The sequence below is a fragment of the Odontesthes bonariensis genome, chromosome 22, assembly GCF_027942865.1.
Source record: "Odontesthes bonariensis isolate fOdoBon6 chromosome 22, fOdoBon6.hap1, whole genome shotgun sequence".
NCBI classification, from domain to species: Eukaryota; Metazoa; Chordata; class Actinopteri; order Atheriniformes; family Atherinopsidae; genus Odontesthes; species Odontesthes bonariensis.
The window spans coordinates 14,817,336-15,061,128 of NC_134527.1; the positions used below are offsets into that span (position 1 = coordinate 14,817,336).

General features: G+C 40.3%; 5 protein-coding genes across 10 annotated transcripts; 2 read left to right on the forward strand and 3 right to left on the reverse strand.

Moving 5' to 3' along the window:
* Positions 1 to 110,693: 110,693 nt before the first annotated feature.
* LOC142372383 (mediator of RNA polymerase II transcription subunit 13-like) lies at positions 110,694 to 195,578 on the reverse strand. 5 transcript variants are annotated; one of them, XM_075455264.1, is made up of 31 exons: positions 194,157 to 195,578; positions 178,049 to 178,286; positions 143,447 to 143,531; positions 137,736 to 137,819; positions 127,573 to 127,718; positions 126,289 to 126,495; positions 125,263 to 125,427; positions 124,420 to 124,576; positions 124,199 to 124,303; positions 123,216 to 123,872; positions 122,700 to 122,907; positions 121,796 to 121,874; positions 121,549 to 121,670; positions 121,273 to 121,366; positions 120,867 to 121,084; positions 120,502 to 120,680; positions 119,317 to 120,239; positions 118,878 to 119,057; positions 118,538 to 118,767; positions 118,209 to 118,407; positions 117,799 to 118,087; positions 117,437 to 117,689; positions 117,156 to 117,344; positions 116,810 to 117,033; positions 116,359 to 116,501; positions 115,607 to 115,765; positions 114,998 to 115,156; positions 114,505 to 114,668; positions 112,871 to 113,035; positions 112,543 to 112,652; positions 110,694 to 112,400 (listed from the first exon to the last, which is right to left on the reverse strand). In XM_075455264.1, exons 1-31 carry the CDS (start codon positions 194,226 to 194,228, stop codon positions 112,268 to 112,270), a joined length of 6,336 nt encoding a protein of 2,111 aa, XP_075311379.1. In that variant the 5' UTR covers positions 194,229 to 195,578; the 3' UTR covers positions 110,694 to 112,267. The 5 variants fall into 5 exon arrangements, with proteins under 5 accessions (XP_075311379.1, XP_075311381.1, XP_075311380.1 ...); XM_075455266.1 differs by having other exon boundaries at positions 114,998 to 115,162; positions 120,867 to 121,081; positions 121,273 to 121,348; positions 194,157 to 195,577; XM_075455265.1 differs by having other exon boundaries at positions 114,998 to 115,162; positions 121,273 to 121,348; positions 194,157 to 195,577.
* Positions 195,579 to 211,333: 15,755 nt separating this feature from the next.
* Positions 211,334 to 218,096, reverse strand: mtfp1 (mitochondrial fission process 1). The gene is made up of 4 exons (XM_075456064.1): positions 217,952 to 218,096; positions 214,370 to 214,497; positions 213,806 to 214,038; positions 211,334 to 213,381 (listed from the first exon to the last, which is right to left on the reverse strand). The coding sequence occupies exons 1-4, from the start codon at positions 218,019 to 218,021 to the stop codon at positions 213,312 to 213,314; spliced, it is 501 nt and encodes a 166-aa protein (XP_075312179.1). The 5' UTR covers positions 218,022 to 218,096; the 3' UTR covers positions 211,334 to 213,311.
* Positions 218,097 to 220,701: 2,605 nt separating this feature from the next.
* On the forward strand, positions 220,702 to 229,387 carry lman2la (lectin, mannose-binding 2-like a). Of its 2 annotated transcripts, XM_075456373.1 has the most exons (9): positions 220,702 to 220,956; positions 221,350 to 221,468; positions 223,424 to 223,541; positions 223,645 to 223,727; positions 223,877 to 223,909; positions 225,132 to 225,293; positions 225,402 to 225,516; positions 227,531 to 227,656; positions 227,802 to 229,387. In XM_075456373.1, the coding sequence occupies exons 1-9, from the start codon at positions 220,752 to 220,754 to the stop codon at positions 227,942 to 227,944; spliced, it is 1,104 nt and encodes a 367-aa protein (XP_075312488.1). In that variant the 5' UTR covers positions 220,702 to 220,751; the 3' UTR covers positions 227,945 to 229,387. The 2 variants fall into 2 exon arrangements, with proteins under 2 accessions (XP_075312488.1, XP_075312489.1); XM_075456374.1 differs by lacking the exon at positions 223,877 to 223,909.
* Positions 229,388 to 232,057: 2,670 nt separating this feature from the next.
* Positions 232,058 to 239,336, reverse strand: wbp1 (WW domain binding protein 1). Its single transcript, XM_075456375.1, has 4 exons — positions 239,086 to 239,336; positions 237,982 to 238,084; positions 236,726 to 236,893; positions 232,058 to 235,164 (listed from the first exon to the last, which is right to left on the reverse strand). The coding sequence occupies exons 1-4, from the start codon at positions 239,146 to 239,148 to the stop codon at positions 234,641 to 234,643; spliced, it is 858 nt and encodes a 285-aa protein (XP_075312490.1). The 5' UTR covers positions 239,149 to 239,336; the 3' UTR covers positions 232,058 to 234,640.
* A 782-nt stretch (positions 239,337 to 240,118) lies between these two features.
* LOC142372524 (ADP-ribosylation factor-like protein 3) lies at positions 240,119 to 243,431 on the forward strand. The gene is made up of 6 exons (XM_075455457.1): positions 240,119 to 240,256; positions 241,038 to 241,181; positions 241,335 to 241,451; positions 241,542 to 241,592; positions 241,996 to 242,181; positions 243,112 to 243,431. Exons 1-6 carry the CDS (start codon positions 240,254 to 240,256, stop codon positions 243,157 to 243,159), a joined length of 549 nt encoding a protein of 182 aa, XP_075311572.1. The 5' UTR covers positions 240,119 to 240,253; the 3' UTR covers positions 243,160 to 243,431.
* The last annotated feature ends 362 nt before the right edge of the window (positions 243,432 to 243,793 follow it).

The following is a 243,793-nucleotide window of genomic DNA, read 5'->3' on the forward strand; positions in this document are numbered from 1 at the left end:
CCTGTCGTGGCGGCAATCCCCGAACCCGCTGGTGGACCCCAGTGGTGAGGGAGGCCGTCAAGCTGAAGAAAGAGTCCTATCGGGCCTTTTTGGCCAGTGGGACTCTGGAAGCAGCTGATGGGTACAGACAGGCCAAGCGGAACGCAGCCTCGGCGGTTGCTGAGGCAAAAACTCGGGCTTGGGAGGAGTTCGGGGAGGCCATGGAGAACGACTTCCGGACGGCCTCGAGGAGATTCTGGTCCACCATCCGGCAGCTCAGAGGAGGGAAGCGATGCACCGTCAACACCGTGTATGGTGAGGGCGGGGCTCTGCTGACTTCAACTAGGGACGTCGTGAGTCGGTGGGGGGAATACTTCGAGGGCCTCCTCAATCCTACCGACACGCCTTCCGATGAGGAAGCAGAGTTGGGGAGCTCGGACGTGGGGCCTCCCATTTCTGGGGCTGAGGTTGCCGAGGTGGTCAAAAAACTCCTCGGTGGCAAGGCCCCGGGGGTGGATGAGGTCCGTCCTGAGTTCCTCAAGGCTCTGGATGTTGTAGGGCTGTCTTGGTTGACACGCCTCTGCAGCATCGCGTGGACATCGGGGGCAGTGCCTCTGGACTGGCAGATCGGGGTGGTGGTCCCCCTCTTTAAAAAGGGGGACCGGAGGGTGTATTCCAACTATAGGGGGATCACACTTCTCAGCCTCCCTGGTAAGGTCTTTTCGGGGGTACTGGAGAGGAGGATCCGACGGATAGTCGAATCTCGGATTCAGGAGGTGCAGTGTGGTTTTCGTCCTGGCCGTGGAACAGTGGGTCAGCTCTATACCCTCCGCAGGATCCTGGAGGGAGCATGGGAGTTCGCCCAACCGGTCTACATGTGTTTTGTGGACTTGGAGAAGGCGTTCCACCGTGTCCCTCGGGTACTCTTGTGGGGGGTGCTCCGGGAGTATGGAGTGCCGGACTCCTTGATATGGGCTGTCCGGTCTCTGTATGACCGGTGTCAGAGTTTGGTCCGCATTGCCGGCAGTAAGTCGGACATGTTTCCTGTGAGGGTTGGACTCCGTCAGGGCTGCCCTTTGTCACCAATTCTGTTCATAATTTTTATGGACAGAATTTCTAGGCGCAGCCAGGGCGTTGAGGGGGTCCGGTTTGGCGACCTCAGAATCGGGTCTCTGCTTTTTGCGGACGATTTGGTTCTGTTGGCGTCGTCAGGCCGTGACCTCCAGCTCTCACTGGAGCGGTTTGCAGCCGAGTGTGAAGCGGCTGGGATGACCATCAGCACCTCCAAGTCTGAGACCATGGTCTTCGGCCGGAAAAGGGTGGAATGCTCTCTCCGGGTCGGGAATGAGATCCTTCCCCAAGTGGAGGAGTTCAAGTATCTCGGGGTCTTGTTCACGAGTGAGGGACGAATGGAGCAGGAGATTGACAGACGGATCGGTGCGGCGTCTGCAGTGATGCGGGCTCTGCACCGGCCCGTCGTGGTGAAGAAGGAGCTGAGCCAGAAGGCGAAGCTCTCGATTTACCGGTCAATCTATGTTCCTACCCTCACCTATGGTCACGAGCTGTGGCTAGTAACCGAAAGAACGAGATCGCGAATACAAGCGGCCGAAATGAGTTTCCTCCGCAGGGTGTCTGGGCTCTCCCTTAGAAATAAGGTGAGAAGCTCGGTCATCCGGGAGGGGCTCGGAGTAGAACCGCTGCTCCTCCGCATCGAGAGGAGTCAGATGAGGTGGCTCGGGCATCTGGTGAGAATGCCTCCTGGACGCCTCCCCGGTGAGGTGTTCCGGGCCCGTCCCACTGGGAGGAGGCCCCGGGGAAGACCCAGGACACGTTGGAGAGACTATGTTTCTCGGCTGGCCTGGGAACGCCTCGGGGTCCCCCAAGAAGAGCTGGAGGAAGTGGCCGGGGACAGGGACGTCTGGGTCTCTTTGCTTAAGCTGCTGCCCCCGCGACCCGATCCCCGGACCAGCGGAAGATAATGGATGGATGGATGGAACTTAATAGATGCAAAAAGCTGAGAAAATTTAACAGATAAAAAAATAGGACAGTCTGGGGCTATCATGCTAAACTAATCATGAACACAGATTGCATAAGCTTTACTTTGTGCCAGTGTTCTGCCATTGAGAGCAGTTAAGGTAATGACTTATGATGAGTTGTGTGATATAAAAACTGAGCAACCCTGTAGAGGGCTTGATCTAAAAAGATGGTGTAAAATCATAACGCCAGCAGCTCCTTGTCTGGTCCTGACATTCCATGTCAGTTTGAACATTTAACATGTTAACATTAAATAAGTCCTTCTTTTCAACTGTTTATAATTTGGTCAGAATCCAGCTTTAAATCAAAAACCATTTCCATTCCCCATGTAAGTTTCTCTATTTGCACACGAAGAAATGTGTAACTTGCTGAATTAAAATGGATTGGCCAGCTCACATTTTGAAACTGCTGTCACAAGCATACACACAAAAACAACACACTCACACTTTGAATCAATTCCTGTCTCCGCTATCAATCCATATCCCGATCATTGGACCTCCTGATGTGAATAAACTGGCCTTACAGCAACCCAATACTTTATATATTTTACTGATGTCATACTGATGTCAAAGTGTCAGAATGAAGTGCTGCCTGCTGGCACTTGGCAAATCACCCCCCCCCCCCCTCCTTTCTGGCCTACTGTAGCTCAAGTTTCATTTGCCTGTCATTGTACAAATGTGTGAGGATGAAAAGTTTAGCGACCTGTCACACAAGGCTATTTTCAGCAGTTCGGTGATCATGCATTTTCCTCAGTACATCGCATCGATTCCCAAGAAGGACAACTGAAACTATTTTTTCCCTTCAAATTGCATATTGGATGACTTTATGTTAAGTCTTTTTTAATGACATCCTTGCAGTAAGGCAGTCAGTCTATGGGAAAAGGAGCAGTGTCTCTTGCTCAACATGCAACAGTAAAAAGGTAAGATTCAGGTAACCAGCAAGTGTAATTACGAGTACGCTTGATCCCTGTGAAAGCTCTTCCTGGCCACTTTCTCTTCTGTACTCGAGACTTTGGCACGAGTGTTGGAGAGGGTCACTGTTTAATAATGAACAGGTCGAGCCAGCTGTAACGGATACGTGCACCTGCTTTATACATCAGTCAATTACCTAATTAGAACTCTCCCCCAGGGGAAAGCCAATACCTCATCCTGGAGCAGAAGGACAACCCCTTCCATGTGAACAGAGGCACTCGCAAGTCAAATGGATACCTGTACGTGTGTGTGTGTGTGTGTATGTGCGCGCATTTGTATGTGTGAGTAACAATAGGAAGGGGGGTCCAATATTTCTTTGCACAGATCAGGTACCCAAGGACTCACATGGGAAATTGAAGTCAATGCAGTTGTGATCCTATAACCATCCTTCCTCTGCTGATCTCCTTGCACACGCAGCCCTCAGCCTCTTGCCATTCATCCCTCCCTCAGAAAATGATATGATAGGTTTTTCCTCCTCCCACTCAGAGGGCACAGATTAAATGGTGGTTAAACGGTCAACAGTTCTCATATGGTCCATTTCTTTTGTTAATATATAGTAGTTTAGGTAAAAACTTTCATCAACACTCACCACAGTGTCTGTGCATTATCTTGAGTGACTTGTTTATAGGACAATCTGTTGCTGATGAATTTTCAAATTTAATTGCTAATTGTGAATGTCTCAAAACAGGAGCAATGCACTATGTACATGGTTACGTACTGTATGTGCCTTTTAACAGTCCTATTGGGTCATTTGACTACACATACACAAATGGCATAATGCATGTGGATACACAAAAACCATCTACATGCCTTTTCCTGCAGAAAAGAAGAAGAATTTGCAGTGAACAGGGTTCCTGGTACAAATCTTTTGCCTTTCTTTTTGGAGTTTGCATGTTTTCCTCGTGTATGCATGGTTTCTCTCTGGGTACTCAGACTTCGTCATGGACTGACGGACCCTTCCAGGGTATACCCTGCCCCTCGCCCGATGGCAGCTGGGATAGGCTCAAGCCCCCATCGTGACCCCGAATTAAATAAGTGGGTATAGAAAATGGATGGATGGATGGAATTGTGAGAATTGTGAGAAGGTGTGCAGTCCACGCATTCTTCAAACCATACGAACTCGTGTTTTTGCAGCAATGTAATGCTGTTTTGATGTGGAAACAGAAAAAGAGGCAGATTAATTTACCATAAAACAAAATGGACAAATTCTTTAGATTGCACAGTATAACAGATTTTTTTCTCTGATTTTATTTCTTATCTTCAATTTTCACAACCAACTTTATATGGTAATTGTGAGTGATAAAGATAATTGCTGGCATGAACCATATGTAATGGCTGTGAGAGACCTTTTGTTAAATGAGATCTATCAGGGAGAATCATAAACCGCTTTCTAAATCTGATGGAAAAAAGCACATATGAATGTGTCTGTTTTGTTGTGCACACACAGGTTTTGTCATGTAACCACACACAGTTTAATGGATTTTAACCCAAGGGGTTCCATCCTCATCCAGATGCTATTGTTTGCACACACCCTTCAAAGCAGAGCTACCAGTGACCAGAAAATGCATACAAAACTGTAATCACCATGGACCTGTAGTTAGAGTCTCCACTTGCCTGTTCCAGTGCATTGGCATCCACAGAAAGAGCTACACTGCAATTGTGCACTAAGAAGTGAGTCAGCAGACAAGTCCAGGCAGTAATAACTAATTCCCACGTACACAGTTGTCCGCAGAAAGCCTGGTGCACACCCTTTGATGATGAAATACATAACACACAGACGCTACCAGACTGTTGCAGAGGTGTGGGGTTATGTCCTTGTAAGGAGACGGACGCTGGACTGAGACAGCATTGGGTGATTTTGGATTTTTCAGCTCCTACTTCTCAATAAGATTGGGTTACCATTACCAAGTGTCTAAAAGACAGCTGACTCAATGATCATAGACTGTCAGAATGAAATACAAAAAAAAAAGTCTGCTATACTATTGACCATACTAATGAAGTCAGCAAGAAGATGGTATTATCATTCTACAGACTTCTAAAAAGTAGAATAAAATGGAATTTATTTGCCATTTGCCTGTGCAAGGTCCTGGAATCAAGGCTCGGAAACATGATTTTACATTGAACACTTTGCAACTGGTATGTTAAATCTTAAGTAAAAAATATCAATATTATTATTGCACAATATCTCACAATATTTCCCACCCATAGTCGGTGTAATCGCAATGTATTTGCCAGCATCTGATGGAAAAAAATGTGTAAGAACGCTCCGTTTTGGACTGCATTATAGATGAGGGTTAAACGTTAGCTAGTCATGACCACCTTTAAGTGGCATAGATAAGCACATTATTCAAATTAAATGTGTGCAGAAAGTGACATTTAAAGACTTTATAAATGCTGTTGTAACAAGTGCTGGTACCAATCTGCTCGTGTACAACTGGAAGGCTGATTGGGTTCTTGGTCACCTTGATGTGACTGACAAATCCTACTTTGAAGTGTACTGAGGCAGCCAGACTTTTCTTCAGCATGCCTTCAGGCTTTGTTTCATGAATTTTCCTGACGTATGAATGAGGTACATCTAATATCAGATGGCCAGATCTTATGGCCCTGTCACACTGTTGCGTATGAGAGAAGCGTATGAGTTGCGTATGAAAATTAATAATATAATTTTCATACGCACGAAAAGTCCTTGAAAATAAAAAATGACTAGCGTATGAGTAGCATATGAACTGCGCATGCCCAGCGTACGTTTCAACGCGCCTATATCAGCAGCCTTTCAACATTGCTCCATTATTGCAGTAGACGACGCGCTATCAACATCTCTCGAGACATTCATCTCGATCATGCCTCCCAAGAAGCAATCGTCGTTTGCCCGGGCCCTGGGCCGAGGAAAAGGCAAAAAAACACAAGAATCGTTCTCACCCAAACCTGCTGATGCACCTGCGGCTGATGAGTTACATGCTTCTGAGCGATCAAGATCCCCAACTCCTCCTCCTGACCGCTCCCGTGAATCGTCGGCTGCCTGCCGCCTCCATCTCCGCCCGTCTGGCGGAGATGGAGGCGGCAGACGGGCGGAGGCTGTAAATACGCTAGCTGTACGGTACACCTTCATGCCAACATATGGCAATTTATGTCCAGCGTTCTCGACCTATCAGTAACGTACCTATATCGTACCTCTAGCGTATTCAGCGTATGCCTAGCGTATGCTTAGCGTATTAACCATACGCACAAAAGTTTTGAGCATGTTCAAAAATTTATTTCTGCCTCAGCGTATGCCAACGTATGCCAACGTATGCCAACGTATGCCAGCGTGCTTGAAACGTATACAACCTATGCCTAACGTTCCCCTGGCGTATGTCAGCGTATACCAGCGTATGAGTGATAATTTTCATACGCAACTCATATGCTTCTCTCATACGCAACAGTGTGACAGGGCCTTTAATGTCTGTGGTCAAGTCCTTCAGTTAATTGAAAAAATCCCAGTCGATACCAACAGTGTTCAATTTAGATGATATTCACTTGTTGTACTTTGAATCCCATGACTGGTGGCGGCAGCCATGCTGAATGATTTGAAACTCAGGATGAGTGACTAGATAGAACATTGATTTAGCTGTATACCCTATATACGAAGAAGGAATTACATTTTCACTCTTATTGGTGGCTGCACCACTTCAGCATTCTTATCTGCAGTGCGAATGCGACCAAAGAATTAGCCTTTGAATGTTTTCAGTCTTTTGGGTAGCTCTTGTCTCCTGATGACCGTCAGAGAGTTATTCGAGCTGGTTTAAATTTTCATTTTATAGTTATGAGCCACCACAAGCTAACATGTACTTGTACGCTCCAACGAATAAGTCGAGATTTTTTATCCATGAAATTCTTCAGCTAACAAGCAAACCCTGATGTATTAAGGTAGAATTTCATTGTGAAAATTGGCCCTAATCAAAAGTTCCTCTAGTTTTGCCACTCAGCAGCTATCTTGGATATACCTCCAAGAAGTTATATGGGTTGTAGTCTAGACCCCTGTCTGGAAAAAAATTAGAGAGAACAAGAGCTGCATTAAATTATAAAATCCTAAATAGAAAAAGTTTCAGACAAATAAAAAAAAATTTCACCAACGTTTCTATGCACGTTCACAAGTTTGGAGCAGCAACCTAGTTTAAGGCTCCATTCAAAGTGCCATTTATTTGTACTGATCTGTTAAACTGAATGGTTTCAGGAACGTAGGTGTCAAAGTGTAATAACATGATCAGACAGTCTGCTTGCATGGTCGGGGTGGGTTTTGCTGAGGCCACCAGTAGCTCCGAGGCAATCAGGGACACTTCATGTATGATTAAGTCATACTTCAGCCTCTGGAGGATGATGGGGGGGGGGGCTCCTTGTGGTGGTTGGGTGGAGCTGAGTGATGAAGCTCTCACTTCAAAAAGAGGGAGTGGACAAGGCCAGGACGTTCAGGATCACTAACGTTAGTCTATACATCCTCATCTATGTTTCCATCATGACCTCTGCCCCACCCATTCCTCTCCATCAGGCAAAAGCAAAAACTGCACCCGTCACTCCATTCAATAACCAGCAAGGCTCAGTCACCTATACCCCTGACTGCTCATGTTATGTTTTTACTACACTGAAAAATCAATTTCTGCTTATTAATAACAGCTACAGTGTAAATATATGTACTGCAAGGGAGATGGATGGAATTGGAAGAGGAAAAAGTGGATTGAGATTGTGTTGGTGGTAGCAGGGGCTTGGGTCATGCAGTAGACTCCTAAGAATCAATTTTCACACAGGAGGACTATTAACTTATTGAGAAGTGCTATGACTGATTGGAGACTTGAGTGGGTAGCTGTATGCATGTGTGTCTGTGCACTTACTGTAAATTACCTGGAAACTTTCAATGGAAACTTTACACTCTTGACTTCTGAAGTTCCTCATACCAAGGCATGACAAATGTTTACTACAACCAGTTCATATTGAATATACTGCTCAAGATCAAACAAGGGTTGTAAACATAAGAGACATTTTAAATAAATGAATTAGACTCCCCTTTTGCCATCTCTCTTTAGGAAAAAGTGAGAGATCATGGCCATTTCAGCCTAGTAACCAGAGAGGAAAGCGAGGCATGTGGCCTGCCTCAGCGAGAAATCCCAAAGTGCTTGCCGACTCCTAGCTGCTAATACAACTAATGCAGTAATGTAAGGGCCAAGGCGATTAATGAGAGCGCTCTGCCCCTGACATCTCAGACACCCTAATGTTGCTGCAGCGTCTCCCTAGCCGTGCTTTAATCCATCACTGGTCCCTGTAACCCAATTATGGCCTGACGCTTTACTTTTAGCTCCTCTGCTGGGTCCTTCACACACATCTATAAAAGGACAAACAGGCACCCACTCACACACGCACGCACGCACACACACACCCGCCCATACTCACGCACACACCCCGACCAGCGTGTTTGGACACCAAGCACATTTCAAAAAAAGACATTTGTACAAACAGACACACACACACATACACACAGAGAGTCATGTATGCACACTCATAAGGATATCCCACACTGATGCAGTCTGGTGCTCACAAGAGTCTCTGAGGGAGAGCTGAAGACTCTCAACTCCAATCAAACTATTTAAAACGACTATTGTGGATTGTCGTTTGAAACAGCTTAATCATGTGAAAATATCCGTATTAACAAGCCATACATCTGAAATTACTACAATTATAACAAAAATAGTATCAACAATATTTTAACAAGACCCCTTCAAATGTTAAGATCCATAATGTTTTTTTTCCTTATCAAGCATTCCATCCTTTAGCTTGTTTTTATGAGGCCGATTATGTTAGGTTGCCTGACTTCCTGCATTTCCGAAAAGCCCCCTTCTTATGGCTGTAACTTAGCATGATGCTACACAAACATACTTCATTCCCAAAGGTCCATCAGTACTCTATTTTAGCTAAAGGGGTGTATGTGCTGCATTTTTCATAAGGTCCCTCCTGCAACATTTATGATTCACCCTAAAGGCCTTAAAACAATACTTGACTGCTTCTCCCACCAGAATAACCACAACATCTGGAACATACTGTACATGAGGGTGTCCTGACATGCAGAAACTGGACCTCCTCAAACTGCTTCCTCCCTGTCTGTCAGTTGTGTGACACACAGAGTAACAGCTCTGTCAATCAAAAGATCTATGTACTTGCTTCCTCTAAATCAGGTGGATTGACTCCTTAAGAGTTACTGGAGCAGCCTACTTCCATTAGCCACTCCCAACGGCAAATTAACTTAAATGTACCCGCTCAATAAAGTTCAAGACAATCATTTGCATGTCAATGTCCTTCTTCTCTCAAGGCCTTCCTAAACATAAAGCTGACTCATGCAAATCTTGAGATTGCTTAGATTCCTTTGCACTAATACCAATTAGCCAAAGAGCTAATTGCAAGAGAAATTGCTTGAGGTTTCCTGGGAGAGAACTGTTGCACTCTTGTGTTAAAACACTGGAAATCCACTCAACGAGAAGTTAACTTTAAAACAGACAAATTCCAGCTGTGTTGGAAGATGCCGTCGCTTCTTGCTTTCTCAAATATCCATCACTGACTGACAAATGAATACATAAAACTCAACGTGAACTGTAGAAATATTATGCATTGGTCACATTACAATAAATAACTGTACTTTCCCAGTGCAATAACAGATACTATAAGTCAGATTTGTGTGTTTTTTTTTTACGTGAATTGAATAAGTCTCACTCATTTTGAGTAGCATCAGAGCCCTCCAGTTCTTCATCTCTGATTTGCCTCAAAGCTGTTGTACTTATCATATCCTACCATCCATTTGTAATCCTTATCATGAAGTGTCCTTTTTTGGCCTTTGGAACTAGAGTCATATTACTGCTGAGCGATCTTCTGTCATAGTTATCATGTCCATACAAATTGCTAAAAGACAGGCAGCTGTAAGGTGAATGTCTGTTGTTGCAAATCACCAAGAGGTGGAGATCAGTGTGGTTTATAAGGATACCAAAGGTCAGAGTAAGCTGGTGTTTTGAGAATTGAAAACCTATCCTGTCTAGATGAACAATGAAAAGACTAGGAATTATATCTATCTCTATCCATTCATATGATGGTATTGAACAATGGGATTAACGCTGTTCCTCCTCAGTGCTAGAAATCTGATTATGAAGGATTTGGAAGATCTTTGTGACTCAGTATTACTTACATGTATTCAGCGGTAGGTATCAATAACGATCCATGTGAATTTCTAATCATGATGAATTGCAACTTCTTTAAAAAATAATTTCATCTTGTTTTCTAAATAAATTCAAATATAATCAGTATATTCAGACAGAGGAGGTTAAGCTACTCATTATCAGCCACAAACAGTCTAGCCCAGATTTCAGATTAACTGTTACCTAAATGTCTGTGGAAGTGGAAATAAGGGCCTGGTTGATGCAAGGTTATGAAGTTTCGTCACTGTCCCCTTTGTCACTGCATAGTTGATTACAAGTAAGACACAGGAAGCTAAGAAGACACAGCACATACCATAAGGACACAATGGTTGAGCAAGCTCAAGATTTACTGATGAGAGAGCACTCTTATGCTGGCGAGAGTAAATCTCAGCAATAAAATGTAAACCTGTCATTGTTTTACAGCAGTTATCTTCTAATGCATACAAAATTAAGAAATAAAAACACCCAGACAGACCAGACAGAATCAGTCTTTACTAAAAGGAACGGGAGAATTTACCAAAAAGCCAAAAACCATGAAAACTTTTAGAAAAAATTGTGTTTCAATCAAGCAGAGATTGAATTATTTGACCATTACTAACACTGTGTGTGCAGGATGCCAGATTCTGAGCATCACCTCATCAAAACTGTCCCCTGGATCTGAAACTACCAGTTTTATTTTATGATACTTTAAAAAGAAATTGAGAAAATGACTGTTGCAAAGAGGATTTTTTTTTTTTAAACCAAATTAGTCTTGATGAGAAAGAGGTAAACCAAAAGGAAGGAATCTCAGTGCCCAAACCCACATGTATTTTACAAGACATATAAAACAAAAAAAACTAAATATCTGCAATTAAATAGAAATCAAAGTAAATGTAAGAATCACTGTGTTTTTGTTTTTTTCCCCATACCATCCCAACTTTTTCTTATTTAGGGTTGAGGTTTACAAGAACGTGACTCCTGCCACTATCTGTGTTGCTCTTAGCAGTTGCAGTCTACTGGACTACGGCAGGTGTTGTCATCAAACAGTCTATGGATATATATCAGACACGATGCTGTTGCCAAGTCAATCACACGACTGTCACACAATGTGCAAATGCTTGCAGTGAACTTCTAAGATGGCTAAAATCACACACTGTGACGCTGCCTTGAGAAAGCCGAGCACGTTGCGACATTACACAAAGCTCTTTTGAGACTGTCAGATTATGCTCGGAGAAAATGGGTTATCAGGTTTTGTACAAATGTGCAGAAATCTATGCTGTCGTAGTGCTACTTTCATTTAATCAAGAATCCGAACACATTCTGGAATTTTTCATCTTGCAGCAACTTTTCACTGAAACTACTAATCAGATTTTAATAAGAAATTTTGGATTTAAACGAAACACAACTGTTAAGTAAGGGTATATTTAGTGGTCTCAGACCGCAGTGTTTATATTGTACACTTGTACACGTACATATTCTCTGTATCTACAGCATCAGATAACATCCTGCCACGGATAAAGTAAGTCAGACAAACATGCAGCCTAGACCTCTGAGGAGAACCTTGCCGCATACTCAAGTACTATAAGTGCCTGGGAGTCGTCTTACAAGAAACACTTATTGCATTTTGTATTGAGCATGATGTTATGAAAAATTAATACTGCGATGGTGTGCCTTCCTCTCCTCAGCCTTTCTGTGTGAGAGTCTCTGTGTCCATTTATATGTACGTAATTGCACATGCACCGTCTCACTCTCTGTATTTATGTTTTGGCACACATATGCTAGGGTGAAAGAATGTGTGCTTGCATACATATGTGATTCTGGCAGTGGATACAAGAAGGAATTATATAGTTGTATGCAAATCCCCTTGTTTCCCACCTCCAAATAGTGTTTTGGTGTAGAGATGCAGGGAATCCATGTCTGATTCCCAGCTGTATTCCAGTTACTGCATTTAGCTTTGCTTTATTGCCCAGTTGAAAGTGTTGACTCCAATATTGACAGAACAATAGAAAAGAGTACCATCTTCAGGGAAATTGATATGTACACACAACAAAAAAAAGTTTGAAATAACATACTCTACAATAATAAACAAAGCGTTTAAACAGCCAGATTCTTTTTCGAATCTCACTCTCGTTCAGCCCCGTTCCCCAACCCTTCTTTATTTAATTTTGAATATTAATGTAGCCAACCTGTACTCTTTAAATTTTTCAAGGATTATTTTGAGTAGATCAAAGAAATCTTCTGAAAACGGATTGCACATGAAAACAATGTTCTATGCGGTCCTCCTTAATATACATTTCTCTAAATCTGTGCGGGATTAGTGCCTTTTAAAATCCTGTTTTCCCCATTTGATTGTTGGAGAAAATTTGTTGCTTAAATACACATTATTAAATCTCTTAAAATAGTGTTTTAATTTACTCATGCGGAGCAGCATCTCTTCCGGATTTGTGTGGCATTCAGGTCAAAGGTGAAGTGCTGTAATACATTTATTATGAAAACTCGTACTGGAATCAAAAGTTTCATAAAATGATCATTTTGACCTATTATGACACACTTCACTTGTTAGGACTTTTAGATGTGCCCTAAGCCTCTCGGGACCATGATGAATACACTAAAAACTCCTGACCCACTAAAATATAACAAGACAGACTATTGCAGCACAAGGATGTCAAAAGTCACAGTGTTAACAGTCCGTGTTGGTACTGTAAAACTGCATGTACCATTGTACCGTAGGTCCTAAGCATACAGTATCAGGGATCTACAAATCTCTGAACAATGCTGTATGCTGTTGCCACCATACATGAGACCAAAAATCATTATAGTTGCAAAATCAAAACTAACGTTGGATTTTGTAGCTATAATGTTTTTTGTTGTTCCCCAGAAGAGGAAGTACACTGTCCCCAAAATTCTGGGATCTTAGTTTGGCTCAGTAGGATTTTCTAATCACTCTACCCTGAAGGTAAGTGTAGTGTAAATATTATATGTTAAACATGGTTATAAACTCATTTAAGTCATTGTCTGTCTATTGTTGTGTGTTTCTCTACTTTAATTTTGGATCCGCGTTAAGAAAATGACCTAAAGCTTGAGGCACAGGCAGTATCCCAGCCCCTGCCTTTAACAATAATCTTAATGACCCTCTCCTCAATTCTTCTTTCTCATCCATTTCTTCGTCCACCCCTGACCCCTCCTCTCTTTTATGTCCACTTGTACAGTCTCGTTTCCCATGTTACTTCCACCATGGTGGAGACAGCTAAACACACCCTCTCAAACAACACACACTCACATAGCCTATACCCTGAGGGTGACCACAATAGGTCCACTATGTGTGATTCGTAGCATCTCCCCTCTTGAGTCCCCACCTCAGCGTGTTTCTCCATCCTGCCTCTGGGGCTTGAAGACGGACACCGCTCTCTGTCTCTTCTTTATCCGGTCCAGATAACCCTTATGTGTCAGAAAAGGCAATGGAAGCCTCACATAATAATCATGCACAGTTTCACTGGGCTCATGAACTGCTCAGAGTTTTGCTCTGAACCAATGTGATGATGAGGTGTTAGGGCAGTTTTTTGGGTTAGCATCAAGGTAGACCACGCGAGAGAGCTGAATGCATCACATCTTTGAGGGCTACATTTAAGATCATTTGAAAAATGCTGCCAGGCAAAAGAAAAAAGAAAAGGCCAGCCCAGGAAGAAAATGCAGGACAGTGAAAGATCATTTGTACTTGTCTTCCTTTCCATTTCGCTGTGACATGGAAAAAGTGAAGAGTTATTTCCATATTTCTATAATTTAGAGGCCTTATTGTATTTTCAGTGTATTTTGCCCTTCAAGTCAAACACACAAAGGGAAAATATATTATGTTTTCTTACACTATTGATTCCACGTCTCTACTCACTCAAGGCTCTCAAGGCCGACATTAAAATGTTTCGCTTCCGATCTTCATCTTTATTTGATGGTGGTTATTGCTCTCATCTACGCACACTCAATTCTCTGCTCTTCACTCCTTGATATTAAGTGTGTGTGAATGTGTATGGACTTTAAAGGCTGCTTCAGTGCCCTTTACTGGTTTCATTTTTGGCCTGACATGAATGAGGCAGTTATGGATGCCTTAAGAGCTTATGGATTAAAAGGAAGATGTGTGCTGCGAGTGCAAGACGAGGCATTAGGAGCTCTTTATTAGCTAATCATACAGACAATGGGCTTAAAGCACTTTGATAAAACAATATCACGACTAAGGCAAAGGGTTATCTGCGAGACTCAGTGCTTGCTTGGTCCATTACCATTAATTAAGAGGGTGGTGGTCTGTATTGAAGCAATCAGGCAAATATTGGTGACAAATTGTAGGGCATCGGCTGATGCCCCCATTCACTCCCGTTATATGGATATACGTGGAGATCTTTAAGGGATGATAGAATAGCACAGTGAGGAAAACTGCATCAAAATCTAGAACCCGGACGCTACTTTTATATCATGCAAGGAAAGACATCAACTGGAATGAAAAAAAAAGGTTATCAGTATTTAAAACCTATGTACTTCAATGTTATTGGTTGAAGTGTGCATTTAAAATGTGACGTTTCTCTGTCACCTCCCAGTGTCTGAAAATATTGTGGATGGGTGAAGACGAGAGACAACCAGACAGATCTGTGGCTAGTAAAATTGCTCGGGTTTTTATCATCTTTCATCCCCCCTCCCCAGCAATGATTAGAGAGCTCGAAGGAAGTTTAGCAACTGTTTGTGATGTGGGAAAGCCTGAAAGGGACTGCCTGTCCATGAATCCCCGGACATTTTGATACATTTATAGAATGCAGTAAATTTCCATAGTTGGTATGTTACCAGACAATTCCACAAATTTGGACCAGCTTTACTTTCAAGGGAGAGAGGATTATATTGAAAATGTTTCCCTTGATTTAAACTCAAACTTTTGGTTACATAAAGGTTTTGACAATCACATGTATGAAATGACAGGCTCCAGGGGCTTTAACCACACACCTCCTGATGTCATAATTTTGGCAACAAAATGAAATCAGGTCAACCTAACTTGTTAATAAATAGTTATCCTTAAGATTGTATGTGTGTTTGTGTCCACACATTATGTGTGTGTGTGTGTGCGTGGGTGTGTGTGAATGTTCCTTGAGGGCACGACTGCAGTAATGATTTACTAAATGTCAAATGAACAGTAGTGGGGAGAAAACACCATGCAGGCGTGTTGGCTGGGAGCTCTTTAGCATTTCACGCCCTGATTGTGAGATGGTTTCTCTGGTCAGCACACAGCACTAAAATTGCAGCATGTTCTGAGAATTAGTGCACATGGATTACATGCACACACTCTTGTTCACTTTAAGCACAAACTCTGCTGTTACAAACAACCAAACAGGTAAATAGTCAGTTATATGACATGATATGTTTGAGATTGAATATTTTCCGCCTCATTCTTTAACTTCTGAGGTACTCCCTTCTTTTTTCTGTAGTTACCACCAATTCTGAGCTCTGACAGCTTTTGAGTTGAAAAGAGCACAAACCATCTGTGCAATAATAGCTTTTATGAGATTGTTCCCTCTTGTAGAGAGCATACTGTGGTCTCTTGGGTGGGCATTGCAGTCGGCGACAGCCTGATGCGGCTTGAGAGGCTGCCATGTCGGCTGCTTACCTCCTCTCAGGCTCATCTCAAGGGTCCACAGAGACTGTGACGCGAGGCCTATCACCAGTGCTCCTGTTGCCTAATCACGGTCTTTCTCTCCTCTCTCTTTCCCGTTAGCATCTTCTGCCTCCATTCGCATTCGCACTCTGTCCCCACACCATCATTTATTTATTTATCCCTTATCTTTTTCCAGCGTTGCTTTTCTGTCAGCACTGTGATTTTTTTTCCGATTTGTAAGGAAAAGGACCAAGATTCAACTGTAGGTGAGGTTTGAGACGAAGAAACAAGAAAACACAAATACAGAAATACAGAAATACACTCAGACATTCTAATCAAGAGCAAATGGTGACATGTAATCACACCACATCATTGGCTGTAACTGTTTCTCTTATAATTACCTCTTCTGACAGGTGGACTCGTTGACCACCAGGCAGTGATTAGTGGATGGATTTGTAGGCCAATATAATCTGCCAACAGAGACTTCATGCAAATATAGGTCATCATAGTTGGCACCTGCAATTGGTGCAAAGTAGCATCCAGGGGGTGGCAGGAGAGGGATCTTATGGAGGCAGAGAAAATAGAAGATGGAGTGGTGGCTTCACATCGGTAATTGGTATCCACAACATTGATTTGACAGAGTTGATAACGGAAGGGACTTCCTACCTTTACATTAGTATTCCTGGTTGCTGCAGAGACATCCATGTTTGACCACGATACAGAATAAATAAAATCAAAATGTTTCAAACATCATTACATTTCATTCTGAGAATAATAGTTAAAGAGCCCGTATTATGCTCATTTTTAAGTGTCTAGTTTTAGGGTTGACTAAAATTTGTTTACATCCTTTAACCTTCAAATTTTTTTTAAAAACATACTGAATTTGGCAGCAGAAGGTCTTGTAACCTTTTATCTTTAGTCCCTCTGATTGATCAAAATGGTGGGGTTCCAGACAGCTGCTTAGTCTTTGAACCCCTAGGCAGGCAAATGTGTTACAGGTGATTAGACACATAACTGTAGCAGCAAACAGGAATTAGATGTGTTTTTCACTTCAAACTTAACAACAAAGATATACTAAAGTAAGAAAGAGAGATCTCATCACAGCTGGGCTTTTAACATGCATGTGGCGACGCATTTAAATGCCAGGGGTGAACGAATGGCTTCTGACTTGTCTGCTTGTAAACTAAAGGTGTATGTCAGGGCTAGGTCTGAAATGGCCAAAGTTCGCCTGCTATCAATTTACAAAGTGTTGAAAGGACAAAATTTGTCATCTAATTTTGGATTTTCATTTGTGAATGTCTTTGGGGAAATATGGCTCAACCCAATTTCCAATCTGTGTATAAGTCTCTGACACATTTGTTCATTTCGCCTCTTTTGTCACCTCTTGCTTATCTTGATTTTTGAGCACAGAAGCAGACAGGTGTTCCAGCACTGAGAGTGGTAAGACAACACCTTCAACCCAACTTTCATCCATTTACCCTAAACAACTGGGGTATAGTAACATAACCACTGTCCAATATGTGTGTGTGTCAGTCTGTCTGTGTAAGTGTGTTTTGCTATTGCGTTTTGGGAGGCTGGGGGTTAGATTTCATCCTGATAGCAGGGGCAGCCGTGGAGGAGGGCCAAACATATGTTCCGAGGCCCAGGAACAAAAGCACTGACACGTTAGCCTTTTCACGGAGATGACCTTTCCGCTGCTCCGTATCCCAGCCTCTCTGCCTGCCGTTGTCCTTTTGTCTGCCAGCCTGCCTCAGGCCCAGCTCAAGCCAAGCGCTAGAATTTCTCCTCATCTCCCCAAATCTCCCTTGACTAAATGTCAGGATTACATATTTCTTTGCTCACACCAAAGGCTTTAATTAGCACTACTGCATGCACACATCTGTGACTTAGGTTGTGTGCATGAGCGGGTGAGCAAACATTTGTAAGTCTGTGACAGTTTAAGTACAGAGGTGTGTGTCACATACAATTTTGCAACCATAAGCACTTGTGCACTTGCCAGCATTAACCTGTGTACCTAGCAGATTCTCCATTCAGTGCCCTGTAACCTCTTTGACTCAAGGCCAGAGCAGGCTGAAAAGATGGGAGAGAAAATGAGGGAGGTGGGAAGGGTGAGAAAAAGATGGAGAATCACACTTAACAGTGGGAGCAGCTCTGCTAATGTGCAAAAATACTAATATGCGCGCACACACACACACACACACAAATGTGAACTCCAGAGACACAGCGTCACATAGTAACCTGAGGTAAGCAGAGGGACCCTCACATGTATGTCACAGTAAAATCTATTTAGCCTGGTCTTTTGAGGAGTCAATTCAGGCATGATGACTAATAGTTAGAATGTTAGCTGAGAGAAGCAATCTACAAGGATAGGAAGGATAAATAATTTAAGAGCTAATATCATCCTTGGAACTCTGGCAGCTGGAAGATAACATCCATCCCTCCCGGTCATGCTGATGCTGAATACAATGTTTTTCCAAGACAGATTTACCTCTCAATGACTATTACATGTTGTTGCTATGCTTCACCATGTACATACAAATACAACCAACACAGAGCGCTATTGTAGTACCCAGTGTGTTGCTCTTCTATGAAAAAAAGTTCAATTGTTCTCAGCTTAAGAGGCTTTTTTGTGTCAAGGGCCTGATGTTAATTGGGAAACAATGATTTAATAATTCATGCTCTTCTACCCTGCCCACTGACACCATTCTCAGCAGCCCCACCTCTTGATCTCTGCTTCATGGGACCATAGCAAACCGACAGCAACAAAAAAAGTCACACAACACAGGCCATGCATAACACCACTGATAAACAGATTTCCATTGTTTCAGGGCTCCTATAAATATCTAGCAGCCATGCTATTAGATATGGGACATCGCAGTATGATTAATGTGTGTTGTGTGAGGAAGAGAAATTGCGTGAAGGCACGTCACATCACACTGTCAGGCTCTTCCTTTACCCCCTTGTACTTGAAGAGGCTGGCAGTTACCCAGTCCTCCATGAGCACACGCCGTGGACTGGTTCTGAACTGGTTCCCTTACTTGGGGCTAGCCTGGGACCAAACCCTACGTCATCTCTAATTAGGGGAGGCACCCAGGAACAGGCATAATGAGCTGATGAATAATTAGAATTGGAGGAAATTGTGCAGCCAGGGTGGCAAATCTGGAAGGACAAGTGCTGAAAACAAGGCAAGCAGCATTAAGTCCACAGTCAGTCAAATCTGTGAACTTGGCCAGCGGCGTTAACACTAGGCCTGTGTGAAGAGGAATAAAGCTCCAGCACTGGTGGGCAGCCAAGGCCATGGTCAGCCCCCCAGGGTTGATTAAAAGAAACAAATAAGATGTGGGTGATAAATTAATCCATAAACTGCCAGCCATGAATATTAATTCCTTAGTGCTCTAACATGGTGAGAATGCTAAACCATGTGCAAAAAGATGCAGAGGGTTGATACTGTGATACTATGTCATCATATTTGAAGCAGCAAATCAGAATCGCAATAAATGATTGACAGTCATGTTAAGCTGTAAGTACTGTTCTCACTTCCAGCCACCATGCTGAGGCAAAAAAAGCCTAGCTGCTGTTTCTTTGTAAGGGAAGTGTAAATGCAAAATGTTTCCCACTCCAAAGAGAAGGCATATTGTAGCTATAGATTCACAGCATGACTTTTCAAGCTGTAAATTTGCAAAAGTAGAACTCTGAATCATTGATGGAGTGGTGGTAAAGTGAGGTGACAGTAATGATGATGGGGTGTTAGCAGGCTAACATTTAACTGACACAGTTTGGGTCAGTCTTCTCCTCCCACAAACGTCTCCCTAATTATCATGCATGGGGTCAAGGCTGGCGTGAGAGGGGGTGAACAGTCCTCCCGAGGGTCTTGATTGGGGTAGTAGCGGGGTAGTGACGAGGACACCCATAGGGGAGAGTCGAAGGATTGTGCCCCTGCGACAATCCCTGACAGCTAACATTGCTGCCCAGCGTTAATTAGTGATGGCCTTCCCCAGTCACCAAGGTTGTTCACATCCCAGGGTCATTTAACACGCTGCCTGCTTTCTGCTTGCTCTTTTCTCTGCCAGCTGTGCCACTTTGTCTGGCAGAGTTGTATTACGCCCGGTGATGCAGGGCATTAGACGTGTGACTTTCAAATTTTCACCTAACGTTTGGTGGCCTGGTTGTTTTGTCATGAAGGGGGCGATATGGGAGTGGGTGACAAGCAGGCGTTCATCAAAGAACCATAACTTTTATTCCATGGCTTAAAATGACTTCAGACTTCATTTGTTGTCATAATAATGACCAAGGTTTTCTTTCACTAGGGTTTTGCCCTTGACAACACCTCTTTCATATGGGCTGTATAAGGGTTATAAAGCTGGTCGCAAGGCACTCTCTTATAATAAAAATATACCATGAGCAATACACTGCACAATACTAAAGCAGTGAACCTATGTCCATGAAAAAAGGAGAAAAACAGCATTACAAAAACAAAAGGCTAAGCCTCTTGTCCTATTGTTGCTTTTTGAGGATATGTTCCAAATACTTTTAATCTTAAGTGGAAACACAGGTGATGAGGCATGTACCAGGGAAAAAAGGGGCAATGTTCAGGAAATAGGATGTGCTGATGTACTGATGTGAAAGTCTTTTGCAGAAAAATGTGATTCCCCTCTGTGAAGACAGCATCTTCATTTTTTCAAGCTAATCAACATAGTTCCCCTGTTGTCTGTTTATCTTTCGTTTACTAACTGAAGTTTTTTCCTCAATTTCCCCAAGTATCCACATAAGGCTTGGATGTTTTTTTGTATATTATAGTCTTATTATACAATTGGTGATATCTGAAAATGTGCAGCTAAAATAACAAGCAGTCTTTGTTCATGTGAAGCAGAAAACGGGACCAAATCATGCAATGATAAACAAGACTTTTCCCCCTTTCCCAATCTTCCAACTCATTTGAACTTAATGCTGCATTCATCATTTTGATAAGCATCAGCATGCAGCCAATATGGTAGTTTAGGAAGGCAGATAGAAGAGCGAGCCCAAAGCTCGTTAGGGCCACCTATTATAACATTTAGGAGTGTTCTTAATAGAAACATGCCTCAGAGCTGATGGCTTTTAAAAGGAGAGGAGTTTTTGGCTTCCGTGCAGCACGTCATATCATTAACCACGAATGGAGGAGTGCAGAGTGTCTCACATCCCTGCTTTCCGTCCCTTTTCCACATACATTAGTGTCCTCATGTCACATTTCATGTGTAGCGGAAGGGAAAACGCGTTGTTTCTCCAGCTGAATGTGGGCTAAGGGGAAAAAAGCTAAGCCTTGGGCAACCAAAGCAGGAGAGAGTTGTGGCATTAATGGTGATGAGTAGTGATCACAGACTCTGGTCATTACACTAATAAGACTGTATTTAAATTAGCCAGGGATGTTTTTCCTTTCTCCCCCCCCTCCTCCAACCCTTCCTGTTATTTTCGTGGTCATGCATTGGAAAACACATATTTCAACCAGACTTCCTGTCTCTTCTTTACCGCAACAAAATAACTAATTAAACAAGGCCAACCTTTTTAATTAATAATTATTTCCCCCCTTTGAAGCGGAATAATTTGTTTTCGTTTTTTTTATCTAACATCTTACTTTTTTTCTGCACATATGGTCATTTCTGTATTTCATTGATTATGACCTATTTTTTTTTTTTTCTTGTTGAAATTGGACCTAAAATATCTGATGGTAAAAACCATAGGGATTTTTTTTGTACCAAATGGAACAAAATAGAAATTGGAATGAAAAAATATCCTTATCCGATAAAATAAAATGACCTTCCAAACTCATCTATTCTTTATACTCAATGATGTTTTGATGTAAGAGCAATGCACCTTAAGTGCTTCCTGTACTCTCAATCGGTGTGCTTTGCTAAAATAAGATCATGGACGCGTGTGAAACTTTTTTCTTTTTTAATTCTCTAGCTTTTTATATTTGAACATCTTTGGATTTAAAGTGAGTGAAGCCTCGTGAATTTGAACCCTCATGTATTACACAGTTGGACACAATTTACTCTTCCACTTTGCCATATTAACTGCAATGATCAAATATAAATACCTAAACAACAAATACACAGAAAGTTAAAAAACAATCTTTTATAAACAAGATTTTAGAAATTAATTTTATCTTCTCTGTAAGCCCTTCAGTTTATATTATGGCTAAAAATGCCACACATGAGTCGTGTTACTGCAGGTAAAGACCACATAAAGGTCTCTCTGGTCTGTCCGTGTTTAAGCCATGCTTGGCCTGTGTGTACAGTGATGATGGCCGACATAACCATTGACTACACTGTGATAACTGTGGTGCCTCCAGTAATAGTGTTCTCTGTAAATGGCATCTTTTTGCTCAATTTCAGCTCAAAACTCTTTTAGCTTTCAACCTGCCTTACAGATACATTGCCACAGAGGCAAAGGTACAGCCTGTACCCTAAGCTTGTATGTTCTACTCCCTCTGGCCTGATACTTCTGGGACTGGTGTGATTTTGCAAGCTGACAGTGACCCTGGCAGGGATGGGGTAGGACCTCTCGGGTTTTCTCCTCTCCAGAAATGTCCAGGGGGTGTGTATGAATATGTGTGTTGTGGGGGTTGTTTAGGGGAAGGTGCTTGCTAGGAGTCAGTTTATATTGTGCCTTCCTCTGCCCCATGCAGCTCTGTAGTGACCTTGCAGGGCAGCTTTGCCCACTGGGGAGAACAAGGGAAAGGGAAGTAGAGGGTCACGATCCCTGCGGTGCACGTGTTGTACACAGATGCTAACACAGCCTGACGAGAGTCTATTGGAAACATATTCTTTGGGCCCTCGCCACTTTAGCCTGCACTCTCCCTCTCTTTTTGTGTTTCTCTCTGACCTGATGGAGCTCAACAGCAATGGCTGACCTTTTTCTTGACACTGAATTGTTCCACCCAGCACCATAGGATCACTGTTTACGCACCCCTAGCTCAGCCCTTAGGGAACAAAGAGTGCTGGCTACACCACATAAGCCCACAAAGACACACACACACACACACATCTCAATACAAGCCTTTTCTTCCTCTCTGTAAGCTCATTGTTTCTGTAAAGTGTTATTATGCAAGTTCACCCAGGAGACAATTTTGGAGAAATGTCTGAATGCATAATCAACAATGTTTTATTGTGCTAAACCAGTGGGGAATCTTCATATATTCAGAATCTTACATATGCTCCAGCTTTCATGAGCTGGAATTGATTCTAGCAAGCTCATGAAATATAGTCTCCAGCCCCCAAAATACAGATGTTTCATTGTCAGTTCTGTACTACCCCAAGATCTTATGTTTAAATTTCTTTTGTACTTTTGTTTGTTTGTTAGGAAGATCATAATGTTCACCACCAAAGCATGAGGGCTCTCCAAGGGGAAGCAAGGCAGTAGATGGAGTAGGGTGTGTGTGATGCTCCAGTGTGTTGCCGCAGTCCAATCTCCCATCTGGAATGTGTAAATCACGACTCTGTATATGCTCAACTCTGTAGCCCTGACAGATTTATACAGCACAAGCTTGTGTTTCTAAGGCTCCAGAGGCAAAGAAAATGTAAACTTTTTAAAACAGTTTGTCATATGCACCAGCGTTGTTTCAAAGGCTGAACATCATAACTGCTTTGGGTGAGAAATTGGTTGTTTTCACAGTTTCCGGTTCATCTTTATGAGTCAGTGTAATTTTGGCAAGGACTAGCAGAAGGGTTTCTAATGAACAAAGTGAACATGCGGCTCATTGTTCAACATCATAAGCAAGGTTGCTTAACATGCAGCTGCTTTTTATTTAATATATTTTTGCCCTTCATACATTAACTTAAACAAGTTTATCAGTTTGAACAAGTGAGGCGATTCTCACAAATAATTTAGACCTCCACTGATTTCATGGAAATATTGAAATGCTTTTTTGGCCACTCCATGACTGTTTCTCTTTAAGTCCTCAAGTTCGAGGTCACAACTTTAAACGGTGCACGCATTGAGTTTGGCGTCAGGTTTGTGGCGATTGAATGGCAGTGGCAGGGGAACTGACATCTAACATGAAGGTTAAGTGACAGGTGGGGCACAATAAGGTCAGCATCGGCGTGTCACCCTTCCAGACCTCTTAGAAACAGTGCGGCAGGAAAAGGCCCCCGTCAACTGCTTGCAGATGTGTCTGGACGCATGTTTCACCGCCAAACACGTGGCAGGCGCCGCGCTCTTATGGTACCACTGGTCACTTCTAATCTGCATCTTGCTGGCAGAAAGAGTTGCAACACTCCAGTCAGAACTAGTATGTTTAATCTCAGACACCTATCTCAAGTGTCTCTGGCTCTTGACAGAATATTTTGACCAATCTCCTGATGGCTCTCATATTTACTTTATCTTCAGCACTTTGACAGTGATAGTACATGTTGTTTCTGTTGTTACTGATTAAATGCATATAATTTTCTAATCTATCTTCTGATTGATAAAGTACAAGGGGTACATGCATATTTTGAATCCAATATAAAATGGGTAACTGCAAATCCATATATATATCTATATGTATTCACATATAGATATGTATATGCGTATGTACATGTATATATATATATATATATATGCATATACATACACATATGTATATGCATATGTATGTGTATATATATATATATGTATTCAAAACGTAGAGACACATTAGAGGGTTGACAACATTACTATAATCACAGATGACAATATGATTGAAGGTGGACACCAAACTGCTCATGGGGGATCTGGTGGACAGGTAGGACATTGCCATGATCAAAAGGAGGGAACAGACGTGACGGACAACAGAGGGAGATGCAGCGGCAGGTAAGGCAACCTTCAGCCAACATACAAGAGGGTATTAGATTGTTTGCTTGGGTTATTACTGTCTTCACACACACCACCCACCACCCCCCACCCCCACCCCCGTCCAGACGTATGCTAGGTGACAGAGGAGAGCAGAGAAAGGGAAATGGGACCTTTCCTTCCAGACAAAATGATGCAAGTGATAAACCTACTGGACATGCATTCGCAAACACATATAGGCCCTTCTACATAACCCCTCTTGTGGTGTTTCAGATAATGACAACTGGTCTGTTAGTAGAAACCTTGGCCTTAAAAAGAGAAGCAGTGTATGTGTGTGTGTGGTTCTGTAGTGTGTGTGAGAAGAACCAAAGGTGAATTTTAAGATTGCCTCACTGAAAGGAAAGAAAAAAATATTTTTGTCAATAGTTTCGGTCCTCTGTGATCATCTCAATTTTTTTCCCCAATCCAAGTAGTGTCTTTGCCTGATTGTGTGTGCCTATTGATTGACAACTGGCTCCAGAGCCACTCAGGCCTCTTAAAATACCAGGCCGAGGCTTCAGGTTTCAGGCCCCGGCCTCAGGCCCCGCTATTGTCTGTGTCTGGAAGGCTGGCTCCATTAGAGCCCAGCCCAGTTAGTCCCATTCAGGATGGCTGCTTTGTGTACCTCCACTTCAGCTGCCTGCCTGCTACCCACAGGGCCTTGGCTAGGTAGGGCTGACAGGGTGTCAACACTGACAAGAACATGGCAGCTGGGAAAAGAGACAGGTAGACACCGCACAGGGCCAGGCGCCTATCGTGGCAGGAGCTCTCAAGAGTCTTCCCTTTCTTATGCTTCTCACTCATCCTTTGTCCCCCATGGTGTTGGCATTCTGTTAGAATTTCACAAGTTCCCTAGCTGAGCTGTTTGCGATAGCTATCATGTTGAGTATTTGAATGGCAAGAGCTCATATTACATATATTTTCTACAAGATGAATGGGTATTTTGCATCAGCTGATTATTTATTAGATCCACGTTTTATTGTATTGAAATCAAGATATGCAAGATATTCAAGTTTTGACAAAGTTCTATTATGTTAAGCACAATAAAGTGAAGAATTTGCCTGTCACACATCAACAAGGTAGCAACAATTGTAACATCACACGCATGCTTTTCTTTCATATGAGGTGAACATGTCATCTCAACCGTCTGCCTTACCTGACATTTTAATCAGGCTGAGTTGTTGTAGTGCCACATCCTCTTAGCCAACAGTCTCATCCGGAGAATGCATGTAATGAAATTTGCTCTAAATCATGGACATCAGGCCGGAGGTCCAAAAGGTTAAGAGGAGCACAGGGTCAGGTCCCATATAACGCTCCATGGACAGAATTAAAAGGGAAAGGCTTCCTTTGTCCACGCCATCTCACAGGTCAAGAAGGTCAGGAGGCCAGTGTTAGGGGGAAGGCTTGGCTCCTCCATGCTCAAATGCAACAGCAGTACACCACTACCCCCCTCAAAGCAAAAAAAAAAATCGAACTGGCCTCCAAAATTACTGTTGTTTTTATTGTCAGGGTTCAGCTGGGGGCACACTGACAAGATTCGTTGTGCTTTAATCGGGAGAAGAGGAAGTCTACGTCCGCAAATACACACACTTTTGAGGTCAGAGGAGAGCACAGGCACCTGTGACATTATTGTCAGTGACTGGATGTGTTTGCATCTGAATCAGATGACACAGGGTTTTGAGGAGCAAATTGGATTCACGTCAGACCTTCTGCTTATTGATAAAGATGACAGATGCTCGCATCGGCATGGCGAACCAGATTCAGACGTTAACGCAGTTAACTGCTGTTTGCTCACAGTGCTATTATTCCAAATGGCATTATGGTGTGATGTGTGGCTGTAAGACATGCTGATGTGCTGGTGGGGTATGTTTGCATGTGTGCACAAGTCTTAATGTCTGAACTAGAAGCTGCTGGTTTCCATATTGAATGGGTGTACAGGCCAAATGGAAGCAGTGGCAGTTGATTGAGACAAATGGTGTTGAAGCCTGACATCTCAACTGGGCGAGACAGAGTGCAAAAGATGGGCACACTCTGTGTAATGATATCATGCTGGATAAATGCCACATTAGTGCATTTGTTCCCTGCAAAAACATACTGGAATATACTTTAAATAGATAGCTAATACAGCATCATAGTAAAAAAAAACAAATAAAATTAAATTCATCTAAGAGGTTAAATGTTAACTTGGATGTTCACTATATCAAATCAGGACAAACAAAAGCATCATCAGATAAAATAGTTTGCGTCTGGCCTTGTATCTTCAGGGCAGATCAAGAGATGTCTGTCATGTTTACGTGGAGCTACCCTCATTCTTCTTGTCCATCCCAAGGGCTCTCTGTCTCTGTCTCTGTGTCTGCCTCTCTCTTATCTGACTGTCTAAGCTCGTTGACCCTACCTGAGTTGGTTAGTCATCCTTCCCAGGCGTCACTAAGGCAATTTCAGGGATGACCATAAATCAACTGGCAGGCTCTTGCTATCTGCGAGTGGCACATTCAACATCTAAGCAAAGTTTAATGGTGAGCTATAAACATTTATGAGTATAGCTTTTGTGTGCAACTTTCAGCTCAAGTATCTCTCTGGACCTCTATCAGTGTTTCCTTATCATGCAATATGGTGTCACAGATACAGTTGAATAGAGACAAAATAGGCCGTAGAACTGAATGCTTGGACCCACATAACCTGTTGGTTTAGACCAGAGTCTCTCCAGTAAGTATTGATTTAGTCTACCAAGGTGATCCAATTGTTTTTGGTTGAAGTCATTGATAAGAGCGCAGAAAGGTGTGAAAAAACTGCTTTGAAGAACATGAGACATTTGTCCTGAGAAGGTGGAAAATAAAATGGAGATCTGTTCCAAGAGATCTGTTTTTACAGCACTCCCACTTTGTAAACACTTTAATCAGATAAGGCTTAAGAAAAAATGTTGAGTGGTATGGAGTCCCCTGCCAATATGGCTGTACCTGAACTGTCAGAGGTGCTTCTTACATTCATAGGTTTCTTGATCAGCAATGTTTAGAAAAGGTAAACATGCAACTGGTGAAAGCAAAACAAATATTTGTTTGCAGTGTTAAAGAGTGATGTAACTGAGTCTTAGAACTTGATGTAACTTTGTTTCTAGTGTTTTCTGATGCTAATTTTGAAAGTTTCATTGGAAAGGGTCAGCTGTTCCTGGCTAAAAACAAAGGTTGAAATAGTGAGGCTGTGAGGAAGACAGAATGACACCGCTGTCTATGATAGGCCTATGGTAAGGGTAGGCTCGCGGGTTGGGTTGTAAGAGTTGGGATAGGCAGGGTGGCAGGCCCAACCCTTCCTAACACTGAAGACCTACCAGACCTAACCCTGATAAATAATTACAGCATGTCCAATTGAAAAGTGAAAGATGAAGCCCAGATGAAGATTACACAGAAAAAAACATTCAATTTCAACAGAGATGGAGATAACTCTCCATCTCTGTTGAAATTGAATGTTTTTTTCTGTGTAATCTTCATCTGGGCTTTGTTTTGGGTTAGGGGTCAGCACCTCCTCAACTTATTTAATTAGAGCTACATGTAGCATTACTTATGTTACATACTTATGTAACATACTTGTACCAACACTCACTATTAATACTAGGCAGACCCGATTTTTAACTCCAAACTAAATAACAGAAATTAGCGTTTGAGCCTTTATTTGGTCTTTTTTTTTTTTTTTGACATTTTCAAAGAGAGAAATGTTGACTGCTACTGACTCCCAGAACAATAGATGTTTGCTTGCATACATGATCAAAAGCAAATGTGAGATCATATAAAACTGCATGAAAATCTGCCTCTTGCCGTGATGGCTCTGGTGGAGCGATGACCAAGACATGACTTTCATCTGAGAGACGTGGATTCCATTGTTTATTGTGTTCTATACGTTTTGCTTTGTCCGTGTAATGTTATTGAACTGAGTTTAGTCTCATTTTCATTTTTCATCATTGTTATTTGTTTAGGTTTAGGCATCAAACTAGGTTTAGGAAAACATCATAGTTTGGGTTAGAATTTTAAGATTTACAAGCAATGAGGTATGTCCCAGTTGCCTCCATTCTGTTTTCTTGGTTACCAGGGTGTTGAGTCTTGTTGCTTGCTGACTGTGACCACACTGCTGTCTGGTGTTTTCTGACAAAAATAAAAAAATTAAAAAAAATAACTACATAGTTTTTTTTATTAGGTCAGGTCAGTTTGTACATTAAGAAGCAAGCGGTGCATAATGCGGCATATTTGCGATAAGTTAAGCAATAAAATTGCTAGTTTTTGCTAAATTGCTACGTTTTTAAAGACTTTGAAATAAAGATACACAAGAAACAATCAAAGACACCGTGAGCACGAGAATTTATGTCAAATTTATACAAATCATTATATTGACACTTTGCTCCTCAAAACACGAGCCTTTTGGCATTCGTAATGCAGGCAGATAGACAATAATTACGTTAGAAGAAAAAATGACACCTAGTGGTCATTTGAAAAACTGCATGTTAAGGATAAAATGGCATCCATAGTGGTGGTTAAATGGTGATTGTAAAAGGAGGGGATATTTTATCCATAATCATGATTGCTTTCTAGCCCTTTTAAGTAAACTTCCAGGTTTCCTCAAGTGCAAAACAAAATAATCCAGGACTGTACTGTGCAGCAGAAAGAGCATCTTTCGCTGCAATAGATCTAAAGTAGTGGTGTGTTGGGGGGCAGGTGAGACAGCATGGGTTTAATTAGAGCGTCAACACCACCATGCCGCACAGTCCAGCTGATAAGGAGAGTAGACAGATGACAGGAGGTGCGCGAGGCTGGTTGGAGTCAGGCTTATCTAAGGACGGAGAGAGACTGCAGCCGCCCTGGCTTCCTCACGCAAGGAGGGAGGGGTAGAGGCGGAAGATGTGGGAGATGTGGGAGAAGTTGCGATAGGCCATTTACCTGTTAGTCATCAGTCTCTTCTTCCCATTCTTTTCTGAGAGTCAGCGCAATCTTGTCCATGTCACATTGATGTCAAAGGTTTACTCAGTTACCAACAAGATTTCAGTGCCACCTGGTGTTGCAGAATGTTTATTCTTCTTTATTTGGTGACTGTGGATCGGCATTAACGCAATGAAGTATGAAATAACCTTGAATTTTTGGTGAAGCTCAGCATGCACGCCATTGCGGATGACCTCTGCTTTACAAGGTTATCTACAGAATTAGAGCTGAATCAATGAGCCGGCTGCACCCTTAACAAAAAACATATTGAATTTAGGATGTATTTACACTACTTTTTCTATTCAGGTAATATCGTCATAATTACCGGTTTTCAGCTGAATTTCAGAGGGGTGAAAGGGTTAAGATGGGAGTATTCAGTACTGAGTGAATAGAAAAAGGTAAGACAGATGTTCAGTCTGTTTTTTATCTGTTGTGGAAGAAAAGAATCAGATGAAGTGTGAGTAAATTGATGACCATCTCTTTCTGTTTGTGTATGCTAACGTTTATGAGGATATTTAGTCTGTGAGTGAGACACCCATAAAAAAGAGAAAAAAATCCATATAACACACTGTATGGTGTGTGTGTGTGTGGGTGTGAGCGGCTGTGTGTGTGCATGTGTGACGCTCTGGCTCCTTGCTGTCTGCGCCTTGCTCCCCGCCGCTCATTGCACACCACATTATTTTTAACCCACTGCCTCCGAGAGGAAGCAGGAGACGCTTGGGCCTCTGAAGTCCAGCACAATGAGGAGTAAGCTCACACACATGCACACAGTCACCGAGTCACACACGTGCGCCAAAAACACTCACACAGGCACACCGGCTTTTGTCACCTGCAGACAGATACTGCAAGACACACACACACACTCTTCAGCAGCAGACATCCATCCTCCACTCCTTGCTGACACGCACGACAATACACTCTCACACGGACAGCCTGCCGAACCTTGAGCCCCACCCGTCTCCTCTGTGGCGCTAGTTGTCCCTGTTGACCCAGATCCAACAGGTCACCCTGGGTCAGCGGGCTGTAAATGAACTGATACTAATTACAGTAAACAGCACCACGTAAGGGAATGTGTGTTTGCATGCGTGTATGCAAGTGGTGAAACTGGACAGGCTTAATTCACGGAAAAGGGAGGTCCTGCACGTCAGCCCCAAGCAGCAATCACGAGTGTTTAATTGTTCATGTTGATCGTCTTGGGTGGATGGGTGTTGTTAAGGTTTTCAGCTGCACTTTGTCATCTTTTCTCTCACTTCCCCTTTGGAACATTACTGTAAATCATAAGTGAGGTGACCTCTATTTGTTTTTTTGGCATTGCAGGTTCAGGTACCAGTAACTTGAACACATATAAGAGATACCGGACGGTTTCTTTGCCTTCCGTTTATTGTTTGTGGAAGATGTCACCTAAAAAAACTGTAATGAAAGCAGGGAGCTACCTGTTGATATGGACTGTGGCTGCAAAATTCTTTGACTTTTTTTAAATGACTCCACACTGTCTAATTGACTCCACTCTCTGCAACCTGCCCAATCAAATGCTCCCATGATGTTTTACCAGGAAAGAGACCGACTGACTCGGTGATGCCTTGTAAGTATTTAACCTCCTGCGACAGAAAAGACACACACACATATGCACACACACGCATCAACCCAGTCACTCAGTCAAGACAGAATATCCGATTGACTCAACCTCTAAAGGCAGTGCCATTGAAATCAGATTACAGATGAGGGAGCCCACAGTTTCCAGAGCACTGCATCCACCACAAATGCTTCAGCCTTGAAAACATACACCTCTTCCTCTCTGTTTCTTTCCTCACTGACAGACACACATTAAGCCAAGTACACACACACACATGCACATTTACTTGAAGGGAAAAGTGATCAACAGGGAAAGTGATGGCTGGGGGAAAATTGAAGGTAATTAAGTCCAACCTTCCTTGTCTGAATCGATGAGATGAGGGGTCGCAGGCCCTTCTCACATTGCACTTTCCTGTTATACCCCTTCTCAGCTCTCCTATCTATTTCTCCAGCTTTTTATTTTCCAATAAACCCACACATACTTTCAGTATATTTGTTCATATGACTCTCTCAATTGCTCTCCGAGGTTTAAGTTGTCATAATCTTAATAAGAATGACTATTTGCTCACTCTTGCCTCATGTGCTTTTCTTGTGACAGCCTTCAGTTCTCTCCATGAGGGCTGATGTCGACATCCTGCTTCACAGCCTGCCCAGCCGCCACAGTGTGTAGCCAAACGCCCTGAAAGTGTCTGCCACATTGTTCTCCCACTTGAAAGTCAGCAAAGCTTTGTCAGCGTCCTCTCCTGTAGTCCTTTATCGTATTCACACGCTGTGCTGTATTTTTAGCCCATCCAAGTTCGCTCCCTTTGTTCCGGCAATTCTTGAACAATCTTTCAGACCTCCCCACCTCCTCCATTGTATTTTTAGACAAAGGTGAAAAATGGCAGACCTGACAGGGAATAATGAAGAACCTTCCCCTGGATGAGGGTTGGGTCTATTTGGGGGATGGAGCGGGGCCTTGACACAAGATTTGTCAGTGAGCGGTGAACTTGGCCTTACTCTGCAGACTGGATATGACAGTCCAAATATTTAAATAATCTAATTTAAAACCACATTAACAAAATAAACAGCATATTCAGAAACTATCGAGAACTTCTATTCTTTCACATTCGACTGAGGGAGCTGTGAGAAAAAAAAAAACTGTTGAAATTATCCTTTGTCTGTGTGAAACAAATTTAGATTTAAAAAAAATGTTTTTTATTTTTTCATTGAGACAGATGAGAATATGAATAGCTTTTTTATGCAAAAGTGTAAAACAAATTTTGTGTGCATTTGCCATAAAATTGCGGTATGTCCACCCTACCAAGTTGTGATGGTGGTATGGCCATCGTTCCAAAGTATAACTGTTGAGAGAAAACAGTAAAGAACAGTGCTGAGCATAATCTCTTGATAGAGGTCTGAGAGCAAACTGAAAAGTGTCGTCTCTGTGTGTGTTTTCTTCATAAGTTCTCTACTGAACTGATTGGTATTAAAGAAGTATTTACAGATATTTATTGAGCAATGTCAGTCAGTAACTTAGATGCAGTCACGTGATAAAGAAATTCTTCTTTAATTTGTAAGGTTTTATGTATCAGAGCGTAACACTTATGTAATTCACAGAAACAAAGCCGAAATGCAGAGGCAGTTTCTGGAAAAACTAAGTACACCCCATAATTCAGTGGCTTGTAGAACCACCTTTAGCAGCAACCACTTGAAATGGTTGTTTTCTATTTGATGTCATCAGGCTCTTTCATTGTTGTGGAGGAACTTTGGCCCACTCTTCTTTACAGCATTGCTTTGGTTTGTAGGCAATTGTTTATAGCCACATCTCTTAAGGTTCTATCATACTATCTCAATCAGGTTAAGGTCTCGACTTTGACTGGACCATTGCAATACCTTAATTTTCTTCTTTTTCAGCCATTTTGTTGTAGATTTGTTGGTGTGCTTGGAATCATTGTCACATAGCATGAGGGTATGAGATTCAATTCAATTCAATTAATTTTTATTTATATAGCGCCAAATACAACAAATGTCATCTCAAGGCACTTAGATAATAAAGTCCAATTCAAGCCAATTGGAATTCAATTCATTGTAATCATAATTATTCATAAAATAATCCAATTCGTTCATATAGAGCCAATTCAAAAACAATTTCCTAGCTAAGGAAACCAACAGATTGCACTGAAAACTTTTCTTTTTCGGTCCAATCTCCCGTCCTGAGCGTGCCTGAGGCGACTGTGGAGAGAAACGACTCCCTTTTAACAGGAAGAAACCTCTGGCAGAACCAGACTCAGGAAGGGTGGCCATCCGCCTTGACCAGCTGGGGTTTGAGAAGACAGAAAGGGGGGGGAGGGGGGAGGGGGGAGGGGGGGCGGCGGCACTGTAACACCATTCAAAGGATATCTGTGGAACAGGGAAACACGAGTTAATGACCACAATAATGTCACATATACATAAAGAGAGTAAAGTGAGGAAAGGTGTGACAGATGAGGCCCCCCAGCAGTCTAGGCCTATAGCAGCTTAACTATGGGATGTTTCAGGATCACCTGAGCCATCCCTAACTATAAGCTTTATAAAAAAGGAAAGTTTTAAGCCTGGTCTTAAAAGTGGAAAGGGTGTCTGCTTCCCGGACATTTACTGGCAGCTTATTCCACAAGAGAGGGGCCTGATAACTGAAGGCTCTGCCTCCCATTCTACTTTTAGAAACTCTGGGAACCTCAAGTAAACCTGCAGTTTAGGAACGAAGTGCTCTGTTAGGAAAATATCTTATAATGAGATCTTTAAGATATGATGGAGCTCGGTCATTAAGAGCTTTATATGTAAGGAGAAGAATCTTAAATTCTATTCTGAATTTAACAGGGAGCCAATGAAGAGAAGCTAAAACTGGAGAAATATGATCTCTGCTGTTAGTTCTCATCAGAACTCTAGCTGCAGCATTTTGGATCAGCTGGAGGCTTTTCAGAGAATATGTGGGACAGCCCAATAATAAAGAATTACAGTAGTCCAATCTTGAAGTAACAAATGCATGGACTAGTTTTTCTGTATCACTCTGAGACAAGATGTTCCTGATTTTAACAATATTACGAAGATGATTGTGCAGACGCTGTGTATGGTTTAATCGGTAAAAATGGGCTGTCTATTATGTCAAAACACGTCCACTTTTGTCATATCTGTTGAAATTATGTTGTTCCAAGAGTCTTGTGGGTTTTTTTTTTAAAACATAGTCCATGCTGCCAGAAAGAGGGGAGGCTCTCTGCTTTTACCTTCTAAAAAAGCTTCATCTTTTTCTAATTGATCAGTAATCAGCTTTGGCTGAACACGATAATTGAGGCCTTCAGAGTCTGAGATGTCCGAGATATTTTTGCAGTTTCTCTGAGTAGGCAAGGCAAGGCAATTTTATTTATAGAGCACAATTCATACACAGGGCAATTCAAAGTGCTTCACAGCTACATAAAATCACAAGAAGGCAATAAAATCATTAAAAAGAAATAAAAAATAAAATAAAGAAATTAAAAACCCATTAAAATAATCATTAATTAATTAAAAAGCAAAGAGTGCAGATAAAATACTTTCAGGTGTCATATGCACAGCTAAATAGAACTGTTTTCAGCCTGGATTTAAACATTGTCAGAGTTGAGGCCTGGTCTCAACTCAATTGCATGGTCTGACCTTGGGGTAAAGTTGGTAGGATGTCCACTCCTGGGGAGATTGGCGACTGTGTTAAATGTTTTTCACCGGTGAATAATGTAGAGTATAGAATGATAAACTACAAATGATTTGGAAATGGGCCCTTGCCAGATTCATGGGCAGCAACAATTGCTTTTCGGTCGATGATGTGTTTCCTTCTTGGCATTGTGTAAACACACACCTGAATAGCCAGACCAGCAAACTACCAAAACTTTGGCTTTTATGAAAGTGCTCAGACTTGCTAATAATCTTTCAATCAAGTGCATTTGTTTAGCAGCACCTGGCTGTCATTTACATGTTTAATTCCTATGGGAACAGTACATATGTATACTTAAAATTTTAAATCAGTAATAATGACACAGTGTAATATTTTTTGTGTTGGTATTCATCTGAGGTTTTATTTACCTAATTATTTTAGACTTGTTAAGGATCAGTCTCATGTGCTAATAGAAAAAAACTTAAAAAGCAAAGAGGGTGTACTTTATTTTTCGCACGATTGTAAACTTAGGTCATGCAACTTGCAACTTTTGATTTTTGGGTAACCATTAGTTTCCACCAAACCTACAAAGCCAATCCTAAAAGTGGTTCAAACGTGGAACGTAAACTTGAATTTGCTATGACTTTGACAGCATGGTTGTGGGTGGGGGGCAATATAGTATGAGAAAAAAAGTGCAGTAGGAATATCATACAAAAACCATGTAAATATATACTTTGATACTTACTAAAGATCTAGCCTTTAAGCTTGCTTAACCAATGTGTGTAACACTGGCTACCTTCACAAAGGAGAGTTATATGATGGTGTAGTTTGTTCCAAAATAAGGGAAAGATGAGAGCTGATAAGGTAGTATGTGAAAATTGCCACTTTTTTTGTTTGTTTGAAGAAACCATACACATTTCATGAAAATTGGGGGAAAGTATAGCATGAGCAAATAGAGAGAAAATGACATTTTGCGTTGGATATGCAGTGTAGAAATACAGCACTGGCCTTAGCGAAGGATGAGCTCTTGTTGACAAGATTACTTCCAAACGTTATGTGCAGATTTGCATGAAAATGCTGCCAAGTAGGTAGTGTGGCCTCTCTTAGAAGTAATCAAATTTGATGCTGATCCTGATCTGAATGAGGATTATTTTTTTTTACCCATCTATTTTTTCATTCTATCTTGATGGATATATACACTACTGGACTGCTCTGTTGTGAGAGTACATCACTAAGTTATGGGCCAATGTTTATTCCTGAAATTAGTGAGACACGGTCACTTAAGAGAAACCCAAGAAACATCAAATGAATAATTAAGAGAAAGGATTTAATTGACACTCAGCCTGTCATGGACTGTCATGGACTGTCATACTGCGTTAGTACGTTGATGCCTTTAACAAGACACATGTATAGCTCACTGAAACCTATGTTTACTTGTGCTTTTCCTGTGTTTAGATCATGTAAGACCACACGTACACACACTCACACAGCTTCTCCATCATGGATCAGGTTGTGGAGATATTACTAGAGATCATGATCACAACAGAATCCATTTTCTAAATGATTGTGGCCAAGGCACAAAAGTTTGGACTATTCAAAGTCGTACAATGGGAGCCCTGGGCGGGTCTTGCTGCAGATCTGATGACAATCAAGGATGATGGCTCCATTTCCCATGCCGGTTTATCTGATTAATCGCTCATAACTTTGACAAACACGTGCTTCATCAAATATCCTGCTTATTTTTACAGAAAACTTCCAACATGGTTTTGTGAAAAAGGTATCTAGTACATCAGGTTAGTAGAAATACTGCTCACTACATATGTACAAACCACAGATGCAGCAAAGTTTTCTAAAAATGTTTTTAAAAAAGGAAAAAAAATTAAATCTGTTATACATAATTAATTTGAACCTTTGTTTAGCAGAGACAAGTACAAGGAAAAAAAAATTTCACATCAAATTCAACATGTGTTTATGTTTTCCAAATTCCATGGAAGATGATAAGTCTTCCATGGAAGAAAGCTTTTTGCATATCTGTGTCTGTTAGGTTTGTAAACGCACAATGTCAGGTGTGAGAGTGGGAAATGGTGAAGATGCATAAATCATTAAATTTGCAGACGGATGCAAACTTTTTTTCATGACAGGGAGCACACAAGTTATGTCCCTTGTATCAAGTGTGAGGATTCTTTAGTGTCTACAACACATTCAGTGTCTCTTGCAGAGGGGGCAGGACTCATCGCCTGTTAGACCAGAGGTCTAGTCTAGTTTTCACACTTTCCCCTCCGATGACCAACAACGGAAGAGATGGATCGTCAACATTGGAAGAGTGAACCTAATAATCTCCCACCATACGCGTGTATGTAGTCGACACTTTGTGTCAGAAGAAGTCACCGAGCCGGCTGAAGTGGGAGGTAGGCGGAGACTGAATGCTGGTGCCGTGCCGGTGTTGTTCCCTGGGAACAATTTCTCTCTTGGAACGAGAAGGCTTGGGGTTTGGGAATGGAGAGAGAGACCAGAGAGTGTGGAGACTGGCGAAGATGTTGGCGCTACATGCAACCACGACTACTGCGCATCTCCGGACCCCCCGTTTGTTGACTTGGCTCTCAGCAAAAACGAAAGCTAACCCTAACCCAAAATGTCAATGCCAAAAATTGTTATCTAAAAGAGAGTAGTGGGAGACATATCTATACATTTCAATGCTACCAACTTAGCATAACGGTAGTTATATTCTGTTTACTGATGTTACGCTATCGCTAATGTTAGCGTAGTGCTAGCTAATTAGCTGTCTAGTAGCAGAAAGACAGAATTATACTTTTGTCAACTTTCGTAGTCATAGATATAGCTGGATATGTGAAGCTTAAATCCCTTTTCACGTTTACTTGATGAAGCCTTTGATGTTGCCTGAATTAGGCGGTGTACATCATTGATGTTGACCTGAGGTGAATCCTGCAAGCAGCGAGTATAGAACGACATCTTGATAGTTGACCGGAAATTCCCGTGCTGGCTTATGTCAAACCAGGAAGTAGCCATGCATATAGCGAATTCGAGGTTGGTGAAAAACGTAGCCCCTCCTCTTCCCCGTTGCCATGGTGACTCGTCGAATCGGGGCTCCATTGATGCTGGCTTTTTAAAGTTGTGGCGCACACGCAAAACTCAAGGTGAACCTACTCAGAGTTGATTAAACTCACTCAAATCAGCGTTTCTGGAACCGAAAACTATCTCAGAGTAGATCAACTCAGAGGTCAGGAATAGACTAGGGGTATTTTGAACCTGCTTTGTGAAACGGACCCCAGAACAGGGAGGTTTGTAAGTAAACATTGTAAGTTGGTGTTGTTAAAAGATAAGCCATGATGTTTTCCTAAACCTAACCAAGTAATTGTGATGCCAAAACAATTAGAAAACTTTGTTGGAACTTTTTTAGGGTGACTGTGTTGGAATGGGCAGCCCTGGTCACATCAGAATGTGTGTTTCGTTTTACATGAAAAACTATAGTTTTGTGAATTAAGGGCATCTTCTTGGTGCCAAAACCTTAAAAAACCGTTAGTAAAAAAAAGAAGGTGGAAAAACAGTAAAAAGTAAGAAAGTTCAAAGATAAGATATTTCTTAAAAAACACATACCTGACAAGTCCCAATCCCCAGTTGCCTGATTGAAAGTCCTGAATGAATTCATGCTGCCAGCACTGCAGATTTTTTTCTTCCAAGAGAATACTGCTTGTTTGTCGTGTTACACTGACACACAACAGTAGGATAGAACAAGGAAAAAGGTGGATATCTCACAATTTCATAGCCTTTTCTGTGCTTTGAAAGTTACATCTTAGAGTAACAAATACAGATACAGTTAATGGAGGATTATGCTATAGGTCTCTTTTTTCCTTTATCCATGCTGTTCTTCAGTCTAACTAGGACTGAAGAAGGAGAAGGGGTGTGGGTTAGGTGGGGGGGTAGAGTCAAGTCACCACTTAAACAATCCATGTTAAGGCAACCGTGTTTCATTTCCTGGTGCCTGCCTTAGTTTCCCTCAAATGGCATTACCTATTGAAGCCAGTTAAATCACCGACAGCATGATTAGAAGGCCACTGAGGACCCAGTGTCTGGGCAACAAAGCACGGACTAGACTTTAATTCAATTTATCAACATAAACATACACATCTGCCTCTGATTTACCACAAATTTTCAAGATGTCTTTTACTGCTTTGACAGAAAAGTTTGGGCTCAATTTACTTTCTAACTAAAAAACACTCTCTTCCTCTTGAACCGCATATATGGGGATATTGATCATTTTGCTTATAATCAGGTCTAAGGTAGTGAGTGCAGCATAAAACAGTACATAAAATGTAGTCCTAATGGTGCATTAAGGATCAAAGGACAACTATATTAAACGGGATGGTATAAATTTCTTCGGTCAGTTTGCGGTTAGTGAGGATATGTGTTCTGCATCAGTGCAGATATGGTAAAATATCAGTTTGATGAATGAGTGCATTTGTGCTCTTTGCTAATTCAGGATATTTTGCCGAAAATAAAATGAGCAATAGACTTTTATGTCACTGCAGATGAATGTTGTTGTATGCCCGACTTCATTTCACAGACTTTAACACAACATAACAACTATTTGCACAATGTCTATATAAAAGTGACGCTTACCTCTTAGATTAGCGTTAAAGGCATTATCCAGATGCTTTTTTGTTTTCTTTTTTTAATATTACTTAAATTAAAAGATATTAACAGGTCAAACAAAATAATGTAAAACTTTACCTTGTTACAGATTTATAGCTGAGACAATATACAAAATAATAAACTAAATGGAGCCTAATATGTGCAACCTGGTATTGGTGCTCCATCTAAGCATCATCACATCATAAGAGTCATGGAGGTGAAATGAACAGATGGTTGCTGGGGGCCATTAGCTGTTGTTCGTTAGCTAGGTCATCACGCTAGCCATTGTTACAAGCCTCATGTCTACATCCACAGGTCATGTTCTGGAAGTGTAGGGTCATGCCCCTTCACCTTCACCCCTCTTCCATGAATTAGGAGACAAACATGATGTAATTTCACCCATTTGGCTTGGGACTAACTGTAGAGCTGGCAAATCGTCTTATGTGCCTGCCTCAACAGACAAGGCTACTTAAATGAGGACCATGATCTATTTCAATTATAGACCTACAGTATGTCACAGCTGGGTGATCAGCAGACACTTGCAGAAAACAGTGGAAAGAGCGGCTCGTGTTTTGTTTTTCAAATTTGATTTGATTTATTGTCTTGCACTTTGACACGCTCAAACCAAAAGTGTATTTTGTCAGTGTTAAAAGAGGCAAACAATTTCCTCATTTGACATCTTGTTATAACATGCATGGTAAGCCACTGCGATACCACACAGCCGTGCCACAGATCATTAGACTGTTATCTGTGGCTAAATCAGCGGATGGGCAGCGGGAAAAGTGTAACAAATCCTTCGTGCTTTGAGTATGATAAGCATCATTTATCAATGAGAGTGCTGCTGGCCCATTAACAACCACGGCTCCATTAGCACTATCTGCAAGGCTTTTATAATGCCTTGTCTGCCCACATCTGTATGTTTGGAAGAGGAAATCATTAAACGTTGTTTGTGTCAGACACATACAGCATTTGAAGCTATCTAACAGGATGTGTCCCTCTGGGGTCCCTCTGGTGAGGATATGGAGAGTGTTTTGATATCTATTCAGAAAAAAAAATTGTAACTGTTCTTACTTCCTTTTTCACGTGTTTCTGTGGTTTTGCTCTTTATGCTCGCTTCCAAACTAAATGAGTTCACACAGTCCATAGATCAATAAGAATGTCTGTGTTAACTTTACTCTGGATTGGTGGCAATTCTGAGAGTGAATACAAGCTAAATTCTTGATATTTGCTAAAAAATCAAAAAGCATTAACGTTTACCTATAACAGACACAACTAGAAATGCACTCAGAGAGTGCAGACCTCCGCCAATGAAGCTTTGTTTTATAAGCGCATTTTTTTTATCCACCCATATATTGTAGTGAATGGTCTGAAACGATTAACGTCGTAATCCAACACGTCCGAGAGAAAGCGATGCGTCTGCTTAAACTTGTGCATAGATTCAGCTGGCTCGTGTTCCGATTTAAAAGGTTTACAAAGTTAAGATGCTATCTTTCAGATGCGACTTCTCAGAAACGGCAAAAGCCTGGTTTATAGTCGGTAATGCAAGACGCAAGAAGAAAGCCCTTGCGCGGTTGCAAGCCCCCCCTTGCGTGCTTGCATGTGTCACCTCAATTTTCTAAACTTCACGCAAGAGACGCAAGCCTACTACTTGAAAACGGCATACTCATCGATCAGACAGTATGCAGAACGTTTAGCCTACACACAGTGCACTTCACTCCTGTCCGAGCCGAAATCAGCCAGCCTGAAAAGCTGATTTCCCTTAAGCTATAAACTCTGTAAATATATAACTTTAGCAACATTTGAAACATTTTCAGGCGAGAAAGTAGTTTAGACCCCCAAAGTGTTGAAAATCTGACAAAATACCGGCTATTTACAAGAAGTAGAAATATGAATCCACTCGAAGAGGTCCTGGCGGTGAATTTCCTTTCATCATAGTAGGGTTGTCATTGAAAAAAGCCGCTACTCCACCTACTGTCCTGGCGGTGAATCGCCACGCAGCACACGCAAGCGCCGGCAAAGCTAAATGAAGCATAAACGTCTCGAGCCATTAACACAAGCGCAAGACCCAAGCGTAAGGGCAGTTAAAAGAAGTATAACTAAAGATGCCTAAAGACGGCTTCCCGTTGTGTTTACCTTCACCCCTGCGCAGTTAGTGTAAGCTTTCCACCTGCGCACCCCCTCCTACCCCTCCCTCAACAACAACGAAACAACCAAGCCAAGCCACCTTGTGGCAGGTCGCAAGATTGCAGCGAACAGACGAACATCCAGACCAACAGACAAACTCGGGCGATCACATAACCTCCTTGGCGGAGGTAAATATGTAAGCACTTTCTTCTGTACTTAGTTGAAGCAAACTGACAGCCTTAAAGGGGAAGTTCGTTTTTTTTTTTTTTAAACCTGGACCTTATTTCTGGCATAAAATACGTTCATCTACTCACCGATAACAGTTTGGTGAAAGTCGGCGTCCTTCGGAAGATATTTAGATTACTCAAGATCCGCGGATATCCATATAATAGGAGAGAACAGGGCAGAGACAATAGAGCCTCTAAATCAGGCATTATCTATCTTTATTTCACCAATACTTTAAGACGGATGAATGAATGAACACGTACTATTGCACTGTTAGTTCACAGCTGCCCGTGTTGTTGTTATTGGGGGCTATTGGGGGGCTTATAGATGGCTTTCTACACACGTGTCTAGTGGGATGACGTTATCGCCACGCGCCGCTGCAGCAGTTTTTTTTTTGTTGTACAAAACCAGTAGTAGCAAACATTCGTGTGAAGATAGCCGACTGTCACAGAACACGGAGTAAATAAGGTGGGTTGTTTTTATTATTATTATTTTATTCTAGCTATAATGTATTGAAGTTCCAGTTTATAGATTCATATAGACTTCAAGTGGAGACACTTAGCAACAGGTCAGTAACAGGATTGGCCTAAAAAGAACAAGTTAGGGTAGACAGAAGTTAAGATGGGCAAGCTGCAAAAAAAATTATTTGAAAGCTATTTCAGAATAATGTTTCCTATGAAAGACAAAGAAACTATATTGAATACTGTGGCCCTTGGGTAGCATTGCAATAAAAAAAAGGAATGATTTTCACTACAATGGCTCAGGGAAACACTTCCCCTGGCTCAGGCAGGTTTACTTACACACATTTTTTTTGTCATCAAACAGTACAGTCCTGAAATATGTGCTCTACCAAATGACAGAGGAGGACATTATAGGGTTAAAAGAAGAAGGGATGAAACATAGAGGCAAACATGAACCCATCCCAACTTTTTTGGGACATGTTGCTGCCATGAAATTCAAGATAAGCAAATATTTTCCATGAAATATAAAAAATATCTTAATTCAAATGTTTTTTTTAATGTTTTTTTTGTTATGTATTATTGCTTTATGCTTTATGTAAATTACTGCAATCTGTTTGTATCTGCATTTTACACTTTTTTTTAAAACTGGGGCTGTAGAAACCACAACCGGTTAGAAACTGTTTGTTTGGACTGTTTGTTTGAACTGCTTCTTTGTACATTATTGAGTTAAGCTATGTTTTTCCTTATGTAGATAAGGATCCAAACGCATTGTACAACTAATTCATGCAAAAAAACAGAGCAAACTCAAGAATTTCACGTACTTTTTCTTTCCCTAATAAGCCATGGGTAACAGTTAGAGGTGCAGGGGGTGAGGTGGTGTCTCACTCAGAAAAAATATGAGGACACATGGTTATAGGAAGAGACACTGGAGTTCATTGTCCGCTACATTTCCTGCCGCACTCCCCACTCCCCTGCCAGCATGAAATGGTCCCCTAGGCAATCTGATGAGGTATTTTCACCCATGAATATATGCTGAGGCGCACACACAGCCCACATTCTGAACACACAAATACACATCCCCACACACATCTTCTCCTCCTGATCAGATGACATCATTAACAATCATTACTGGGACACCAGGAAGTGCAGAGATCTCCGGCTCAGAGTCTGGCTGCATGGGATCAGGTTAGCCAGCTTGAGATGAAAGATTTGAAAAGGAAAGCACCCACCAAAGCTATTTTACCTCTGGATTTCATCAATAGTTCCCTGCAAACAGAAGGTGCAATGTGATGGTAAAAGTCAAGAGAAAAACCAAGCTGTCCTCATTGCTTATGTAGTTTAATATACATGGATCTCTATAGTATATTTATAAATATTCTTCCTGAAAGCAGTAAATCAATTTCCCCTTGTTTTTTGAGTGAAAATCAAAAACATGTTTCAAGCAATTTTTTTCTCATGTTCTTTAAAAAAACATCAAAAAAGGATGACCATATGGTGGCTTGGTCACATATCACATCATAATTACAGTACTACATAAGCATATAGTTTATATATATTCATATTTAGGACTGTCCTGGTGTTGAATATTTCATTGGAGTTGGCTGATGAATGTTTTCTTGTCCTGCCAATTTGAAATAGATACAAGACGTTGTGGTCTCTGTGGTGAGGATAGGTATTTGAGTTTGGGCTGGTGTGGGGTGTATTCTGGAGCCATGGCTTCTCAGAATAATATCTCTCCCTTTCAGGCCCAGAAAAAGCTGAAACACCACCCCTGGGTTAGTCAGAGACAGGCCCCTGGCAAAAAGCTTCACAGAGTCCATAGGCATCTCAGTAGCTGTTCTTGTATGACACTAACCACAACTACCACAAGACAAGAAGAACTGCTCTTGCTTTTTGTATGCTGTAAAACTGTGATACACATAGGCACATAGACCTTTCTTTGGGTAGACAATGTAGTGCGTTTGAATTTGTTTGATGTTTGTGGCTGTGTACATGAATTCATGCAATGCTACCGACAAAAGTACATTCATGTGTCTATGATTGATTCTTCCTTTACAGGTTTATGTGTGTTTGTGTGAGAGGCCTCTGATCTAAAAGCATCATGAGGGAGCAGGGAAGAGTGACCCCTACTGTTAAAGAAGTTCCACACCAGCTTTGTATGGTTAAGGTAAACAATGCCACGATAGGGAGACAAACTCTAGAAATAAGCACTTGAAGTGGATTACCATGACTGCACATTATCACCCAATACAGCTAAAGCATAAATGTAACCGGACAAGTTAAATCATCGTCCAGTATTTAAGAAAGAACACTGTACTTTACCCATGGGCTGTCTTCCATGAAGCTTCCAGCACAAACAATGATCAACAGTAAACATCACAGCCAGAAAAGTATATTTGCATGTTCCATCATCATCCACTTGAACTTTCTGCTTTTTTTATGAACATGCGGCTGTGATTGGAGCAGGGAGTGCTGGAAATCCTTTGAAAAGGGAAAACAAAAGGTCTCCTCTATTGTGATGAAGCATACATCTCCAGAGACCGGGCCTGGGCCTGACTCAACCTTTCACACAATCGACGGCCAACAATACAACAAACCCTGCCCTTACAGACCTACTATTGTACTGGAGCACGCCACAGCTGCGGAGAATCACATTTAGGTGTCAGAGGCAACAAATGTTTCTTTAATTGGAATAGTGGTATTAGCTCATGTTTCCTCCTTGTGCTTTATGAATCCCCTGTGCCTATTGTTTGGAAGTTCGCGTTGACGTCGCTTTGGCGGCCCGAGCTAATTGAGAGAGTGTGTCTTTGGACCAAGTTCAAGAGGATCTGGCGTGTCTTGTTTTTGTGTGTGTGTGTGTGTTCGTGAGTAAGTCTACGTGCAGAATTCTGTAGTGTGACTCTATGTCTCATTTACAGTAAATCTTTCGCATCATAGCCTATTTATTCCTGATCAATGTGAACATACTGAGATTAGGTGACCACTGTAACCTAATCTGTTTTAGAGGCAGATTAAATCTCCACTAAAAGTGGGGACTATATTTGCCAACATTTTCATAGATGCTGCCATTAATATTAAACAGATTACCAGTTTCATATGCCTAATATCCAATATTCATCTTATTTTTTCAAAAAAACAAACACATGATGCGAAACATGTTGTTTTTTTTAGCTGAGTTTTGTGATGTTTAATCATCTTTTTATTTACCGCACAGGGATAAAAAAAAAGAATGAAACAAGACAGGAAATTAAATATTAAAGTTACTAAATCCAGGATGTGATTTTATTATTTTACTTAAGCTGAATGCCAAGAGTGAATTCCTATTGCCCGATAAGTACCAGATTTTTTTGCACACCCTTTATCTTTCCTAATCTGAAGAGATAAGATTACTGGTAATCTAGGGCATCAAAGACACACCAATCCCTTTCCTAATCTGGGATCTTAACACTGGATCAAGACAACTTGCCAAAATCCAGGTCACCAGCGAGGACATGACAGATTAGTAGAAAGAAGAATTCTCTCGTTTCTAACTTTCCCTTATTCCTTGAACTCAAATTGACTGCATGTACAAAGTGCTTTTCAAGTCCTTTTTTTGATCACTCAAAGCAATTTTTACACTCACACAAACTCATGCAGCACTTCTGAGCAGGTTTTTGGCCTATGCAGTGATTTATCGTCATCAAACACACCAATGACTGCATCGGAAGCATTGTGGAGTACAGTGTCTTGCCAAAAAACATTTTGACTTTTGGAATGAGGAAGAAAGGAACCCACCTACCAATTTTCCACTCAGCAGATGACTGCTCTACCTCCTTAACCACAGTTGTACTTCCCCTATGGAGGAGAAATGTGTTACTCAGGCATATGTAAACATTATAGTTGGTTGAGTGACGTAAGAAAAGCAGCCACACAAGTAACAAACTTTTGTTTGCAGGTTATTTCTTGTTTGAATTAACGATAAAGGACATTCTACATACTTTTATTACATTCAGAAACTATATAGTTTTGTAGTGAGATGCTTTTGATTTAATATATTAAAATGTAGATCATGATACATCATAAATTAAAGGTTCGCCCAATATCTATCACAACTACATAGGTAGCACAAATTGATCTTATGTCAATGCTATAGAATACCGTGGTGTGTAAGTAGCTGATAACTATGTGCTCGTATTTTCATATATTTAGAAGCTACATATTATACAATATAACACAAAACAAGAATACTACAAAATCACTCCATTTATATATTTATTAGGTTATTCACTTAAGGACATTGAACAGTTAATAAATTCCATAAGCAAAATATTTTTGTCTATGTGATTTAATAAATTTACAGAATTAATCTGTTATCCGAATGGATAGAAAAAAAGGATCAAAACTGGACAAAAGAAAGTGCAGTGTGTTTTCCTACATCTTGAGATGGAACAGGTGCTGCTGGTCCCTGAGATCAGTGTCAACTGGGGATTATTGCATGTGTTGCTGGGGGATTGTGAATGCAACTCAAGAATTACTGTCATAGTAACTAAGATTACAAATATGGATTAGGAACATAAGACGCAGATAGTGCTAAATTCAAAAGATAATCTGTCAGTATGCCCTGAAAATGTTTTCCTTATGTGAAAACAGTATTAACATAGTGTATGTGTGTGTCTGTGTGTGCGTGCGTGTGTGCGCATGTTGACTTGCAGGATGCACTTGTCAGTACTTGAAGCGAATGTATACTATTAAATTACAATCTTTCTAAACAATATGCAAATTCATCTTGAAATACATGTAGTCATTTGGAATATCTTATCTTCAATAGTAGAAAATTAGCTTTTGATGTAGACTCAAGTTTTTCATCTATGAAAAATGAATGGTTGCTCTTAAATGGATACATGTCAGTTCTTATACATGCTCTGCAGCCCTATTAGTTTCGAAAAATTACCCATCAGCCCGGTCACCAAAACATATCATACTTCTGTCGACCACAAATACAAGTGATATGATTGTTTCTTAGCTGAAAGATCTATATATCTCTCCCAGCTTGTCACATGATGGTTTCCGATGTGCAGTTTTGATATATGATAGCTATGATATACTGTATTCCAAACCCTAACCAACTAAGGTTGGTGCCTAAACCTAAACAGAGTGAGTGAAAACAAAAACAAAATTAAAGCAATGGTCATATCTGACACTGTGAAAGGAAAAACAAAGGGAATAAAAATGTATTGTCTAGAACTAAAATTGGAACTGAAGTGAAACAACTTAGAAAGGTTTGCAACTGCTGTCACAGTGTGGTGTCTTATGAGATGACAACGCCATACTGTGTGTCTGCACATCAAAACAAAGCCATGGAACGTGGCTCCTGTTCATACTGTACATACGTCTCACACAATGTGACATTACACTACATTTTAGTTGGAAAAAGGAGTTGCTGTACAAAGATTGGGCACAAAGTAGTGTTACATTTTAAATAATCAACACAATTAGAAGCATGGATCCATATGAAATACCAGACGCATTACTCCCACTTACTTTTTTTTAAGATATTTTAACCAATCTTGTGTGCGGTGCAAGTACCTATATCTCTACAGCTATGTAACAAACCATACTTTTTTTTTGTTTATTTGAAAGCTAACATAGTTCTAAAATAATACACACTTAATCCATTCTCCAGGCAGAGGAAACACAAAGCTCTAGTGCTCAGAGACTCCAAACCTCCGCCAAGTCTAAATAAGCAATTTCTGGTTAAAAACACTTGATCAAGATGGTTTTCGATGGAAAATCAATTCCAAATTTGGGCATTCCCTACCTCTTCTAAAATAATGTGTGCAAATCCATCCATAACTATTCAAGTACAACTGCTAAAAGAAAAAGCCAGACCAACCACATATCATCCATGCCAGGGGTGTAGACAATGCTCTTATTTATCTATACATTTATCTTTTTTTACCATGACTGTCAAATCATTACACACCCAATCATCAATGATACAAAAGAAGTGTTTAAAATGTACAGTAGATGTAGATTGACAACAACAACCAAAAGCTGGTGGGCCGACTTAAGAAAATAATCAGTAGCCTACAGAACACTGCAGTTTGTGCGGCATGATATATGTTTAGCCTATCTTGTGCTGTACACCATTTCTAGTCGTGAGAGGGTGTCTCCTGTTGTCTTGTACACGTGTGAAAGGGCATCTCTGGACACTGTCGGGAACCTGATTCTGGAGGTATTGTCCAAAGTTCATGTGTGTGCGCTTATGTGTTTCACACCCTTCTTTTGGCTGTGGCTTTAAGGCTGAGATTTGCTTTCCAAAATCAATGTGTTCAGAGCAAAGAGAGTGGTTTGGTTTGAGTATGTGTGCATGCAACAGTAGGTGTGGAAGTGAGTGGTTGGAGGAGAATTCATTAGTGAGTAGACAGGTGGCTAGTGTTACACTCCACTAGTGAAAGTCAGCAGCCCAAGCTGTCCTGTACTCCCCTCTCTCTGTTTCTCATTCCCACTCTTTGCAAGCAGTAAAGCTACACCAGCCTGGATGACATTTCCAAAGAGAGTAAGCCACTGATTAGAAAATGGTCTGCTCTGAAACAACAGCCTCCGATCTTTATCTAAGTTTAACCATCCCACCCCCTTTGTTTCTCTCTCTCTCTTTCTCTGCAACCTTGCTATCTATCCGTCTCAAAGGCCTGTCTCTCCTGGGAGCCAACTATAAGTACTCCATCAGGCAAACCGCATTAGTGTAATTTCGTCCCAGGAAATTAGCAGAGCAGAGCGGCGCCAATTAGAAGTCAATAGCTGGCTTTATTAATCGAGCTAGCCATCGCACTTGATTAGATTAAGCTGAGCCTGAGCTCTGCTTGTGTGTGTGTGTGTACGTGCGCATGCTTGTGTGTGCAACTGTCTGTCCGTTTATTTATCTGTGTTTGTGTGTCAGTGTATTGCTTGTGAATACTTAGCTGTGTGCGTGGCCTTGTGCAGAGAGGGGCAGGTGCTGCTGACTTGCTGATCCTGTCTCATTGTGACTGTCTGCGGCTCTGTTAGAGCCCAGTGATATGTTGATATTGACCCTCTTCGACTGCAGGCTCTTATAAGACACACTGCAGAGGGGTGTGGAACGACTAGCAACAGTTTAGACTGAGACAAGCCAGCCAATTGGATAGATTAAACTGACATTATTACATTAACTATTGTAATAATATGGCTGTAGTTGCGGGCCACATAAGGAGCATCATTCTGTCATAATGTGAATAATAATAAACGGAGGATATTGTCATGTGAAATTGTCCTTTCTGTCATCTATACCTGTGTCCTTAGTATTTATGAGTCTATTTATGAGATTTATTCTAAAGCTTTTATTCAGCCGGATGCATCAACGTAGGTAACTGGATTTGCAAACCATGAATTCCATTATACCACTCTATTGTTTGTGTTTACACAAGAATAATGGACCAAAAGCTCATTTGCTCTAACTGTTAACACAGATTTCACATATGGGCCTTGATAGTCTGCATTATTAAGCCACTGTTTCTCTAGTATTTAATTAAAAAAAAAAACAGGATACTTGACTTTTTAGTCATAACACACCACTTTTCACATTTCATATATTATATCAATGCATTTTAGACTGTTTGTGAGACATTTCACACCATTTTACCCCCACAGTGACAATTTAATCTTAAACCTGCAGAGGGGAACTTTGACATATGAATGAATCCTCTCAGTGCCAGATGAAACTCTCTGTATTTCCCAGAAATCTTGAGTTTTAGAGGCTATTCCTTTACTGTTGTTATAGTGATAATGTTGAAAGAGACATTGTTCCAAATTAACTAAGCTACAGCAACTAGTGGAGAGGAAGAACCCTCATGGTCCAGATAAGATTGAAACTCTTAGGAAAGATTACAGGCAAAAAAAACAAAACAGAAAGCAACCAACAGTGAGGGTAAATCTACAATAACACTGAAAAAGGAGGGAGACTGAAGGCAGCTCGGCAGTTTATTTCTCTTGGACACGTTTGAATTTGTGAACTATTTGTAGTAGAAGTTGAATGCAACAGGTTTAAATTACCAACACTTAAAAGATTATCATCTGGGCAACTGTGGCTCAGGCAGTAGAGCCCTTGTGCCTGTTTTTACAGGCTTGGTGTTTTGATTTCAGGCTACTGTTTCTGTAGCTGGTGTTGAGGCCCGAGAAAGTAGTGGAAACTTCTAAGTTTATGGTCCTTGTGGAATAATGCAATACAGCATAAATATTTCTCACATTAAGCTATCAAAATAGTCAAGGATTATTACCAGGTCATTGTAAGGGTTAATAAAAACCCAAGTTTTCTCTTAATAAAAGCACTTGGTTTAGTATTTCTTGCTATTTTTCAGAAAAAAATCTTACTTTTCACCTCACCACACTTATAACACAATGTGTTTGAGGAAAACTGGGTTTTCAGGTGATTACAAGTAATAGATTTGATCTTATGTAACTGTTTTACGAACTGCAGTGACTGGGTTTGGATTTGACAGCTTAGGTGGCATTATCCATGGATACTCTGGCATAAATGGAAAATCTTGAAAATATGCATTTATCCCTCCGTTATATCCTCTTGCTAGATCTTCTACATGCGGATTAAAGTGTGAATTTCCTGTGTTATTTCTGCCACTGCCCACATGTGTAATCTCAAAATCTAAGCCTTCAATCTTTCACAAACTTGTCTTAATCCACGTGGTATATCTGTTGGCTAACACCTGTTCCTGAGAGAGTGCAGGACAGAGAGACTGAAGAGAGAAAGAGAACTTAGGGAACAGCTCACACTGATTACTTTCAATAAAATAATTGCTATATGTCACATGTCTGTGAATCTGTGCATAGAAAGAGTTGTATTAGTGTGTTTTCTAAGTTTATCTTTACAGTTACAAATGTTATCTGTCGGTTTGCCAATGTCCCCCCCCCCCCCACACACACACACTAAAAATAACTAAGCATTGACCAAATACTGTTTAAACACCTGTAATGTATGTTAGTAGCTTTTATAAAAGTTTATCACTTAAAACGGATTGGAAATATTCTGAAACAACTTTCTCTTTACAGAGGTAAAAGATCTAATCACAGTTCACTGCTGCCACTGAATAGAGGGTTTCAAGTGTTAAATTTCCAGCTGAAAACACTAGGAAATCCAAGGCCCCTGGGTGTCTTTGAAACATGGAGTTAGAGAACCACAAAATGATCAACACCACCAAACCACAGAAACCCCACTCTTTCCACTCATACATATACAAACCCACCAGCACTGGCTCCCATCTCACCAACAGTGGCTACCCTTAAGCCAATCTGCAGATCTAGGCGCCATCGAATTTCAAACACAGCTGGCACTCTTGGGCTAGAATTTTTTTTGAGCCGTGTTGAAAGGAGACAAATTAGTCTTTTTACACCAATACGACCTATCATTCCATCCAGCTATAGACATGCTTGCGTGGCTGAGACGCCCCCCCAAAAAAATCTGGCTTCATTGGCCCAGAAAGGACAGCTCCCCCCGGGCCTTGTCAGAGAGGCTGGTGGCTAAGTTGCTCTGACAGCTACACGGTTTAACAGATACAGCTCTCATCCACTGAAGCAGTCTCTTTGTGGGCAGATAAGCTAAAGACAGTGGGTATGGCTACATTTACTAGAGTTAGAGGGTAGCAAAAGGTGACTGTGTGTAGCTTGTTGCTAACTGCAGCTCCTGGATAGAGCTTGTCAACTGTGACTTAGCTCATTAAAACTATGATGAAAATGGCTGATGCTGCTCGAAGGATAAAAATGTTCAGTGATTTCTGACATTTAGAAGTTCTAAATACCTGCCTACTAAAATGGCTCAATCAGTGTAAGCAATAAATGAGTTTGTGGGCAATACATGTCAGACTCTATGAACTCTGCGGCAACAACAATCAATTGTGTATCATGACAGATACTTACTACATGGTGGCAGTCTTACACCCTACCTACAGATTGGCTTACCAGGCACTTCAGTATAAAATCTAATCATAGATGCAACAATAGCTTTCGAGTGCAACAAAGCATTTCATATTCATCTCCCTTGTGTCGGGTGGACTAAGTGCCAACTGGACTCAAAGGGCTGGCGAGGAGGCAGGTAATGTTGCTGACTGCAACACAGTCTTGGGTTACAAAGTAAAACTGAAAACATTGATCAGTGCTGTCGCAGGGGAATTGTAACTGGGCCGACTGAAGACATAGAATTTAAATGCATCTGAGAGGGAGGAGTGAGAGAAAGTGAAAGGGTTTTCATAAAGCAGTTAAAAAAAAGTAAAATACTGTAATAATAAAACAGTTACATTTGGTAACTGTAAGCGCTTTGCCTGGCAATGTAAAGTCACATTTCACATGAAAGACATTTTATTTTTCAGTGCTAATACAGTAATGTTCAGTGATACAGTAGGAATCCTTATCTGCAAGCCTTAAATAGAGGCAATTATGGTGTAAAGAGCCTAATAACCACCAATTAAATCTCTGTTTTTGTTCAGTGTATCATCAAAGTAATGTTTTTTTGTTATTTTATAAAATGATCACCACCAATCATTACCACAAATCTGCCTCTCAAAAATGTGGTGGAATGGTGGAAAATTTAAGTTTGTGCCCTCTTCTCAAAAATCCCCCAAATCTGACAAAGAGTCCATTCCTTGCCCATCCGCAACAAACAGGGCTATTCACACCAGCTACATCATGTGAAGCATTGCAGAGACATGACCAGTTGCTAACCTCATCACTCCAGAGTCAAATGTGCCTCAGGAGAAACAATATGAATGAATAAAACCCAGCATGTATAAACAAAATCATAATCCACAGCTTTTTTTTGCACAGTACACACAGAGTTGTTGATATTCCTAATTCCCTTCTTTCCTTCATGAGACTGAGTGAGGACATGCAAACATAACATTTTAAACATAAAATCAAAGAGCGGAATTAGACAAAATTAAATTTGTCTGTCAGTGCTGCTGACTGTTTAAAAGATTGTGCAAACAAAGTGAGAAACTGTTTCCACACCATTCAAAACACTGCAATATAGAGGCTTGAGGGATCAGAACTTTCTAAGGTACTTTCACAAACTCCTTCTTCACTATTATTTTCCATATCATGCTGCCAAATCTCTTCTTAGTCTGATAACCTTCAGCCTCCACTCTCATGAATGTGTCCGTATGCGTGTTTTTAGCAGTAAAAAACAGCACTTAATAGGTGTCCCACCATGACGTGTCAGGGCTCGTCTTGCTACTGATCTGTCACCACAACCCTGCTCAGTGTTTGCAGGTAGCTTGCAAAGATGCACCTCAGTACACATATTTGCTGTTCAAGCATGGCCTGCACAACAGAGAGGTCAGCAATCAAGATGACCCTGACTGTCAAACACAACAAAATACACAGATGTTTGAGAAACTTTCTTACCCTGGGACTCAATGGTCAGACATCCATTCTCAACAATTATCATGCAGCTGAGGAGAAAGAGAGAGTTTTTGCAGCAATTTTCAAAACAACCCCATAAGTTTGACAAATTTTGGAAGGCCAATTATTCTTCAGTGCATTAGTGTTTCTAAGAAATTATTGCAAAAAAGTCAAGCCAAAGTTCTGAAGCACATTTTCCAAGCTATAAATCATGCTTGGGATGGGGCTTTAAGAAGCTGGAATGTGAAAGTATGACAGTGATGGAGGTGAACTGCCAGACAGGGCGTCAGGTAGCTGCCACACAAGGTTGATCAACCCTGTGTCACGCCAAGAGGCCCAGCCTGTGACATGCCGTGTGGTCCAACAAGTTATGAAAGCAGGCAAGATAGCGTTGGGGTGACAAGAACCAGGGGCTGTCAAAAGGAAAACGTGAAGACGAGATGCCATGTTTGCCATGTCGACAGGGCGCCACCATCTTTGATTTTACGCAACGGAGGCAGCTGTAAATCGGGGTCTTTTATGGATGTGTGTGTATATTGCATCTCAAGGATGAGGAGTTTCTCTGTGTATATGTACATCTCTTGTATGATTTGTGTCCTTTAGGAGGAAGCAGCTGGTCTGAAAGTTTCTCAGATATATTGCAAACACAAATTTTCTGAACTTTGAGTTATGAAACTTTTCAACGAGACAGTAGCTTTGTTGTTCTATCCAGAAAGGGAGTAAATCCTTGGGTAATAACACATCACATTGCTGGCCATCGGTTCATTCATGGGATTAGCAAAGTGACTTTATAAGCTTAATATGAGTTTATCAGAGTTCAGTTTGTTCTCTGTTCCTGCAAAGCCTAAGTTACCAACTCTGCAGATCTGGCAGTAAACTCTTCCTGAAGGCCTTGAACAAGCTGTTTTGCCAAGTTGTTGTCGATGAAAACAAAAATAATCTCATAGCCGAAGATTAACAAGTTGCTCAACATGTTTCTTGTAAAATATTCTCTTTATGTTGATGATCTAAAAAAGATAGATTTTTTAAGACTTGTGCTTCAAAGATAGAATTCAGACAGTTTGTTTTTAACTTGCCTGGCGGCTTAAAAGAGCAGGAATGGCAGGAGAAAAAATTATTTATATCACTCTCAGTCTACAGGGGTGTGGATTTCTGACCAGGCTAGAGCAATGAACCAAGTAATGAAATTGAGCTACAGTGTTTAAAAAGCAATCTATAATCTTAAATATGAATGTCAAGATATAACAAGTTACTTCGTCATACCAACAAGTTTGTTTTCTGTAGATGACAAACTGGTCATTTTTATACTGTGTGCTGAGTGATTCTTAATAATGAACCAAAGTAATTATGTTAAAGCAAATTTAGAGAAGTCTGCAAACCTTAACTATTTGCTTCTGACTTGTTTTGAAGAACATCAACCTTTGTCAGGCACATTCCCAAGCCTGAAACTGCCCTGGAGCGCCCAGTGACTGAGATACCGCACTTCAGAACTTTGGTTTCCTGTCGGGCACAACACCGCATGCTTTATGGCACCACATCACAAGCCAAAAACTAGATTCATCACATATATCATTGTATATATATTTTTTTTCAGTCTTATCCTTGTTAGGTTCTGTAACATCACATTAATAACTGTGAATGTGTGGGGCTCAGATGGATGGAATTCTTTTCTTAACTACAGTGGCGTTACATCCCAAAACTGTAGAAGGAGCCACAGAGCGAAGAACCTTTATTTTAGCAACAGGTCACAACTTTGTGCAATGAGGGAATTGTCAAGTCTACAAGTCAAGTTTTCCACTGTTGTTTCAATAGATTTTGTGACCTTGCAGTCCAGATATCAGGAAATATATTATTTTATAAAAGTGCTTACAATTTACTGCATAGCAAAAGTGGACAGCGTACAATTCTTTTCAGTGTGAAAGAAACATTGAATAAGTCAAACCGTTTCATTTCTCAAAAGCTGTATTATTATTGTGTATCATTTATCTTTCATGATGCAGGACAGATGGGAAACAGTATTTTATTTTATTTTTCTAATATTCAGAATCTTTATTTTTTATGACAGATTTGATCCTCTTTGACATGGATGGTGCCATTCTGGCACAAATTCTGGGGATATTTTCATATTTCTCATATTCTTCATAGACTGTTTTCACCTGTTCTTTGCTGGACGGGTTTTGGAGTGGCGAGCATACCTCAGTGGACAGAGCCGTTTGCCCCGTAACTGAAAGGTTGGTACTTCAATTCCTGGCCCCTGCACAGGTTTTGGCAACTCCAAGTTTATCTCAAATACTTATGTGTGTGTAAATAGTTTAATATGGAACAAGCTGTAAAATGTTTTTTGTTACCAAACCATAACTAAAAGGTGCCATTTAGGTTTAGATAACTTATTTAGCCTTTTAAAATGCTAACATCGTTTGCTTTTATGTCATCCTGAAAATTCTTCTTTTGACATGGATCTTGAGACTATGTGTTACATTTGGGTAAACAAATTTGAAAAAATACATCAATCGTTAAAGCCTAAATAAGTGTGATAGTTTCCACCCTGTTTCTGTCATGGTTGTGCTGTGTCATGTGATTTATGGGTCCATGCATCCATTTTCTATACCCACTGAATCCAATTCAGAGTCTCATTGGGACTGGAGCCTATCCAAGCTGACTTTGGGTGAACACACAGCCGTGCACACTCACTCCCAGGGTCAATTTAGAATCACCAATTAACCTAACATGCATATTTTTGGATGAAGGGAGGAACCCATGTATGCACAGGGAGAACGTGCAAACTCCAACCAGGAACTCTTTTGCTGTGAGGCAGCAGTGCTAACCACCACATCGCCAAGAGGCCATTTATAGGTTCAGTGAATATGAATTTATACATCTACAGTGTCAAGTAATCTTGTTAAGTGTGATATCTAACCCCAGGCGTCCAACCAGACAACCCAATGCAAGTTGTGTTATCAGGACCATCTGTCGGATGTACTTTAGACACAGAAGAAGTAAAGTCATCAAGGCCCCCAACTGATCACAGCATCTTGGGGCCATGTTTGAGGCACCATGTGAACTTTTTGATGAGGGTATCCTCTTCATAGCATGCTCTTGTGATGCTTGTCAGCACATAGACCTTACACAATTTATCTCAAACGGATAATTGCTTTACAAGGAAACCATGCACAACCAGACAAAACATGCAGAGATTTGGGGACAAACACAGCCAGTGTTCACACACAGACACTCCCCACCCTTTTCCAGCCCTTTCATGCTTTGCATTAGTGTTTACCTAAAACCCATCCCTTTTTAAATCACAGCCTGCTGCTAACTGAAAAGTTTAATGATAGCTGCAGGGTCTTATGAATTAGTATCTGCTATTGGCGGTCATACATCTCTCTCTTCTGAGTCTTTCCCCATCCTGCCTCTGAAGGATAAGGGTTGAAGTCACGGTCAGGACCCCTAAATGGGGCTGTCGTTTCTGTCTTTACTGCAATCACAAGACCTGCTTTTGAGAAGTGTTGGTGCAAAGTCAGATGACGTACAGCAGAAGCATGACACTGCTCAGTGCCAACAGTAGAGCACATACACACAAACACTGCTCCACATATTTTCTAATATTTAAGTGCTACAGCATTCAGTCATGTGCACATCCATATCAAATTTCACACTAATCCATTCACTATTCAAACCAGTTAAGCAAATTAATCTATAAAACTACCTAAATTATCTTATTGATTAGTGAAGTGTTTATGCCAGCTGAAAGTCTTTTCTGGAAAAGTTTACGCAGAGTGGTGGACTTTTTTTTAAGCATTTAAATAAATAAGAATTTGCTAAAATCGTTCTTCGCTGTTGCTAAAACTGCCCTCAGAGTTTAGATTGGCGCCACATACTGTATGTCTCATCATGTCATATTTGCACTGTTGTCTCCTTGTCAAAGAACCAGAAGAATAGAATGGGAGATGAACAGAGGAAAGCCAGAAGAGTGAATTAGTCTTTCTCAAACTGCGTCATGCAGTAACAGACAGGAGATCAATATTTACAGACACTCCCCAGCTTTAGATGGCATTCATGTCAGAACGAACAAACAGTCCTCCCTGAAAAGTTCATGTCCAGCCCACACACTGCACTCCACACAGACAAAGGCATATACTCTTTCTCTCTTCTTCTCAAACCGTATAGACACACTACGCCCTGAGACAAAAGCACAGGTAGAGTTTGACAAAAAGTGTCTATGGATCTTTTGAGTCACTCACTCACACACACACACACACGCACACACACTAACTGCTGTCTACGTTCACCCTGCAATTATCTCCTCACAGACCTAATTCTGGCAGTTAAGTGGCTGGCTAAAAGCATGTGTACACAAACAGTGCCCGACAGAAAGGTTGTGCACACCGTTTATCTGTCAGCTCTGTCACACACCTGATAGATAGCCATCAACAAACATAAAAGGGAGCGACTCGCTCTGACCTTACAGGTGAGTTGAGCTACAAATATATTGCATGCTTGCATACACACATACTTACAGACATGCATGCAAAAGCAAACAGGCTGGATACATGTTAAACTGGCAATTATAGAGCTGATAGCTGAAGGCAAACTTGCCATTAAAATCTGGACAGTGCCAAATGGCCAAATTTGTTGATTTGCTGGAACAAAGAACTCATACAAATATGAGTTCAGAGGACTTCCACTCTGTAAATAATCAGAGCTGTAAATTCAAATTTATATTGGCTGCACCCTATGAAAAAGTTTGCAGTGAAGCTAGTGCTGGCTACAGTAATGTGCACAAGTCTTGAGTCACTCAATTCATAATGCGTTGCCAGGGAAAATATGATTCTTTGCAAAATTGTCAGTTATGTGTAGACAAAACATCGGTTTATCCCTCAGATTAGTTGCCTTTTTATGCTGAAATGGTTCATATGTCAATGTTAGTTGGCTTAACAAACCAAAATCATACAATCATTTTAAAAGATTACAAGAAAGTCTGACTGCAAAATATAAAGGTGACTTTTGCACAGTACTGTCCCTTCAGGTAAAAGGAAGATATGACTGAATCTTGTCTTGTACATTATAAGTTGTTGAGAGTTTTTGACCTCACAAAAAATAACATATTCGAAAGAGAAAGCACGAACATAAAAAACATCAAAAGTAATATTAAGTCTTTTGTTTCAGTGATAACATAACAACAAGCTGTCAAAATGGCTAAACAACATACGATCTCCAATCTGTGTATAAACCAGCAGCAAGTCATGTCACTCTGGCTAAAATGAGCAAAACCAGCTCTAACGGGATGAGTGAGAGCAGAAACTTGAGCCAGTGTGAAAGGACTCATTGTTGCTTGGGGTTAATTAGGCGTGACAAGCGAGGCGTGAACAGATTCCCATCATTAGGGCCCCTAAAAAGCCCATTAGAATCAATGGTCCACGCTCCGGTCAGACATTCTGTCTACCAGCCAGCCAGCCTCCTGCCCCTTTAGCAGGACACTGGATATAGTTACAGCCATCCAACCACGGCAAACTCAAACAAGGCAACTCTATAGATGTGGCCTTAACACCCTTAGTAATGCAATTGACGCCATGTTCAAGAGAAAAGGCGAGGATGATGAGAGAGGTAGGGACGTGTGAGTGGTTGGTTTGAATGAAGTGTGCAGGAAAATGTCTGTGAAAGAGTGTCTGTCTAAAAACATAAGCCTGTCTGCTCGACAGAGAACTATAGTAGACAACAGCCAGTCAGTGTGGCTGATAAACTGCAGGGATTAGCAAGCACTTCTGGAGCCCAAGTGGTCCTATCAATATAGGACCGGGCCCATTGATCTGTTGTCTGGCTGGGTGCTGGGGCTAATTCCTGGACCTTGGCTCTGAGTGCTCCTCACCAGGGAGGTGGGAGGAAGGCTGAGGTGGGGGAGAGACTGGCTGGCTACTGATGGCGCCATCCACAGACCCTACTGGATTTTTGGGCGCAGTGTTTACTGTATACCAACTCAACAGCCCCATTACCACAGCATGGCATGATAAAGCTCTCATCAGTCCCAGTGCAACACATTTATTTAGATTTTAAAAATGCTTGGTCATTAAAGAAAAAATATAATCGGACAAATAGTACAGCCAAAGCTTCCTTTGGTTGGTCAACGGAAGTTGAGGCACAGTGCAGTTGGACGCTTTGGATTTTAAGCTGACCAAAGAAATTCTGGTTATTATTTGTCAAGTTTTGAGGCTTGAAAAGCTGCTGTAATGGAATGATAGATCAGAAAAGGAAAACATTATTTTAGAAGTAGTTAAAGAAATTCTTTAGCGAAAATCAATGGATCCAAAGATTATAGCGTGTCTATGAAAAACTGACATAGCAGCAAATCGGAAAAATTAAGGCATTGTGAAGTCACTACTAAGAGCTGGTCCTAAAAATAACTTCTCCAAATTACTCAGATATTAAAAGATTCAATATCTCTCATCAAAACGATGTAAATAAGTCTTATTTTTCCAGAAGTTAGTAGCAAATTTCACTTGCAGTCTGTGGGCTGGTGTGCTGGTGGTCCTTTTGAAAAAAATAATCTATAATTAAGTTGCTATTAACTGTTAAGTTGATTGACATGTTTGGGAGTCTATTGTAATTGACAAACTGCTCAGAAGATACAGACCATGACAATTTTCTACAGTGCAGCTGTGTGTTAGCTTGCTTTTGTTTTCAGTTCATCGTGATTATGGCTTATGAGTCAATTAATTGGGCAGACCCTTAAAGGATTCATTATTTTGAGTAAGTACATCATAAAGGAGTATGAGCTTACTGCACCCATAACGTTGCTGCATTTTTTAACCTCAGAGGGGCACACCAGTACCCTAGTTAATATCACAGTTAGCATGACTTACAGAATTACAATGAAAACCTGGCAACCTAACTTATGCCCATTTTGCACCAGGGGCTGGTGGTGGAATGGGGTTAAAGCTAGTTCATGGCTGATTGAACTTTTTTTTTATTATTATTTTTGGGGGGGTTTTATGCCTTCATTAGATTGGACAGTGTAGAGAGACAGGAAGCAGGGGGCAGAGAGAGGGGGAACAACATGCAGCAAAGGGCTGTCCGATGCGGGACTCGAACCGGGGCCAGCTGGCAGCGAGGACTATAGCCTCTTATACATGGGGCGCCTGCTCAACCCACTACGCCACAGACCGCCTCAGGGCTGATTGAACTTTAAAACCATCTAAGAACCTGTTGACTTTCCACAGCCAGAGACACTGATCTTTACACCACTTTAAATGTTTAAATGTCTTACTAGTCTGCTCTTACATTCTGCAGAGGACCACGGGGCATTTTCCCGTTAAAGTGATATCTTAATATCAACAGTTTAGTTAATAACCGTGTTGGTAGCCTAAGTTCTTTGCAACACCAATCAGCAGTTTATCCCCTGCTGCCCTGCATCAATCAAGTGTGAATGAATGAATGAATAAGATAAGGTAAGATAAAACCTTTACTAGCCCTACAGTGGGGAAATTCACATTGTTGCAGCATCAGATACATGGGCAAATGGGAATAAATGCTTTTATTTCTAACATGCTATGACAAAATAAAACAAAAACTAAGACAAACAAATAATTTTTTGAATAACTTCACATGCTCAGAAAGGTGTAGGAAGAAGCACAAGCTTATGTAACTCTACCCCTTCCCTGCTAATAATATACAATCTTCACTCCTACTTCTTGTTTAAATTTGTCGCATATCCAAAATACAATTAACAGCATATTCCTATTCACATGAACCCAGTAACCCACCAAAATATATACATTTTTACAAATATGTATGCCGATATATGCATGCACACATCATATACACATTATCATATACACATACATATACACACACATATATAAACAATAATAAGTGCAAATATTTAGTACTAACACCACTCAATCAAAGCCCCTCCTCTTCCCTGTGTCTTGCAAAAAACATCTTCTTGTACCACTTTTTAAATAGGATCATGCTTGGACATTTCTTTAGCTCCTCACTACGCCTGTTTCACAGTTTCACGCCACAAACTGGCGCAAAAACTTTTCAAAGTTGTGCGAACACGTTGTGTTTTAAGTATTTGCATGTTTGTATGTATGCACGTTTTAAGTCCCCTGCAAATTCTACCCTCCATCTCTTTTGAGAAGCAGTTTTAAGATATTTTCAGGTAGGGAATTTTTTGTTGCTTTAAAGATAATTAGTGCAGCGGGAAATTAAACCAGATCCATGATAAAGATAATGATGATGATGATCAACATTTGTATGTTTTGCCCCAGACTTCTGCACAGTAATTTCAATAAGGATAAACCAGTTAACACTAGAGAATGTGAAGCAAATTGTAATAGTAATAAAATGGATGGATGGATGAAGCCCTATTTATAAAGAGCGGGATAACAAATGGCATTTATACACATCGTTTGAAACATACACTGACCAGCAGGAAAATGTCTTTTTTTTTCCTATTCTTCCCTCTAATTAAGCCGACTAAATGCTACTACACTAGCTCAGGATTTTTAACAAGGAGGTCACATTTTAGTTGATCGTTTTCACCCTGCCTCCAGCTCTTGATGTAAGCAGCTTTGTGCTTTGTAGCCTACAAGCAAATAGTTAGTGCTACTTTAGCATCATTTTCCCCCTTGTTTATCCTCTTCGTCCAAAGTGGCATAATAGTAAAGTTAAAACTTCGCTTGGCTTATTACAACCATTTGGAGCTCTTGTTCTGGGTGCTGACAAATGAATAATTATCTAAAGGAGTTATCACTGTGTTGCATTCGCACCTCCATTTAATCTCTGCTCATCCATGTTCATCTGAACATGACCAGTGCGAATTGTGTCGAAATCAGTTTTAATAAAAGGGTGTGATTGTGAAGAGTGTTAGAATGGGTGAGGTACCTGCTGAAGACACTGGCAATGAAAATGACTGGCAATTGAAGTGAAAGATGGATGATAGAGAAAGCTGAATGGTTCTTTATTGAACCAGTTTTTGTTTTCAGCCGACCTGAGGCTGTTGTTTTAGCCACATCAACACAACAGTCTTCCGCTACTGATATTACCAAACACAAGTAACCACACATAAATCTGCTTGGCCATGCCCTGCAGCAGTAAAATGTGGCGGGAATTTTTAGAGGTAGACAACGGGAAAACAAAACAGTAAAGCAGCGTTGCCAATAGCCTTATCATTTGTGGGAAAGGGGGAAGGTTGAGGAATGCATAACAGACTCAGTTTATGCTGCCTCGTGTGGTAATGTTGAAGCCATGAGAATAAGCACCTACTTCTTAATATTTCATGGTTTAAGCTAAATGACTGCCTGCTTGTCTTGATTGAAAGTTTCATGCTGAGGTAAATGGCTGTACAGCTACCTGATATAATAGAGCTTATATACTGCATAACATAAAGGAAAATGATAACCTAAAGAACATGCCAATGCTCAGAGAAAAGGAGAGATTTTATTACACTGATGTTACATTTTCAGTTTACCAAACAGCTATGCTAACAGCTCGACGAGGCTTTACTCAAGCACAGTTCTGCTATGGTACTATTGTCAAAATCATAATACTAACCTGCTACTTAAACAAACAAAAAAAACAAAGACCATACTCAATCCTTCTTTTTTGGGTCTCTGCTAGAATAAGTTTAGAATTTTTTCAAATCTTTATTTTCTAACTGTGCATTTGCTTCAAACACTAAACTTTAAATCTGTTCAGTTTAGTTATTTAGTGATTGAGACATTTCGCTCATTTAACGAAACCCATGGGATCGGTTAAGACCACGAGTGTCTAAATACTTCAGTTTGCAACAATAATGTCCAAGTTGACTTATCTTAACACTTGTCCTGGCTTACTTGGTGATGTTCGGTCCAGCTTTTCTGACCAGCTGATTGGAGGACACAGGGTGCGGAGATGGTCGGATGGTCTCTTGATCCAATCCTTGTGCTACCTGTTTTCAGTACTGATGAACAAAAATATGTAACACAGGCTTCAGTAAAAATAAGAGATGAAAACAGTAAAACTTCAAATAAAAAGCTCACTCATGGAAAAACATGAAATAGTCACGTAGTTTTAATCTATTGATCCATGTACACATAGATAAATAACTGAAAAAGTTATGGTGGCAAATTGTCTGCGGCGTCACATTTCACAGAGGGTCAAAAGTTTGACCCAGAGATTAAAGGAAGTTGGAGATGGCACACACCCACCTCATAAGTGGAAGAGTAGAAACTGAGCCCCATCTTGACCACTGTTCCCTTTTAATCTTACGTTGAGATGTTGTATTTCTTTTTAGTCGCTGTTGTTTTTAGTTATGCAAAGTCGTTTTTGCATTTAGTAGGCCTTTCCTTTTGCTTACAGTTGCTGTTTCATTCTTAGTTTGCAAATTACTTGGTTAAGGTTGGATATTAACAACTAGATGTCAAGATTAAGTATTCAAAATGAGGTGGTAGAGTTTTGGAATGCATGAAAACTGACAGTTCAATAACGTTTCGCATCAGAATATCCTTTTCTTAGATTGATGAGTGATGAGTCCTCCCCAGGCTGCGAAACACGCAAAACTGGCTGTAGACAATATCCAGACATTGAAATTTACTTTGAAAGTGCCGCTGCATGGCACGAAAAAGAAAAAGCTAGTTTGGTCTGGTTCTATGGTCTATGGTCTATGGTTCTAATTTACCTTTACAGAACAGCAAAACATAAAATCAGGTTACATTTATGGCAATTTTCAGAGAAAGTTATTTCAAACACCCGTTCAAGTAATTCACATAAAACATGTTCTCAAGTTACTTGTACTCAGTTGATCTAACTGATATTTTAGGATTCAGATTAAACAAGCAAATCTATCGTAAATTAATTGGTGACGTATGACAACAGGTGGGGCAGCGATACTTTAATGTTTCTATATCAATAGTGTAGAGTCAGAAGTAAAGTATGTGTTCTCTCATTTCAACCCCCATTCTTCCTTGTCACCACTTTCCCTCATTGCCCCCCTCTCTGCCCTCACAGGGTCATCTCCATCTCTCCATCGACTCTCATCTTTCAGTGGAACCATCTCCCTAAATCAACTCAAAAGAACTTTTCACCTCCAAATTCCTTCCAGAGACATCTGCAACCTCTCGACGCGATTTACAGAGAAAACCCAATCATATTTGATTTCTGTATTGAGCAGAAATGGCAGTAATGTCTCCTGTAATCGCGACAAGTGTAATCAAGTGAGCGTTTGATGGGCTAACAGTTAGAAGCATGCTTCACTAGTTTGTCAAGAACAATATTATAGCTGGCAGCTGCATCAACTTTTTCTGAAAGGCTTTTCTTTGATTTCCACACAAAAAGCTAAAGAAAATTGGCGGGCATTTTCATCAATTTTCTTGTATTTTCCAACTTTTCTGTCACAGAAAAGAAATGTTCGTTCACTAAGAAAGGGGATAATCCAGTATTCGTAGAGATAGCCTGAAAGACCCCACAAAGCTGGATTCATTGATATATTCACATGAATGTTTACACTTAGAATTCTTGTATAATTCTTGTTTATATGTCAAGCATATAAACAAATACATCAAATATTGTAAACACCCTGTTTGAGGACTGAAGTAAGGTATTTACTTCCAAACTGTCTAAATGATTAAGTCTCATTCAGCTCAGTAATATTATATCAGCCTGTACATATATTTACCTTTACTTGAAAAAGATGAAAACACTTATACTTGCCTTTAATGGCAACATACACAGCACTAACAAATTCATCAAATTATGATGAATAATGAATTACTCAATGCAGTAGTTTTGTAAAAACATATTAGAGGCTGTGGTGGGTTGAGCTGTAAGATGGCGAAATATAAAAACGTTCAAACTTTCACCATAAGGCCACAAGGCAACTTCTTTGTTGACTCCGTTTTTGTGCTAGTTTTTGCAGTAAGTTTTTCTTCTTAACTAACGTTTCGCTGAGCTGTACTGGACGGAGCCTTGTTTTGGTGCACATTCTTAAAATAGAGACATTATTACAGGAGAAAATGTCAAAGCCAAAATGTCTGTAATGTGTCATGTGAGCACTACAACTGTGAGACCAAGCAAGTATTGATGGGCCTCTAACATGTCGGGAGGGATATTAGATTTGGCTGCCATGTCACGTTTCTGGAAAAGCTTTACTCTGATGTGCTGTCAAAAAAAAAAAGGCTGCTTCTGGTTCTCTGAAAACATTTCTACCTTTTCCCTCTCTATCTAGATTTTGTGTGGACTCCTCACTTTGGCAGATTTTTAAGACACAACTTTAATTCATCTGAAATGAGGATTTTGGGTGAGTCAATAGGAATTAATTCAATGGATTTCCTGGGGCAATTGTAGGATCAAACCTTTAGGGGTGCTTAGCCCCTAATGAGAATGGGACTTGCACACAGTACCCTGCTAAAGCGTTCAGTTTCCCTCATAAATTACACCTTTCACCGGATAACAATAAACCATTTTCTCAAATTTGGTCATTAAATTCATAACCCTAATAATATTTAATGAATTACTAATAATTATTATTATTTTCAGAACTAAAAAAAATCTGCAAAGCCACTCAGCCCTATATATGTTTGTAAACTTTTATTTAAAATAACTACACTGTTAACTTCAAAGGGAACACAATGAATCTGTCTTTTTGTGGAAAGAATCATCAATATATTCAAATACAATAGACATGTTATAAGACCATCAATTAATGAATGGAACATCAGTAAATCAAAAAGATCAAAATGCATGAAGAAAACATAGTTTCCTCTCTGATCTGCATAAGGACGACCCAACACACGATCAAGCAATGAAAAAGTCCTGATATAAAACAGATATTGTCAAATCAACCCATTACCTTGATCTGTGCACCTCAGCAAGAAACATGCCAGATTACACACTGAGACCAAAAACAAACTTTTAAAATGAACTCTGAACTCTCTCCTTTAGATCAATGTCAGACCTAAGGCTAAGAACTCACTGTTAACTGTCAGTAATCCCTGATCTAGCTTGGTAGCTCACTAATTAGCAAATTAAGTCAGCAAATATTTTTTCATCCTGCTGAAAAATAAGCAATCCTGAGATAATCAAGCACTTTCAGTCTTAATAATAGCATACTGTCCGACTCTCTGTCAGAACATTGTGTCTTCTTTTTTTTTTTGGTTAAGTTTCAACTTACTTCTGTTCTTTAACTTGCTCACACTCCTGTGCTGTATGTAGAAGGATCAGGATGTTACAATAATTATCACTAGACTCATTAGCATATTGATACAGAAGATATTACCAAAGCTATTTCCCCCTCTGGCATTGTATTGAAGTAGTGTTTGCTAACGTTGATGATATTCACATGGTACATATTTTTCTGACAAAAAAAAAAGAACAAAAACATCTCAATTCACCAATACAACGGAAACAGATGTGTTGAATCACAGCTTGTGTTTGGGAATTGCCCTTGTCCAGTGGCCTTCTGCACAGTTCCAAGTGTAGTTACATAACTAAAGGGTGTTCAGTGTCATTTCGGAACAATTAGTACAAGGTGTTTTTGTTCTTGCAGTTTCCTTTCCAATCACTTGCAGCCAGTGGATGCCAAAAACTACATTAGAGTGTAAAGAATTATTTTGAGAAACATTAATAATAATAGTAATAATGATAATATACCTAGTTCTTATTTCTTTGGGATGAATATGAAATTTATTGGGATTGAACACCTCTATAGAGTCTACAATTGCCACTGTCTCTTCACTCCAGAAAACTAATAGACAATCCTCTTAAGTCTGAGATGAGTTTATTTTCTAAGGATAATTCCCCATGCATATGTGGGCATATCCTGTGTTTGTACAGCAAATGTATGCACATATATTTTCACAAACTGTGCATGTCAGCCTTTGGTTTCATGCTGTTTGCAAAGCCCAATATCCCCTTAATCAGATTTGACATCCGACCAGAGGCCCCTTGTGCCCCTCACTAATTTCAACTTTAAAAGCAACCTCTCTCCACCTTCCTTCCACCGGGCTGACAGGGACCAGCTCGAAGCCCCAATCATTTAGTTCTGACAGTAAATGGCTTCCAGAGCTGTGCCAAGCTTCTTATTTCCCAACCAAAACCCATGCAGACTCAGGTGATATTGGTCAAGTTGAAAAAGCAGAAAAGGGGTCATCCCACTCTCTCACAAACAGGCACATAAGAGCAATAACCCAAAAATATCCACTGAAATTCTGACAACAAAAGCACAGTCATACACCTTGATGCTATTTAAAATATATACATTTACAGATACACCAGCAGGAGGTGAGGGTTTTGCCAGAGATAATATGGGATGTTGCAGAATGTGGGTCTTAAAAGTCATTTCCACAAGAGTTCAGATTACCTCCAATGAGCCCTGGTTAAGTCCCCCATAATCAGGTGTATCCACATTGCCTTGATAATTAAGGGAAGTCAAACTAGACTCACAGAATTTCTAAGACTTCCAAAAAAGATTCCTTTTTTTTTTCCACCAATGTATGATGAATGTAATATTGCCGTGATGATGCAAAAAAAATGATAGCTACTGAACCTGTGAGGACTTAGAAATACAACAGTAGAGCCGCTATTGTAAAGGTGTTATATCTGTCATTTTACTGGCACCAACTCTAAAGTGTTTTACTTAAATTAGCTTCTTTTTTTTTTGATAAAGCAAAGCTAATGAAGCAAATACAAATAGTGTATGAATTTACAATTTTTGCTTGTTATGTTGCTTGCAGCTGGTTATAGTTGTACTCCAAACAACAGTCACGGTTTTCTGTATGCTTTTTTACTTAGCTTCTTGAAAGAGAAACTTAATTCTTGCCCAAGCTGAAAGGGAAAACTATTGATTGCCAACAAATGACTCTCCTTGTCACTTTCATCTGTAGCAGAAATGGCAAAGATTGCCGTTTCAAGTTTTATAATGTGAAACTGGGCTGACTGAGGTTATAAAAAGTGTAGAAGCAGAACTTGAACCATAAAATAATCCACAAATCACATGGACTGGCAAAATGTGTAAGTATTACAGATTGTACAAAAAGCTGAATGTGGTTACCATGATTGCATTCACTAGTTTAAAGACTAACCATTTTTTTAAGAACAAAGATGACATGTTTGATGTGAATCAGACTAAAGACGTGCACATCCATTTGGGAGCAACCCCAGATCCATTAACCCATCACTCAATTGGCTCCCTTTATTCTACATGTGTTTGATCCCTGATAAAAAGATTTTCAAGGTTGGGAAGATGAGTATTTTGGAATTTATAAAATTTCTGTTCATTTCTAATTTCATGCCAGCAACATGTTTCAGAAAAGTTGCGACAGGGACGTGTTTACAATTATATTGTATCAACCTTGCTGAAACAAATCTCTGCTGTATTTTGTGTGTCATAATGCACCTAATGTTTTCAATGTGTGTGACAGGTATGTCTTTGTCCCTAAATCATGAGCCAGGTCTGCTGCTTTGTCACTAAAGAATGGCATGTTTACAGAAAGCGTGACCCAAATTGTTCTTAACCTGCATGTGAAGCTGTAAATTATTATCCTTTGCTGACACTGAGCTAACACCTGCAACGATTCTTCCAAATGGAGCTGTGATTGCGAACTTGAGTAGTTCACCCCGCGAACATTTTTTCCTGTCTTTCCCCCACTTTTTGCCTGCTTACTGGAGAAGATGTTGATGAAGAATTATGTTTTGTTTGTTTTAGTTGGAGGTGAGAACATATTTCATGGTGTTGAAGGGCACAAGGCAAGTCAAATTCTGTGTGATGAGGAGAGGAGATGTGAGCCTTTAAAGCTCTTTAAGCGATTACCTCGCTGTCTTGGCCTTGAGGCAAAACTAGACTTGTTTCAACACACCTAAATTCACCAAGGCCAAAAGCTATGGGGAAGTGATTTATGAGTGGTTGTTGAGGGCAACATATGGTCACAAACTGAAGGGGAGCAAGAAATTATCTAAGGTTTTTTTTATTACATCTAATAGTGTAACAAGAGGTTAGATGATTCACACACCTTTCTTTCACCTGCTCCAGCCTGATAATGTTTGATAATGAGCCCTACACTTAACCTGAAGGTCATAGCTGCAGATCGCACACACAGGATGCTCTTTACCCGTTAAAATTTGCTTCTGAACAGCTCTTGTTCTTTTTCAGCTAATACAAAGTTCATTTTGCGGACATGACCTTCTGAGTGATAAACCACCTCCGTCACCATACTAAGAAAAAAGGAGAAACATGTCTGGGAAAGCACAGTGAGCCGGGGTTTTCCTGCTGCAGGAGTCAAAGTAACTCAAAAAAGCATCCAGGGACATGATAAAAAGTGAATAAATGACTGTAGTGTTGTGACTATATTGTGTGTATGCGTGCAGTATCCCTTGTGCCCATCTTGGCTCTCCTCCAGTTCAACTCAGCTGAGCTCTCAAACTAGAAGGAGATAATTGCTCCAGTGATCACTGTATGAGAGAGATTTAGTGTTACTAAGAACAAACAAAAGTCAAAACAGCCCTGACCCTTACAACTCACCAGTTGTTCCTCTTATGCCCTCAACTGACAGCCGTGTGGTTGGCTCATTAAGGGATTTCACACATGTGATTTTATTGTATATGTATGAGAGTTTCAGAGGGCGGGCAAGGGAATATTTTGAGTATGAGTGCTCTCTTTCTCTGTCTCATTTTTCCGTCTTGTCCCTGCTATCTGTCTCCTTCACCTCATCATCTCTGGTGTCTCACCACCGTGAGGGAAGAAAGCCACGGAGAGCATCACAGCCTGATCTATTGAACGGGTTTGTGTATGAGGTGTGTGTTTATGTGCGTAGGTGCGCATGAGATGAGACCAGATATATTTAATGGCATGGTATATTTGACATAAGCCTCGGTTGAAGAGGCAGGCTGGATGAGACCCATATTCTGCAGATACACACACCAAAACACGTATGCACACACTTATCCTTAGAGTGTGCCCTTCCTTGTCGGCCAAGTGGTGCTGCGCTTTGATCTTCACACCGTGGGTCAACTCAAGCCTCCATCTCTCTCATCTCTTTTTTTTTCTCTCTGTCTCTCGTACACTTTCTCTGTCTCCCTCCCTCCAGCCGTCTGGATGTCTGCGGCCCGACAGCCTTGGGGTGTTTAGGTTCTGGAGGGATCCCAATTTCCTCTTCTAATCATGACATCATCCTGCCTGAATAGGTTAAAGATGTGGCCAGGACATTCTCTGCTTCCTGGTTCTGCAGTCTCCCATCAAATTACATACATTAGATGTTTCCAGCCACACTAACAGACTCTATTCATTTATTGAAAAACAACAGGAGCTACAACAAACCTGGAAAGAATGCATGTAAAAATTGTTTGGTTGAGAGTTAAGAGCATGTGTAACTGGCTTCAGTGTATTGGGGCAGATGAATCTGAATTTGTTCGTGTTGCAGAAGACACAGGTTTCATTGCAGGCTGTATCCAGGTCATGAGGTAATCCAATAGTCCATCCATTCATCAGTAGTTTTGAGATTGAGTCCCAGCCTCGGACTTGATTAAAGGCTAAGGCTGATTAGAGGTGAAGAGTAGCCAAGGCAGGCCTGGTCTGTCAATAGTTGTTAACCTCATCTCACCAGTTTGACTAATCACACCAAGAGGGTTTCATCTGGTCTGCTCTGTGCTGAAGTGTGGTGGTCCTTCTCTTCTCTTCTCTTCTCTTCTCTTCTCTTCTCTTCTCTTCTCTTCTCTTCTCTTCTCTTCCAGCCCAGTCACGCGACTTAAGCCTTGCCATTTGACATTTCTGGAGACCTATATCTATAATCTCAACCTATCCAGTATATTATGATCTTCTTATAACTCTACCACCACCATGTTGCGTAAACCTGAATAACAGATGCAGAGTTGGAACTGAAATGAAAAAAAAAGCAAACTCACAAAAAATTGTGTGAGAGTCAATCTGGGGTGTCCTGAAAAGAGATCCACTAACTGAATCCACCTTTACCTCTCCAATCCTTAAATTTAGTAGCTTACACCTAAGGAGATTAAAGCAAGCAGTTCAAGAAATGGAAGAATAACATTTCAAATGATGAGATGAAAGTTTGTGAGTTTCTCTTCTCTTCTTTTCTCTTCTTTTCTCTTCACTTCTCTTCTCTGCTGAAACACTTTACTACATTAAGTGAGTAGACAGATTACAATCAAGTTTTTCTTTTTCCGCCTGGCTAACATCTGTGCTAAGTCATCAAGCCCATAATGAAATAATGCTACCAGGACAAATCAGGCCAATGTGAGCATTACCAACAGTTCTAGACATAGTAAATGTTCGGTCACTATAAAAAACTTTTTTCACACATATGTGTCTGTGTGTGAGACACTTTTGTATTTCATAACATTATAAAGAGGATAACACAGCATACAATGTGGTACTATGACAGTGCTAGTTGGTGGGTTTCATAAGTTACTGAACAACTGGAATGTTTTGTGAATGTGTTTTGGACCTTTACCCATTCAGACTCCATATGTCCAGCATAACTTTTTTCATATATGTTGTCTGTTTGAAATTACTTACAAATGTGCATGTTTATAAAATCTTTAATTTCCTAAACCTTCAATGCTATTTTAGCACATCAATATGCTGGTATATGCACATATCTGTTTATATTAGGGAGGCCGCAATGGTAAACAGACTTTTGTTCCGAGGTTCAGTGGCATAAATACTTTTATTACTGCACAGGAAATGCTGCTGGGGAAAGTGGACTGAATGGTATTCTTTATCTAAATATATTCCACTACGCCTCTAGGGTAGCTATGAATTTTGCTAGTGAATATAAAACTGCTGCTGCACTCATCTGTTAGTTTTCCAGCTTATATCCGTGTTGCGCTGTCAGCCATGCATCAGCAATTGATGTCACAGTAGGTGTTTGGCTTTGGACAGCTGCTGGGGCCTGCTCCAAAACCAGATCAACAGCAGTTTGCTGTACATGGGTGTGGTTCAGACACACAAGACAGCACTCATGCTAGCCTGAATTGTCAATTCAGTGCAGCAATTGGACAAAATACCGCACTTACCAAAGATTTTCTCACATGGCTCATCGTGGGTGAATTCAATTAGAAAAGATTTTGTCAGGTTTGTTACAGCATTGCGTCCACCTGCTGCTGTCATACAATCAGCTCATGAAGATTCATGGACATACTTAATACCATTTAGCTTCAAAAGCCAGACACAGCGCAACCAAAAGCTCTATAAAAATATCTTAATGAATTTTAGTATACCATAACTATTCATTGATGACACTTTGACTGTGGCTCTGAGCTAACAAAAAAATAAAGACAACAACTAATCAGAAAAAAAAAACATTTCAGGAAAAAAGGACACTCAAAACAGAAAAGGGTCAAATATTTCAACGCATCAACAGAACAGAAAACAAACCAGACAGAAATGTCTTCTCTGTTTTCTTGTTTTATTGAATGTTATATTCTTTTTCTTTTTATAGTGTGATCTAAAATGTGTCTTCTGTCACGGGGTTGTGTTTTTTTCTGTAATGTTTTAATCTATTAGGATATTTAGCTGCTTTCCAAAATGTATTTTCTGTTGTTTTTTTTTCTGTGAAACGTTGTGTTTTCTGCACTTTTGGCATGTTTCTGGAATGTTATCAATTCGTTTTGAACCTCGGCTCCACTGCACATTTACCTTGAAAAGCAGCTGGATTCTCATGAGACTTGCAAGATCACAATCTTGAGAGCATCCATCTTGCCAGGCTCCAGGCTACCTGCTTGTGGCTGCTACAGAATGGTTTGGGCCAAACAGCAGTGTTGTGCATAAAAAACATTTAATGCTGCACGTTTGTGAGTCATATTTTCGGTGAATTTTGAACTGAGCAAGGTCGTTTTCAACTTTCAATTTGAATTTTTAAAAAAACGGGTGTGATGCAGAGAGAATAAACACTCACTGCAGCTACAACCATTCAGGCTTCATAGCAGTTGGGTATCCTCTGACAAACCATTCAATGAAATGGCTTCATCACTGTGAGTGGTTAACATTCCCATCCACCTGTTTTTGCATTAGCTAATGACAGGGTCTCCTGGGGTCAGATTAGGGAAAGGTTCATTCCACACCTCTTGCTCAGAAACTTGAGCCCTGAATTTTAAGTCCACAGAGGGAGGCTTTCAACTCAAAAGCAGGTCAAAAAGGATCTGCAGCTCTTAAATACATTTCAAGCTCTGAGTTGAGCCTCAGTATCTTCACCAATCATTTACACTTCTGCTTCTCTCTCGGATCCAACAAAGCAGACTGTTCAAAATCAGCTACAGATCATTGAAAAAGCTTCAACACATGCTGAACAGTAATGGGAGAGGTGTATGTATCACACATTTACTTACAACTGGAAGTCATTTGCAGAAAACCTGAGGACTTCACAGAGTTGCAGTCCTTATTTGAGTCTAATGACAATAAATGTTTTTTAAATTACCGCCTCATTTAGGTGCTAAGGTATCCATTGATTCTACGTATTATTTTATCTCTTGCACACTCTGCTGTACTTTTTAACATCAGCTCTGCTTTATGTGGTTTTTGAGATTTTTTTGGGGGGGCTCAAAATATTTAAGTGACACATCCTTGTTACTGCAATGCAGCAATAATATTTTAGTGCCCTTCACTGCTGGTAGGTTGAAAATGACCCTGGATTTAATTTTCCTTTGATTTAAATCTCGACAGTTTTCATTCACTGCTAACTGCTGACGTGATTTGATCATTTATTTTGTCATCAATGATACCATTTTTATCTAATATTTCCAACGTTCAAACAGAAAATATATGGAGAAAACTGAATCTCCCTACATTTTTGAAGATACCCTGAGAGAATGTCAGCAGAGTAACATTTAGTAGACCAGCAAAGCACGCAGCACACCGAGTGTGTTTTACATTAGGGAATAAGAGAGTGACACTGTGCTTGAACCTGGCATGTAGTAACCTTTATGGTGGTGTGAGAGGCGTTTAAAGTCAAACTCACACAGCCGTTTTTCATTCCTTTAACTATTCCTCTTTCAGTCAAGCTTCGTCCGTGGAGATCATGCTTTTCTCACGACTGTGATGAGGAAAACTGCTCCTCGATGCATCCATTACACCTTTGGAATCTTCTGGAAAAAATGCAAACCTTGGGGAAAAAATAGCTTATCAACGAAGGAGCTGGTATTTATGCCGTCAGTTTTCCAATTGTGTTTCACCAGGACAAACAACATACTTTAAGTTTGATGACCAGTCTGGATGTGTATTCATGAACTTACGAGCATATCTCCTCTTTTATTAGCAAAATGAGAAAGGTGGGGAATTGGATTCCTCCAAGCCTGCTGTTCCCAGTCTGTGGAGCAGTAGACAGCTGGGCGCCCACTACAGTTAAGATCAGAGGCCTTGATAACCTGGGCCCTGATTTATGGAGAGCAAGCGGCCTCTGCAATCACCTAATGAGGTAGAGAACGTAGAGTGTTTACATGTTTATTACATAGCCAAAACCAGCTGGGGACATTATTTTCCACCACCCCTTTATTCGTCCCTCTTCTCTGTCTTAACATCAATTGTCAGAAAAAGGATGATACAACAAATCTATCCATCCATCTGCCATCTACTGCTTAAAGAATGTCTTAATAAGCAGACTGTTCTGGGAGAACATTGATGCATTTTAATGAATAACACAGGCCTAAACAATGACAAAGTCAGGTAATGCCAAAATTAATGGAAACCAAACACTACTTTTTACATTGTTGCTGTAAATAGTAATCCTTTGATGGATAATAAACCTTTGAGTGAATATTTGCCTTCTTTCTCGTCAGTCTGCCACAGGTTTTTTATGATCCCCAGCAGAACCTATTGTGGGCTTCCACAACCAAATTGCATCACATACTTTGCTGCTCTGTTACAGGGGGTCGTGGAGAGGATCCTCAGTAGGGACTTTTGCACCTCGGGGCTCTTTCCTCAGCTGGGGGGAAACTGGAACGCACATGAAACTGTAGTTTCTCAGCTTCGTGTGCAACAACATTTAACAGATGGACATCAACTACTATCAACGCAGACTGTGTAGCCTAATCATTCAGTTAGTGAATGTGTGTATCTGTGCATATTTGCTCGCCTTAATACAAAGAAATGGAAGGTGGAAAAAGTGGTGGTAAAGATAGGTGTGGGTGTTCAGGGAAACTTGTACATATGTGTTTCACGTGTTATCACAAAGATGACCTTTCTGTTAAGAACATCCTCTAGGTTATGGTAATAAGTCATTAAACAATACATATGTGTCCACACATTAGCAAACAAACACACTTTCCCATGAGCCTCTCTGGAATCCCTCAACACCTGGGAAAAGCTCACTGCTATCCAAAAAAAAAGTTAATGCAAAACAGATCACTCCCTTTCTTTACTCCCACCCTCTTTTTCTCCATTCAGTCTTGTAAAACTTTCGTAAATCAGATCCGTTTTCCATCACGGCTTTGTAATTGTTGTTTTTGTTGGAGGAACATGGCTCTTGGGGCTTTCATAGCTTGTCTTTCAGCTAGATATAATCTCTGCTGCTGCTTGATTATTGTAAGCTGCTGTGTTACCAGTGGTGAACACCTTTTGTCAGAATTTTCACTGGATATAAAGGACTCTTTGAACTATTCTTTGAAAATGGTTGACCTGTAAGATTATGGTTTTAAGTTCCTCTGAGACTTTACCAATTATGAATTTTGTCCTAAGAAATTAAGTTAAACATGTCATAAGATCATTGCCATAATTCATCCAATATCATTCTAAGGAGAGGAGCATAATCAAATATACAGTGGCTTATAAATGACCCCTGCTCAAGTGATCATGATCAAATGTTTTCACAATGCACGTAAAATGATACACAAGGCCTGTGCCCCGGCATTTGACGAAACCCAATTTTAAACGCACCTATTAATTCAGGGGTTTTTCATGTTATTTCTTTTCTTTTTTTTAGAACAATACTGAATACACTATCCTATATGTGTGAAACTTTATAGTTAAGGTCCTGTATTTAATTCATTCTGTTAAACATTTATAGGTCATCATAATGCATTTCTAAAGCTTTAAAAACTCCTAATGAATTTTTACAGTATTTTGCAATATACCAGTGTTAATGGTCATTGTAATATCATCAATACCAGATTGATGATATACATGTTATTATATCTGGATTTTACCTCAACTCAAAAAATCAAAAACATATCATAATACATCCTATTTTGAACGCAGTTTCAATTTGTCTAATAGCAATACGTTTTTTATATTATAATGATTATATTGTTATTGTGAAAGCTATTGACCATGATAATTATTGTAGTGAAAATTAGATATCCTGGCAGCCCTGGTTTACAATCATGCATAATATCTAATAACAAGTAGAAGACATCATGTTTAATATGTTCAGTATATAATGCTTTTAAACCCAACACCAAAGTGACAACAGGGATTCATGCCTGTTAATCGTTCTAAAGGCTGTCATCCATGGTTATATTATGAATCATCATGAATACCTCACAATAACTTAGAAATATGTTTCTAATAGATTATTGACATAAAACACTTGTCACCTTTGTGTTGTGGTGTCGGGAATGATAAATACAAAAAAATAAAATATACATCAACATAGCACGAACATAGAAATTATACTACATTATTGGTATGACCTGCATAGACAGCGTTATCAGGCTACGAACATACAGAATTATTTAGTACACAAATAAGTGATAACAAAGCAACCTATGTTTGTAATTTACATTTATAAGAAGGGTGATTGAACGACTATATTGTGGTACTTTTCATCATGTGTAAATGCAACTTGCTTTATCTTGGAAAACAGCACAACAGGCAAATTGGTATGATCATAAGAAAATGGGTAATACAGTCCTCACAGTTAACATAAGCAGAAGTAAAAATGTAGACTCACTCAATACAGCATACACCTTATGTATATATAAAAAAAACAATATAAAACAATGTTAAAAAAAAGTGCATAATTGATTATAAAATCCTGCTCAACCACAAAGCCACACATATGATAAACTGTTCTCGTTGCAAGTATAAAGTTGGTGCTGCTTGTCTTGATAACAGTTACCCTATTAGCAACATCCTAACCCGCCTCATGAGGTAGCTTGCAGTTAACAGGTTTACTTATCATCATTATCTTACTTACCATAAATTAATTTATTGAATGTCAAGGTTAGGTGTTTTTAATGAGCTTGAAGTAATATATTGAAAGTAGATACTGTTGGTAAGAAGTGCAGAGTACTGTTTAACTTCTGCAGTAATGCATATTATGGCAAGAACCTTTCAACCAATCAAAGAGAATAGACCATCATTACCATGTGGAATAAAGTCAGTAGTCTGAAAAACATGAGGTGCTTTTACAATGTTTTGAGGGGTTAAAAAGTTACCTCTGTAAATGAGAAGTTAATTCACCTCATAAATGATCAGTGAGTCACACTACAGATCTGACACCACATCATTTCTTTGCAGAGTTCAACATGGAGCCGTATTTCAACAGTTGTTCAGAGGAAAATGTGTGAATCGGCTCTTTGTGTTAAGAGTGCTGCACAATTGGGTTGACCCAATAGTCAGGTGGTTAGAGCACATAATACATTAAGTCAAAAGCTCTCAGAAAGAGTAGGGGGGTATCCAGGACACTGATAGTTTTGGTTCCCATAGCTGGATTTATGAGGGATGCAATGACTCTGAACAGGTATTCCCACACTTGGTTCGGGGCATTAAGCCAGTGGGAGCTGTGATAGTTTCTCTGGAAATCAAGCCAATGTTAATTAGTTTGGCCACCACAATTTTATGGAGTGACACCCATTCTATTGGGTTTCTCTTACTGAGATGCACAGTGATCTCAGTGTATACCAAAACACACCTCTAGGTTGCAACATGTAAAGGCTATTTGTCCCAGTGATGGAGTGATGTGTCGGATGACCTGACCTGCCTTCCACAATTATCTGGCAAACCTAGTCTAGACAGTTTGGGAAAAGTTGGAGCACAGAAAAAGTAGCAAAACAGTGCTCAGTATATGTTGCACTTCTTTCGAGAGAGTTGTTAAAGCGTTGACTGAGGCATGGAGCTACACTCCTACCGGTCTATTGTAACATATGGACAAACCTGGAGGAGCTTGATCATCCAACTCTCTTGTCTGTTCTTCTATTTATCCTTTCCTCCTTTCCCCTTAGTTACCAACCGTCCGGTGCTTCAGACCAACAGCGACCCCAACAAATCACTCATTTTTATACAATTACCTCTCGCTCCCTTCCTGCGCATGGCTGGGTGCAAGTGTCGCCCGTCTGCCTGCCATTGTGTGCTAAATTTAGGACCATTATTTGTTGTAACAAATGTGCAATGGGCAGAGTCACTTTCACATTAATAGTTTGCACCCAGAAGGGAAGTCTTCTCCCTCATCATGGATCAAAGGTCTTTTCTATTGTATCTAAGTTCCTGTTTCCCATTTTAACCACTGTGTGTTGTTTTTTCTCACTCTCTCAGCCTGGACCAAAAGACTCAAAACCCAGTTCAGGGCGTCAAGTTGGACACTACTGTATGTGCCAGGATTTTTTTATTTTTTTTTTATAAAAGCATGACAGGATGCTCCTTAGTGGTCACAGGAAAGCTGACAGATGGTTTGTGGAACAAGATACAGCTGAGAGGCGAGCATGAAGTCAAAATTTATATTACAAGTGTCAACAAAAAGTAGGGGAAATCTGGATTCAATTGTTGTTGTGTCAGGAGAGGTGTCTGAAAATGATAAAAAAAAATGTCACAAAGCTAAACAAATCTCATCTGTGCTCCGCTTACCCAACACATGACTCCTATGAATCATCATGGACACATTTGTTGGGAAGATAAAAGAGCAATAAATAATGAAAAAGTCACAATCAGTTTTACGTAAAAGATTATCCTATAGCGTATGAAATCTTTGTGGATATTTGTGTACTTTTAGCAATGATTAATTCTATTAGTAATAATAACAGGACACGACATGTAACTCAGTCAGATGATGGAACAAATCTAACAAACTCTAGCCAAAAAATTCAGTTATCAAGTCATGAGTCATTTGCTTCAATGTTGTTACATCCATCTGCACAAAACAAGGCTTACAGTGTATACTGTCTCAAACCTGAACCCTCATGGCAGAAATGAATTAATTTGTCTTAATGAGCAAAGATTTCTCGTGATCTGTTTACAGCATGCCTCTCTTGTCCCTCTCTCTTTTTTCTTTGGTCCATCAGTGAAAATAATCAGATACTGAAAGCTTTCCTAATGGATTACATCAAGAGAACCCCCCTCTTCTCATGACTCATCAATATGGTTCAGAGTTTATCCTTAAACAGACAACGTGGAAAACGTGGATGCACACACATAAAACTCCAAGAATCTGCATTTAAGTTTCACGCACAACATACATACAACACACAAGCAACACAGTCATGCCTTTGAATTTCTTGGCCAGTAGATTTCAGAATGTGATATTCCTCACATGTTGGGCACTTTCAACAAGTAAGGAAGCATTACTCCAAACCCAGATAGATAAATAAATCTGCAATAAGGGCCACACAGAGGGTAGAAGTGATTACTGATTGCAAAGTGGGTGATATCTCGTGTGATGGGAGATGGATAGATGTGCTGGCTCCTGCCTTTATAACGTCTAAGGGAGTTTGTCATCATCCGTCATGCAACACATACATGCAAATTCAAAATTTCCCCGAAAGAAGGGACTGGGACATTGAAAATTCCGAATTATGCTGTTTGCTCATCATACTGTATGAAAAAAAATTCTTCTCCCAGCCGATGAGGCTTATGATTTCACAGCATCTGTGCAAAGGGCCACAGGTACGTCACCTAATTAAAATTTCGAAGTACAGTGGATTTACTCTATATCACAACCTACTGAAAACTACATATTCATATTGATAGTGTTGTGCAAATACCATGAGTAACCTGCAAAGAGTTTGCTGCCTATTATTTGATGTCCCTATTACCAATCTATCTTTTTCAAGATAGGCATATTGATTTTGATTGAAGACAAAAAAGACAATAAATGGAATTGAATAAAATTGGTAAAAAAAAAAAAAGAGAGAAAATTCAGGATCAATTTGATTACGGCCTGCCACTTGTGCTCCATTTTATCCTCTGAAATGAGTTCCCAAAGCCACTCTGAATCACAGTCTAAGGCCAAAATATAGTGGAGCTACACTGTCAAAAAGCCTTTTAAGCCATAGTGGATATAAAATCCCTTTTCATTTGAATCTTTTTTAGTTTCCTGGTTTAGTGAAGACGGCGTACTTTTGTGAATTCAATAAACTTGAAAATAACACTTCGTCCTTTTGGATAAACCTAATTTATTTTCTTGTTACCAAATTAGGCAATTATTTTAAGCTGTTTCCCTTTTCACTGTTCAACAGGGTAAACCATGGCTAATGCTAGGACGGATATGTCCCTTTGATAATTACATCTGATGCAATTATTCTCTCCATTTCCACTACATAATCTAAAAGACTTATCTCCTAATAAAAATGACACCGTAAATTGTAAGTGGCACCTGTTATTACGACCTGCAAGTAATTTTCAGTAATAAATTACCCCTACCAGCAGTGCAAATTCTTTTTTAAAACAAGGCGATCTAGAAAAAAGCTTCAACATGCAGCACACGTTGTCAGCAGGAAGTCTACCTCTAACCGTGATCTTTTCTTAACGGAATCATTTTTGCTGTTCAAAACAAACTGAGTATTTTTTTGTGCCAGACCTAACCAAACAAAATGCTTTGTGGTACATAGTCCAACAATGTAACAGAAAAAAAGTGACCAAAATAATTTCCCGCAGCGTACTTGAACTCAGGTCTCTTGTTTATTTGTCCCAAGATTGGATCTTACTTCATCCACTCCTCCTACCTCCTTATGTTGACTTTTTGGCTGTTTTTGTAATGAGAAACAAACAGAAATCTCATTACACAAATGCTCATTTTGACTGGCAGATAATACGGGCAAGTGACCAACGTAGTCCTTCAGGTTAAATGACTTGTTGTGATCCAGTGTCAGTCTGCTGTTCTGCAGTCCTGTGTGAACTTCTTTCAATGCCTGCATGGATTATCTCCAGCTTCCTCTCACACTTCCAAGATGTGCGTTTGCATATTTGGGAATTCTAAAATGACTACGAATGTGAGTGTCCAGAGTTGTCTGTTTCTGTTAATCCCAGTGATGGGCCTCTCCAAGGGTTTTCTCACTTAACACCCATCATCACCTGGGTTAAGCTCCAGTCCCTTGTGGCCCTCTCTCGCAAATGAGGTATAGGTAATGAATGGATGCATGTTCTTTGCTTCTGCCAAATAAAGGAACCAGCAGAAAAAATAAAAGTCAAAGAACAAAAAACAAATCCTGACGCTCGAGAACGTAGTGTGAGCAGGCACCTTTAACAGCCAGTTAACTGAACCTTAGCCTGTCCTGTGAGTCAGGGGTCTCTGCATAGACATGGTTGGATGCAAACATTTTGGAACGCCCACTGCTGGTTTTCAGTCAACCATCTGTTGAAAAATCTAATTTTCATTGAAGCCATGTGTGTTCAACGGAGACGCATACTTTTTGCCTGTAGCTCCCTCAGTCTTTATGAAGATGAGCAAAGTACTGACTGACTGATTGGTTGATTGAGTTTGTCTGCAGATCTTAGGGGAAAAAAAGGCACAAACAATGCAAAAAAAAAGACTATAATACAAATATATACACACCAATACTTTCAAGGTCAAGGTCATTTATTTATAGAGCACCTTATAACAACCTTGGTTGACCAAAGTGCTTTACATTAATAAATAACAATAAAATCCAACAGATAAATTTAACAAAGAATTTCAGCAAAAGATAAAAACAATCAACAACTGTTGTTTATCTGCTAACATAGTAGTGCTTACAGATTTAGCACATATAATTCAGCAAAGAGAAAAGCATAAAAGAAAACGTCTAAAAGATGAAGGCTACAGCTGAAGCTTATAACACTTACCACTATCAGATATGGCATTTTAGCCTATATGAACCCTTAACAGCAAAGTGTATTAAATATGAGTAACTGCAAAGTCGAGACAATAACCAAGCAAACAATTATTCAAATAGCTGATGTAAAAAGTCTCTTTTTAATTACCTTACTTTTAATTAATCTTTTGAATCTCTAAATAGTGTAGCATATTTTTAAATAAATTCCTGAATTAAACAAAATAAATAAATCCAACGATTTTAATCAAAGGCAGCCGTGTCAGTTATTATGACTGTATGTTAGAATTTGATTTGATTATAAATAATAGTTATAATATAAACAAAGCTGTTTAATGGTGGCATGATATATTTCTTGACATAAGATTACCTGGTTGTTCATGTTGTCATGATTTTCATATTTACCTGAACTGTTAAACTCTTGCGTTTAGCAGTTTCTGACAGTTTTTCTCTTTCCTTTTCATTTTTATTCTTTTTTTTTTTATTTTGTATATTTGTGCTTGTGCACTGCAGCTACTGGTTACTGTGCCTAACGCTGCCTATTTCTTGAGCCTCAGTTTTGGAGCCAGCTTGTCTTTCACTGTTACCCCTCAGATGATTAGTTGTTATTACAGCCACACTGAGCTCCGCCTGGAACAAGCACAGACAAATTGACTTTATCCTTTCTGTAAAGTTCAGGGGTCTGACAAACAGACAAACGCAGATGGGGAAGAATATCTCTGAGCATCTGTATGTCACAGAGTCATGGGGCATCTTGACAGTATAGAGTATAGAGCAGGGTTGAGATGAGAGGGGGTTAGTGCTGTGTGGAACAGAGCACACTGAAGGGGGGCAGGTCACTGTGCCTACGGGCAGGTGGGGCTGGGCGCTGTAGTTAATTGGTAGTTTGGGGTTTGATGATAAATAGGGGTGACAAGTCTGTGTGGCCAGACCCAGTGAGCTCTTGCCGCATACTCACTGTGTCGCAGAACATCGCGGCAACTGTCACAGCTTACCATGCTGGAGAGATAAGGGAAGTCAAAGGAACAGTAAGGAGAGGAAAGAGGAGCACTGGAATTAAGACTAACTGCCCCCTCTTTATTCTTAATGTAGCTTTTTTGGTTAAAAGCTATGTGCTGCCATCTAGTTTTTTCTATGTATGAAGTGTTCCCTTGCCTAAGGAGAAGAGAGACATGTGACACTTTCACGGGCTAAAATGAGCCTCCATATAGCATGACGCTGGGGTGACTCACCAAAGCCCTGGACCTAATTGTGGCCCAGGGAGAATATTGTAGCCGAGGTGCGGGTCACCCCAGGCCCCAGAAAGGTTACACTGGCCCTCTTAAACCTGTTGTTGCCTGGCGCTCACATAAAAATTACACCTCGTAAATATGGTCAGCCAGGGAGTGTGTGAGGCAGCACAGGGTCCGTTACGTTCCTGAACCCTGCCCTTTAAACTTGCAGTCACCTTGGTCCTGGTGCTGACTGCTTGTTTGCTTGTTCACTCACAGCCTGCGTGGCGGTACAGAAGAAAAGCAGCTGCATGTTCAAGTAGTTTTTTTGGCTTTCCGAGCTGTCTTTTTTTTTAGCTGAACAGCGCTGCATTTGAACTTAATTTGGTACTCAATTAAGAGGCAAAAATCATTCTTTAAAACCTCAACTTGTTTGGATTTATATTTAAATCATCTTCATAATTCTTTTTATTGAGACAATAACAACAAGGCGACACCGTAGCCTTCTAACCTCTAACACAAAAGTTACTTTAAACCTAAACATGTCTTTTCCCTTTTTTTCGTTTTTGTTTCCCTTATTTCTAGTTCTCCTTGTTTAATGTATGTGCCTAAATCTAAAATATTCCTAACATTATCAGTTCATGATTTAATTTGATCCTTCTTTATAGCCATGTGCTCCCACCGCAGGAACTTCCAAACTAGGAAGCTTCTGAGAGACTGGTTGTGTTCCAGTTGCAGGAGAGTCTTAATATAATGATCTATCTCTCACAAAAAAAGTTCCTACTCAGGGGTTAGTTGTAGCAATTCTGAATATTTCTTATTGGTTAAATACTTCAGTCATTCTATGCTTAATCTCTTCATGAGGATGCAAAATGTTACTTTAAAGGGATATGCCACCCCCAGGCCAAATTAAGTGTATCCACGCATTCCCGAGACATAAATAAGTGTGTGGGAGCGTTTTCCTGGCGACCCAGGCATTGTCCGAATCTCACAGCACTGACCACTGCTTGGTTGCGCGTAATACATACATGCTAGATTTACACAGTCATTTGCACTCGATGTGAAAGTACACCACTCACACAGTAATTAGAAGGTAAATCAAGTAAATTAATTCACATTGGGCGAAATATTTTTAGTGGCGACGCTGGCGACGCTAGCATGTATGTATTACGCACAACCAAGCAGTGGTCAGTGCTGTGAGATTCGGACAATGCCTGGGTCGCCAAGAAAACGCTCCCACACACTTATTTATGTATCGGGAATGCGGGGATACACTTAATTTGGCCTGGGGGTAGCATATCCTTTAAGGCTAGCCTTTTGAGCATTATGATGCCTCTTTGCCACATCTGCTCATCCCTTTTCTAGCGAATTGAATTTAATTTAACTTACCTGAATTGCGCATTTGAAATCTCCAGAGATCAAGTATATGTTGGGGTGTTGTGTTTGTAAACTGGCAACAACCAAGTCATACACCACTTCTAGTATGAAACATATGAACTCTCTTGGTAATGGGGATGGAAAGTCATAGCGAACAGTTCAGTGTCCTGGGTACAGATCCTTTGATTAACAGGAAAAAAAGATATAGAACCACTGATGTGAGGTAGTGCATCAGATGTTACCATCTCCCTATATACCAAGAAAGTTTCTATCTTTGCTGTTTTTATTGGTTATGTAAAGCACTTTGTGCTACATATTTTGCATGAAAAGTGCTTTTCAAATAAAGATTGATTGAAGTTGCATAAAATAGCAAAACATATTGAAGAAATTTCTTACTCATTAAGGTTTGGGCTACTTTGGGTGGAAATGTGGCTCATAAAGAGAAAATATTTCTCATGATTTCCATCCATCCATCCATTTTCCATACCCGCTTAATCCGTCGGTCGGGTCGCGGGGGTCTGGAGCCTATCGCAGTGGTCATCGGGCGAGAGGCGGGATTTCTCATGATTTACAACAATCAATTTCATTGATTATTGTATAGCATTTTGTTTGTTTTCTACATATATTATAGAACAAATATGTTGTGATGCGTGAGTGATGGTGTTGTAGGCTATAGTTGGCTCAGAGGCACTTTTGTAGGTGTGATTGATTTAGAACATGTTCATTTAGCTTCATCACTAGCCCCTCTCTTTTTGCCCAGTATCTCCTTCTTTGCTTTCCCAGGAACCTTTGTAGGAACAATAGGTGTGCAATTAACCTGAACCAGCACAGCGGAGCAAGCGTTTGATGTCGCTGTTGAGTGGCCTCCTTGCTGAGTGTAGGAAAGCAATGTTTGTCTATTGTACTTAGGCTTCCCTGTGTATTTCCTTCTTTCTGAAGCATATTAGCTTTCACATTATTAAAATTCAGGGCAAAAATAATAGCTCATTGCAGCTGCAATATGCCAGAAATAATGTTTACAAAGCCAAGGCCCTCATTATCTCCCCAAGGCCTAAAGTAGGGAGACAAGTAGTGGAAGAGAAAAAAGGAAAATGCTTTTAGCCTCCTGTATGCCCACATTTACTCTGCTCTTCCTCACTCTCATTTCCTCATGTGCCACCCCCTCTTGAACTTAGAGGGAGGAGAGAGGCGCAGCAAGTTAGAATCATGCTAATACCTGACTGATGGTTGCAGTAGTAATGGAGATTCACCCTACTTGTTACCCTCAAAGTGCCCGGAAAAAAATAAAAAAGAAGAATTTAGACGGTTCTTTTATCTTCAGAAACCCTTATTTATTATTCTTTTTTTTCAGTAGAGCAGGGCTAGTGCTGCATTTTAGGAAACAGCACTCCCCTCACATAAATTATTCTTCTCATAATAATATCGGTTGTGACAAAATTAATATTACTCTCCCTCCCCTATATCAACAGAGAAAATAGCTATCACAAGTAAAGCTTTCTTTGTTTGATGTTGCCCCATAGAGTTCAGTGTGTAACTGGGGGTAAGTGCTGTTTGGTCATACTGACTCCATCCATCCATTGTTTTTCTGCCACTTATCCAGGACCAGGTCGCTGTCTAAGCAGGCATCCTCAGACCTCCCTCTCCCCAGCCACCACAACTAGCTCTTCCGAGGGACACCAAATAATTTCCAAGCTGGCCGAGATATAGTGTCTATACTGTGGGTCCTGGGTCTCCCCTCTATTCTTTATTCACTTCTGCACACCCCATTAAAACTATACAGAGCTGTACCCCAGCATTCCCTAAGGGGAAAAAAGCTTGAGAGCATACATGGCAGGTTGAACTTACCTGAACTGAATGTCCATGTTGGCAGATTTGGCACCTCACAATTTCCTTCCCACGCCAAAAATAAGATGCCATTCAGTCACGAGAACCATTACCTTTTTCTATCCCTCGCTGTCACTAGCCACATATACACTATAAGAGCAAGAGCCTGGACAGCTCCAGGGTGTGCTTGTGGCCTGGGGCTTGAAGCTCCAAGCCAAAAACCTCTTTGTTTTCAAATGTTGGCCAGCTGGCCCTGGTGCACCACCCTAAAACCCACACACGTATTGCATTGTTGTGAATGTCATCCCACCTGCTTTGAAAGTGGGAAAACATGCGTGGCTGAAAAAAAATACAATGCAGATATCATAGCCGACATGTCAGAATCCTTTGAGTCCTATGATGTAAAAGAGACATACACGAAGCTGTACAGTTAACACGCAGAGTTATCCATTTAGGATATCCTACTATAAAGCTTTGGTTCAAATAAACAAGATACGTTTAATTAGATATATTTCAGACACAAACCAAACAAATTCATTTCTGGCAAAAGGATAACTGTAAGTGAATCTGGATCCAGTCCCAGGTGGTGTCTCTGTTGAATGCAGCAACATACTGTCATTCTATTTTTGTACATTATTCTCATACAACCTGTGTATATTATAGTGCATTTAACCAAATAAATCGTGAATTGATGAGGTGCTGAACTTCCTGGTTCTTAAGCACCCTATCTGCCCTTTTTAATCCACAGATAAACCCTGCCTTTCACCCCATACCACAGTAACCCTGTCAGGACCGAGAGTATTTACCAGACCAAAAGCCCTGGCTCCTAGCCCTGGGGGAGTGTTGATCAAGCCCTCTTTAACCCCTGAAAGTGATTGTGTACCCCATTTTGACCAAAGTGGTTATAGTGCTGCTTTAGGGGTGGTTCAGGGCTGGTGCTAAAGCCAGTTTTAACTTAGTCCTCCTGTTTAAGAACTGGTTTGGTTTTCCACAGCAAGAGAGTCACCACAGAACCATGTCATTGCTTCACTTCAAACATCTCTTCTAACAGAGTTTGTCCTCACTATAGTGTATACTGAATATCTGTGGAGGTCCCCAGAGCAGGGAATGAGATTATTTTCACTAAATAATAATAGACAACTTTGTTTGTCCCGAATTCCCCACTAACTGATTTCTATCAGCGCTGTTTTAAACAACAATTGGTGTGAACTCCAAACACTTACTGGTATTTGTGATCAGTGCTTTAAAATGGGATTCATACACATCGTCTCGAGTTGGATCTGTACATTCCAGCTGCCTTTATTAAAACACACATTTAACGCAATGTTAAAAACAGAGCTGCAAACAATGTTTAAAAATGTAGGTGCAAACGGCGATTGTAAATGCCATTCTATGCAACTGGTCAGTATTCATGGATGTAACTGGCTATATCACAACATAAAACCCTTGGACAGTAAGTGGAACACTGAGCTCATAAGCCAGGTGTAGCTCAGGGATGTGAGTGTCCAGCAGTGAGTGTGTGCGATCGAGAGTAAGCGCTGTAAACCTGTAATATTGGATAAATTAAGAAGTACTGTATAAGTGTGTGAATGGTAGAATGTGACTTCCAGTGTAAAAGCCCTTTGAGCTGTCAACTAGGCTAGAAAGGCACAATATGTTGTGTTTTGGTGCGATATAGATAAACTGAATTAAATTAACTTATAAATGCAGTCAAAATTCAGTTTTTTGTTCTTTTCTCTTGTGTTAAGCAGACTAAATGTTGCACTGGCTCCAGATTTTTAAACACGGCAGTCATTATATCTTAGTTGGTCTCGTTGGTTCCCACTGCCCCACTCCCAGGCAGCCCCTGACCTAAGTGGTTCTTTGCTATAGCCCAGCAAAGATTTAATGCTAGCTTAGCACTGGTTTTTCAGTGCTTGAGTCAGACATTTGGTGTAGTTAAAAAAAAAAAAAGAAAGCAGCCGAATAGCCTTGTTAATGCCAGATTGCTTAACATGTTCAGTGTGACAGGATTCATATTCATTGTCAATTCTGTGTAAATATAGTGAAAGCATTTAAAATCAGAGATAAGATTTAAACCCAAGTTGTCTTCAGTATCGATCCATCCATCAATTTCCAAAGCTGGAACTCGTTGACAACAGCATCATCTCTAATTCAATTTATATTGAATTAAAGAATGTTTTTAGATAACTAAGACACACTACCTGCCCACTATGTGTCCTCAGTCTTTGTTGTTTTGCTGGCCTCAGTTGGTTGAAGATTCTCCAGACATCTCCACTAGAGAACAACTCAGTAAAATAGCAAAAGCAGACCTCTATCCATTCACATGGGTCTGCCAAATAAACCCATGGACATGAGAACTACAACCAATTCATCTTAAAATGTGGTCATGATGAGAAAGGACATTCAATTTCATGCACGCTTTGTGTTTGCACAATAGCCATTCCAAGAAAAGAAATATAAGGGAGCCAATGAATTGGTTTCAGTTGGCTGCCCTGGCAACCCAAAAAAATAGAGTGGTAGCCCTTATGGCATTGGAAGTTCAAGTTCATAGGACCTTTGAGCATAAAAAGTGTCACACATTAAATTAATACATTTAACATGCACATATTTTGGGGGTTCATCTAAACAGAATAATACGAGGAATGAGCGAAGGTCTGAAATCTAGCAACAACCTTAAAAGCTTCAGCTGCTGCAGCAATAACTAGTTACTACTTGGGACGCACAGATAACACAATCCTTTGGTGCATGTGTGTTTATGTTTGTGTGTATGAATAAGCACAAATAAAAAGGTAATCCATTCCCATGTTATAAGACAAACCATTGGCAAACACACCTGCACACACGTGTACATACACAAACAGACCAACAAAAATGAAGTGCACACTGAATAGCTGTGTGAAGCATGCAGTTTCAGCACAGTGGGGGCAGGTGCTTGTTCTAAATTTAGTTGTAATGTTGGTGTCTTTGATCAGAGGAGCTGCTGATGGAGAATGGTGAGGGCCAGAGTGTGTTTTCATAAGAGACGAGGGAGGAAAACAGTACGTCAAAGAAAAGCTCGTTGCTTTGTTTGAAAATCAGATTGGAGGATGTGTATATTCAAGTGTGAAGTAATGAAGCGGGCATCAAATTTTCTCAGTGAAAAGATGAACACTTATGAATCCCACTCACAATATAACATATTCTACAATGATACACAGTTTGGGTGCAATCATAATGATTGGGCTGACAATTCTTCTTGGGAATGACAATGTTTTATTTTTTGCTACTTTATATAGTTTGGCTGGAAAATAAATCATTGTAGAAATCTTTCAGTGTTTCGTAATGATGGCCCTGTATTAACTTAGAAAGTACATTTCAGGAAAAATAAGACACCGAACAATGACCAATCACTTATTGTTTAATAATGAAACTGTGTTTAAACACATATTTAATTTTAGTTCATATAGAAGGAAATTATGGTGGCAGCATGAAAATTGTGATTTTTTTCTTTTTTTTCTTTTCATCAGTTCATGTACAGTACCTTGAGAATATCTTGACTACAAATGACAATGTCTTTACAGAGACTACAAATCTCTACTTGTGTCTCTAATGTTGGAAAACATTTGATTTAACTTTGCTACAGTTTAACTCTGGCTTGCTTTATTCCACAATATTTTTTCCATTGACGATTGGTTACTGTGTTCAGAGAAAATTAATCAAATTGCATCTGGATTTGAAGTAATTCCAACCTTAAGTCCTCAGGTACCTGAGGTTTGTTTTTAAGGCTCAAGCCAGGTACATTCTAGCTTACTGTACTGGTTGCTTCAACTGATCTTTTACTGTACTCAGAGCAACCACTGACATTAACGTTTGTAGTCAGCCCTAACTTTTAATTCGAAAGTTGGTTAGCAAATGCTAGCTGAATTGGACTTAGTTTTAGCCTGGTGGCCAGCGTCTAATCTCATTCACTTTGGCCTACTGTATCTTGTCTTTCACTGATCTATTACTGAGCTCTTAACAAACAAATCAGCGTGCATAAGGACAGTGACTACCACTTTCAGTCTGGCAGCAAGCAGATAATGCAGTACATAATGTGCCTGGAAGAATTTTTAAACATTTGAATTTCCCCGTTGCCAAATATCTCAATTTGGCAATTGTTTTAACCACTGTTTTTTCTTTTACTTTCACCGAATGCCTCAATATGGGACCATCCATCCATCCATTTTCTATACCCACTGAATCCGTCGGTCGGGTCGTGGGGGGGCTGGAGCCTATCCCAGCGGTCAATGGGCGAGAGGCGGGGTACACCCTGGACAGCCCGCCATTCCATCACAGGGCCACAGAGAGACAAACGAGACAAACAACCACACACACGCTCACACTCACTCCTAAGGACTCAATATGGGACCAATTTCGACAATTGGATTTTTCACTGTCATGTCAAAGGTTCTCCCCTCTCAAGCCGATGATCTACTCACAGAAGCAAACGAAAAAATTGTTGACCTAAAGAAGGGTATCAAACAGCTTTCTGACGAACTCAAGAAGAAGATTCTATCCTAAGCAGTTTCATGGATGTGGCTACTGGACACTTAAAACAGATTGCCTCTTCTAATGGAGCACTCCAAGATAGAGTTTTGTGGGACACATCCATCTTTCCACTGCTTTTCTCCTGCTCCACACCCCTCTACAAGTCTTCTTGGGCTGAAGTAGTTTTTCAAAGACACAAACAATACTCTGGCGGGACTGCCACACCCCCTTGCATTAACCTCTTCAACCGCTACACAGTCCTGTCAAATAAAACTCCGGTCCCCCCCCCCCACTTCCCTACTACTGCCCTGGTAGTGGACTGTCTCACCGCTAAACATGAACAAAGAAATACTTCTCATTCAACAATCTTCCCTCGTCCTCCTGATTTAACATATTTTCATTTGCCCAGGCCTTCTGGAAGAGGGATTGGTCTAGCTGTCTTCCATAAACTTGGTCTTAAGTGCCATTCTATTACTTTTGGTGATTTGATTTCCTTGAGGCTCTAAGTTTCTTAATCGCAGACCTGTTCTTATCCATCTTAGTCTCTCGGCTACTTTTATTACTGAATTTTCAGACTTTTTATCCATTGTCTTATCTAAATATGATAGGGTGTTTATTTCCAGTTACTTTGGTACTATGTAAGTTTTTCTTCTCATTCCCCAACCTCTCATTTCTAAAATCTTATTGACTATTTGAATCTCACTCTATTGTGAAAGAGACTACACACTCTAAAGATTATATATTAGACGTAGGGCCCTCATCTGGTTTCTTTGGCTGTTGGATATACCTGTTAATGAGCATAAAGCTGTCATCTTCAAAGTGCCTCTTTATCAGTTTGTCTCTATTGCGTGCACTTCTAGAGATCCACTAATATTCTCAGTGATGATTCAGCAGTTAGATTTTTTTTAGTATTCTAAATATTGTTTCCACATTGAATAAATATTCCCCTCAGCCAACCCTATTATCTTAGAAAAAAAGATTTTCATCAACTGCTTAAGAAACCTACATTGAACCCCTTATTTCTATGTTACCACAGACTATTCTCTCATCAAAGGTTTTGGAGAAATTCATCTCTGCACACTTAATATCATTTATGAATTATAACAGTGTTAAAAAAACTCAACTTAAATTTATTCATCTTATCGTCTCATCTTGGTAGTCTATAGAATAATATACAGTTTATCAATAGTTTTGATATTCAGGTCAGACATGTTGTTCAGTCAAGTTTTTTCTAAATTAATGGCACCTTTCTAAATAAACTTTTGGTGGGACAGAGAGCGGGAGCCGCTAGCAGCTAACAGCTAACAGCAATAGCAGAGAAAGAGCAGTCACTTCAACCTTCTTTTTTAAAGGGGAAGTTCGTTTTTTTTAACCTGGACCTTATTTCTGGTTGTACTATTGCACTGTTAGCTCATAGCTGCCGTGTTGTTGTCCCACTAGACGCTTGTGTAGAAAGCTCCCATAAGCCCCCCGATAGCCCTGGATAACAACAACACGGCAGCTATGAGCTAACAGTTCAGTACACGTTCATTCTTTCATTGGTCTTAAAGTACTGGTGAAATAAAGACAGATAATGCCTTATTTAGAGGCCGTATTGTCTATGCCCTGTTCACTCCCGTTATATGGATATACGCAGATCTCGAGTGATCTATATCTTCTGAAGGACGCCGACTTTCACCAAAATGTTATCGGTGAGTAGATGAACGTATTTTATGCCAGAAATAAGGCTCCTTTAAGCACCGTTACTTAAGGCAAGAAAAAGAAGACTGTATTTGAAAAGGGCAACAACAAAAAATGCATAAACAAAGAGGTCAAACCAGAGTCAACAGAGGGATAGCTAGGCTAACTTGCTGCACTTCCGGCTGACAGGGGTGATGCATGTGCACATATTGTAGATGTTAGGCTTTGGAGGGAGGTGGTCATTTTCAGCTGTGATGTTTCAACATTTAGCTTTCTCTTGCTTTGGGAATACATCACCCACTACAGCCTTCTGACAGTCTCAAAAATGAAGTATTTTCTGTCAAGTTATGCACACTTTAGTCTAGTCTCACCTTAACTATTTGAGTTGCTATACTCAGGTATCAGTCAAGGCTTCCCCTGTCATCACTTGTTGATTCAGAATATTGCAGCTTTGTATGAAATTGAAAAGTGAGGTCAGAAGACTGACAAATCAAGGGAATAAACCTCACTTCTGACTTCATTTATAGCCTCAGAAAACATTTTCTTGATATGAGTTTTTTAATAACAAGTCTAAAAACTTATTTAATAGCGAATTTTCTTTGGATTATGGTCCAATTAAGAGTGTAATAGATGACAAAGCAGTATATACATTAGGGTGTTACCCTATTGAGTGAATTCTTTTTATGGTTCTCAGTCAGTTCCAACCCTTACTCATAATTTCAGGTTTTAAAAGGCCAAAGATGGCAGCAGCCAAAATGATGAACTCCAAACTTCAAAACGTCCACAAACCCTGCCCAGTCTCACCCCAGAAGTGGTTACAGCTGTGTTCATCCACAGCTCAAAAACATTGCCATTGTGAGATGGCGTTGTTTTAGTTGTTGTATTGTTATTCAGCAGCATTCACATGATGTGATGGCGAACTTCAACTGTGTGTTTTAATTTCTGACCCTGCATTTTTCATATCTAAACCAGACCAATATCATATGACAGTAAAGTTTACAAGTGAAAGAACTTCAGAAAATATCACTGACAAATACTCTATTCTGCAAGAAGTGTATGAATTCCTGGAACACGTTCATCATCTTCATAGGTTCAGGCTGGTTCAGACTGCATCATTGGCCCTAGCTAGTTGCAGACACTTCTCTGTTTGAGAGAAAGGTCAAGAAAAAAAAAGTAACGAAAATAGGATCCTCATTCACAACGCTGAGTGTCCTTAAGTGATTCAAAAACCACAGGACTGCAACTCTAACACAAGCTGCAAGAGCTACACTGACCCTCTGCACCTCTTTTGCCACTTTTCAGTCTTTATTGCTGTCGAACAACAGGATGTGAAAGATGTGAATGGATTTCAATGAAAATGGCAAAAATAAATAAATTACTTAATAAATTGCTTTTTTTATATTTTAGATATTTGCATGTGGACTACTTTCTCAACCAGACACAGCAGACAGTACTGTCAGAAACTTCAGATTTGCTGTGTGAGTATTCTGTTATTTATTTATGCAACATGTAATGTAAATAAATAGATATTTATAATAGATATAGGTGCCACACAGGAGAGGTATAACAAGTAGACTGACGCTGTTGGTTGGCTGGACTTATGAGTGTTTTTTTCCAAGATCTGACACCCTGCAGGGCACTATCATCATCATAGTCGGTGTCATGTAAAACCACTTCAAATTCCCCTTTAGAACACAAGAAGTGTTGTATGTATGGGAAAGATGGGTTATGTTTAGAAATCAAATCAAATTGGCCATGAATAAAGTTTTTCAGCTACTTGGATAATCATAGGAAACAACAGGGGTTTGTGTTAAGAGAAGAGGGAACTTTGTCATCATGGTTACAGTAATAAGCACTTGGTTAAGTCAGCTGAAACCAATGTTTACTGTTTGTAGGTATTCTGAAGCCAACAGAATTCTCGTTGTATTTCTTCCTTTTCTTTCCTGGGGTCCATCTCTTTGTGTGTATCAAAGGTTTTCCATTTGGCCGTCGCTTGAGATCTACTATAAGCTCATCTATTCCTTTTGAAAGATAGAATACATGACATGGAACTCAGGTAACATATAGGTTGGGGTAGCTGTGGTGCCAAAAGCGAGAAATAACTTTAATGGTGGCTTTGAGGCAAAGGAGGAAACATTCTACTGGTGAAAGAGTAAAACAATATTTCAAGCTATATAGGTCACACTGTAGCAAAGCTTCTGAACTCACTGAGTCCAGGCAGCTATGCGATTGTTCTATAACAAGCTTTTCATTTGTAAATGTTGCAGAAAAGCAGCAGGATTAGCAATAGTTTGCTCATGAAACTAAAAGAAAGCATTTCTTGAGGGACAGCAATTTCTTCTTGGAGCCTAATCAAGGTGACAAAATGGGAAACGTTCACCAGCATTATGAAACAGATGCTACTCATGCAATTGCTGCCAGCTGCAGCACTCCATTTGCAGGTGAGAGTCAAGAGAGATAGAATGAGAAAGCAAATGCCAAAGCGCCATCAGCCAAATCTCTCAGCCCATGTGAAACATAAGAGTAATCAGATTTGGAGACGCAAAAGCTCTGGGAGTAAGGGAGAGCGCCTGGTGATGACATGAGCCGAACAGACGGGACAAGGAACACTTTTCCGGGACTGACAGACGGTTACAAACAAGGCTGCTCTCTCTGAGGGGCGGGTTGGGGTCTCATCCCGAGACGCAATACTCCAGCAGAAAACACTGTGAAGGAAATATAAAGTTCTTTGTGGATGACCTGAGGATGCCCTGTGTGATTAGTGGGTCTAATAAGGGGAGAAAAACTGAGAGGCTGACAGAAGAATCAGTCTTTGTAGTTTTTGTTGTGTCACAATCTAACACATTGCTGTTTCTTTTTGTGTGCAAGGTCAGCTGAACGTATGTTTGCTCTCATACAAATCAGTCCTCTGCTTAGAGATTTGTAAGATATTTCATCCCACACGGGCAGAGGAGCTCGGAAATAACAGAAACACGATTTCTGCTCCGTCAGGCCGAACATTAGACGCCTACGCTGCGGTTACATTTTCACACAGCTCGGCCCTTCTTATCAAACTCTCGCCATCACTTGGTCTGCCAGTGACTGTTTGCATACATTTTGCAAAGACACACATTTTATCTGTGAAGACTTAATGAAATGTGAGATCCCTCCTGAATGGGGTATGAAAGAGTCAACGATGTGATTCATCCATCAAAGACAGAGCATGTTTAGACAGGAGAGTTTGCTACACCAGTTATGATACTGTTATGCAAGGCATTTGAGTTAAAAACAAGCTCACACAAAAACCTTTGATCTATATATCACAGCATGCTATTTGGTTTTACCTCAAAGGCTCCATAAATTTTAGCAGACTTGTTAGTATTTGCTGAGTAAAACTGGATTTTTTTTTCAGTCTGACCTATTGTTTATAGCCAGTTATTTGCTTATTAAATAAAGCAGAGAAAACATTTTTTTGTCTCAATGACACATTTAACACTTAATCATCAGGGGACACTGCAGGTATTAAAGCAAATATCTTTGCTTTATTTGTTCACAGTGCTTTAACAAGATAACCTTTCCTGCTTTTGTTTTTTTCCATTTTCTGTCTGCTGTTGAAGGGGAAACTGCTACATCTTCTAATCTTTTTCTGCTATCACAATTTCGTGGTGGGCGCTTGAAACGAGAGCCTGCCATCTAAAACTGTGATAATGCAAACACGCAGTCCACACAGTGACAATGTCAAACAAACCGCAGGGAGGCTTTCAGATGATGTCAACGGGACAGCTGTTTGTGCGACTTTTACTGTGATGCATAGTGTTCAGCGAATGGTGAATGAGAGCAGCAGCAGTATTAAGAGTTGGGGGGGGGGGGGGGGGTGCAAAAGGCTTCCGTAATGTGGAAAATACCGGTGCGTTTGCAACAAGAGACTTCTGTTTGCTGGGATAACTGTCCAGTCTTCCAGCCTCAAGTTGCAGTATAGACTTTGATTTTGTTTATTTTGTTGAGGTTCTTGGAGTTGTAAAGTGTAGCGTGACCGTGTGTGTGTGTGTGTGTGTGCGTGCGCGCGTGTGTAAGTTTTCAGAGCCGTGCTGCGTGAGAGCCACAGCAGCGCCAGGTAGGCAGCGAGCACACCGCGCGCTGTTCCGCGGAGCGGAGACAGAGACAGAGACAGGGGACCTGAGTCCGATAGATAAGCTCATGAGCTGATCCGAGACAAGACAGCAGGCCAGTATCTTTTCTTACTTCATGTCTAGCTTTGAAAGACGGACCGAAAAATAAGTAGATGTTTAGAAAAAAAAAACCAGTAATAATAATTGAAAAATTGTTTATTCGAGATTCCAGTGCTGATCAAGCAGGCCCAGATTGCCCTGCCATTCATTCACTAACACCGGAGCTTTGAAGACATTGTTTGATGCTGTGCAGATGTGCATATATGGAGCCTAAATTGTACGTGCACAGGTATATGCAGTGAAAATGTTTTGGTTTTTCTAATACGCAAATTATCATCGCAACTTTTAATGTAGACTCACAAGACAGGGTCCGTGTTTACCAGATATGCGTGTACTTATTTAATTGGCAAACATATTTATGTATTTATATATTTACATAAATATCCTGTATAATTAATTAAACTGACTATACGAGGACGAAAAAAACACAATTTCTTACTTCTAATGTGTTGGCATTTATTATTTAAAAACTGTTCTGTAACAGTTTTTCTGAAAATATTAGTATTATTATTTATATTATTATTATTATAATAATAATAATTATTATTATTATCAGTTTTACTCAGGATCTTTTCAAAATGGGACTGAAAGCGCTGTGTGTCCTGCAGTTCCTGAGCGCCATGCAGTGGCAGCAGAACATTCAGTCCGCTCTAAACATGTTTACCCTGTGTTTACTTTGTGAGTTTATGACATGTTTATGATTGTGTTTTACCCACTAAAAGTCTTTTCTCTCTCTCTCTGTCCGTGTCTCTTTTTTTTTAAAGATAACTAAACAGTTTCTGAAATAAGAGAGTGTCCTCTAACTTTAAAAGTCTGGATCTATTTTGTCCAAAGCCAAAATAAACTTTTGATTGACTCGACTTTGATGTAAAAAAAAAAAAAAAAAAAAATCAAAAAGCGTTTTAGCACAAAATCCGTTTCAGGACGAATAGCCTAACAGCCTAATTGGGTCTATCAAATAGAATTGATACAATAACATCCTCTCTCTCGGTTCAAAGAATTACCAAAGAAAACTGTGACACTCTTTTTCTTCGCTCCTCTTTTTTTTTTCCTTTTCTTTTTTTTTTTTTTTGGGAGGGTGGGGGGCTCTAATGACCCCTGCAATTTTATTCAACCCTGACTCATTTGCGGCGCAAGAAGAGGAAATATTACATGGGACCATTTGAGAAGATGGTTTTTCTTTGAAACAGCTTCTACAGGTCGCTCCGAAGGGAAGTTTGAAAACATGTCGACCTCAATTAGCGCTTCAAACGTCACACACGAGTCCAAGGGTTTTCCTGTTTTGGATTTTGACATCAGAGCATTTTTTCTCTTCACTTTGTTTTCAAAAAAAAAAAAAAAAGTAAATATAACTTCTATATACGTACTAAAGACCGAGTAAATAGAGCTTTTATTTTATTTTACCGTTAATCCACAGCACTCCAGTAGCCTTTATACATGAATATACATGAATATCATATGATCATTTTTACACAGTTTCAAAAACTTGACTTGTTTTTTGGATAATGTATTTTAGTTTTTTTTTTCTGAGTATCAACGAGAATAGAATTTTTTTTTTCTAAAACTGATTTTCGACTTTTGATCCCAATAGCCTACTCTATATTTAGCTTAACTGTTAACCGGTAAAAAAGAAATAAAACAAATGAGTCGTTTCTTTCTTTCAGCACACCTTGAACAATATTCTCCAAATTAAGGTAATTATTATGGCTGTGAATTATGTAAATCAAAGAATGAAAAGCATGTTTTAAAAAAAATAAATTTGAATATTGATATGGGGTTATTTTAAAAAATCAGTTCAGTTGGCAAAACTCACCACTTGTCAATGCAGCATTTCCTCTTTCAAATCAATAATTAGATAGAATTGTAATTTTCCCAAATGATTTAGGAAGACAGAACGCGGTTGTGCATCATGGTCCTTTCAATCACGCTGCATCAGTGATGATACCAGTATCACAGCAGTCATTTAACCCATTGCCTATTAATCACCTTCCATTAGTGTCTTTTATCAGGCTTTCAGAGGGGTTCCAGGATCCCAGTCTATGTTTCAGAATAAATTAGTCATCAAGCCAGACACAAAAAATACAATAACCAACTGCCTTTTGTTTCTGTGTGTCACTCCGACAGACTTTTCATTACGGTGCAGAACACAAACACCGGCATCGATTAAAATATGTTTTCCCATTATCATGGACAGTGTCCCGTGGGATCGCAAAGGTTGGTGTAGGCAGAGGAAAGGAAAACAGAGAAGGAGACTCATATGCAACAATTTAAAAGAGGAGGGTTCTCCATCTTGCTTTGTCAGGGGCCCTGCTGACATGGGGAAACATCTGCTGCGTAGAAATAGAGACTGATGACTCAAATTATATGCCGTCAGAGGGGCTTCCAGCCTACAGTAGATGGAGAATGAAATGGCACCGAGTATGAATAGGCAGCATCTGTTCAACCCCATGACCCTGAGAGTGCGCGCTCAGATCCTCCAAAGATTCAGCCTTCCCTCGTTCATATAGACTGTAAATTAATCTAACACATCTAGGTGTGTGTGTATGTGTGTGTAAGGATGGAACTTCAAAGCATACACTGGTATGTGTTCGCCCAAAGTGGATCCACATTATGTCAAAGCGTAGCTCACCTTGCGTGCTCACCAGGACGACCACAACAAAACACATATAAGCAGAGCTGTTTGTTGTCTGTCTCTAATAATGAACCCCTCTGCCATTTGATCTGGCAGCTGAGAAGTCTGCCTGCGTCTACTGCATGTTGCATGTTCCTTGTTGTGTTGGTCCACTTGAGTGAAAATGGAATTTTTAGGGGCACATTTCACCTCTTGGTTTACTCTGCAACAGCAGCTCGCTGATGCTTTTATGATTAGGACGACTAAATTAGAACCAGAAAAAGGCGAAGCTGGAGACAGACAGAGCTAGGGTGAAAAAGCTGGAGCGGCCAAGTGAGGATCACCTCCGCCTGCGAGCTTTTCCAGTTCTGATTCACGGAGCCAATAAAGCCTTTGTTTCAAAAAGCTGAATGTTGTCATTGTTGAAATGATAATCGCTGCATTCAGGGCTCACAGAGGAAGCACGTTGTTCCTTGATAGCGTGTCACTTGTTATGATCATGAAGACAAACAGGCACAACACTGGGTTTAACAATGTTTCATCAAATTTCTCCACCATAATAGTGTTGATTTACATGCAATTGTGAGTCCTCCGAGTGAAAAACAAAAGGAAGCCAAAAAGCAGCAAGGGGACATGTGCTTATGTTTTAGTCATCGTAAGCTGATTTATCCTCCCAGAAAAGGCAGATCATGACAATAATGCAAGGAGAGAAAGCAAATGGATCATTATTATGTGTTCCTCACTCCCTATCTTTCTAATGACTGCAGGGCTTTGCAATTCTGCCTTTGATTTGGAGCCATTTCTCCAATGTGACTTGAGTGGACTAGCTGAGCTAAGACGCGATCTCAAAGATTGCACAGTAAGTGCCTCTGGCAAGACCTTTTTATTTATGTGGCAATTGACTTTATTCTTCTCTCCTGTTTGGGAAACAGAGAGCAAGATAGAGACTTTTTTTATGTTTTAATTTGTTTTTAAAGAATAGACAATACTGATATTGAATGTCACATTGGATATCAACAGCCAAGTTTTTTTTAATAATCCTTTTAAAGAAGAAAAACATTTGTATTTGGTCTGCCCCAATCCTCTGCATTATGCCTCTTGAGATGTGGTTGCATGTGATCATTTGTACGGCAGAAACAATGTGCAGGAAATACACTTTTACAGAGCATGGAGGATTTACCCAGAACCGTTGTTGAACATATAATACCACAGCCCTCCATCTTCATAAATCACAAAGAATTGATTGTTATGTGTCAGCATAGATGAGGACACTAAAGTGGTTAGGTAAAACTGCTATCCGTTTGTGTTTTTTGTCACAAAAGCCCACCGTTCACTCCACTCTTCAGTTTTCTTTGTGACTGTTTTTCATGTTAACCCCAATACCTTTCTGTGCAAGCTCGTTTTGTTTCAGTGTTTGTCACCTACGGGTGTCCTTTATGCCTTCGAATGACGGGAGCTGTAGAGAGCTGTGGTGATAAAGTTCTGCATTCTATTCTTATTGAACCTGCAACCATTAGTTCAAACAAATGCAAGTCATCTCTTGACTTATAACTCTCCCTTGTGGGCATGGAGGACATTGCATGAGAAATGAGAAGTTTGAGCACGACATTAACCTCTTATCACTCACAGCGTGTAGGTTTTATCAAGAAAAGTTCCGCTGTTGCTCCTGACTCTTGATATATCCACGGACTTTAATGCCTCTAATAATAAACAGAAAAACAGCATTACCATAAAGAAAAACAACGCATTTGTGACTTAATCTCTCATCTGAGGCTATAAGACTCTGAACAGTACATTGTAAGAAGGAGTGTTTTGATGAAAACTACCACATTGTATTGTGGTATTTTATTAATGAATGATGACATACTATAACAGGACACAGCCACAAGCAGAACAGTAACAAACAGGCTGTCATAAAGAAAAACACAGCTGTTGCTTGGCAACATAAGCAGGAGTGTATAATTACCAGTGTTAGCAGCAGTTTTCCATCAGCGTATGAAGCATTGAAATTCACAGCGGTTCAGTCACAGGTGTGCCGTTGTTGCTTTTTTTTTTCTTTTTTTCTTTTTCACAGCAGCCTCAAGCACATCTCAACCAATCATCGCTGCCGAGTGGAACCTCCTCTCAATAATTGGGTCAAATAATTAATGAAATAATGAAACAATGAGCGCTGGAGAGGCTGTGTTTTACATCTCAGAGGCGTTGATAGGCCTCATCTTAATGCCAAGTGGGGGACTGAAGTGTCCGATGGCTTATTGGTTTTAAGAATCAGCAAAACACTCGATGTGCTTCTGTGCTGAAAAAAGAAATTAAAAGTAAGTTCACTATATTTATACTTTGTCGTGGACAGGTTCATTATTATGATAAGCCTAATGAACCTTTTTGATTGACAACTGATAAGGCTTTGATATGTCTACGATGTGATGAACAGGGACAAACATGTGTCGCAAGTTTACAGCTCTGACTGTCAGCTCCCTTACAGACATGTGGAAAATGTGACAGTGCCAAATCATGTGACTAGATATGCTGAAGCCACACGTACACAAAACTTTAGAGATGGTTCCATTTGAGTTTTTTCTACTATCTGGCAATCAGGCGACTTCTCTGAAAGTGTCAGTATGGTAACTAATATCTACAAGTCTTTTATATATCAGTTTCCCACAGGAAGGGAAGTACTGAGTATAATCTGTTCCACTGTGCTGTACACGATGCAGCTGAGTTTACAATCAAATAAGTTTATCTGTTATACTTCATTTTCATTTGATCATTTACCTGCTCCTTCTCTGATCACCACTAATAAATATCTGGGGTTTTTTTCTTTCCAACTGTCCAAGAGCGATTTAAGTTTTGACATGTCAACTTTAATGATTCTAATTAGAGCTTATAAATAAGTGGAGGTAACAGCTCTCATTTTTGCCTCCAGTAGCAGATTGATCTTTTCGAAAAGGCTCAATTGTGAGGAAAAGTCTGTTAAACAGATTAAATTAAACAATTAAGTGTATCCTACCACAGCAGCATGCAAATATTTGGACACCCCGGGTAAAATATCTTTTCATATGAATAATGAAGCAAGTAACAGATAAGATCATTTTTAAATGATAAAATTGACGTATTTAATAAATATTTTCAAGCTAGATTGCTCATTTATCTTGATCTTTTTTTTTTTTTGGACACTCCGCGTGGGCAGTTGTCCATATTGTTGTCTGTGGAAAGTATCACAGCCAAATATTGAAGCGAGCCAAAAGTCTTTCAGTTCTTGTTTGGGGGATCCTCCCCTTCCCCCACCCCTCACACTTCCTGCAAAAGTCCTCTGTGAATCACTTGGACTGTCTTGCATGCAATGATCTTTTGAGGTATCTTTTTTTTTCTTAGATTCTTAGCAATTTCCCAGATGGTGCATAGTTAGTTCCCAGGACTTTCAGATCTTTAATTTAATCCACTCCATTGGTGCACAGCAGAACAGAGCAGCTACACTCCAGACTCTGCTGAATCTTCTGAAAGCCATTTTGCAGACAGACTTTCAGATCAAATCTTCATTTCTGGTCAGTAAGAAAATCTTTGACCAGGGATGCCCACACTTTTGTATGTCATGGTACAACAAAAATATGTAAATGTGTCACTGATTTCACATAATAATTTGTATATGAAACACACATTTCACAGCACTGAAAAACAATGACTCAGTTATTCACAGCATGAGCTGAATTTCTTTCCTGTCTGTGGTTTTCTTGTGGTCCTGCATTCTCCACTGAGAAGCCTTCTTCGTTTGCTTGTGGCATACAGTCATCAAGGGGATTAATGTCCTTTCAAACTTTTATATCCGACATAAATGACAGATAGTTTTCTCCCCAGCGTTTTGATGTGTGCAAGAGAGGAGCACGCAGGGTCTGCTTTGAAGTCCACAGAGCTTTTATCTTCCTCTATTTACATTAGCTAAAGTGTTAAGTGGAGTTCTCGTTCAGCTTGAAGGATGTAATATGCCGCAATGAGAGATTTACAGGAAGTGAAATTACAAACTGTGTGCTCCTTTTTGGGGGGCTCCTTCTAACAAAAACTATTTATGCAAATGGTAAAGGCTGGAGATGGAAAGCACTCCGAGACAAAATCAGATGTTTTCGAACAGGCAGCCGTGCTGAGTTGGCAGATGTTCTGTCGCTGCAGCGGAGACCCTTTAAACAAAAGCTGTTGATGGCTCTCTGCTTTGCGAGTAAGCTGCACTAAGAGCTGCATTTCCTTGGAGCCATCTGGGTTCTGGCTTAGGATTTGCTTGGCTGGAGCTGGTCTACCACAGGAGCACTGGAAAGTGAAGGCAATAATTAAAATGAACACTGATGTCCTAATAATAGTCAATGAACTCCTCTGATGTGAGGGGAAGAGATATTGACATCTGGACATTTCCTCTTATTACTGACACAGAGATGGATACCGGCACTGCTAAATGGAGATTTTCAGATTATCAAATGTCGGATAATTGAATAAAAAAAAAAGAAAAGGATTTATGGAGAATATAATACTCAATATTATGTTTTCAACTGGAGCAGAATCCTGTGGAAAAATGCCATTATGTCTACACAAGGGAAGGTGAGGGTGTGGTTGCAGTCTGCAGCCTTCACATGTGTTCTGTTATTGTTTTGTTCAATAAATATATGTTTTACCTTTATGTTACCGAGCTGGTGAAAAAAGCCAAGAGTAAAAAAAAAAAAATCAAATGCATGTGGTCTGTTGTCATACATGAACTGACCGTGAAAAACAGCGATGGAAAAGATGACAGAGTAGCATCACTCACATCTTGTTGATGATGTTTTGCAAGAACATATTCCCTATCAGTATTTTTGACACGTAGACAAGAATCCAACCGGTTTCCCGCCCACAGGCTGTTCTTCACTCCATCACCTACTGGGATATTTTCTTTGTGAACAATGCGACCGCAGGAAACATCCTAGTGGAAAATCTTTCCACGGGCGACATAAAAGGTATCATTGAAAGCCCCAAATAACAGCTTGGCAGGGACTTTTTTCTAATACTTGTTCTTGCCTTACATTGCTGTCGACATCAAATTTGCCACATAACAACTCACAACACAGTTTCATTGTCTCCACTGGTGTTGTTTTGGCACAGACTAATGTGATTTATTAACGTTTTAGGCAAATTTTACATTCCTATGCATATTATTTTTTCTGCTGTTTAATTACACTCGTAATGGTAAGGATAAACATTCTGGGCAGGTTTCATTCGTCAGAAGTGCATTGTGTATATTCCATTCATTTATTCTCTCCACCCATTTCATCGTATTCAGAGTGACAGGGAGGCCGGACAATTGCACTGACGTCCCAGCTCTGTCAGTGCAGTTGTAAGGGTACATAACTTAACAAATGTTCTCCTTACAGGTATGTTGTTTCATTTCACCAGACTGCACACATTCATGACTAGATTCACAACTTCCAATGTTCTAAGACTTGAGGTAATGTCAAAACAGTAGTAAAATTAATATATTGCCTCATTATTATTGTTAAACATTTAAAGAGCCACAATTGCTACTCTGGCACAGCCAGATCATTCACACTCTTATCATTCTGGGAAAATGCACAAGAACATTCCCTCAAATGTTGTAAACATAAATCCTTAGAATCATTTTCCAAATAAGGTATGCTGGCCTCATTTCATGATCCTAATCTTTGTGACAACTTCTTATTTTTGGCAAATGGGTTGCTGCCTCATAGCTTGCTGTTTGCTGTAATGAAGGGGATTTTGAGAAAGGTAACATACAGGAAATGGAGTAGAACCCCCTGCCAAATTGAGCAGCCAATTTTTGGACTTATCTCATTTGACTATACATATGCAACTCAGTCTAACTAGCAGTTATCCACACGTGCAATATATATACATATATATGTATAGTTTTACAAATCAGGCCAGGTGTCATTATGTGACGGAGACCAGTGGGTGTAAAACTTCTGGGTCTGTGACATTGTATATTTTTCTAATCCCAACAGTGTAGTTTGTTTTGACATAGAAACCTAACCATGTACATTCATGACCTTAACCATATTCTTTGACCTCCTAACCTTTACCAGTAATGAGTGGGAGCGAGTAGAAAAGTAGGTAGAGGAGTCAAAAGGCGAACGGACATGGGAAAAAGTTGTGAAAGAAAGGATTTGAATCAGCAATCTCTAGTCTGGGACTTCCAATCACCATCTCAACCTTCCTCCCCAAAAAGGCCCTTTAGTCTTAGTCTAGAGTGATATTTGTTGACATCATCACGTTGTGAATGTACATGTGCAGCAGCGTCATCAGAAATGTGATGGGTCCAGGAGCTGTATGGTCGTAGAGTACTATTTTTACTGAGCCTTCCTTGTGATATTGCTACGTGCTTTTCCGTGGACCAACATGCTTATGCTACGCTCTGTCATGAGATTCTGTTGGCAAACTCTTTGCTTGTTTGTTATCCAATAATAATCAGCATGGAGCATCCCAAAAACAGGCCCATTTTCCAGAGGGCAAAATTGAACAGTTTCACTTTTAATACACAAAATGGCTAAATTGTTTTGTCTTATAAACAAGGGCTGAATAAACCTTTTCACAGGGAATAGTTCCAGCTCACTGTATTTATTTATTGAAGATTAAAGCTCAAAGAACTTTGATGGAAAATGATCTGTGGAGGTAATATCAGTTTTAATTGCTGTTGATCTCACATTGGATGGTGAGGACCATGACCTGTACCACCCACAGCTCATGCGCTGCCCTGAACCCTCTTTGACCTGGCTGGCATACCGCAGGTCATGCAGACACAGGACCTACCACATTGTCCATCCCCCACATGACCGCTGGCTAAAGGCTGCCATGACAGACAGTAGACAGACAGCAAGTAATCCAAGCAGGGTGTGTGTGTGTGTGCGTGTGTGTGTGTGTCTTTGCTTCTCACTTTAACCCTTGAAAAATCAGCAGCGTTACAACCATCTACAAAGCAGTGTGAAGCTACAACCCCCAGCTGCCTCTACTTCAGAGGGAGAGGGCATGTCAAAACAGCACATGGCTCTGCCCAGCCAGTTACACCCACAAAGTGGAGCAGTCACACAGGTCATCTGCAGTGGCAGAATGGCTGCAGCATTGCCCTTTGATTCAACTTCTGACTGTTTACACTGTTTTTTTTTATGCTGTGAGATGACATGGACTTTTCTTTTTTCTTAATACATTCTGTGAAATAACTTAACGGTCAGCATTTTGATGAAGTCTGATTTTTTATTTTATTTTGGTGATATTTTGTTAGCCCGATTCTTTCATTGGAAGCCCAAGAACAAGCTGGAGAAATCTTAAGTCAAACAAAGAATTTATTATTGGTCACAAGTAAAGTATGGCAGCGCTGGACTCGGAGGGACAGAGCTGCCGCAGGAAATCCGTCAGCCCGAGCCACGATATCCGGAAACATTTCATATTTATGTTCACCTTTATCTCGCAGAGGTTGTACTTACACGCGACCGAGAATAATTGGCCAGTTATCTGTGACATGAGCAGGCCAACCACCGTCTCTGTCATGTTCTTTGGATGAGATAAACAACGTGTGTGTGTGAGTGTTGTTTTAGGCGTGTATCTGATGTACCAGACCCATCTAACCCGACAGAGAAGCTTTATCTGAGCCAGTTATTTAGTCCCGTTATGCCATCTTAAAGTCTTGAACCATTCAATGACATACGTTACATAGTACGAGCAGAGTGGAAAAGTACAAAATAGGATCATCGCTTATTTAGAAAAATACAGAATATGAATACATAATTTCCTACCGGTGCAACTATGAGTCAAACAGCAACAAGGCCTTTTGGGACCCTTCCATAAAGAACTTTTATGTAGTTTTGAATTCAGGTTGGTTGTTTGTGTGCATCTTTACAGATTTATAACTGCGGTTATAATGTAGTTTCTGTTACCAAAGTTGCGGTGACCGTGTCATATGAGAGGTTTCACGTTTTGTTTGTGACTCGTTTTGAAACATGCTTGCCATCTCCATAAAGGAACTGTGGTTTTCATTCATAGTGACCAGTAGCTTGGTGATTATTCATCAGACCATGACCCTTTGTGCGGATCCAGGAAGTCTGCAGCTGGCTCCAAACACATCACATGTACGAATGATGAGTGCTGCTGTGATTTGGGGAAATGTAAATGCTGCAACCTTTATTGAATCCTTTACCAGATCAGTGCCTTCTCCTAACCTCATGACTTGGTTTTCACTCTGACATACACCATCAACAGTGAGTCCTTATATGCCGAGTTTAATTCAACAAGGCACAGTTTATATAATAGTGAATTTTGTGCTAATGGGACCTTTCAAATCACTGCACAGTCTATTAAATCTCTATGGTTGCTTTAGAAAAAAGGGATTTCTCTTTCACTCTGCGCTGTATCACATTATGGACATAGAGTTGAATCTCTTGATTTTAGATTGTCTAAACATTACAGTAAAACGTTTTCACTGCATAGTAGTATTCAGTAAATTATACATTTTATAACAGTCTGTTTCATCACAACATTCTTGAAACGTAGGGCTTTTTTAAAGCAACCTTGTTCTCTCGTGTGGTGTACTGTTGGCAGCAAAGCAGCATAAAATGTAATTGACTTCTAATTGTGTTTACACTAATGCTATGTCAAGGCAAACCATGGCCTAAATTGTCCAGTCTGTGGGCCATTTGGCTGCAAGAAAGCTCTTGGCAAGCCACATAACAGGTGAATGGCCATGGTCTAATAGGCCATCTGTGGAAAACACATTGCAGTCAATTAAGAGTCCACTTCCTCCAGTTGTGATGGCCATTAGACAGGCCCACCATGACAAGTGACTCTTCAGTGGCTTTTACTCTTTAGCTACCCACTCCTTTTCATTCGTAGTGTCCTCGAGCTGCCCAGTCCCTCAACTATATACTTTTTTGTCTCGTTCGTTGTCCACTAGGGATTTTCTAGGTGCTTTGGAGATGCGGTTTTCCACTCAATGATTTAATGTGAACCTGAGGGTCAAATAAAGCCTCCTTCAAAGCTCTTTTTCTCTCTTGTCTTCACATATTCTCTCCCATTGCATCCTACAAAAAGAGGATTGCACTTACCTCCCTTTGAGAGGACATCCTTTAGAATCATTACATGTACACAAAAGACCAATTTAAAAGTCCTCAACATTTGTTAGACAAATGGATTTACTATTTTCCATGCTCCATGTAGTCATTCACAACCATAAACTCCCTTCCAGCCCCCCTAGCAACACGCACACACACGCACACATTCACACATGTTGACGGGTAACTATTCTTACCTTGTGCTAATATTGAAATCATCAAAGACAGACAGCATTCCTGTGAGTTCATAAAATCAAACATCAAACGTGCCTCTGTGACGTGCAGCTTCCAGCAGTCCTCGTGATGACTACAGTGTGAATGTGGCACTCCCCGTTTCATAGCCCAGTGACTTTTCCTTCGTCAGTTAGTAGTTTTCACACTCACTCGTGTCATCTGACACAGGTAAGTGCAGAGAGAGCCCTTCTGTAAAGTGCCAAGATTTCTTTTATATTGTTTTTCCCTTTCTCTTTGCGCTTTAAGGAATTCAAATCAGCTCGTGTGTTTGCAGGGGTGAGTCGAAAACACGCTTTAAAACAAGACTATCCTGCTGAGCAAGAGGGACAAAAGCCCGGTGGAATAGTCACTCAGCAGCAACATTCATTATTTTCATTTGCTCTTATAAACCAGTCAGTAAACACTAGTCTCCCTTGAAGGTTGCTATTTCCACACTCTTACCCACAAAGAAGGCTGCAGCAATTGTTGTTGTGGCAAAGCCTGAAATGTAATCTCCTCAGATGTTGTAGGAGGGAAGACAGATGTTGAAAAACAGGGATTCACACCTCTTGACAGCTGCATAATGAGAGGCTTATCTACCTTCTTGCACAGCTTGTTGTGCGGCTTTACCAAATGTCCTTACCGCGCGCTTCTCGTCACTTCGCTTTTATCTTGGAGTGTTTGCGCTTACTTGAAGAACAGCATGCAGCGTTTCTGTTTCAAAGAACGAGACGTACTATTACGTAACTTATTGATGATATTAAAAAAGAATAAATACAAAGTACTCAACCTGACCTTGATCTTGATATGAATCCAGATCTTTTTTTACCCCAGCCCTCACACGAAGAACTTTTAGAGTTCCTATTGGAGCAACACATTGAATGTATAAATAATGAATGGTATAAATTATATTGTCATCAAATAAATCAAACAATAATGTAATATTTATATATGTAGTATATCATATGCTTAGGATGAAAGTTTTACTATGAACATGAAATTATGAAGTCTTTCCGTGGCATAAATTAGCATAAAATTGAATTTGCATCGTATATAGACTAAACTCACCTTCCTGAAAGAATGGACCTGCATAATTTTCATGTAATCCCACAAAATAGAATTAGAAAAAAAAAAGCTTTGAGAGCAATATCACAGATATTACACCAAAAAAAATACGGTTTTGTTGCAATTTAAATCCTTTTTTGGTTGAATGAGAATCCAAAATTAGTTTTACTCACGGTAAGGTTTTATCTAAGCAACATCTTGTGTGTGAAACTACAGTAAAAGATGTCAAGACTTGTTTCTATTGGCATAATATGACATAGGTTGTGCGGTCTTTTGTATCAGAAACAGACACTCCACCCAGCACTGTTTTCAAGAGTTTTAATAATTTACTAAAAAAGAGTGTAAAAGTAACAGATCACTCCCACCGAGGTGGATCTGTTTGATATTCAAAGTAACGACAGATGTAACAAACATTTGCACTTGTCTGTACACTCGTGTATACTTACTTGGCAACTGAACTTCTTGGCGGTAATTAAATGAGATTCACACTGTACTGTGGACTGCATATCAAAAAAAGATATGAATTACTTTAAAGTAGACGCATCTGCATGAAATGTACAGCTCAATGAAATACCAAAAGAACACATCTGAAAAGTGTATATACAAACATGCCAAGACTCTAACAAAGAACAGACTGAGGGAGGCTGAAGAGACGGGCCTTTCTAATGTTTGCTCGACATCACTCAGGAAAGCCAATGAAATAAAACGTCCTTCTTAAATATTTGATAACCTTGAAATTTCACGGTCTCTCATCATCAATTTCAAGTCCTTTTTCTTTTTTAAAGCAAATCAGGAATACTTTATAAATATACAGTATGATGTATCTGCTGCATCAATTTAATTTAAATTCATTAAATAAAAAAAAGGTAACATTTTCGGTGTGTGTAGAAAACGAAAAAAGAACAAAACTGCATCTTCTCTGGTAAATGTTCATAATGTGCCCACCTCTAAAGAGTCGGCTAGGCCCACCCCTTTATCATTAAGTGCCTGCTTTGAAGAGGTAATATATATTTATGTATATACATTTATATATATTTATAGTCATATATATCAAATACTATGACATGATATAATTTGTATAAATATGGCATTTTTACAATTGCATTAAATTGACAAATTTCATTTTAATATCCCAAGACGATCAACAATCAGTTGGGGAAAAGGCTCTGTTTCTTGGTTTCTTCTTTTAAATATTAAAAATAAGTCTCAAATCTTTGTAAATGTATGCCTTACATTATAAACAACACACCTCCTCTGGTCAAACATTTTTCCATTGTGTTCGTATTTACCACACTTTGGAAGGTGACGACAAAAAGTGCCATTATCAAATGCTCCGCTTCAGAATAAAATGTTTCAGCAACCAAAGTCCCGAGAAGCTCAGCAACGCCGTTCGAAGCTGTACAAAAATGTAGAAACATCCTTGATGTAACAAAGCCACGTGTTTGTGTTGTCATGCCATTTTTGCTGGTTGCACAATATGGAGTCATGTGGGCCTGCACAGATGTCCCTTTTCACAGGTGTAAAAAGAATCTTACAGAGCTTCGCTGTTTATGTCATCCACAGATGCTTTAAATGTCACCAAGAGATGCTGCCCATGTGGGACAAGATGGGCAAAACTGGATCCGTCCATTTCCCCGTTCCATGCACCATGGCGAGCACAGAGCCAATCTTAAAGGTAGACACTCTATTGGATCCTCAAGAAATCAAACTTCACCAGCATCGCTCCTTATTTCTTACGCTCCAGTCGTGGGATAGTCCCTGCACTGTGTTTTGCGATTTTAATCCATGACTGCTCAAAACAGCAGAAGAGCTCTGGTGCTCTCTGGTGGTCAGAAAGAGGCACAGAAAAATTGTGGGTAATTTGTGAGTCCACACGGCTAAAGCATGTTCAGGACAGCATTGTACATCTGGATCAGCACAGCCAGGTGGACGGGCAGGCAGGACTGGCGGTCCTGTGTGGCAGGCGTACACGTCAGCCAAGACAGGGCGTTGTACTGCTCCAATACAAACCTGTGTGTAAAACACATGCAACCTTATCAGTAAAACTATGGAAGGAATCCTGACATTTTCAAGATTTACTTTTACTTAATCCAACTGGATTTCCCAAATATCAACTTTCGTTCTCAGTATTTATTGAGTGCCATATATTTACCTGAGCACGTCAGAGGTGGTTTTTGAGTCTAAGGGGTGAGGGTTCTTCTTAGTCTTATCTGACACCATCTCATCTGACTGTGCTATGGAGATGTGGTGATGGAGAGAGGCCTGAAGTGAAGAAACACAGGACGCAGTGTTAAATACTTAAGCTTGACTATGGAGAGAAGTTATATGCCCTCTCAATAAACCAAGTAGTTGAAGTACTTCTGAACAAATTCTGGATCTAACCAATAAATCTGTATTTCTGCTGACATCTGTGTGTCTTTCGCCCCATTTGTTAAGATACTAGCTTTACAAGACCTACACACACACAGAGTTTTGAGTACCTTGAGGAAGAGTGGGCACTGGCTCTCAGCTTGCGGGCATGAAGCCCAGAACCAATGAGGAAGCCCGTTTGCTTGTGCAGTTGAGACGTAGTAGCCCAGAGCCAACGGCTGCTGCTTCAGCTCCTCTGGGGGGTTGTCCCGGGACAGCAAGCGGTCTCCTTGGCTCTACAGACACAGGACCAAGCCATCAAATTATTATTGCCTTCAATGCAATCCTTCCTTATCACAACCATGGCATTTTATATCCAAATTAATACATGACAGCATCAAGTTTTAAAATTGGTTGTAAAAGTTAACAACACTGCATATTTAAGCCATATAGGAAGAAATTTCCAGCTGTTCAGTAGCTGCCACAGCAGATTTGCTTCTTATTATTCAACATTTTGGGATGTCTTATTTGAACTAATTCTGGGTTCTTATTTGAACGGTTTATTGTAAAATATAGAGCAGTTTTTAAGATTGTTTTAAGATTTGTTTAAGTTTGTTTGGTCTGACAAGTATGACCTACATAAGCAAGAGTGCAAATTTGTGCTATATATATATATATATATTCTTTTTTTTACCTTTTATGAATGCAAATCAAGTTATTAGTGAATAGCAGAGGCTAAAGGAGAGATTTATTTTGTCTGACTTGATTATATAAGATCTCCTTACATCTACATGCATGTTATTTATTTTTACTGGTGAATTGCCTCTACAGTCCTTGTTTTTTCTTTCTTGAAGCTCAGCATACTCACTATGACCTTAAATAAACCTCCAAAACAAAAATGTGATCCCATTTTGATGCTTCTACCATTTGCTCTTAAATTATACTACACAGCTTTTAAGTTATACACACAGCTCCAAAAATCCTATCTGAGTTGTACAAAATTAGCATTAATCAACGAGTTTTTCACTGTATTCATTTTGGTTTTTTTGTTTTTTTTCCAAAGAACAACACTTTATTTGGGTATCCTCCGTGTACTTTAGGTCAGTGTGACAATGATCTGTAAGTTATCGCTCTGTTGTCCAGCTATTATTCACTCAGGTTGCAGCTGCATCTTGCCAATATTTTATGAGGTGTATGTGGTGCAGCAAAAGCTGTCAGCCTTTCTCTTGTGCCTCCAAGACAAATTCCTCAGCATCTATCATACTTTGTAAAAGTTTAACTCCAATCATATGAATTGTGGAGTGTCAGTGAAGATTGTAAAGAGGGAGCTCTCGTGCTTCAAAGCACAGCATTCTATCTAATCCTGAAGAGGTCCTGTAGACTTTTAGGGGCATTTGAATAACATTGTAGTTAATAGCCATCCGTAGAAAGAAAAAATACTTGGTGTCTATACTGTAGGTTATATCAAGACATTTAAATCATAATACGTTTTTAGAAGCTCAGCTCTGCTCTATTTCTGCTAAATGAATTCTAATAAATGAACCAATTTAATTATTTCCTTTTTTTTTCCTTTGCAGGGCAGAAGAACGGCAACCTCTCTTTTTAAGAACATTTTTTGAAGTGTCATCAGTAAATACTTGTACATTAAAGTGTGTTTTTATACAACTTATGTGCAAGGATAGGAAATTGTTTTCCCTTCTGCAACAGTTAGTCACTAATTTGAAAACTCCGTAGGATGATTTCTTTCATCTGAACCCTGACTCACCCTGGTGTGCTGGAAATGTGATCCCATTCCCATCCCGGACGGCGAGCCCGGCGAGGGCACAGGAGATGTGTTGGGGAAAGGGTGAAGGTTTCCTGTGATCAGCATCATGTCATGGTCAATGTCATTCTCCAGTTCATCAGGGAAGGGAAGATCAAACATGTCGTCTGAGGAAAGAATGAGAACAGAGTTCAGAATGGCAGCACCATATCTCCAGTCTGGACTTATCTTATTCACAATACCAACCCTCAGTTTGATATTATTGCTTTCAATGATTGTGGATAATTTGTTTTACAAATTAGCATTTATTTGATAAAGAAAAGCACAATATTTGCATGATGTGAAAACATTTGGGAAACAATCTTTAAACACATAAAGTTGGTAAAAAAATTGCATTACATTTCCACAAGGGCCTTGTTTTATCTTAAGTCATATAAAATAGTCATATAAAATAATCATGACACTGTAGTTTGACTGTTATCCTGCAGGTCGTTACCATTAGTGTCCTCTGGAGGGTAGGAGCTGGGTGCCAGCTGAGTAGTGGCAGAAGTAGGGAAGACCAGAATGTGTGTACAGGAAGCATCCTGGGGTGTGTTGAGCTGCGACGTCTGCAAATTCAAAGCAGTGCTGCGTCCAAACACGGAGCCCATGGTCACTGCATCTGGACACAGAACAGATTAGCTGTATACTCTTTTTTATTTCATTGTTCATTTGAATTTGTTTGAAGTAGCTACATTCTGTTTTGCCATAAAGCCTCTTTTGCACATAAAAGGTTTGCAAATTTATCAAGTTTCTAGTCCAAAACATAGGGAGTTATTCACTCCAACAGAAAACACTATCTGAAACCCTCTTTTCTTCCTTTACATAATGACATCACTATGGGACACCTTTACGTAATGCCTGCCTTACGGTTAGCTTGGTTACAGCAACGAGTGAGCACATGCCCCCCAAATGAGTACAATAAGAGCTAATAATTTGAATTACTTTACTCTTTTACTGTCACCGTTTTGTCAGTGGGAAAAAAAAACAATATTATGTCCATGCAAGCACATATCCAGCACTGTAAATGTTGCTGTTACGTAAATATGGTGGATACGCTACATACCAGGCATGATCACCAAGGAGCCCTGTGGCTCCATGGCTACCAGGCAGGCACTGAGGATGCTGGGAGAGTCAGCGGCAGAGATCCCACACATACGGCAAGCCTCCTTCAGCTGGCGTCCTATTGAATGGAGGGAGTGCTCCCCAAGGAGTGAGCTCCAGTCTTAATGAGAAAGAGGGTGGAGGGTGCATGTGAGAGAGAGGTACTAAAAAGAACAGATCCAATTTGTTTAAATTAATCAAGCAACCAAAATACACAAGATAAAGTATAGAATACAATGTAACAAGCTACAGGTGAACTACATTAGAATTCACAAATATTTATGTCTGTATGCACCTGTCTATTCAAAGGATTCTATCTTTAATATAACTGGATATTAAAAAGCGGGTGAAGGCCATGACAGGAAATCATAAAATCTGATGGGCTGGGTGAAAAGATGAGTCATGGTCTTTGCTGATTCACTTTGACTCTAGTTTAAACCAGAAACTGTGTGTCACATTCAGATTTTTTCAGATTAAGTAAAGAGAGTCACACAGTGATGTCTACCAAATGAACGTACTCTTATTTTAGTAAATGCACTTGAGGAGCAAAAATGATAATGGGGATTATAAAGTAATTTTGATCCATTTTAGAATAGAGGGAAAAGGATCATAACTTGCAACAAATAAACAAAGAATATTTCTCCAGAGTATGACTCATCAGGAAGCGCATTTTACTCAACAAGACAAGGCCAGTTTTCTGAAGGGCTTACTCACCTTTTAGCTCCCCGTGGCCCAGTCTGCCTAATCGACCAATGACAATCCTCCAAGGCAGTGACGTCATCTGAATGATGCCAATACACCACTCCCAGAGTTTCTGTAGTCCAATCTTCCGAGCTGATACCTTTGAACGCCTTGCTCTGAATTGAGAGGGAAAAAAAGCATTATTTCACATGAGTCACATCCTTTTCACATTTCGAAACAAGGGTGCCACGAGTCTGAAGCATCTCTGCCAAGACCAAGCCTCTGTTTTGAATAATTGTTTCCAGATCCGTACCAAATCTAAATAGGTTCCTCCTTTCTGAATCGATTTATATTTTAAAGTACTATGTATATATCTAAGCATTTCTTTAAAACAATCTTCTTGAAAATTAAAAAAAAACACCACTGACAACATCCCCATCCCACCTCAACTCTGTCATTATGGATCCAAACAACTATTTTTCACCTGTTGGGAACATCAATGTTGATAATGCAGGTCTCCAGGAGCTCCCCCTGCTGGTCGGTGCAGGACACCAAGATCCAGCGCTGGTCATGTGAAAGGCAGTAACCGACAAAGAGCACATTGTATTTTGGAGGGATTTCTGCCCATATCTCTCCTTGTTCTGGCTGCTTGGGACGGGTCGGGCCAAGAATGAATGGTGGAGAGTACAGCTGCAGTGGGCTGGGATGCTGAATAAAATAATAAATTTAAAATAATATAGACATGAGTGAGTGTTTCAGAATTATTATTTGTTTAAGAATATGACAAGTGTTGCTTAAAGTTAAGAAATCATAAAAACGCCCATGCTTACCTCTGGACTCTGAAGTACTGAACTGACAGTGGACACAGGTCCAAAGCCAGTCAGAGACTTGATATGTGTTTGCTGGGTTAGCAGTCGTCTGCACTGTGAATAACAAGAGAAAGCCAGGGAGCGAAGGTGTTGTAGGTACAAATGGTTCTCTCCACTAGCTGGCTGGAGAAGATATTGGCATGGCACCACCTAAAATACGGACAAAAGATGGGAAAAAATAACGACAACTGAATTTTGTTTAATTGTATCTGTATTAGTGTAAATCAAAGTATTTTTTTTACCTGTAATACCAGTGCAGGTCTTATTGCCTCAGGCAAAGTTTGCAGCATCTCTGTGTAACAGCGAAGGAGCCCTAGTAGCCAAATGCAACCTGACTCTACCTCTTCACCCTCTTCCTCGTCCCCCCCTTCATTTCTCATTCCACTTGGGCCAAGAAATGCGTCCACAATGTAGATAACAATAGCTGGTGGGTTAACATGGCTGTCCACTGAGTCGGCCTCAGTGGGGATGCCAATCCTTGACTGCTCAGCGGTGCTAGAAAAGGAGCAAATAAGGAAAGAAGTTTTACTATATTTGCATTGATACTTGATTAGTTCAAATAATACTTGAAATGTGGTCATTTTCCTGTGGGATTCAGTCTTACAGTTCAGGGGTTTCTGCTGGTGTGTTGGCTGATGGTGTGGAACTAGGTGTTCCTTTGGAATCGCCAGATGCCCCTTGGTTTGTCTCCCCCGTCTGGCCAGAGGTGGCTCCAGTTGGGGTTGAATTATTTGCTGCATTAGCCACACCTGGAGCTTGTTCTCCATCAGCAGCCCAAGATTGAGGCTGCCCGGAAGATGCAGGCTGAGCTGAAGAGGTGTTGTTTGTAGGAGGCTGGGCTTTGGGAGGTAACAGAAGACTGCTGTCCAAAGGCAGGGCTGAGAGCTGAGGACCTGAGAGAAAGAAAATAATTTGTTACTTTTTACACATAGATAATAAAATAAACACAATACAGTGTTTTATAGATTACATTAGATAAGATTGGATTTGATTATTATGTTTACTCATTCTAACCTAGCTGTTGTTTGCAAGCATAAGCATAGAGTTTAAGTTTTCCAAGGTTGTCATTGTGCTGCTGTCCAGCCCAGGGTCCAGTCAACCACTGGTCCACATCTAGCTCCTCAAGCTTTTCTGGTTCCACTTCCTCCCCCACACGCACAAGGCCATCTCTGGACACCTTGGCAAGAGGACGGTGCTTCCCAAGGCGGCATGTCTGGAGAAAGTAATATCACTCATTAGAAAAACAGAAAAAACACCACACTTTACAATCTGTGCGTGAGTTTTAGTGTTGTGTCATCTGCATTCAAGTTGAAATTTGGCGCTGCTTCTTATTCTAAACCTACCTCGTAAACAGCACCGAGCTCTTGGAAGAAGGCTCTGCCTGCTTCCAACAGGGAGGGGCTATTTGGACACACCACCACATAGGCCACATCCCGCTGCCCACCATAAGGTTCCAGCAGCAACTTCTCCCAAAAAGGCAACGCCAGAGGAGACAGCGCCAAGAAGTCCCTCTCTCGGTCGTAGCCTAGTAATACTGTGGGAATGGGCAGGGGCTCTGGCGACTCCTCCGAACCTAAGGAATTTTTTCAGATTGCATCTTCAGTCTGAGCATCTTTTTTATTTCTATAGTTTTACACGCAGCATGGAACTGAAAGCAGCATAGCAACGTATGTGCAAACTCACCATAGGAGCCTCTTCCAGCCATCTTGTGAAACTGCTGCCAGGTGAGAGGACCCTGAACGTGCTGGATGTTTTCCCAGGTCCGTCCTGTTCTCTTCTTCTGGATAGCATCCTGCAGGAAAGGCTGCAAAGACAGCAGCATACGAACCATGTCCTGTGATGACAACATGCTCATATTCACCACTTTGGACATCACACAGAGACACACACACACACACACACACACACAAACACACAGAGAAAGGGCACAAAAAAGATGCACAAATGTTAAAATAAAGTCCTAAATACAAAAAAATAAAAGACAGAGACACATCAAACGTGTTCTTTTCATGACATAAAAAGGCTAGGAATACAATACGCTATTAGCTTTAGTGTGTCCCGTGATGTATCCTTGGATGAATTATTCATATTTTAACTCTAGCAGTTAAATCACACTCCTTACCATTAGTGTGAGGCCAGGAATGAAGAGCACTGCTTCTGACAACAGCTAGATCCACTTTCCCTCCAGTGGGATTATCCACATACTGAAGCCCCTGTTCCAAAGCATTGTAACACTCAACACAGGCGTCACCTTCATCGGCCCACTGCTTTTCTGACATCCAGCTTTGGAGGAGTGCCCCCTTGCGGCCATGACAGGAACAGCTGAGGGGGAGATGTGGTGACGCCAGGGAGGAAATGGGCTGCGAGCATTGTTCCTGCAAAACGATCATGACTGACGGAGAGGCGGTATCCTGTGGCTGCTTGGCCCTGGAATCCACCATAGTTGGGTCCCGCCGACAGAGAGCTAGCCTCCTCTCAGCTGCTTGGCCTATCTCAGAAGTCCGACCAAATATATCCAGCTCATCCTCTAGAAAGAAGCCTGTGCCATGAGCCAGCCGCCTGTTCACAATGGCACTGAAGCCACACATACAGCGGTACTGATCTTCACGGGTAGAATCTGGGATATACACCCCCACATCTGCTCCCTTGACATTCATATTGCAGGCACAGATGCAGCAGCTGTCAAAGTTACGATCCTTGAAGACACTAAGGACAGAGTCTGAGAGCAAAAGGATAACATAAAGGCTGTGGGCCTCAGGCAGAGACGGTCCTGGCCTTGCCATGGGCTCTACAGAGCTAAGAGGCAGGCTAGTGGAGGGAGTGGAGACTGGTGAGCTGAGCTCAGTACCATCCTGTTTCACAGAGCCCTGCCCTGAGCTTGCAGCATTAATCCCCCTTGGAGTGCGTGGGGTTCGTGGGGTGGGCACAGAAAAGCGTGGTGTGGCAGGAGATGGCAGTATGCCAGTAGTGGTGCTCACAGAGGCAGTGGTGCCACTCATCTGGCCGTAGTCCTGGTCTGTGAGGGCGTTGACACTGGGAATGTTTCTATAAAAGACATGCATTGGAGGAGGCAAAAAGAAAAATAGTCAGACAGACAAACAAGATTAGTCTAACTGTCTGGGGAGTAGTTCTTAAATATCATGCAGCTCCTTACACTCAGCCACTTTTCCGACTCAAGCTAAAAAACAATAAACTTTATACTTTGCATTTATTATATTGACACAATCTGCTCAAACACACTATTCTTAAAACCTCACATAATACCTGAGCCCTTTGGCACAAAAGCTAGTCATGGTTGATTACTCACGTGTATCCATCCTTGGTGAAAGCAGTATTCTGAGAATGCATGATGGTGGCGAAATGCTCCATTTTGGGCAAGAGAGCCCAGGATGGACGATAGTAACACTGATCAGGAATCTTTAGCGGTGGGAGACTCCGACTGGGGAGGCAGGATAGTGGAGCAAACATGGAGGAGCCTATCTGTGGCTGGACAGAGAGGAAGGTGTACTTTGGTAATTGTAGTTTTTAGCAAACATCTCTAATCATTAGTAATGTAGTGAGTGGTAATAGGAGCAATCTGGTTCAGTGAGATTAATCTATTTAAAAAATACAATGTCCACATTCCCTATAATGAAGGAAGTTGGGGTGCTGATAGCTATAAATTCAGCTCACCTTGATATCATCTTGCCTGGGACTAGCCATAACCTCCTCCATGTCCATCCTGTACTCAGTGAGTTGGGCAGAGGCGAGCGACGGTAAGTGGTCCGTCGCTCCACTGGGTGCAGGAGGCTCTTGGCTTGGGGTGTCACGGTACGGCGTGATGGGAGAGAAGGCCGGGTGCTGCTCAAGAGAAGGTGGGGTGGGGAACATCCGCTGGAGATCTGCTACTGCTAAAAAGAGACAGACATGCAGAAAGAGAAAGAAGAAGGAGAGAGCCGTTCAAAGATGTTTAATGGATTTAAGAAATGATGCAATTGAAAAAATATTGCAATATGTAATTATTGAGTGTATATATACTCATTCAACATTGAGACATTACTGAAGGCTTTTTATTGAAATATTAGAACTCATCACTCACTTGATGGATAAGGTGCATTAACTCTGCCTTCTTTCCCAACAGGACGATCTTCTGACACACTTAGTTTGGTCGATTGCTGGTTTGGGTAAACAGTCTACAAATTATTATACAAAAGATGAATTTTTTTATACTACAACATTTTCTACACCAGAATAGTAACGGAAAAATAATGACTAATGATAGATTATATCAAGAGCTAATATTTGTGTTACTCAGCTTGTTTCACTAAATAACAAGCTTGCCTTACAGTTAAAAACTAAATAAAACATGTCTCACCACAAATTCTTCCTCATCGTCATCAAATATGTTGTCAAGATCAGAGATGTTGACCGCTAGATCTTTCTCTCTGGTGAGAGAAGGATTGGCTTTCGCGGCCGCGTCATCTTGACTTAAGTCATCTAAAACACACAAAGGACGTCAGACCAACTGTTAAAGAATACTCATGTGTAAATGCAGTCTAAAATGTGAACTGCACACAGTCTACTGTAGAATATGTTCGTGATGTTGGTGATTATATTCCCACCTGACTTTGGAGCCGAGTTAAAAATGGACATAGCATCTTTTCCATCAGACAGCGAACCGTTGCTGGTGATTTCTTCTCCCTTGAGGATGAATTAGGAGAAAATGTGAAAATCTTCATTCAAAACTTGGTCCAACTTCAACTAAATACAAATTAAAAAGATATAATACATATAAAAACATTATTACTTTGCAAAACAAATCACCCTAAATTAGGGTGAATAATTAACATAATTTGTTAATTATGTTTAACAAATAATGTTAAACATAATTACCTAAAATTAGACAAATTTGTCCCACAATTGCAGAGCTGTCTTACAATTCACATTTTTAACGCAACATGTTTGCATTGTGTACCAAATTCTGTACCAAAATGTAGAGCATTGTGTTTTCAATGTGAAGAACATATTTTTGGCCACTTGGTGGAAGCAGAGACAAATACTGACAATGAATCTGACATGTTGCTTTTAAAAGATTTAAGGACTGATTTACACAGCAGCTTTCACGCAACATTATTAGTATTCAGTTGGTGTTTCTCAGCACCTGGTGGATTTAAGCACATAATTCAGTCTCCATTTAGCTGCTTTGGTTCTATGCAACCTCCAAACTGAAATATATGGTTCTTGAGTAGTTAACTCTCACCATCACGTTCCTAAAAAAGCCACAAACGTTCTTTGTCTGCTGTTTAGGGTGGACGGGTCGGTTTAGGCAAGTTAATCAGAAAACTGCTGTTTGTTTTAACAAAGTCGATGACAGCTGCAAAGATAAATCAGACGGCATGTCTGCTCTCAGATAAACCATAAACTGCAGTCTTTTGGCTATAATCCCATCTTAAGAATCAATATAAAGAAGAGTCTTACATTTGTCCTGAAACTTTACTTACAACTTCTTAAACTGTTTTATTTTACCTTGGCCTTCTTGCTGGCTTCTCGCCCTGAGCCTTTTAACCTCTTCGAGAAAGTGTACTTAATATCGCCTTCCTTAAAGTCGTAGGGATCATCTCCACTCTCCCGTAGCGTCTCCACTCCTGGCTGCTCGAACACGCCCAAAGTGTGGATGTGGTCCCTCACTCTCTCCTCAGAGAGTTTAAATCTCTTTTGAGTCTGTGTGTATAGTCTGAGGAAGACAAAGACAGAAACAAATGCAGCAGTAGTTCATTCATTTCCTCCTTCTTGACTTATTTTGTGTACATTTACATTCTCACATTCCAAAATAATTCACATGCTTTTATTGGATGTGTCAGATATTGTAACTGCAGTACTACCTTACAATGAATCCACACTCTTTGTTGTTCATGTTTTGTATCTGGTTTGATTTAGGCTCAGGTGGCTATGTCCAGGATAATAAAGTCTCTTTAATGGGACTCTTAATCACTATTTGCCATTCCCAAACCAAATGCTCTTATCTGTTTGCAACCCTCCTACCTTTTAAGCGAAGTTCCTTCAGTTGTTCCTTCTGTCTTCATGTCCTCTAGTTTATCAGCAGGGACTTCAGGGGGTCTGAAGTCAGTCTTATCAGTCCTGGGAGTCCTGAAGCCTCTCCACCAGCCAGCCACATTCTCCCTCTGCCTCAGCAGAGCTGTATACACAGATGTGTCACTGGTAATCAATCCAAATCCTGAAGCTGCATCTGAACACACAGGCATATCCACAGGGGCATCTGGAATCTCAGGGTCCTGTATTCTGGGGTGTGGGCTGAGAGTGGGTGGAAGTGGAGACATTGGTGAATTTAGAAGGGACTCGGGGGGTTTTCTGCCATTGGAGAGGGGCTTGGAATACTTGCAGTCTGGCAGAGAGGCCAAGGGCTCCATGGCTGGCTCAAGTGCAACAAGGCCCCCAAGCTGGGGCCCTCCAGGTGAGTCCTGTTCCAATGGGGTCTCCTGTGTGATAGACAGACGGTGGTGGAAGGGAATCACAGCTGGCCTCTTGGACTGTTTGTCAGCCTTTTCTGCCTTGTCACTGGTCTTGTGTTTGGGCAGGGAGGGAGGATATAACGACGGACCAGACGACTGTGTGGGGTTGGCACCAGTCTGAGGATTGGCAGTGGATGCGTTGGTCATATTCAGCTTCTGCTGCTTTAACCTGCAGTGCAAAAGAAGAATTATTTACATAAAACCGTCTCTAGGGTAAAGCACTCAAAAGTGGTGTCCCTGAATGCACAGCTTAAACACGTTGTCAGGACATAGAGCAGTAAGAGAGTTTCAATCATAGAACAGTGAATACTGAAGAGTGGCTCAAAAGTCAGTGTTTTAAAAGATGTAAACTATGTTGGTTTGAACGGATGCATAATGCAATGCCACCCCGGAGCAGAGTCTTTATCACAGCACCTATCAAATTTAAGCAGTTTGAATACTGAACACGTTAAAATAATGCTTTTACTAAACAGCTTGGCTGCAGGTCTGTCGTACCTGGAGCAGCTGCAGGGCGCTCTCGCTCCCAAATCATTGAAGTTCCACGTGGCAACTCCATTTGGCCCTTCCTTACTTTGTGCTATGTCAGTCGGCTGATTCGGTCTGCAGGGAACAAACAAATCCATGAGGGCTCCAGCTCAGCTGCATTATTGCACTTATCATACAATAATAATCACTCCAAATAAATGTAGGCGGAAATAAATGTAGGTATGTCATACACGTGCTGAGGCTGGTTGAGATAGCACTCCCTCCAGGCCTGATGGACCACCTGACAAGTCAGCTTCTTCCCAGAGTGCTTTGGGCTGATGCTGGTGATCCCCATGCTACTGTCTGGTGTAGGGACACTGGAGACTGAGGTCACAAAGCCACTGTCCGCTGAAAAGACAAAGGATGCAGCAGATGTTATGATAGAGGAGTGAGCACAGACTTTCTAAGACCAATTACATTCAAGCTATCGGTACATATTTCAGGAGGGACGCATGGGAAAAATCATGAAAGAGGCAGAGGACTTTCTTTTAAGGGATGGGCTTTTTTTCTTCAGCACAGGCTCTTTTTCACTCATGAACAGTTGTGACTTATGAGTTTATACTCCCACTGAATTTCTTGTGGTACATTAAATTGGGTTGTGCCTGCCACAAAAACCCAGCCATGACTTTTTGATTCTTTAATCTCTTGCATGTATTGATCTTTACCTTTACTCAGCAATAAAACAAACAGAAGATAAACTACTAAATTCGTGTAAGAGCTTTAGACTAATGAGTGTAAACCAGTGTAAACCTTCCAGCCTAAGCATATTTTCCTACAGAGAATATTTTATAGCTATTCATTTGCCTGTAATATGTAAGATATGTTTTAACATTTGCTTTCTGTTGAGATGCATATGATGTCACAGTATCTATCACAAGCATGTTAGGAGTGAAACCGTCTAGTTGAGAACACTTCAAGTTATGGTTTAACAAATGCTGTGGTATTCAAACTACAAATTTTCTGTGATGTTGTACCACGCATGTACTGTATAATCTAATGTTCTGCAGGAAGGTTCATGCATGTGTATTTGTTACCAGAACAGGGCTGCTCTGGTGATGTTGGTGGAGTCAGAGGCACGCTGCAGTGGTTTTGCTCCTTATTGAGACCCTGAGCCACAGGAACAAGTGGAGGCTGCTCCACCGGTAGGTCCCACTGGGTAATTAGCACAAAAGAAGCTGGGTAGGTCATCCTTACTCCACCTATGAAGAGAAAAAAAAAAAGGGGATTTACAGATGCGAATAGCTGTCGGCCATATTTAACTCTAAGTTTAATTAATTTTATTTTGAACGACTGTAACAGTGTAAACAACAATGATTACTTTTCATTGTGCCTAAAATGTCATCAGCACCAGTCTCTCTATTCACAAATATTTGTAGTAGCTACATGTGATGTAATGCAATCTCACTGCTTTCTCACTTATTGCTTAGATGAAACAATATCAAATCAAATAAATCCCTATACACTCTCTCTTTCAGGTTAATTTTAGGCTTTCCTCTTTAGATGAAAAAGCCACTGGTATCCAAAGGAGCTTTAATTGTAATCAGGTCAAGCTGACGCTGTGGGATCAGGCTGATTAGACTGTTAGTGAAACTCCCTGCAGTTTATACCTCAGCTTCCTGACTGCTCCTCTTTGTCTGTCTTACTCTCTCGTCTCTTGCCTTCCAGTCATCTCCCCTCTTCCACTCTCAGATGTGTTAAAACAGTGTGAGAATCAATGCAGTAAAAGCAACACAGCTAGTAATACCTCAGACAGCCTGGGAGTCTACGCACAGACTGAGAGTAATCAATTAGATGTTGATTCCTTACTATTTGCTTTAGTAAACGTGGACTAATGCAATTATTCACTGCTGTTTGCAAGCTGAAAGATCTGCAGTGTTGTCCACTATGTGCTGCTTTATGGTAATAGGAAGTAATGTGCAAGACATGTATTACATTTTAGATTAACTCCACAGCAAAGGCCTGAAACTAACTTTTTCACAGATGTTTTTTTAGGCTTTGCACACTGCTTTCATTGCAACAGTTATGCTATTCACTCTTTTGTATGATCTTTTTTACCGTACCTACAATGACCTCAACTGCCACATGACAGCTGCGATCATAGGCCTGGCCTGCTTCCTCCTTCGCCTTCTCACTGCTTCCTTCTTTCTGCTGGAGTACCATGGGATAGAAGTAGCTCCACTCCTCCATCAGCTTCCGTGTTGCTGGGTCACTCATCTTGTAGGCCTGACCTGTTAGAGTACCACTCAGACCGTATGGACTCAGTACCACTGCACAGAAGATAGAAATTGATAGAATAGATTAGATGAAGGAAGATGTAAAGCAGATGTAAGACATGAAAGCAAAAGCAAACACTTCAGCGGCCTTAAAACATTTCCTTAATGTTTTCAGCTTTTGATCTTTATATTTCTTTATTTTTTGGACAAAGACACTCTAGTTAAATAATCAAATTTGATATAATGGAAGGTTCCCTTAACTTTGTCACTTATTCCATAGCTCAGTTTACACATAATGTTAATATTTAGCCAGTTAGAAGCGTAAAACCAGAAACTTAACCACTAACGTTTAGAGGTAGAACTAAGTACATTTTCTAAAGTACAATGTTGAATAACTAAGGAATGGCCCGTGTCATTTTCTGCTTCTACTGTAAGAACAGTTTGATGGAATATTCTGTACTATTTTCAAAAATCAAAACTAATACATTTATTGTTAGCACTTCCAATGATTGGCAGTTTTAATGCGAGTATCCATTTTACATACGAAATATATGACTGACTTATGAACTCAGAAGTAGAAAAAATACAGATAATTAACTAAACTTTGACATACTATAGAAGAAAAATTCTGATTATGTATTGTGTCAGTAATAATATACAACAACAATGTGAATCTGTACATTGGACAGCCAAACATTTGACTGTACATGAAATTTCTATCTGATTTCCATCTTTTTTTCAATGCCAAATAGAGCTCCTCACTTGTCAAACAAAATACTAAAAACACACTATGAACCACACACGTTGTACATTGTCATGATCTTTCATTATGATAAATATGGACACTGCAGTCTCTTTAAAAACAGTGTGATCACTTTTAATTTTTCTGGAAGGTAGCTCCTGAAAAAATGAAAGATCTTATGTATAGAAGTTTAATACCAATCTGAATAATTCCAGTACAGATAACTCGGCATGTCCATATTGCAGTAAGGCCATCAACATACTCATTCTAGAGACTTACTCCTCTTTTCCACCATCAACCCTCACTAAATTGTCACTGTAGAATAACTTTTGTTTTTTTATTCCATGTACATAAGCATAATAAAAAAAACAATGGGTTTTTGGTGTTACCCTGAACTGGTGTGGTGGAGGTCTGCGCAAGGTGGATGTGGTGCTCTGTGATGTGGTACGCAGGCTGGTGCTGGACGATCTCCACGCTCGTGCACACATTGCTCTCCCCGTGGAGGAAGAAGGAGAAGGAACATGACAGCTGTTCGCTGAGGACAGACAACAGTTAAAGAGTTGAAAGATGAAGTCACAGATTGGCATTAACAGTGCAGAAATAGGCTGGTGTGAAGTATATCTTCTGTGTGAGCAGACTGAGTTGATCAGGGAAACATGCTGGGCAAAGCCCGCACTCTTGAGTTTCAAAAAACATGGCTGCAAATATGAGTTTGTTCAATGAATCAGATCCCTCTCTCAATGACCATTTTAATTACATTCACAATTACCGACAATTTAATTAAATTCAGATTTAAATAGAATGAAAAATACATTTGAGACTTAGCAGATTTCTGCATCAGATGTGCTGAAAATGTTACGCATGCATATGGCTTCCATGACATGAGAAATGAGAAATAAGATATTTTCTCAACATCAAACATCAATTCAGTAAGAACATACTCAAAGTGTGTCTGTGTAAAGGCCTTACTAAGCGCTACTGTCACTGATCTTCTTCATCAGTACCCACATATGCTCCTTATTGCGGGTATAAATCCTTGTTTGTTTATGACTGATTGGGGAAGCTGCATGTTAACATATGCAACATTCTCTTTATTACACATTCTGTGCATAGTTCATCATGCATTGCTCTTTTTTTAATCATGAAGAAATAATTGTTGCAGCTTTATTGCAATCTATACAGCAGTGGGCGGCCTGAACGTCATTAACGACCTCGACAGCTTCACTGATGTATATTTTTAATCTATAAACCTTCTTTCTACCTTGGTTTATATATATCAGAATGACAATAACGTCAGCAGGTACTGTAATCGCTTTGTGATTACCCTGCTGCCTATGCAATATCCCCTTTGCCCTGAGGGAGTTGGACCTCCATTTGAGCCGTAATGGATCATCAAATTCAATAAAATGGCCAGTTCCACACTCATGGTCACAGCTAAACAGTCTCTCTGAGCCAGATATCTTACTGTTGACCATGACAGCCTCCAGATGGCGCTTAATGCACCCAAAGGTAGAGGGAGCCAATTTTTTCTGCTTCATAAACATTCCTGATGCTCCCAGAGAAAAACATACCCTCATGACAGCAGGTGGTTTGAACACAGGTCTGCGCAATCACAGGAGGAAAAAACAAAGCTAAAGTGTGTATGCATGCCTGCGACAAACAAGCACAAAGGCACAAGACGCCTGTACTTATACAGGAACCCCCCCCCGCCACACACATACACGCACAAACACAGCAGTAGTCCGTCTTCTCTGCATTTCACATCTCTACAACGGATGAGTCAAAATGCTTTCAATGTCACTGCCCTCCAACCTTGTCCTCGGTGCATCATTCCACCATATGAAGGGCTATATTTAGCTGCATGGGGAAACAGCTGCAAGTCAAGGGTAACAGTCTGCTCTACACATATACACACAACCACATTTAACATTTAGGGATGTTCAGCTTCTCTGATGTCATATGCTTTCATTTATTCTGAGTGCACTAAAATCTCAATGCAGTCATGAGCATGAGGGCATTGACACTGGTTCAACAACTCCACCTCCCGATGGAGCAAATAACGTCTGTGTTGGTTCACAGCGCAAAAAAAAACACTGCAGTTTAAAAATAAAAGCTCAAAGATTGTACAATGTTTCCCTCACTCATTTCCCTTTTAAAATACTGAGATGTAGTTTACATCCTGCTTTGAGACAATGTCAAAGTGTGATGACTCACTATGTGATTACATTAAAGTTCACTGACTTGCAATATGACCATGTAGATGTACATAATTGCTGATTTGGCTACAAATGCTTAAAAGAAGACTTAGGGAGCGTGCTTTGAGACCTTGAGTTCAAGACCTACTTCAAATATTCTCACAGATCATTCATTTCTTAACTTCACACTCCCAAATTGTTAAAGTTTTGCATTCAAAACACCATATCAAGGCTAACAAATATTTGTCTCAACAAATATGGTTAGATATTACAAAATATGTGGTAGCTTAGACATTTTACTATTCGTGATTAGGGGTTCCCGTCATGTCACATGGCTGCTGTCCAAAAAAGCAACCATTGAATATGTTACAATCTCAACATCTCAACCGCCTACTGACTTACTGACTCCCTTAAGGCTCATTTAAACAGACCAAAAAGCAGGTAATCACAGTCAGAACTCATCCCTCTCTGTATCTTTTTTTGTCTCAAACCAACGACAGACATAGAATTACAGGCTAGCATCAAACAAATCGACCTGATACTGTGTGTGAACACTGTTACAAATGCTATTCATGAATATTATTTCAATTATTTAATATTTAAAGATGAGGCAATGTTTTAGCTGGGGAATCAAGCGCTATCGATAAACAAATATGATTAAAGTCAATCAAGCTAACAACGAATCCATGACGACTGTAACATAAGATCTATTGCATCTGCAATGAAGTGCAACCCCATGCAAGTCGGGGAAAAAGTAAAGGCACAAAAAGAGCATCAAACTGCAGTCTGACCCAGCTGGGAGATTGATGCTCCCTGTCTTTTACAAAGGGCATTTTCCTGCTAAGTAAGCGGGTATGAGTGTGTGGACACACCGGGCTCCTTGCATCCTCTGGGGCTTTTGTGCTGTCGGTGTATGTGTGTGAGAACGGCAGACAGATATGTGAGGCGGCTGTGTGTGCCTGGCTGTATGAGTACAGGTATTAATAAATGAAGAGGAGTGATGGCTGAGACATGCCTAAGGGCTGACAGTACAGGCAAAGAGAAAAAAAGAGAACTGACTCTGATGGGGGGGTCCACATGAGAAAAAGATGGAGACATAAGGAATTAAGGACATGCCTGAGTAAGATTGAGACAAAATGAGAAAGTAGCTGGATAGAGAGGAAATTAGACAGACAGGGTAGGAAAGACTCCATAAAAAATGAGAAATGAAAGCAAAACCAGTATGAGAGAATGAAGAGGAAGTGAATTATTCAGCGCCACACACTGAAACTGCTGCACACATGAGATCAGAGTTTTAATGGCCAGCTACTGAGCACAATTTTATGTTGAAATCAATCAGGTAATATAGAGCCAAAGAACACACAGACACATCAAATACCGACGGTGACGCTTGCATTTAGTTTCATATGTACTGCATGTGTTTCAACTCTTTGCGTATTGTAGATTAGAATTTTGCTAAATCTAATGTATCATACATTATATCTCCCTTATATGCCAACATCTTATGCATCAGAGTTTGTACATCGTAATGGGTGACACCAAATTAATGCACATAAACGTGCAGTTTTAATCAAATTTGAACATGTACAGTACACTCGATGTGTCTCTGACTGTCAGAGACAATTAGGCGAAAGGGTACTGTGTTGAGTCCATGTAACAACATCTCTTTTCACCCCACAACAATCTTACCAGTCAGCCAGACAGCCTGCAGGGGAGCTGGTTAATGTCTGACATGCATCATGGGCACACACACAAACACACACACACACACACGTGCGCGCTTCCAAAGAAAATAGTAACAGTTGACTGTATTCTTGAGCTGAGCTCTGATATCTGATCCAAAGGGAAAGTGATAAGAAAGATTAATAAAACAATGATAAGTAAAACAACCATGTGCATCATAAACAAGGCTCTTATCTCAACTATTAAAGGCATCAAAATCAGATGGTGTCATAACAGGGGTTACAGAGTAACTACAGCAGAGATTCTCTCAAATCTGGGGGAATAATCTGCTTAATCTCCACCTTAAATGTTCCGTCTGCCACCACAGAAGCACCGTTATGCGATATCATCTTCTTTCTAGCTAACTCTTCCCACACAATCACACATGAGTAGACACTCCTTTTGTGTGTATATGGACCAATGTGGAGGATGTTTACACTCTCATAATCTCTTGTAAGTGGCATGTATCTCCAAAAACTTCTTCCACTGCATTGGCACAATTACTAAATTTATTCCATACAAATAAATCTTACCAAACCACCTAACATGCATAACAATGCTCAGGCTTATGCGGGCGCATGTAAATGGTGCTGCATGAACATGTACAGCAGTACACAGCGCTATTAAAAGTAACATAAGGCGGATGCACCAAGTTTGATGTATTATTCAGTGGCCCCCTGTGGGTGTCTTTAACCGGTGCTGCTATCACAATGTTTGTGCTCAAATGCTATTTATATGGATTCGCAATGAAAAGGTGCCACACTCAAGGACACAAACTGTGCACACTAAGGCTCTTTGTACAGGCACGGGATCCACAGAAATATCAAACATCTATGATTTGAAATGAGATTATGTGAAGTCCTGAAAACAGCAGAGAATAACTGTGGACGTATTTCACTTGGCCAGTCTCACACAAATGTTACCAGGTGGAGAAGCCTAAGTCGCTAACCACGAAAAGAACATCAATGAAAGCCATCAGAGGCTTTTACTTCACATCTGTTGTCCTAATTAACAAAACAGGAAAAGGGTCGGGTTGTAGGTTGCCGCTGTGATGTATCACCGTCCTCACAACTGATCTGTATGTTGTTTTCGCTGCTCCTTTTCCATTTCTTCCACTTCTACCGGTTACTGGTTTCTCACCGGTAAAAATCTGAGGGATAGTGCATCTTGTGTTCGTTCCATTTTGTCACACAAACACACAGAACGTGTTTCAGATGAGAAGAAACAAATGACTCAATCATGCAAATAGCTAATAAGCTTTCCTATGACTGAGGGTTGTTGAGCTTTTGCCTGGAACTTTACTCACACAGTTAATTATGAAAAAGACTGAGCAACATTGTACTGTCAGTCTAATTCCCCGTCTAAATGTGTAGGCAGTCAATGAGCCACTGCATAAACCTTTAGCATAGTTATAGTAATAGCCAAATTCATTCATTCACTTAAGTGGACATTTGAGTTTCATTCTTATTCTTTCCTCCACACATACATTGTGCCCTGCCAGTCATCATTCAGGCAACAGCTACTTATCCATCTAGTTTGGCTGTCAGTGCATCTTACAATCTGCTGCTCAAGGGAGTATTTTCCTTGTCAGTCACCTTTGTAACCTGTCAAAAAAAATCTTCTGGCCCTCAATAATGCCATATCTGGCAAATTTAACACAATTTAGCTTAACACTGATTGAAGATAAATAATGAATGACGTTCTTTCTTACTCTCATTACAACTGGGAATGGTCTGTTTTTAACTTCCTTAAAGCACCAGAGGGGTGGGGATCACAAGCTATTCTTTTTTTTATTTATTTAAATCTATTGTTATTTCCTATACTTGGGGAGACTCTCTACTTCCTTCCACTGCTGCCAATATCCATCTGTCATGGCATTTGAATTGTGCAAATACATAAGAGCAAACAAACACTCTTGACATCTGTAAATTCATTGCACAGGTCTAATTGAAGATCGGCACCTGGGGTTTAGGGGGTGATTGAAATTAAATAGAAATAGAGCAACAGTGGAAAAAAATGAAGAACTGTGTCTATTTATTCATCTTTTTATTTATGGTGATTCTGTGACCTTGTCATGATGCCCGACACCAAATGTCTGTTGCCAAGGAGATGGTTAATGTCTCAATGTCAGACTTATAACAAAAAAAAAACCTGCTCTGTTTATTTGGGTTGGAATTTCTGAGAATTCCAACAGGAAATGTAGCACACTCCTGTTTCTAAATCAGAGGCCAGGGGACAAGTCTCTTACACAAAACAATAAATATTATTTATGCATGGGTTTATGGTCATTAGTGAAATGAAAGCAGCTATATAAAAAAAAAGCTGTGCACTATAAGAATTGACCGAACTAATGAGAGACTCTAATACATCCATTCAGCCGTCTACAGTAATGATTCATTTACGACCCCCTACCTTCTCTGATCCCCACCCTGCCACCACCCACACTGAGGCTCCTCCTCACCCTTCCTCTCTCTGATGCCGCGTCTCCCCTGCTCGTTTTGTATTCCTGTAACTCTCTCTCTCTCTCTCTCTCTCTCTCTCTCTCTCTCTCTCTCTCTCTCTCTCTCTCTCTCTCTCGCATGCTCCCCTCATCGTCTGATGCAATGCGTTACCAACACAGAGTGCTTTCCTCCCATTCAGACACAAAGGGAGCAGGAGTATTGGGTTAAGAGGGGGGGGTGGGGAGAGGGATAGGATGGTTGGGGAATCATCTCCTGGATGCACCAATCCCTGCTATGCTCCGGGGACATATACCAGATAAAGACCAGATAAGTCTGACAAAGGCGGCAGTGCCAGGAGTTGGCATGAGTGTGGAAGCATGGCATGGATATTAGCACCAAAGCGCCCCCTGTTGGGGATAAAAGACACAATTTGGAAGTGAAGAAGAGACAAAGAAGGTGTTGATAGAGGAGGTCATTAAATGCCTAACTGAGCAGTGTTCCCTCATGGCATGAAAACACTGATGGCCCGGGATCTGGAGGGGTTGTCTAAACTCACACTGTGAATGTCAACTGTGGGCTAACATTTCGATGGTGGAAATAAGAGATGATGTGTGTGTTTGTCTGTGTTTATGTGTGAGGGCGAGGAAGATAAGATAACAGGAGGGTATTTAGGACCTCTTGTGGACTGCTGGAAGTGAGCAGTGGTGATGCATTGAAATTAATAAATGCAGGCTCAAAAAAAAAAAAGACATCTCCATAAGATTTGAGTTTGTTTGTGTGTGAGTGTTGAAGAACATGTCTCTTTCTCCCCATTTCTCTTTCAATCTTTGCTTTCAGGATGTTCAATAATTCACAGAGAGAACAAGTCTGAGTTGGCTCAGCAGGGGGCGTAGAACATATTCCAACAGAGCTGTGGAAATGAAGAGGAATTAACATGATGCACAGAAGTCTCCCGCACGCACACACACATACACATACACATACCAAGCTCTGCACACACTAAAAACCTGGGTGCAACTTTCAAACAACTATATATATACATACATAGAAATGTGCAGTGTCCTTACGCCTCCCTGCTTTCTTCTCCTTATATCATTGAAATCACCTCTAATTATCTAAGCTTTACTGCCACCTGGTAGTTTGTAATCTTGTCTATATTTGGTCACCTGTGCTATTAAAGTTCTATACATTTTTCTGATTTCTCTTCCAAGTGAATTCATCGTCTCTTCAATGTCAAACGAAATAATGTACAAAATAAATACACACAGGGAAACAAGGCATCTGAAAACCTCTACAAAGATAAATAAAACAACCACAAGGATTAAAGCTGGGGTCACCTTGCGTGGTTAGTACAGTGTTAGATGTCTGGTGCAAGCACAGAATATGATGCATCACATTTTATTAGATCAATTGTATGATACTAAAACAAAATTCAGTCTAGTTTTTTTTTTTTTAAGATTCAAACTACCCAACATTTATTAAAAATATTTAAATCACTTAGATGCTGTAAATTCAATATGAACAGAGCAGTTGCTAAGCAACAGCAAACATTCCAGCCCTTAAGGCTAACATTAGCAAACAACTGCTGACAAAACGTAAAAGTGACAGACAAAATGTCACCTTCAGTACACAACTCATGCTGACTGTGTCCACCATCCTCTCAGACTCATTCAAGCTTCTGCTTTGCTTTTCCTCTCTGCAAGGTTTTTTCCAACCTTGCAGAAAATGGTTGTATGTTCTCGTGTGCTTCCACATGAGATCACATGAGATCGCAGGAGGTGGTGCATTGTTTTTTGATTGCTCCCCCTCTCCCACAATGATCTTAAAATTCCCCATGAAACAGCGGGTGCAGGGATTTCTATCTGCCCATGTTGATGTTTCTCCTGTGAAAACTGATGCGGATGAGGCCACCCCTCTCCTAAAACAGCTTGCTTGCTCTAATTGGTCAGCCATCCTTGGCCTGCAGAGTCTATCTGCATCAGCTCTGAAATATTCATTGTTGGACCACATGTCACATTGGTTATGTATAATGCAAGATATTTACATAAACCCTTAAGGTTCATTGGAGGATAATTCAATGCACAATGTTCCAAGCTACTATTTTAAGACAATAAATTAGAGGTGATTCATTTTATTCAACCATGTGCTTGATGTGATTCAATCATTCAAATTTCAGTAGAAAAGAATCATGCCCGTGTTCCAATGACAACTCAAATGTCTATGAACATATCTCTTGTTTAGTTTTATTTTATTATTCATTATTGCTTCTTGCGGACATTTTTAAATGAAAAAAATTTTAACTAAAAACAGAAAACAAAACAATGCAAAAATTAAGCCGGTGTCACCTTGGAGGCTCGAGGTGGTGACTATTTTTTACATGTGAGGAAAGCGGTTCTCAGCAAAATAGACGAGAAAAACATTATTTCACCACAGTTTCTGTGTAATGGCAACACATCATAGACAGCTTATCTGTTATGATGATGATTGATAATGATAATGAATGACTTACAGTTCATGTTGCGTGTTACAGGTTACAGCGAGTCATATCCAGCAGGGAAAACCCAAAACTGTGCATTTATGGCTTTCAATCGTGTCTTTTAGTATCAACCTGTTTTCATAAAGCATTACCTTTAATATGTGTAGACTTGAATTATTTGTACAACTTTATGTAATCACAACATACTCAGATTAATCAAGTTATCTTGAGTTCCGCGTGCTTGTGTTGTTAATTATATTCAATCATTCAAGTTTCAAAAACGCCAACAAGTTTGCAATTTTTTTAAGTAAAAGGCAACTTGTTAAATTTTATAGTGTAACCACTGGTAAAATCAAAGTGTTTGAAAACCCATAAGAAAAGGGCCACAGTAGCAAAATGGGGAGCACAGATGCCCCATTCTGTCTTTCTAGTTTCTCCTGGGGGATCCCTAACCATTCCCAGGCCAGCTGGCAGACATAATCTCTCGAGCGAGACCTGCATGAGCCACGGGCCTCCCTCCTCACCACAAAGTACATAACAGCGCCTGCACCACTGCACCCATTCCCCCTCACTCATGATACTTAATCATGTAGTCTTTTGGAGGGAATAAACCATGCCTCTTAAAAACGATTCCCTTATTTTACTATGGTGGTGAAGGACACTTCTGATTCCCCTCCGTTCCGCTCGTATCCAATCATTCAATGGCACCCTAGCACTAACTGAAGCATCTGCATTCATTGTTAGAATTTATTTGGGTTTCTTCATCTATTGCATCATCTCGATCTGCAGTATATTTCGCCACAAGAGTGATCTTAGGTTCAAAAATGTCCCAATCGCATCAGTTCTCCTCACAATACTCCCCTACAAGCTGGGCAAGTGACAAACACCCTCTCAATGTGTCAAACAATTGGACTTCCACCTGCTCTCAATAGCTAGACCTGCAGCTCATAACATCAGACTCCTCTTGTGTCAGCAGCTTTCTGGTGAGAGAGTTCCCTGTGTATGTCTTAACTGCATCACATTAGGATGACAAAGCAGTTTGTAGATTTCCCGTTAAAACAGCTACAGAGTAAATCCAAATAAACGGAGGATATTTGTATTTAATGCCTTTATGTGATATCAAAAACTAAATTCTACACTGAGCTATTTGAGAGCTAAGTGGTTTCCTAGGAGGCAGCCACTTAAATACTTCCCATTTGAACATTGCTTTGTTAGAGACGTGAGAAATGTTGCATCCTCACCAGCAGGAAACGCTGAAGTGAGTATACTGAGCTGTGAGAGGGAACTGTAATGGCTGAAGCAACAAGTTGAACTGTCATCACACCCACCCCTCTTTTTACTCTGTTTCAGTGTCTCTGTCTGTCTCCCACGCTGCCAACACAGTAACACAGCATGTCACATACATACTCACACACACACAACAACCCTCTCCTCACCCAGAGAGAAAGCTGTGCGAGCTCAGCTATGCTCTCACCTCCGGACACCATTCACCGCTCTGCTTAAACAGTGTTATATCACTGGCCAGCTGCTGGAACATCAAGAAGACTTGGCGAATACTGAATCACATGAAAGCCAGTAACACTGCTTTTCTGTGTCATCTTTTTGACAAGCTCACATGGTCACAAACATTTCTCAAATGTAAAAATGAGATGCGAAACATGCGAGTGAGGCATATTACAACAATCAAATAATGTGTGTATGCATGTCTGTGTTCTTACCTGTTGCCTACAGACTTTCCTTCCAGTTCGTTTGGCTTGAAAAACCATTTCCCGATCCTAACGAAACCTTTATCCGTCAAACACCTGTATCATGAAACAGAAGCAGAAAAAGACAACCTTAGAAAACTTAATTCTCTTCCAAACACGAAGTCAACTACTTTTCCTCAAAGACTTCATTTAGGTGTTTTACGCATATTACATTTTAACAAAATCCTCTTCCGGATTTCATCATACAGGTCTGAAAATTCCAGGTCCATATTGCCTTGAGGTCTATATTGCCTGGCCAAGGACTCCCTGGCAGAAGAGTTATTGTAACTCAATGGGACCATTTCCTGGTTAAAGAAAGGTTAAATAAAAAATAAAAAAGACAGGTGTCTTCCTTCAAGTATCATCCCCAATGAGATGGGTGGAAAAGCGTCTCATTGCGGCGGTCACCAAGGCCTCCCATTCATTGCTGCTCGCAGTTTGAATTGATACTTATAAAACACAACAGCGAGGACTTTTCCTTCACTGAATGCTTGCAAAGCGAAATATATTAACTTTCTGACGGGTGCCCAGGATAAGGGAAGGTAATCTTCAACAAATTTACTTTTCCCAAAACAGTTGGCGCTTTCACACATATCTTCCCAAAGCCCTCTCTTTCATCAGAAGAAAATGTGAGCACATCAAAGTTTAGTTTATCGGTCTCTCTGTTTGGTGATCCCACCAACATTTCCGACTCCTCTTGCAGACATAACACAGCTCTCTCAGAAGTTTTGTCTCGTCTCTGTGTGCAGGTGCCAGTGAATTCCCCACCGAATCCTCTGACCTGGGTCACAGAATTACAAAAGGATTTTATGGAGCCGTCTCGACTCAACCGAGCTCAGCTATCCAAAGCTTTCAGTCTCCAGCTCTCCCACCTTTAGTAAATTCTTATTAATGCATTTTTCTCTCTGGACATGGTTGCTGAGTGCATGTGAGAATTCTCTCAATTTTTAAAAAAGTATGGTTGTCTCGCAAAAGCAGTATTGTCCTCTGTTACAACTGTGCGTATCGGATCGGTGTACCTCTAAATAGGGAAACCTCAAAAGACAATAATGTCAGTGAGTAACTGTATTACTGTATATCAATGCAACAACCACTGAGTTAATGCTGAAGTAAATGCTGAAAGGATTTCAAACATCAGGACCGTATGTGACATAAATAAGGCTGCACGTAGGAGTCCAGGATGCCTTGATGTGCGGGGCTGCATAATATCAGTACTGATAATGTACAGTAACATATAAAAAGATCTGTATTCTGAGGTGGTAGAATAATAAATTGTTAAACTTTCAGACATAGTTTGTGTCTTTGCCTTACCTCAACATCTTGAGTGTAATTATTTGTCAAAAAGGACAAAGTACACCATTAGAGAAAAAAGATAAAGATTAACTTATCTGATTGCTAATTTTATAATTACCACAGATATCCTGATAATATCGTTGTGCTTGCTATCTACCAGAGCTATCATGGTAATATCCTTAACATGTATTTTTCATTTCTAACATACACTGTGTTAATATTGTTATCATTAATTATTTTAAAAGGAATTCAGTAATATATTTTCATTCCGAAAATATTAAGCTGCTGCTTTAAAATTTTTCGGGTTTTTTTTAACAGTGATAATATCATGATTGTTTTGGATTCTCTGTACATCGACACAATGCCATAGCCATATGTTTTCAAAGTTCTTAAGATATTGTTGTAAGCTATTTCAAGCTTGCTATATTTATAATAAAATAACATCATAATAAAATATAATAACAGTATCATAATCCTGTTTTTTTTTTTCGTTTTTTTTTACATATCTGATATTGTAACATTGTGTAATCCCAAACTTTTTTGTTTTAGCACAAGTTAGTTTCTTAATGGACAATTTTGCCTCATGTTGCATGTCAACAAAAAAAATGTTACAGTTATCGCGCAAAATATCTGTTTTTACCATTTTAAAGCCTCATGGGGATAATAGCATCATAACCTCTTGTAATAACATTAATATATAATATCATGTCTACACATTTGTGTAGCATTTCCATTTTGCACATCCAGCAGACTTTATCGCTTTGCATACGTGGGTTCCTCTCCATTTATATGACAACAACTGAATGATGACCCCGCTCATTTTTCTGTGGCTATTGAGACGATATACTTATCAAGTCTTTATCGGTACTATTTATTCTTCACCTTTAACACAACCAAAGTCCAAACTGCATGAGCTTGGATTAACAGAAAGGAATGCACAACAGGGGTAGCTCCTAACTTCCCACATGTTCTGCTGCTCAAATGAATAGTTTGCATAACCGAATAAATCTTTAACAGCGCTATTCAAACTTTCTTACTCCATGGCTGTCCCTGTCATTATTAGGTCCAGCCCGTGAGCCGATCTTCACAGTGTGTGAGCCGAATTAACAGAAAAAGACCACTCTTTTATTTGTGGTCGCTCTGCAGGCTCCCCTCTCTGTCTGACACACACACACACATACACACACACACACACGCGCAGCAGACAGCAAAGAGGCTGCAATGGCAAGAGTGAACGCAGATCACGTGAAATATAACATCGTTCTAAAGCTGTCTGCAAAAATCCTTGAGGCAGAGCAAAATAAAAACCCTAGAAAATAAGAAGCTGATAAAAACCCTCTACCACATCGACTGTTCAGCAACATGTTGAACAGCGATAATGCCGTAGCTTTAGAAGATTGGTGAACTTGTTAATATTGTGTTTTCACTGTCTGGAAGAGCTATTTAAGATTTCCATTTGAAGTTTCCTCTCCTCTGTTCCTGTTTCCTTTGGGAAACATCCATCTTTTTAGCTGCTAAATGCTCCACTGGTCATCTTCTTTGTCTCTATAAAGTTTGGTGATTCCATGCTTTTTTCATGAAAAAAACCCAGCTGCATACATCTGGAAATTAAACAGATGACTGTAAAATGATGAAACCAAAACAGGGAGCTGAATGACTACACAACTGTGACACACCCTTCCTCATTCTTTTCCTTTTTTTCTCTATGTATATATATATATAACATTATTGTTGTCATAAACTTGTGTTTGTCTTTCTCAGCAGGTATCCCTGATCTGATGTTACGGTGTTTGTTGTCCCCTCTTCTCTGTCCTCTCAAACCCCAGCTGTTCGAGGCAGATGGCCACCGTTCCCGAGTCTGGTTCTGACGGAAGTTTCTTCCTGTTAAAAGGAGGTTTTTTCTTTCCACGGTCGCCTCGTGCACGCTCAGGACAGGAGATTGGATCAAAGAGAAGTTTCTGTGCAATCTGTTGGTTTCCTTAGCTTGGCTACATTTATTTTTTTAATTGGCTTTGAATGTATGAGTCGGACTAATTTAGAATTTAATCAATTGGATTTGATTGGATAATCATTGTATTACGACAAATTGGATTCTTATTGGCTTGAATTGGATGTTGGATGTTTTGTCCTCCTTCAGTTCAATTTTGGCCACACTTCGTCACCCAAATGTTCATCACAAAAAGCAGTAAAATCCCCCAAACTAATGTATAAATTCAACAATTAACACACATTTCAAAACCAGTTGGCAGCTTTATGCTCTTAATTACTTCTGATGACATTTGTTGTATTTGGCGCTATATAAATAAAAATTAATTGAATTGAATTGAATTGAATTGAATTGTAATGGGGTTCATAAGTTACATTATTTGTTTTAACTTGGGTACTGTGGGTTTTTTTTTTAATGATAATTGCTGTTTTTTGTTAGAAGTTTGGTTTCTTGCAACTCTAAAATCCACATTGGGAGCTATCAACACATAACGTTCTCATACACTGATCTCTGAACAAATTAAAGATATGGGAATCATTTATATCTACCAATAAATGACAATAAACTTAATTGTCTGCCGCAGTGGGCTATAAATATATCCCTACAAATCTAGTGGAAGCTGTTTCACTTTCTGTGGTGTCTGATTTGTTTATGTCTTTCAGCCACCAAGCCCCTTTTCACCAGAAAATGTATGAATGAACAATACAACAAAGCTCCCCTGATCATTGCATACCATATGATATTATGCTAACAAGAGCCCTCCATTCGGTGAAAGCAACACCCTAACAAAATGTTTCACACAACATGTAGATCAATTATTACTAATTAATTGTATAAACATTAATATTCATATTAATTTATGCTAGTTTTCTCACTTCATACCATAATGTTCCTGATATGTCTTAATATTTCCAACTGCTTTATTTGTATCAAATTAGCGATCTGAGAGATCAGCTCTTTGTGTGCAATATATAAAAGAGGAAGTAAAAGTGATCTTGCTGCTGTTGAAACAGTGAGCTATAAAAGGAGTCAGCTTCAAGGTAAGAGGAAGGTTAATTCAGCCTGCCCCCTATGATGATCACTGATGCTTAACTTAATAGAGAGCAAATATGTGCTGCTTCATTTAACAGATGGCCCTGACTCAGAAAGGAGAGCTTTGGGTACTTGAGCAAGTGATTCAGCACTCAGATTGTGATTTCATTACAGTGAGTCTTATGACAGAAAACAGAGACTGTGTAAGTTGTTTTGTTTGATTACTTATTTTTTTTGTCATTTGAAATCACTGTAATTCATTTAAGACACAGCAACATGTAGCCAGGGAGAGATGTAATGTATATAAACAACACATGAAAGAAAAATAAAGAAAATGAATTAATTCAAAATACCCCAAATTAGCATTTATATAGAAGAAATCTTTGAAGAAATATATAGTTCCACATCTTTCTTTAATATTTTCATCAATGGGGCTGTACAAGTTGTTGTTGAATATATTTTTGTTTTGTTTTGTGTTTTACCTGAATAGGTTCAAATGCTTTTAGTGCTCAACTAGTTCTTTTTTTACATTATAAGTTGCTCCAGCACCTATTGTCACCGACTCGGAAATGCTTTTCTTTTGCTCCTGTGTGTTTAAGGTCTCCCTCCCCGAAACCCAAGTCTGTTCTGATTTGTCTGCTGAGTGGTCCAAACACAGAGAGAGCAGGTGGGACGTGGCAAACAAACTACAAGAAAAACACCGTGAAAATGTGTTTCTTTGTGCTGTTACTGAGCAAACAAGGAAAAGCCCGGACTACAAATGCGTCCGGTGATTTGGGAGAAAACAGCTCTTTTTGGTTTTGTTTTGACCGGTCGTGTACCTACCGAACCTAAAGACCCGTTGAGAGCTCTGCGAGTGACCCATTTGGAAAACAGTAAGAGCTGCGGGACAGAGTATGTGAGCAGGTCCGTCACCACAGGCGAATGTACAACTCGTCAAAACAACTATTGCAAAAGTTACAAAAGCAAAGAAGTAGAAACCGTGCATCATTTGTGTATCCATCATGTATTTCCTGTGTGGCCTGTGTTTCCTTTTGGTGCTCTCCCTGCAGTGTGGCAGTGTTATTTTCTCAGTAGTGACGCCTACATTTTAGCACAATGACTGCAGTGAGTGAATTGCACCTTAGGTATATAAATGGTTACTGCTGTGTTGATGTCACAATTTCCTAGTGCAATGATTAATGCAGCGAGCATGACAGCAGCTTAACTTTGCTGATGCTTTATATAAACCAAGAGAATCCTAGAGTCATTAAAAAGTCTCTGTCTATTTTTTGAAAATTGCCCAACAACATAATTGCTACTTGTCATTCCTACCCCAACTGCACTTCTTACTGTATTTGATGTTGCCTTTTTTCATGCCGATAGTTTTTACCTTTCCAGCAGATTGTGTATGGCCTTGAACAGAAGGGTTCTGCACTCGTAGGACAGCACGCACTCACAAAGCCCCTCATCAGCCACTGAAAGAGAAGGGGAAAAAAAGATGTTCACCACAGATCACCACAAGCAATTATCATTTCTGTAACAGCAAGACATCTGCACACATCAACACAATTCAGCGCTAACTGCACATGTTTGTGGATAACAGTCAAACGATACCGTATTTACCGATGAGGATATTCATCATATCAGGAATCAAGATGATGCTCGTGCATGTACGTGTGTGTGTACAGACGTTGCTTGGCTGTTCAGCTGTCACATTGGCTGCAGCGACAGCCCAGTCAAACTCTGTGCAGTTGTCAGCCTCTGTTAGCTGGAGAGGGAGAGTGTGCCAGTATCTGCATGCACAGGTTTTCACATGCACACACTGCTGTAGCTCAACACCCTTTTTTTCTTTTGAAATTGTGTGTTTGAAAACAAATGTTTTGAAATCAACCTTACCCGAGCTCCTGATACGTCAGCAGCTGCTTCACTAATGAACGTCAAGTGTGTTGCGAACAATTCTGCTACCTCTGGATTTCTCAAACCCCTCCCCAAAACAAGCCCGATACCCACCCCCCATTGCCTTCCACCCCAAAGAAGAGATGCACACTGACGAATGCAAACACAACTGGCAGTTAGCAATGTTTTTCTTTGTTCTTTGCCATATACCTGCAGGGCTGCTGGAAGAACTGGAGGATTGTGGGTGGGTGTTGTTTGCTTATTGGGTGGTGGCAAACAGACCAAGCATCACAGAAATACACAAGAAAAAAAGAGGAATGAGAAACAGAGGTAGAGGCAGATCGCCTGGGGGATGGGTGGCACAAACCCCAGTAGATGTTTCCTCTTTCTTCTCTTTTTTTCTTTCCATCTCCTTTTTTTCCTGGTCGTTTTTTTTTTTAAATCATTCATTTATTTTATTGGGGGGGGGGGTGTATTCGTTTCCCCTCCTCTGTTGCTTTGTTGATATTTCCCTCCTGTTTTTTTTCTTCTTCTCCTTCATACCAGAGTGAATGAAATTTCCTTACTCGCCAGAATTACCCTGTAACCATGGAAACGCTGGCGGTGAGAACATGGCGCCCTGGCATTCAATTTCAACACTGGTCCCTCCTGCCCCCCCCCCCCCCTTCTCCTCCTTCCTCTGTTCCAACATCCCTCCGCCACCGCCGCCACCCCCCCTTCCCCCCTCCCACCCACCCCTCATTTACTCCTGCTTCAGGGCTCAGACAGGAAGCTCTTTCTAGCCAGCTCTTCCACAGCGGAGAGAGATACAGCGAGCACCATGAGCAGAATGCCAAGTCTCCAGAAAATCCAGCTCATTAGCTCACACTGTCTCCTTCTTTCTCCTGCTTTTAAAAATCATGCAACTTTTTTTTTATTCCTCAACAACTCTCTCACCTCTCTACCAGCCATCTTCATTCACTCCCTCATGGGCAGCTCAGCAGCACGCTCCAGACCCCTTTTACTCTAAAACTATGTCACTGACTCCTCACCCCTGCTTCCTTCGAGCACTTCCACCCAAAAGCCGACCAAACTTAACCGCATGACTTTGAGAGGACTCAAAGGAACCTTTCTACATTTGCTCTCTCAACTCTGGCAGTATACAGAGTGTAATACAAATCTCAATAGACAGCAGCATATTTTTAGGAGCCTGAAAACACACAGTCCACATTAGACACTCATGTTTATAGTGTAGTTGTCAAAGAGCCAGCTCACTGCACCACATCAACACAAGGTGTGACAAATCGCTGTAGCAAGAAATCAAGGTCAGGCATCCACATGAGCATGTGCACGCAACGCCACACAATTACTATAAATACAGAAAAATAGAGTGTGAAATAAAACATTTATCAGATATTTTAAAGCAGCGATATCCCAAAGGGCTGCAAGACACACCATGAAACTGACATTTCACCAACAGTCAGCCAGTAACCACTACGTTTTGAATTTTGCTGCCAGTTTATCAGAAGAAGAACACAGATGGCCCAAGGGAGAAGCATGCCGTAAACACTAAATGCCCTGCTAAGTGCAATAGGGCTTTATGGCATCACGATCCATCATTCATCAGAGCCTGAGCAACAAGGAAGTGCATGATGTCTAAAATACTTCAAGGGAACTGAATGTAATCAACCGTGGTCTTTTTTATATCGATATGCATTCAGCTCACGTACGGAGGTCTACGTAAATCTTGCATTAAGTATTAAAGGCCCATCAATTTTGTTTCATTTTCAATGCTGAATTGTCTTTTAAAAGAAACAGGTGTACTTATGCCTCATTTTTACATACATGTACTTTTATATGTGAGAATTCCATCAAATCCTATGGGAATCCTGTGTCTTACAAGTTTTTTCCCTCTGTGGAATTTGTACATTTTTAGACCTTTTAGAAATAGATTTTTTTCGATTTTGGGGTTATTTTTTGGTGTCAAAGACACTGAATCAGGAGTGAATCCGGCAAGTGATTAGACCACAAACTCATAAGGAGAACAATTTAAGACTCGTGTCTCTTCTCACTGTTGATGAAACTGCTGATTTATTTGCTCAATGAATGAATAAATGTTCCAGTCTTTAAAATGTTTTAATGGTAAATTGAAAAGAAAAAAAAAACATTTCCCAAAGTCCTCCAACTAAGAAGGACATATAGGCCAGTTTGTTCAAAACCTAAAAAACAATCATGGTTAGGTCTAAAACACTTTCTTTTTATAGCGACCAAATTTGACGGTTGCCTTAGATACATGTAAACACAACAAGTTACAATGAAGCGGTGTCACTCTCTTGTTGGCTTTAGAAAATAACATCCCTTTGGTTAGAAACCCGAACTACTTGGGTTGGGTAAGAAGAGAATCACAGTTATAGCTAAAAAAAAATTCAACAACTTTCTTTCACCATAGTTACCCTTCACATGCAGTTGTTCTCCCGAACACTAAAGCTTTCATATGGTTTGAACATAATTACTGGCCGTATCGGCCTGCATGAACATTCTCCCTAACTCACAATGATGTTACGCTGGGCTCTACTTAGGCTGAAAAATTTCTCTAAAACTTGTAAAAACTTGACATTTTTATTGGCTATTTTGAAAATGGAAGGTTCTTTTTTTTTGCCATTTGTTTTTAACTCATGATTCAGAACTAATAACAATATGAGAGGAACAGCACGAATGCATCTTGTATGAATCACTGCTGATAGTTTTCCTCTCAAATAATTGATGACTTTGTTGTGGCTGAACAATTGAACAATGAAAATGTACAATCAATTGTGCAACCAAATGTAAGCAAGAAAAAGATCTTTAGCCAAAAATGATTTGACTATTGTTTTTTCAGCAAAATGGTTGGTGAATAATTGTGTTATCTGCTAATCAATGAATTAGACGTAGTTTTAGAATCAATTAAGAGCCCGTGTGCAGTGCTTAAGTTCCCTTTCCTCGCAGCAGTGTGTGTGCTGTGAAACTCATAAACACAGAGAAGGGCTGCGCTTGACTTTGCATGATGTATGCACAGTGAGATTACATCCTCACAAATGCACATTTCTTTCACACAACCTTCCTTCCCCCTATCCTCGTGCCACAATGCTCTTAACTGCTGCACCACCCCAAACACAAACAAGCAGTGATGGAACTGGGTCGCCACTTCCACTCTCTCTGTACTTCTATCTCTCTTTCTCTCTTTCCCAGCCACTGCATCTCACCCCAGCTTTCCATCTCCCTCGCTTTGTCTCTCTTTTTCTCTTTTACATCCCTTGACTGCATTGGTCACCCACCACTAGAGGGACTGACCCCTCAGTGCTTCTACAATGTGAGAACAAATACAAAGATTTTATTGATCTGAGAGGGAGAGAAGGAGCTGAGCTGTGACACTTCATCTCACAAATGATGACCCTGGTCCACACTTTTCCTTCCACCTTTCTCTCCCTCTCTTTCATTTGTTAATTTGTTTTGGATCAATAGCACCGGCATTTGTGAGGTGTGTGATATGAGCTAACTTGGGAATGTTTGCGTGGGATGTCACACAACCCCTCACTGCCACTTTGATAGTGCCCTGCTGCATGTCTGAGCAGAGGCTGGTTTCTTTTACTGTAAACACGTGTATGTGTGCACGCATTTGTAGGTGTGTCGTGATTGCTTCAGCGTGCCAACATAGCTCAGAGGCCTTATCTACTTTAATCAATAAAAGAGAAAAACTGTTAAAAGGCTGCACAGATGGGCAGAAAGTGGAATAGAGCAAAGATTGACACAGGGAAAACCAAAAATGGATGTATTCATACGTGGTTCAAAAAGTTTTAGATTACAAAGGACAATTAGAACAATGGCAACTGTCTGTCTGAAAGTGGGACCTTTGTTTTTTCATACTATAAATGTCGTTGCCTATTTGTAGGATATATATGAAACTTATCAATTTGAAATAAAAGTTGCTACTTTCATTCAAACAATCTATAAATCATATTTCCACACACAGTTAAGCAGTTGTGTGTAAAGACAATAAAAATTATGTGCCGTGGGATAAACTGTAGACATAAACACACACCTGTACAGTGTAAAGGAAAGCCCACACTACACTTTTATTACAGTCAAACTGATGAATATGGGTTGTTTATGAACACCCTCAGGTGTCTTAACAGTGCAGGAAACTGTGAGCATTTGCATAAGCACAAAAGTATTATTATGTATGGTTTGCATGTAAGTATCATGATACAATATATCAGCATAAAAGTAATTGCATAAAGGTCAATAATGCTATCAAACCTTTTAGAGTTTTATTTATTTCACCAGTTTAGTGCAAACCTTATAAATTGCTGATTAAAGCAGTTTGTGATAAAGGAAGGGAATATTTCAACCCAGACCTGCTGTTTGGTGATACAGTAAGAGGCAGTGTCCAAATGGCGAATCTCTAGCAAGGCCAATTTTTTATATAATAATCACATGGACATCACAATAATACAAACAGCACTTTTCCAGGAGAAAGAAGAAGCCGGGGGGGGGGGCTGCCATAAGTTATTATGTTATAATTCATGCTGGTTGTTTATATGGCGGTTATGTGGCACTGAGGTTATGCAGCAAGGCCCACAAAACAGATACTGTAATTTGTAAATGTGTTCTTGTAAAGAAAGACAACAGGGACCATTTGACAGAGTGGCCAGTTTTCTACTAGAGGACTTATTGCCATATTATCTGGGATGGTAAAGGAAAACATTATTCAAAACTACTTGTTCGGGGTAAGACAACAAAAGTAGACTAATCTGGTAGGAAAAGACCATGTTTTGGATTACAATTGAACCACTGATATTATGACATATTATCAGTGGAGATATACAAAAACCACACAATAGCGTCAGTGTTTTCTGAATTGCTTTCTGTTTATCAATGATAAAAATTCAAGACAAAGTTAATTATGATAATAGAGAACCTTCATGGAGAAGGGGGAGGGCTCGTATCGACCAAATCTATAGGAGTGATGACAAATGGACACTGGACTAATAACAATCTAATCGGGTGGAACTGCGACTGTTTACTCTAATTTTAGATGCTGATTAAAGGTCATACTACTACTTACAATTAGAGATTTAATTGTCGTTGTTCTGTATTTGATGACACTAATTTAAAATAACAATGTAAGGAAAAAAACACACCCATCTTATGAAATTTGACTATAAATACTGGAACGGATGTAAAAATTATAATTCTGTTTGTCTTTTGGACTTTGTTGTCAAAGAAAAAAAGAGAGACAGAGAGAGAGAGAGAGAGATTGCAGATGTGTTTTGCGTCGACCAAAAGAGAAGGGGAAGAGCAGGGTAACATCGTTTGGAGGGCGTCAACGCTATTAGTGAGTCCTCTGGATCAAACTATGTAAATCCATATGGAAATAAATTGATACATAATACTATTAAATAACGACTGTGACAGGACTAGCTGGAGCTGACCAGTATTTCATTTGAACCAGATTCATGCAGCTAAATTATCCTGTAAATTTCTAAAGCTGAATTATACATGTGCCTGAACTTATTACTGAGGAACTTAATTTTCATTTCCACAACACTGTTCTGCCCTTAATCTATCTTCTTTGGCTGCAACTCCAGTTTGATGTATTTGCTTGACAAACCTTTCCTATTCCTAAAGACCATAGACTCAAAAGGTCCTCAGTTCTTGGATCTTTAAGGTCAGAAATACCTTATTCTCTCTCATATTTGGAAAAAAATTTGGTTGCAGAGATATCAGATTTTCTGTTGCTTCACATCTGGCCAGTTCTTATTCGCAGCATGTTCCTTGAGCTTAAAGATGTGTGTCATAGCTGTTTGAAGTCTGCTGTTACTTGGTCTTTTAGATGGTGGAGTTCAACGTTAGAATCCTAAATTAAATCATACATTACCCTAAATCAGACTATCGGTTGCTATCCCCGCTCCAATGTAATTTCTTATTTAGAAACTGACTTTCTATTTAAAATTGATTTGGATGAGCATCATGAAGCTGAAAGCATAGAACACAGACAGGAAGAGGGCACTAATCCATCAGCTACAACTACTAGTTTGATATTTCTCAAGTTCCATCTTTGGATTACATTCAAACCATCACAGCTTATCTTATGAAGTGATTCATGAACCTGTTGCTACCATAAATGAATATAAAGGCATCAACTGTGTTGAAAATACATTAATGTTTGTCATCAGATTTTCTACAATTTTCCATGGAACCATTAGTCTTGCTGTTGGCTTTTTGAGTATAGTTATCCCGTTTGGTCAATGTTTCTCTTCAGGATCAATTTCACACAGTACGGTGGTTACATAACTGTACTGAGTTTTGCTCTCTTTAACAAAAGCTGTTTCTCTGTTTGAGCCCACTCTTTGTCCAAACCTGTGAAAAAAATAAAAGGAATAAAAAAAAAACCTGTGCTCATTTGTATCTATCTGATAAAAGGATGGGAACTGAAGCTGTTACTGCTGATCTTTCCTGTTTTTGATCAGAAGCCGAATAATAGGAAAAACCTCACCTCACGCATGAACAAGTTACACATCAGACAAGGTCAGTTAAATACGTTGCGTGTAAGATCCCATAAAGACTTGGCATCGGATGGCGCCTTTTATGCAGTTCAAATGGTAGAAACAGGTGTCCTGCCTTGTAACAGTTCAGACATATCTGTATTTTTAAAGAAATAAAAGAAAGTAAAAAATATTTCTGCAGGAAGAAGTTATTATGTAATGTGCCTGAAATGGAGCACCAGTTGCAAAGATGTTTGGAAAATCTAACATTGGTCACCTCTTGCTTGTTTCCCTCAATACTGTTTGCCGCTTAGCATGCTTTGAATTTCCACCCTGAGTGAATTTACTCGAACAGCCATGCTCACATGTTGATATTGCATCAAAGAAAAAGGATTTCTTTTATAGCTCATTTACCCACCCGTGTGACATTAGGCCACACATTCTCTCAACAGATGAGCTGCCATGTCCACACACTACTGGCACTGCAAAGATCAGAGGGTGATAAACAGGAACTATTGTGGGCTTTTGAATTTAACAGATTACAAATTTTCATGGCCTCTAAAATACAGGCACAATGACTCACATTCCATCTAATTCACCGTGGAACAGGTTATATTTACAACTTCTGGTTACAGCCTTGAAGTCAGGGCCAAGCAGTGAAGCCATGCAGGCAACCAACTTGTATCTACATTTTTTTGTGCTATTTTCTGCCTATTGGAGTCTGTGATAACTCTGAAACACATGGCAAAATGCTTTGCAATCAAGCACTGATTGGAACTACACTCCTCTGATTCTTCTCACCAAGTGTCATAATGAGATCATGAGCAATCTAACACATCAATTAGCCCCATTTTCAAAACTCTGATAAATGAATCATCTTGGACCAAGCTGAGTTTAATGTGCACTGCAACATCTCTATTCAGTATTTCTCATTGTGTTGGGTTTTATTAAAATGTTCAAAATGTTTTGCACAGGCCAAACGTTTTCCTAGCCTCCAATGTTAGATTAGCACAGGTGGCAGCAGTCAGACTAAGCCTCAAAACTTTTATCACATGGATCTTAAATTAGAAAAGAATTCCTCCATCACAGCCAATCAGACAAAATGTGTCACATTGAGTCTGCTGCATCTTTTGATTTTTAAATCAATTTTCTTTAATCATTTTTTTCAATCAATTTTAAGATTTTTTTTCAAATGTTTTACTTAAATCTATCTTCACCTAAATTGGCACAGAAAATTATTTTCTTTTTCCTTACATGTTGTTTCAATAAAACTATTTCATCCATCCATTTTCTATGCCCGCTTAATCCAATTCAGGGTCGCAGGGAGGCTGAAGCCTATCCCAGGTACACCCTGGACAGGTCGCCAGTCCATCACAGGGTCCACAACTATTTTATGTTGTTTGATATCAAACTACATGGTAGGCCACGGCAATAATCGCCTATAAGCTTTTTACATGATTAAGTCAAGCTGATGGGGCAATAATGCTGTCAATGTACCTTTTTTTCTCCATATGAAAAAGGCCTATTGCCTCATAGGGGGGTATTAAAAAAAACTGCATTAACGACACTTTCAAACATGCTTATGCATAGGAATTTGGAGTGCATATAAATAATGGTGACAAGATGAATGCATATATGGTAGACACTGAGACCCAGAAGGCCAAGAGTGATGGAGAGAACGAAGGGCAGCGGTGACAGCGAGGAGGAGGAGCAGGAGGCTTGGAGAGTGCAGGGATGAGGGGGGAAATCTGGAATCAATTAGGTGACTGAGCTGGAGTTGCTTGCATAGTTGTGGGGGTGAGTCAGGCAAAGAGGCAAGAGAAGGGACCGGGTTGTGAGAGCTGTGCCATGAGCTTGTGTTTTCATATAACCTAAGCCCATAAAAATAACTACAGCATATTCCTGCTTGAATCGAGCATGTAACTCCTTTATCTGTCTAAATGGTTTTGGCCATTTCTTTCTCTTGACAGCACCACTTGGACCGGTGGAGTCAAGTTGCAGCCAGAAAAGCCCCACCTCTCCTCAGCTGAGGTCAAAGTGGAGGGTAAGAACGGATGGCTGGCACACATCCAGGCTATGTCAACACAGCAGCTCTCACTATTCCCTTACACCACTTCCCCTCGTTACTTCTTTGCACTGAATTCACAACACTTTGTTGTATTACCACTGGCTCTGTGAGTAGGGGAATTTGACAGGGAAAGAAGGGAATAAAGCCCAAATAGAAACTTTGTGAGGACGAATTTTGGAAAAGTGCTTCATAACTTGCAGTGAATGTAAATTTGCAGGCATATGCACAGGATATATCAAGTTACAGCTTTGGAGAGTATATTTCATGTTTTTTCCTTTTCCTTCAGAGAGTTGTATATCTTTTCATCCATTTAAAAGGTCCACGAAGTTATAAAGCAGGAAAGTCTTCATGCACTGTTCATATACTCCTGGCATTTGGCACATCGAAAACCCAGTAGAATATCTTTATTTTATTATGGCAATCTCCCCTAATCTGACACACTCAATGGTTTGTTGCACGGAACCAAAGAGACTGAGTCTAAAACAGTGTTTCAGGCAGAGGGTTCTGCAGCAGTGTGGACCTTCTTATTCAAGTAAAACTTCTAAATAAGCATAATATGGGTTCCTTAATTTACAAGGATTGTCAGCTTTTGCATTGCCTTTATTATTATTGCTACAAAACATGACGTTCTGCTGCACACAATGACTTGGTGTGAATACTCAACATGTTCGTATGGCATTCCAAAGGTGAATGTTACCTAAGGCATATTTTTTATTTTATCAATAGGCATTTCAATTTTTTTTGCACACAATAAAATAGCAGAACAGGTTATTAAATTTACTTTTTACTTTACTTTTTTTTCAGAACTTTTTTTCTTGCACACTTTGTTTTATGTTCTATATAAAGTATTGAATCAAACATCGAATGGTACAATATCAATCCATTTGCTGTGCTTTGACCTTGCCTTCACAGCACATCCAAAAAACACCACATGTGTATTAATAAAAACCACAAACTTATTGTGTTATTGGTACGTTATTTCATGAGATAAGGCTGGAATACTACAACCAGGAGAGAAGTTTGCAAGCATGCAAAAAGCATAGAAATGAGAAGAGTAAGAGGATGAGGAGGAGTTAATAAGAAGTGTAAACATGTGGTTTGTTGTGCTCGTGTATACATGTCAGCTGGAACAAAACGGCAAGGATAACAGGAGATTATTCTCTGAAGAGTTAGCCTCTCCATGCACAAAGATATTTTATAGACTAAAGAGGGAGCGCAATTATCATGGGCATATAGGAAATTGGGAAGAAAATTAATTATTGTAAACATGAAAGAATAATCACACAATGCACAAGGTTGCATCATCGTACCAACACAAAAATACCAGCTGCTTACAGCTCAAGTTTCTCATCAAGTAAACAAGACAAACACCACACATCACTCCGTGCCTATGTTCATATTTAATTAGTAACCGTTAATTGGCTTCTTCTGCATATTTCTTCATTTGTCAGTTTTTTTTTTTTCAATTCATGTTTAATTCAATAAACAAAAATGACAGAAGCGCCTTAATTTATTTATCATCTCACTAGTTACTTCAGCACCAATTTGGAGTGATGCTGTGAGTGATTCCAGAGTTTGTTATTAGGAAGAGCATGTCGACAGCGTAATTTATAATTTAAGGATGTTTACTGTATTAATGTCGAGTCAGTGGTGTAATCAGAGAGACTGAAGAGGAGCGAGCTAGGGCTATTATGTAAACATCATAAGCAAAATGAGATAACTCAAGTCTCTAATATAACCTGCAATAAAAATGCTGTGTGAATGTGTGCACAGAGTCTTGACACATGTACTGGTATATATACGAAAAGCAATGCAAGGTGCACCTGAGGCAACATTCAAAGTGAAAGGCTGAGAGAGATAGAAACATAGAGAAAAAAATTATTGCTGCATGACAATGAAAGTGAAAAAGTGTGGAGTCCATAGAAATAAAAAAAAGCAAACAGTGCAGTGAAAAGTCATCAGAATTATCTCAAGTTCTTACATTATTTGAGATTTCACTCAGCAAACACACTCATTCACGGATACCAAAAATCTTTTGGTGTCTGGGATGGATGTTTGCTGAGTGTTTTCCCAGAGGTCAATGAGAAGTAAATAAATGAACAGAATGTGGTGTCTGAATTGTTTTGCTCGCACTGTCATGAAAACACTTCTGTCTCTGTGACTCACATATTCACAATTAGCTTCTTGGATTTCAGCACATAACAAAACTCAAAAATTGAATGAAAATAATCAGACTAAAGCATCAGTTTCTCTGCCAAACCTCAATAAAGTTAGAAAAAGACAGTTTCCATCAAATGCCAAATTATTCCTTTAAATTCTGTTGACTTGAATCTAATATTCCATCTGGATTTTACTGAATTGGACTGATGTTTGAAAGTATTTTCAGATGTCCTTCACATTCTTTGGGTTTTCCTCTGTATTAAAGCAACTTGACTTTTTCAGATAACTGCATATTCCAAGTTGAGGTGTTAGTGTTGTAATTTCTGTTTGTTCTTTACCTGACTGATGCCTATAATTATCCTACTAGTGTGTATTATCCTCACAATTACGAGTTCATAAAGTGCAATATATATGAAGTGTCACCCAGAATTTGTTTCAGTAGCCAAGTATGCCATCTCAGAATTAACCCTGTTTTTTCCGAGTACACAGGAAAGTAACAGAAACAGTTTATTTCAGCTAAATGAGATGAGGAAGACTTGTATTTACAGTTTTCTACTAATGTAAGCATCTGTTCATGAGCCTCCCCAGTGGTGGTCTAAACATGTGAGGATGTTGGACACACGGATAGACTTATCACCCCAACCCCCCACCCCTCAAAATCACAGGAAGTCACTAGAAAATATTAAAAACCATCAAGAGATACCAGAGCTGAAACTCCCAAATCTTCAAAACCTCTGAGCTCCTTTTCTTTTCTTATTCTGTTCATTCTGACATGGACGTGATTCTGTTGATACTTGTTTAACACTTGGAACTCATCATTTTTACCGACTGTGTGAGAATATTGTTCATACTCAGTTTAGCCCATAATACAACATCAGGGAAAGATATTGACAAACATTCAAAAACAAAGAGAGCATTTGTGAAGTGGGAGGCTGAAAAGTGAATGTAACTTTTGTTTTCTTGTGAATAATAGCATCTCAATTGCAGCGCAATGAATGCATATTAAAATGAATCATTTGCTGATTAAAACATAAGCACAGGTTATCATTAATCACATAAGTGGCTCCCAGAGTGGTGGAGTTAGCAATGTAAAAAGAGACCTTTCCTGTATGTTGACCCTTGTGTTTATGCCACAGACACTTGAGCACCTCATTAGAAGTTAATGGGTCTCGAGGTGGGAGGCAGGGCAGCTATTGAAACTCTTTGCAGGACTCCACAGGGCTTCCTGACTGCCGCTGGAGGAGAAACGAAAGAGTCAGACTGATGGCAAGGCTCTCACGCAAAGATAAGGAGAGATAGATAGTTTTCCTCTCTTCGCAGGCAGACCAAATGGCAGTTCATTTATTTGGTGTCTGTGTTGATCCTTGTCTGACCCTTGTAGCACTTATACTGAGAGGACACATTTTTAAGTGGAGTCTTTCACTGTGCTGCTGAGATCAATGTTTAGAAAGTCAAAACAGTCAGTCAGCAAATATATCTGCTCTGTGACATCATCGTGTCACTATCCATCTTACTGAATCTAATATGTCACAGTAGTCAAACATCCTGTAAGGGTAAAACTGTTCAAATGGCAGCAATCAATCTATTCTAATGAGCACATCAGATAAAATGGAACTGAATCTTGATTCACATTTGTTCATTTTTGACTTAACCAGGAGCAGCAGCTGGTTAATGTGGCACCACCCCCATTAAATTATCCAGCGAAGAAAGGCTATTCAAACATGTCAAACATACTGTAAATTAATTATGCATTGCAAGAAAATTATGAAGTCAGAAGCTGATTTCTCATACAATACCCTCAGTAGACATGTTTTGCAATTGTATTTGGTTCATATCTGTATGAATACCGACAGCATTTTGAATAAACTGCAAAACTTCGCTGAATAAACTATACGGCTACAAGAGAATTCGATCTGTTTTCCTTGCTTATGTTTAAGTATTCCATAGACAGAAGAGGCTCCTGGACAATATGCGGATGTTTTCATTATCCAAAAGATGTTGTTCTCATGGCTGCTAATTGTTTTAACAAATGGATGGAGACCCTGGAGGAGAATAGCAGCCCGTTGTGAAGACATCGATTGTCTGGTTTCTGCAACAAAATCAGCATTCCTTTGCTTGTGATGAAAACGCCATGGGAAAAAATCAATTTGGCCGTTGGAGTCACTTGATGCAGGCTGAGAGGCCTCGCTAACGGAAGATATCAAAGGAAGCTGGCTCATCTTCAAAAAGGAAATTGAGGGAGACAACAACTGTATTCATACCATTTAGTCCTCAGTAATTCATCTAAAAGTTTAATCTCATCAAACTTCATCCCTTTGGTCAGTATTTTTTTAATTTAATCTGCACTGCATAATACTTTTGCCCTTAAGCAAAAAAAAAAAAAAAAAAACAGACCTTTCATCCGACTGATAGATGATATGTAGGGGAGCAGCTCATATCTATCTATTTGTATTAAAAAATGATGATGTCTCCTTTTAAGCTTTCAATGCGCTCTTGTTTTTTGTATTTATCTTTTTACATATGACATGTTCACAGGTCAAATGTAAACTAAACATAAAAGATATTTGTGATTTGTAAAACCCAATGCCACCAACAGTCATTAAAGCCTCAACACGGACAACACATTTCATACAGCTTACCAAATCAAATACTTACCTCTATTATGCCATCAGAGTGATTTGGTGTGACCGACTGAACTCCCTATGATCAGATGCTTTTACGTTTTAATTGTGCATAGGCTAGTGTGGACAAGACTGTCAGCTGAATAATGGAGAAGAATGTGAAACCAAAGTGCGTTGTGGGTGCCCAACTGTCAGCCTGAGGCTGCATTAACATCTGCTCGCGATCTATATGCCTATCTCAAACATTAATCTTGCATTTGTGTGAGCAAAGCTGAGTGAAGCTGCTCTTGTAGGTGCCACAGACAGTCTGTTCATCGTACTTCCGAATTATCATGATAAAGGTTGGTGAAGTTCAAGAGCCACCTCAAGGCTGAGGAACGTCTATCTTTATCTGTTACTAAAAACTGAGGCAGGATTCTCTCTCAGTCTCTTTTTTTCGGCATCACTGAAAAAAAAAATCCATAATAACAGTTCTGCATCTTGTCAGTGCCAAAAGTAAATGGCTCCAATACACTAAACCAACAACGAGAAACCTGTGTTGTACTAGAACGCACAACAAAAAAAGACTTCCAACTTTTACCTCCACCATGCAGTGTATGCCTGCTCAAAAGGTCTCATTCTTTGGTGGAGTTTTTTTTTGTGGTTTCTGTGGACTCAAAAGCCTGGAGTTCTGCTTAAACAAACTCATCCCATGGATCACTTTAAACGTTTATGCTTCTATAATTTATATGAGCTTCATGTATTGAAAAATAGGGCTGGTGTGTTGGTTTCCACTGTTGTCTCACAGCAAGACGGTTCCAGGTTCAAATCTCGCTCAAATCTGCCCATGCATGCATGGGTTCTCTCCGGGAACTCCACCTTCTTCCCACCATCCAAAAACATGTTTGCTAAGTTAGTTGGTGATTCTAAATTGAACAACGAGCGGGTGTGAGTGTGCGTGTCCAGTGTACCGTTTGTCTAATGACCCTGAATTGGATTGACCCATAAGGACCCATGGTGACAGAGGTGTAAAAAACTAATGAATAAAATTAATTGACAAAAAATGAGCAATGTCCATCCATTTTCTATACCCGCTTATTCCAATTTAGGGTCGCAGGGGAGCTGGAGACTATCCTAGCTGTCATTGGGCGAGAGACAGGGTACAGCCTGGACAGGTCGCCAGTCCATCACAGGGCAAACTGGCAAAGTTATATGTAACAATACAAATCTTTGACACTTGGTAGTGATACTTGAAATTTTTTTCAGAAATGTGAGCCATTTAGGTCCATTTAGTCTGTTTTATCATTTTTCTCTATGGAAAAATGGACCTGGGTTCTTATGGGTTTTAAGTGGGTCTAGCACATGGGCAGATGGTGTATCAAAAAATAGCACAGTTAACATTGAAATAATGTACTACTGAGTTCATTCGCAACATTAAACAGCCAATCAGACTAATGTCACTCACTGACACATCTGATGCTAATTCAACACATTGAACAATTTAGTAGGTCCAAAAGGACTTCGACGGGGTCCAACAGAAGCAACAGATGGGATTTTGTGACTTCAAAACGGATTGTACCAGTGCCTCAGTCACTGGAGATGCTGCAGTTTTCTTCTTAAACAGTAGGTTGTACAGAGGGAGTTGTACAGGATGTAAAATATGCATACACTGGCATAATTACAGTTTAAACTTCCCTGTTCTACTTTTAGATGTTTTTTGAGGTTTTTCTAACATTTACAATAGTTGCACCTTCTTGGGTTTTGGTCCATCTAAATCACTAATACGTGCTGCTCTTTCTGGGTTTTTTTTTTTCAAAAATTGTGAGGCGCACAACTGACTACAACGACGCCAACACACGGGCACGCCAGTTAACCACGCATTACCCCCCCGAAAAAGACAAGAGAAACGTTCACAGACGCTCCTGATGGCCGACTGTCAGCCTGGTGTGAAAAGCCCAAAACACAAATGACTGAAATAGAAAATAAACAGTTGTGAGTAAAAGTGTAAGAACGTACAATGATACGAAATGAAAAAAAATGAAGATCCCACACGAGACACAAACCCCTGTCTTCAGAGTGGAAAGTTTCCTTTTTACAGTTTTTCAAACCACAGATCCATATCTTAATGTTTCACAGCAAACACTGTGGTAAGAGTGCACAGACTGCAGAGAGGCTAGAGGGCTCTATTTCTCCAATTCTTTATTTATGAAGCTGTGGTTTCTTTTGTTTTTCCAGGTTTCTTGCTACCCCTGCTTTAAATACAAAGAGCAGCTCCATGACACAGCTTACCTTTATGAAAAGCTGTGCAGGCAAAATAGTGATGAAAAAAACATAGATTTTGTTAACCTCTCAGCCAAGTAGAGAAGTCATCCTCTCTCTCATTTCCTTCTTCCCTCCACCCCTAAACTGTGTTTCACACTTTTTTAATTGCTGCAGCCATGAACATTTTAGATACTCTTAACTTTCTGATTCCCTCGTGACCTCTCTTCTCTCACATAAAACTCCCTTTTCTTTGTCTGTCCCTCAGTTTGTCTCTTCATCTCTTTTTGCTCTCCCTTTTTCTCTCTCAGACACACACAAACACACACAAAGCTCTCATTCTTTCAGTTTGTGGCTTTTCTTTCAAAACTGAAAGCTTGTGAAGGGAAAAGAGTGCACTCCTACCCCTTCTCTGTGCAGCTGGGAAACTACAGTCCTGCCATCACATCTTTCTCTCTCTCACACACACACACACACACACACACACACATGTATAGACACACATCCACAGTGTGGGGTCAGGGGGTCACGGGCCACACCCTTACAGCCCACAAGGGGAGGAGAGAAGAAAAGGAGGAGGGAAATCAGAGATTCTCCATCCTTCCCCACAAATTTACAGACAAGTAAACATGACTGAGGCAATTTTTTCCCCAGTTTTTGTTGCTTAGCTCATTTTCCCTCCTCTCCTCGTGTGGATCTGCCCTCTCTGTTAAGGAAAAGTCTAAGAGTAAAGTTTCTCCCCAACAAAATCATGTTTTCTTCGTCTTTGCCAAATGAATTTGCAAGTCCACCCTGTTATAAACAGTCACAGCTGAGGAGAACAGACTGATCCTTTCTCACAGATTTGAGATGAGAGGGATGTGAACAGGAGGTGTGAAATGATCGATTTTCAAAATATGTGTATGCTTCTTTTTTTTTTTCTGGCAACACAGCAAATAAAAAAAACAAGAAATAGAAACATGTGCAGAACACCAACGGCATAACTAACTGCCTAAAGAGAAATTGCAGATGTTCTTCTCTTCCTCAGAACAAACCAACTCTTTTCTTCTCTTTGAAGCATGAATTCCCGTCAAACAGACACACACATTCCCTTACCTCTTCTCTCTCACTACATCCCTGCCTTGTCCTTCCCCTCCCTCCTCCTCTTCCCAGTCTTCCCGTCCCTCCTCCCCTCTTATTTTTGTTCATGATTTTTTATTTCTTTTTTTTTTTTTTTGCTATCATCAAATTGCTGCTTTCCACATGTGACTCACTTTTTCACCAGCCTAAGCCAGACGGGGAAAAAAAAAATCAAATGCATGAGTCTTCGCTCTGCCTTTCAGCCTCTTTAAGTCCCTCTCACTAGGTGAAGCAGCATTCCTTCAGGGGCCTCTTATAACCTCCATAGGTCCCCCTCTTTCAACAAACTTATTCCCTATTGAGACATGTGTCAGCCAGCGACCTAGTTACTGATTCAAGCAAAATTTGGGAGGCTAATTATTCATTCCCTCTGTTTGAGTTTTGCATCTGAGAGCTGTTTCTAAGACAAACCCTGAAGGAATAAAGAGAAGGAGTAGTCCTTGATTGGCAACCACACACCCACACCTTTTATTTGCCAAGGAACTGAGCGTGCTTGCAGACATTCACCACTCTAACATCACATAGAGCAACCCCAAAAACAAGGGAGGAAAAAAATAATAATAAAAGCACAACAAAGCATGAAAGGAGGAGGAGTAAGAGGAGGAGGGGGAGGGAGAGGATGGAGACAGGGCTGGAAGAGGCGAGCATCGGAGGAAAGAATGAATGCCAAGTAAAACTTACTGACACAGAAAAAAAAGGGGTAGGGGAGTCATTTTAAACCAAGGCTCAATTTTAGCTCGTTTTTTTTCTTGAAATCATACTGTTAAAAGAAGCTTCTACAGCATTTCTCTAACATAACCCAATTAAGGTTGAGACCTGATTTGTGCTTGTTTTGTTTCCTCTTCATCAGTGAAAGGAAACAATTAAAAATTACACTACAGTTACTTTACTAGTTCAGGTGAAAAGGGCACCATATGTATTTATTCAAACACAATGTAACACAGTATATTCCTAAAGACAATGTGATATTTAAAGACAATGTATAAAATATGCCAGTAGCAGATTACTTCTTTTACCATGAATATTTCTCGCCACTGAATATATAGAGATATCTCTCACTTTCATTGACTTTCTTTTATTCACTTCCCGCCTGTTTTATTTTGCCCTAATTGACATTTCATGGCCCTTGTCTTGTTAATCTTTAACACCATTCAGCTGAGTCCTATTTACTCATTTATGACTATCCGTCAGAAGATTAAAGGCTTTCGAACAAAACCTGCGTGGAAAGAAATGACCACTTTCACCCACAATATCGGGTCAGAGACATGTAGTCTCTTCTGTGCTTCCTGGCACCTTTTCTTTGCAACACCATTTAAGAAGCATCCTTGGAGGACTGGTTCATCGCATTTGCACACAGTTTACATATTTTACTTCTCTATTCTAGTTGTTAATCTTCCACTCCGTGGCACAATTATGATGATATCTGTAACAGTGGCTCAAGAAAAAAATCATTCAAAAATGAAAGGTGAAAGAGATCAGAAGTTGCATTTTTCTATACAAGCCAGATCTTAAAGTTCTACATCATCTGATTGCAGCCAACTCCAAAAGATGAAAAGCAAGTACTTCAGGATCACCAGTTTGACTCTTGGCAGTGATCAGGGAGAAGAAGTGGACACCAGTCAATTAATAACTGATGCTGAGATGCACTTCAGAGAAACACTTAATCTGTCACTGATTTGAGGACGGTCAAGATCAGCAGACTGGCTACACTTCACAGGATGCATAAGTGCTGCTGGATAGGTTGGATATGCTGTCATTGTATTAGGAGGTTAGAAATGTTCTTTGGTTAGTGAACCAACAGCAGAGACATCACATCTTTGTAGCTTACAAATAATAAGAGTGATAAAAACCCTTTGTAGAAAAAGGGCATTTCTTAAAGCAGTATATGCAGTCAGAGCATCTTTATCATGTTACATATTCTTTGAATGTAATTATAAGTCGTGAACATATGACCCATCGGCAAATTTTGGAGAGGAGGACCGTCTCAGATGACAGTCATGTGAAACATTTTTGCCAGTTAAAAGTCTTCTCATGACAGTTTCACAAACTGCTGTGTTGAACAGCTCGCCCCAGCACAGCCAAGTCTCACCACAAAACATGGAACAGGTGTCTTTGTCCACATCTCCAGTATGCAAGTGTTGTATTTTGTGGTTGTAATTGTGAGATTAAAACCTATCATAGGGCTTTTGTTTTATATAGGGCAGCGTCAGTGTAATATAATGGGGTCCATGATCCTATTGTATCAGAATAGTCAGAGTAAGACCTGCCCATCCTTCTCCTTTTAAGTGAAGAAATCAACCGTGAGTAACATGTATACATTGATGTATAGGAAAGATGCCGCAGGCGAATAACATTACAATGTAGTAACATGTGCCAGTTGAACGCCAGTGAGATGGTGGGTAGACGTAGAGCATAAAGGTCATCACATAAGCTGCTTCTCAGTATAGATATAATTAAATCAGCATGCAAAAATAATCACGGTACAATTTTGTAGTCTGTTTTTTGAAGCTGCAACATTTTGCGCCAGTCCACATACGTACTATCATGAGACTGAGTTAACCAGCACCTTTGACACAATTATATCTTATTTGTTGAAATCAAAAAAAAAAAGGTGAAAACTAAAGTTTATGGTTTTACATGTGTTTTCAATGTTCAGCATTTTTCCTAAAGTGTCAGTTAATTCAAAAGGCAACTGTGTAAACTACCCGTCCTGCATTAATTTATCTCATCTGTGGAAAAAAAAATGCAAATTTTATGTCCACATGTCTTTATTCTTTTGTGATGCTGAAGTATAACACACACAAATGTTTTGACTGATATAGCGTCACTGACTGCCAAAGCATGTCTCTTTTTAACAAGTAAGCTTGTCAGGTATATATAATTAGAACAAATCAATCACAAGCACTTATCTGGTGTAAACATATCATGCTCTCAGGAAAATAGTACTTGAAATGTTGCTAATGTCAGGAATTTATCCTGCCTCTGCACACATTGGAAAGTACCCTCAATAAAACCATGAGCCTGCTTTGTGTGTAAAATGTAAATACAAAAGAGACAGGCAGAGCTGCAAAATAAACAGGAAATTATGTATGGCACTTTAATAACTGCGCTTTCTTGCCAGCAGATTCATAACAGTAATAACCTCAATCTAACCTGTATTTCTGAAGCAGGTGGCAAGTGGTGAAGAGGGTTTGTCTCCACAGGCCAGATTATGAGTTCACAGCCAGACATGGACAGATGGAGGCAGAGGTTAGCCCTTCCTCCTGCCATGCTGCTACACACACATGCATTTGGCAACCACTTTTTCACAGGACAATTACCTTGCGACCTCTGCCAGCCCACACACACACACACACACACACACACACACACACACTTGGCCAATTACAAACACACTAAAGGCATAGTAGCAGTCAGTTGAGCCATCCACACAACCTGTCAGGGTGTACACATGCACACCCTTCAACCCCTCCAGCTCCATAGAATATGGCAAGCAGCTCTATTTCTGAAGGGCATCCAGTTGCAGCCTTCAAACAAGAGCCATGTCAGACTTTTTTATATATCTGCAAGATGTTGTTTGCTGTTGCTTGTTTGGTTCAGCTTGTTGAAACCCAGTGGCCAAAGTAATGTCCCTTTCCCTTCTGTTCCACTAATTCCTTTATCTCTGATGATTTTCTCATGAGCATTGCTGCTCTAATCCACTTGTTGAGTCACATATCTTTGTTGTGCCAGCCAACCACCGTGCTGATAATGGAAACGTATGCACAGCCATTGTTTTTAAATCACTCCTGTGTTTGTGATGACAGCACAAATGCAGAATGATGCTGAGAGACTTTCAGAGGTATGATGATGAGGAAAAAAATGCTTCACAGCTGATGAATTTCAGGCATTTTTGCAATATGATCCGCTACATACAATATGTCCGTATGCTGCTTCCAGTCGCTCAGATCATCTTTGAATAAAATATGCAAATTATTTTCTTGAGACAGTGTAGTTAAGACAATCTTATCTGGAACAACTTTCACCCCCACCGAGAACTGATTCTCGTCACATTCTCTTTCTGCTGGATTTCACTACTTTATATTCCTCTCAGCTTTACAACAGCTTCAAGTAAGAAAAGATAAACCCAGGGTGGAAATCTTACTTATAATAAAAACAAAAAACACCATGTAACTGTAGATGAGAGCCTTAATATGACTACAACAAAAACATCCTAAACGGATCTGATTAGGAGGCACAAGAGAAATATTTCAGCTGCGTCACATAAAATTATTTTGAGCGCCACAGATTCATTTGTTAACACCTGCTACACACGGTTTAGTGAACGGCTTTCTAACTCTTCCGTGCACTCCTGCTCTCACCTTGGCCACATGCTGCTTTGGGCACACAGGCTGACCACCTACGGTGTTATGAAAGTCATCATTTCATAGTTATCTGCAATAGAAACTCCTAATGAGATAACGCTACACCCACAGTCCAAATCCTGTCACAGTATTCCTCTCCAATTGTTAACTGAACTCATTTGCGGCCTTACAAAATAAACTGACATTTCCATTTTTGTGATCAAGATTATGCTTTTATACAAATGAATGACTGAGTGCAAGAGCAGAATGATTTGAAATTCAAAATGAATCACCGACTCACTGCTATGGCTGCCGTGGCTACAGAGAACATGGCACTTACAGAGGCCTTATTTCTGAGGAACGGACTGGCACAAATTTAATGACAGCATGTTTTTGATCTATCTAAAAGGAAAACAGAAAAAAAAAGCGCTATTAGATTAAAATGAAAACTGCTTTTCAATGAGAAAAAATATAACAGAAGAATTTCAAACCACCATATTTGCATCTTATAATCAGGTTTCACTTTCACTGAGGCTGTATGAGCCAGTTTTCATTCCACAGTATGAATCTTAGCCCAGTGTATAGATTCAGAAGGAGGTGCGACTCAGAAGTTTTAAAGTTGTGATATACGGAATATAATGACTTATCCTCATCAAACTCAGATGGGAAAGTCATTCCACCACAGGAAATAAAGGAGACTACAGTGCCACTGCAGGGACAGGGATAAATAATTACACGTTGTACCCGAACAGAGAGCAAGATGTCTGTGTCATGACCTGAAAGTATGGGTATTGTCTCAAAAGTCAGTTGGTCTAGCCACAAATTTGGGGAGACACAGAGGACAATTCCCACTGCCACGTTATGGATGTGAAGAGGGTTGGCAGTATCCAGTGGTGGATGAAGTCTTTTTGGGAGATTTGGCAGTTTGAAATCATTGCTGTGACATTGGTCAGACAGGAACACAGCTCAGACGAGATGAGCCTTTACCAGATTTCAAGTGTCATACATCCTGCTGTCAGAGGATGAAGTGTAACGGTAGTCTGTCGTTGGCTATGTAATGTGAAGCAACAGCTAAAGACTAGCCCTGTGGCTATGCTGAACACATAAGGTTTGCTGACTGAATGTATCTTTTTCTTTTTGCTGGCTACATCTGCAGTGCACATACTGCATAGGGATGTGTGAGTCACAGACAAAACAAGACGGCGAGCTTTCGTTTTAGAACTGTGTTGCTTTCCGGTTATGGATCCAACACACTGCTGTGACACCATTTTTCAACTTCAGGTTTTCCACAAAGTCTCTGTAGTATAAACTGGTAAAAAACTAAAATGCAGACAATAAAAAATTGCACTATATAAGAGCTGAAGTTAGCAGATAAAAGCCATATGGTACAAGCAAAAGTAGAAGCTCTGCTTGGTACTTAGCAGCTGACATGTTGTGCAGAATGAGTACTAATAAAAATAATTATGAATCGAACCTAAACTTGTGTTATTGTGTTACAAATATTTAGCATACTGACTAATCAGTCAATATCATCTGTCAGCTTACTTGTTAAGATAAACAGTTACTCTTCAGGAGAAACTGATTTCAAGCAAACAGTCAATTCACATTTCAGGCAGTCAACCCATTTTAAATAGTTTTCACAGTCTCTGCTGTAATTAAGAAGAAGGCACTTCCCTGCATCTTCTACTCAAGAGAATACTGTATATCATTCCGGCCATGATGCTCATGTCAGCTATCTGACAAGAAAAAGATTAATTTTGGAAAAATTTGGGGATGGCAATGTTTTAAATTGTTTTGTTTGTATAGGCCAGCATGCAGGCAATGTGACATGAACCTGTTACAATGCTTGCATTAATGTTTGGGCCTACCCAACCAACCGAGACTGGCAACAAAGTCCAAGGTGAATGGATAATGTGAGAATGTGTTCTCAAAACTCTCGAGAACCGATAAATTTAGAGTCATTAACTTTATAATAACAATTTCATTTAAATTTAGCAATTTCAAAGAAGACATAAAGACACTTTATGACTAAAGTAAAAAGAAATTGTGTTGGAAAGTTTTGCACACCTCCAACAGCCGAATATAGATGGAAAGATTGCCTAGTATATGTAATGTTTGCAGAGCAGGTCTGCAGCACATACTGCAGTTCTGCAGTTGTTATAGAATAGAAAAATACTTTATTCATCCCCCAATGGGGGAAATTCAAATTAGTTAAGTAGCTCAAAAAAATTATTAATATTTACAATGATTGTATATTAACAACAAAAAATAATAATACTAATTCTAATAAAAATACTACTACTAACTAATAATAATAATAATAAATGACTAAATAAATAAAAAATAAATAATAAATAAAAAAAATATTAAATAAATAAAATTATATGCCTGGTGTGTCAAGTTTCTAAGATTATAGTTGTGTAGTCCGTCACACTGGTGGCAACTTATTCAAGATAGTTATGAGATAGGACTAAAAGGAGAAAAGTAAGGGGTCCAATAGTAAACCCTGAAGAACCCTGAATTAAACTGTAAGTGAATAGCATAATACAGTTTATATAAACCAAATAAAGATAAAAGAGATTAATATACACTGGACATCACAATGTAAGTTATGAGGGGGGAAAAAAACATAAATTCCTCTGTAATGTTTTCAGGGTGTGTGGATCAGTGAGGGAGATCAGAAATATCACTTGGATTGCATCTTTTAGCATCTCATGTGTCATTGCATTATTGACTTCAGTCACTTTTGTGACATGACATTGATTTGACTCCAATGAAACAAAATACAACAAAATACTTGGTTTCAATATTTACTGAATTCTTCAGATTCTCATCCAGTTTACATCTGTTATGTTAAAAGCCTTTAAGGTGACCCTGTAATGTATTCAACATTTTCTCATTCATTTTAGAGTTTTTTGTTTTTTCTTATGCTTCCAATATGTCGTAAGCCGCGTCAATATGATTTGTTTGCAATGCCACCAACTCCATTACTCATTTCAGGCCCTCTGTGATCTGGCAGTAAAAATGCAACCAGCAACGCTAAACCCCCCCAAAGTTGATACTTTGAAGGTTTAAATGGGTTATCATTTTGCCTTACTGTGCATGTTTTTGGTCGGTGTCATGTGGCTGTGTGGCTGTCTGCAGCCAGCTGAGACTAAAGCTTTGTTTACCTCAGACATGACAGATACATTTTTCAATTATTTGTTCCTAAGTAGAGAAACGCTGTGATTTTAACAGATGCGTCTTTCTTTTGCAGCTCTTACAGGTACGTGAAACATCACTCCCAAAGTAACCCGAGGCCTCTCTTTAACTCTTTTGTTTGCATCTTGAACTATTGTGATCAGTCTTTCCAACAGTAGGTATGTTTACGTGTCAGAGCGGGTAAATCAAATGTTTTTCAAAGCTATCACATGAATGATGGCTGCTTTCTATTTATTGGGTGAACCTGGGATTTTCCATTACTATAATAATATCATAACAGGCCAGTAAACAGTAAGTGGCAAACTGAAAAAAATGTAGAGAACTATTAACAGCTATCAGTCCATTTTACAAATGTACTTTTAAAGATATGATGACATATGAGTCCTCGCACTGGATAATATGCAAATACACACAAAAGAAGAAGTGTGTGTTTGTGTGGATGCTTTGATGACGCTGCCCTGTTCTGTGTGTGTATGCAAATCTGCTGTAGTAGGTGATGCTTCTGTGAGATGTTCATTAGGTCCAGATTGCGAGCTCCGTCATCGTGATAACCATCATGTGTGTTTGTATGCGCACGTGTGTATGAATCTCTCCAGGACAGCCTGCGTATGCGCCTGCAAACGTGTGCATTCATATTTATGACTCCAAGTCCAAAATATGTCACTTTCTCTCCGGCTGTGCCGGCAACACGCTGATGACTCAGCCCATTCAACACATTAATCCTGTTTTCTTGCAAACTGTACTCAGCCCACACTGCGCTTTAATATGCTGCATACATTACAGGCCAGTGCCATCTGACTTTAAGGGAGCATATCCGCTTGAGTTGAACGTGATGCTCTTCATCCGACCGAAGACAACATCAGGGAGTGCCGCGGTGGTGAAGTAGCAGAAGAAGAGAGGTAAAGTGGATCATAGCTGCCCATTCTGTGGGCACTATCTCTAGGCTATGGCTACTTTAGACCAACTTAAACAATATCAACGCAACCATGTTTAAGAGTTATCTGACATAATCACCTCATTTTTGTCAGATTACTTGCAAAGCTCTTGGGATCCTCATCTTAAAACAAATGCACCCAGGAATGTTTGCCAAATCTGCCCTTTCACTTCATGAAATGAGAGCAGACAACTTGGTTCCACAGCGGGGAGTTAGTAGGGCAGCCGGAGCAAGAGAGGTATTTACTTTGTTAACATGAGATTTTAATCGTGGCCAAGCTAGGGCAAATATGAGTTGATGAAAGACTTATTTTGCTTCACAGTGTAAACATTACTTTGTTTGTTTGAATAACCAGCCGAATGCATCACTGTACCTCGTGCTTTCATCTGGCAATTTTCTTAGCAGCACTTGTGCAGCCTAATATCATCAATCCTCCCCTTTTTCTACTAAAATGTTTAAATCCAGACTGAAAACAGTTCTAATTAGCTGTGCATATGACACCTGAAAGTATTTTATCTGCACTCTCCACTTTTTAATTAATTAATGATTATTTTAATGGGTTTTTATTATATTATTTTTATTTTATTTTTATTTTTTATTTCTTTTTAATGATTTTATTGCCTTCTTGTAGTTTTAAGTAGCTGTGAAGCACTTTGAATTGCCCTGTGTATGAATTGTGCTCTATAAATAAAATTGCCTTGCCTTGCCTTGCCTTGCCTAAAATGGTTCCTGTGCTGTTTCAGAATCAGTTATTTCTGTTTCAAGTGTCAAAACACTGGCTAATGCAACAGTATCGCCATTTCTTCCCTGGTCCAGAGCAAAGAAATGCTTATGTCGGGGATTTTGGAATTGGCATTATATGAGCTGGACTAATTTGGATTCTCATTCATTTGATTTTATTGGATTCTAATTGGATTACAATTAATTGGACTATAATTGGCTTAAATTAGACTGTATCTCTACTGCCTAGACAACATCTGTTGGGATTTGACGCTATATGAATACAACTGAATTGAACTGAGAGTTATGGAGATCAAACAGATCAAGTAAACTGTTGTAAGCACACCATGCTTAAAAAACAGTTGCACATAGATGCAGCAGTGGGATGAAATGACCTCGTTGTTCCTTTCATTTTCTTCCATGTTTTAATGTCACCTGTCAGCATACCGGGCATTTTCCCGGTGGGCCGACGCCCCTCGAGGGCCGATGATATAGTTTTATTTATTTTTTTTGATTAATGTAAAAAAAAAAAAAAAAAAAAGTGACCGGCGGGCGGCCCACGATTTCATGTTGACGCGGCTAGTCCAATGAAATCTCTCAGCACCTCTTTTGCCCGCCCCTCCCCTCACCGTTTACCCAGGTCATCAATCCTACCATTTGAGCTGAACGGACCAGGAGAGAACAGTCAAAAACCCAAATGGTTAAACAACAGAAACGAAAGGGTGGTGCACAGAAGCTGCGAGATAAAAGGCTAAAAAACCTACAAGCAGCAAAATGTGTGAAGCTTACTGACATGTTTGCAAGTGCTTCCACCACGACCACAGCACCGGGTGCAGGGCCATCAAGTGCAGGGCCAGGGCCGTCAACATCAGCAGCAGCCCCCAGTGCACGAGTGTAGAACAGTGTAGGCCAAACACAGAGGAAGAAGCTATCGAGGTGGATTCAGAGCTGGAGGAGGAGGAGACAGACGTGACCCAGGGACAGATTGAGGAGGTCAGAATAGCCAGCCCGGTAAGAAGTAGGCTAATGTTAGGCGAAATGTTAGCAGAATGACGACATGTTTTAATAATGGGAGGACTCTCCGTGTGCGTGGAGACTTAAATTAGCTATTTATAGACATCTTCACTACATCAGTATGGGGGAAATTGATCATGCTGAAATTATTACTTATTTTATCCAGTCAGGCTGGAACACGAATAAAAAACCTAGCCTGTTTTTTTGCACAACCTTGTTGGTTAGGAGGTGGTCACCGACTGTGGTGTGTGTGTGTGTGTGTGTGTGTGTGTGTGTGTGTGTGTCTGCGCGTGCGCGTTTCTGTCACAGAGATCATTCAGAGTCTTTATTTTCAACTAATACTATGAGTAGATTTACTTTATTTGAAGGTGTAAAAGTGACATGCGCCTGTCATTAGCATTACAGTACTTAAACCATCATTAATGTAGGCAAGGCTATAACGTATCTAGTGCCATTCCATTTTGTAGGCTTATGTAAAGTTGACTGGTGTGCAGATATTGCAAATACCCAATGACATCAGTCATAGATATCAAGTGTGTCATTAATGTTTATGACACTCTCATGTAGACACCAAAGTGTTCAGTGTTATTTTAGCTTGTGATAACTATATTTTTTGCAGGTGTTACAGGTTAGTTGCCCATGTAATATTAGTGAAACATTGCTTTGCTGAAATGGATTGGTAGGTAACCGGAGAAATACGAAATTAATATTCCTGCCTCTGTCATTTTCGGTCATTTTCAACCCTCCGCTACATCAAACACAGACTGAGGAGTTGCCTTTCTGCCAGCAAACTGGAAGCCTTTATGTTGATGGCCACTGTGAAAGATGTTCTTGTGTCCCTTGATACTGACACAGTGATTGACAGAGTGGCAGAAAAGAGCGATTTAATGAAAAAAACTGCTTTTGTAAGGTGAGGAGATTTATTTAAATGAATACATTTGTGTTAGGATTTAATTGCATTTTTCACAGAAAGTGATGAGATTACTTATGTGATCGTATAAATATTCATGGTGGGCCGCCATGGCCAAAAAATGCCCGGGCCATTTTTTGGTCCCAGTCCAGCCCTGCTCACTGCAGTGCACAGAGCACATGCAAGATGGTTGTTTTTTTGACTAAATCTATAAACCGTGTTTGCCACTTTCTTAATAAACATTGCCATATGATTTAATATCACTTGCTGTCTTTATAGATCCCACTCAAAGCAGCTTGTATGAATTCTATTTGCACTGACATTTATTTACAACTGTTGTTTACAACAGCATTTAAAAACTACACTGGTGACATCAAGATATAGGTTTGCAGGGAAAGAGAATTGCCTCGCTACACTGAAGACTTCTAAATAAATTAGAGAGAGATCCTAATCATATATTGGTTGAATAAAAAATACAAAAAACACATTTCATGTGGTGTAATGATGTGGCTCTGAGGTGGCTCTCTGGCTGTGGAAAAACAAACTGGCTCCCAGAAGGTTGTAAAGTTGATCAAACTCTGAATGCACACATACATGCACTGCGATCCTGAAATATTCTACAGATGATATTCTTACAGAAGGGGCTGAGGACACAAATCCCTGCTGCTCTGCATTTCTCACTGTGCACAAAATAGTTGCACAAGATGGGAGTTAATATCCAGTTACCATGTGGTGAATTGGGCTTTTTATCTATTTGTTTTTCATGGTAATATTGATTACTCAAGTCTTATTTTTTAAGAGACAGTTAATATCATTCAAATAAGATTTTACTTCCTCTTTAAGATGATCCATTTGTTTAACCCAGCTCCTAATGTTGGGTTCCAGTTAACCCTCACTGTGTAATTTGCACATTTTTGGGCTTGTTTCAGTTTATAATACATTGCAGTTAGAACAGGTCCATTTCTTTAATGTAAAACTCGGTCCTTTTTAAATTGTCTAATGCAAATGAAGCAACATCCTCTTGTTAACCGTTACATGGCAAATATTTCTTTAGAAAATTTACTGGCAGACAACAGTCCTTTAATCTTTGCTGTATTGTAATTTTTGCTCTCCAAATAAATAAATAAAAAACTGCTGATTATTCACAAGGCAGCAGCTGTTGCAGCTCTATCAAATGTGCATAAATCAGTAAGTCATTTCTGTGTGAAAGAGCATCTCTGTTGTGGAAATGAACAAGCACTATTTGTTATATGGTTTTGGTATGTATTAACAATAACTGTCACTAATTTGTCACAACTGGTTTGTCAGAATATATCACCACCAAAACCTTCTGTTTACAACAACAGAAAACAATTAAATGTGACAGATGCAGCTTCCCACAAACATTATTGCACACTGTAAAATGAGTCCATGACCCATGAAACAGTAATTGTGCAAACTTTTTAGCACTTCTAAGTATTTGTTCATGACGTCAGGGTTGGAATAACTACAAGTTGGAGAGGTCTGTTGTGGTCGACAGGTAATGTATAACAAACTGACTTTTTCCAGGTCAATGTCTCAAAGCTTTTGCATGTTTTCCTATGAAAACTGGAGCAAACATTAATGATAACCAGGGGTCGAGTTGTGCTTTTATTCCCCTTATTTTTCAGCTAGTTTTATCATACTTTTGTTTATGACTAAAAACCTGTAAAACTAGGTATCAACTTCATGTGTATCTGGAAATTCTAAACTTCCTCTTAGCTTACCTCCTTAGCATTGATTTGTCAACTTTGAAGTTGCGTGCAGGTCTAAATAGTTTGGTTTCTTTGAAGTGGGATGTGTGAGCGACTTATCCATTTTCACGGCACAGAGTTCAAACTCATTCTAAGGACTTTGAATAGTGCCGTTTTGTCAAAAGATGACAGCATCTTTGGCTTCGTTCACACTGCCGTTTATGTGGCCCAAATCTGACTTTTATACTTATATGTAAGCCTTATCTGATCTTTCTTTTCTGATAACAGTGAACAGTACAAGTCGTATGGTATCTAATACTCTTCATTTAAAAATTGGCATCTTGAATCAAAAACAGTTTTTTCTTTTTTTTAAATGTAACTTCAGTTTGAGGTCATTATCTCGGCAACGCTTATCACTTTTCTGTGCAGGCAGGAGTCAGATGGCAGATGAAACAGGAATAAAAGCTGCAATGGAGCCAATCAGTGTTGGAGCTCAGAATTATTTGGGGTTACACTTCTTTTCAAGTCTGACCTATGTCATAATAGGTCTCCATTTTAAAGTATAGCAATCAGAATGGTACAATGAGCCACAAATAAACTGCAATGTCAATGAAAAGTGAAGAACCTAAAATCAGGTATAAAGAAGTCGAGGACCTAAATTTAGGATGCAGTTGTGGCTGACTGTGGATTACCTGCCATTGAACACTGAGCTTGACTGTGTTTTAATGGATAAGCCCAGTTACTCCTGAGAGCTGCTGATAGTTCTGTGATTGCAAGTAAAGAGGATGAGGTGATTTTGATGGTGAGAAAGGCTTAGTAACATTACTGTTCTCAACCTGGCTTTCTCATGTGCCCAAGGTAACTTTTCCCACCATGTATTGTTTGCTGAAATTATGGAGAAAATTTTATTTTTGGAAAAAAACATTTATGTCTCAATCCCCCCACTGCTAGCTGTGACTTAAAAGCGACGATTAAAAATGTCTCTCTTTCTTCTCTCCCTCATTATTGTTATCATCCGGTCACAAATTCACCGACTTCCACCTAATATGATCTTGCAAGTTCAACCATTAATTCTAGCTCAGAACATCGGTGAGATGAGTGGGACGTCTTTGGCTCTTGTACACGTGTGGGTCAGTTTAGGGCTGTAATATGTTCAAAAGGACATTTTACGTGGACGGCCAAAACAAAAGAAATAAATACGAGCACAAAACTGAGCTTTAAGGCTGGCAGTATGCCTGCAGCCAATGTGATCCACAAAAAGTGTGATTTGGCTTTTTTTTGCGATAGAAAGTGACGATATGTGACGCTTAATTATGAACATGAAACAATGTTATTTCCAGGTTCGGCCTTAATATGACACTGGATTTTTTTTTTATTTGCTCTGCCTTGGAAACCACGGCTCATGCCCATTGGGAATGCCATGTGATGTGGGTTTTTTCAGTTTCACTCCCTATTGGATTAGGTTTCTCCATCAATACAGGTTTGGTTTAGGCACAAAAACTACTTTCCCTTTTCAAAGTTTAACCTGTATGTTGACAAAAAATGTTAAAGGGCACCCAGGGAGTTAAACTCCTGACAAACCAGCTTTAAGTGTCAGGAGTCTAGCTATACCGCTCTATCTAGTAGATGACAGTACTGGTACAAAAGCAAAGCCAAGTGCTGCTGTGAACGGGTTCCGTATCAAAACATATTTTAGCCACCTAAAGAAACACCTAAAAAAAATCAATATCAATCTAAGTTCACTTTATATCATGAGTATTTTCGTTTCACCTTGCTGTTAGCCACATAAAGTTATTGTTTCCTTTAACGAACGGCTACCTTATAGGACTCACTGGTCTACCATTGCCCTGACAGTGTTTTTTGTATTGAATCATTTCAAATTCAAAGTAACATTTTAGAATACCTAGACACATGTTTGCAAATATGGAAAAGGCCGTCTGACATCAATGTGGATTTTTTTTTTTTCTTAGATTTTCTTTTAAGCCAAAAGTACCACGGCACAACACATTTTCCAAACATGTTGACCAATAGAGCCATGACAGCCAAATTGCCAAGTGAATCTTTATTAGCCAAAACCACATGAAACCATCTGTCAGTAATTCCAAAAAATAATCACGATTTCATATATGTCCGCTTTCCTATCGACCTTCGAGTGTCAAAAGATAAGAGTAGCTCTTAATTTGTTCAGATACACCCATGACTTTATGCATCAAGTGATTATATATTTTTCACACTAGGGTCAGATCAGCAACAGTAATGAAAATGGGCAGCAATGAACAGAGGGAGAAACAATGGAGAAATCCCAAGGAGAACAAAGGATTTCAGTTCAGAGGAATACAGAGAGACACAGAGCTGCAGGAGAGATGAAGCCAGTATCAAACATTCCCAGAGTGAATACATATACAGGTGTGCAGCCTTTTAGGACTTGATAAGGCACTGATATTCCCAGTGTTGCAACTGATTCTAATTTGGAGGAAATCCAGCTTCAATTTAATTAACAGTTACAAAATCCTTTTTTTTCAGTGCTTAATGGGAATTATAAAGAAAGACCTGTGAGATTTTACAACAGAATTAAATAAGTCTTATCATCACAACTGCACAAAGTGTCTGTGTTTGTGTGAGAGAGAGAGCATCTGTTACGTTTCAGAGAAATCCTCCTCAAGAGTCTCTCCATGTTAAAACACACGCTCTCTGTCACTGTGTATGCAAATGTACTCAAATGCATGAGATACATTTGTGGGAAAATTGATGCCAAGACCAAGACTACAGATGGATGCCTCAACAGTGACATGACAGTTGAGCACATAAAGTTGTACTTTGTATCATTTTAAAACAGCCACGCTGTTACACTTTCCAAGTTATTTTGCGAAACTCTTTTTTGTTATCTCACATCCAATTTTCTTTAGGAGGGAGGTGGGGTCATGTATTTATAATAAACTGAGACATGGAGACAAATCTAAACATATGTATAAAAAGATATTATCAGTAAACATACATTTACTGATAATATCTTCATGGTCTGCTTGAATAATTCGAAACATAAAGACGCACTTCTTAAAATGGTGACACAATTGCAACAGTTATAAATCATTAGCCATAAAATGTAATTGAATAGGCTTGATTCTTATCAAGTTTATTGGGCTTCAGTGTGCCGCTCAAAGAGAGTTATAATCAATATTTAGGCTGCCATTAGCAGCATATAAATGGGTGAGGTAATTCTAAAATTTCACACTGCTACATTCTTATTTTATGGCTTCAGGTAATGAAGTTTTGCTCTGAAAACCTGACTGCTGGCTCTACTCACACCATACCGACTCTGACTATGTTTTTAGATAGATTAGATCAGAGTCAGATGATGTAATTATTTATATATACATATATATATATATATATATATATATATATATATATATATATATATATATATATATATATATATATATATATATATATATACATATACATATACATATACATATATACATATGTAAGTACAGTTTGATGAAAATATATCTCTACAACACATGCTTGTGCAGAGTAATGGGCTCTACCCGCAGAGGCCCAAAGAACATTTGGCGAATACTTACTGCACCTGAGAGGCCTTTTCACATCAAGTCAGCTTTAATAGGTAACTGAAGACTGAAACTCTCCCCACTGCTTCAACCTCTCAAACCAATACTCCTGTTTTTCCCTCTCCTGACTGTTTTTCTGCTAAACCAAACCCATTATGATCCCTCTCCTGTTTCCCCGTCTCCCTGTCTTCCTGAGGCGAAGTCGATATGTTGGCCGTCCGCACACGTGCGCAGGGAGATAATGCAAATGTCTCTATAAATAGGGACAATAGTGCTGACAGTAGCACACTCTCAAGTGAGATATCTCAGTGTAATTTTCACTAACACACATAAGCAAACATTCTCACAGCCAGCAAATACTGACGGGAAAGAAATCTACTCGATTGCTCTGTGCTTCATCATAAAAATACTCCTGAAGTGGCACATATACGCTTGAGTTGCAAAGCAAAACACGATTCACATATGTGCTATAGGAGGCTTAAAAGTGGGACTGCTCCACAGAAAACAGATCAATGTGTCCAACACTTTTAAATAAACAGCACACAGCTCAAGTGTGCAGCAGGCTAAATAGCTTGAATATTGAACTCCTCTGTGTTTGCCACTACAGTTCATGAATAATGCACAAGTTCAATCCTACATCACCTCAAATCCATTTGGCACTCATCCAGTTTAGATTTATGTTGCATCTATTTGTACACGCAACATATATTTCACTGATTCTCAGTATGTTTTTCATAAAATCCACTTGAACTCAAGATGGCTGCATTCCATGCAATAATCCCCAAGTATATATAATCCATTGCAATATTATAAAGAGCAGCCATCAAATCATGCAGCATGTGCAAGTCTCTAACCCAAACTTTCAGAGCACAATGGAAGCTGAGGTAAAGACCGATGGGATGGAAAAAATTATTGAGATGGATAAAGTGCAGAAGCAAGCCTCATTCTTCATCTCTGTCATCCTTTTTCCCTCTTTCTCACCTTGCAGCTCGTGATGAATGACATCAGAGAGGTTGGGCTCTTCACCCCACCAGAAGATCCACAACTCCTTGGCATCTGGCTTGATTTTCCGTCGCCACACACACAGCAGGTTGGCCTGCACGCACCGCATGAAGCTGCGCAGGACCGGGTCGTCCTGAGCCGGGGCTGAGATCACAGGTCCGTATTCCCCGCCACTGCGGAAGCTGTAGCAACGCCATTTAATGCCCGTCAACTCCGCCTGGAGGAGGAGAGTAATGATCAAAGCATTGCAGCAGCAAACATTTAACCATTCAACAACCTTAAAATTAGTTCTTGTTAAGCATTGTTATTACTATCGCCGCGCCTTTTCAGAACAGGGCGGTTGTGGCTTGCAGCCGTGTGGGTTTCACTGTAATGGAGGAAGAAAAATCCCTAATTGAGCCTCAGGAGCAGACCTAACACACACACATTCACACAGAAATGGATAATCAGCACACTTTGCTTGGATACAACACACTGTACTGTTTTTACAAAAGGACATGTCTTTGCACCGTGTGCCGCAGCGTTGAATCAGATGCCTGTGAAGGAAGTTTTATTAGTCTGTTGATGTAAAGAACATGTGTAAATACTGGCAACTCCACAAACGTGCAATAAATAACCACGTGACAGCCATGTTGTCACTTGTAGATGAACTTCCAAGTAGATTCCATGCTTAGTTTATGTTTGCTGAGAGGCAGGATTACAACGTTTATATGTCCCCAGTTTTGCTGTAAACCCTGGACAAGTCCCCTAGGAAAATCTCCAAATATATGGACTCATGGACGGGGCGTATAATGACGTTTAACAGTTCACATCGGAGCCTTTATGCACTTGACAACTTGACACTGGGACAGCCCTGAGCCCTAAGACACAGCTGGTCTTAACATACACACCGAAGTGGGCCCCCTTCTAGCTACTCTGTGATATGAAAGCTAAAAGGGGCCCCATTCAAGGGAGGGGCTTGGGGCAAGGGTGGTGCACTGTATAGAGCCATTATGGGAGTTCTCAACTGTCATCACAAAATGTGCCAATATAAGTGGCCGGGTGGGGGGGATGCTCAAGCTTCAGCAAAAATTTGGCTCTCTTGTAGAATACAGAAAACTTATTTTATGTCAAAATGTGAAGACTCCTTATTCAAACAATTTAACACTCAACATCACCCAGCGCTTCCCCGGATCCTCGGCAGCACATTTCCTAACAGTGAAATAGACTAGATGAGAAATGTGTTCAAAAGTGAAGAGTGGACAAGACAGATATTCCATCCTTTATGGTTAATAGTGCAGTGACTGATATCACTTCAATATGAGTTCATTCCAAACATGGTTAACTGCCATCTATGTTAAAATTATTAGTTCATTCAATGGCAACTCAATCAAACAAAATTTTATCTGCACTCATTCAAACAGGGACAGTGATCAATGTTCTCTGATTCAAGATGGACCGAAACTGTAGAATTTACTAAGTAACTGTAAGTAAGTGACCAGAACAACAGTTTAACCCCATCATCTTACTCTTTGAAGATGAAAATAAACCGATTCCTGCCATTTTAAATGTCAGTAAATATTCACTGATTTAACAATAATCATTGTAGAAGGATGCCAATCTGATCAATTGTTACCGTTCCAAGATGGATTTTCCTTTTTGCAAACATTTATCCGGAGGATTAATCAAATAAAAAACACAAAATGATTCGGGTATGAAGTATTGTTTTTAGAGTGAACACTCTGTTTCACACAAAAGAGCCCCTCAGATTATGCTGATTTAATCAATAACTGCACAGACGCTGTGCACTTACTTCGTGTTTACACAAATATGATCCCTGTGTAAATGTTCTAGATCATTTAATGTCTCCCTGTTGGGTTTTTAAGTTAGAGCCCCGCTAACAACAAAACTGCACTTCACTCACATCTGTCACTGCTGCTGGTGTAGACGTAAAGTAAAGTATCTGTGTGTAACTATTGTGGAGAGAAGAGGCTGAGATTGACAGTGAGACATAAAGGATGGCCTTGAGAGAAAAAAAGCATGAATGAACTACCACAGGAGAGCACGAGTTGAAATACACAGCTCGCGAAGAGTGAGAGAGACAGGAGATGAAGAAATAGTCTTGGGGTCAATGGCTGGAGCCGGGCTCAAAAACTGACATCTTCCTCTCCATAGAATCTCATGAGAGGATGCTTTGATGAAGAGGTGTTTATGTTGCTTACTGAATACTTGGGTTCAAAGGTTTTTATAAAGTCACATTTCTTCTTCACCAGAGTCAGATCTGCAGTATGATCCTATATGTGAACATACAGTTAAACAAAAAAAAACTCTAAAAAAAAAAGTCGTTGACCTGCTGATGCTCATGTATGTTTTGGAAACTTTTAATCATGTTCGTTTGTGTCTTTGTATTTGCATTTGTGCATGAATGAGCCGAGTGCACAAAGGCATTGTTGGTCAGGAAAGAGATTTGGCAGGCGGAGGGGGGGAAATCTCTCAGTGCGTTTGCACTGCCCTCCTCTTCTCCTCTGTGTTCACCCAGCTGTGAGGATCATGTTTGGCACACTGGCCCGGGCACTGAGCCATCCAAGACCAACTGAGAGGAGAAAAATACTGACCCATTTTAACATGGGGACAGGTAGAACGGAGCAGCCCAAAGGAACCTGAAGTCTGCAGTCAGCACGGTTACATGCACAGCTGAATGGAGCTATGGTTACAGTTTGACTAAGGCATTTACTGCGAGCACCATCGCTGTACTGGAGTACATGCATCAAAGCAGAAGTATGTTTGAATGCATTTTAAAAAACTGTCTTTGAGTCAATTAAGGAAAGGACGTTCTACAGCTTTGATGACTGTAGAGAAAGTGACCAAGGATGCTTAAGGGGAAATTTAGCATGCCTGTAAAGTAACTGGGAAGAAATCTGTGTATGTAGTCACAGCTTAAGCTGTAAACAACAGATCAACCACAGACTTATGCAGACTTAAGCTGACGCTGACTCTTAAAAGTGTGCATACACTGAGGTATGCACACAACACTCACGAGCATCCTGACAGCAGAATGCACCCATAATTACAAACATGTCCATCCTATAATGACAGTGTGTGTAATGGAAGATATAAACATTGGCGCTGTGATAAGCCAAGCCCTAAAATTAGCCATGACAAGGTCAAGGATGCTGTGTGTCCCAAAGCAAAAAAAGAAGACATCTGCTTGCACTGCCTCGTCACTCCCAGTAAATGTCAAAAGATCCTCCAGTGTTTGGCACAGCTGTCTGCTGCTACTGAATATGGAGCAAAGATGAGGAAAAGCAAAGATGTCAGAAAATGAATTCACAGTGAAGGCTTACAAGTGATGTTATAAAGTAAAATGAGTATTTTCCCCCTCCAGACATGTTTAGGACAGAAAAATACTCAATTTGGACAGAAAAGATTGGTATGCTTTTCTACAAGAACAGAAGAGGCTAAAGTGAAGCTGTGCTTGTCAACTAGGATGCTTTGAACCAAATGCTAACATCAGGCTATATTTAAGACATTTAGGGTGGCAAAAAAAAAAAAATGTCATCCTCTCTATATATATATTGTTAAAGGAATCCATGAAATGGCAAATGTTCTTTCATAAGGATCATGATTGAGACATTTTGCAATATATCTCACATGTTTCGTTACAGAGTGCAGTTGTTCCCATGATTTGTATTTCCTGGTCAAATCAGTGGCCAGAGGCTGTGCAAACACAGGTGCTGTGTATTTATCGGCCATGTGGAAAGCACTATCCTGACACCCTGCTGAACTCCTGTGAAGGATTAGCTGTGGCACAGTTGCAGGAAGGGGAGTGGAGCTGCAGTTACACGCTTGCAGGCAGATCCAAACACAAACGCTCATGCACGCCCACATCAGGCAGAGCAGCTGTGATGATGTGCAGGCCAGAAGGACTCGAAAACGGTAACATGCATCAGGAGGCAGACGTATTTTCCAGCTGATGTCCATTTACGTTTCAAAGATGACGACTAAGATCTGCCTGTCTAACTAGTGACATTTTAGTGGGTGTTTCATGGACGCGTGTTTCAATATCAGTTTTTTTGCATAGTACGTGTGTAGGCATGGATGTCAGTGTGTCACTAGCAGAATTCTGAGGTAATCCAATTGTCGGGTTTATAATGTATGCATTATCACTTGTGACACATGAGTAGAAAACCAGTCAAGAATATGAATCCAACTGAAACTACAGAAAAAAACAAAACCAGAGCTATTTTCTCTGCAGACTCAGTAGCAAATCAGTGTTGGGAATCGAATAAATAGAGATAACCTTTAAATTATTCTGTCATTGCTGGTGAAGTAAAGACTTTAATCTGGGTTTAAAATGACGTTATAATGGAGAGGATAAGGCAATTTCACTCCCGTTAATCAGAGAAAAGAATGGCTTGACAGAAATGTCTTTTTGCGGCATGAATACTCGGTGATAATAGCGTGTTTGCTTGCGAAGATCACAGCAAACATGTAGCTGAAGCAGCACCTTCCTCACCATCCCTCAGTGAGCGAAAGAGCAAATCAAAGATTATTCTCTGTCTCTTTAAAACACTACCAGAGGGGTAAAAAGGCTAAGGCTTCAAGAGAAAAGATGGGAGGATTTTGTTTCACTGTCAATAAAAAACCTGCACTCCTCTGAGCCCTTTGTTCAGTAGGTTGGCTGGTTCAAGCTCTGATTGAGTGCAGAACCAAAAACAAGAGCTTTGCCTTCAATTTCCAAAACAGACCAAAGCTTTGACCTCACCCTCACCTCTATTATCTTCCTTGTCTTTCGTCTCCCTCTCATCTCTTCACACTTTCTTGCTGTCATGGATGCTTATTGAATACACCCCAGAGTATTTCATGCTGTCTTTTTCGCTTGTTGATTTTTCCCCTATATGTCTATCTTCTAGCAAAACTAAGCATTCAGTGTAATATTTTGTGGAATAACACAGAAAACATGCATTTTGGACTGTACTTATTGTATTCTCTTTAAATCACACAGCATGGAAATCTGTTTTTGCTATGGCCTTAATTCTTTATTGTGTGTTTTTCTGTGTTCGGAAAGTGGTTTTAAATCTGAACAATGAAGCGGGGAGTTAAAAAAGCGTTTCCAGAAAGTACGGTGAGCTGAGTCCAGCCTTGGAAGACATAATCTGTATCCCAACCAGGGGTCAACCTCAGTGCATCAGCCATGTGCTTGTAATCAAAAGAAAATATGGAAGTCAGTACTTTAATCTCTGGCATACGTTGCTCAAACAGAGAGTACTGAATAGAGTCTAAAGCATGGGACTCAAACAGAGAAGAGGATCCCATCTGAGAGAGAAAATGTTTGTCATTCTGCAGCTCTGAAAGGCTGGGACATGCATGCAGGATATACAGCATATTGTTAAAAAGCCCTGGAGCTTTGCAGTCTGGAGGAAACTTTCATTACTCTGACAGCAAAAGCTGAGAGGAAAACATATTGACACGCACCTTTCAAGAATGCTTCAGCAGGCTGGAAATGTTTTCGCTGCTCTTGTTTTCCCGCTCGAAAAACTTGTGTGACCTCTTGAATGGAGCACTTGAACTTCTCAACATGCCGCTAAATGTATGTTTGTGCAGTCGTTCCATACAGGAAAATACACACCGACACTACCTCTGACTCTACAGAGCACTTCATTTCACTTTCATCGGAAACTGCTCTTAATATATGAGTTGAGTGCATAGACCAAAAGAAAAGTGCAAGCTTTAATAAAATACACGCAGGTGTGGGTACGAGGATGAAAATTGTCGTCTACGAGATGTGCCACTTCTTTAGGAATCTCACATAAGCATAAGAGCCTAACAGTCAAACAAAGAAGGCACTTTAGGCTATTGAGAGACAGCTTGTATCAGCAGTTTTACCTACTCTGGCACACGCAAAATACTTACTCTGTCAGAGTGATATCACACTCTTATCAATGTCAAATCTGTTTAGACTCTTGTGCAGCTGCCAATATTTGGGTTGTGCTCAGGTCGCTTGTAATGCCTGTGAGTCTTAAGATAGGACTTGCTGTCTTTATGTTTGCTGGACACACAAAACAGTATCCATCTCTTTTTGAGTCAATGACAAAGGACAGAGGAGAATTTGATTCATTTTTGCAAACATTGCATTGCACTTCCAGAAGATCATCTTGATACTAAGATACTGTGTAAATTCTGCTCAGCTGTTTTCATTGTTCCTGATTCCATTATCTATTTAACCGTCTACTTGTGATTGTATCTCAGTGACAAGAGCCTGACTGTTTGCTGTTCACACTCATATTTCAGAGACCGTTCACAATAAAGCACGCAACTAACATAGCACTGCGTTCACTTTATTTCAGAGGAGACAAAAAGGAAGTTGATGCATTTGTTCCTCAAAAATCCATCTCTAACATGAGGGAAGATCAGCCATGATATCTGAAATCTGCCATGTGCAAACAAGCAGCATTACACCAGACAGCCGTTTCTCATGGCAAATGACCATCTGCATATTAAAGCTTCACTTTGTTTGACTGCAGTGAAGATAGATACAGCAGTTTATCCTCTTTGTTTCTCATGCAGTAGCTATTATGTGATTCATTTTGCATGATTAAACCACGCTGTCCAAGCAAAAAAACACAGAGCAAGGACTGACAACACTAATGTTGAATTTTTCTTTCAAAATGAAAAGTGTGGAGTATACTGTATATAGGAGAGAGGACATTGTAAGCAGGGGGGCTGTAATACTAAGTCAACACTGATAAGTCACCAGTTCGAAGAGCCACTAGCAGAAATCAGAGCAGGCTTTGACTCCCCCCTTCATCAATTAACCTGCTGAAATCAAATTAACCCACAAGGAGTCGTACTCCCCTCTGGCACTTGACAACACAAATGAAGAGCGATGCACATTATCACACTTGTGAGGTAGCAAGAGCGACACAATAGTGCCAAACAGGTGTAGAAAGAAGGCCTCTGGGGCTGCAGACACTAAACAGATGCCTTTCCTCTGCCTTCTGCCACCACCTTTACAAGTCCCTGCAAAACAAGGGACCGTCATTTGATCCGTGTTCTGCTGCAGCATCCAGCCTTGGGAGGTGAGCAAGCCAAGCGACCTAATTAGAGCAGTGAGAGTCCCGGGGGCTGAGTGACGGATAGACCTGCCAATCACACTGCTGAAAGCTTCCACCAAGGCACGACTTCTCACCTGACACAAAGAGAAGTGGGAGGTAGGAGCAACGACAGTGGAAGACCAATAAGCACGGCAGGAATTATCTGAGAGACAAGATCCCCTTCCATTTGCCATATAAAACATCACAAAGCTGCACAGTCAGGCTGCTTTTATAGCGTTGAGGGACCAGCTAAATTAGTGGTCCTTCTTAGTCTAAATTATTCACAGGAAAAGAAATCTACAAGACTCTGCTTTACTAGCGTCTCTGGTGTAACTTCATTAGCAATAAGCAATGAGAAGAGCATATTTAGCAAAAGACAGAGACAAAGAGAAAAACTCAGTTACACAAAGAAGAAAAACAGAAGACATAGAGAGAAGTAAAAACAGTTGCTAGGCAACATACAACATCTGTAGGAATTCAGAAAGGTATTCAAGTTTAGAGATTTCTGTCTCCACGGTTACAGTGGAAATATAACATTTCATGCACCTCGGTGGTTTCCAACTGCACCCCAAAAATCACAAAAAGTGTGTGGTGCACTTGTGTCTCACACTGTTCCTCCTGTGTAGAATTACATCTCCATTTATTCCCCTACAGCTGGAATTCATAAGCTCAAGTTTGGCTGCTGATTATTACTTCATACAGTAGGATTAATCACTGAGAGCAGTATGCGAGTTATTCAACTTGTATTGAAAATGATTCAATGCAATAATTGTACAATTAGCTCTGCATGGACGTTTCTGAAATGGGCACAAGTAGTTACCAGTTTGATTGTTCTTAAAATTGGGCAAATGGAGCATAAGCTGTTTGAAAAATATCTCATTTGGCTTGTAATTTCCTGCATTGATTTTTTTTCCCACAGGGATTTTATTTCAGATAAAATGACAGCCCAGCACAAGTCAGCACGTAGCCTTCCTTGTTTAACTGCCAGATAAACATAATACTAGAAGATTTTTTTTTTCAAAAAGGAATAAACTGCATTTATCAGTCTCTGTGTCTGGTTGTAAACTTCTCCGTGTCACACCTTGAACAGGTTTCAACGTGCATCTCAACCGACAGCTGTCTTCAATCTGTTGTTTGCTGACCAAATGGGAGTGGTAGCCAATCACAGCAATAACACTAGAATACAATACAAACATGCATGCACTTACACATTTTCATTTGTGATCCAACCAAAACCCTCCTGGCGTATCCATTTACTATTAACACAGATAAGTTCATTTCTTTGCTGGGTCCGCCTTGTCTACACCCTCAACCCTGTGGCTCCAGGCTTATTCAGTCCCATCTGGTAAATACTCTATCAAACCCTCTGTGCCTCGCCATTGTACCACAATGTCCATTTATTCTATGAAGCAAGCCAGGTCTGAAATTGAGCTGTACAAATTTTCATTAGCATCTGAAAAATCAGGAGCGTCTGTCTAATTCAAGATGAGAGAAAGCGCCATTTGGCAGAGCAGGGAGAATCAATGCACCACAAACGGCTGTGAATCAACAGTCTGCGCATAATGTGTTTGTTCTCATCAAGTACCCGTCTGATTGGTCGCAGATAATCTCTCAATGGAACATGAACACATCATAATTAGAATTTTCAACAGCGCGGCAGACAACACTAATGTTTTTTGCTCCCCCCTTTGTTCTGCAGCGCTAAGAGACACCTTTTAACCTAAGTGTGCTCTAACTGCTGTTGAATCCCAGCCAACCATGATATTCGCAAAGCTGTCTGGCTTGCAGAAAATATTTTCCCAGTTACATGCAGAGCAATATATCCCTTTAAAGAAATTCTCTTTGTCAATATGCCTGCAGTCAGGTGAAGAGACTGCAAACAGATCTTCTCAAGACGAAACCCAGAGCTGCTCCCGTGTGATGGCACGGAAACCCGTAGCTCCACACAAACAATTTCTATCTGTTTTTTTTAATTTATCTATAAATCTGGCAACAGCCTTCAGGATTTGAACTCAATCCAGAGGCAGTGTAGCAACACATATCCAAAGTGGTGGTAATCTGGGGAAAGTAGAATGTTGGTGAATGAGACAAAACGATTGAACACAAGAGGGGCGGAAAGTCCCAAAATATATTTAATACAGGGACTAAATTTATTATCGGTACGTCATCTGAATCAGGGATGTGCCAGTAATGACAAATCGGCATCAGCCATACAGATAAGGTCAGATTTGGCGTGGTTGTAGCTTCAGGATTGTCACTAAGAGAGGATCATCCATCATTGTATAAGTAGGATGAAGTCTACAGTTTTGCTTTTCAATGTTGCAGAAAGATAAACACGTAAGAATGTTTTAAATGGAAAGTTTGTTTTTTCCAAAGGACATCACAAGGGTAGAAATAATATCTCATATGTAGAAGAGGCTTGATGATCTTATGTCTGTATTGCCATGAGTAATCATTTAAAAATGAGCTCATTTAACATTATTGGCTTATTGGGTATCATAAAAAAATTAATATCGTGCTAATTTACAAAAAAAATTAAGCAGTACGATTTAAAATTTATTGAATTAAAAATGTTGTTATTTTATTCTTTAACGATAGACTATGTGCATTAAATATGTATGTGAAAATCACATATAAGTTTAAAAACAGTTACCTCCACCTTGACTTGGGTTATACTCCAAAAATAAGATACTATAGTCATTGTATTGTCAATTGACGTAAGTTAAAATGCCTTTATGAAAGTCTGAATGCCAGCTAACTAGCTAACTTTCCAGCTATCACAGGCACTCGATGGCACCAGCTCCCGCCCATTCCTGCCAATCTTCCTTTCCCGCTCAGCCTTCTGTCACCCCATTCACATGCTAGAACATCAGCGGGCGCTAAGAATAGAACACAGCTGGCACTGCGGGCTTTACATTTTTCACACTCAAGCCACCGTGCCCCAAAATACTCCAGCCCATCCTGTCCCATTTCCAGCTCCGGGACCAGCGGTGGTTCCCTCCTCCTCCTCCCTCCTCCTCCCTCCCTGTCTGTCTTTGAACTGTTCTTCACCTCTGTGTCAGGTCTCTGACAAGCCTGCTGCTCAGATAAGATCCATGACTATGCTCAGGAGAATTTACTAGAAAAGAGATGTGGTAAAAACAGAAGTGAGAAGATCCTGCTCTTCCTGTTTCCAGCAAACACTACACCCTTTTTCCTTTAACCCACAGCAATGCTCACTCGCGTGTCATTTCATGGCAGCAAGCCTGTATGCCTGTGTTTCCGACATGCAGAGCGTTCAGGTGGGCCACTGCCCCGATGTGTCCTATTGGGATGACATGGAATTCCCACAGCAGTGACATGGACAGATTAGTAGGAGGCACTTCACATATAGACTCAAGGTTAAGCCAGCACTATCTGTCTGAACTGCAAGCAAGCAGAGCCAAAAGCACAGGTTGGGCAAAGGGGATGGACTGTTTAGTGAGAATCAACCAGATGGATATGCTTCATGGGGCATGCAGCAGAAGATGGAGACGCTGCCTGGGAAACCTGCACTGATTGTCTCCTTGATGCTGGCATGGCTTCAATATCACCCTTAATATTGACCAAAGAAGCTATAAAATCAAAAAGAAAAAGGAAAAAAGATGTAAAGAACAGAAGTACCAGCATCTGATGCTGAATGCCTGCGTTCATAGTGCTGTTTACTTGTCATATCATCAGATAGTCATCCTGATTTCAAGAGGGACTGGTGATAATCTTTTAATCCAATGAACAGATCAAAACAAGAGTGCATTTATACACATTACTGTAATGAAATAAACTATTCTTTATGCAAAAACAGCCGTCTCAAACAAAGATATCAATTAAACTCTGATAAATCAGCTGATATTGTTGATATGACTTTAAAGGGCTTTTTTTTTTTAAATCAGACCTTCATACATTTAGTAGAAAAAGAAGGAGTGATTCACAATTCTGAAAAGAAAATGGAAATTGCAGTATTTCTTTTCTGTGTATGTTGTGTTCTGAGAAAATACAGGGATGATTGGGGTGGTTTTATAAGCGTGCATCTGCAGGGAAAATGTATTATAGTTATTAACTTAGAAGATTTTCTTGAGTGCGAGCCATCCCCTCTTGATCTTAAATGCTATGCAGTTGCTCTAAATGCACCAAACACACGAGAGGAAGCCCCCCTGTTTCTTCAACTGATTGTTGCTCCTGCTCTCATGAAATTGTAACTGCTTCTCACAGTCCTGTCAAATTAGAAAAGGAGAGGGCTGCAGGGATTCACCTATTTTGAATAGCGAACTGTCAGTAAGCGACCAGGGAGAGAATGGGTCCACCCTTCCTCTCCCTCTCACCGTGGGACGGACGCACTGTGTCTTGGTCTCGGGTGGCTCACACCCCGAGCGCAAGTGCAAAATAAATGAGATCAGATCTCGTGGGAGGCTCTGCCTGCACTCATATGAGATGAACAAATTGGCTTCTTTCCCCAGTCTGAAAAAGTTCCTTTTAGGGACCATAATTTCCCTGTGTTCCTTATTTATTTTTGCTTCGTGCTTGTATGTCACTCGTGCCCAGCAAAGATCTTGTTTCAGTTCAACTATGAGAAATTCAATTCAGTACAACTTCATTTGTACTAAACTTAACCATTATTATCATGAGGGCCAAAATACAACACCTCATGCGATGTGGCTATTAAATGCTGTAGCAACCGTACATAAAAATTATTGATTCAGATATCGATTCAACATTTATGGTGAGAAATGGTAAACAATGTTAAGATGATGCAGTGTTTTTAAATGACCTCATATACACTGCAGCTATTTTTGTAGAATATCTAGTTTGCTTTTAAAACACAAAGAAATGACAATTCCCCAACATACTTATTTGATGTATATCCTCCAATATTTGTTTTTATTCGGCACGAAAGGCAATTTTATCAAAATTGTATATTCTGACGTTAATCCGGGACATGGCTATTTAAAAGTCAAACAGGATCGTTTGAACATGTTCATAGTTTACATCAAAAGGTGAGAAATATCAAATCAATTTAACTGCTATTGTTTCAACTGTCCAATACTGTATCAAGACAAACATAAGAAGAGTTCTGTTTTCCCAGCTCTGCATTAACTCCAAATGATTCATTGGCTCAGCAGACCACAGAACACACTCTGTTAAACCACTGCCTCTTTCTCATCCCTAAGCATCCTTGCACTACCCACCACCATTAATAACGAGGAAATGCAAACAGGCTGAATTAAAAAGGCACCACTCCTGATTACCTGCCCCTTCTTACAAGCCATGGCCACTCACCTACCATAAATCATGACACCGCTGCTATCCTCTCCCTCAGCCTCATCTTTCAGCACTTTATTTCCACAGAATCATCGTTATACAAGCAAGATATCTTTTGGAATACAGTGTGGGCTAATGAGCACCTATTAGTTGATCACATTAGACCTCTACTTGAGGACACTTAATTACCACTGTTACACTCCACGCGCCTCTGTAGAGGGGACAGAAGTTCCTTAATTAAGGTCTCTGCATTCTACCAATGTTCACATGCCTGCATCGTGGGGATGCAGGAAATATTCACAGCCCAAGCGAGGCAATAAAATGTGTACATGTGTGTAGGATACGGTGTGTGTTGTGTTTGTGAGACATATCTTTGTTTGGGCATTGGGGTGTTTTCCTCTCTTTAACAGAGGTGCTTGTGTTTGTGAATGCATCTGTGTGTGTATAATATGATGGGTGTTTGAAGTTTGTCCCCTGAGTTTGCATCATTTACAAAGTGCACAATACAAATACACAGACGTGCACACACACACACACATAGACACACACACACACGCACACAGAGGCTTCCTGTGTTTTGAGGCCTTTAACTGTCTCCTCCTTGCCTTTCATATTCAAGCTGGAACTCAGAGTTAAAGAAACCTGCCCAGTCCACAGAAAGATGCCTGTTCTCTCTCCGTCTTTCTCATTACACTCTGTCTCTTTAATTTTCTCTATTGCGCCATCTCAATCTTTCACTCTCAGTGTCTCTCTCAAATAGGCTGAGGCTAGCACTCAGGAAATGCACATCAGTCATAATACCTTCCTAAAAATGAAAACAGATTCTGCTGCAGTCCTTCAGCCTCTGACTCTTGGCTGAAAACCTCCTTCTGTTTCTCCTCTCATCCTCCGCCCTTTCACTCCTTCACTGCCACTTCAACTCACCAGTTCAGCTCTTTTCTACCACTTACAAGGGGCTAGTTTGCTCTCCGTCACAGATGGGTGATCACCAGCACACAAGACAGTTGTTTAGTGGGTTGTTTGACTGCCGCAATCCCAAGTATTTGACACCAGCCTCACGGAGCGCTTGACAGTAATCTGCTGTACCCCCATAAAGTCCTACAATATAGGTACTTGTGCTTTCTAATAAGCGACTTTTTACTGTAGTGTGCTGCAGTAACAGCCAGCAAAATCAGTGTAGGGGGGCAAGGTTAATGCATGCTGGAATGCTGTTTAACAGGCTGGCAGACCAGAGCGCTGAACAGTTAGCCACAAGACCTTTATCTAAGAGCACAGCTTTTATGACATGAACGAACTAACTGACAAAGTATATATTTCATCCGAATATTTTTGCTTAACTAGGCCGTCTAGTCAAAGCAACAATTTTACTGTGGCTTAATATTCTATAACTGATTCCTCTACTGTTTACTGAGTGAGTGAGTCATATATGAGAAAAAAATTCAGCATCAAACAAAACTGCTACGATACATTTAAACGAAATATGAAATAATATGCCATAAATCTGGAACTATAAAGGTTGTGTGCGGCCAGCAAGAAACTTCCAGGAAATCATGTTGGAAGTAGCTGTGCGGGTTAATATGAAATAATAAATCAGCCTTCCTGCAAGAACATGTACGCGCAAGTACTTTGCAGTTTTCACTGCTCCTTCCAATATGAACATAGAACCCCATGCTGTAAAGTGGTGGTGTGAGACCACATCAAGACCGAATCAACATGGATACTAATCACGTTACCCCAACCACCCTCTGAGTAAATGGCAATCAATTGTAATGGATTGTAACATGGAGGGGAGGCTGTAAAAATTCAATGACTTGCAGCAGTTAGGAGCATGATTTCAAAGACAAACACATGAGTAGGATTATGCCATTTTGATTGCTTCATCACTGTAGCTAACTGTAGGGACCCTACAGGTATATAAGACAAGCTTTATGGTGAAATACACAGTTTATTTATTTGTATAAGCAGGTTTTAGAAAGGTGTAAGCAGCAGGTGTGCAAATGCAGGTTAAAAAACAGTGGACAAGAATTTCTTAGATAAAGTTCGAAGGTAATTATATGTTAATTAGCCATGTGCTGTGTTGTTTATGATAAGCAGCCATGTGGCGAGAGTGGCCTGCAAGCCTGATAAAAACTGTGTGTTCACAGATCTCTCAGGCTCATGATCCAGAAATTATTCCTTAACAGGGCTTCAAACCTACATCTCTTCTCTTGTATATCTGTCCCATTGTCAACTTTAAGAAGCATTTTACATCACTATATCTATCCCTATGTGTCTGTCATCTCCTCCGACCATGACACGTTATTGTCATTTATGTTTTGTCCTATCGTAGACTTCCCTGTAGGAGCCCTGCCAGTGAGTAACCACTGAGGCCCTCGCCAGTCATAAATATTCTCAACAAGCCAGCTGATGGATGGACTCTTTCACCCTCACTTTGAAAGGGATGTTCACGATGGCCAATAAAGCCACGGTGAGTGAATGAAAGCTTTTTCTACAAAGGAATAGCCTTGAATGAGACAACGACACAGGCACGATCACGGTTTTCTATCGTGTCACACAGAGAAAATGTAAGCCATATGATACTGGTATGCTGATGCCTGCATAGTGTCAATACCTTTACACAGGTAATGATACTACTTTAAATCCCCTTATCCTAGCTCATTTACCCTGTTATCAAAAAAGGAAGTATTTTTTTCTTCAAGCTTTGTACTAAAAACAAAGTTCATTACTCCTCTCTGTCAACTTAAAATCATCAAATCCCATACTTTGTCGCACATGTATTTCATGGCTGTTATTTATTTCTGTAGATAACAGGGGCTATTGCTGGTTCACAACCTGCACAATCACCTGAAAAGCCCTCAGGACCCCTATGTTGTTGTGGTTCTCAGCAGCCCGTGCCTTAACTCAGCCTACTGCATGCCTTTCCACTTGGCTGCCTGTTGTGGTAAGACAGTTAACTCGCTGATTGCAGGATGAAAACTTTGAAAACACACTACTTTGTCTCCTCCACCCACAACACAAAGGTTGTGCAAAAAAAAAAAAAAAAAACACTCTGCATTTAGAACACAAAACTCCTCTTTTTGCTTTCAGATCAACTTAAAGTGCTGCTTCCGTTGTGTGCCTGTTATCTCCTGTTAAAATCTTAAGCATCTTTTTTTCTCTCTCTTCTCTTGTTTGTGAGTCAGTTACCTCATCAGTGCTCTCCTTGTCATGGTGAGCACTGTTTTTCACCGCTCCACACACAAAGCTATTCTTAGCTGTATTTTTCTGACTGTGTAAATGTTTGACAAAGGCACTTCTTTGCAAGTTAGCTGCCTGGCAATGCAACGGAGCTGCAGCTGCAGGTTTCCAGTGAAATGATCATTTAAAGGAGGAGGGTGATGATGACAGGAAAATCGACTGCTAGAAGTAGCCAGTCCATTCCAAAAATATTTGGTCTGTTAGTTTTGTTTACCATTCAAACGTCATAGTGATTGTTCTAATTTATATCAAACACTAAAGTGGAATTATTCTTGATTAACTCACTGACATGTCTTATTTTCACAGGTTTAGAGGTGAGTGGTGCGTTTTTTGTCCTCCTCGCACCACCAACCCGTGTCAATGATTGCCTAATAGCTAGACCAGCAATTGGTTCACCTTTGTACAGCAGCCACACATTTAAGCGTGCCTCCCACGGTTCTTATGACTTGTCAGTTGCAATTGCCTCGCGTGTCTGTGATGTGCGTGATTTATTTAAACCGTACCAGAGAGAAGATGTTGGAGTGGCAGTCTTCAAGGCTTGCCCCGTTAGCCACCCAATTCGCCGTTGCAGTCATAATCGTCCACCTTTGGGGTCGTCTGCGCAGGGCATGTCGAAATCCTACATCGGTATCAAACACCAAAGCTCCCTTACGAGTCTGCCAAGACAGACAGGCTTAGAACCTCACAAGAGGTCCGGATAATAGACTCGGGATGGTAGAGGGTAGAGGAATGGGCGTTTTCAGAAAGAAGTGCAGAATGCATCCATAAAGCCCGAGCGTATATAAGCTAAATGCTGTAAATCCAAAACGTGTGCCGTGTGTGGAAGGGGGGTGGGGGGTGGGTGAGGGGGTGAGGGGGGGGGAGAGATCACAACATTGTTACAATCCAGGTCAGGCGATTCCAAATCTGATCACTGTCAACGGCGGAGAGCACAGATGTATCCATTTCAATCCACGCACAGAGGGAGATCAGCCTGTTTCCAAACGAGTCTTTTCGCTGATAGTTTCATCATTAAATCGCCATAATCCATGAGAACACGGCTCCCCTCCTCTGACCCGAGGAACGGCTGAAAAAATATCAAATTAGCCGTCAAAACTTCTTTAAATACAACACACAATGGCTGCGCTGCAAATGAATCAACTTATACGCGAGCCATTACACGCAGGGTATCTGATTCCGTCTGTTCCACAAGCTGATGCACCACTTGTGATAGTTTTCGAGAATTGCATGTGCTATTTATAGCCTTCTTTCTTGCCACAACCGTTCCTCTCACAATGTAACCCAGTCTGGCTCACGCAAACAGGCGCTGCGAGCAGGAATGTTTAATCCCTCTGTTGCTCTTGAATCAAACGCGCCGCAGACGATCGGGTCGCTGAAAGAGGAAAAAGCCCCCTTTGCTCCTCCGTAACAGGGTGGACAAAGTCGAGCGGGTTCCCAGCAATAACCCCGAATCATGAGTCAAAGCGTTCAGGCAAGAGAAACTACTCTAACACTCCACCGCCAGGAAAACGACAAGCAGGCGGCGGAGGTTTGAAAAAATCCTTCCTTCCTTTCAGTTTTTATATCATTATGAAACGTCCTCTCACGGCCACAGCATGCCTCAGTCTTGCACAAAGATATCAGATGGGTTTTTTCTTTTCTTAATGTACACTTCAAGCAAAAGTGACCGTCCTCGTCTGGCGCCTATTAGGGTACTGACATGAAGAATATGTTGCAGGCTGCAGATTGTTCCCTGTAAAGCGTATCCTCCTGCTCCTCGAGAAATGATTTGATTGCTGATTTAAATCCTCTAACATGTGCATAATTTCCTCAACCGCGGCGACTCCTTCCTCATTGTTTATCTCTCGGAGCGCGTTATTATGCTGCTGGATGGGCGTGCGCGTAGCCTGAATGTGTCAGCCTCTGTGTGTGTGTGTGTGTTTGTTTTACGCGAGGCGCTGTAGCATTTCTTTTCGCGCACGATCGTCCAGCCCACCACGCATTGTAATGTAATGGCGGTCGGAAAGCGTACTATCGAGACTCGCCTTTCCATTTGACCAAGTTTTGTTCACGTGACCAAAGTCTGGGATTACAGTACTGTTGGGTATCTTTGATGAAAGGCTGGATGCGATGATGGAGACGCCGTGTGAGCAGAGCGCGCGGACACTCCGCACTCACTGGGATTCCTTTATTGTTCTCTGCTGCTGAATGACTTTTGGTCATGAACGCATTTGTGGAGGGATTATTTTTATACTTTTTTCTTCACGACATGGTTATATTCCGTCATGCACTGGTTACATAATGTAACTGTTGTCAAAACAGAGGGTGTGACAGAATAGAGGTCAGCGTGACTTACTGAGCTCATACAGTGTTTCATAAGACTTCCATATCTGGGTTAGTCCTTAAAGCAACAAATAGTTTACATCATTTGGAACTTGGTGGTCATAATCTGTTTTTCTTCAAATCATGTAGAATAAATCCACGATAATCATACCCAAACCACATATTTGCAGAAATGAAGAATGGCTGAATTCAGGGCCGTAAACAGGATTTACGAGACCACAAAATGAGGATTTGCAGCTTTCTGTAAGTTTTTTTAACATTGCTCAAATACATTTTTTATACTAGCCTTTGAAATATTGGGGTGTTCTCCAGTCCGCTGCTTTTCTCCTTTAACTCTTCCTGATCTGATAAACTTTGCTTTCAAACAGCTCAAATGTTCTGATAAATGTACCCGCTTTTCTCCATCTGATGTGACTTGATGGCAGAAAAAAATGTTGATTATTGTGTTAGTCCGACTGAAATCGGACATAGATACATGTAAACATGTTAGGCCACAAATATTCTCGTTTTTTGATCGCACGATCGCAACTTGTACTGTTGTGAGTGTAATTGTTCACATACTTGCCTGTGTGCCGCATCTATTACCAAAAGATTGCACAAGGGGGCACACCAGATGACTCCGGAAAAAAAACAAGCTATCTCCACGGTCCCCACTTAGTTTTTCCAACATTTTTCTCCATGCAGCGAGAAGCAGCCATGCTAATTGCGCATATCTGTAATTAAAATAGTACATTCCTGGTCTTAGTCCCACTAAAATTAAACCGGATCAACTTTCTTAAAGTCGGATTAACAAAACCTGAGTTTGAATTACTACATTCAAATGGACCCAAACTGGCCCTGGCACTTTGCACATCCTCCACAGTTCCCATTCTGGCTTTTGACCTGGAAGTAAGCGAAGAAATCGATACACAGAAAAGGAATGAGAAGAGAATGGAAACCAGAGAACAACCACAAGGGATAGTTTGTTAAAAACACGTGAAACATACAGCACTTATGGATTGTACACAGCTGTAAAGCTGTCCGGTCCACCACTTGACACGGTACTGACCGTCAGTTGTTTTGGACTGTTGTATAATAGGCCAAACAGATAAAGCCCATATGCTAACAAGCTGAAAAAGGCAGATTGCCACCTATTCTACAGGATTCAGATATACTACGGTCAATATATTGATTCCCCATCCATTTTTCTGTACGGGGACAGAGACAGTAGTCCTGTTAAATGGCCTAGTCGAGCTATAATCATAGCTGTACTTCACTGTGTATGTAAATATTCAGAGTGAAAATTGAGGCCAGGGGGCTGGTTGAGTATCAGTTTATGTAGAAAAAAAACAGCCTTCTTCTACCTGTTTTTGCTGCTGCCTGCTCACTGTCCTCCTGAGCGATTCCTTAATGCAACAGTTCATGAAGGTCACCATGAAATCCTGCTTAGTATCAAAAGTGGTGTACAAGTATTTCATTTTGAGAGTTCAGCTGCTGCTATCCAGCTGGCTCCGTCCTGTCTTGTCTCATATTTCCTTACTTCCAGGTTGCACAGGCCGCTGTTATCGGGATTCTCAATGTCACTCAGCTGCCTCTCAGTGAGCCTCTCGTCCCTCTGACAGACTAAACTTCAGCGGGCTCTAACTTGTCTTTGGCTGCAGCTGAAGCCAAAGGTCCTCCAATTTCTGTGCTACGGATGATCTGCAGTGAACTGGATGCACACTCCAAACAGAACCCAGAGCAGGGGAAGAAATGGTTCATGGACCAGATTGTTTTTGTTTGTCTATTTGTTTCATTTCTAAATAACAGCCACCTATGTTCTTTTCTCTATGTGAATAAAATCTTATCTTAGCCCCCGCCATACAAAATAACTTTTGAAATGAAAAAGTTTTATGGAAAGCTAAATATGTTTTACTACAATATCTAAGACGAAACAGCAAGCTATCGGTCATATGAATGATTGTCAGTGTCAGGTAAAGCAAATGTTAGCTTAAATGTTACAGATAAATATACGTTGATATATTGTTAAACAATTCATTTAAAAAGGGTGAAGGTAATAAAGAACAATGAATAGAGTTTTAGCTCTCTTAATAAACCCCAACAACTTGTGTGCAGCACATTAAACCACCAAGGGCTTTTTTTACAACTGAATTATATTATCTACCTGCACTGAACACAAGCGCATCAGTAACAAATGTTCTCCAAAGAGCTCAAAGCTCCAACCAAAAGCCACAGCAACTGAAAATTCAAGTACAACACAAGTCACAGCGTGCTCCTTTCAACATCCTCTATGAAACGTTTCCTCAAAGTTCCTTTAGCTCATCGACAACAACAAAAAAAATAAAAAAAATAAAAAAATTAAGAGCAAACCTGAAGTTACATCTTTAAAGGGGAACTCCGGGGCATTTAAAGCGCAATCCCATTGCTAGAGGTTGTCAAATACTGACAGTAGGACACAGACTGGTGCAAATCGGCGCTCCCTGTGCGGCGATTGCGCTGTTTGCGCAGCCTGTCATGCTAGCCAAATACGTGGTGGCCAAGGGGCAAATAATAAACCTTCCACGTAAAACAACAACTTGCACACTGCAGAAACGTCACACCACTTTATAAACCATCCGACAATAAAGTCACAAGCCTTACCATCAAAACCATATGCATGGTTCTCACATTACTGGCATGGGGACGTTACAAAAGAACTTTATAAACAGCATGTCACTTACCGGTTGTTGGTATGCTCACGCATGTGAAAGCCCAAAAGAGTCAATGGACGATACTCCCATATACAAAGCAATTATCTTCTCTAGAAAAACTGCGTTCAAGTATTTAAAACATTACAACAATATTACTGGGCATGTGTTGAACGCATATTTTTTTGAGAAGTAAAACGCTTTATTTTTCAAGCCCCAGCAAACTAGCCGGACTAGCTTCTGGACCCCAAAACTCAGCTGGAACTCGGCTCACAGGACGCAGCGGGGGGTAAGTCAATGTTCATAAATGATATTGCTAATATGGGATGTCATACAGCTTCATGTCAAAAGAGGCGAACTATCCCTTTAATTTAGACGGTCAGACTCCCACAATCTCCCAATAATTTGAACCCTATTATTTGAGGTTATCAGAGCAACTGATGAACATATGGAGTGATAGATACTTCCTTTAAGAGTAATTTGAGATCAAAGCCCAAAATCACAGAAGTTTGAATGTTGGACAAACTGTTCACAAACACTTTTGCTGTAACAACTGGAAAAGGCAGAAATGCTTCAGTGACATGTTAACAGATTGCAAGAAAAAAGGGAATTCAAGGACATTCACCCTCAAAATCAAGTGCTAAACCAATGTCAATAAATTGTGTCAAAGTTATGACTGTTTCTATTTCCTTTGTCATAAGGAACTGATTATATTGTTTTCCTTTCTTAAAATGGTCACAAAGTCCTTGGGAAAGAATGGACTATAAGATAAACAATTTCCCAGCAAAGCATTCATTTATGAAAGTCATTTGCTTTGTTTGGCTAAGAGCAATCAAATTCAAATTTACTGGGTCCAAACATAAATGAATCTTCAAAAAAAATATGTGCCTTGATTGGCATCTAAACAAACCTTGAGTTTGCAGACACACACAAACATGAAAACACATTTCCCTGGAAAATACTGGAAACGACCCGAGTGTCCTCAGTGGAGGCTTGCTTGTATCATAATTTAACTTGATTCCATTTGCGGGTTGAATTATAGCGTGCAAATATATTACCATTAATGTTCTTTTTAATATCCTGTCAGCGTAGTGCACACCAGTTACATCCATATTAAGAGCATATTGCTCATAAAGTGGTGAATCTTTGAATTGTGTACACAGACTAGGAACAAGTAGTTTTGATCCTGCTGCTCTCTCCAAGACTTGCGGGTGGAGACTTTAGAGACCGCAGAACAAAAGAGTATTAGTCACCCTTTCCTGAGGTAGACTTCCGAGGTCGTTCAAGAGTCAACACATCATCAAATATTTGTGTGATTATTAATAATTCATTAGAGCAGCTCATTATATGCTGCAATTTTCACTGCATAGATCTTCATATGTTTGGATTCTAAATGTAACAGAGAACAGCTAATATGCCAAATTCATGGCAGAATGAAGAATTAGTCATTTGTTTATTCAGCAACTGAATTTTTTTACCCCTCGAACACGTTTTTTCTTTGCTGAAAAAACAATATTGCAATAGACAGAAGGAGCTTAAGTTGCAGTCAGTCAACGGCAGTTAGTGTTTTATCCTACTGTATTTGCTCTCTTGAAGTGTGATGTTGTATTGACAGCAGCAGCAGATCAGCAGAGGCATCAGTGTGTCACCTCTGTGATCCAGGGACGCAGTCCAAAACCAGATCACTGTAATTTACAGGAGAGGAAATAACACTCTTCTGTACTACGATATTTGGAATATTCAAATACTTTATTTTTTATTTTTTGTCTAAATGGGCTATTTGTCAGGCAATCACATTTTGAAATGCCCCCATTTTATGAATCGTGAACGTCAGGTGAATTCACAGAACATACATTTAAACAATATTCAAGAGAGGCATTACAATCCATGTAAGCTGTGTAAACACCGTGGAGGTTGCTTTGTTTTTCTTCTATTGGTAGTCTCAGGCTCATTATGAGCTGTTTACATGTGTTTTAAAGGATACCGTTATTTATGGGAGCCTCTACTTACCTGCATGATTAATTCATAAATGATCACCATACACTGACATATCCAGTCCGTTAAGATGTAAACAGAACCCTCGCATCAGTCACTTTGTGCACCCTTACGTATTGAGAAAACAGCTTGTAACTTGTACAAACTGCCACAGAGTTGTAGACTTAAGTCGGCGATTCCTCTTATATCTGCAAAAAGCAGGGCATGGGGAGGAGTAGGGGTGGAGAGGGTTGGGTGGAAGATATGAATCAGATGGATGAGCGAGGGCTTAGTCTGGCGGTTATTGATCCCTTTGCTCCAGGAATGATCCAGAACTCATTTGGACACTTTTGTCCCCCTTTGTTCGATACACTCTCAGAGGCTTTGAAGGACTTGTGCACAGTTTGACACATTTGATGTGGAGCTGATAGGATGAGATGCTATCAGTCTGAGTAAATCTATTTCAATATGCTGCGCGTTTCCACTCATCAGGCCCCTGCTGACTTGATCTGTGTGTGAGGAGAAAAGATGCATTATTGTTCTGATTAAAGATAGCATATTTGTCCGGACCATTTGTTTAGACTTGTTGAGGTCGGGGTGGATACACATATGTGTGTGTGTGTGTGTGTGTGTGTTTGATGGCTGAGTGTTTGTGGCTCTGTCTCTGGATCTGTGGGCCTTTAATTGGTCTTTTTTCATTTAACATGTGGGGTGCCACACTCAGTGAATACACAGTCAGTACGCCCAAATTAGATCAAGACTTCTTTGCAGCATTTACATTTATAGTCTGTTCTGAAAACTTTTCATCAGCAAACGTTTGAGTGAAAAATGTCTGTCAAACATTAATGCATTCTCTACTGTGGAATGTGGGTTTAAGACCATTTTTTACTTCTGAGTTACAATAAAATTAATAAAACACTTTACTTAAACCCTTTTGTCACTTCCCAATTGACGGTTTTTAATCAATAATATCACTTGGTTAGAGTTAAAAATCAAAACTACTGGGGTGGTCGATGGTGTATTGGGTTAAGCAGGCACCCCATGTACAGAGGCTACAGTCCTCGCTGCAGCTGGCCCCAGTTCGAGTCCCGCACCGGACAGCCCATTTGCTGCATGTCTTCCCCGTCTCTCTGCTTCCTGTCTCTCTTCAACTGTCCTATCCATTAAAGGCATAAAAAAGCTAAAAAAATATATATATAAAAAAAAAAAATCAAATCAAAACTACCTGGTTAGATTAAGAAATTATCATGCTTAGGGCTAAAATACCTTCTTTTTACTACTCAATACACGCCTTCATGGACGCCATTTTTACCATTCACTTGAAGTTGCCTTCACAACCAGAAGAGGCCTCATATTCTTCAGTATCTTTAAAAAGAGTTGCTGAGATGCTGTATCTTTTTTAGCTTAAAGGATAACTGCGGTATTTTCAACATTAAGCCTCTTTTCTGAGTCGTCTGCAATGTTTTAGAACCCCCCTCACCGCTTTTTTTTAATTTTACTGCTGTCTCCGATATTTGCCTAATTTTGATCAATCTCAACCTGCTTCAGAATGGCAAATCATGTGCATGTCCAAAAAGGTCCGTAAAAGCACCATAAACGTCCGTTTTCAAAATCATCAACTCACCGGAGTGGTTACTGGTGTGCATTGGTAATCCATATCAAATTTCGTTGCGAAAAGTTGCTTCTGTCGTGTTTTATTTGACATTTTGTAAATCCCATTGAGTAGATTTCAATAGATGAAGACTGGATGTTCGTTGATATTACTCCGCCACCGAAACCGGAAAGAGGAGATGTTTGTAGTTCTCTCGCACCGGAAATGCAAACCAGGATAATACCTAGCTGTAGTCCTGTCGCTCAGTTGGCCTACGGACGATCGCCATCAATGGCGCCATCAAGTGGTGTGGAGTCAGATCATCAGAGTTGATGATTTTGAAAACGGACGTTTATGGTGCTTTTACGGACCTTTTTGGACATGCACATGACTTGCCATTCTGAAGCAGGTTGAGATGAATCAAAATTAGGCAAATACCGGAGACAGCAGTAAACATCAAAAAAGCGGTGAGGGGGGTTCTAAAACATTGCAGACGACTCAGAAAAGAGGCTTAATGTTGAAAATACAGCAGTTATCCTTTAAGAGTGTTACCATTCAGTTAGAAATATCCTTTAGTTCTGGTGTTTAGTAGCATCTTAAGACAAAAGAAACAAACTGAATAACCAGCACCTTCAGACCACTTAGAAAATAACTTACTTCTTGCAGTAAGACAATGCCAAACCAGGTTCTGTACGTATTACAAACAGCAGTCCAGACCCGTCACACCCCGAGAGCATTTTGTGCTTCATGAAATGAAAGATATACCAAAGGAGGCTTTTAACTGTCGAGCAATTTAAATCACACACCAAGCAAGAACTGGAAATACTTACAGGGGTAAGTAACAGAGGGGTAAACATGCCCCTGTCTCAGTTTTCTCAAATCATGTTGTGGGTGTCGATTTCAAAGGGAGCAAAAAGGTTTTTCATAAAATAATGAAATTTCAATCACATTCTTGGTTTTTTTTGCTATTTTACGTTCAGTTTGATGGTAATTAAATATGTAGTATAAGTATCAAATAAGTTATCATTATTTTCAATTCACAATGAGCATATTTTAAGGGATGAAGGGCATCAGAGGGTGTTCACCACTCAAACCCGAGGAGGAATGTGTTTCTCTTGAGAACGACCCGTAGCCTCACAGTGTCTTCATTAGTGATTGATGGATCGCTGCGTGCTGACTTAACACACACCTAGCAGCAGATTCTCTCCATAAAATCAGATGGGAGTCTCGCCTCTCTTCGTGGGTCCAATACCGCTCTGGCATTTCCTGGAGCGCGGAGAGTCTGGCTGAGAAGAATAGATGGTGTGCATTATAATGAACATGGGCTGACACTGCCTCATCCATCATTCCAGCCGGGAAAATTATAGCAGTGCCAGAGAGGGAGAGAAAGAGAGGGACTTTAAATCACAGAATGTCTGCAGGTCGGACTCCTCCTAGACTGTCATCAGCTCATTGTTGTTATGGTTTCTAACTGCTCAGTCCACTCCTGGTTTAACTCTCAGAAACAAGATTGTCTAACTGTTTGTCTCCCTGTCAGACAACTGCATACACACTGTAAATTCCTTAATGTATGCTGCCTTGAAAAGTCTGTTTCCACTTATATGCTTGCCGTGTGTTTATCACCCTGCCGTCTTGACTGCATTCTTGCTTATACTGTTCGGGAGACAACTAACAATTGTATATTGATCAGTCAGTACTGTGATTATCAGCCATCAAATATGTAAAGAGAGCAATTCCCAAAGACACAAAACAGCAACTTCTGACATTTAATCATTTTAAATCATTCAAAGACTTGGTTCTCTGAACAACTATGAGAACAAGATTTCTCGATGCTGGCAAATGAAATCTTATCATATTTTGTGAATGCATTTCTTTTCCCCATATGCAGAATCTCAAAGAAATTGAGATTCACTGATTTTTCACATGGAGCTGCACGGTGGTGTGGTGGTTAGCATCGTCACCTCACAACAAGAAGGTTCCAGATTCAACTCCCAGCTGGGGCCTTTCTGTGTGGAGTTTGCATGTTCTCCCCGTGTTTGCGTGGGTTCTCTCCGGGTACTCCGGCTTCCTCCCACTGTCTAAATGCATGTTAGGTTAATTGGTGTCTCTAAAATTGTCCTTAGGAGTGAGTGTGTTTGTCTGGTTTGTCTCAGTGTGGCCCTGTGATGGACTGGTGGGCTGTCCAGGGTGCATCCTGCCTCTCGCCCGATGACTGCAGAGATAGACTCCAGCCACCCGCGACCCAACCGACGGATTCAGCCGGTATAGAAAATGGATGGATAGATGGATGATTTTTCACACATTTATAGATTAAACCTACTAACTTTGGTGACGCCGTCAGTCAGTGCTGTCGATATTTTGTTTTTACGAGCTTCGTTTAAAAGACGGATGTAGAAACGGTGACATCACCCCCGGGTTTATGAAGTACTGATCTGAAGCTTTTGCTATCAGAAGGACACGGGAACAACTTATCAAAGATAGCCCAGACCTGAAACAAACTCTGCGTCGACTCTTAAAGGAACCATTTTCTGTCAAAATTGACCTTTTGTTTTGAAAGAGACTTTAAATTAGCAACTGAGACCATGTGCTGATTAAGAAATTGTTTGCAGAAGTAATAAATCAAGTCTGAAGTGGTGTTATTTTCTCATTCGCTTCTGCACAATCAGACTTCATGTTGAAACCACAGGCATCGTCCCCTGATGGACATCAGTTGAAATGTAAGTTTGAAACACTTTCACATCAGCTTCGAGTTTCAGATCCGGAGGCTATTTCTATGTCCTATACAAAGTTTAAGGATTTTACGTGAATGTGCTATCAGATGGATTTCCTTTAAAATTGGTTCAGTTGCGATATCCAAAGGATGAATTGTTATCACTCTGACTCCAGATTCCCCAAAAAAAAAGTTATACAAGTCTGCTTTGCCAGTCGCTGGCCCAGACCTATTACTTAAATGGTCCTGGGTGTGTATCTCTCTTTGTCTGCGTGTGTGTGCATATTCATCAAGCTCCACAGCATATCGATTTCACGATGAGCTGACGATGTCTTTGTAAGATAACTCAAGAGATGGGAAATAAGATGCTATCTAAGAACAACTACAGATTGGGAATCAGATTTTAGAATGCTGTCAAACTCCCTGATAAACAGATAATATGTGTGGTGCGAGCCTCTGATGGTGCTGTCAAAGACGATTACCACATATAGTAATTGTAAACTAAATATCGTTCTGATTCACACAGCAAACATTGGTTTACAGTCGCGTGTGGCAGGAGAGAACCTTCAGGGTATAGTGAGGCCTTTAATCCCTGGCTGCTTTAGTGAACCTCTTTGGCCACTACAGAAACCAGGTTGTATTGCATATTTCAGCCTGCAAGTAGCCCAAGTCATGTGCCTTCAGCTCCTTCAAGTAGAAAGATTACCACAGATATTGTGCTTTAAGTGACCAACCAGCATTTCCACTTGGCTGCTCCTTCTGATGCCACCTGAACAGAATTCAGCAGGAGCCTTCAAGGTCCTCATACATAATGCATCTGAGAAGGTCTGCTCAGTTTTCACGTCCTCCTAATTCATTTCACAAAGAGGGAGAGCTCTGCCAGCATGCAGAGCCCACAGCCTGTGTCACGCTGTACATTGACAGATCGGGATTTGTCACTTCACAAAGTTTCTTTCCTTCCACAAGTGCCATCATCAGGTTGATTTTTGTTTGGCTTCGGTCTTAACATGAATTAAATCTAATAATCCATCACGTAAATTCTTTGCAGTTGCCATTGTTTACGTCAATCAAGGCATATTTCAACGTGGAATAATTTGACCCTGCTTTTAGTTTGAATTAATTTTCTGTTGTTATTGTTGGAAAATTAATCCCAAATAACACAACAGCGAGAAATAATGTCTAAATTTCATCCCCTTCAGAAGGAGAGGCTTTGATCAAATCAACACAACAGCTCATCCAACAGAATTATCCATGCTCTTTGTCTTCATGTTTCAGAGACACATAGTGATATTTATTAGTTTAATGCTCAGTGACACTGCTCCGGCCATGCCTTTCATTTTTTTATCTTGCCTTCCCTTATTCCCTTTTGTGTTGTGATTTGATGTGCCTTGATTGTCTTTTGTTTCTCTTTTGCTCACAGCATGAAATCATTCATGAAAATCAATCCAAACATGCCCCCTCTCCTCTGTATTTCAAAACATAACCTTGTGCTGACCTCAATAAATTCACCAGCGAACATTAAACATTTCAGTTAGTGCCCTCAAAGTGGCCTTTCCACAAACATAGTCCTTCACTAAAGGGGGTCACTTAGAGCTTTCTTTCCGCTTGTGTGTCTTTGTGTGCGAGTGAGTGTAGAGGGAGAGGAGAGTGGCATCCACTACTGTGGCTTCATAGAGACGCCCATAATTATGTGTTCATTTAACTTTATGGTATTTTAAGTAGAGCCATCCAGCTCCGTTTTTCACTGGTGCTCCTACAACACCTATTAATGCGGCTGCTTGCAGATGTTTTAGTCATCTTGCGAAACTTTTCAACATCTGCTTGGTGAATTGGAGACAGTACTGGTGTGTAAGGAACCACGGCTGGATTGATGTTTGAGTTTTTGAGTTGAGATATTTCGACAGTTGTGACATTTGGTTGGTGGCTAATTTGTAACTTTTAGAATACACAAAACTACAGACATTGTGATTGATACCTGATTTACATCAACTTCAAAATGGACTCATTAAAGGCCTTCAATCCCTCTTATAGAAGCGACAGACTGAAAGAGATACACAACTGCAAACAACATAGATATGCTTGGAGTCCCTTATAGACCACTTTTTCCAACTAGTTATTTTATATATATTCTTGCAGACCTTCTTCAGTAACTGTTACACCTGATTTTTTTGTCCATACATTTGTATTAAGTTTTCATCTACTTTTTTTTTATATTTATATTTTTATTGTATAGGACAGTGGAGAGAGACAGGAAGCAGAGAGAGGGGGAATAACACGCAGCAAAGGGCCGTCCGATGCGGGACTCGAACCGGGGCCAGCTGCAGCGAGGACTGTAGCATCTGTACATGGGCCATCTGCTGTACCCACTATGCCACAGACCACCCTTTTTCATCTACTTTGAGTGTAGGTCAACCTGGTTGCATACCTTTCTTGGTTGTTTTGAATCTCAGTGTAGTCGTTTTACATTTCTTTTCTTGTTGTTTTGAGTCTTGATGTAGATTGTTTCTGTCATTTTTTTAAAATTTTGATCAAATATGTTAATTAATTTCTTTTTTGTCGCAGCTGGTTGTTTTGTCATATGTACGACGTCCTTTGTAGATCTAATTATGGATGATTAGCTTCGTCTGTTGTCATTTGTCTTTCAAAAGATGGTTCTTTTAGGCCTTTATGTTTTGTTTTACATCTCTTTGTATTTTTCGACTGATTTTACAAGAAATGTTCAAAGAATTGCATTTCCATGTCACCATAATGTTATCTCCATCCACCCATCCACTTTTATTCCTGTTTATTCTGTCCCTTCAGGGTCTGTTTAACCCTGTAGAGCTTGAACCTGTACTTTATAAGCTTGCCCTTGGCAAAAGGATCATCCTCTCCAGAGTATCATACTGTAGCTTCTACTGTTACCACTTTTTCTTTAGGCCAAATACCTCTGCCTCTGGAGCCACAAAGGTTATCATCTTATACTTTTTCTTCTTCTTATATTTTCATAGCACTCTTCAGCACCTCTGCTCCCTGGCAACAGATAGATCTTCATTTGTAATTCACACCTAGCACAATTGCTTTGAAGAAATCACCAATGTATGAAATCTTTTCCTCCACTGAATCACGTGTAAGCATCTGTGCCTTTAGGAGGGCCGATGCTTTAGAGAAATAACACTCAGAGCGTGGGTCCACCAGTTTGAATTTAAAAGAGTTGTTTCACTCAAAAGAAGAAAGTTGTCATGAAGAGTAGCAGCTCTCACTGCAAATACCAGAGTACATTTCATTTGTTAACACAGAATGTTAAGACGCTCAACAGAGCTACAAGGTCATTTTGAATCTACACAGGGTTGCATTAAACTTTTATCAGCTTTTAAAGTCAGGGGAGGCAAACGAGGCAATTTAAACAAGTCTCAGTCAAAATCCAAGATCCTTCACATTGTACTCACATGGACTATACCAAAAAAAACACGGAAAGAGAATTAGAGAAGACGTTATGAAATGGCTTTTTCTGAACCATCACATAACCTAATGGTATGGAATAATGCACAGAGGCTCAGACAGTTGGTCCAACATAAAACTGTTTGAAAATAACCTTGAAACGAAAACCATACAAAAGACACAGACAGCTGAATACATGCATTTTTAGCAGCTGCCTTATGACTGACATAATGTATCAAATGCGTTTATATGTACTTATACAGCCTAAATGGCATATCCAATTCGCTTAAGTGTTAACTTATGGTAAGAAAATACTATGTGTTATACAACGAAAATATATTGTTTTTGTTCATTTAAAAGATGAGATTTAGATATAATCACAACTTTACCAAATGAGTTGCTCCATGTGTTCAACATTTTAATGAAAATCTACATTCAGAAAAAGATTGAACATTAAATACAGACAGTGAAACGCTGTAATGCAACTCCATAGGCTGCATTTATAATGAAGCTAGGGAGATAGATACTTACGTTTGTCCTGACTGAAGGCTTTTTTTTTTTTTCCTCTCTCCCTCTGCATCTGGCTGTATGGATATTAGCGAAGGTCATAAGGGTGCTCGGGAGCAATTGAAAGGCTGTGATTTGCTGACAAAAAAGAAAGCAGAGAGACGAGGGAGAAGGAGAAAGGGAGGTCTTTTGGCCACTTGTGGCCTTCACAACGCAGGCACAAATCATAGAGGGACATAGCAATTGGAGTGACAGATGAACAATGCTCCTTTTTTCCAACCCCCTGTGAACAGGCCCATCCATCACAGCAGGGGAGATTAATTCAATTCATCAGCTTTTTGTCTCCTTAGGCCCCCTAATGCCACCTGATATTGCTCAAGGAGGACTTATAAATGTTTGTGTATTTGATCTGTGCTCACTTGCTTGACACTGAATTAAAACATTACTCTTTACTCTTAGCAATACACTGGCTTTGCCAAGAGCCACTTCTGCCATAATTCTGATCAAGATGAATTTGTATGAGGTTGAAAATGTTTGCCAGAAGCAGCCAGGGGAGATTTGGTAGCATAGGGTGGACAATGATATAAAAAAAAAAAAAAAAATTCAATGTTTTTTGAAAAAGCACTAACAAAAACACCCGTTTAATGACCGCAGGGATTCACTTAAGTTGTATCAACAAAAATATGTCCAGCTTTTTGTGATTTAGTATGAAACTAAGAGAACACAATGTACAATGCGTCATTTTCCATTTGTTTGGGTGATTCATCTTGGTTGGCCAGTGAATACTGTAATATACATTTTCAAATAGAGATTATGGCATCAGCTGCCTAGAGTGCCATTAATCATTTTAATTAAACTCCACATTGTAAAAGTTTGGCTATTGAGCATAAATGATAAGGACCCAAAGCCAGACCAAGAATGGGTACAATAGAAACAAAACATGGCTCCAGCGTGCAGTGATATTCCATTCAAGTTTTCCCAGTATAGGGATTACAAGAGTGAAGAAACTGTCCTGGAGAGCCAAGGCATGACACAAAGAAGAGTGATGACATCTAATGGTCGTTACGTTAACTGCAAGCTACCATAAAAGCCAAAATATGTGAACAGAATGATACAAATTATACCAAGATTTAATAACCGTAAAAAGTTAGCTTTTTTTTTTATATATATATATATATATATATATATAAATAACCCCCCCCCCCAAGCACATTTGCTTTCCATAAAAGATTGCCAAAATATGCTAGAAGCATTCAGACAAGTCAGCCCTCAGTTGGCTACACATCCTTCAAAAATGCTCAAATTACATTTACCCTGGATTATAAAGCCCGCTCACAGAAATCCAGCAGAGGATCCTGGTACACTTCAGGTGTTTTACTTTGTAATGATCTCTCCATGAGGATCACTTGTGACAGCACAAGAACCGCCTTTTCATTATAGGACATTTCCCCCCACCCTCAGTTATACTCACGCCTACCCTTCTTAAACACACACAGCCATATAATAAGAGTCAACAAGCACTGATAACAGTTACAATATTTATTCACATTCAAGTATAAGTCTTCTGAGGCCGGTAGTGAATCCTGCCTCCTCTCCAGACACACATATAATAGGCCGTACCCAGAGATCCCACTAGAGACACCAGTAGGATGACTGTTATCAGGACAATTTTCCATACTTTTGAGTCATGGACTTCTTCATTGGAACCTAATAAAGATGGAAGGTGAGGTAAATAAATTAAGCAATTAATTAAAAATAAATAAAGCGTCACCAAATATACGTCATGTTGCAGGAATATAACTGTACAAAAACCACCTTGTTCCAACAGAAGATATGGTGCCGGAGTAGTCTGCGTGTTCTGTTCCTCAACTGTTAATCCATCCACTTCTGAGGAGGTTTCTGGCAACGTGCTGTCCTCTGTCAAAGGGGATTCTTCATCTGTGTCATAGTACTGTGGATTCTCAATCATCCAGTGGCCGTGGACATACCGAGGGATACCTGTAGATGTTCACACATCAGGGGTACGAAGGTGTGGGGAAAAGAAAAAGGAAAAAAAACAAATAGAAAGCAGGTAGATGAACAACTGTGATAAGCTTGACTCATAAACTATAGCCCAATTGAACAAAACATCAGCCAAGAGGAGAGTTGGATACTGCTACTTTCATTCTTACCCGACTGAACAGCTGATACGGCCAAATGACCCAAAAACACAAAATGAATCAGAAACATGACTGCGAGCGGCAATGACTGGCTTTCGCTTGCTTTCGCTTGCTTTTTATGTGGGCCTTTCATCAGTGAAAGTGGTATCAGCTGTGCTCTGCCAATCAAGCCTGATTACCGCGGCCGTAATCTCGGGTCATCTGGTGTCACGTTCTTTTGAGTGCTTCTTGATTTATTGGTCAAACTTGCGCTTGAGTTTCACCTTTTTTCTCTAAATGGACGAGTCGACGTATGAACTGCGTGAATTTCTGAAACAGACCACGAATCCAGTTCTGACATATTATTTATTTCAGTACAGTTTCAGAAGTCTAGAACATCAGAATTGCACAAACGTCCACCGTAATGAATGGAGCCTCGACAATGAGAAGTTATTTTCACATCTGTAAATGAAACAAGAGTTGGATGTTTTTGCAATTTCCTTTTGGTTAGGACCAGAAGGATGACTCAATGCCACACACATGCCCATAATGTCCAAAGAGTAAACAGTTCCCTTTACAGCATACAACTGTTCAAATGCAATGAAGTGGTGAAAAATCTGAAATGTTAAAATCGAATGAGAATAGGAAGACTTTCACAAAAAAAGCACCGATAAACTTTGTGGAGACAGACATTTGCACACGTCATAGCAGAAGTGCTGTTGTCGTTGGCGACAATAATTGTGGCTGCTCAGGCTTTGAAGCCTCTGCTCTTCCTGCTATGATGAATCAAACTTCCTTACGACGAACTGCTGGTACCCCATTTAACATAAAATTACACACACTCACAGTAGATTTTAATGATGATAATGATAACCAAAAACAAGTGTGTTTTAAATGTCTCGCAGCCACGCAACACCACCTCTCGATGTCGGCAACAGAACTTATCGGTGCGCTTTTCACAGGCTTCTCAATCAGCAAATCTCTTTGTGACAAAGAGAATACAACAAACACGGTTAAACAAAGGTTATTGCTAAATCTGTAACCTGGTGCACACTGGCACAAAAACTGACAAAGATGATCCCTCCTAATTTGTTCCCTGCTGCCATACGGCTCATCAGATCTCCCTTTTCTTTTATCCCTTTTGAAGTCATGTAACCACACACATATTTCAAGCTGACGTGTGCGCAATGATTTTTTCCCCTTGCACAGCTCATGAAACACAGCATATTATTTGGCTCCCCACAGATAGATGTCTACAGTTGTTTAGTCCTAATATTTGTACATTTCTCAGTTAATCTCAATTTCTGCATAGATAATAAAGTGGCCTTCACAAGCATTCGAGAAGCGCAACATCAGATTTAATGTGTACGCACAGCGGAACGTTTTAACTCGTCTGTTTGGCTTTCATCGGAGGAGTCAGTCTAAATGCTCGGTGCATTTTTTTCCCATCCCTAATTACCCACATCCACCGCATAAACTACTTAGTATACGGTCTCAGTCATCTGAAGCCAAGTGGGAGCAAAACGTTTGGTGCTGCAGAGACAGTTTAAAATCATTTCTAAATATCTCACTTAAAATGACTACAATACATAACAGTATTGTGCTTACAGATCCTATAAAGTGAATAGAATCGTACATGTTGCAACTATGTTGTAATTCGCTGAAAGTCTCACCAGCCAACATGAAAAATCAGACTGACTTAACTATTGTAACATTCCCGTTCCAAATAACATGAAGCTTCATCTTTGAAAAGAAATGAAGGCAATCGAAGTCAAGTTAACGACTCGGATTCAGATCATGGCAAAATGGCTTTTTGGCCCTTTTTTTTTTAACAGTACCACCGAATATGGCTGATAAAAACATCAAATGCAGCCCTCCCCTGACGTTTACATATGAAGCGATGCTCGCATCTATGGCTCTACAGGGCAACTTTGGAGGGTTTTTCTGTCAATAAGATCACAGGAATATATGAGGACACAGAAATCCTGCCAAAGAAAAAGAGATCCTCAGTGTTAAGTAGAATATTCATACAGTTTATACTCTTATTCAAACTTGTTTTGGCGATGCAACTCAGAATGCCCTGAGAGGTTCAAATTCAGCATCCCCAGGAGGATATTCCATACAGCAGGATTTCACATCAACAACCTAATCTAGTACATCAATTTTTCAATTCTGCAATAAAAACTATTTTGTGATAAGTTTAATTTACTAAGTATGAAATCTCGCTCCGTGAAAGCCTTCTTTACACAGCTTCTGGATAATCAGTACAGGTTTACAGACTGAACTGGCTTCTTTCCAGGTGGGAACAGTTTTTCCCGCGTGATCCCGCTTTATTTGTGCTTCTCGTCCTCCTCATTGTAGATCTTCCTGAGGCTCGAATCCAGCAGGAAATCCACTGACCTATGAAGTACGGGGAAAACAGAAGTGTTAGACACTTCATGCAGTATTTCTAAAACCATTTAAAAAAACACAAGTTGTGCTGGAGACACTTAATCTTTAGAAAAACTGATTATAATCTGGATGTGGACACCGTCAAATTAAAGCTTTCAGACCAGGTGCATTGTGCAACTCTCAATCGAATATGTTTTTCTAAACAAATAAAGGAACAAAATGAGTGTCTTTGTCCAAATGATTATTCAACATTATTGTAAACTGTGTTGCTTTGAGCTGCCACTGCAGATGGTGTGCACGGTGCGGCAAAAGTGAAGCAAAAGTTACTTATCAAGCGTTTATACTGGAGCCCTTCAGTTCGGAATCTTACATAACAGTAGTTTACATAACCCGAGTCCAATTACAAACAAAACGCAACACAACTAATGCGAACCTGTCTATTGGAGTAATGATGAAGGGGATCGTGGAGAGGCCTATAGCTGTCGTGGTCCACTTGCGAGCGGGCAGAGGCCACTTGGTGGTTCTGCCCAGCAGGTACAGCGACGCAGCACACACGCGGTTGATGGTGAAGCCCGGGATGATGACCGACGCCAGGGCCTGCCACACAAAGGTGTCCACCACTGCAGCCGCTACCCGTGTTGTTTTCCCTGGTTTGTCCCCGTGGGCCTTGAGCAGATGGAGGGTCAGAAAATGTGGCTCATTGGATGCGCAAAATAAGACGAGAGTATTTTCACAGTATGGATGTGGATTTTTTTATTTTTTTTTATTTCAAGTTCTATTTGATCACTAAAACCTTTTCAAACTGCAAATCATTTAAAGTCAAAACCTTTAAGAATAAATCTGCTTCATTAAAGAACAAATATTACTGAAGCAACAAAGGAATCCAATCCATCTGAGGACAAAATGGGATTATTTAGTCACATCCCTCACTTGTTACATAATGATGACTAAACTTAGTTTCTAATGACGATAACAGAAACAAATGGTAATATCTTACCACAGCTGCTTTCTTCCCTTTGTCCACTGCATCAGCAGTAACATACGCAGTGGCCACGGCATAGCTGCCCCATACCAAGCTCACCGGCACCAGAGCACGAAAAGCCTCCCCGACTTCATTGGAATAGCCTGTGGGAATCAATACACAGATGTAGATAAGCCTTTAACCTTCTATGTCTCCTCTAAATGTAATGCATTAGCCACTCTGTAATCAGATGCCAAGTCTCGGGTCTATGAACCAAACCTTTAGAGCCACACATTTAAAATAATAACTAAGGTTTACCGCCTTTCTGAGTGTCACTTGTGCCTTAAACATTCAAAAGCTATTTTTCAGTCGCAGACCTGAGGATGAAAAGGTTTGATGTGAAACTGCACTGTCTGCGTTTCCATTATTCAATGCCTCGGTTTTGTACGGGATTTATTAAACTAGCAGCTAATGAACCTCAGCTTCACCTCAGACTCCGTCATGGTGAGAGTGGAGAGCAACTGTTGGAAAACGATGCAATATTCATTTCATTAGAGCGGAACGACTTAAACGCCCTTGATCTCTTATTAAGAAGTCACCCGTGCCATGTGCCCCAGAACGTGTGCATCACGGGTAGAATTCACTCCAGTCGCACAGAGAGCATCATTTTTGCTTCGAAGACGACAGAAACCAGCAGAGCGTGGTGGGAGTCAGATTCTGCTGCCACTGTAAAAATCTATCACAGGTGCTGCTGCTGGCAAAAACTGAGGCGACTTCAGAGACACTGCATTTTGGAAAAAGGATTTGATGTAACAACCAGTGATACCTTTTGATTACAGCTCGTTCTTTTTCAGTTTCTCAGCTTCCAGTTACTGATGCTGGCTTCAGGTCCAGGTTATAGATTTGTCATTTTCTCTCAGACATTTTTCGTGGACGGCCGAATACAAAACAGTTTTGTAATAAGCAGCTAAAACTCGGATTTTTACCTCAGTGTTCTACACTGAATGTGACCCTATTATTTTCTGACTGGCAACTCTTCCTTCACAATGTGGGAGACCGTCCTGAATTTCATCATCATTTGAGCCTCTTCTGCAGAACACTTGATAGATTTTTGTTTAGTTCCATCCATCAATCTGTTCCAGCGAAAATGATGCTCCATAGGCTTGTTTCCATAGGAGTGTTTCAAATTTAAAGTTTGCTTCTAAGCTGACAAACTATATTCCCTCACAAATGCAGGGCCACACTGAGAGCCCCAAACACAATGCACTACATTCCTGTCCTGCATTTACACATCCACATAAACTAAGCGAGTTTGCATGTTATAAAGAATGTGTTTTCTCGTCTTTTTTCAAAACCCCAACCCTTTTTTTTTTTAAATCCATTTATTAATTTCACCTAAAGACAAAGGAGAGAAAAATTAGACGAGGTCGTGTAAAAGCGGTTCTATCACATGAGGCGTTTTCACACATGAAAATGTGTGAGGAATCAGGTCCAAACTTTCCCCACAGCCGTTGTTCACGCGTGCACTTTACGGCAGGAAATTCTGTGCTGAGTTTAGCTTTCACAACAGGAAACACTCCGAGGAGGCACAGAACACAGGAGGCAGGCCAATGACACAAAGAGTACACTGTGGAAATCACCGTGTTTTGCTTACAGCATGTGAAGAATGGAAGACGAGTCTTTCTATCAGCAATAAATAAATGTGGACGAATCTTCAAAAGCAACATAAATGCCAACATAAAATATATCAAACGGTTACTTGTTTCGGCACATGCACTTGTCTTTTGTAAAATGCTCTGTTCACACGTGAACTCAAATCCTTTTTTCTGGATTAAGTTAGTTGGGCTATATCTGCACATTTTGGCATTTATGTCCTCACACCTCGACAGAAAATGCATTGCTTTTGAATAATGTTTGATTCTCCAAGTGTCTGTATTGGTTACCACCACCCTTCCTGTTAAAAAGCAAAAAAAAAAAAGGCTCCAAAATTGTTTTTTCAAAGTGCAACCAAATTTCAGTCTGGACACCCGCTAGATGTGATGTACTTTTTTTTTTTTCTTTAACAGAGCCACAGGTCTTATTATTGCTTACTGGCCAGACAAGGCTTGCACCAGTGAAAATAACACAGGGAACAACATGAATTAGAGCCACAGACAATTAGTTTAGGGTTTCCATGGTGACAAGAGCTCTATTTGTATTACGCTGGATGATAACAAAGTGATCACAGATAAGATACTCTGCCAGAAAGGCATTCAGAAACTGTGAAAATATGACACACTCTGGTATAATATAATAGACCACTATTTGCTCTTACCCTACAAGACATGATAGTGTGTGTGTCTGTGTTAAAAAGATGTTGAAACAAGAAAAAAACAAAACAGCACTGAAAAAGAGAAGAGGGCTTGGGATGATAAAGGACGGCTTAAGAGATTTTCCATAACAACAAAGAATGGCCAGATAAGACAAGATTTCCACCTGGGCAAAGCTGCGGTTTTATTTACTGACTCACGGATTTAGCCAACTCCTAGACATTATATTAGCATGCTAAAAATATCAGTCTACGAACGAACATGTTATCTTCTCCAAAACAGTGTAATTTATGAATGATTGACCGGTTTGAATCGGAACAAATAGGGCTAATCAAGTTGGTACCAGTATGATTGGGTTCGATTATGAGAGCATTTAAAAAGTAAAACCTTAGACTTCACATGACAAATGTAATTACATATGTGATAGTATGGAATAACAATAAGATATCTACATCAACAAATGGAAGCACAATATTGACAATTGTCCCGTTTGGCTTTCGATCCAGGCACAGCGAGGGACAGCTTCTACACTGAAGTGGGTTGAAAAGTAAAATTAACAACAGATGAACACTATCCCCAGTGGAGATAATCCTGTACAGGCAGGATTAAAGCTGGGAGCAAATAGATTATCATTTTATGAGGGGGATAAACTGATTCACATGACATTACATGATTCCAGCCCCCCTGTGTAAGTTTATGGAAGTGCAGGAGGCATGGACCCACAGAGGGAACAGCTGCAGTATGAATGCCATTCAGAGCGGATACTGCAAATGACCTTCCTCAACTCATGGGGGGGGGACTGAAATGTTTACATTGGTAACGGACAACCGGGGGGGAGGGGGGTGCACAAATACAATAATGTATCAGTGAAGCTATCACAGTATCATCTCGGCTTAAGTGAGATCATTCCTATGGGCGTTTCTTTGTGGTCGTGAGTCACTGCCTCAACTTGCTAAACAACTGTGCTCACTTAAGGAGGAACTACAGGGAACGAGCCTAACGTATTCACTCAAAGGTTCACTAATTTTACACAACGTAGATGGGAAAAGTCATGAGCAGCGACACTACTAATCAGTGTAGGACGCCTATAACGTCTTCTGGTAACACAATGTCCTTCAACAGTCAAAGTTTGCTATTAATAGCACCTTTAAAACACCTTTAAAAAGGGGTGAGCCAGCTATGCTACCTCTTTGCTAGCTAGCACACAGTTCTGATGTCATTACAGTTCCGGTTTATTGTTGCTCCGTTCTGTACAGTTAAAGCCTAAAAAGATCCGTGTGCCACCAGTAACATATCAAAAAATACATACCTAGCAAACGCACCCATGTATCGCGATAAATGTCTACCGCTTTGTCTGTTTTGCTGTCACTGGGATCCATGCTTCCCTCTATTCCATCCCACGGTGATTTTCATAAACTCGGACAGAGAGAGGGGACCGTGAAGGGGGCGAGGTGTTCTCCACAGCATCCAACTGGCTGCACATGAACGCCCCAAACCGCAACCCGACACTGGGAGTCACTAAATATGGGGGAAATTTTGAGTCAAATTGATCGAGATATATGTGAGTAAAAATGAATATAAATATGAACGAATTTATAAATGTATATATAATTAATATAAATATAAAAATGTGACACAAATAAATGTATACATGTATATAAATATAGCCTACATACATTTGTAAATATATTTTCGAGATTTTAAAATAAATATGCTTGACTTTGTGTATGCAGTCTGGCAGTCTGCATTTGTGGATCCATTTTTTGCATTTGTGGATCCATTGTTTACATTTGTGGATCCATTTTTTGCTCTCGTGTCCATGGTGTAATTTTGACACACTCCTACTGTGCTGCAAGATGCACAAACAAATGCATGCCGATTTGAATGTGAACAGCGGCACAGCCCTCTATTCACGGAGCATCCACCAGATGGCAGTGTGCAAGGCACAGGGCAATGGCAGTGCCTAGCAGTCCAAGACAGAGGCTTTGGACGATCAATTTGGAGTCGACAAGTGGAACAACTGGATGGGTATGACTAGCAGTTTAATCATTTATGACTTTTCCTAAATCCCTTTGGCTAGGCAGAATGAAAGGTAAAATGTATTAAACTTATTAATCCAGGGTATTCTTCATTAAGACTGGTCTGGAGCTAGCATTGACATAGATAGAATCAGAGTAGATAGAACCTAGAGAATCTTTGATAGATTCCGATTCAGGTTCTAGGTCAGTGGGAGAAAGCATTCCGACAACAGAATAGCTATTGATGCTAGCGGAGCTGCTATGACAAGCGTCATTGATCATATGTTCTGAAAATTCAGATCACAAATATAACACAATGAACATTAGCTGCACTATGTTATAAGCTGCAGGTTTCAAAGCATGAGAAAAAAATTCGTGGATTATAGCTGGAGATCACAGTATTTGTAATACAGTAGTGGTTTTGGGTCTAACATCTGTGAGCATTAGCCAAGATCATGGTAAAGTGACAAACCTGGCTAAATAATTGAGTAAATAATTAAATAAGTAAATGAATGACTTCGCTTGTTTATGAAGAATACCCTGGACTAATAAGTTTAATACATTTTACCTTTCATTCTGCCTAACCAAAGGGATTTAAGAAAAGTCATAAATGATTAAACTGCTAGTCATACCCATCCAGTTGTTCCACTTGTTGACTCCATATTGATCGTCCAAAGCCTCTGTCTTGGACTGCTAGGTGCTGCCATTGCCCTGTGCCTTGCACACTGCCATCTGGTGGATGCTCCGTGAATAGAGGGCTGTGCTGCTGTTCACATTCAAATCGGCATGCATTTGTTTGTGCATCTTGCAGCATAGTAGGAGTGTGTCAAAATTACACCATGGACACGAGAGCAAAAAATGGATCCACAAATGCAGACTGCACACACAAAGTCAAGCATATTTATTTTAAATCTCGAAAATATATTTACAAATGTATGTATATTTATATACATATATACATTTATTTGTGTGTCACATTTTTATATTTATATTAATTATATATACATTTATAAATTCGTTCATACTTAAATTCATTTTTACTCACATATATCTCGATCAATTTGACCCAAAATTTCCCCCATAATATACTGGACTTCATCAGTATTTGTGCTTTCAGTCACAAGGAGGAAGGGGAAACATTTATTATAAGTAGTGCTTTGGAGACATTTGGAGGGATGTGCTTCATTTTTGCATAAAGAAAACGGCAAACAAAAATGACCAACTTGATCATTTATGTTAGTTATAGACTTATTTATTTTAACTACTCGCCTGTTAAAAGGATTGGTCTGACCCTTAATTTGAATTTAATTCAGTTTAACTCCTTTATTTTATTTAACTTAGTCATTGCCTCAGTGGCCCTGAGATGAATGCACAGCATTTGGCAAAGCAAGTCGGTTCCCGGGAATTTAAACAACATCCCAAGTTTCAAGAAACACGACGGCGTTTGACAATTACAACCGCAAAAAAGAAAGCACCCTTTACAAAAAGAGAGGGGGGGGGAAACAACATTTACAAAACATAACAGCAAAACATCACAGAAGACAAAATAACATTTCAAAGTACACCTACATTATTTCACAAAGCACAGCATTTCAGAAAATGCAGTTTTATTTCTCTGCTATTTTCACTTTTATCGAATTGCATTTTGTGCAATTTTGGTTAAACGTGTTGACGATATAGCTGCAATCTTGTTACTTAAAAACGTTACCCGTTGCTAGTGCTTTTGCCAAATCTTTATTTGCAGAATTACAATAGGTAGTTGTGAACTGTACTTCTGAAAAAGTGGAAACATTGTGAATCAGGTGATAACATTTTCACACAAACAAGTCCTAAAAACAGTTTTTTAATGCTAACAAGCCGTCAGTGTGAGAGTAAAGGTTGTACATATATCGTATGTAGCAAAAATACCCGGGTTACTATTGTCATAATAGAAATTATTCACTTAATAGTCTAAATATCAGTTCACTATATCAAATAATGAGCACGCATTCTGATTGACAATCAAGTTGACCAATTGTAGAGAGCCATGCAAAACAGTGGACCAATTAGAAAGCAGATCACTGTTTGTAGTGGAATGAGTTTTGACCCACCATGGCCGCCGTCAGTAGCACCAAGCCTGACAGCGGTTCCAAATCACCGTCCAGACCGATTTCCAGGGGGAAGACAATGCTTTTAAAATTCTATTTGACTTTTATTGTTCTTTTTTTAACTAAAAGCCAATGTTTTGCTGACGACGATGATCACGAAATGGAAGAGTTTCTGAAGCGGGAGTACTCCCTTTCCAAGCCTTACCAAGGTATCTCATCCGTACAGTAACGGTGGTGCACGAGGGGCAGGAGGACAGATGTTTCCAGAATGACGCGTTTAGCCATCAAATCACATCTATTCTTGAGTTGCTTCTTTAATCGGATAGCTTATTCAGTCCTTTCAATGCGATATTTTGACTGATTATGTTATGTCTTGTGCCGTAACATTCACCTGTCATTTTTTTTAAAGAGACAGAGCCTGTATGTCACGTGTCATTTCAATCTACGATGCTTTTCCACGTTTGTTTCCTTTATTTCTCCTCTTTACGTCCCTGAACTGTTTTGTTGGGTGACTAAAAAGATCCGTGTTGACGTCAGGTAGAATTAGCTGTAAGGTCTTGTGTCAGTGTTTGAAATGACCACGGTGCCATTTGTGGTTTCAGGTGTGGGATCTTCGAGCTCCTCCCACTGGGAGCTGATGGGGGATGCCATGGTAACCACCGACCAGGTGCGACTCACACCCGACATGCAGAGCAGGCAAGGGGCAGTGTGGAGCCGTATTGTGAGTATACCACTGTGAAAGCACATACTAATTGAATCAGAGGCATTAGTAACTCTGTTTTAGGCTGCAGCAATCAGCTTTTCTTTATTACTGATTAAAATGCTCGTAATCATTTAGGCCTATACTAAATACTTTACAAGTGCATTTAGGTCTGTTACTTACTGAAGGATGTGTGTTGATCTGTCTTTGTTTTTGGCCAAACAAAAGCAACTCGGCAGCAGGTCAGGGCCAAACATACAAACGGATTTCTGTTTTTTTGTGCATCACCAACCGAATTCAGCTTTATTCCAATGCCCAAAAGTCTGAACGTCTTTATTTAAGCTTAACATACCTTGCTGACCCATTGATCGAGCTTAGTTTAGCACCACACAGTTTTGAACCAGCAGTCAAAAAAAAAAGCAATATATTTGAACTAATCAAAATTTCAAACAATCTACCAACAGAAATGCTATACGATATTCTGAAGTATGTTTACATTGGTGTAGAGTGGCATGAAACTGAGAATTATTGTGTTTTTCAATCTCATTTTGTTTCTTTCTTCTTTCACGTTGCATCATCTTGTTGTTGCTTTAGCTCATAAAGACCAATCAAACTGGCCTTCAAGTTTCGGTTTGCACCACCATAGTTTTGTTGTAGGTTTGGTGTTCGGTTGGCTGCAATTTGCAATTTGAGCCACTAGATGTCACACTAAATAACACACTCTGGACCTTTGAAAATGCTCTGCTGAGTTGTTTTTCATGATGCTGATTGGTGTTTCTAATAATTAGCCAAATATCAAATATTTAGCCTACCCTTTCTGATAAGTGGGGTATTATTAATGAGCCATTATTAACTTTTTGGAGATTAGGAATCTACCTGTGAGGTATAATGACGAGTGTATTTGTTATAAATGATTATAAGAGTCAGGCAGATATTTACAACAATCTTTAAAGATTTTATTTAGATATAGTTTTGTTTCGACAGAATATGTTAAGTGTAAGTTGGGGTTGGGTGCAGTTCATGTCAGTGGGGGGACATTTCATTAAGAACTTTCTTCTTTTAAAAGAGCCTGGCTCACATCTATCCGTACAGCTATCTGTGTCTGTCATCATCATTGCTGTGAACCAGCTTGATTTCATCTAACAAATGAATGACTTCCATTGTTTGCTGCTCATGACTGTGGTTGGGCAGAACACTCGTACTTTGAATTTGCCTAGACGTGAACATTTATGCTTTTATCTGGCCACAGCTGCACACTGTGCCACAACACATTCAACTCAGTGGACTAAACATGAAAATGAAAATGTGTTTTTGCTTTGATTCGCATTTCCACTTGTCTTCACCTCGAGCCTAAATCATTTAGTCATCTCAGCAGCACCTATTTAGTCTTAAAGGTGGGGTCTGAGATCTTGGAAAAACGGTTCCTGCAAGCTATATTTTTGAAAATACACAACCTTGCCTCTCCCTTCAGCCCACCCCTCGAAACCACGCCTTCAAAACACATGAACGAGTCACGAGTCTGTGAACGCGCAGGGGGGGAGGGGGGGGGCTGACGGTTGATTGGCGTGTCAGAATCCAATAGAAGTAACTCTCATCATTACTTCTATTAGTCAGACATTTCCTCTTGCTACACCCTCTACAATGGACTAAAAGATTTCGTTTTTTTTCCAAACATTCTATTTTAGTGGGTGCAATGGGGTCGTGAGGAGGTTTTCAGACAATATGATAAAAAATGCTCCAGAAAACATCACAGACCCCACCTTTAATGCAAAATGTAGTAGGTAGTGATACAGAAAAGCTTGTTCTAAGGAAAACCAGATTGTAGCTATCTGATTTATTCGTAAGGCTGGTTTATTCAGGTCAGGTTCTATCAAGCGCCTTTACCTCCAAGTTCTCCCTGACATGTGTTTTTTTATCTCCCCTTTTGTGGTGAACACCTTGTTCTTCTGTGGTTTTGTTAAACTTTGTTCTTCTAGCCGTGCAATCTGAAGGACTGGGAGATGCAGGTGCACTTTAAGATTCATGGGCAAGGAAAGAAGAACTTAAACGGTGACGGGATGGCCATTTGGTTTACCAAGGAAAGAATGCAGAAAGGTATAAATGATAGGATATAATGTTAATTTGATTAATAGCAATGCTAACGTTTACAACATTTTTTATGTCTGTTATTAACGGCTGTCTTGACATTTATCTACAGGTCCTGTATTTGGAAATATTGACAACTTCACTGGCTTGGGTGTTTTTGTGGACACGTATCCCAACGAGGAGAAACACATAGAGGTATACTGCAGTGGCTTTCTTAAGATCTCAGCTAGCATGAGGAAGCAAAGTGGGGTTATTAGACAAATTCCTCCCACTGAAGGAGTCTTTTTACAGATTTTTGTAAAGGGCCTGTATTTGTGTTCTTTTGTGCAATCATTTGGAGAAAGGCTCAGAAGAAGAGATACACGCCCCGCACACAGGTAACATGGCCCCGCTGTCTAGCCTCATGATTCAGCCTCCACTGGCCCTGAAGCGTGGTTCTTATTTGATGTTTCAGAAATAACGCTGTTTGTGCCATTTTTGTTTCTGCATGGTTTGCTGTGTGGTTTATTTGCTGTTGTAGTCGGTGTAAAAAAGGTTCTGAAAGGCATTGTTTTGCTGGAACAAGCAAGCCTTTCTCTGAAACAAACATCAAAACCAGCATGTCACTGAGATTCAGTGGTGCCTTGTGGGTGCAGTGGTGTATGTGTTCACTCATAATAGTTTCAAAAGCATTTCTGAGCCCATGCGGTGGTCTGTACAGTGCTGATTGAGGGCTTAAAAACTATGGCTGTTTCATCTTTGTTTTTGTGGCTTTGTTCCATGCATACAGAGATTTTTCCTTGATTCTAAGAATCTTTTGATAAAATGACATATTTTCAAGGGAAATTCAATTCTATGTCGTTGTCTTTCCTCTTGCGCTTGTCTTTTACAGGATCCTTAGTTCTGAAAGACTCGTGGTGGTATCACACCTTCTTCATTTGGTGTGGACTTTAGGACTTTTCATTTTTGTCCAGGCTAAAGTTACATATGTGAGACATCTCCTGGGCCATGATGAGTCGAAATTTTGTCCAATTAAAAAGCAGCGGTCTTGGTCTGGAACCACTGTTTAGTTTGTTTCTGGTGTGAAAACATTGTAAGGATGTTCAGACTTTTGCAAAACAAAGAGGAGAAATGTATCCACTGTCGTGTTTGGGGCGACAATCCTCTGAAATTGGCATCCACTTCCCTTAGTGACCTCGTCCAAACATTAGCTTCCAAGGTTGCAGGACAAATAAAGATGCAGAGCTAGTGTCATAAGGATGTTCATCAGGCACATTCAACTAGTCTTGTTCATTGATTTTTCTCCATTCATTCAGACCTTGACAGGCCACCTGCCGGCATGCAGACACAGTCTTTATTTTGCAAAATGTTTACATCGCATTCTGTTTTTATGTACATTTTTAAATACCATTGCAGTTTTTTGGGAGCACATAATCGTATTCTGACATCACGAGCAGTAATAGTTGTCAAGATTGGCAAAAAAAAAAAAACTACAGTTTGGACCGGATGCCTCCTCACTTTGCATGGCACAGTCAAATGTGAAAATGACCTAAAACACAGAGATAAGCTCAAATCTAGCTTTCCTCTCCATCTCTCTGTTTCCCCTCCTGTGGCCATAAGAGGATCTTCCCCTTCGTTATCGCCATGGTGGGGAACGGCAGCATCAGTTACGACCACGAGCGGGACGGTCGGCCCACAGAGCTGGGCGGCTGCAACGCCATGGTGCGCAATCTCAAGCACGACACCTTCCTCTTCATTCGATACATCCGCCGCAGGCTGACGGTGAGAGACGCACACTTTGAGCTTTGCAAACCCGCTTAAGGGAGCCAAACTCAGGGCCAGACGTTCTTTGAATCTAAATGTAGTTAGCTGACTTCGTCTGTTGAGCAGGTCATGATAGACATCGATGGCCAGCACGAGTGGAGGGACTGCCTGGACTTACCCGGTGTCCGGCTGCCACAGGGCTATTATTTTGGAGCTTCAGCAATCACAGGAGATCTCTCAGGTACACAACTTCTCGTGTCCACAGACACAGTTTGTTCAATTTCAATAAATCAGAGTCAAAAGGATATCAGAGAACTTAAACAAAACACACCTGCTCCTGTCACGGTGAATAAGAGATATTAAAATTCAGTTTGTTTTTTTTTCATTGATCTATCTCTTACGAGGTTGATTAAACCTCCTGAGAGGCCGACATTACACAATCAGAAAAAAACCCCATTCTAATAAAAGTGTTCCCTTCATGCCCCACAGGTTCGGATGCAAATCTAAACCTTTTACTCATTTACCATTGACAGATGTGTGGACATGCAAATTAGCTCTGCCTCAACCGGCTGCAGCTGCTTGCCCTCGACTCACCTCAAAGACATTTGAAGTTTTGGCTCGACGACTCTCTCAAACAGCTTGTAAAGTGTTCAACGGTGCTTTTAGACTGATTAAACCCACACCTCAAGGTGACGGCATGGGAGAAACCCTGGTTGTTTGAATTTGCAGTTCCTAGATGGAAATGCTCAGCCAAGGCTTCAAAAAGCAGATTTTTGTTGAGGAGGGTCTTTTTACAGATAAATATACAGGAACAATGTTAGGTCAATAACATGCCAACAACATAGATTTTTACCCTAAAGAAAAAAAATCACGAGGTAGCTTTAAATGACCTAACCTATCTACCTATATATTAGTCCTGCGTGTCGGTCCCTCGGGTGCTTTGCAACGTTTGTGGAATCAGCTTTTTGCTGTCATTACCGCTCTGAAACAGTGCTTCGCCTTCCTGTGTTCATTTAAAATCGGGCATCAATTCCTGCTGAGGTGACAAAAAAGAACATCAGCATGAAGTTGATGAAAAATCTATTATTTTTGAGAAAAAATTTTGATCTTTCTTTGCATTCTCATATTCTTTTTGGAGAGATATCCCTCTGATAAAGTAGAATTCTCAACATTTATCGACGACACCGCTGTTAAGTCCACGTCGACGTGTTCTTTGCCTGGAGTAATGCAGTGTTTCTATACATCGGTCAGTGATAACGAACGTTAAAATGCAGTTTGCAGTCTGCTTTCTTGAGCATTCATGCGGATGCTGCTTTTTATTCATGTGTACCACCAAACTTAAACACTAATACAGATAAAGAAGGCTCCCTCTGCACTCTCAGACAGCAGCGTTCTCCTTCAAAGTGACAACAACGGTTCAGGAAACAGGACAAAGAGCCCAGGGTATTCTGTTCTGGCTTCCAAACCCACCAGAAGTTCACCAGAACTGGCCTCAATGTGCAACCCACTAAGCCAGAAATCTAAGTGAATACCTGCCAAGAGACTAACAAGGGTAACTTCAGGGTTGGACGGATTAAAAAAGAATAGTTTAACAGCCAGGTGGCTGGTTAATTATCTGAAAGGGAGCTGCTGTAAATTGACTGAGGCTAATGTGACCCTCGCTGTACACCGTACCTGTTGGGATGTCGGTGAATGATATCAGAGCATCTTAGTGCTACCAGGTGCTTTTTATATCTTGATACTCGTAGGACGGGAAGAATATGAGCTTAGGGGCAGCGTTATGTTATTTATTGTTGATAACTGCCTCTTTAAAAAGGGTTTGCAAGTTTGTAGTTTTCATAGTAACAACCGGAGGTAATTACTTACTGGTGAAATGTCGTGCGATGCAAAGTTAGGTCTGATCAAAATGTTTTTGGCTGGTAAATCTTCTCAAGTCGTATGCGATCTGCTATGATCAGAAGTTTATTTTAGACTCTGCGGTAGATCCAAAAGATTCCCATCCAGTGTCCCAGGTGCCAGACACCACATGAGGTCCTGGGTACGTGCCTCCAAGGGTCAGAGCGGTTTTGCCACCGGGAGCAACACGATATATACGGTTTTAATATTGTGTCTGATCTGTGTTACTTGCCTAAGGAAAAGTTGTAGTTTTAGACTCTCACAGTCAAATACGATCACGTCTCACTTCAGGTTCATTTCTATCCTTCTCTGGCTTGTTTTCTTGCTTGTGATCATACTTCCCGTTTCTCCATGAATAGATAACCATGATGTAATTTCCCTGAAACTCTACCAACTGACGGTGTTGAGGAGTCAAAAGGAAGAGGAGGAGGAGGAGGAGGATGAAATAACCATACCCAGTGTAGATAACATGCACCTCCTCAGATGTAAGACCCACACACACACACGGCCGCGTGAATGCGTGAACTCCCCCCACAGTCGCATGATTTCATTTTAGCTCTCATTTTCCTGCTTGTCACACTCTTCCGTCTTTCACTTTCTTGAGTCTCTAAATGCCGTCCTCTCTTGTAGTGGGACAGACTGAAGAAGGGATGAGCGGAATAGCCATTTTCTTCACTGTGCTCTTCTCCATGCTGGGATGCATCTTCCTCATCATCATTGTCCTGGTAGTCTACAGCCACTGGAACGAGAGCCGACGCAAACGCTTCTACTGAGGAGCAGATGACCACAGATGGCGATTATTTTAACGACAGTGGTCTACAGACCAAACAGCGATACGACAAAAGTGAGACGCTGCCATTGGCCGGTGCAGGGGCTCCAGTCTGACACACGGTAGATGGAGTCCATGTCTCCCCCGCTGCAAAAGCCATTCCTCACCTTCTTCGTAGGAGGTCACGAACCAGCAGGGGGACTTTACATGTTGTCCTCCGCCCCTGCCTGACACAGACCAACTCAGCCTTACCATCGCCACCTCTGTACCTGTTACGCAGTGTCTTACATGACTTCCTGTGAACATCTACGTGTTATTTTTTTGCTGAGGTTCACTACATTTGATAAATATGAAATTCAGTAATATTTTTTGGTTTTAATTCTAAGTTTAGGAGCCGTGCTGCTGTTACACGCACAGATCCAGCTGCCAGCTTACGTTGTTTTTAAACTTGTCTTTGTACCATTTTTGATGAAATGTGATATTAGATAAATGACTAATATTACATTTTCTCGTAATTTACTTCTTTTTTTTTTAACAAACTCCCACTTTTATTTGTGGCCTTCAGCAAACTCCAACAGTCATCTCCACCAATCTGTGTATTACAAAAGCCTCTTGGATCTCTACTCTGCTGTACACTACTGATACACCACAGTGCACATAACTTTATTATTATTTATTTTTACATAATGAAGTGTCAAAGCTGTCGTTTGCATTAAGTGTGTCCTTTCAATGTGTTCATGTAAAGCATATGAAAAACAATGTTCACTTGTGCATGTGCTGACTGGAAAGAAAAGGATGATGGGGGGGATGGGGGGGGGTTCAGGGAAACTTGTCATTTCAAATATTATATCATTGATGCTTTTGAGATTTTGCTCAATGCTTACCAATACTTGATCGCTTTCATCAGAATTTCAGTGCACTATTGAGAACACGGTTGGGAATTTCTTGATCAGGTCTCGATTTCATTTTGTGAGCATCATCACAGCTAAGCGCCGACTTTTCCTCATGTTGCGCAGTGGTCGCTGAAATGACGTTTGGTTCCTTTGGTGACATGTTGAAGCTTGACCTCTGCTATTCAGCTGAACGGTTCTTGCAGTGAACCCGACCCAACGCGCAGGCCTGAAGGCGTTTCACTAATCCAGGCTTTGACAAACTCTCGTTACTGCATCCCCATCTTCCCACGTGTGCTCTGGAAACGGTTGCACGGCGATATCATGCGTCTTTCATGCAACGCTTTGTTTCTGTTATCTGTGAGGACTTCCCCTATTCCTGTGGCCTCTTTGACATTTACCTCACCCACCTTATTTATTTAAGTTATATTGTTTGAAACCTGTGTACTTCTTTTTGACAGTTTCCAAACATAAAAGATGTATCTTGTTTCGAGTGTGAGTTGCTGTGCATGTTCAGGTGATATACATACATATAAATACAGCTGAGTGGAAGAACATCTTATTAGTGTTTCTCATCTTTTACTCACTTTATTTTTTTTTTACTTTTTACTACCCAGATCAATAGCACAGCTTTGTCACAAGCAGCATTTTTATCCCACAGCTTAAGGAAGCTGCCCTCTTTTAAAAGAAGAAAACGTCATATCGATTCATTCAGGAGGCTTTCACATCAAACTCCGAGGCAGTCGGCGGAGCGCCAATGTTTGTTTTATTAAAAAAATAAAATACAAATGATGACCCAGACAGTACACGGCAGACTTGTTACCAAAACCAAAGCATTTTCATCTGTCAGTGCTTACATTTTTCTTTTATATCCCGACTTTAACTCGTTTTGGCTTATTTAAAGTTAAACAGAATGTAGAGACAGTGGAGTCTGTGTTAGTAGATGCCTGCTTCCCTCTCAAACTAGATTTCTCATTTTGGAAAAACAAAATAATGATAAAAAAATAACGTACACACAGCTCAACCATGGCACCTCAATGTGGATTGTATCATCTATGGTGGATGGGAGCGGAGGGTGGGGAGGGGGACACAATTTGCCAACCTAGATGAATGTCCCGCTGGAGGATCGCAGATGTCATCATTTTGTTTAGTTGAATGTTTGGGATTCACCAAAATAGCGACGCTTTGATGAGAATATTAACTTAATGTGCACAGATTTAACATAAGTCGGCTGTGTTCCATGTTGAGGTCGTTCATGTGTATAATATTTCAAATGGATGAATCCGCATTAACCGAGAATTAAAGGCAACGGTTAAATATTCAGTCAGAAAATACATGAAGACGGAAAGGAAGCGGGGCAACAAAGAGGAGGGCTGGAGAAGCTGAAAACAGATTTAAGCTGCCAAGTAAAAGTTGATACCATTAAGAAGAATATATTCAACTTTTTCCTCGGGCATACACGTCTTAATGTGGATAATCCGGAAGTCCGGAGTAGGAAGTGTTGGTGGTCGAGGGAGGCAGACAGGAAAAAAAAAAAAAAAAAAAACTATACATAAGCTAGAATGGCTTTTTAACTCAAGCATACATAGTCACCATAACTTGTAGTAGCATTACAGGTAAATATATATATTTTTTACAAGTTTTCTTAAACAAATACATATACACAGACCAACCAAAGTAGATTACAGTACAGTGCAGTGCCACAAGTACTGAGAGTTATATTGCTTGTACTGGTGCCCACAGACGAATAACAGAGAAAGGGTCGCAGCATATAACAGTAGGTTTATGTTTTTGCATAGCCTAGTCGAGTAAAGTTCACAGCGATGCGTGATGCAGAAGTTCTTAAATCGGACAAACGGGGTTGACAGCGACCATGAAACAACTGCTTTGGCTTCTTTAGACACGTGGGTCAAATAAAAATTTTAAAAAAACGTGTTGTAGCACTGCTTATTAACAAGAACCCTGAGAGTGTGAAAGCAAACAGACCATTGTCGCGGCAACCACACGCAGAGCAGAGCTAACCGTGGTGGTCCGCGGAGCGTGGGATGGGAAAAGACTCGGCTCGATTATTCCGCCAACACTTCCCCGCACGAGTGGACGGGAGCGTTACGTTACCATGGATCTGCGTGCGGAGCGGAGCAGACAGCACAGATCCATGTTGGCTACAGCATCCGTTACCAGGACGCAGCCTGTTGGAGGGCGGCGCTTGCACGAGTTAACAAAATTCCAAAGTGTACATAGGTGGAAAAGAGGGGCGGTCACGATGCATCACGCACCTCTGTTGAGGTTAACGAACAAGAAGGCAAAGTTAGAGCCTATAAAACAAACACATGTGGTCATATACAATCAGCTATTAGATAAATATGAGCTCCAGCACAACATCAAGAGACATCCAAATTCAAAGAACGACCACATTCATACACATTTCTGCATTCGGAGAGTAGATTCTCGGCAAATGAGGCCCAAAATGAACAGCCCACCGCAGATGAATCCCTCAATGAAATGTTTGGATGTTTGTCTATCATCAATTCAAAACTGATATAGCCCTTACTCTCAGTAAACAAGTGGAAACCAAAGGAGGCATAGCAGTTGTTTGGCGAGGGGAAAACTATGAGTCTCCAGTTCACTCATGCACTAAAGAAACCCCGATCCTTCCCTCACTCCTCGCGCCCCTCCCCTGTTATTCTTCTATACATAAACACATAAGAAAGGATGCACCTTTATAGGTTACAGAGCAATCTCTTCTTGGAGTTCGTTTTTTTGTCCTCCAATCACAGACACAGACACGATGACTCATTACAAAGCCATAAAAAACAAAGATTTTTTTTTTTTCCTTTCTCATTTTCCCTCATGCTTTCGAGTCGGCTCATTTCACAAACCAACTGCAACCAGAAACGTGGAACAAAAACAGAACGGAGCACAAAAACTCAACCGTCTGGTCTTGACAAATTCCATCAGTGCCACAACTAACTAGACACGCAGCATTTCAAATTCAACACAACCACTTCACTGTCACAAAAAGAAAGTAAGTAAAAACTGTGAAAAACGTGTGACAGTTTCAATTCAGTGGCTTTAAAATCTAGAAGTACCACATCCTTAACTCACGAGCGAGCGACACTTCCCAGAACAAGATCAAACGCTATCTTCTACTGATACAAAAGCACTCATCTGCCCTCTAATACAACCATGCTTAGGACTACACAAATATTACCATTTTCTTTAAAAAAAAAAAGCAAAAATAACCACGTCACTGCATCTACTCTAATAAGGCAGCACCACATCTCTTTCCACATACAGAGGTTACACTTTACGGTGCAGCTGCATGATCAAGACATCTGCTTTATGGAAAATGCAGCAAGGCATCTTGAGGTGTGCTGTTGGAAAAAAAAAATAAAAAATTACTTCTGCTAATGGGTGAGCAGTCGGGCTCACGGTGAAAAAGGTCATTGCCGAGTTGGTACGGCTTCGTGTTCAAGCACCTGCTCACCAAATGCAACTGACAGGACTGCACCGTTCAATGGAGCGCGTTTGATTTTAAAACTGTAAAACTGTATACATTTGTGATGCGTTCATTTACCCCCCCCCCCCTTCTCTATTCTGTGTTGACATGGTTTGTGCAATGGCTCTCTTGCAACATTTTGCTGCACTTAAGCCACAGCAGAAAGTTCTCCAACTCAAGCCACCCACAACTTGGTTTAGCAGCTGCTGCCTGGTGGAAAGGGGAAACGCTTTGGTTGGCCACTGAGGTGCACAAGCCCTTGATGTCGCACGTACTTCTGCACAGAAACCGTCTTGTTAGGAGGTAAAGAAATGTTGGAGTTTAATTCAGGCCCGAGTTTCGTTTCAGGCAAGCGTGAGAGAACAACATTTCAGCCCCTACTTTGGAAAGCCCACCCCGTAACACGCAATCAGAGCAGAGAAAAGCGGTCCATCATTGCTCTGAACTAGACTCTCAAGGGAAAATCTACTTACTCATCAGTTAGTCTGTCAGATATGAGCAAGAATTTAATTTTGTTGTGGCTTTCCAATCTGATATGACTGGGGGGTTTTTTATGTTCTGAGCACACTCTGTGGACTTAAGAGAGTGACATGCAATGCTGAAGAACATGCAGTTAATCACAAAAGATTCTGTGACTGGGCCAACACTAAACCCAAGTCTCCAATCGTCCCAACTTGCTACAGCACGGGCCAGTGGAAAATACCACTGCAAATCCCGAGACCCAAGACAGCACTAGCTGCATAGTTGCCAGCGCTGCATGACAGCATTGCATGGCTCACACAGTCCTAACAGCACAATAAAACTAGATCCAAATATCCAAAAGTTTAAACTCAGTCCACTCCTTGACCTCAAACATCTGGACACCGAGTTGTGCCACACAACACGGTAGCCCGACAACATTGTAACTGAGGAGCGATGCAAGTCACAAAACTGCTAGAAAAATCCTAATGTTCTCGAATATAAACACCAAATCGTGTCTCATGCAAAATACCAGTGCTTTTAATTGTTACTTCAGCGCAGTGATTTCAACCAGATGCTGCAGCAATTTAACACACACACACACACACACACACAGAACTCACCCTTCCCCAACTGCCCTGTAACATCCAGTCACTGGATCACACTCTTGCTGCCCCCGCCAGAAGCTTTGTTGCAATTAATGGTGACACCTGTGGCATTTACTGAAGCACAGCTGGTTATGAAGCCGAAAAGCAAAAACAAGCACGTTTCAACGTTAACATATGAACCATTTACTGAGCGATAAAGTCTCTCAAAACATTATGCATTAAATAAAACACACAAAAAAAAAAAAAAAAAAAAATGAGAGCCACCACAAGGCCTTTCATTGACTGAAAAAAAAAAAAAAAAAAAAATAGTGGCATAGACCATTTTAATTTTACCAAGAATTTACTGCAGTCAGAAACTGGAGTGGGAGGTGGGGTCACACACACACTATCAATAAATCAATGAATGCTGAGCACCTCTTACGTCACGCTAATTGGCGTCCACACAGCTGTGACAATCTGGATATCGAATAGAGGAAGGGTTTAGCATGACATTTAAAACCCAGAGACCAAACAAGAGACCGAAATCCCACAGCCTTCACATCAGAAGACACCAAACGCTGGTTGCCATGACCTCAGAACTGACATCACCATGCAGCTGTGTCCTACATTTCACAGCGCTCACTCGGTGCTAAACGCACACAGCTTTGGAGGAAATCAACAAAACCTCTTTACAATTCATCCAATGTGCTGCCGAGTTTTCAAGAGGCTTGTTTTTTGACTCGTAAAGTCAGTCAAGGAGGGAACAGGGGGGGAGAAATGTTGTTGACCGTGTTGGCATGCTTCTGAATGAACATCCCCGCCGGAGGTAAGATTTCAGTTGGGGGCACGGCCGAAAAGGTTCTGACCTATGAAAGTGTCAGGACCAAAACGGAAACATGACAGCGAAGCTGAAGAGGAGTGCGAGGGAAACAGTCAATTCTGGATTCAGTCACAATCAACTGCTGTCTGCTCACCACTCACGGATGCTGTTGCTCTAAAAAAACTAAGAAAATCTACACCAAAAGAAGCAGCAATACGCGTTTGCTGGTTCCCCCCACCAAGAGAAAAAAAACATAAAAATGTCAGAAGTTTCCCCACGCTAACAAATGTTAGTTATCATCATCATCATCATCGTTTTAATGTCACGTCTATGTGTTAGTTCAGAGAATTAAAGCACAGACAGTCCCTGTGGTGATGATGATGACACTTATCACCCTGTGTGAAGCAGGAAGCTGCTCTGTTTGGCTGGTTAGTTATGCTATGGATCACACCATGTGGTCTCCGGTGCTGGTGTTGGCGGGCTTGCTTGGCAGCTCCGAGGTGCAGTCCTTCTGTCTGAGGGTCTCCTGCTGGTGCCCGGAGCAGCAGTCCCTGTCGGCGACGTCGCACATCCGATGCTCCTCATCGCTTTCCTCCTCGAGACCTGAGCCCTCATCTACGTCCAGCTGACAGACGCACACCTCGATCCCTGAGTCGCCGGTCACATGCCGGCGTCGAGTGATGAGCTCCTCATCCTCCTCCGCAGCTTCTACGTTCTCCTCTGCCTGACGCTGTGCTTGGATCGGGAGAGACGCCGCCTGCTGGTCTGACGACGAGCCTGAGGCCTGACAGTCCACCCTCAGCTCGGCCTCAGGCAGGGGTTGTGGCACAGAGGCACTGACTGGCTGGCTCAATTGTGGAGGGAGTGCTGGAGTTGACTCGGGAGGGTTTTCAGAATAAGGGGGAGGTGGGGTCGGAGGGTGACCTACAACCTCTTCATAGTCCGGAAGCTTGCAGTCATTCCAGAACCCTGCAAGCCAGCAAATACAAAGACTTTAGCCTCATCGATAGGCAGTTAATCCATTGGTTGACCCACAGATGTTCTTTTCTCTAACTAAATATGCTTGGGTATTGGACTTTTATTTGACTTTAACATTCTATTTTGATAAACAGCCACCACGAGCATTCTTTAAATTTTTAGCAGCCCTACAATGATGGCCCTTTATGTAAATACTTCAACAACTGTTGCATTAATTTGCTGATCAATTACTACGGAGGTGACTTCTTTCCACATGGCATCTGGATGGAAAACCTACAAGAGTAGATGTGTCTATCAGTGAGTCACTGTCTAAGTATGCTTGCAGTTAGAGTTGTGTTCTCATTCTTGAATTGAAGTCAAACATGCTCACTTTGAGTTTCAGACTCTCGACAAATGTGCACCTCGTCCAACTCCCCATTTGTGATACGAGTAAACATGATATCCTGTTCCAGCTAAGATTCAGAGTAATGACAGACATTAGGATGGCATCTCTGCCGTCTGTGGTCGCTGCTGCAACTTCAGTTCAGACCATAATCTTCAAAACGGACTCAGGTAAATTGCAGCCAGGTATAGCAAGATCAGGGTAGTTATCAGTATTTGAAATTCTAAGATGGTGATTGTAGGAGCCTGGGTCCTATTTGGGTTTATTGATATTTGGATAGCTATTTGAGTTTACATGTTGAAATATGATTTACGTTAATTGTAATAAAAAAGGAGCTATTTACAGTATTTATAGACAGATAATTAATTTAATAAGAAAACAGTTTAATTCAGGTCATTTATGTGTGCATTATTTAAAAAGGTTAAAAATTGCATACATTGCCTTTAACTTGTTGTTAATCTCGGGAGAGTTTGGTTACTGGAGTCATTATGGTCAGGCGGCTTAGAGTGGAGCCACACAGTTTTTTGACCTCTCTCCCTCTGTCACTTTCTTTGTTTTTTCTCTCACTTTTTTTTTTATTTTCTCATATTGGATCATTGCTGTGCCATTCTTTATGTTTTTTGGAAGGAAATTGAGGAACAAAAGAGGATCTTGTGGAGTTTTTGTTTTGTCGTGGATGACGAGAGAGAAGAGCGTCAAGCTAATGGCTTCATTAAGGAACCTACAGTGACGCCCTCAGAAAAAGGCTGGAAAACAAATGGTATCTTTTGGTGTGTTGCAAATACAGACAGAGATTTGTTGTAGTAATGCAGACATTGTATTGGATCTTACTGATGGACAGAGGGCAAAGTCCAGAGTCATGACCATCCCCAATGTGCTGTACATGAGCAGCATAGAGAAGGTTACTACAGAAGAGATTATCTGAACCTTCCTTTTTTTACGCCACCACAAACCTGCTTGTGGCTCCAAATCTGTATTCAGGATACAGATATCAGCCCGAGAGCACCTCTCTATCAGATAGAGAGGTCAATAATTCAATTAATTTCAGTTTTATCACAACAATAAGCAGCTGTCATCAAAGGAAATGCATATTATGCAGCAAGACATAAAAACCAGGGACATGCAAGGCAGCATAAACTTGACAAAATAGACTATTTGGAGACTACTCACTTAAATTGAGAGGTGGCGGTGAAATGAAGGAACTGGAAGCTCCTTGATAGGCCATGAGGCTGATCTCACGTTGACGCTGCTCCTGCTGCAGACGCATTTTAACTCTCCGGTGTCGGTAGGCACAGCAGCAGCTGAGCATTATGATAAGAGTCCATACCAACCAGAACCCTATGAAAGGGGACAGTCCTGATGTAAACTTATCAGCACTGTGGGAAGGTAATCTAAATTACCGGTGCTTTGCCTGACACAAAAAAAACTTCACAATGAGAAGTCGGGTCTGAGCTTAAGAAGCGAACGTAATATGGTAACGAATCAAGCAGACTCTCAATTGACATGTAAACACTTATTTTCCTGCCAATAAACTGAGGTCACGTCACTTTCACGTCTCTGCAAGTGTATTTTACGAAACCACACAGCAGTTAGCTGATTTTATCTGAAAGAGAAACTAATCTGAAAATGAAACCATACACTTTGCTAAGATTAAAGGACAAGGCTGTTTTTTTTTACATTGGGCCCTTGATTTCACATTATAACATGATGTTCTACTCACCCCTGCTTGTTGTTGAACATTTGGAGCTGTTCCGAAGATATTCGAGAGGCGTCTGGCTGCTCTCTTGAGATATTCGGCCATGAAACGGTTTCCTAAGAGCAACGTTATACAGGCACAAACTATGCTGTTTATAATTTATTAATTACTGTACACTAGCACTGATAACGTGGAGGTTACTTAAAAAAATCCGGGTTACTGTAATTTTTAATTTTAGCCGAATGAATAGGCAGCAGGTCTGTGGGCTGTCTGTGGTAGTAGCACGATGATGACGTCAGTAACACCCACTTTTACGACCAAGAAAAAAAAAAAATCAAAATTACAGTAACCCGGATTTTTTTAAGTAAGCGACGCACCTCCACGTTATCAGTGCTAGTGTACAGTGTACAGTAATTAATAAATTATAAAAAGCATAGTTTGTGCCTGTATAACGTTGCCCATGGGAAACCGTTTCATGGCCGAATATCTCAAGAGAGCAGCCAGACGCCTCTCGAATATCTTCGGAACAGCTCCAAATTACCCACAACAAGCAGGGGTGAGTAGAACATCGTGTTATAATGTGAAATCAAGGGCCCAATGTCAAAGAAATGGTCTTATCCTTTAAAGTCTCCAAAAGCAATAAGTAAAAAGAGCAAAAGTAAACATATAGATATTTTAATGAAGAGTTAGGGGAGAGGGGGGTGGGAATAAAGTACACAAGTGTACTTACACCAGAGCTCATAGTAGTAAGTGCAGCACTCTGTCTCGCCACAGCAGTACCCCATGTCACAGCGATACTGTTCATTGTTTACCCCAAAACAGAACTCCTTCCCCTTAAATACACACAAGAGGTACAGAGAGGATATGCAAAAGTCAATACCCAATCACACAAGCAAACAAGGAAATGCACAGCAAACTCAACCCTTTTCCCATTGTCATTTCAATGTCATTTTTTGTGTTGGCACATTTCTGTCTCCCTATATGTAAACAGGTTAATTTCACTGGCATTTAAAGGCTGACTTTATGTGAGATTCCTGGGTAAGAGTAGCAGCTACAGCTGAATGCCGCCGACATTTAAAAGTGCATTTGAAGCACGTATCAAAAGCATTAAGCATCACGAAGTAAAAGTACAAAAGGAGGTGAGGTGGTACGTGACAGAATAATGAGATCTAACCAGTGCTCAAATTAACAAAATGTGGGTGTAAGAAAAACAAAAAAACGACTAAGTAACGAAAATATACATTTTTTTTTTTAATTTATTTAAATGCAAACGTTTTTGCAAGAAAATCCTTCAGTGTAAATTCCTCTAGTCTGCCATCCAGTCGTACAACGTCTGTATGTTTCTTGCATGTTGGTTTTGGGGACAAAAAAAAAAAAAAAAAAAGAAAAGAAACAGCGTATGTGCCACTATTTAGTCATTTAAATGTTTAGACGAAATATAAGATAACGATTCAACCTGGAAAGCTAACTGCACTATCCGAGGCTGGCTGCTCAGTCAGTCTGGTCTACATCAACAACTAGCTATGCATTAATATGTCGTTTTGCCGGCTGCCAGTTAGCAACAGCTAACGTTAATCTTGACCCCTTATATCTAAAAAGCACATATGTGAAGTTTTTACGGTTACCAATTATACCCGCAATCAAATTAACTGTCGAAAAATAAAATAAAACTTTTGCTAACTGACGTCACCCATGGTACACAGTAGCGAACCGTGCCCAGTTTCCTTTGTAGGGGAGACAAAAAAGATTCGTAAGAAGGCCTTCACTCAGCCCAGGAGCCGCGGCCTCGGCTGGAAGCGTGCGCCGACCCCTTTCAGCTCCAGCGCGGGCTTACCTGCACCAGACAGGTCCCGGTACAAAGAAGACCTACAATGGATCCCAGTGCTTTCTGTGGCATCTTTCTGGGTTGTCGGCCGTTAATACGACATGAATCCCATAGCAATTGGTCGACTCGACGACTTGCTGCGGAGACAGCAGGCGGCTGAGGCTAGAAACGGTTGAATCTGTCGAACTCAGACATGTTTTTGTTTGACCGAGAAACACTTCTAGTAGGCTATTTATGTGAATCTCAGACGACGATCCATCTGTAGAGGGCGCTGTGTGAGCGTGTGTAGAAAAAAAAAACATTTGAAAGCATATTCTGCACGATAGGGTCAACTGTATGCGGAAGATTACAATGTGTCAGACTAGTATTTAAAGGCTATACATCTCATACAAACTTCGGGGGGGGGTACCATTCAAAACATATGTTTACAATGAACACATACAAAGAGCTGTACTGGATAAGAACAAACATACAAAGAAGGAAATTAAACAAAATAATAGGCCTTAAGGAAATTTACTACCAAAAACTTCCGCTGAAATATTGGCTCTAAAATATTATACTATTCGTGGAGCAACCAAGCGTTGATTTAGTTTTTTGAGAGAGAATTATTCTCGTGTTAACTGATTTAGTTAACCTGTCTTAGTTTTGTTCTTGGAGCAGCAGTTCTGACAACCTTTTATTTCATAATCTACACTACTCAAAAACTGTCAACCCATCTCAGTTCAGTTCGATTGGATTGGTTAAGGAACGACGTGGAATAACACTTTAAGGCATGAAGGTGCATGTTTGTATTATATTCGCAATTTGTACCAAAGAGATAATTTCCTATCTGACTAATACACAGTGTACCTCTAATAATACTTTTGAAAAAAATTGATGTAGTTATTGTCACAATCAAACGTTGAAGTGCTTTACATAATACGAAATAATAGCTGAATGAGAATTTATTTGCAGGGGAATTGAAATAACGTCTATATATATTTTTAAAAGTCAACGTCTAAATCGTGCATTTTTGACTCGTTTCCTTCGCATTCCCTCCCCCCTCCTCCGTTGTTTACGCTGACGTCACGGTTTCCATGGCAACGAAAACTTGACTGCTGTTTACCTGAGACGCGTGGCGAGAAAGATGTTAATCCACTCAGTCTGAGCAAGAGCCGCAAAAGAACCCGAAGAAAACATGGTGAGTTCATGCAATTGACAACGGCAGACACTTTGACAGTAAAACCTTTGACGTCTCACTTTTTTTTCTATTTTTTTTCTATCAAAACTTAGCGACCGCGAGTCTGGCTGAATGATATAAGCTACTGGTTTAGTTTTAAGCCAGTTATTACCTTGAATCACGTCATCCTGAGTCTACGATGGTATTAGTTGTCACGGTTAAGTGCCTGGTTGAGTTTTTCCTGTCTGCCCGTTCCAGTGTCTCGTTTTCACCTTTGAGAGAAAAGGCTAGCACAACAACATGTATTTATTTCACTTGAACTTTTCATAACTGAAGTTGGAGGGAAGAAAAGCACATAGAGGGGAGATAGAGGGGTTCATCAGAGCGCCAAAATGTACTGAAATCTTTAGAAAATGTCTTGTTTCTGTTGTTGGAGATTTTAACGCAAAGTTTTAGTGAGCGTTTCTGCCTCAACAAAATACATTGCAAGTTAAACAGCTTTAGCCAAAACCTTCCCTGCCACCGTTTGGGCACAAGCCACTCACTGTGCAGATACCTAATCCAGGCTGACGGCAGGGTGCTTTTGACCTAGATGACGTTAAAAGTCAACAATTAAATCCTTGAACTCTAGATTATTCTAGCTGATGACTGAGTGAGTCACGTTCTTCCAGGCTGGCCTCTGAATTTATGTAAGGTTTACCTCTTACAGCTGCACAGCTCTGTGTCATTAAGAAAACACTAATTCAACTGCTGACCTGCTGAGGTTTAATCGCCTCTAAGATGCACCGTGATCCTCTTTCAGGGCCTGTTGTCCATTCTTCGGAGACTGAAGCAGTCTCCGGATCAGGAGGTGCGCTTACTGCTGTTAGGATTGGACAACGCTGGCAAGACCACTCTGCTGAAACAGCTGGCGGCCGAAGATATCAGCCACATCACCCCCACACAAGTACAATTATGTCCACACTGACACAGACACACTGGTTTAGTCACACACTGTGAAAACCTGGTCTTAACACCTCAGTTCTTTGTTTTCTAGTCAAACAGACAATCAAGTTTCGCTTCATGCATCAATCATTAAACAAGTGTTATCTTTTAACAGGGCTTTAATATAAAGAGCATGCAGTCTTCTGGATTCAAGCTGAACGTTTGGGACATTGGAGGACAGCGCAAAATCCGCCCTTATTGGAGGAATTATTTTGAGAACACTGACGTGCTGGTAGGTTCACTTAAGCTGCTCCTCGCGGTGACCAGAAGTTTCTCTTATGGATTATTAGATTAATAATGTCTATGACTGGATTGTTTACAGATCTATGTGATTGACAGCTCAGACAGGAAACGGTTTGAAGAGACAAGTTTGGTGAGGCACAATTCACAAAATTCTCATTTTATTCTAAAAAGAGGGAACGAATAGTTTTTATTCGTGTGAGCAGTGGTCACAGACAGTTTTTAGAGACCACCCTGAGAGCGACAAAATAGAACATTTTTATTAAGTGAGTGCTGGCAAAGGCCCTGTGATGGACTGGCGGCCTGTCCAGGGTGTACCCCGCCTCTCACCCATTGACTGCTGGGATAGGCTCCAGCCCGCCCGCGACCCGATCGACGGATTCAGCGGTATAGAAAATGGATGGATGGATGGATGGAGTGCTGGCAAAGCATAAATATTATTTAGAACAATTACATAGGCTACAGTGCTGACCATAGCAAGCCAATATTCATTGTAGTTAACCAGTGTTTCTGATCACACACATCTGTCCCTCTAGGAGCTTGCAGAGTTACTGGAGGAGGAAAAGCTTGCTGCCGTACCACTGCTAATCTTCGCCAACAAGCAGGACCTGATGACGGCCAGTCCTGCGTCAGAGCTGGCTGAGAGTCTCAACCTTCACACCATCCGGGACCGTATGTGGCAGGTGCAGGCCTGCTCAGCACTTACTGCTGAGGGAGTGCAGGTAAATGCCTGCAAACACAGCATTGTTTTGTGTGTTAATCAAAGGCTGAGACTGAGTGGGCTGCAGAGTGGCACCAACTCCCTACGCGGTCAATTTCTGAACTCAAAATATTAATCATGTACAATTTGTCGAAGTAAAGTCAACTCACTGACAACCTATTCTCAAATGTTTGCCGGTTTACCTCCACCGGTTTTAATTTACAAGGCAGCAGCACTCCAGCGGTACGAAAGTAACTGCAGGCCGAAACAGAGAGCAATGCCTCTCCCTGTGTATGACCACCAGAGTATTAACTGACACCTGCCTGAGCATGTAATCATGTAAAGACTGAAGAGTCTCAGCAGCTGTGTCTCTAACAGCTTGAGAGCCAGTCAACACATCATCACTGCTTTGTCTTAATGCCATGTCAAATGTTTTTGTCTCGTAGTTATTAGGAGCACCTATACTGAGTTTGTGCAACTTATTATGAACATTCTTTCTTCACTCCTTTAACACATACATAGATGACATCTTCCCCATATACGGTGATGCTTTAAACTTTGGGATCCCCTGCAAATCTTCTCTTTATTTCGGCACAAACATCAGATATCTCTTTGAGATCTAAGTTGAAATGACGAAATTAAGGTCAGGGGTTTTCAGTCAGTTTGTTGACAGGCAGGTGTGAGGTGGCACCTTGTTTTATCGAACAGATTATCAACATCTAATATTCGCATGTTATTGGAAATGAGTCATTGATCCTCACCTGGTCAAATAAGCTTACAAGGATTTATTGCATTCTTCTTTTCTTTCAATGCTTTAATGATTAGAAAGGCCAAGGCCAGCCGCCTGCAACAAATACATTTTAGAAACACCATAATTCCCATCACTTTGACCTCCAATATGAAGCATAATCTCTGCCTGATTTTTATTTACTGTTTCTGTTTTGTTTCGTAGGATGGCATGACCTGGGTTTGCAGAAATATAAAATTTCGGAAGAAATAACTCAGGAGCCAGAGAAACCTTGCAGCTGCACTTTAAACTCGACCAATGCAGTCATTTTACGCCCTGAACGAGAAAGAGATGCAACGTGTTATTTATTACTTACCTACTTTTTTAATGGCACTATTGCTGTCGATGCACTTGTCTTACACGAGCTAACTTCTTAACATCATATCACATATTGACACGTGTATAGTTTATATTTGCCATTTTGTTCAAAGTGCTGTTTTTGCACACATTTTTTGTAATACTGATTTTATCCAAAGACGTGAAGATGATAACCTTTTGAATAAACTTTGTGCTATGAGTGGTAGAGTCATGACTGGTAGCTGTTGTAGGCCTGTGAGTCTATCTGGTGAAAGCTAGAGGGCGACCTTGCAACAGCATTGTCTCCCAGCCCAATGCTCAGTAATGACATCCTCTGTTTAAAATCAGTTATGTAGCATCCTGTGCCGGGTTTGATTTCTTCATTTCATTATCATGTTGTGTTTTGGGGGGTTTTCGGCTGCCTTGGGTGGTGTACACTAAGTCTTTATTACCAACCACTGAGTATGTTTTTGCCGTTTTGTCAGACAGATTTTAGGCCAGTCGCACAGCAGGCATCAATCAGCAGCTTCGGCGTTTTTCCTCGTTCACA

What these genes read in the sequence shown, in the direction of transcription:
- lman2la (XM_075456373.1), top strand. Translation starts at nt 220,752, where the DNA reads ATGGCCGCCGTCAGTAGCACCAAGCCTGACAGCGGTTCCAAATCACCG. An exon ending in AATCACAGGAGATCTCTCAG is followed by an intron (nt 225,517 to 227,530) that starts GTACACAACTTC and finishes CTCCATGAATAG; the next exon opens with ATAACCATGATGTAATTTCC. An exon ending in TAACATGCACCTCCTCAGAT is followed by an intron (nt 227,657 to 227,801) that starts GTAAGACCCACA and finishes CCTCTCTTGTAG; the next exon opens with TGGGACAGACTGAAGAAGGG.
- LOC142372524 (XM_075455457.1), top strand. An exon ending in TTGAGAACACTGACGTGCTG is followed by an intron (nt 241,452 to 241,541) that starts GTAGGTTCACTT and finishes GATTGTTTACAG; the next exon opens with ATCTATGTGATTGACAGCTC. An exon ending in GGTTTGAAGAGACAAGTTTG is followed by an intron (nt 241,593 to 241,995) that starts GTGAGGCACAAT and finishes CTGTCCCTCTAG; the next exon opens with GAGCTTGCAGAGTTACTGGA.
- LOC142372383 (XM_075455262.1), bottom strand. Translation starts at nt 194,228, where the DNA reads ATGACTGCAACGGCGAATTGGGTGGCTAACGGGGCAAGCCTTGAAGAC. An exon ending in AAGCCAGCAAGAAGGCCAAG is followed by an intron (nt 121,875 to 122,699) that starts GTAAAATAAAAC and finishes TTCATCCTCAAG; the next exon opens with GGAGAAGAAATCACCAGCAA. An exon ending in ACGATGAGGAAGAATTTGTG is followed by an intron (nt 121,367 to 121,548) that starts GTGAGACATGTT and finishes AATAATTTGTAG; the next exon opens with ACTGTTTACCCAAACCAGCA.
- mtfp1 (XM_075456064.1), bottom strand. Translation starts at nt 218,021, where the DNA reads ATGGATCCCAGTGACAGCAAAACAGACAAAGCGGTAGACATTTATCGC. An exon ending in AAGGGAAGAAAGCAGCTGTG is followed by an intron (nt 214,039 to 214,369) that starts GTAAGATATTAC and finishes CATCTGCTCAAG; the next exon opens with GCCCACGGGGACAAACCAGG. An exon ending in ATCATTACTCCAATAGACAG is followed by an intron (nt 213,382 to 213,805) that starts GTTCGCATTAGT and finishes CGTACTTCATAG; the next exon opens with GTCAGTGGATTTCCTGCTGG.
- wbp1 (XM_075456375.1), bottom strand. Translation starts at nt 239,148, where the DNA reads ATGCCACAGAAAGCACTGGGATCCATTGTAGGTCTTCTTTGTACCGGG. An exon ending in TTACTACTATGAGCTCTGGT is followed by an intron (nt 236,894 to 237,981) that starts GTAAGTACACTT and finishes CCCCTTTCATAG; the next exon opens with GGTTCTGGTTGGTATGGACT. An exon ending in ACCGCCACCTCTCAATTTAA is followed by an intron (nt 235,165 to 236,725) that starts GTGAGTAGTCTC and finishes GCTGGCTTGCAG; the next exon opens with GGTTCTGGAATGACTGCAAG.